The 221,522-nt window shown below is 42.5% G+C and overlaps 3 protein-coding genes and 5 long non-coding RNA genes across 20 annotated transcripts; 5 read left to right on the top strand and 3 right to left on the bottom strand.

Moving 5' to 3' along the window:
- The first annotated feature begins 205 nt into the window (after positions 1 to 205).
- LOC140525994 (uncharacterized) lies at positions 206 to 13,618 on the top strand. The gene is made up of 3 exons (XR_011974192.1): positions 206 to 575; positions 8,631 to 8,727; positions 9,271 to 13,618. It is a non-coding gene; the product is annotated as an uncharacterized lncRNA (long non-coding RNA).
- LOC140525992 (uncharacterized) lies at positions 6,060 to 37,088 on the bottom strand. Its single transcript, XR_011974190.1, has 4 exons — positions 36,926 to 37,088; positions 34,948 to 35,021; positions 31,428 to 31,485; positions 6,060 to 6,384 (listed from the first exon to the last, which is right to left on the bottom strand). It is a non-coding gene; the product is annotated as an uncharacterized lncRNA (long non-coding RNA).
- A 98-nt stretch (positions 37,089 to 37,186) lies between these two features.
- LOC140525993 (uncharacterized) lies at positions 37,187 to 49,564 on the top strand. Its single transcript, XR_011974191.1, has 3 exons — positions 37,187 to 37,273; positions 38,593 to 38,715; positions 49,408 to 49,564. It is a non-coding gene; the product is annotated as an uncharacterized lncRNA (long non-coding RNA).
- Positions 49,565 to 63,701: 14,137 nt separating this feature from the next.
- LOC140525991 (uncharacterized) lies at positions 63,702 to 139,104 on the bottom strand. Of its 9 annotated transcripts, none has more exons than XR_011974183.1 (7): positions 135,314 to 139,104; positions 134,258 to 134,552; positions 133,924 to 134,126; positions 79,872 to 80,012; positions 79,577 to 79,691; positions 66,416 to 66,476; positions 63,702 to 65,404 (listed from the first exon to the last, which is right to left on the bottom strand). It is a non-coding gene; the product is annotated as an uncharacterized lncRNA (long non-coding RNA). The 9 variants fall into 9 exon arrangements; XR_011974188.1 differs by lacking the exons at positions 63,702 to 65,404; positions 66,416 to 66,476; positions 79,577 to 79,691; positions 79,872 to 80,012 and adding exons at positions 122,792 to 122,908; positions 123,129 to 123,187; positions 123,494 to 123,570; positions 126,167 to 126,285; XR_011974185.1 differs by lacking the exons at positions 63,702 to 65,404; positions 66,416 to 66,476; positions 79,577 to 79,691; positions 79,872 to 80,012 and adding exons at positions 122,792 to 123,187; positions 123,494 to 123,570; positions 126,167 to 126,285.
- Positions 68,587 to 121,994, top strand: SCUBE3 (signal peptide, CUB domain and EGF like domain containing 3). Of its 4 annotated transcripts, none has more exons than XM_072641839.1 (23): positions 68,587 to 69,799; positions 94,076 to 94,198; positions 94,418 to 94,543; positions 97,447 to 97,581; positions 99,685 to 99,810; positions 100,052 to 100,168; positions 102,637 to 102,684; positions 105,324 to 105,440; positions 107,615 to 107,737; positions 108,148 to 108,264; positions 109,785 to 109,910; positions 110,239 to 110,355; positions 110,520 to 110,615; positions 110,947 to 111,063; positions 111,928 to 112,086; positions 112,366 to 112,578; positions 112,969 to 113,130; positions 113,335 to 113,502; positions 114,731 to 114,892; positions 115,445 to 115,642; positions 116,112 to 116,264; positions 116,398 to 116,477; positions 117,600 to 121,994. In XM_072641839.1, the coding sequence occupies exons 1-23, from the start codon at positions 69,715 to 69,717 to the stop codon at positions 117,747 to 117,749; spliced, it is 3,018 nt and encodes a 1,005-aa protein (XP_072497940.1). In that variant the 5' UTR covers positions 68,587 to 69,714; the 3' UTR covers positions 117,750 to 121,994. The 4 variants fall into 4 exon arrangements, with proteins under 4 accessions (XP_072497940.1, XP_072497941.1, XP_072497942.1 ...); XM_072641840.1 differs by having other exon boundaries at positions 99,688 to 99,810; XM_072641841.1 differs by lacking the exon at positions 102,637 to 102,684.
- A 35-nt stretch (positions 139,105 to 139,139) lies between the features above and the next one.
- Positions 139,140 to 175,343, top strand: ZNF76 (zinc finger protein 76). Of its 2 annotated transcripts, none has more exons than XM_072641844.1 (15): positions 139,140 to 139,232; positions 150,001 to 150,169; positions 162,951 to 163,031; positions 163,187 to 163,264; positions 163,753 to 163,952; positions 164,940 to 165,008; positions 165,364 to 165,480; positions 168,738 to 168,813; positions 169,647 to 169,772; positions 170,042 to 170,221; positions 171,131 to 171,364; positions 171,460 to 171,620; positions 172,713 to 172,874; positions 173,349 to 173,462; positions 174,464 to 175,343. In XM_072641844.1, the coding sequence occupies exons 2-15, from the start codon at positions 150,097 to 150,099 to the stop codon at positions 174,566 to 174,568; spliced, it is 1,776 nt and encodes a 591-aa protein (XP_072497945.1). In that variant the 5' UTR covers positions 139,140 to 139,232; positions 150,001 to 150,096; the 3' UTR covers positions 174,569 to 175,343. The 2 variants fall into 2 exon arrangements, with proteins under 2 accessions (XP_072497945.1, XP_072497946.1); XM_072641845.1 differs by having other exon boundaries at positions 171,460 to 171,551.
- Positions 149,085 to 159,225, bottom strand: LOC140525995 (uncharacterized). Its single transcript, XR_011974193.1, has 2 exons — positions 158,715 to 159,225; positions 149,085 to 149,379 (listed from the first exon to the last, which is right to left on the bottom strand). It is a non-coding gene; the product is annotated as an uncharacterized lncRNA (long non-coding RNA).
- Positions 175,344 to 176,582: 1,239 nt separating the features above from the next.
- Positions 176,583 to 219,332, top strand: DEF6 (DEF6 guanine nucleotide exchange factor). Its single transcript, XM_072641843.1, has 11 exons — positions 176,583 to 176,845; positions 187,870 to 188,010; positions 188,651 to 188,836; positions 208,940 to 209,167; positions 209,248 to 209,394; positions 211,166 to 211,274; positions 212,255 to 212,553; positions 214,530 to 214,696; positions 216,676 to 216,874; positions 218,302 to 218,392; positions 218,785 to 219,332. The coding sequence occupies exons 1-11, from the start codon at positions 176,657 to 176,659 to the stop codon at positions 218,994 to 218,996; spliced, it is 1,968 nt and encodes a 655-aa protein (XP_072497944.1). The 5' UTR covers positions 176,583 to 176,656; the 3' UTR covers positions 218,997 to 219,332.
- The last annotated feature ends 2,190 nt before the right edge of the window (positions 219,333 to 221,522 follow it).

The following is a 221,522-nucleotide window of genomic DNA, read 5'->3' on the forward strand; positions in this document are numbered from 1 at the left end:
CAGAGTCTTTCCCCTCCTATCTCCAAGCCCACAATAGCTCTTGTCTCATTTGCCAGCAGGGAAAAGAGAGCTCAATTTAATTGGTCAGTGCCTTTTGTATACATGCAGTCTTCTGGTTCAGCAACCAATCAAAAATCTTCTTTTTTTTTCACTACATGATAAAAAGACAGGAAACAGTCACAATATTTGCGTGATGATCAAAAGTCTTCTAATTTGCTATACAACCAGAAGAACTGGTGACTCAAGAGTTGTTAAACCAGAATTCTGCTGACAAAAGAGGCAACCTGCCCTTCTCCCATTCTCTTTTCTTTGTGGCTATAAGGGTGGAGGAGTTCCCCACCCCATCCTCCCACCTGGCTGTAAGCTATGAACATATGACTACTTCTTTATTTTTTTCTCATATATTTGTTCTTTCTTGATCTTAGATGAACATGTATTTTGAGGTAGAGGGCTGGGCATCTCCTGACTCCAAAGTTAAATCTCCTTCTTCTACGTGACCCTGTAGGGGTTCACAGGATTCAAGCTGGCACCAGGTCAAGCCCCCTGTGCATTCTCCCAGGACTATATCCTCACAGGTCAGTTGACTACTATATTGATAACAATTCATATTCATACATCACTTTTTTTCAAAGTATATTCCTCAAAACCACCTTGTGAGGTAGGTAGAATGAATATGATTATTCCAATTTTTCAGATGAGAAAAGTGAAACTCACAGAACTAAAATGATTTGCCCAAAACAACATTTTTATAATATATTTTATATATATTTATTGTATTATATATATTTTATTATATGTTTTTTATAAATAGTGTTTATTTAGTACCTATTATGTGCCAGGCACCATGCTAAGTGCTTTGCAAATATTATGCTTCTCACAAGAACCCTTGACAGGTGAGCGCTGTTATTATCCCCATTTCACAGTTGAGAAAACCAAGACAAAGCAAGGTCACATAGCTATTGAGTATCTAAGGCCACATTTGAACTTATGTCTTCCTGACTCCAGAGCACTAGAGACTTAGTATTCTAATCAATGTATAGAGAGTTGGAATTTGGGCCAAAGATTCTCGTAATTTGAACTTCAGCATTCTTTTTACTAGATCAGGCTACTTTTCTTCAGGATCTTAGACTATCAGGAATAGGTTTATCTTATATCCTACAACTTTGCTTAAGATGTTTATTATTTTAAGTAGTTTTAAGTTGATTCTATAGAGTTCTCTAAGTTCATATCATAAGCAAAGAGTGATCGTTTTGTTTCCTCAAGGCCTATTCTAATTTCTTTGATTTTTTTTCCCTTCTCTTATTGCTCTAATCAACATTTCTGGTACTACATTGAATAATGGTGGTGTTAATGGGCAACCTTGCTTTACCCCTGATCTTACTGGGAAGGTTTCTAGCTTATCCCCAATATAGATAATGCTTGCTCTTGGTTTTAGATAGGTATTGCTTATCATTTTAAGAAATGCTCCCTTTTCTAGAATGTGAGCAGTGGAAATGATGGGGCACTTGGATGCATGTGCTTGGATCCCAATTCTAAAATCACTTCTCTTTAAAAATCACACTTGTCTCTAGCCTCAAAACACTATCTCAGGCAGTCTCCCTCCAGCTCAAGGACTGCCTGCCCCAGCAGGAATCGTTATCTCCCTTCCTGCCACAGTAGCCAGCTATACCTGCATAATTTATCACTTAGAGCCAGATGCATAATGACTGAACTGGCTGTGCACTGGGTCATAATGACATTTACTACTCACTGACCAATCATGTGTACCCTGTACTTAGATGTATGTGTACTCCCTTTCCATTAAACTTGTCTAACAAGACATTGATGAGAGAAGCCTGATTTTCCCTGGTCAACCCTGACCATTCGTTGACTTAGTGATGTTTCAGGCCTAAAACCACACCTCCATATGTTCCCCCCTTGGACTATTTCCTGATGAATTTTGGGTAAAATACTTGCACAGCAGATACCAAAAGTACATGTTCCTTTAAGAACTGACCACTTCTTAGCCACTCCCTAATCCCACCCCAAAACACCTAGTTAGGATACTTGGAACACATCTTACTATAGAATAACCCATATAAACTTTATCTATAACTCCTTTAAATTGCAGGCTCCTTAAGAACTCTTGCCCGCTGAAAGGCATAATGATAAACTTTTTTGCCTACTTGACTTAAGATTGCTTGACTCCAGTGAATTCTTTCTAGTCTAGGTTGCCAGGGATATCTAGTGGTTCCTGCACCTTTCCTGACCCTCATCAGAAAGACCTTAAATGTCACTTACTACAACCATGTCAACTTCCAGAGGAAGAAACTGTGGTCCTGAAAGTGAGAAAAAGCTTGCTGAAGGTCAAATTGAGGCAGAACGAGACTGGAACCTGAATCTTCAGAGTTTTAGACTAAAGGTCTTTCCCGGCTTGGAATCTCTAAGGCTGTTTTTGTCTATTATATTAGTGGTAGAAATATCTCAGTGCTTGTGACAAACGTTGTGGAAAAGGATGTGGAAATACTACTGTTATTGTCCATTATGGAAGACATTCTCCCCATCCTTTCCTCCAACATACACTACCACAAGGGTGGAGAAGAGTTTTTAAAGAGATTTTGTTTTTGTTTTTGTCTTTGCACCCCCAGCACCTGGTACACAGTACCTAATAAATGTTCTTTGAATGAATAGAATAAAACCAACTCTGGGAAAACTGTTTAAGATATAATACTACCATTCTGAGCAGTTCTCTCACTAGTTACCCTTATAGCCTTGAGTAAGTCATTCCCCATTTAGGGCTTCATTTTCCCCTCTATAAAACAAGAGGGTGAAAGTAAGTGCTCTCTAAAGTGCCTTCTTTTAAAAGTCTAGGAACTGAGAACTACTATAATACTAGTTTAGATTCAATAGTATTTCTCAGAGATATCCACCCCTCTTCACAGTTATACTGCAGCTATATGAAGAGCCAAGGGGACCCAAGGCAGAAGCTGATATGGTATATTTCTTAGGACATAGACAACTTCAGGTTTCTTATCAGAAGATACCTGTCATCTTGGAAAAAGTGAACTGTTCTGATATTTTCAAGATAAGACTCCTTCTCTCCCAAATGTTCAGAAATGGTGATGGAGGGTAGACAGTATGAATGAAGGGTGGAACTGGTACAATATAAAGAAGCCTGGATTATATCAAAAGACCTCAGCTCTAGTTTTAGCCCTGCCTGGGTTTTCTCATTGGTAAAAGGGAAAAAATAAAATTTGCCTTTCCCTGTTCTTTCTGCCTCTAGAAATTGTGCTAATGATCTAATGAGGTAATAATATATGTGAAGAGGCTTTTTAAACCGGATGGCTCTATATAAGTTATGATACTGTTATTATTAAGGGTAACATTTCCCCAATATCAGCACCAATAAAAGGCGATGCCCTACAAGGATGGATGCACTTATGGTTCAAGGTGGGAAGTGATCATTATAGTCATTCTGAAATGAGTGTGTGGTATTAGAACATTAAGAACAAGGGGATTCATTCCTTTTGGGAGCTGACTTTTAGGAAGGACATTGACACACTAGAGAGTGTGCAAAGGAGAACTACTAGGATAATGAAAGGTCTGGAAACCATGTCATATGAGGATTGCTTGAAAGAACTGGAAAAATTTAATTTAAAGAAGAGAAGCCTTAAGTGAATGCTTGTTGAATGGATGGGGAGGGGACAGGGGACATAGTAATCTTCCAGTATTCAATGGTTATCTGGTAGAAGAATAAGTAGACTTGTTCTCAAAACTATAACTGGGATAGGGCAACTAGAGCTTTGTTCCAAAGGTACTGAAATATAGAGGGTGCTAACATCTATAAGCGTAAGCAAAGTGGGATTTTGTTGTTGTTTTTTGTTGTGGTGGTTTGAGTTCAGTTTCCTGGGCTCAGGCCAAATTGGAAGCATCTGAAGGATAACCCTCATCTCCCCCCCTCACCCCCCCCACCTCCCCTGCCCCGTAATTCACAGCTGTGCTGAGTCATGTGGGTTGTGATTCCTTCTGGCTCTGAGTCTATTAGTTGAAAATTATATATAGTGGGAGACTGGCATTTTGCTTTGGGGGCTTGCTCATGAGAATGACTTTTTGATTCCCTGAACCAGACTCTGGGTAGTCATTTGTTAAGAGTCCCCCTGACTATTCAGATGTTGGTGCTCTTGAAGTCTGGTGGTGTATGTAGATGGTTGTTCAGACAGTTGGAGCCCTGTCTGTTGAATCTCTGTGCTAATTTCTCTGCTTATATTTTCTATACTCACTTCTTTCTACTTATCTGTTCATTAAAGTAAGATTTTCGACCCGTTTGAAGCTGTCTTTCCTTTAGAAAAGCAGATCAAAGAACTTGTGCTAGCAGACCATCTTGGGTATGCTAGGGTGCTTGCTACTACAATAGCATGCAACTAGCTTCAGAAGCTTAGAAACAACTGAGCTTAGCGCCCAGTTAGAAAAAATTAGTTATGGCAGGCAGCTACAAGAAGGTGATTCTTTCTATATTTCCTTCCAGCTCAGCCCTACCTGACTCTCTCCTGTAACAGCATACCCCCAAACTATAGCCTAATGATGTCCTGGGGTCTTCAGATATACCTGATTTCTCCCCAACAGTTCAGTGAGTCTCTTACCCCATGGTCACCAGGCCTAAGGTCTAAGGTCTCTTTCCAAAATCTCCCCCTTCCAATTTAATTTGACTTAAAAAGTTGACTTGAGGGCACCTTTTGTCTTGCTTGCCCCAGGTACCAGATTTGCTGGTTATGGCCCTGCTTAGTCTCAGGGTATAGAACTAAGAACAAAAGATAGAAGGTGCAGAGATGCAAATTTCAGTTCCATCTAAAGAAAAGCTTCTTAACAATTAGTATAATCCAACAGTGGAATGCATTGTTTTAGGAAGCAGTGAGTTCTCTCTGACCACTAGAAGTCTTCCCTGGAGGTTGGATAATTTTTCTTTGAGGATATTTTAGAGGGGATTCTGGCATTCCCTGTTCTCTGGTCATCAGATCCTCACCAATCACCTTGCCGTCCTGAAGAAACTTCCACCCTGGGGCCTTCCTGTCTTGGTCTTTTTCACAGTTATTTCAGGTAAGTCCCAAGGAGGTTGTCTTCTTGCCAATTGCTTTGTTGCCTTAGACCAGACCTGCACAACATACAGCTCCTGGACCATTTTCCACCTGTGAAAAATGTAGGGTTGTTGCTAAAAAATGTACGGTTGCCACTGCACACTCTGATTGGTCACGTGATCTGAGGCAACCAACCATTGTCAGTCTGTCTCTAGTCTAACCTATCTGCAGACCAAAGAATTTTAGCCTATTTTAATTTTGACTCCGACATACTGCCAAGTTGAGCAGGTCTCCCTTAGACTGTATACACTTTCATTCCTCCCAACTTTCCAAGTTCTGGAACCATGATCAAAACAACTCTGTCGTTGATCCTGGATGGGGAGTACCAATCTACTCTCCAAACCCCATTAACCATTCTGGTAATTTTCTGTTGTTGTTGTTGTCCTTTCTTTTAAAAGAGGGCCAGTGGCATCATGGGTGATATCTTGCCTTGCCTCACTGTCTCTTCCACTTCTGGACTAAAGTGTTCCACCCAGGCCAACACTCTCATTTTATGTCATGTGTCTCTCTCACTAGAACATAAGCTCTTTTAGGACAGGAACTTTTCTTTGCTTTGGCATTTTGACTCTTCAGTGTTTAGTATGGTGCTTGGCACATGGTAAGTGCTTAGAAGTATTGAGCTGGACTAGATGCCCTCTGAAGTGCCTTCTAATTCTAAGATTCTGGATACTTCTCAAGGGCAGCTGGTTTTGGTAAATGTGGAAAGCAAAGAACCTGGCAGAATCTCCATCCCAGGAACTTATAGCCTGAAGAGACCAGACAGCAGTATATAAACAGGATACCAACATGGGAAAATAAGGGCAGAACACTCAGGGGAGGAGTCAAGAACAGCAGGGGGCAAAAGCCCAGGAGGGATTCAGGACAGAACTGGAAGAGGCCAAAACAACTGGCTGATTGGGTCAGTCTAGTCAAACACACTGGTTAAGTCAATAGAAAAACAAAACAAAATGACAAATCATCCAGGTCTGTTATTTGGCAGCTTGGCACCACGTAGGACCAAAGACAACCCCTAGGACTTTACCCTTTTTGACCCTGTCCCTTAATGAACTGCTGTTTTCATTTTTCACTTTTCAAATTTTTGTGTTGATACCATGTGGACACAACCTAAATCAGTTCAGTCCAGTTTCCATTTTTTGGTCCTGATTCTTCCCTTTGCAACTGGAAAGAACCCTGGATTTGCTTTCCAAGTAGGGTGAAGCAGGGGAGATTCCTCTTCATCTTCTTCCATCTTTTCCCTGGAATCAACTCCACACTGCCCAGAAGAAGACCCTTCCTGGGAGAGAGCAGAAGAAGTTTACTGAAAGATCTGAGGGGCACAGTGATGTAATTTTCATTAACCCATCTGCAAGCATGTATTAATTTATTGAGGGCCTGCTATACACTAGAAACATAAAGCAAATCCTCTACCTTCATGGACCAAGTTGGAGAGGCGAGACTGACACACTCAAGGCAACGAGGCTAAACAGGTCATGGAAATTCTGAAAAATGTAGCCTATAAGGGTCTCACAGAAAAGGCATCTGGGATGATGGAAAGGTCACAATTCTTGATGTCAGGGGTTCAGTCCCCAATCCTGACATCTAACTGTTGCATGCCCTTGAGCAAATTACTTAACTCTAGAAGAGGAAGGGAACTCAGAGGTCATTGACTCCTCATTTAATGAATGAGTTACTGATGGAGCCTCCTTGCTGTCCTATGACAAATCACTTATTTTCACAGGGTCATTTAAATTCTAAAAATCACTCTCCTTTACTTTAGGAAGCTAGGACTGATGATTAACATCAAATTGGATCTTGGCAAGATCTCCAAAATGGATGAGATGAAGGCATTCCTTGTAGGGGACAGAGATGAGGGCTAGAATGAGTATGAATTGTGTAGGGGACAGTGAGGGAAGCAGGCTGGCTGAAACCAAGGAAACTGTAGAAGGAAAATAGACTAGGTTGATTATATGGGGCCTTAAGGATGGACTCGGGACTTTATTCAATAAGCAATGGGAATTCATTGGAGGTTTCATAACAAATTCAGAGGACAGCCAGTTCTCCACTCTCTTACCTTGGCCGGTTACCTAGAACACTTCACAATGTGGACTAATCGTGAGGGAGTGTGTGTGTGTGTGTGTGTGTGTGTGTGTGTGTGTATGTGTGTGTGAAGAAGGAGTACTCTGTGCAGGAGCAGAAAGCTGCTAGAATAGAAACCAATTTTCTTCCCTTCCTCCTTCTACCTAGTGAAAAGAATCCTAGCTCCACAGTCAGAGGACCTGAGTTCAAAACCTGCCTTTGATGACGACTATCTTGGGCAAATACCTTTCCCTTTCCAGGGTCTTTTGCTGTTGTTCAGTCATGTCCAACTCTTCATGACTCCATTTGGGCAAAAACACTGGAGTGGCTTGTCATTTCCTTCTCTAGCTCATTTTCCAGATGAGGAAACTGAGGCAAATAGGGTAAAGTGACTTGCCTGGAGTCACATAGCTAAGAAGGGTCTGAGGTTAGATTTGAACTCCAGAAGATGAATCTTCCTAACTCCAGTCCCAACACTCTGTGCACTGTAGCACCACCTTGCTGTCCTCCCCAGGGTCTTAGTCTAGTTCTAAACCCTGTCATTCACCAAATGAGGGGTTTCCAAACTTCCAGAGCCCTTCCCATTCTAGAGACAATGTGCTAAAGTGGTGATGAAGCATTGCCCCAAACAGCCCTCAGAGAAAAGATTCCACAGTTCCTTCTCTCCATTCACCCACTGCTCTCAGTTAAATTTCTACCACCCTCCCCACCTGCAGGGGATCAGGAGTTTCCTCTAACAAGACCATGCCCTTGACTTGGCCCAGTCTTCAAGGCCCATGCTGTTGGCCTTGCCTCAACTGTCTCTTGCAGTAGCCTCTCCCTCCTGCCTCCCCATCCCCACCCCTTACTGTCTCCTCTGTAGGACAGCCCTTGAGCATTCTACTATTTATAGAGAGGTGAAGTTATTTTACTACAGCATGTGGAAGTTTGGGGGTACAAACTATATTCAGATGTGTAATTATAAGTCCAGGCTTATTACTCATTTTCGCTTGGCACAGGTTACCATATACACCAGGCTTTTGCAACTATCTCTAGCTCCATTGTCAAGTTCACCCTTCCTAAACTCTTAGGATTCTTCTGCCCTTTTAAGTGTCTGGGGCCCAGGCTTTGGGTCCAGGTCAAAAAATATCCTCTTCCAGGACACTTGAACTCCAATTCAGTGACTTCTGTTCATTTGCTTCACAGGATTTCCTTAAAGCAGATTCTCCCTTTCCTATCACAGAACCTAGTTCTTGTGGTTCTTGTACACAGAGAAATGGTTCTTGTACACAGAGAAACAGCTGCTACTATTCTCAAGGTTCTAGGGGTAAATCTGTAGGTAGCTGGGTTTCTAGTCTGTCTGCGTTCATCCTTTGTTTTCAAAGTAGACCATGACATCAGAGAAATGATGATATGACTTGCACTTGACTTTGCTTTGAGAGAGGGAGGGCTGTGCAAGGTCACCAGCTTCACTTTCCCCTCCAGAGCCATCTGGATCCAGTGACCAGACATTCATCAGAATGACTAGAGAAGGACCAGGATGCAATGGGAGACCTTGGTCTATTCAAGTACTCAGAGTGAGGTAAGGCCATTCAGTGAATCACCCTCTTTAAGAAGTAATCAGGGAATGACCCCTTTAATGAGCAAAGGAAAAAAATAAGTAAATCAAGCTTGGAGGGAAAGAGCAACAGTACTGTCACTTCCAAGCCCCCACCAGTATGTGCCCTGTAAACATCAATTAGCTTTTAGAAAAGGGATTTATTGAGGATATGTGTTATGGACAGTTATATAAAAACATTTCCCCAAAACCAGGGGTGTATGATCCCTTTGCACACACAAGGTCCCTGGAAAGACTGGGCTCAAACTCTCAGTGCATAATGCTAGTGAGGCATGCATGTAGACAAGACACATAGCAAAGTGGGGTACTTCTCAACTCCTGGCCCTGGAAATTCATTTTTCCTTTGTAGAGTCCTCACCAAGTTCTCCGTAAGTATATCTTTCTGCTGGTCTCTGAAGATCATGACCTTTACAGAACCTATGGGGGGCATTTCTCCCTACCATAAGGACTCATGTCGTTAGAAGCTGCTGCCATCCTCAGCTAATTATTTCTTCTTTTCTACTGTAGCTGCTTCCACTGCCATTGGCCACAACCTCTCTAGTGGCCACTCCTACTGCCAAGAGAACCTCTGAGGGGTCCTTTGTATCGCCTAAACTCACCAGATCGCTGTCTGGACACATCCACCTCAAAATACATGCTCATCTAAGATCAAGAAAGAATAAATACATAAGAAGAAAAAAAAGAAGCAGCCATAAGCTCATAGCTTATAGCTGGGTAGGAGGAAGGGGTGAGGGGTTTCTTCATCCTTATAGCTACAAAGAAAAGAGACTAAGAGAATGGCAGGTTGCCTCTTTTGTAAGCACACAGAGTTCTGGTTTAACAACTCCTGATTCGTCAGTTTTTCTGGCTCTATAGAGAACTAGAAGACTTTTGATCTCCACACCCTTGGGTCATCTGGGCCAGAAACTGGCTCTCCATCACCACCAAGCTTTCAGGTACTTGCTTGAGCTGAAACCAAGTGGGGAAATACCTGTGCATGCTTCAAGGACTGGCCCTCCATGTGCCCGTTCACCCTTTTCCCATGAAACATGGGAATAATAATAGCACCTTCCTCACATGATCCATGTAGAGCTCAAATGAGATAATGCAAACCCTAAAGCACTGTATTAAATGTGAGCTATCATCATCAATCACTGAAAAAAATCTGAAGTTCCCTGGATTTAGTTAATGTTTAAGGTTCCTTCAGAGCTAATGCCCTTTCCGTATACTATGTAGCTATTTTTGTATACTAATGACTGGAGAAAATAATGCTAGCAACTCCTCATTGTTGGAAAGGGGGTGTAGGGGCACAGGTGGATGGGTTAAATGTTAGGACCAGTCAACAGTTCCAAAGCTGTGCTCCCCCTTGCCCCCAAAGCAGCCCCAGAGCAGGCACCCCGAGCTTGGAATTTTGCCTGTGACTGCTCTTTCCTTGCCCTCCTGCTTCCTTCCTGGGAAATGGCCAGCCCTCCAAAACTCGACAAATGTTCTCTTCAGGTGAAGGAGGGTAAATATAGAAGGGAAAGCAGCCAGCGGCCAGAGCCATAGATCCTCCCCAGGCTGCCTGCCGTCAGAAAGAGTCAGCCCTTCCCTCTTTGGAAAATCCCAGAGTGGTTTCCTTGGCACTGGGTGAACATTTACTTTCCTCGAGGTTAAGGATTCCATTCTGCACAATGGGGTCTCACTCCCTCAGGAGCTGACCTGCCCTAGTGGTGACTCACAGCTCCATTCTCAGGAAACTCCAGGGGCTGAAAGTCTCTGGTCATCCCTAAGTTCCCTGACTTGAATGGAGAAGAGCCAGCCTCATACACAGGATGGCTGTTTTACTATGGGCCCTGCCTGGGCCTCAAAAGGAGGCTCAGACGGACGGGGTGGAGCTGGCCCTAAGGAGAAGTATGGCAATTTGATTGTATAACTCATATATGTCCTAAGCTATAGCTGGTCATGTGTATTCCATCAATCAATAAACATTTCTTAAATTCCTACTGTATACAAGAAAGGCTCTGGCACTGTGGTAAGGACGGGAGACATTATAAAAATACATAAAACAGTTCTAGCTGTGAAGGACTTTTTAGTTTAGAGGGAGCTATCCTTATACAATTGTGGTACAAAAACTCCTGTTTATCTAAAATAGGTAGGATTTTGATTGTTAATATTCTATAGAGAGTTACCATATATGCCATGCATGCATCACCTGTTCTCAAAGAAAATTAGAATGTGTTTGGAAGAGTGACTGATGAGTATGGGATCTGAACAAAACCTCTTCCCTCCTACAATAAGAATATAGATATTGGTGCTGGGTTTAGAGCCATGGTGTCAGATAGAAATGGATCCTACAGACTGCATATCAACTTAGAAAATCACAAATGAACATAGTAGTAGTAGTAGTAGTAGTAGTAGTAGTAGCTACTGCTTATCAATAGTAGCTAATGCTTACATAGCACTTTCTATGTGCCATGCATTGTGCTAAGAGCTTTAAAATTATTATCTCATTTGATCCTCACAACAGCTTTTCAAGATAGGTGTTATTATTATCCTTATTTTGCAAATGAAGAGTGAGGGGTAGCTAAGTGATGTACACACACACATACACACACACACACACACACACACACACACATCCAGCCTGAAAAACACTAGCTGTGTGACCCTGGGCAAGTCACTTAACCCTGTGTGCCTCAGTTTCCTCATCTGTAAAATGGGCTGGAAAAGGAAATGGCAAACCACTCCACTGTCTTTATCAAGGAAATCCCAAATGGGGTCACAAAGAGTCTGAAATGACTCAACAATGACAAAAATATTATATGTATCATAATTCCATTAATAGAAATCTCCACTACCTAGTATAGCGCCTGGCATTTAAAACCCATGTTCCCAATCTGGGATACATAAACCCCCAGAGGTCAGGAGAAACTTTCACAAGGGTATGGGAAATATTTAATAAATAGTTATAGTACTATCCTATTGTAATATTTCCAAAAGAATAACGTCAATGAAAAAAAATGTGAATTTTAGAGAAAACAGTGAGGAGTCTGGGATAGAGTTAGAAAAGGAAATAACATTAGGATAGGTTCAGTGCATCTGAAAAATTTGAAAGAGACAGCTTAAGGAATAATTCCTAGTGACCAAAACCAAAAGAATGACTTTGGATATGAAATCCTTTTCATACCAAGCAAGAAAAAGACAGTAACAACAGCCCTGCAAAAGATGAGGCAATTGATCTTTGCAATAACCAGAAACTTTGGATCAATGAGGTTACAAAATTTTTAGTGTGCCCTTAGATAAACTTACCCTTTTATTATTAAATATGCTTTTGAGGCTTTAACTCCATTTATAACAACATCTCTGTGCGTCAGGATTCTCAGTCCTGTTCTCAATCAAATTGAAAGCAAGAAACAAAGTGGTGGCTGAACACAGTATGTGGGTAATCTCTCTCAAAAACTCTCTTGAGAATAAAACTGTTGGTTGACAAGAAACAGAATCAAGGATCTCACTAATTTATTTGACTGTGTTCCGATAAATATTTAGCAACTTTATGATACTAAAACATTTTGTACTGAGTAAAGTTTTCTTTGCAAAGAACGGATCTTTTTATTCCTTACATGCCTATATCTGGTAACCTCTAAAATTTATTTCCTTTCAGATTAAATAAAGGCTACAGGAAGGTTTACTGAAAGTCAGAAGGAAAGGTTAGGAAGTCCCAGACTAGAGCTAGAAAGAATCTTGGAGACCAATCAATCTAACCTGTTCATGTTACAGCACTTAACATGTGCCTGGCACATAGTAACTAGTGCTTAATAAAAAAATGTTCATTGATTTATTGTTACAGAGGAGGAAGCTTTGGCCTTTTCTATGAAATTATTTTCTCAGATTGTGGCTTCCTCTCCTTCCCTCTCTCTATTTTCTTCATCCTCACCATGACCTCCAATGCTTCCATCCCTCAGTATCCTCCTAGGTCAGAGGTGGGGAACCTGTGGCCTTGAGGCCACATGTGGCCTTCTAGATCCTTAAGTGTGACCTTCTGAATCCAATTTCCCTATCTCTGCCCTAAGTCATCACCTCTGTTTCCATTTCACTTTCCCCCCTTCTCACTTTCTAACTTATATTTAACCAGTTCAACACAACCCTGTCCTCTCTTCTCCTTTCCTTTTTTCTCTTGTCTTACTGACACTCATACTGGCCAAACCCGCTAAATACCACTTTCCCCTCATCACACCCCTGCTTGAAAAGCTTCCAGGGATGACTTATTTCCAACCATATCAAATCTAAACTTCTCTACCTGGTTTTCAAAACCTTCTATAATCTAACCCCACCATACCAATACTACTCTATCTACCACTACCGATCATGTAGGGAGCAGCTACGTCATACAGTGCCTGGAACCAAGACTGAAGGCAGACTTCAGAAAAACCTGGAAAGACTTATATGAACTGATGCTGAGTGAGGGGAGCAGAACCAGGAGAACACTGTATACATTTACAGCCACATTGTGGATAGACTTGGCTCTTCTCAGCAATGCAAGGTTCTAAGATAACTGCAAAAGGCTCATGATGGAAAATGCGATCCACATCCAGAGAAAGAATTACAGTCTGAATGCAGATCGAAGTATACTATTTGCTCTCTCTTTTTTGTTTTGTTTCTTCTTTCTCGTGGTTCATTCCATCAGTTATAATTCTTCTTTACAACATGACTAATGTTTAATATGTTTAATGTGAATGTATATGTAGAGCCTATATCAGATTGCATGCTGTCTTGGGGAGGGGGAAAGGGAGGGAAGGGGAGAAAATTTAAAACTCAAAAGCTTGTGAAATTGAATGTTGAAAACTAAAAATAAATAAATACATTAAAAAAAAAAAAAAGACCCATCTTCCTGAATTCAAAACCGGCCTCAGCTACTAACTGTGTGACCCTGGACAAATCACTTATTCTCTGTTTGCCTCAGTTTCCCCATCTGTAAAGTGGGCATAATAATAGCACCTACCTCCTAGAGTTGTTGTGAGGATCAAGTAAGATAAAAAAATTATAAAGTATTTAACACAGTGCCTGGCACATTAGTAAGCACTAAATAAATGTTAGCTATTATTATCATTACCTTTAGGCATTAGTGTGGTATTGTTCAAATGTAGAAACCCTATGAATAACAACAAAACAGTGAATCATAGGGTGAAGTCCCTTAACCTCCCTGTGCTTGTTTTCTCATCTGTAAAATGGAGAAGGCACATGCCAAAAGATTTATCCCCATAGGATGCTAGTTGTATAGAAAGAGATTTGAGTACTTTTCCTCCTGGTGGGATTGGTCAGAAAAGGGACTTAAGAGTGTAAGCACAAGAATTTCTAGGGGAGAAAAACCAAAAGGAAGAGTTACCAACATTGCAATGATTCTTGGAAATACAGAGCCCTCTGGGCAAATGGTGAAGAGATAGGAGCTGCAGAAATGTGTTGGAAGATGGTGCTACTGACAGTGATCTAGTGGCCATGAACAGGTGACAAGCATTGGTTCAGAACTGGGATTGTCAGTAAATGCTGGAGCCTTAGATCTTAGATCTTGACACATGTTAAACACAGATAGTCCTAGAGAGATTTCTGAGGAGGCTAACAGTGCAAAAAAAAAAAAAAAAAAGAAAAGGATGATTGTTAAGAAGCCTACAAGATTTAACTTGACCAATCAGTAATTCAGTGAATGAGTATTGATTATGCTAGGTGCTGGAATATAAAGACAAAATGAAAGTGCTCCTCCCCTCATGGAGCTTAGATACAATGGGGGAGACACCATATGCAAAAATCAGTATTTACAAAATAAATGTAAATGGGGGCAGTTAGGTGGTGCAGTGGATAAGAGCACTGGCCCTGGAGTTAGAAAAACCTGAGTTCAAATTTGACCTCAGACTGTTGATGCTTACTAGCTGTGTGACCCTGGACAAGTCACTTAACCCCAATTGCCTCAAGAAAAAATAAAATGAAATAAAATGTAAATGTGCATGGGGAATTCCAGCTTTGGAATGTCTGCCCTGGAGCTGAGCTGTCTAGATTGGTGAGTGACTGCAGATTCACATTCTCTACTATATCTAGCCAGACTCAGATCAGACAAACCATGTTTCACATCCCACCTGGCCACCCACCTGGAGCAACTTACCACCTGCCCCGCTGCCACACACATACATTTCCCCCATCTCCTGTTCTTGCTTTCTGCTTTCTGCTCTGGGCATAGTAATCAAATTAATATTACCACTGTGTCTGGAAAGGGCACGTCAGTCAATTGCCTCATGGATCAACTTACCATCCTCGAGTCTCCCTACACCAAAACTCCCTTTCCTGGCAACCACTTCCCGACATGCGTTCATTTGCCCTTTAGAATGTAGGGTCCTTGAGGGCAGGAATTCTCTCTCTTTTGTACTTATATTTTCAGCACTTAGCAGGCATACAGTTGGTGCTTATTAAATGCTTTTTTATCACTCATCATTCATTCATTTATTTATTCATGTGAGCCCAGAACTTCAGTCTCCTATAGATGGAAGACCTGGGTGCAAGATGAAATTCCATGAAACTATGGCAGAGTTCTCTGATGGAGAGATCACTACAAGACAAGAATATAGGGCTGAATGAGGCCTGAGTAAGCATTGAAAACATCTACAATTAATTTTAAATGGGGAAGAAGAGTAAATGAAGGTGAAAAAAGTAGTCAGGGAAGGGCATGGAAAACCAGAGAAACACCAGAAGGGTGGCTGATGCTGAGAACCATCCACGGCGGACAGCTTCAGCCAAACGGCGGACAGCTTCAGCCAAGCAGCCGCCGCAGTGAGACGTCAAGTCCTACGCCAGCAGGTTGGAATGCCCTAAAAAAAGCATTTGGCTGGAAATCAGCAGAACCAGATTCTCTTCTGGCTCTACTGCCATTGACTGGCCATGTGATCCTAACCCTGATGAATAACTGGTCACTGGATTCAGATGGCTCTGGAGGAGAAGTGAGACTGGTGACCTTGCACAGCCCTCCCTTACTCAAAACAAAGTCAAGTGCAAGTCATGTCATCATTTTTCTGGTGGCATGGTCTTCTTTGGCAACGAAGGACGAACACAACAAGAGCCTTAGTCTGCTCATCAGATGTTTAGATTAGGTGTTGAAAAGGCCTCTCTCAGTTCTAACAGCAATTCAGTAATTCTAAGGGTACAACAGCATATCCAAGTAATTTAGCTAGGAAAGAGAGCGCAAACACTGATGCTGTTTGGAATTAGGAATAATGATAACACACTTTTATAGCCTTGTAAGATTTCTAAATCACAGAACTCCATGAAATAAGTAGGTAGCTAGGTGGTAGGACAGAGAGAGAGCTGAGCCCAAGCTCAAATCTGGGCTCAGACACGTACTAGATGTGAGACCCTGGGCAAGTCATTTAACCTTTATCTACCTCAGTTTCCTTATCTTTATAATGAGGATAGTAATAGCACCTACCTCCCAGAGTTGTTGCAAGGATCAAATGAGATAATAACTATAAAGTGCTTAAAACAGTCCCTAGCACATAGTGGGTACTTTATAAACGCTAGTTATTTATAAATACTAATACTACTACTAGCCGTGGGACCCTGGGCAAGTTACTTAATCTGTCTCTGCCTCAGTTTCCTCAACTGTAAAATGAGGATTGTAATAGCACCTACCTCCCAGGGTTTTTGTAAAAATCAGAAATAATAGTTGTGAAGCACTTTGTATGGTGCCTATCGTGTTGTAAGTGCTATATAAATGTTAGATATTATTATTATTAGCTACTGATACGGTCGGTGTCTGGCACATAGTGGCATTATAATATGATATGTAATATGTATATATATATATTATGTATATGGGGTGTGTGTGTGTACTTTTGCTATTATTATTAGTTCTAGCCTGCAAGGAGGAAATTGAAGCCTAGAGTGACTTACCCAAGGTCACATAGCTAATAAGACTTAGGCAGAGTTCACCACAGGTTCCCTACCCAGTCTTAGAGCATTAGATTCTCATTCCAGGTTCAGTATTCTTCCCCTACACTATAATATACCTCAGGAAAGCTGGGTATCTTTGAAAATAGATCCAAGTTAACAAGTATTTCTGAAGCTTCTCCTGTGTGCCTAGCCCAGTGTTAGATGCTTCGACAATGAGCAAAGGAAGCAGAAGACAGCCAGTACCTTTGAAGAACTTCTAGTTTAGTTGAGGGCATCTTGGTGGTGTAGTGTAGGAAGTACTGGGCATGGAGGCAGGAAGACCTGAGTTCAAATCTGGCCTCAGACACTTACTAGCTGTGTGATCTTGGGCAAGTCACTTAACCCTGTTTGCCTCAATTTTCTCATCTGTCAAATGAGCTGGAGAAGGAAATGGCAAACTCCTCCGGTGTCTCTGCCAAGAAAACCCCAAATGGAGTCACAGAGAGCTGTACACAACTGTAATGACTCAACAACAACAAATGTTTAGTTGCACAGATAGGGTTATCTATATATGAGAATGACAGGAAAGTGAGACAGGGCACTCAGAGAGACTGGGTTCAGATCCTACCCACTTAGCAAACTACCTGTGTGATCTTGGGCAGGTCACTCAATATCCTTGTGCCTCAGTTTCCCTATATGTCAAATGAAGGGGTTGGTCCCTTCAGTGCCAGCTCCATCCTCCTAATACAGTGCATACAGAGGCAGGGTATAATCAAGTGTTTTTCCTCACTTCATTCCTAGCCAACTTCTGCCCCTATTAGAACTCAAGCTCTCTGCTTCTGAGTAAGCAGAACTGAAAGACAGATTCTTTGGGGCTTCCCTCACCCTCATATAGACGGGTATTTTAGAACAAGTTACACATCATTATGGAGACTGTTAGCTTAAAAAGAAAACGCCTACGGGATTTGCTATTGACTCTACTGGTGTCATCCGTGAGGGGGACAAAATATTTGTGCAGTTGGCTTTTGGGCTACAGCCCACGGCTCAAAATAAACTCATCCCTTGTTAAATGGTATAGCAAAACCGAAGTGAGGAGGGGGCAGGTGGGAAATGCCCGAGATCTTCTACAACCTGTGCAAATAGAGTGACAGGGTTTTCTCCAGTGCTGGGGAATTAATAGCTCTGCTTACGCTCTAGGGCTTCAGAGTTGGGAGCTAATTAAAGCCCCAAATGCCACTTTTTCAACATGGATACTGGGCCATCAATGTGGGTGATGATGTATTTGGACATTTTTACACCCAGCTTTCTGGCCACTGTAGGAGGCCAACCTCTCGCCTGTGGCATCAGCAGTTCTGCCTACCTGTCAGCATTGGCTCCTAGGGAAGGGGGAGGAGAGGAAGGGAGGGATAGGGAGGAGAAAGGAGAGGCTGGCCTCAGTCTGCTGATCCTGTTGGCTTCCATTCCTGGCCCTGACTGAGGCTGAGGGAGGGAAAATAGCTCAAGACATCAGCTGAGTCAATCTGACACATGAGGTCTCAGTTTGTCACCTTGTTTGCTCCCTGGACTGATGCCTGAAAGTCTCTTCTAGCAAAGGGAATGTTCATTCTGATGCCCAAATAAACACATTCCCTCCCTTCCATTATGTGAACTTTTAAGAATTTAAAATATGTTTTTGAGACAATTAAGGTTAAATGACTTGTCCAAGGTCCCACAGCTAGTAAGTGTCTGAGTCCACATTTGAACTCGGGTCCTCCTGACTCCGGGGCCCATGTTCTATCCACTGTGCCATTTAGCTGTCCCTATGAACTTCTAATATTAATCATCAGAAATATACTGGCAAATGTTTAATGGCCAGCTCTTCTCTGCCTGCCCCAAAAAGAAAAGCTTGACATACTTTAAGCTTAATCTGCATTATTAACATTTTTTCTTAAATCTAAAAATCAACAAAACAATACATCAAGCTCAGATTTGTAATGACTGTCAATTTCTGAAGCGTTAATACTCGTACTGAAAATATAATAATCAGAGCCAGTAGTAGCTGACTTTGACACATCCCTGCCAATCACTCACATTTCCATTGTATTTCAAGGGAGCACAAGGTGTTATCCTCACGTTATATATGAAACATAGAGTATGAGTATTATTCATTATTCCTTCCATTTTATAGATGCAATAGGGTAATTGGGGGAAAGCCTGATCTATTTGATGAATTCCTCGATCAAAATGATGAGATTCCAGGGCATGGACCTTTGTGGAAGGGGCACAACTCTCATGCAGCCAGACGTACCCCAGCTCATCACTGAGAAGACAGAGAACTCTACAGATTGGTCCCCAATGGCTGGGGCTGCCTCTTGGTAACCAGTGGACCAAGAAGACTCAAGAGGCAGGACTCTTGGGCAAATAATCTTTTCTCTATACCAGGTTACCCTTCTCATCTCAGCCCTCCCTCCCTCAAAACAAAGTCAAGTGCAAGTCATGTCATCATTTCTCTGATCGCACGGTCTTCTTCGGCAACGAAGGACAAACACAATCATCTTAGCAGGTTACTTACTTACCTCTATCTGTTGGTATGGAAAGGGAGAATAATGCCTTATGCTATTTCCACCTTTTTTTCATGTAAGTCAATTTTAAGTCTATGACGGTAAATGAAATCAGAGAAGAGTTTTTAAGCTTTTAATACTCAAATAGACCTGTGAAATGTCTTAATTTGGATGTTTCCTCTGGCTATTCAGAATGCAGCCCGCCATGCCTGCCTGTTTCTATGTGAAAGTTGAGGGCTTCCTGGACTTCTCCTAGTGTTGTGAGTATACCAGGAGACACTCTGACTTATCATCTATGACCCTTCACCCTTGCCATGTGGTCAGCTCATTTCTCTTCCTAACATACATTTCTCTGATGACATTTCTTACTCCTGTTCTTCAAGGTTGTTTATTGATTATAAACTCCAGCCAGCTCGCATCTACATGAGCCTTTCCATTGCCTTTTGTGTGATAACTTTTTTTACATTTTTATTGATATTTTTTGCTTTTATATTCCCTTCCTTTCCTCATATCTCCATTATCCACTCCCACCCAGAGAGCTATCCCTTATAATAAAGAGTAAAATGAGAAAAGAAAGAAAAAAACTGCTTAATAAAACTAACCTACATATCAACTGAGTTTCATCATTATATGCAGCATTCTATATTCAATGTCTGCCCCTTCTGCAAGAAAGGAAGTAGATACATTCTCATATTTCTTCCTCGGGGCTGAAATTGGTCTTTATTTTTACAATGCTTAGTTTCTACTTTTTTTGGTGTTGTTTCCACTTAAATTGTTGTTAGTCGTTGTATATATTGTTGTCTTCATTCTGCTTACTTAACTTTGCATCAGTTCATATAAATCTTCACATGAATCTGTTTATTCTTCATATTCATCATATTCTTACTGTATATTTCTTTTTATTCATGCACCATGGTTTGTTTACCAACAATGAGTATCTACTTTTTTCAGTTCTTTGCTACTACAAAAAGTGTCGCTATGAGCATTTTGGTAGAGTTGAGACCTTTCTTCTGTCATTGACCTCCTTGGCAACAAAATCTCTAGGTCAAAGAGTGTGGACATTTTAGACACCTAACATGATTTTAGATTGCTTTCCAGAATGGTTGGACCAATGCATGGTTCCACCAACATGTTTCAACATGTCTGTTTTTCTATAACCCTTCCAACATTGACTATTCTCATCTTTTGTCACCTTTGTCAATTTGTTGGGTATGAAGTGAAGCTTCTTAATGGTTTTGATTTGCGTTTCTCCTATTATTAGTGATTTGGAACAATTTGGTCTTCTTGGAAAAAAAAGGACAGACAGAATTTCTCTTGAGAACTATTTGTTCACATTCTTTAAGCATTCATCCATTGGAATAATATTCATTTTCAGTTGTTTCTTCTTTTTTTACATTTAATTTTTATTTTTTCTAATTATGTGTAAACAAAAATTTTTTGTACTCATTTTTAAAAATTTTGAATTTCAAATTCTTTCTCTCCCCCCCTTTCCTCATTTCTTAAGAAGGCCAACATTTTTATATAGAGTATACACATGCAGTCATGCAAAATATTTCCACATTAGTCATGTTGCAAAAGAAAACACAGTCCAAAAAAAACCTCAAGAATAACAAAGTAAAAAAAAGTATGTTTCAATCTGCATTCAGACTCCATTAGTTCTTTCTCAAGAAGTGGATAGCATTTTTCATCATAAGTCCTTTGGAAATGTTTTGAATCAATATATTGCTGAGTCATTTACAGTTGATAACCATACAATATTGTTATTATAGTGTACACTGTTCTCCTAGATCTGCTCATTTCATTTTGCATCAGTTCATATGTCTTCCCAAGTTTTTCCGAAATGATCCTACTCGTCATTTCTTCTAGCATAATAGTATTCAATCACAATCATACACAACAACTTGTGCAGCCATTCCCCAACTGATGGGCATCCCCTCAGTTTCCATTTCTTTGCTACCACTGAAAGAGCTGCTCTAAATATTTTTGTACATATAGGTCCTTTCCTCTTTTCTCTCATCTCTTTGGGATACAGACCTAGTAGTGGGTCAAAGGGCATACATAGTTTTATAGTCCTTTGGTCATAGTTCCAAATTGCTCTTCAGAATGGTTGAATGAGTTCACAACTCCACCAACAATGCATTAGTGTCCCAATTTTTCCACATATCCCCCAACATTTATCACTTTCCTTTTCTGTCATATTAAACTCATTTTCAGTTTTTCAGAAATATACCACATCTTGTTGCCATGCAGTAATATCAACAGAATGGTGATATTAAAAAATGTACATTTGTTTCTTAGGGTCATTAAAGGAGTTTCCTTTAGCTTTTGAAATACAATCCAACTTACTGTCTTCCTCTTTTTCAATTCTGGGCTCAACTTGTTGTTCATCTCTATAAATGCATGTAATACCCTGAGCAATAGACATCCTTCATCTTCTTGGTTTGTCCTGAGTGGATAGTTGGGCCGATCTCTCCTGAGGGGTTATGGATCTCTTTCAGGAAGTTCTGCAGTGTTCCAGAGTTTGACACAACCAACATTACATCATTCAAAAACAGAAGCATCTAGGCATAGTACCTTGCTATTGATAGGGAATCCCTCTTTAATTTGGGACTTCTCACTGGATTTCGTCCATTGCAGTGGCAAACACCATTGATAAGTATACATCTCTCTCTTTCATGCCTTGTCTGATCAGAGGGTCACTGATTAGGGTCATCACCATCATTAAATCTTTCAAAGAATCTTGAATGATTTTGAAGTACAGAGGAGAGACACTTTGTTGGAAGAGAACTTATAAGGTACGTTTTGCTCAACTAAACCAAACACTTTTTCATAATTTACAAATGAAGTTTTAGGGAAATCCAAGTTGTTACTCTGAGATGCCCATGTCTCTTCCTTTTCTCTAATAAAGCAAGGACTCCACATCCTGTCTCTGCTGATCTTACTTATCTATATTCCAGAAGCTTTGATGATGCAGATATCCTTAAAGAGTCTGGGAGAAAAATTAAGCTACATCTCTTCATGTTTTTGCCTGGGGCATTCTCACAGTCTCCTTATTGATGGAGTAGAATCTGACAGCTGTTTCTTCTGAGGTGTCACTGGTCTCCACTGCAATATGTGGTTGGGTAGAGAAGGGAAATTCATTCATGAAATGTTTCATAGGCTCCTAGTATGTGAGGAGCACTAGACACTGGGAAGATATAAAGTTTAAAGAAGACATTATTTCTCCTCCATGGGCTCAGTTTAATAGGGGAATAAGTGACTATTGCTCAGTCATGTCCAACTCTTCATATCCCCATTGGGTGCTTTCTTGGCAAAGATACTGGATGGTTTGCCATTTTCTTCTCCTGCTCATTTTACAGATGATGAAACAGGCAAATAGGATTAAGTGACTTAGCCAAGGTCACATAACTAGGAAGCATCTGAGGCTGGACTTGAACTCAAGAAGATGAGTCTTCCTGATTCCAAGCTCAGTGCTCTATCCACTGTGGCACCTACCAATCCCCCGGGGTTGGGGGGGGAGCGGGGAAGGAGATAAGACATACACTTAGATAATGGTAATGCATAACATTACATGATAAGCAAAGTAGAGATGTTCAAAATAAATTGAGTTTCAAGGATAAAAGTCTTTGCTGATTGGAGTCAGGAAAAGCTTTACAGAAGAGCTGCCAGTTGAGCTGGGTTTTAAAATATGGGGGAGGGGGGCAGGGATTGAGAATGCAGGGTGAAGACAGAGAAAGCTTGGAATAGAGGAGGAAAGTAGAAACAATGAATAAGAGGTTTTACAAAAATGACTTGGTGAGTTTCAAATGAGATAATATTTGTAAATATTTATATAGAACTGTATAAATGCTAGCTATTTTTTTTTCTTCAGAAGTCAAATTTGGAGAAAAGAGTAGGAAATGCTTCAGAGCTATAAGCTCAAACAAAAGCCTGCTTTCACCTAATGTGGAACAAATTCTCTTTAGCAGTGACTATCTTTAGTAATCTCTCCAGCTCAGTTCTTCCCCAATGCCTACAGGGAGATGTTGTTCAGTCATGTTTACTTCTTCATGGCCTCATTTGGGGTTTTCGTGGCAGAGACACTGGAGCATTTTGCCATTTCCTTCTCCAGCTCATTTTCCAGATGGGGAAACTGAGACAAATAGGGCTACATGACCTGCACAGGATCATGCAGCTAGTCAGTGTCTAAGATGAGATCTGAAGAGCCTTCCTGACTCCAGGACAGACACTCAATCCACTGCACCACCTAGCTACCTCTCCTCAGAGAGATAGATAGACTAATCGGATCTCTGCTTGGGGATCCCTCTTCTCCCAACAGCATATAAATTAGACACTAACCCTTGGACCTAGACCTGAATGGATGGGTTTAGACCAGGGGATCTTAATCTCTTCTATGTTGTAGATATCTTTGACAGCCTGGCGAAGCCTACGAAGACCTTCTAAGAATGTTTTTGAATGTATGATGAAGGTGTGCTGTATACTTAGTTTTACTGATCATGAGTGGAGTAATCACCTCCTCCCTCAGATTGGATGCAGCCAAAGGCCCCAGTGGGTACTAAGTCAGGATCTTTGGATATACGGACGCTTCTGGCTATGTAGCCAATGGAAAAAGCCTTTTACAACCATGCAGTAGGCTAATGTAGAATGTCCAAGTGTGCTCAAGTCTCCCAATAGCAACTTCTCAGACTCTCCCTGTAGAAAAATGCCTCTTAGGTAGGGAAGAGAAGACAATAAGCATTTATAGCACCTACTATGTGCCAGGCACCGTGTAGGCTTTTTACAAGTATTAACTCATTTGATCCTCACAACAATCCTGGGAGATAGGTGCTATTATTATCTCCACTTCATAGTTTAGGAAACTGAAGCAAACTTAACTAAGGTTGTGACTTGCCCAGGGTTATAACTAGTAAGCATCTAAGACTGGATTTGAACTCAGAGGTCTTCCTCACTCCAGACCCTGCCCTCTAACCATTGCTCTACCAGCTGCCTCCACCCAGGGTTCTAACTAATAAGCATCTGAAACTGGGTTTGAATTCAGGTCTTCCTGACTCCAGTGCTCTATCCATTGCTGTACCAGCTGCCTCTACCAGGTGATCTGGACATGGACCCCATTATAAATTCATAAAATAAAATGTATAAGGCTATGAAGAATATTAATCGTATGTATGAAATAATTATCAAAATACATTTTTAAAAAAGAACAAAAACGAGTTCATGGACCCCATGTTAATAGGCACTTATTCCCCTATTAGAGAAAGCCATACCAGTTCACACATCCATACAACAGAAATGAAGTTGGATTTGTTGTTCTACAAATATCTCAGCTGGGAAACAAAGCCCAGAGGTGTTCATATGATAATAATCTATCCACCTAGACTGGGACAAATGGAAAGCATGAGATTACCAGTATGAGTCCAACCATACCCCCAACACCTAGGAGTTCATTGCCTTCAGTGGTTTCAGGTGGGGATAAGCTGATGAAAATCTGCTCCAGCTGTTTTTCTCCCTCTAGTCCTTGCTTTGTGCTTTCTCTTGGTAGGTTGACAGCCAGCTCTATTGAGCCTCCTTGCATGGAGAGTCCTGGATGTCAACCATGTATTGCTGACAATAATCTGGTTGGCATATTATAAGAACGCGACTCAGTTGCAAAGTCCACTCTCATCCAGCTAAAGAACTAAGTCTTGTTTCTCTTCCTAGCTCTATAATCAGACAAATCATCTCCCATGTCTCTTGTCTTTGAGGAATCAAAAACCCACTCAACACCTTCTTTGCTCAGTCTGCCCTTCCTGGCGCTTGAAACAAAACTCTTTTTGGAGATGTTTTAAACTAGTTACTCTCCTCCCTGATGGAGCACCCCGAAATCTTGGTCATGAGTTCTTCAGCCAAGATAACTACCGGGACAGTGTAAGAAAATGAAGGAGAAATTCTAGAAATAAGGAAAGGCTGACAGGCAGGTATGAAATAGTGGTGGGTGACTTCAGTTACCTGTATATATGTTCTGTGTACGTACATGAATATAACTGAATATCTATGGGGGTGTGTTCTGTATGCCAAAAACAGTGACCAAGTGATTTTATTATATGTATATATTATATTTATTTTATTATAGAGATATATAGTTATCTGAAAGAAAGGATACTGATCACTTCTGAAACAAACAAAACCATGGACATTATTGCCATCCCCAAAATAGTAGCAGAAAAAACATCAGTAATAACTAACCAATAGGTCTACTTTCCCATCTCTTCAAAATCTTTAAGGTTCTTACACATGCATGGTGTAAGTGTGTGTGCGATAAGTGTGAGAAAAGAACAGATAACCCCCTGTAGCTCACACAACTGAAAGGGGTAGTGAATATAAGATCCCACTGTGATTATTTGTAGACTTTTTTTAAAAAAAAGCATTTGACTTAGTAGAGCAAATTGTCACTTTAAAGGCTTTCTTCCAACAAAATGTCTTTGATGCATAAATTGAGATCACACAAAGATTCCTTGAAAGAAACAACAAATGTAACTTTGTTCAATGAGCCTCTGATTATCAATTTCCAGTGAGACACAGAACAGAGAGAGATGTATGTTCATCAAGAGTGCTTATAGATGTTCCGAAGAGGGTACATATCGAAGAGAGACTATAGATGGCAAAGTCCTCCAGATGTCCCTGTTTGTGGACAATATTGTGCTATTGCATCAAGCCCCAGAACACTTCAAAGCCTTCTAAATAAGACCCACAATCACTCAAAAGAATTCAGCCTAATCATCCACCCAGGAAAAACTATGCAAACGAAGAATGCCTACTGTTCAGACAGAATGTGGTTGGCTGGATATCCTATAGAACTAGTCCATTGAACATATGTCTTGGACAGACACTACTTCTGGACAATAATCCTCCATGGAGTCTACCCAAAGTGCTCAAGCGCATTCCTCTAATTTTCTTGACATTTTATATGTTACCATGCTTTCCATCAATTATCTTTTGCTCTCATAACATGTCTGACCCATTTCTTTTTGAAACAAAAGCCATAAATATTCTAGAGTAATGTTGTATGACCAAGTCTTTGAAGAAGTTGTAAGTCACTTATAGGACAATAGAGAGACAATATTGTATCTAGTGTGAACAGGCTACAGTGTATTGCCGATTGAGACATTATGGCCAGAAAAGAAATGGGTCAGACATGTTGTGAGAGCAAAAGATAATTGATGGAAAGCATGGTAACACATAAAATGTTAAGAAAATTAAAGGATTATGAGAGGAAATGGACAAGAGTCACACAAACATAAACTCCAGTGGTTCCCTCTTGCCTCTAGAATCAAATACTAAATTCTCTTTTTAGCATTCAAAGCCCTCCTACCTCTACAGTCTTCTTACACCGTACTCTGATCTAGTGACAACAGCCTTCTGGCTGTTCCGTGATTTAAGATACTCCCTCTCTCAGATCTAGGCATTTTCTCCAACTGTCCCCCATATCTGCAATGCTCTCCTTCCTTTTCTCCACCTACTGGCTTTTCTGGCTTCCTTTAAGATAAGACTAAGATCCCATCTTCTATAGGAAACCTTTCCCAACTGGTCTTAATTGTCAGGCCTTCCCTCCCTTATTTATTTCATATTTAGCCTTGCTTCTACATGTTTGTTTGCTGGTTGTGTTGCCTGTTAGGTAATGAACTCATTAAAGGCATGAACTGTCTTTTACCTCTTTTTGTATGCCCAGGACTTAGCCCAGTGCTTGGCACATAGTAGGAGTTTAATCACGTGTACTGACTGTTTCTTTCTGTAGTGATCCTCCCCCAAAAGCTTTTCACCAAAATTCCCCCTCTGGCCCCTGGACTTGCACATATAAATACGATTTCTTAAACATAAAATACTACTCTGCTCTATACTTCTTTATTCTCCTCCTTTTAAATTAGATATTGTCTCTCTTTGCCAAGAAAATTCCAAATGGGGTCACAAAGTCAGACACAATGAAATAACTGAACGACAACATTCTCTTCTTAGGTTCATTTTCCAGTCGTGCTTCAACTTACCAAATCAAATGAATTCAAACCTGTGAATTCAGATTTTCCTCCATATCTTAGTTCACTGAGCTTGTCGTTACACTTTGTACACTTGTGTATAAACATATGCATTACCAGGCTAAGAAGACTCTAGACTTTCATAGGTTGATGTCTCTTGCATTTGTCTCTTAGTAGCTGTGTGACCCTGGACAAGTCACTTAACCCTATTTGCCCAATTTCTTACCTGTTCAATGACTGGAGAAGGAAATGGTAAACCATTCCCTTTGCCACAAGGGGTCACAAAGAGTTGGAGACGATTGAAATAACCAAACAACAACAAATTTGTCACTTGTGTATTATCTGGGTGTCTCTATTGCCACTCCTCCTTTGTCATAGGCTCTTATCTCTACACTATCTAATTGAGACCCTATTATCCTCTCAATCAAGACCAAGTAGAAGAAAAATGCCACTTGTTCAGAAAGAATGTCACTGGCTGAGAAGCCTATAGATTGGTCTATAGTCCACTGCACATGTCTTGGATAGACGTTGAAAATAGCCCATGAACTGAGTACAAAAATTTAAAGTACAAAGCTTTCCGGACCAGAATTTTTCTAGAGCACTTTGTTAGACTCTCTCCTTTGCTCCTATCGCACTCTATTTTATATTATATTCTATATCTACAAGGATATTGATATGTTTTATTGATCTAATAGACTGTACTTCGCTCAAGGGAAAGGTTGATGTTTGACTCGCCAGTGGAGGTTTTCTTGGCAAAGATACTGAAGGGGTTTGCTGTTTCCTTCTTCACCTCATTTTACAAATGAGAAACGGAGGCAAACAGCATTAAATGATTTGTCTGGGATTACAGCTACCAAGTATCTGGGACTGGATTTGAACTAGGCCTGGTGCCCTATCCACTGTGACACTGAGTTGTCCTGTTCAAAGACAGGGATCATGTCTTTTTTTGATCTTTACATCCCCAGAACTTTAAACACTGCCTTGCACATATTAAGTATTTAATAAACATTCATTGAATTGAATTTCAAGATTCCACGCTCTTTTTACTGTCTTGGCTGTTCTCTTCTGGATATGCTTCAGAGGCACTAATGCATTCTAAAATGTTGTTCAAAGAGCCAGACCCAAGATTACGAATACTGTCTGACCACAGTATGGTACATTAAGATTATTACCTCTGATGCCCTGGACACTATTCCTCTCTTACTGTAGCCCAAGTTTACCCCTTTTCTTTGCTATGTCAAACAGATAATTCATGTTGGCCTTGAAATCCACTAGAATCCCCAAGTCAGGGGTGGGGAACCTGCAGCCTTGAGGCCACATGTGGCCCTCTAGGTCCTCAAGTGAGGCTTTTTGACTGAATCCAAACTTCACAGAACAAATCCCCTTAATGAAAGGATGTGTTCTGTAAAACTTGGAGTCAAAAGGCTGCACCCAAGGACCTAGAAGGCTACATGTTACCTTGAGGCTGCAGGTCTTTTGCATAAGAACCACTTTCTATATCCTATACTTATGCAGTTACTAATGTTGTTTTTTAACCTAAGCAGGAATTTACATGCATCCCTATTCAATTTTGCTTTGTTACCATGTTTTCTACCATTTTATCCTAGATCTCAGTTCTGTTCTCCAACATATTAGTTAATCTTTTCTAGTTTTGTGTCATCCACACATTCAATAAGGAGGCCATTTGTGCTTTCATCCAAGTGATTAATACAAACGTAGAAGACAATGGGTTAAGGACAGAGTTCTGTGACATGCCACTAAGAACTGCCCTTTCAGTAATTCAGGTGACTGGCAACTTCAGTCATCAGTACATATGCTAGAACTCTCTGTCTCTGTCTCTGTCTCTCTGTCTGTGTCTGTGTCTCTGTCTGTCTGTCTGTCTGTCTGTCTGTCTGTCTGTCTGTCTCTCTCTCTCTCTCTCTCTCTCTCTCTCTCTCTCTCTCTCTCTCTCTTCCCCAAAAGTGGATGACACATTAATCACTGGGTTTGCTGAGTCAACTGTTTCTATACCAGTTGCCTACAAGGATACTGTGAGAGACTATATCAAGTAAAAAACCATAGAAGACAGGTTTTTGAAAACCTTGAATGTCAAGTTAAGAAAGTTTGGACTTTTCTCAGTAGGCAATGAGCCACTGAATGTTTTGTGCAGGAAAGTACCATGATCAGAGCAGTACAGAGGAAGATTAATCTGACAGTAGTGTATGGGGTGAAGGAAAGAGATTGGAGCCATATAGAAGGAGTAGAAGCCTATTATAATAACCCAAATGTGTAACTATCAGGCAGATGTTTTAAAAAACAGATCTAATCACATCACAAGCCTACTTAAAAAAAATGTTCAGGGCTCCCTAATATCTCTAGGATAAAAGATGATCCATGTAGGTATGCATTCTCCCCTCCCCACCTTTTTTCAGTTTTGGTTGGTTCATATTTTGCCCCTTTCTTTAATACCCCCTCTAGTCAAACCTGTCCACTGGCTGTTCTCTGTACATGACATTCTATTTCTTACCTCTGCAAGCTGGTCCTCCATACCCGGCATGTCCTCCCTCCTGTTCTCTGCTTCCTAGAATCCCCATCTTCTTTCAAAGCACAGCTGCCACCACCTAAGGAACTTCATGCTCTCCAGGGGGTTCAATTCCTTCTCTTGAAATCTGGATTATTCTGTGTGTGTGTGTGTGTTTAGTTTACTTATCTATGTATATAAGATCATAAATCTAGATCTGGGAGGGACATCAGCAGCTATCTAACCCAACACCTTCATTTAACAGCTGAGGAAATTGAGGCACTTCGAGGTTTCAGTGACTTGCCCAAGGACACACAGATAGTATCAGAGGTAGGATTTGAACCTAGAGGCTCTGAATTCACAGTTGGTACTCTTTTTGTGTTGTATCACATTATTGAAATGTAAGCTTCGTGAGGGCAGGTTCTATTTTGGATTTTGTCTTTGAATCCCCAGTGCTTAATATAATACCTTGCACACATTAGGTGCTTAATACATGTTTATTGAATTGGTTGAAATAATAGATAATAAGATCCTAAACTCGGGTTGTTGCTGTTCATGCTTTTTTTTGTTTTCAGAGGACCAATGACTTCATGGAGCAGTGTCTTGACTTTCCCATGAATTGGATTTAAGTGAGGCAGAGTTGCCCAAAGTTGTGAGCTTCACTTTCTCTTCCAGACTGGCAAGACAAAGGTAAGGTTGCCTGGTGATGGCCCTGGATATAACAGACGACCTTGGTGTCATAGATATCTAACCAAGTTCCAAGCGGTTGGAACAAATTGTTCTCATCTGCCTATTCCACCAGGGGCCATCTTCACATGCTTGGGATAGACACTCGTGGGATGCTCAGGGAAGGCCAGCACCTCTGATGTGAAAGTTTGCTGAGCCCTTTTCAGAGCTGCTTATCCACCTTTGGTGTCCACCTGTCACTCAACTCTCAACCTGATCAACTATGGTCATGGGAATATTCCTTATTAATTAATTCCCTTATTAAGAGATGCAAGAGGCATTGAGCAAAGCAATCCAGACAGCAAGCAAGCCTTCTCCTTGGTCTTGTTGGTATACCCATACTCTCCTTCTCTAGTAGTCTGGATCAATCAACCAAAAAATATTTATTAAGCACCTATTATGTTCCAGGTAATGTACTAAATAGACACTGGGAATAGAAATACAATGAGATAATCTTTCTTCACAAGGACCTGAGGAAAGCAGTAAGGAAATTTGTAAATATATACACAATAAATATGGAAACCTTTCCCCCTGTTCAGGATCTCCAAGATTCCTGTCTCAGCAGGGCACCTGGTCTTTGTCCCCTTTCTTGTCCACTTCATTCATTCATTCATTCATTCATTCATTCATTCACTAAGCTATCTACTATGTTCTTTACATTGTGCCAGGTGTTGTGAGAAACCCAGAAGTGCCAAGCCTTGGCTTCCCCCACCCCATATAGCATGCCCAGTTATCATATATATAGAAGCTTGGGAAGGGGGATGGGAAGAAGGTGGAGGGGAATGGGGAGGACCTATGATCCTGATGTAGCTCAGAATAGTTCTCAAACATAGAAATAGGCAAAGAGGAAGGCAGAGAGGCTGCTCATCCCTTTTGTGTATCCACTTGGTTCTGGTAAAAACAGCCAATTAGGAAATTCCAGCCTCTCCTACTGCAAGAGCTGGAGTCATTAGCTCTCCCTCCCAGCTCCGCAGGGAGTTATGGGTTTCTTCTTCATTACCCAGGGCAGGACCCTGCACTTACCCAGAAGTAACCTTCTCCCACTACTTCTTGAACAGTGGCTTGGAATCAAGAATGGCACCTGGGGGAAGGAGAAATGGGGGAGATCGAAGGGAAAGAGCTAGTGCCTTTCCTTATAATCTAGGTTTGAATATGTGTGGGAGGTAAATAACAGCCATTATTTTCATCATTAAAGTGAGAATTTTATAGTGCTTCAAGGTTTATACTGTGCTTTCCCCAACAATGCTATGAGATAGATTATGAGGAGTATTGTCTCCATTTTACAAATGAAGAAACTGAGGTTTAGAGAGATCTAGTGACCTGTCTATGGTCACAGAAAAAGATTTGGAAGAGAGTGCTAAGGGAAATAAGTGAATCAGGGATTTGTCAGATCAATTAAACTCAGCTAACATTTATTGGTGTCAGACAAGCTTCAAATGAATGTCTTTCCCATCTCCAAGTCAAATACCCTGAAATGGGGGGAGGAGGGGAGAGGAGTAGGGAATCTTGCCCTTAAGGGACTCACACTCTATAACTAATGCTCATAAAAAGATAATTAGTAATATAAATCAATGTATCAGCAGCGTCATTTAAGTGACGTTGTTGTCATTAGCGTTTTTCAGTCATGTTCCGCTCTTCCTGACCCCCCTTTTGGGGGTTTTCTTGGCAAAGATACTGGAGCGGTTTGCCATTTCCTTCTCAAGCTCATTTTACAGATGAGGAAACTGAGGCAAACAGGGTTAAGCGACTTTCCCAGGGTCATGCAGCTAGGAGGTGTCTGAGGTCAGATTTGAACTCAGATCTTCCTGACTCCAGGTCTGGAACTGTAACCACTGTGCCACCTAGCTGTGTCATAGATCTTAGAATTTAAAGCTGGAAGGGAATTTGGGGGTCACCTAGTCACAGGATCATAATATTAGATCTGAGAAGAACCTAAGTCCATTTTGGACTATCTAGTCCAAATCTTCTAATTTTACAGATGGGTAAACTGATACCTAGAGAGGTAAAATGACACAGGTAGATCCTATAGTTAGTAGAAGAACAGAGATTCACACTCAAGTCATCTGACTCCAAATTCAGCCCTTTTCACACTAGCATGCTAACTGATCATAGATACTAAAAGGGTTCAGAGCTCGTTGTAGTTGAAGCAGTCAGGGGAGATTTCGAGATGGAAGTGAGATTTGCTCAGGACCAGTAGGATGAGCCAAGGTAGAAAGAAGAGAGAGACTATTCCAGGTGAATGGAATGGCTTGTGTGAAGGTTCAGAAGAAAAGGAAAGAAATGAAAGAAAGAGCTTAGGAGAGGAGCTGAAGTAGAGGGATAAGAAGTGGTAAGGTCAGATCCAAAAGCGGAGAGCTCTCTTGTTGAGAAAAGGAGATTGGGGAACCAGAGCCAGTATGGAGGATCTATCAGGAACCCAAAGACACCCATTCAGGACCAAAAGAGAACACTCTCCAGGACTAGATTCCTTCCCTGCCATCAGGCACGCCATACCCGCCTGAGGCATCATGGCCAAGAGTTACTGCTCTCCCCTTCTCTAGGCCCCTACAATGGTCTCCCTACCTTCCCCCTCCTCTTCCCCCATCTTTCCCTAGGGCAGTCAGTGCTCTGGAGAAAGACGGGAAAACCCACAAAAATCCACCAAATAAGACAAATATGTGGTGCAGACAAAGGCCGTGCTGGGTGGGATGAGGTTTCGGCTGCTCCCCAATGGGGAGGACCCCGCCAAAGTAGCTTGTGGCCGCAGATAATGCGTCATCCCCAAGCTCATGGCAAGGCCTGACTCCCCCACGTGGTGGGGCCCATTGTCTAGGCATTGTTACCCCCTCCCCCCAGTGCTCCCCCTGAAGAATAAACAAGGCTGTGGTGATCCCAGCCATGATGGGATTAGGGGGTTAGTCATTGTGGGGTTAGTCACTGCCCTTGATGACACCCGCAGAGTCCCTCAGTCCCCGGCTGCGCTGTACAATAGCTGAAAAGAGCAGGCTAACCACCCGCCACTAGTCTTTTCTTATTTTTTAAACTTCTCTCCTTATTGGGATTTGTGAAATTCCAGGCAGAGGTGGTGGGGGATGGCGCAGTGTGGGCAGGAGAGTGTGTGCAGAGGGTGGGGATCTTCTGTGCAGGACCCTGATGTGTGCAGGGGATAGTGCCTTTTACAGAAGGCGTGGGGGCAGGAGTGTGCATGGAGGGATGCTGGTAGACATGAAAGGGAAATGCATGGGTGCATCTGGAAGGGCTACAACTTTCCTAAAGCATCCACAGAGCTTCTTGGCAGTCTGGAGCAAGAGTCCAGAGGTTTCAGAGATCATGATGAGAGTTGGAGCTGAAACTTGGTCAAACCAGGAAAAGGCACAGAGAAAAACACATGGGTTGGGAGGTGGGGAGGGGAAGTTTGGATGTTCCTGACTGGGGAGAGGGAGAACTGATCTCAGGCACCTTTTTCCTCCTTCACCAATTCAGGTCCATCCTCAACTCCTTTGCTTCCAGTTTTCCACTAGACTCCTTCATTCTAGACAAATGATCTCCTTGTCTGAGCCCTAGAGATTTATATCCCATTTGTGCTCTACTTCCATGACAATTCTCTGACCATTGTTTGTTGGGATAAGACAAAGAGGCTTTCATTTTAAGACGCATTGTTTCCTGACTTTCTCTGGGCAGAGGCTATTTCTCTGACAGAACAAGTCCCAAGAGGGATCTGGGTCTGGCTCCACATCTGGAGATGGAGACAAGACGGGGACTTGTCCAGCCATGGGTAGAAAGAGCCAGTCTGGCTGGTTAGAGCTGAGCAGGTCTATCTGTGTGAGCCTGGGGCTTACAAAGTGGGGTCAGAGCTGACAGACAGTTTGACTTGAGAAAGGAAAAGGAGAGAATGGCTCTGGAGCATTCCATGATTATATGACAAGTTGTATGGTACCTCTTTCCCACGTTTCAGCTTATTCATTGCTCCTGGCTTCCCTCCAGTTCCCATTCAATAAGACAATCCTTTGATCCCCCTCTCTCCCAACACATCTTCTATTCACATATGTACAATTTTCCATTTGGACAACCCATTCCCCTCTCTGCCCCACTGGATCTCAGTTTACCCATTTGAAGGGAGTTAGACTAAATGATCTCTAAGATCCTTCCCACCTCTGATTTTTGATATTTCTAAAAGTTAGTGTGGTACAAGCAAAAGAACACTGTGTTCGGAGTCAAGAGACCTAGGCTCAGTTATTCAGTTGTTTCTGACTCTTTGTGACCCCATTTGGGGTTTTCTTGGCAAAGATACTAGAGTGGCTTGCCATTTCCTCCTCCAGCTCATTTTCCAGATAAGGAAACTGAGGCAAACAGGGTTAAGTGACTTGTCCAGGGTCATACAGCTAACAAGTGCCTGAGGCTGAATTTGAACTTAGGAAAATAAATCTTTCTGACTCCAAGCCTAGTAATCTATCCACTGTGCCACCTAGCTACCCCAGAGTCATGGGCTCAGTTCCCATCCCTATTTACTTACTACCTGTGTGAGTGTGAACCAACCATTTAACTTCTCTGGGTCTCAGCTTACCTTTTTGCAGAATGAAAGGATGGGGATGCATGAGCTTGGCAAAGTCACATACCTTCTCTGAACTTGTTCCTCACCTGTAAAATGGAGGGATTGAACTAGATGAATAGAAGGCCCCTTTGAGCTCTAAATGATCTTATAACTAGCTTATCTTTACAGGCCCTTCCAGCTACAATATCTTATAATGAAGTCTAAGAGCTCAATCACCCCACAAAGCTTTTGATTTCAGGGGCTGCTACTGTCATGGCTGTCCACATTTTTTCAGAGACACAGCTAATCTTTCTGTCCATTCCTCCCATAAAATCCCTATTAAATTTGATTCTGTTAGCACCTGCCCCACCATTTCATCCTGGATCTCAAGTCAGTCCACCTGCACATTAGTTATCTCTTCCAAGCTTTGCAGCACCCACACATTCAATCAGCAGGGCACCTGTGCCTCCATTCAGGTCATTGAGAAATGCCTTGTGTGAATTAAAATAATAGGATTTAGGGTTCATCGATGAACTTAGAGTTCATCTAGTTCAGGGGTAGGGAATCTGCAGCCTCAAGGCCATATGTGGCTCTCTAGGTCCTCAAGTGCAGCCCTCTGAATGCACAGTTATGAGGCCACCTATGGCCCTCTAGGTCCTTGAGTGAAGCCCTTTGACTGAATCCATATATGAAGTGTGACTGAATCCAAACTTTGGATTCAAAGGGCCACACTTGAGGACCTAGAGGGTCACATGTGGCCTCGAGGTCACAGGTTCCTCACAACTTCATATAGTCCAAACCCATCCTTTTGTAGAGAGGGAAATATCATCTCTGAGAAGTGAAGTGAGTTGGCAGTGCCTAAAATTCCACATCTTCTTCCTGGGATCTCATAGACATTTATGGTAAAAAAATAAACTCTCCTAGAAAGGCAGCATCCCAAGAGTTTTCTAAATTGTGGGGCATACTCTGGGGACACAAAGGAGAAGAGTGAGACCCCAGGGGAAGGGAGCTCCACAAAGCAATGGCCAAAACTGTTGGATATTTTGGAGTAGAGCTCCCAAATAGATATGTATATTTTTTTTAATGATTAAATTGAAGTTCAAATCAAAATCAACAAAAATGAGACATAGCAAGCTCCCTCAAAAAGAGAGCAAATGAATCGTAGCAACTGATGATATGGTATGTGCAAAGGAGGTCAGATTTAAGTTGGTTCATGTCCTGTCTCTTCTTGGGCACAGTCTACCAACCATCATTTGGCACAGGCTCATGACAAAGACAAGTTGTATTGTCATGCTGCTTGACTGCATTTGAACATGAAGTATGTAAACTCAGAATTAAACCGTCTTTGTGTGCAAAGTTAAAAGCATCATCATATCTGCTATATTTCACAATGTCATTCATTTTGGTAAGCAGCAAGAATAAGTTATAATGTTATTCCATTGTAATTCTCTAATAGAATAAACTGGCTTTCTAAAAAACTGCAACTTGGAAAAAACTGTAAATTGAAATAACTTCAGAAGAGTTGTGGATCATTACTGGAAAATTTCAACTACTTTAATAGTCTTGAATGCTTTATTGTCTCTACAATACAAATTATTTGTGTGTGTATTGTCTTATGAAAAGCAGGAGACATAAAAGGTTTTTGATTAAAAATGGCGGGTCACTACATAAAGCGTGGGCAACATGTACTAAGATAAGATTGGTCAGTACTATGTTATAGTCAGTGAACTCAGGACATCTGGCTTCAAACTCCAGTTTTGACAGTTACTAGTTAGGCAAGTCACCTTTTTTAAGCCTTAGTTTCATTATCTGTAAAATAGGGTGATCATATTACATAGACAGTAACAAAACCTCCCAGAAGAGCATGGGTGTGTACCTTCTTCCTCTAAAGGTGCCCTAGCTCTGGATCCATGCACAAAATCCAAGTTTAGAAGTGGAAGAACCTGATCATCCCTAAAGAAAGGGTTCAGGCTTTTTGTTTCTTAAACATTCTGATTCTTTATGCACTTACCCTGTAGTCTGGTGAGAATCACTTAAAGTTTAGGTTTGGCTCACATCTAGGATATTTTCAAAAAGAAGAGTAGAAAGGTACTTAATGTACAATATAGGTGAGTTATAGGACAGCTATTTGTTTCATCCACACCTACAAATGCTAGAAACACAAAAGACAAAAGCATTGGTTTGTGCTTGTGTTTGTCCTTGCTCTCACAGAGGACTATGACATCAAGATGATGACATGACTTGCAGCTGACTTTGTTTTGAGTGAGGGAGGGCTGTGCAAGGTCAGCAGCCTCACTTTCTCCTCCAGAGCCACTTGGTCCAGTGGCCTGATACTCATCAGGATGATCCTCATGCATTGGTAAACACTTAAAGATGAAGCAGGAATTTCTAAAATGCTATAATATATAGTATTATATGCTCTAATATACTACTAATCTATTCTCCTGAGAGGTTAAAACATGAAGTACTTAGTATAATTGTTAAATAGGCATTTGACCTTCACCTTGACTCTAAACTGTCCAAATAACTCCCTCAAAGCCCAAGTCATCTAACTAATCAGACTTGGTGATCATCTTTTCCTGAAAGAAGCATTGTAGTAGATGTAGAGGCTTCTTCCTATGGTACAGTTGACACCAGATTGCCACCAACGTTGGAAATATCTCAGGATTGTTGCTTGATCATCTATACTCATGCAAAGAAACAGAGCTGAAGAGGCAACCCAGAGCTTGAGATTCCAGCCCAGGCTCACCACAATGAATGTGCTTATAGTCTAATGGGGTGGGGAAAACAACCTAGAGGCAACTATACTGTGTTACAAATATGCTATATATTCAGGATAAATTAGAGATAAGCAACAGAGGGAAGGCAGCAGAATTAAGGGAGATCAAGAAGGCTTCTTGTGGAAGTTGGGTTTTAGCTGGGACTTGAAGGAAGCCAGGGAAACCAGGAGGCAGAGATGAGAATGAAGAGCATTTCAGGCATGGGGGACAGTCAACCAGTGAGCCAGGACCTCAGTCCAGGTCTTCTGACTCCAAGTTGTGTTCCTTCCACCATACCGTAGCTTTAAAGGCTGAAAGAATGTTTAGAATTCATCAAGTCCAACCCTCTCATTTTAGAGATGAGTAAACTGAGGCCCAGAGAGGTTAAATAATTTGTCCAGGGTTGCACAGCTAGCAAGCATCCGAGACAGGATTTGAATTTTGGTCTTCCTGACTGCATGGCTAGTACTCTATCCACTCCAGGTGTGGGGAACCTGCAGTCTCTACGTCTTCAAGTGCAGTCCTTTGACTGAATCCAAACTTCACAGAACTATGTTCTTTGAAGTTCTTTGAGCTGTGAAGTTTTGATTCGAAGGAAGGTACTTGAAGACTTAGAGGGCCTTGAGGCCGCAGATTACCCACCCCTGATGAATAATAACTATAGAATAAGGTACATGGCCAGATCTAAATACACTTTCCATTGAACAAGATATTGTTCAGGTAATTCATTTTAATATGCAAATGGTTGCAGTTATTAAAATAAGAAAGATCATATTATAATCATTATTGAATTTGTGACTGTACCTACATAAAATAACTTCATTTATTTTTACAATCCATTAAATTTCTTTTCAAGAGCCTTACTGTGTGTGGGGGAGTGGGGGGAGGGATTATGAGTTCTCAAAGTCTGTGCCAACAGATCACAAGGTCTGGGAAGATCTACTGAAATCAAAGGGACCTAGGGAGTAGATCATGTGTCTGTCATCTAAAGATTATCACAATGAAGTACAAAAGGCTCCATCAGCAGAAGATTGACCAGCCGGTAAGGAATTTTTTCTTAATCATAGCAACCAAGGTGTGAAGGGATCATGAACTATGTTGGCAAGGCAAGTATCCACATCAGGGAAATCAGAGATCAGTGGAGCATTGATGTGCTATATGATTTTGCTATACTAAAACCATTTCACCTCTAAAATTGTGTTCATGCCTTCAAAAGATCAGAGAGCAAAGACACAATTTTCAAGCCTTGCCCAGAGAACATCAATATAATCCAAGCTCTGCTCCTGGACTCTTGTTGGCATAGGCAAGGGCCCCAGTATGGATTAGAAGCACATTCTCCAGGGTCTTTAATCCCCCTTAATTCCACAGTCATACACATTTCTTATCTGCCCAGCTTAACCTGTCCAGTCTGACCTAGTAAAGATTTTCAAGCTTAATCTGAAAAGTTGACTGATCCCAGCCTGGAATGTTCCCAGGTTCCCCCACCTATCCCTCAGTAGATAAGAAGGAAAAGAAATGATGGAGATGAGCAGCCTTTCCATAGTCTATTCTGTCCCACTTCTACCCCCCAGAGAAGCACAGGCAGTTCTCATGGGTCAGTGACTGAAATCAGTACAAGGCTTGAGGACCATTGCAGCCAGGGGTGTGCTGGAACCAGCTCTAACCTCCTTATGAGAACCTATTGTTGAATACTGAATGTCAGTATTTGTACCTCACAAATCTGAGATCACTACAAATCAGAGTTTGATTTATTGTTTTGTTGATTATCCATCGAGGGTGAGAAACCTGTAACCTCAAGGCCACATGTGGCCTTCTAGGTCCTCCGGTGTGGCTTTTTGACTGAGGCAAGTTTTACAGCACAAATCCCTTTATTAAGGGGATTTGTTCTGTGAAGTTGGAATTCGATCAAAGGGTCACACTTAATCTAGAGCCTCTAGATTAAGAAAGTGCTAATAATACAGATTTGATTTAAAAGCATATGTGCATACAGTTTCCCCAGAGAGATCTAGTTGTTAAACATTTACCAGCACATCCCTGATTTCAGACCATGGTCTGGTCTTTAATCTGACTCTCAGTCAGCCTCAAAGCAAAGAGGCTTAGGAGAGTTCAGGGCCAACACTCCATTCTTGTCCCTTTCCAAATGACTACTCAGCTGCATAAACATTCTCTTACTTTCCTTGCTTTGCTCCTCCAGATTCATTCAACAAGTAATTACTGAGCACCTACAATGTGGTCAACTGGGGCTTGTGGAGGGGACCTTCCATTCTATGTCTGTAGAGCTGTTTACCGTTTTCAGGTCTGATTCATAGATAGTGACCCTCACAACAATCCTATGACATAAGCAGTGCCATTATCTATACTACCCCCCCATATTTTTTGTCGTTGTTTAGTTGTTCTTCACATGTCCAACTCTTTATGAACCCATTTGGGGTTTTCTTGGCAAAGATACTGGAGCAATTTGTGATTTCCATCTCCAACTCATTTTACAGAACAAAGAAACTAAGGCAAACAGGGTGAAGTGACTTGCCCAGGGTCACACAGCTAGTAAGTATCTGAGGCCAGATTTGAATTCTGGAATATGAGTCTTCTTGACTCCAGGCATGGCACTCTGTCCACTGTACCACCTAGTTGACCACATTACAAATGAAGAAATCGGATCTTAAAGAGATGAAGAGATTTGTCCAAGGTCGAGCCATAAATAGGTCTTCTGACTCATAATTCAGTATTCTTTCCAATACACCACTCTATAGTTCCTGCCTTTGAAGAGTTTATAGTTTAGCTGGGGAGATAAGACATATACACACAGGAACTAGTTCAATAAAAATGCATGGTGGTAGTATATGGCTTCTACAACTAAGGACTTTTAATGGGAGCTCTGAGCAGAGTAGGACTTGAGTAGGCAGAGGTATACAGGAAAAGTTAGTAAAAGCCCCCAACCAAAAATGATGAGCATGGGGTGTTCTGGGGTTAAGAAAGAGTATCATTCATGAATAGTAAGAAGGGAACACATAGAAGAGAAGTTGCTAAGGTAGAAATGACAAGATTTGGCATCTGATTGGATATAAGGGGTAAGTAAGAGTGGCTCACATGGAGGTAGGTAAATGTTGGAGAGTAGCCAATGAAAGTTTGGGGGATAAAGGGCTACAAAAATGTGCCTCCCCTTTGACCCAGCAATACCTCTTCTAGGGCTGTATCCCAAAGAGATCATAAAAATGGGAAAGGGTCCCACATGTACAAAAATATTTATAGCAGCTTTTTTGTGGTGGCCAAGAACTGGAAATTGAGGGGATGCCCACCAATTGGGGAATGACTGAACAAGTTGTGGTATATGAATGTAATGGAATACTATTGTGCTATAAGAAATGATGAAACAGGAAGACTTCAGAGAGGCCATGAAAGACTTATATGAACTGATGCTGAGTGAAAAGAGCAGAACCAGAACATTATACACAGTAAACCACAATGTGCAAGGACTGTTTCTGATAGACTTAGTCCTTCAGAGCAATGCAAGGACCTAAAACATCCCCAAAAGACTCTTAAGGCAAAATGACACCCACATCCAGAGAAAGGACTATGGAGTCAGAATGCAGAATGAAGCAAACTCTTTTCTCTTGTCTTAAAATTTAAAAAAAAGTTTGGGGGAAAGAAAGTGATGACATGAATGGGAACAGTTTTAAAGGAAGAATAATAGGAAAATAATGTAACAGGATTAATTGAGCAAACTAAAAGGGAAAAAAAGAGCAAAGAACTAGAATTGAGGGGAGGGTGACTTAGACTGCCTCTTACACCAATGTGGAATGACTGAACAAATTATGGCACATGAATATAATGGAATATTATTGTGCTGTAAGAAATGATGAGAGGAAACTATTGCAAGGAATCTTGGGTAGTGTAAACTGATGGAGTGTAGCGTGAACAGAACCAGGAGAACAGTTGATACAAGGACAACATGGTAAAGACAAACAACTTTGATCAACGCAATGGCCAACCATGTCTCTACAGGACCCCATCTCTTGACAGAGACAACAGACACAAGGGACTGAAAAAGAAGTAAATTTCTGGATATGGCCACTGTGTGGGTTGGATGTGCTTCATTATGTTTGTTACAAGTTGTTTCTTTTTTCTTTCAGTTTTTGATCTAGGAGGCAGTGGAGAGTTGGTAATATTAATGCTGAAAGGGGGGGGGGGGGGGAACTAGAAACATTTTTTAAAAGACCCAGAAATGAAAGGAAGGAATTTCAGAAGGAAACATAGACTAGCAGAACAGTTTTCAAAGTAACATGTAGAATTTATTATATACTTTTTAAAACAGCAAGTAGTATGAGATGAAATTTGCATATTTATGTAGAATCTTATTTTTATATTCTGCTATGTATATGAAAATTCTCTTCTTTGGTGTTAATAATAAGGAATTTTTAAATTAAAAAAATAAAGCCCAACACATATTCCATTTTGGTTATGAGATTCCTTTAATTTTCCTGTTAATAACAAACTTCCTCCAAGGACCTAACTCTTACTACGTAATATTTTATGTTATACTTACCAGTGTTGGTGTATTATCCCACCACTAGGCTATAAACTGCACAAGGGCAAGGAATTATGTCTTATCTAAATGTTATTATCTAATATAATGTTGCAGGCATTCAAAGTAATTAGTGTTTGTTGCTGTTATCACCGCCACCCCCCATAGGTTGATCTACATATACAGTAAACAGTCAACTACATGGTACAATTTTAGGGGACAGTTCCTGGGGCCCTCTCCTCAAATATATCTTCCCCACTTGCCTTGCCATAGTGCCTAAAATTCCACCATTGGGATCAGGGCTTGAGTTAATGCATTATCTTCAAAAGGCCCCTGAATATATGTACCTATGTTCCTTGGGAAGAGTAACACATTATTCCATTAGCATCCATTAACACATTAGTATAGTTTCATTTATCAGTTCTCTATGAGGGAACTGGGCTCTGAGGGAGTGAAGTTCAGGACACAAAAGTTCTAATGGACAGAAGGGGCAAGGGGGTATCTGTTTAGCCTATTTTTGATCTAAAATGTGAACTAGTCCTTTCAGTGGCTCAGTGACCAGGGGAGCAGTCTTCAGTAGCCAGGAGTTGGCGATGAGGACAATCACTGTTTGTGAGATGAGGGGGGGGTCTGAGAGGAAAGATGGTGCCCAAGATGGATTCCTGCATCCCTTTTTGACTGGGGCCAGCTCTTGAATCCTAGTGTTTTTTAATAGATTACTATTTCAGACCACACTGGGCTGTTGAACTGGTGCCTAGTGTTGAGTCCTATAGACTCCTTCCCCCTTCAAGCCTAGGAGGGATGTTGTTAACTCCATTCTGGAGGCTCAAAGGGAAGAATGAGCCCATTAATCCAAATGAATTGAGTTGATGGCCACTTCAGGCATCTCTCCCTCATGCGAAAATATCAACCCTGCATACTTCTATATCTCAGAGGGGTATAGAAACATTCCCCCCATGAAGAGGTTTTTCTCCTTCAATCACAAATCCACCAAGGGGCTAACTCAGGCTTGGAAGGGATTTATTTTCTGGTTAGATCTTCAGTAATGATTATTATTGTTACTGTTAAGAAGAATACATTCATTGTTTTCTCCTCTCTCCCCATGCTCCAAAGAATGACCTCATTTCTCCTCTTAGAGGAGCAGGTATTGTTATTCCTGTTTTCCAAAAGGAGGAATCAGAGGTCCAGAGGTGCTTCATTCTATGTGCAAGGCCACACAGCAAGTGAGGACAGGAGGCAGGACTCCATTCAGATCTCTTACCTCCACATTCCAAGGAGACCTGCACTGTCTTACCAAATGGTCAGGTTATGCCCCTTCAAATCTGGCTCCTACTATACAAGTGTTTAGGACACATTTTTGCCCTCCATCACTGCCACCAGAATGAAGCAGTAGGGTGAAGGGTTTCAATTTGGCCAGGGCCACCAGAAATTCTTCCCCTCTCCAGACACATGAGTCATAGAGTCAGAGATCATTTGGAAAGAATTGTATTGAGTAATCAAAAACCTTCAATGGCTCCCATCCCCTCCAGGGTCAAGCCCAGATTCTTTGGCCTAATGTTCCAGACCCTCCACAAATTGGTCTCCTCCAACCTTATCCTTAATTTCTCCATGAAATCCTCCAGTCTAGCTGCACTGGTCTCTTTTCCTATCCCCTAAACTTATTTTACACATTGCTTCCTCTGTGCCTAGTTCAAGAGATGACATTTCAAAATTCTCTGAACCTTATTTCCTCCTCCCTTTTCCTGCCCCACAAAAACTTACCAGAATCACATTCCCTGATCTTTGCTAAGGGACTGTAAGCTAATCTGAGGAATTAGCCTGTGCTATGTTAAAGGGATCCCTTTTGCAGTAATCCCAGGTGGTCAATCAGTTAGAATGCATTAAACACTTACTATGTGTCAAGAACTATGATAAATGCTTGAGATACAAAGAAAGGCAAAAAATCAGCTCACATTTTAACGGAGGAGACAACATACAGATGTGAGTGTTGAGAGACAATATCTTAATTCTGTAGAATGACTGATTTTAGAAACTTTGAGCACACCAGCAGGCCATTGGGGAAGATATTTTAAGATATGAGGCCCTCTTGATTCACATCACACAGGAATCACCTACTGCTCTGCCAATAGGATCCAACTGAAGAACCCCCAAAAAGGTGGGGTGTGAGATCATAGTCAAACAGGCAATCACAGTTCTAACACAGACATAGAATGCTAGAGCTAGGAGGGACTCTAGAGATTATTTATTCTCACCCTCCTCTCCATTTACAAATGAGTAGAATTAAGGCCCATGGTGAGGGGAGGAAAGGAAGAAATGACTTGCCCAAAATGCCTCTGCTACCTTGCCAGTTGGTGACAGAACATGGACTAGAATCCATGACTGGTGATTCTCAGTCCAGTGTCCTTTCTTCTATATTAAACTATGCTGAGCTCTACCCACTCACCAATTCAAGCCTGTTCCCCCTTTCTCTGGCAATAGCCAAGTATCATGCATTCAGTATTCTTACCCCTGCTTCCCTCCCTTGGCCTCTTCCCAGCCAAGACTTCTATGTGGCTGCAGAGGATCTTGGCATTTTGAAGACATGTGATGTTGTGTGCTTACAATCAGGTTTATGAGTATTTACATGAGTACCTAAACCTATCATTTATAACCTCAGCGTATAAATCAACATAAGGTTAAAGGGATCTCCTTATAACTACTCCCTTCCCCCCATACACACGTACACTTTTCCATCCTGAATTTGGTCTCAAGATTTAAGAGAGACATGAAAATGTAAGGAAGATAACAAGTTGAGCTTTCAACACTGGGAGGTCTAGAAAAGTGTTGGCTGAGTGGATGAAGCAAGTGTGTTTCCCAGGAGAAGGAACTGGCCTGGGCAAAATGCTGGAGCCAGCAAGGCTTTCTTTCTCTACACCAGCCTCCTAGTTCTGTTCCCCTCCATCACCCAGTAACCCTGGATGACATAATGCTACTTACTCTCTTCCTTCTCAGGTACTCAAAGGTGAACAGAATCTCAGAGCCAGAAGGGACCTTAGAGGTCATCTGGGGTAACACCTTCCTAACAGGAATCCCTTCTACAACCTTGCTAACAACGAATCATTCAGCATTGGTTAAAAAACCTCCAAGCAATGGTGGCACACAACCTCCCAAAGCAACCCATTCCGCCATCTTGATAGACCTAATTGTCCAAACCCTTTCCCTTTCACAAGCTAAAATCACTCTTGGCAGCTGCTTGCCATGGTCTTTTTTCTCCCTTCATTCTCTGGAAAGGTCTGATAAGCCCATTTTGACTGAACTAGAAATGACTGGTGAAGTTTAAGCCTTGGAGGGAAGGGGATATGGCATTTCAACTGGAGTCAGTTGCCTCAAACTCTAGGGAAATCTAATAGAGTTTCAGGCTTCACTAGCCAGTGGGTTGGAGAGGTATGGAAAGCAAGAATCCAGAGTGGAATTGTGTAAAGAGCATTTAATTTAGGGTCAGAAGGTCTGGACCCACTTGATCTCTAGTATTAACTAGCTGTATTATGATGGGCAGGTTGCCTCTCATTCCTGAGCTCATACCAAGATAGACAAGTTCCTTATTTATCAAATGAAAGTGATTCTTACTGACATGATCTACATAGATCTCTTAAAAGGACAAGCTTTGTAAACCATAATTCACTATAGAAATGCAAGCTATTATTATACCTGAAATCATATCCTATCTAAGCTAGAAATGAGTATGTAGGTCCCTTCTATTCTATGTTCTATGGTTTCCCATGGTGGCGCGGGGCGCTCAGGGTTGGAGAAAGGGAGGTGCTAACCTTGAGTCAGGAGGTTATGTGAGAATCAGCCCCCCTGATGCTTAGTGGAAACCGGGTACCAGATATTGAGCCAGGTTGGGGGAAAGCATCTGATCTCATTAATGGGCCAATAAAAATTAGGGGAACAAAAGCCAAGCCCTGAAGTCTGAGAAGGGAGCAAACTCGTAAAGACTTGTAACTGAGCAAACTGAGGAATATTGGATTTCATTAACTTTAATGGTGCTTGTTATGTAGGCTTCCAAGGGCTGTGGGACATGACAGAGAAAACCATACTAATCATTAGGGGCTGGGGGAATGGGTGGGGTGAGGTAGAGCCTCAGCCTCTCTGGGCCCTCCCCCACCTCTAAGTCCCAGGCCTATAGGGGTTTCCCATCTGTTCTACTCTGGTTTACTGCAAGGCAGGTTAGGCCTTGAATGACATGGGCATGAAGCCGACTTCATGCAGGCAGTTTCAGTCTTCCTTCATGAGCTGTGGAAAGGCAGGGGACAAAGGACTGGGGGCAAATCAGCTCTATGCTTAGACAAGTCCCTACCAGGTTTAGAAACCAACTTATAAGGCCTTCCGGCCCCTGAATGTCCCAGGATCTGAAGCTAGGGGATCCATAACCCCCCCCACCACCATTACCATCATGCCCAAAGTAGCTCACAGAACTCTAAGACCCTAGGCCCAGAGCTTGCCAGGTCTTCTAGCCCCACCCCCAAGCCAGACATGCCCAATGCCAGGAAAACAGAATACAAACAAAGTGAACCAAAAACACATAACCAAACAAACCCGCCTCACATTGTCCTCTGCAAGCTGCCAGGGCCAGAAGCCAGAGGCTGCTGCTGCCACAGTGGGCCAAAGCCTTCCATGGAGAAACCAGACCAGCTCCCTGAGCTTAGGCCCCACAAACAGGGCCACTCTCCAGCTGGGAGGTTCTCCTTTATCCTTCCCATAGACCTCCTTCTAGGGGCAGTTAGGTGGTGCAGTGGATAGAGCACTAGTGTAGCAGACAGGAGGACCTGAGTTCAAATCTCACCTCAGACACTTGACACTCACTAGCTGTGTGACCTTGGGCAAGTCACTTAACCCCAACTGGGTCTTCTCCCTTCATCCTGATGAATATCTGGTCACTGGATTCAGATGGCTCTGGAGGAGAAGTGAGGCTGGTGACCTGCACAGCCCTCCCTCACTCAAAACAAAGTCAAGTGCAAGTCATGTCATTATTTCTCTGATGGTATGGTCTTCTTCGGCAATGAAGGACAAACACACACACAGACCTCCTTCTGGTCTTCTTTTTCATTCTCTCCTCCTCCTCCTCCTTCTCCTTCTCATCCTTCTTCTTCTTCTTCTCTTTCTCCTTCTCTTTTTCTTCTTCTCCTCCTCCTCCTCCTTCTCCTTCTCCTTCTTCTTCTTCTTCTTCTTCTTCTTCTTCTTCTTCTTCTTCTTCTTCACAAGAGGAATGAGTAGAAAGAGGACTGGATTTGGAGTATGGAGACTTGGGTCTGAAAATTGGCCTTACCTACCATTTGGTAGCTATGACATCACGGGCAAGTCTTTTCTTCTCAATAGACCTCAAGTTTCCTCCTTATTTACAAAATGAGGAAAGTAGGTTAGGTGATCTCTAAGGTTCTTTTCCAGAAAAAAAATTCCACTTCCTGAAAAAAGCTTCTCTAGGGCCCCCTTGATGCTACTGCCCTCTTCTTGAGATTCCTTCCAAATTATTCTGTGTGTATCTTATTTGTAGATAATTGTTTGCATCCCCTGTTGGATTGTCAGTTCCTTAAGGTTAGGGACTGCTTTTGTCTTTCTTTATATTCTCTGCACTTAGCAGAGTACCTGGCACGTAGTAGGTGCGTAGTAAAGCGACAAGCATTGACTCCATCCTCTCTCACAGGGTTTTTGAGAGGAAAACCACTGTAACTATATAGCACCATGTGTTGTGTTGGTCTGAATGTGGGCTGCAAGTTTCCTCCTAAATCTGGTTTGTATAAAACCTAAATGTACCCATGCCAGATGTTTTTCAGCATATACCTATGGGTTACTTTCCTTTCAAAGAAATCTCATTTTAGGGGTGTGGCCCATAGACAAATACTAATGGCAAATGTAAGTCATTCTTCCTTCCTCTATCCCATCTCATTTTCTTTTTCTTCCTTTCCTTTCTGCTCTGCCTCTTTTTCCCATTTCCCTCTTGCCCCTAGAAGATATAGAATCTCAGGGTTGGAGAGAGCCCTATGAGAACTTCCATTTGCCTCTTCTCCCAACCAATTCAAGGCCAGCTTGATACACCTGGACCAGAAGTGAGAGCATAGAATCAGTAGCACAACCAGGCCAAGATGCAGATAAGAGATGGGGAACAATGTTGCCTTGGACTAGGTCCAAGTTTCTCATAAAGTCTTCTAAATAAATAGGATTTTAAGCAGTAAAGGATTGTAGAGAGCATCTGATTCAACCTCCTTTATAGATAAGAAAATAGGTTTGGAGGAATTGCGTGACTTTCCAAGACAATGCAAGTGATACCCAGCAAAGGAGAGTTCAAACCTAGTGTTCCTTCCCCTCTACCACACCTTTGCTCCTAATGGATAGACTAGGGTAAAGGATGAATGGAAGGAGAACTAAATTCTATTTTAAAAAATGAAAATATGCCAAGAGTCCTGAGACACAGACCTACTACATTTAGAAGATAAATTTTTGAATACTCAAGCTGCTGGGGGTGGGGAGGATGGAATGTCGCTCATTTTAAAGTAAATTAATTTTGTACAATTTTGAAGGTGCTAAATTAATCAAACGGGGCACATTCATTTTGCCAAGCCAAGAGTCTCCATCTAAAGGAATTTTCCTAATAGACTAGATCATGTGTTAGATGGTGGCACCTACTGGTGAAGGGAAATAGTACAGTTTGGTTCTATCACACTAAAGTGACTTACTTCTGACTAATGAGTCCCAGGAGAAGGACAGGGCCAGGGGGCAGATGTGAGCAGCAGGGTGGGGTGGGGGGTGGGAATTGGCAGGAGGCAACCAGGAGACAATTGGTCTTGGGTTTCAAGGGCCTCGGGCAGAACCCAGAGAAGGGGTTCTGGGGCCAAGGGATTTGGGCTACTCTGAACAGTCTGCTCCTTTCTCCTAACTACTCCACTGCCCAAGTTCCATGGTTGGAGTAACCAGGGAGAAGAACCAGAGAATTCTAGCCCAAAAGATCCCCTTGGCTCCACAAAGCCTGTCTGGGATATCTTCCAGGGTACCTCTCCACCCTTTACATGACAGCAGAGGAGTGGGGGTGGGGTGCTCAGAAAGAAGGTTCTACAAGCAAACTCTGCAGTGAGAAGTCCAATGTTTTAATTCTTTTCTTTCCTTGCCTACGGTTTTGGACTCATTATTTTGGAAGGAGTCTCACCAGGACAGTACTCACGCTCCCTTTCTTTCCCACAGTACCACTGGAACGTATTTTTGTTTTTGTGATGGGAATGAAGAGGCAGCATGACAGAGTGGATGGATAGCTGGCCTCCCGAGTCAGAAAAGACCCTGCGCTCAAATACTGCCTCTAATAAACTGGTTGGGTGACTCTTGGCAGTCACTTACCCCTCAGAGCCCTTGGAACTCTCTAAAATTATAAATTGCAGAGAAGATGCAGATCTGCCCTGGGAGAGGGAGGGGTCTCACCAAGAGTTCCATATGCCAATGAAATCATACCTCCATCCCTCCCTTCCTCCTCCCAAATGGAAATGCCTGGGGAAATGGACTTAAATTGTTCAGAAATCCACTTTACTGCCAATGTGGCTCAATTCTGTCTATAGCGTTCTATAGTTATTGTCCCTTCAGTCATTTCTTCTACCTAATCTATAACGGAAATTATCCACTAGGAGCAAAACTGATTAGATTTAAGTTCTGAAGATGGTGATGAGGAGGAGGAGAAGAAGGAGGAGAAAAAGGAGGAGGAAGAGGAGAAGGGGGATAGTTAATATCTATTCAGCATTCGCTACATGTCAGGCACTGTGCTAAGCACTTTACAGTTTTTATCTCATTTGATCCTCCAAACAACCCTAGGAGGCAGGGGTTATTATCCCCATTTTACAAGTGAAGCGAACAGAAGTGAAATAACTTGCCCTGAGTCACACAGCTAGTAAGGGTTGAGTCTGGATTTGAACTCAGGTCTTATTACCTCCATTTCTTTGACATACTACTTTGGCACAGTTCCAACAATCCTAGTCTATCTTCACTCATTCATTCACTCAATAAATATTTCTGGGTGCATGTTATTATATAAAGTACGGTAGTGCAAGGATAGACCTTCATTCTTAGGAGCTTACATTCTAATAGAAATAAAATGTGTACAAACATAATACAATATGATGCAAAAGAGAGGGGAGCAAGAGTACAGGGCGGGTTCAAGTTCTCCTGTGTCTGACTCTTTGTGACCTCATTTGGGGTTTTCTTGGCAAAGATACTAGAGTGGTTTGCTATTTTCTTCTCCAGCCCATTTTGCAGATGAGGAAACTGAGGTAAACAGAGTTAAGTGACTTGTCCAGGGTCACACAGTGTAGGTAGTGTCTAAGACCAGATTTGAATTCAGGAAGATGAGTCTTCCCAACTCCAGGGCAGGTAATGTAGCCACTGTGCCACCAATAAAATCTGAGGAAAGTGATCACTTTCAAGGGGCAGAAAAGAAGAGAGGAGTACCTGAGCAGAGCCTGGAAAGAGAAGTGATATTTTAAAATTATATTAAATTTGACTATTAAATTATTTGATTATTAAATTATTTTAATTTATTAATTTAAATTATTTTTAAAATTTTTTTAAATTATTTTAAAAATATTTAAAAGCTAGTGGTGGAGAGACAGAAGGGATATCTACCCCAGATTTGGGGGCAAAAGCACAGAGTCAAGAGAGGGCAGGATGAGAATGGGGGACAGGGAATTTGATAGGAACTCAGAGTATGAGATAAAGCTAGAAAGGTAGAAGGCAGCAGGATTATTCAGGCTTTCAATGCCAAGAGCCAAAGTTTATATTTTATATGAGCAGGTAAAATAGAATCTGCCCTGTACTCTAAACTCATTATCTTTTGAATTATATTGTATTATTTTTGTAAAAATTTTATTCTCATTTTATTATTTATCTTTCTTTTATGAAGGAGTGTAAGCTCCTTAAATTTTTTTTAAGGGATTGGTATGATCATAGTGGCTTTAGGGGAAATTCACTTGACCAGCAGTATGGAGGATGAATTGGGGGAGAGAGACACTGGAAATAGAGAAATTAGTTAGGAGGTCACCACAATAGTCTAGGATAGTAAGAAGGATAGCCTGAAAAAAAAATGGCTGTAATAAGAATTGACAGGAAAAGAAAGATGAGAGAAATACTTTAGGCATCAGGTCTTAGTATCTAATTGAAAGAAGAGGTTAAAGGAGAGAGAAGAGTTCAAGTCAATTCAAAGTATTGAGTCTGGGAGTCTGGGAAGTTAGAACAGAGAAGGTAGGGGAAGGGATGGGGGAAGGGTGCACATGTTCAATTTGGGACAAGTTATGTCTGAAGTCGGTAGGACATTCAAATGGAGATATCTAGCAGGCATTTGAAAATATGGGACTGGAGTTCTGGGGAGGGTTTGAGAGTGAAGATACAGATTTGGGGACATCATTTTGAAGATATCGATGACTATAGATACAGTTATCTACACAGAGAGGAGAGTCATGCCAACCCTTTTTATTCTTCAGATATCCCCCCACTGCTGCCCACAGCCTTCTGTGACCCACCCCTCTGCTTAGTTAGCTGAATTAACTTAGTCTAACTTAGCTAACTGAGAACTATTAGCTATAAGTAGTTAATAGATACTATATTACATTGCATTATATTGTATTCTATTATATTACATTGCATTATGATACATTATATTGTATTATGTTATGTTATATTATTATATTATTATAATGCATTGCATTATATTATATTAGTAATTAATATATGACCCCTCCCAACAGTATGTGAATTTTAAAAGACCTGGAGAGCATGATAGGTAAGCTACCTAGGCCAATTTGTCTGATGGCAGAATTCCAGATGTTGGGAAAGATACTTGGGGGCCTTCTCCAATGCCCTTCGGACCTTGCCACAAAGATAATTGCCTCCTCTGCCTGCACATTTAGATAATAGCTGATATTTATGTAGCTCCTAAAAGTTTTTAAACCACTATACATATTATTTCATTTGAACCTCATAAAAGGCACTTAGAGTATTGTTATGCCAGTTTTATAGATGAGAAAACTGAGGTTTAGAATGGTTAACTGACTTGCCCAGAGGCCCATAGCTACGATGATCTGAGATGAGATTCAAACTCAGGTCTTCTTGACTCCAAAATCTACTGCTCTTTCTACTATAACTACCCATGGTTGGAATGAAGGCTACCTCTGGACTTACTCACATCTGCTGATGCCTGTGGGCAGCTGGGCTTTTCGCATTCCCCTGCACCTGCAGTAGATTTGGTGAGAACCAATCCAGGCAAAGTTCAGTTGCCAGTGGAGGAGAGGATTTTGGAAGGGGAACGGAGCTGGACTGCTTCATCCTGGCTATGATCATCTCTTTCAGGGATAACTTGAACTCAGCTCCCTGGCCCTACTTCTTGCAATTTTAGGCTCATAGTACGAGTTCACCTGCTTGTGCTCAAGGTATCCAAGAAGCTTCATCTCCCTCATCTCCAAGTTTCCCTTTTATTCATTGTCTCTTATCTACCTCAATATTCTCCCCTCCATTTATGGAGGTTTAGTTTCCCCTTGTCTGGAGATCATCTGCTTTATATTTCACCCCTCCATTAAGGAAGGGTGTTATCAGATTTTCTTTTTCATTGGTCCTGAGGAAAAGGGGAGAATGTTCTGTGGGCATAGATAGGGGCAGCTCTCATGTTGTCCAGCTGTGGGGGAGAGAAAAAAGGAAAAGGCAAAATTCTACCCTCTTGTGGGACTTCCATATGGTGACCAGGGGAAAAAAGGAAAACAAATGCCTCCTTGCTTTGGCATTAGCCGTAGCATCCAGTGTGCACACAGTGGCAGCATTCCTATGTTCAGGTTCAAAGGATGAGAATACTTTGTATAACAGGTGGATGAGGACACACAAGTTATCTTTTGACTGGAGAAGAATTCAGCCCCACGGAAAACCAGAGCTAAAAGGGACCTGGAGAGGTCGTCTCATTCATTACATTTTTTTTAAGTGAGTTTTTATTGATGTCTTCTGGTTTTTTGTAGTTGCTGCTGAGTTGTTTTTCAATTGTATATGACTCTTTGTGACCCCATTTGGGATTTTCTTGGCAAGGACACTGGACTGGTTTTGCCATTTCCTTCTCCAGCTCATTTTTACCACTTAGGAAACTGTTTCCTAAACCTCGTCCAGAGTTAAGTGACTTGTCCAGGGTCACACAGTTAGTAAGTGTCTGAGACCAGATTTGAACTCATGAGAGGAGTCTTCCTGACTCCAGGCCTGGCAATATGAACAATGGTAGGCAGCGGGGAATCAAGGAGCAGGATCTCCCTTATTCTACTTGGATACTGTTTTCAATTTTATTCATTTGCTTCCCTTATCATCTCACTTTTATTCTCTCCTCAATTTTTTCATCTCATTCTTCTACTGATCTCTCTTTGGAGAAACAATATGATGTACAGAAAGAGCACAGGTCAGGAGTCCTGAGCTGAAGTCCCACCTGTGCCATCAACCAGCAGCGTAACCTTGGGCCAGTTATTTAAACACTACAAACATTAGTTTTCTTACCCCCCCCCCATCAATTTTTTTAATTTAATTTTTTTGTTACATTTTAAGTTCCAAACTGTCTCCTGTCCTCCCTTCCTACTCCACATTAGAAAAGGTTACCCATTGACACAGATTTATAAATATATGCAAAACCATATTTTTACTTATCAGTTCTTTCTCTGGAGGTATATAGTGTCTTTCTTCATAGAGTCCTTTATAGTTGCTTTGAGTATTTAGAGTATTCAGAATAACTTATTATCTTGAATAATATTTTGTTGCTGTACTCAACATTCTTCTGGTTCTGCTCGCTTCACTTTTAATTATTTCATGAAAACTCTTCCATGTTTTTCTAAGGTCAACCAGCTTATCATTTCTTACATCACAGTCATATATACAATTGATGGGCCTCTCCTCAATTTCCAGTTCTTTGCCACCACGAAGAGAGTTGCTATATATATTTTAGAACATATAGGTTCTTTTCCTTTTTCCATGATCACTTTGGGAAACAGACCTAATAGAAGTATTTCTGGGTCAAAGGGTACAAAGTTTTATAACTCTTTGGGCTTAATTCAAGATTGCTCTCCAAAAAGGTTGGATCAGTTGACAGTTCCACAGCGTATTAATGTCCCAGCTTTTCCACATCCCTTCCAACATTTGTCAATTCCCCTATAATCATTTTAGCCAGTCTGACAGGTGTGAGATGATATCTCAAAGTGGTTTTAATTTGCATTTCTCTAGTCAATTATGATTTAGAGTATTTTTATATGACTATATGTAGCTTTGATTTCTTCACTGAGAAACTACCTGTTTGAAAAATCTGGACTTACATGAACCGATGCATAGTGAAGTGAACAGAACCAGGAGAACATTGTACACAGTACCAGTAATGTTGTTTGATAAAGTGACTTAGCAACTCTCACCACACAACCATCCCAGACAATCCCAAAGAACTAATGATAAAGCATGCTATCTGCCTCCACAGAAAGAACTGACATTGACTGAATATAGACTGAAACATTCTACTTTCACTTTTTTTATTTGTGTCTTCTTATACAAAATGACTAATATAGAAATACTTTACATAACTGCACATGTATAATATATACATGATTGCTTACCATCTAAAGGGGGGAGGGGATGATAGAAATTGAAATTCAAATCTTTAAATAAAAAATGTTTTTAAAAGTTTTTTAAACTGCCTGTTCATATCCTTTGACCATTTATCAATTGGGGAATGATTTGTATTTTTATAAATTTGACAAAGTTTTCTATATGTTTGAGATATGAGACCTTTATTCAAAAAACTAGCTATGAATTTTTTCCCCAGTTCTCTGCTTTCCTTTTAATTTTAGTTACATTGGATTTATTTGTACAAAACTTTTCTAATTTAATGTAGTAAAAAAATGAATTCAATGAAGATTTACTGAATTTTCAAAAAAAGCCCCAAAAAACAAGGGAGAAAAAATCAAAAATTCCATTCAAAATAACTACAAAATGCATACATACAGGACTTCTAAATACAAATGCACACACATATATCATATATATGTACATATACACATATATTTTATACATACATAAATAAAAGCTCTACACATTTAAATCTTTCTATTAAGAAGACAAACAATTGAAGACATTCATTCTGGGCCATATCAACATAACAAAAATGATGCAACCTAAATTAATTTGTAAATTTAGTTACTACACCAATGGTAAGAGAAATTGATCAGGGGAAGTCCCTAATCAAATGGCAATTTTCCTAAACAAACTAAAGACATAATTTTGTTGTTGATGTTGATTTGTTTTCAGTCATATCTGAATCTCTGTGATCCCATTTGGGGTTTTCTTGGCACAGATACTGGAGTGATTTGTCATTTCTTTCTCCAGCTTATTTTACAGATGAGGAAACACGAGATAAACAGGGTTGAATGACTTGACAATAAGTGCCTGAGGCTGGATTTGAACCCAGACCTTCCTGACTCTGGGTCCAGCACTCTATCTGCTGTGCCACTTAGCTGTCCTAATGATATTAGGACACAAATTATTATTAGTCACTGATAAAATTTGAAGTTTCTCAATCAACCTGATAGAATAGCATTTGAGTAAAGACAAGTTAAAGGAATATAGGGGACTTCTAATGATAGGCTGGGAGGATCAATCACACATTCCTTGCAGCCTTGGATAAAACCAAGCTTCCCCTGCTCTGAAGCATTTAAGTTGAGACAGTCAGCTTCTAGTAGAGTGCAACAAGGAAGGGGATTTCGGACAATAACATCTTTCAGCAGAAGCGCATGGCCATGGGAGGTTTATTCTTGCTTGAGAGAGTGATTAAAGGACATTTCTTCCTGACCCCTAATCTCCTTTATAGAATGCTTTGAAGTTAGAGAACTTGCTACCTGGATTAGACCCCAGATTACATTACAAAGCAATAAAACTATTTGGCGCTGAATAAAAACAGTACAACAGTGGGATAGCCTAGATAAGCAAGACCCAGCAGCAATCAAATACAGTAGCTCAGTGTTTGATAAATTCAAAAGAACAAACACTAAAGAAAAGACTTCCTATTCAGTAAGAGCTGCTGGGAAAACTGGGAAGCAATTTTGCCCAAAAAAGGGAGTGGTGGTATTTTACATTATATACCACAATAAGCTGCAATTGAGGCAGCTGGGTAGCTCAGTGGATAGAACTCTGGCCCTGGAATCAGGAAGACTTGAGCTCAAATCTGGTCTCAGACACTCACTAGCTGTGTGACCTTGGACAGATCACTTCATTCTGTCTCAGTTTCCTCATCTATAAGATGAGCTGGAGAGGAAAATGGCAAACTACTCCAGCAAACCAGTCAAGAAAACCCAATGGACAGTATTGGCCTATTATGGTCTATGGGGCCACAAAGAATCAGACACAGTCACTGAACAATAACGACACCAGTTCCAAATGGATGTTCAACTCAAATGTGAAGGTCAAATCATAACAAAATTAGAGAATCACTGAAGAATGTGCCTTTCATATTTGGGGCTGAGGGAGAACTCTTATTGAACAAGAAATAGACGTGCTTATAAAGGATAAAAGTCAATTTTGATTACATAGTATTTAAAAAAAACTATTGCATAAAAAACATAAATGCATCTAGGATAAGAGGGAAAAACACTTGCATGGAATATCTCTAATAAAAGTCGGCTATCCAAGAGATATAGAAAATTGATACAAATATATCAGACCAATAGCTATTTCTCAATAGATAATGATCAAAGAGTATGAATGGTTTTTAGAAGAACACAAATACAGACTATATTTTTAAATGCTCCAGATCATTAATAATAAAAGAAATGCAAATTAAAATAACTGAGATTTTACCTCTCACCCATAAAATTGACAAAGATTTTTCTATTTCTAAAAAGAAATTTTCTTTTTCTAAAAAGAAGAAATAGATAATGTTAGAGGAATTATGGGAAGACATATATGCTAATATACTGTGGAAGGAGTCATCAACTAGTCCCACAATTCTGGAAAACAATTTGTAACCATGTAGGAAAAGTCACTAAAATATTCATACTCTACCTCATCTGCTACTTGTCATGTGCCTTAAAGAAGTCAGTGATGGAAAGTTCCCATAGAAAACAAAATATTCATAGCATTATTCTTTATGTCAGCAGAAAAACGTGGAAACAAAGTAGGTGTCCATAGATCGGTTAAACAAATGGTGACATACGAAGGTAATGGAATATTACTGAGAAAATGATTCATGTAAAGAAGAATGAATATTTTAAAATTTTAAAATATTTTTTAAAAAACCTAGGGAAGGTTTGTACAAACTTACATACAATGAAGCAAATAAAACATAACGAGAGATGCACAATGATCACAATCATTTAAATAGGAAAAAAGCCACTAAAATGCATCAGAACTTAGATAATTCAGTGACCAAGTTTGATTCCAAAACATCATGATGAAATATATCCATCTTCTCTTAGTTGAGAAGTGATAGATTACAAGAGCAGAATCAGATATGGTTGATGTGTTCATCTGTTTTGCTTAAATGTACTTCTTTATTACAAAGGATGATTTTATTGGGCAGTAGAGGGAGATTAGGAGATGATAGTAATTTTTAATGAGCATGAATGAAATCTTTTTAAGACTTCTCCAAATCTTCTTAAGTATCTCTATGCAAAGCACTGTCATGGAAATAAGAAGAGTTAACAAAGTCTAGATGGATTCTTCCTTCATGGAGATTAAAATCTAGTTAGGATTGTTGTTGTTGAGTCGTTTTCAGTTGTGTCTTACTCTCCATGATCCCATTTGGGATTTTCTTGGCAAAGATACTGGAGTGTTTCGCCATTTCCTTCTCCAGATCATTTTTACAGATGAGGAAACTGAGGCAAACAGGGTTAAGTGACTTGCCCTGGGTCACACAGCTAGTAAGTATCTGAAGCTGGATTTAAACTCAGGTGTTCTCCTGGTCCAGAACCCTATTCATTGCGCTGCCTGGTTGTCCAAGGAGGAGTGCTACCAAAAGCTAACAAGAACATCAAAATTGGGCAATGTCAATATTCCTTTCCCTAACCCCATCTTCTTTCCAACCCTCTAGCACCTGGGAAAGATCTTCTTTTAGATCTGGTATTCTGACAGAGGAGAGATGAGTTAAGTGACTTCAAATTCCAATTAGGATGCTGTAAATCTCAGATTTAAATCCAGGATAGAGTTTAGGGTAAGAAAGAGAGTAGAGAACTAGCTGAAGCTGAGGGAGTTTTAGAGCCATTCTGTTCTCTCAAAGGCAGATCATTTTTCAGTATTATAATTTTCTTATATATTGGATACATGTTGGAACCTTTATTCTTAAGTTGGCAGTAAAGATCTCAGAGAGAATAGGAAAGTGGTTTATAAAAAAACAAACAAACCAGAATCTCAGAGTTGGAATATACTTCACAGGTCATCTTATCCAACTTGTAGATTTTACACTTCCTGATACAGACTTTATTATACAGTACTTCCTACAAGTGACCATACAATTTCTGATTAAAGACCTCTGATGAGAGAGGAACCACAAACTTCCACGGTAGTCCACCACATTTGGAACAGCTTTCATTGTCAAAAAGGGGGGAAAATTCCTTATATAAAAGGGGGGAAGGACTAAATTTCTCATTGATGTTGTGGGTCTCAATGACAACTTGATTGAATTTCCCAGGATTTCAATTCCTGTGAGACTGTATACTTGCAACACAGGGGGATCATATCAGGAAAACCACAAAAGTTCCTTAGAAAAGGAAAAAGGGAGAGCTTCATGGAGAGACTGCAGTGTCAGTGCTTAAAACAGCAATAGTGCTGCTATGTACCTGCAACTCCACAGAACAAGGAAATATAAGAGCTGAGAGCAGAGAAGAGGGATAAGTAGCCTGATAGTAGCCTTCAAACAAGGATCCCTTCACTTAACTTTTTTTGATCAGATCCTAGGGGATGTGTGTGTGTGCGTGCATGCGTGTGTTCGTGTGTGTGTATCTGTGTGCCTGTGTGTATCTGTGTGTCTGCGTGTATGTGTATCTGTATGCGTGTGTGTGTGAGGTGGGGAAAGTGAAGAAACAGAGACAGTGAGGGAGGGGAAAGGGAAGGGGAAGGGAAAGAGACAGAGAAACAGACAGAAACAGAAAGAGGTAGCTTTCCTTTTGCTTTTTCAGAAGTGTAAATCACCAGGTAGATTGTTTCCCCTGTCCTTTGTTTTGTTTTAGTCCTGATTTATTATTTCAATTTTAAACACATGCTCCTTGTCTGATCTGCTGGTCTTTTACACAACAGTTTAGATAATTTTAAAGGTTCCTAAACTGTTTGCGAATGGATGCTCAAACCAAATGGGGCACACTTACCATCCACTAACTCCACAGCAGACCTTCCTAGTAATTCATTTGAATTCAGAGTTGACTAGAACCAAGCCATACTTGGACTGAATCTACACCTGCCTTTCTGCAGATGCTCCTCGCTCTGTCCTCTGGGGCTGAATCCAACAAGTCTAATTCCTCTTTCACATGACAGGGTTTCAGCTACTTGGAGACAGTTATCATGTCCCCATTAAGTCTTCTCTTATCAAGGCTAAACATGCCTGAATTCTTCAACTGTTCCTCAAAGGGCATGATTTCAGCTGCCCTCACTAACTGGGTTGAGCGTATAGAGCAGTACTTTTAACATGGGAATGCTCAAACCATTTGACCTGGGGATCAGAACAGTAGTGTCCCATAGAATTATGGAGTACTGTAGACCCCAGGCAACCACAAGAGAATGGGAATTGGGTCAGATTGGGCAGAAAAAGTGAGAGAGTCTGAGCAACTTCTTGAAATCTATTTATTCCCCCCCACAACCTGTGGGGGCTCAATAAATACTTGTAGATGGGCTACCCTACTTACCTGTGCCTCTTCTACAGCTGGGGGTTGGAGGAACCTGCTAGAATTTGCTACATCCAATGGCTTTTTCTCAATCCTCAACCTTCTTAACTTCTCTGCAGCATATGACACCTCCTTCTGGATAGTTTCTTCTCTCAGGGTTTTTTGTGGATCTGCCTCAGTCTCCTTTGCAACATAGTCTTAGATGTTCTATTCCCTGTTTGTGGGAGCATATCAGGGACTCGTCCTGGGGCCTCTGCCTCTCTATCCATTCTTTCACTTGGTGAGCTCATTGGCTTCTGTGAGTTCAGTTATCATCTAGATACCATCTCTAGATCTGCCTCACATCTAAGTATCCCACCCTCATCTCTCTCCTGAGCTCCAGTCCTGAGCTCCAACTGACTCCACCTGGATGTCCCACAGGCATCTTAAACTTACTATAGCCTTTAAAATAGTGATTTTTGATTTTTGTTGTCCACGCATGTTTGACTCTTCATGACCCCATTTAGAATTTTCATGGCAAAGATAATGGAGTGGTTTTCCATTTCCTTTTCCAGCTCATTTTTTTTTTAACCAAACAGGATCTAGTGACTTACGCAGGGTCACCCAGCTAATAAGTACCTGAAACTGGATTTGAACTCAGGAAGACAAGTCTTTCTGACTCCAACTCTGGCTCTCTATGCACTATGGTACCACCTAACAGTACTTATTATCTTTCTCTCTAAACCCACTTTCCCTGCTTCTGTTAAGATTAATACCACTCCTTCAATTCCCGGGTTCACAACCTAGGAGTTATCTTTAGCTCTTCACTCTTACCAATGCCCACATCCAAACAATTGCCAAATCTTAGCAATTCCATCTCCTGAAGAGTTTCTGTGCCCACTTCATTTTCTCTACTCACATTTCACCAATAGGTCTCATCCCTTTCTGCCTGGACTTTTGCAATAGCCTCTTAATTGGAATCCTTGAATAAGAGAAAAGGCATTTATTAAGTGTTTACTCCACACAAAGCATTATAAAAGTGCTGGGAAGTACAAACAGAGAAAATAGTCCTTTCTGTCAAGGAGCACACAGTCTAATGAGGAAGATAACCTATGTAGATTTTGGCTGAAAATCAGTTGGAAAGGCCCAGACAGTGGTCCTTAGGGTGCAGCAACAAGGCACATGATAATTCACCTTCTTCAGTGTTATTCCACTGATAAAAAAAAATTCTGTTTCTGAGATGGAACATTTGACCATGCCAAGAATTTGGGGGATAGGGTGAGAACTTCATTTTCCTGGTCTTCACTACTGGTGAAGGCTATAAAAGCAACAGATGATGCCAGGTCTCATCTCTTCAACTCAAGTATCTCCTCTCTCTAATCCATCCATCACATAGCTGCCAACTTGATATTTCTAAAACACAGATATGATCATGTCATGCCCCTGCTCAAAAAGCTCTAGCGGCTGGCTCCCTAATGCCCCGAGGACATGGCATTCTAACCTGAGCTCCACTAGACATTTCAGGAGATCCATGAACTTAGATGGGGAAAAAATGACATCTGTATTTTCACTAACCTTTGATTAGCATTATGCATTTCCTTCAATAATGAAATTTAATTCTAAGAAGAAGGTGACAAAGGGGTCCATGACACACACAAAAAGGGTTAAGCACTCTTGCTCTATACTTTTTTAACTTTATTTTTCTTGGGGTTTTTTGGGGGGCCTGTGTTTTCTATTGTAACATGGCTAATATGAGAATATATTTGCATGAGTTCACATGTATAATCAATATAAAACTGTTTGCCTTCTCAAGGTGTGGAAGGGGTGGAAGGGAGGGAGAGAATTTTTTTTTTAATGAATGTTAACTTTTTTACATGAAATTGGGGAATATTTAATGAAATAAATAAAAATATATTAAAAGAGAAAAAGAAAAAAGAACTGTTACTCTAGGATAATATACAAAGTTATCTGCCATTTAAAACCCTTTGAAATCAGGTTCTGGCCAATCTTTTCATACTGATCATACATCACTCCTCTCCACAAACTCAGTGAGATCCTACTTGCTAATCTCTATAAGTGACATCCCATTTCCCCTTCACTAACTATGCCTCAAGATGTCCCTGTATTCATGGAATGCTCCTCTTCCTCACCCTGACTCTTCAAGGGGCCTATCCTTATTCTTCTAGTTATTAGGGTCTCCCCTCCTCCAATTACTGGGTATGACTTTGTATATATCTTCACTGTAGCAAAGTGAATTGGGAGCTAGCTTTGGAATCAGAAAGCATTGGGTTTGAGTCCTGCTTCTGATAATTTGCTTGTGAGGGCAGCTGGCTGACTGATGCAGTGGATAGAGTGCTAGGCCTGGAGTCAGAAAGGCCTGAGTTCAAATTTGGCCTCAGACACTTATTAGCTCTATGACCCTGGGCAAGTCACTTAACCCTATTTGCCTCAATTTCCTCATCTGTAAAATGAGCTGGAGAAAGAAATGGCCAACGACTCCAATATCTTTTCCCAGAAAAACTCTAAACAGGGCAAATTCTTTGTGTACAAAGAATTGTACACAACTGAACAACAACAACTTGCTTTAACACATAATGGCTGTGGAAGTGCCCAAGCAACTAAGCTTATAAATTAAAGAGCATGTAGGAGGAAGGGAAGGGAGAAGGAAGCAAGTGTTTAATAAGTGCTTATAGTATGCTTTACAAATATCTTATTTGGTCCTCACAATGACCCTGAGTGGTAGACGCTATAGTAATTACTATTCCCATTTACAGTTGAGGAAACTAAGATTAAAGCATTTGTCCAGGGTCACATAGCTAGTAAGTGTCTGAGGTTGGATTTGAGCTCAGGTTTTCCTATGAGCTCAGTGTTCTATACACTGTGCTACCTAAGAGACTCTGATCGGCATTGGTAGAGGGTGTTTCCTCACTGAAAGAAGGTCTTCTCTATGTAGTGAAATCTTAGGTCTAATCCTAAAAACATTTTTTTAATTTATTAGTCTGGAAAATTGTTGTATCCAAGTTGTATTCAAGTTCCTTAGACGCAATGACTGTCTTACAAAAGTAAGTCTTAGTATCCCTAGCACCTAGGACAATGACTGGCACATAGTATGCACTTAATAAGTGTTTGCTAATTGACTGAATCTGTATGTGTATGTGTACTTACATGTGTGTATATGTGTATATATATGTTTACATATATGAACTGAGGGAGAGGGGCATGTGCTGCCTGAGATTTTGTCAATGTGTCCTCACAGGAAGGTGCAAGGGAGAGTGTTTAATCACTGCGGAAAAGGAACATTGTCATCGAGCAGCAGGAATAATAGTAGCCTTAGGGGTCAGAAGTCCTGGGTTCGAATCCCAGCTCTGCAATTTACTTGCTTGCCCTAGATAAATCACTTCATCTCTTTGCACCTCTGTTTCCTCTGCCACACAGGAATCCTCTGCATGAATTATCTACCAGACAGGGCTTTAGAGAGGAAGGCACTTCATAAGCCTTAAAGACTAACAGAAAAAGTGAGCCATTATAAAGTGGTTCTACTACCTGCCAGGCTGCTTGGCCTCTCAGGCCTCTTCCTCAGCCTCTGTCTCTGCCTAAAGCATACACACACACACACACACACACACACACACACACACACACACACACACACACAGTAGACAGGAACAGTGTGCTGGAATGTGTGGAATCTGGGGAACATACTCGGTTGGAATGTGTGACAGACATAACCTGTTGAGGGTGGGAGGAGCCAGTCTCTACCGTACTCAAGCCCACAAGCATCAATGTTCAACCTCTAGCAAGGTAGCTCCTTCCAAAGAGTTTGTGATACATTTACCATTAAATAATAATAACTAGAACGTATACAATTCTTTAAGTTTTGAAAAACACTTCTCTATGTATTAACTCATTTGATCCTCACAACTCTGAAAAGTAGGTGCCATTGTAACTCCTACTTTAATGATGGAAAAACTGAGGTTTAGAGAGGCTAAGTGATAATTTCCAAAAAAATTTAAATTAAATTAAGGGGTAAGAAAGAGGGATCACTGGGAGAAGGGGGACTGCAGGGAGAGAGTGGGGTAAATTATCTCACATAAAAGAGGTGGGGAAAAAAGGAGATTTTTAGTGGAGGGGAAGATGGGGAAAGGATGGCAGACAACACTTGAATTAAACTTGAGGAATTGGCTCAAAGTGGGAATAACCTTGAGAAATTAAGTGATTTCCCCATGGTCACACAGTTAGAAAGTGTCTGAGGCAGGATTCAAATTCAGGTCTTCCTGACTCCAAGTTCAGAGTTCTATTCAATTTTCCATCTAGTTGCCTCTATTATTATTAGATTATTTTTATGAAGTTATCAGTTATTATTGTTAAAGTTGAGAATTATTATTACAGAGGGACAAAGGATCATTGATTCATAGGATTTAGACTTGAAAGGGACCATGCAGCCCACCAAGTCCAGCATTCTCATTTTAAAGTTAGGTAATCTGAACCCCTAAAAGAGACATGACTTGTTCTAAGTAGCAGAATTTCAAGTGAGGGGGATCCCAGGGTCATCTAGTTCAACCTGTACCTGACTAAGAATCTACTCTGTAAGACTCAAAACTAGGTCGGGAAAAGAGATTTGACCAAGGCCAAAGATGGCAGAGAGGGTGGGTCCCTGATTGTAAATAGAGCTACAGGTTTGTGACCATCTAGCTGAGTCCTTCCTAGTTATCCCTAGTGAGGTACAGGACCTGGGTCAGATCATACTTAGTAACCACACATTTTTATATAATGAAGCTGGGTTAAATGCATAATAAGGACAGCCTTAAAATGAAAAAGAAGCTATTAAGAAAAGACAAAATGCAACCTGAGAGACAAGTTAGGAAGGGATGGGGCAGCACCATTTGGTTTTGCCTTGTTGACTGTGATTGAATTTGGATTCATTCCAATTGAAATGGTACATTTGATTTGTATTCATAGGAACTGGATTCAAATCCATCTTGGGTAAATTGCTTCCATTTTCTGAGTTTCATTTTTCTCCCCTATAAAACAAAGAGGTTGAACTAGATGGTCCCTAGGGTCTCTTCTAACTTCAAAACTTGCAATCTTATGAGTCCATGTATAGGGGACTTAGATGGTTTTTAACACCAAATGATGGAGCTTCCTCCTCCCAGCTGGCTGCCTCTGGAAATCATTGCTGAACTCTGGCCAACAGCCTGCTACTGAAATAGTGGGGGTGGGGGTAAGGGGGATAGAAAGAGGGAGAGAAAAGAGTAGACCCTGAAACAATCACACATCCGCATTCAAATACCTGAGGGTGCCTGCTAGGACAATCTGGCATTTACTCCTTACAGATCCTAAGCTCATCTTCAGATGTGCTGCATCCTCATCATATTCCCAAATAGAGGTGTATCACAGTGATCCAGAGATAGGGAGAAAGGAGAAACAGGAGGGAAAAAAAGGCAAGATGAGAAAGGGGAGAACATAGCAACAATCCTGTAAAAATCAATGAGAAATAGCTACACAAAGTTTTTCATAGCAGCACTAATGTAATAACAGAAAACTAAATCAATAATGTGTCCAAGAACTGTGAATGGCGAAATGAATTGTGGTAAATCAGCATAATTGGACATGACTATATTATTGAGAATTATTAATATTAAGAATACAAAGAAATATGGGGGGACATATGTGAAATGATGCAGAGAAAAGCAGACCCAAAAGACATATACATGTACACTCCCTATGTAAAGGAAGAGAACGTCCAATAGGAACCACAAAGTTCACACTAAATGTAATAGACAATCCATTGGTGCTACCTTGTGAAAGTTCATGCGGGTTGAATTCTTTGTTTCTTTGATCAATCCCTCGTAAATAACAGTAACAGAAAGGTACTGTGGCATGTACAACCACTTTTACACATTGTTTTGTTTAATGGCTTTCAGGGTTTAGGGTTTGTTTGGTTTTCTTTTATTTTCTCTGGCTGTTTTTATTAAAATTCAATTACATAAAATTTGCCACTGCTATTTCCAAACCCCCAGCAGCTGGAGAGAAAAGAGATGATTTGGGAAAGAGCTGAAATTCCTTCTCTTTAGAATGAGACAGCGAGGACAGATTTAGAGAGAGGTCTCTCTCTCTGCATGTGGCCATATGCACATGGTTACACAGTGCAGCTGTGCTATTGTGTTACATTCTATGATCATAGAAACCTTGTGCACATTTATTAAGCTCCTACTGTATGCAAGGCACTGGGGACATAAAGAGAAAAACAAAATAATCCTTCCCTCAATGCACTTATATATAGTCAAGAGCTTAGTGTAGGAGCTCTTTCTAGTCCCTCCCCTCACCAACCTATGGCAAAATTTCAAAGTAGGTAAAGTTTTTATTACCTTCCTTCCTCACCCTTCCCCTTCTTCCAGTTCTGAAATCCTGTGATCCTGTGGTTTTGGCCTGAAGGATCAAAAAAAACTTCAGATTTGAGTTCCAGCTCCATTATTTATTAGCTGAGTTACTTTGAGCAAGTCCTTTCACCAAAATCTAAGCCTATTTTCTTATCTATGAAATGGGGATCACAACGAATACATTACCAACTTCCCAAGATTTTTGTAAGGGAAGTAAACTCTTTGTACACTGGGAAATGCCATAGACATATGAGCTAGTAAATTATATGTGGGCTATTGTAAACCTGGCCATGCCCCATTCCTACCGAAAAGAGCCAAGCCAACTCCCCCTTTTTCATTTGACCTCTAGCGACCAGTACTACAGAATATCTGCTTCAGAAAAGCCCCAGAGTCCCCGGCATCTTTCCTGTCAGAGCATCACCTGAACCAACTCCAAAAGTGTAAAGAGGAAGCTCATCCCTTCATCCCACCCACCCCTTTACCCTAAATCTAGAGATCAGACCAGGTCTGTGTCTGGCTTTCTGTGCCCCCCACATGGATAGCGTGCAGTTGGCAACCTATGCGTTTTGTTTTTTGTTTTTTCTTTTTACAACTCTCTCTCATTTGGGGCAGAAAGGGATGGCAAGTTTGCTCATGTCCCACAGCCCTACAAACATAATTGGTGGCGGCAGCCGAAGTTGTGGAGAGGGGAGGGGTTTGTGGCTGGAATGGAAGAGGGAGGGAATTATAGAATCTTGAAGCTAGAAGAGACTTCAGAATCATAAACGTAACCTCCTCATTTTACAATGGAGGAAACTGAGGCTCACACTTTGCCCAAGGTAATATAATTAGGTTCTAGTCCCAACTCTTCCACTAAGTCTTCTGCCTCATGGTCCAGTATTCTTTCCTCTATAGGATAGCTCACTCTTGAGCCCTAAAATCAAAGCAAGCTTCTCTCTCCTCCCTACCTTTGGCTGGGAAGGAGGCTGACTTGGAAAACCCACCCATCACACTCAGTCCCTAGCTCAAGTCAAAGGTCCAGACCTACTGATGTAGTCAAGCAGGGTTAGGAGGGTAAGGGGCCTAGACATTGCCGGGAAGAAACAGTCACTTTCTCCCCTCCTTGGACACTGGGGATTGGGTACCGTAGGGATTGTTTTAAATTACCACATACAAAGAGACTATCTAAATCAGTCTCTTTTCTGCCTGGAACTGGCAACAGAGGAAGACTGGCTCCTTAGACCCTGGTTTGGAAGGTCATTTTTTTTTTCAAGCCTTTCTCCTAAGGCTTTTTTTTTTTAAGTCTTTTCCTTCTCCCTTCTCTTGAAGTTAGAGGGAAAAAGGCAGAAGAGGTAGACTGGGTCAGAAGGATAAATGGAGGCTGTTGTTTATTATAAACTCTGTCCTCTTTTTAAAACTCTTACCACCACTCCTAAATTCCCAAAAAGTAATAGAAGAGAAGGTGAAGCACGGATAAAGTTCTTTCTGTCTAGAACTGGGCACTCAAGTCAGTTTCAGGAAGAAGTCTGCAGAAGGTCATGTGCAAATGGTTGTATGCACCCTGGTAGTGCATTTGCATGAGTATGAGTTCATGGGTCTGTGTATCGTCGTAACAATAACAACAAAACTTTTATAGATCTATTTGCAGTGTTTATATGTTAGTCTATGCTGAGAGTTTGGTGAGTGTGGCTATATGGTCATGGGTTTTAAAAACAGTTAAGGAGAGCTGGTGACCTTTAAAAGTGTGGAAGGTTTTCTCCTATCCTGCATCAATGACTCAGTTTGTAAGTGGACCCAACCCTGCCAGTGAAAACTAGGTACTGAAAACGATGGAACCAAGCCCTAAGAGTCACAAGGGGTATTGTTTGAGAACAAAGTTTCAGGCATTCAGGAATACCTAGGTACTGCCTTGGTATGTTTATAAACCTTAATGCACTATATGAATGTGAGTTATTCTTGTTACTGCGGCTGCTATCCTTCGGGTATGTGTGTATACATGAATATATGTGCACCTTTGTGCATCTGCATACGTACCTGTACCCGCAAACATAAACACCTATCTTTTTGTGTCTTTGTGTATGCACGGGTACAGCAACCTGTACATGTGGGTGCAAATGTCTCTCCCTGCAAATATCTCTAAGTACATAAGCCTCTGCTCTGGTTTCATGAACTGTGATCCCCCTCTTTGGAGGGCCAGGAGAGGAGGAGAGCAAGAGCCCAGCACTGTTTGGTCTGGAGCTGAGCGGAGTTTGCATTGATCCATTGATTGTACATGGTCTCTTGCCTGACCTCCCTGCTCCCGGGGAAGCCGTCTCCATGGAGACTGGGCCCGCTCCCCCAGCGGTGGATTGTAAATTCCTGCAGGCAGCAGCAGAGCAGACTGGGGAGGGGGCCGAGGGAGCCCAGGCAGGGGAACAACTACCGAGCCAAGGCCCCATTTGAAAGAAAAAGAAGAAAAAGGAGGGGGAGGAGGAGGAGGAAGAAGAAGAGAAAGGGGCAAAAAAGAGGAGACAGAAAGAGAAGAAAGGAGGAAGAGGAGAAGAGGAAAGAGTGGGAGAGGAGGGGGAAGCGGGAGGCGAAGGAGAAGTAGACGAAGCAAAGAAAGGCAGAGGCAAAGATACTCAGAGGTTCCCAGAAACGCTGAGAAGGAGCGAGCGAGGAAGAAAGAGAGGCAGAAGGGCGTGTTTCTTGTCTTTGCCTTTCCCCTCCCCTTTCTCAGGTCCCTCACTCAGGCTCTGCACTCGGGGCTGCTGCTTTCTGGGCGAAACTGGGAATTGGGTGGGATTATAAAAAGGAGCCGTCGCTGCCGCGAGCCCCAGCCCCAGCCCCAGCCCCAGCCACAGCTCCGGCCCCAGCGAGGGCGGGCTGCAGTTCCCCATTCCGTCAGCAGCTCCGGGTGCCCTTCGCCTTCTCTCTGCCTCTCTTTCTCCAGCCGCCTTCCCGGGAATCCCAGCAGCATCAGAAGCTTCCAGCGGAGCAGCCGCTGCTGCCCGCATCCTCGCGAGCCCATACCCACAGACAGCAGACACACAACACACACTCGGACACATTCACACACACACACACACACACACACACACACACACACACACACTCGCGATCGCGCACACACAAACACGCACACACTCGCGCCCCTGCTCCGGGCCGGAGCTTCGCCCCCCGCCCTCCCTTCCCTCCCCTCCCCCTCGCCCTCGCCCTCCCCTGCCGGCCCATAGCAGTGTGCGGGAGCCAGGCTGGTTTCCGTCCTCCCAGAGGTCTCGGAGACCCTGCCTGCTCTCCCCTTCCCTCCCCTCGGATAGGCTCGGGCCATGGGGTTGGGGAGCGTCTCTGGACTCTGCCTGCTCCTCGTTCTCGTCCACGCTCGCGTCTCTCAGCAAAGTAAAGCCAGCCAAGGTAAGAGGACGCTCTGTCTGGCCCCACTTCCCCATCATCTGGGCCAAGGCGCCCAGAACCTGGGCCAGGGTGGCGGGGCTGGCTGCCCTTCCCTCGGTCTCTGAGAGTCGCTGATCGGGAGACTGGAACTTTCCCGGGGTCTGGAAGATGGGGTTTGTGGGGAGGAGCAAGAGGCTAGTGAAGAGCCCTGTCGGATGTGCTGGGCAGGTGTGTTGTGTACGTGCTGCTGCTGTCAGACTAGAGACCTTAGTTTCCTCTAATAGCTAGTCTGGGTCGGGGAGCCTACACGTGCACCAATGTGGTACTATCCCCAAAGGGTGAAAACTGAAACGTAGGAAATAGGCACAGTAGAGTTTGTAAGGGACAGGGACCAACGTAGAATCTTAGATTTGGGGAACTGGAAGAGAACCACTAAGGCTTTTCTCTAGAACCATTCTCTTGCTTTATGGGCTGGAGGGGCCTCCAAGAATTTGAGAAAAAGAGAAGTAAAAAGAGAGAGGAGAGAGAGAGAGAGAGAGAGAGAGAGAGAGAGAGAGAGAGAGAGAGAGAGAGAGAGAGAGAGTCGTTGCCTGTTTTCCTAAACATCCTCAAAAACTTAAACTATGGTCCGAACAGTCTAAGAGAAATCAAACTTTTCAACCATACCATATTTTCCCCATGCATGGTCAGTTAGACAGCATTTCAAGGCTGCTGTCTTATCAGCTGAAAAGTGTTTAAAGAACAATAGGAGACTTTATAGAAAAATCAGCCAGTTCCTCAACTCAGGACAGGGGGCTGAAAGGGAGAAGAAAAATCTTTGTGATGCCGGCTCCAAGAAGAATGTTGAGTTTCAGTCTCTTTCGAGGGGAAATCTCTTTCGTCCTGTATGGCTTTCATTTCTTATCATAATATTTATTTATTAAGGCCTCGGGTTTCCAATTCCATTTAAATCCAGGTCAGAATTTCATTGAAATAACAAAGTAAAATTCCAGTCTTGGGAGCTCTGACAGATCCCTCTAGGAATTAGAGACAGAGGGGCAAGAAAGGCCTCCAGCCCCCAAACCTGGAGCCCCCTGGCTTATCCTTTCTCAGCTCTCCAGGCTGAGCAGCTCCATCGGTGCAGCAGCCACTCTGGCCTGAGGACAGTTCTTCCCAAGACATCCCTCCCCTCCCCCATCTCCATGTCCTCCTGGGTGTGAGGGGGGTGGGGTAGGGGGTTGAAGTTGGAGGAAAAGAAAACACCTCCAGGCTAGGGTTTGAACTGGAGTGGTAACTCTACCTTGCTACTCTGGGGCCCGACTGGAGTAGCCCAGGGAAGGTGAAAGGGGAAAGTTGAACTTGAAAGTTAGGGAAGCCTGTATGTCTGGGAGTGTCTGCTGTGTGTCTCGGAGCCCTGAGTAACTTCAATTTTAACCTGAATCTGATGTGTGTTATGAATATGAGTGGGGGAGGGGGAATTAAGATGAGGGGAAAGTCTTTTAAGTATGAGGTAGAGTACACTTATTGAAAAGGACAAATTCCCACCAAACTGAACAGAAAAGGTTGGAACATTCAGCTCAGCTCTTCCCCCCTCCTCTAGCTAGCTTCACAAAATACTACCCATTCATGAAAGAGTAACCCCCTCCCTGAAGATCTGCAGCTGTCAGATTACCAGTACTCCCCTCCCACCACCACCTCACACACCCCATCCTAACTCCCAACCACCTTCTCTCGAATTCTTGCTCCCCAATTCTTGCTCCTTGGCAGCCACCACAGCCACCACCATAGCCGTCTCCCAGCTTGGAAGCAACCCCTCTCCCCACTATGGATTTGCTTGCGTTTTCATAAACAAAGCTGGCTTTTGTAGTGCGTGCTGACTTACTCATAACATGGAATTAGCAGGGGAGTTTAGTCTGAAGGAAGGAACAGATTTCATGCAATAATCTAGAGACAAGATAAGGGCCTCTTTCAAGTTGGAGCCAGTGTCTGATGTGGACCAATGCCTGGGGGATGGGGGGGGGGGAGGAAGAATGAGTGGGGTGCAGCATATCCTCAGGGTTTACACTGACAGATGGTCCAGATGGAAACCACTGGATGGGGCAGGTGTCACCAAGGGCCTTGGGAGCTTCCCCAGATCTCCAGGGTTGGAAGGATTCAATCCCTCACCCCACCCCACCCCCATACCACTTAAAAGATTTCATTCATTCATTCAGCAAATCTTAACTAAGCACTAATGATGTACAGGAGAGTTACTCTACTAGGTGCTTTGAAGGATCCACAAATGTGAAGGATACTATTTTGTCCTCAAAGAGATACAGTTTCAAAGATAGTTTCCATCTCCAGGACTCTGGGTGATTGACTTTTCACACTGCTCAGGAGCTGACACTTTTCTTGAGGTAGTTTGGGGTTCCTGGAGCTTCTACTTTGTCCCTGATCTTTGAGTCTAGCACCCAGGAGCTGGGAGTTCTAGTGAAGTGGGATTGGCTTCACTAATTAGTTCCCCGGCAGCCTTTGACAGCCCCTCAATTTCTACTACCTTGGACAGGAAGCTCTCAGAACTGAGCCCAGCTTGCACAGATGTATTTAATAGCAGGTTTCCTAAACTTGGGGGTGCAGGTGTTGGGGGGGGTGGTCCTCTGGGCTTTATTTCTGTAGGGCAGATGCTTGCAGGAGAACAGAGCTGATAAAACCTACAGGCTAGGGGAATGTAAGCAGAACCAATCTGTGTAGTATGATTTGGGAGGGGCCGTTGAGAGTATCTCTCCCACTGAGGTACCACCAGTGCCTGAAACTCTATTATTAGTGGCTTATCCCTTTGGGTTAAGTATTGTTCAAGTCTTGGTCCTCTTTTAGGATGCAAATACCCCCTGGGAGGAGTAGCATATTAAGTCACTAACACTTTAGTCTAAATTAGTTTGTCATTCCCTTTCCTCCTTTCAGCTCTGCTGCTGAGAACACTGGGAAGCCTAGGGACTACGGGGAGTGGGAGTGGGGGGGGGGGGATGTAAAGGGGGAGAAAGGGATCAGAAAGTTGTTAGAACCAAAAGGGGAGGTTGGTAGAGCTCAAGATAAATTTTGCCTGCTTCACAATTTTGCCAAGGCTGGTCTTCCTAGCTAGCTATGAGTTTGTGGTTTTTGGGGTTTTTTTTTAATGAAAAAGATCAGACTGGGAGTCAGAAGACTTGGGTTCTAGTCCTGGCCATGTTATTAATTAATAACTTAATTATTAACTAATTATTATTAATAATTAATAATGGGAATCACTCCTATTCTTTTGACCTGAGTTCTCCCATCTCCACAATGGGGACCATAGTGGGGGTTAGGGGGACTGCAGGGGGCAGAGATAGACTAAATGACCTAGAAGGTCCTTTCCAGCCCTATTATTCCATGACTGTTATTCGTCATCGGTGTGTTTTAGTGTGTTTGAGTGAATATGGGTGTATGAAGTGTGAGTGCAAATAAATACAAGGCATGTGAACGTATGTGAACAAGTGAGTGGCCACATAGTGGATGCATACTAGTGCAAACGTGAACGCATGTTGAGTATGTGGTTTTGAGTGTTTTCAAGTGTATGTGTATGTATTTTAAGTAGGCTGACTGGATAACTGAGATAATTGTTAACTTAAAAGCATTAATTTGCTTGGGGGGGGGGGGTGCAGTTAAAAAGACATAATCCTTCTGTAAGGCTCAGGTTACAGCTGAATGAAAAGGTCTCCTGGCCTCCTGAGAAAGCTCCTCCCCTGACGCTGCCGGCTCTGGTTCCACAGGATTAGAGTTTACCTTGTTGTTTTTTTCTCCTTATTATCGGTAGGCTTTTGATAAGGTATTTAATGCTTTCACGAGACAAGTCTTTGGGACCTCGAAAGAGGCCACTTTTCGAGGAAGTGTTCAAACAGTGTCTCTCTGTCTCTGTGTGTCTCTATGTGTGTCTCTCCAGTCTCTGTCTGGGTCTATGTGTATGTGTCTCTTTCTCTCCCCCACCCCTCTCTCCCTCTTTAATGTGGCTGTTTCCTCTCCTCCCTGCTTCACTCAGCTCCTGTGGCTGGGCCTTACAGTGAGGGGACTGTTCCTCCCACCCCTCCCTCTGAAATATGAAATGAAAACCATAACTATGTCAGCAAGTAAGGGTGGCCTCAAGGACAGCTGATTTCTAAGTGTTTATGCCCCCGTGGGGCCAGGATGGAAGGAGGGAAGCACCCATAATGAAATATTCCTAGAGTCCAGTCTATGGGCATGGAGGTTGCTGGGATCCCCAACTCTAGACTCTCAACTTACCCAAATCCCTTCATTTCCCTGAGTGCCATCTGCAGGACAGTCTGCTAAGGGAAAGGTTAGGCCTCCAACATCAAGATTCAATTTTATTTCAGTTCAACCAGTATTAAGCATCTAAGTGGAAGACTCTTGTTAGGCCCTTCCTACTTTGTCCCACTATTCACTATTCTCCAAAGGACCCCTCTCCCCCGTATCCACTTGTGGCTTGGAGTTTGCTGAGGGTCAGTTTTTCTCCTCCCCTCCCCCACTCTCCATCCAGTTGGACCAGGGGAGCCATTTCCTTTTCTGACTCCAACCCCTATGATTTCTTCTTGATCCTCAAACAAGCAGCTCCCAAGGCTGGGCCTCTTGGGGATATCGCCAGGCTTATGGCTGCTTAGGAGCTCTCAACACGGATAGGGATGCTTTCTTGTAAGTTCTTGTGTGTTTAAGGGATGGGTAGGAATTTGAGGCAGGAAGAGAATATTTTTTAAAAAGACACCTCTCCACCAGGGATGGAAGGACAGTTTCTTGGAAATTCTTGAGGGGTTCCCTTGAGTCTCTGCCCTCTCGGTGATAATCCCTGGGGAGTGAGGGTTGGGGGAAGGGTGGGGAGAGGTAAAGCAAGGATGGTCTAGGAAGGTTCTCTCAATTTCTTCCTGGCCCCCTCCCCACCTGCATAGTTGAGTAAAAGGAGAAAACTCAGAGGCCTGAGTTTTCTCAGTCCTCATCAGAGGGCTCGAAGTCAGAATGCTCTAAAGGTAGAGAAGGAAAGTTATCCGCAAGCCCCAAACAAGGGCTGTTTTCGAAGCATTTAGGGATCTGAGTGCATGAGAACCGGTTTTGGTTGCAAGCGAGTGCAGCTGGGACCTGTTGTAAAAAGAGAGGGCCGTGTTTGTGAGGTTGGGAATGTGAGGTGTGTGCTCGTCAGGGCGTGTGTGTGAACGTGCGTGTGCATGTGTGTTCAAAGTGTTAGGGGGTGAGAAGAAAAAGGAAGTACAGCAGTATGAGTTTTGTTTCATCTGAAAAAGCAAGGAAGTAGAATGGTTAGCTTCAGTGCTGAAAACCAAAAGGGAAGGAGGTTTGAAGTCCCTTTGAGAATAGTGTTGGATAATCTCCTGCCTGATCCTCACCCCCAGGCATGGGCTATGTCCCTCTTTTCTATGTCCTTCTTTCCTCCCCTCCCTTAGTACTTCAAAAACAGAACTTATGAGAAAGATCTCCTTTAAAATTGAGAGTTCTTGAGCAGCTAGTGAGGATGATGATGCCCCCAAGAGACCTAAAACTGCTTCTGTAATAATAACAAAAATGACAGTGAAAATAATGACTCAAATGTGCTTTAAAATTTTCAAATAACTTTCCCCCACAACCCTGGAGGTGAGTAGCATAATTATCACTACGTCCATTTTACAGATGTGGAAACTGAGGCCTCGAAAGAGGTTGCCTAAGGTCACATAGCCAGTAAATGGCAGAGCCAGGACCCTAAGCCCAATTCTCTTGATCTGTCTTCCTACTCTACCACAATTCCTTTCAAGAATTCTCTCATCAAGAATTCTGAGGCTTTGGAATCAGAGAGAAGAAAAAAAAAACGGCTAATAACCTCCTAGAACTGGAGAAGAAACAGATCATCAGAAACCTCAGGCCAACACACTGTAGGAATGTGGGGGGGGGGGGGGAAGGAGAAGGAGGTGGATGGACATCATGAATAGACGACAAAGCATTTATTATGTGCATACTACGTGCCCAATACTGTGCTAAGCCCTGGCGAGACCGCTCCTACTCTCAAGGAGCTCATGTTCTAACAAGGGGAGACAGCCTATAGGGAGGGATTCATCTGGGAAACAGTGGGTACGGCCAAACTTTCCCTTCCTTCTTTTGACTCTGCCTCACCAGATTAACCCTTTTCCCAGCTGACCTCCCTCCCCCTCATCCTGGCTATCCAGATGGCATTCAGAACTGCTGCTAAAGCAAGTTTGGTTTGGGTAAATCCAGAGGATGGAGATGGAGCCTTCTATGGGAAACTGGAAGTTCTTTTCATAACTAGTCTAAATCTTTCTTGCTGCTGTGTGAAAGGATGGTAGAAGTTTGAATTTATTGTCAAGGTTCCCTAACTTTCTTTTCCCACCACTGAACGTAAACCAATCCAATGCATGCACGTGTGCTTATATACATTCACACATAAACACGAACACCTATACATATAATCTCTCTCTCTCCCTCCCTCCCTTTCTCTTTCTCCTTGTCTTTCTTCCTCCCTCCCTTTCTTTCTTCTTCCTTTCATCCCTTCCTCCTTCTCTTCCTCTTCTCTCTCCCTTCCTCTTTCTCTCCCTCTTTTTCTCTCTCCCTTTCTTCTTCCCTTCTATCTCTCCATCTCTTCCTCTCCTCCATCTCTCTTTCCCTTTCTCTTTCTCTCTCCCTTTCCCCCTCCCTATTTCTTTCTTCTTTCCTCCCTCTCTCCAGAAATCAGAAATCCTACCTGACTTTTCTTTGTATTTGATGGCATTTGTTATTAAATCTGACTCACTTGTATATGCCTCCTCCTCACCCTGGGTCCTCCCCCATCCCAACTACCTAATAATACTCATTATTTCCTAATGCCCACAGCTTCCTATTGAAAAGACTCTTTTAAACATTTTTTCTTATGTCTTCATTTCCTTCCTTCCTTTTTCTTTCTTTCTTTCTTCCTTTCTTTCTTGTGGGATTAGAAAATAGAAATGAAATACATGGGCCCTGGAAGCTGAACAGGATTCAGAGCAGGACTCTTCAGCATGGATAATTAGAGGATGGGTCCCTGAGTGCAGAGCCCACACTAAGCCCCAGGCCAAACCTTTAAGCAGTGTTATGTCAGTATTGCCTTTCCATTCTCCTCACTCCCTGCTGTTTGCCTTTTTGTGTGGCTGCTGACTTCTGCTTGGCATTCGAGGCCCTTCACAACCTGGCACTATTCTGGCTTTCCAATGTTATTTCAGATTTCTCTCTTCGAAACACCACACTCTAGTTAAACTGGATTATTTTCTGTCCCCCTTTTTTGTATGCCTTTCTTCATGCCCTTTCCTTTAAGTTTCTTTCCTTCTCTTCTCCTTCCAAGTTCCTACAACTCAAATGCCACCTCCTCCAGGAAGCTCTCTTTGATCCTTCCTGTCAATAAAGATTCACACACACTCCCCCCACCTCATACACCCTCCAGGACCTCATGGAGCACTTGGTTCTGCACCTTTCTGATGTACTTATCCTGTAACATTGTGTGTCATGGTTATCACTGTAGACTCATTATCTCCTACTAGACTATAAGCTTCATGAGAGGAGGCTCTCCCTACCCCAACCCCTAACAGATTGTCACTATTCACTTAATTCATCTGTATTGAATTGAACTGACTTCACAAACTGGCATGAGGTTAGGGATCTCAGAATAGCCCCAGTGCCTTTACTTTAAACCTGGACTAAACTAAAACCAGGGCCATAGAAACGTGAGTTTGGGGGCTTTGGCCATAAGAGTTATCCTTCAGGATACCCAGACCTCAGAACTCTTTGGTCTCCAGAGACCTATGGAGACACGTTGAAGAAAGGACTAGAGAAGGGGAGCTGGCTTAGTGGGTAAGCCACGTAAACGAAGAGCCTGACTGGGGAACCTGGACAGCAAGGTCCTCGGATGGGGGTGGACTGGCCGTTTATGTGTATTAGGTTTGGGGAGAGGGGGAGTCCAAGGGTCCCTAGGGAACAGGTTTACAAAGAGGACGTTTTTACAAGTTTCTAATTATATTTATTTGGAGTTTTCCTCCAGTGGTTTGAAGCTGTTAACAGCAGGAACCTGCATCTCTGGTGTTTGTTTTTGTTTCTAACCAGCTGGCTGGCCCCGGCAGAGGGAGCCAAGAGAAGAAGGCACCTGCCCATAGCCACAGTGCCCGGCCTTCTGGTCACCCCAGTGCGCCCCCACTGCCAGCTCCCTGCTTTTCCTTTACTCCAACTCACCCCTCTGGATCAGCCATCTCATTGCTCCCTGCTGCCTACACACACACACACACACACACACACACACACACACACACACACACACACATGCACACGTACATGCACACATACATATACACACACACACATGCGCACACACACACACAGAGTGAATATTCTCATATTCATCACTTTTGATGCCCACTGTTCAATTTTCATTGAGCATTATCCTTGTGGTACATTGCAATTCATTTCATTTCATTTCATTTCAATTCAGTACAATGCAAATCAATTCCGAGGATAATGTGAACCTCTACAGATAAGGACTATAATCATTGGTAAAACAGTTAATTATGTTTCCCTTGCCTACCACACAGACTTGGAGTAGTAATGATAACATATTGCTATTGAGTTTAAGGTTTACAAAGCAATTTCCTTACAACAGTTGAGGTAAGTAGTGGGACAATTACTATCATCATTCTCCTGGGACCCAGGGTGGGGAGAGTGACTTCCCTAAAGTCAGACAGCCAAGGCGAAGTAGAATCTCTGTTTTCCTCCTCATCCAGTATTTTTCCACTACATTATGGTTAAAACCTATCAGGGGCTATAAATAGATAAATATTATTATATAATGCTACCTAGGTCTATTAATATGTCAAATGTGGAAGGACCTTTTGTTTTCTTGGAAGGGAAATTATTTATTTCTTCTGTATGGAGGGAAAGGAGGCCTAGTGATAGGGTATCACTAGAGTAAAAATAGGGTAAAATCACTTGGATAAAACCCTAGTAATGGGGCTACCATCTCTGAAATTCTCCTTTCCTTCTACCCTAGTCTTTCTCTACTCTTCACCCCTGCTCCTGCCCTATACTTGAGGCACTCCCTCAAGTATCAGCCTAAAACCTCCTGGAGCTAGCTCACTAAAGACAGAGCTCTCCTGGGAATATGGTATAAGGATAATGGTTTGGGATCAGTTCCTTTCATCCATGTCCTAGATTAGGTTGCTCCCATTGCCCTGTTTTCCTGGGCGGCTTTTTGGATATAAAGTCAGGATGGATGTTTATGAAAACAAGAGCATCTGTACTTTCAGAGACTTTTAGTATCCTGAAAAGGGCTTGAGTTGATAAGTCTCGGCTTGTACTGAGTTTGAATGAATTATAGGATCACAGAATCTTGGATTTGGAAGGGAATTCGGTGGCCATCTAGTTGGATGCCCTCTGCAAAATACCCAGCAAGCACTCATCTAGCCTTTGCCCTAAGATCTCCAGTGAGGGAGATCATCAGCATCCCAAGAAGATCCACTGTGGGGTCTCTCTGTTTGTCAGGAGGACTCTTGGTTATACCAAAGAGCATTTTGCCTCTTGACAACTTGCTCATTGCTCCCAGTTCTGCCTCTTAGTGCAAGTAGGACAAGTGTAGCACCTCTTTTATGTGATACCCTTTCAGGTATTTACTTATCATAGGATCATAGATCTAGAGCTTATTTTACAGATGAGGAAACTGAGGCACAGGGGGTTTCAGTGACTTGCCCAAGATCACACAAGTGGTAAGCATCAGGGGTAGGATTTAGACCCCCATTCTCTGACTCCAGAGTCTGTACTCTTACTACAAAGATAGCTCACCTTACTTATTCAGTTCTTTCAACCATTTCTCATCCAGCAGGAACTCAAAATCTTCATCACCCTCCCTTGGGAACTCCTCAGTATGAATGCCCTTCCTAAAACATGACACCTAGAACTGAACACAACAGTTCACATGTGATCTGACCGGCTTTTGGTTTTCTACTTTGAAATTATTTTCCTATGGGGAAGCAGCATGAGGAACAAGCATAATTCTGGCTGAGGAAAAGGGAATTGGCTTCTTTGTGAGGTCGCACGCCACTCACTAGAGGAGTTCAGGCAGGGGCTGGATACTCACCTGTCATGGGTAATGTGAAGAGAATGCTTATGCTGGGACCTCAGGTCCCTTTCTTTCAGTCCAGGGTTTTTCTTTTAGTTCTTCCATTCATACACAGATAAATTTTTCTCTGCTTCTTCTGGATCTCACGTTTTGGTACCCCTTAAATAGAAATAATTTTCTTAAACCTTTCCTTCCCCTAAAGAGGCTACGAAGACACAAATGTGAATGAATAAATCCATGATTTTTTAAAATGTATTCTGTGCCAGGTACTGTGCTGAGCAGATATAGATACAAGCAAGACAATCTCTAACCTCAAGGAGTTGGCATTCCAGGGGAAAATAACGCATATTGGGCAACAATGGACAGAAAAGAATGTTTTAAAGAGGGAAGTCAGAAAGAACAGAGGTTGGAGTCATAGGGAAATTGATTGATGTCAGCTTCAAGGGAATGGTGATATTGATTGGTTATTGTTCTCAGTAATGAGAAAAGTATGAAGAAGAGCTAACTTGTCAGCAGCTGAGTGCCACAGACATCTCATCTCATCCCCCTTTCATGCAGCAGGATTTATTGACCACCTTGTAGTCAACTCAACAATCATTTATTAAGTGCTTACTATATGCAAAGCAATTGTCCTCAAGAAACTTATATTCTGTTGGGGAGACTGTAACCTATGTATAAATAGGTAGGGAGTTAAGGGGGCAAAAGGGAAAGGGACCAGTCAAAGTGCTTTCAGAATGTTTGAGAAAATGCCCTGAGAGAGGTGACTAAAGGATTATAAAGAAGTATAAAGATCTGTCTGCCCTTGAGGAGCTGGTTGGGTAGACCTAAGTTCACCACAATTTAAGACAACAATATGAGACATGATACATAGCAGTCAGTAATTAAATGGAAGCCAAGTAAGCCCTATAAGAGTTCTGAAAAGGCAGAAGCCAATGATGACCAAAATGTTTTGGGAAGGCTTTATTTTGGGGAAAAGACCTGAGCTAAGTCTGGAGAGATAGTATGGTATATATGAGAGTTAGAAGACCAGGGTTTGAAGGGCTTGAATCCTGGCTGTGACATTTAGGTGACCCTGAGGAGGTCCTTAATCCTCTGTTTACAAATAAGGATAACATTTTATTTTCTGTTGTTCAGTTTTTTTCCATCATATTTGACTCTTCCTAACCCCATTTGGAGTTTTCTTGGCAAAGATACTGGAGTCGTTTGCTATTTCCTTCTCCAGCTCATTTTACAGATGAGAAAACTGAGGCAAACCAGGTTAAGTTACTTACCCAGGGTCACACAGCTAGGAAATGTCTGAGGCTGGATTTTAACTCTGGGCCTCTTGACTCCAGGGCTGACGCTCTATCCACTGCACTACTACCTGGTTGCCCCAACATTGCATTTTCTACTTCACAGAATTGTTGTAAAGAAAGTGCTTTGTAAACCTTCCTTTGCCAATGTAAATATTAATTGTTATTAAAGGATAAGGAGGCTGCAGAATGGTGGAAAGAGAGGGGGAAGAGATTGCCAAGGAAAGAAGAATAAGACATGAATAGTGTGTACATAGGCACTTGATAACCAATTGCTGAGTGAGGTCAGTAGGCTGGCCTGGCTAGAGCAGAGGATTCTTATGCTGGAGTAGGAAATGGTGACAAGCCTTAAAAACCAGGCTATTGTCTGACCCACTTAGTCATTACCTCAAGAAAGTCCAAGTCCCCAACTTTCCAACTGGTGACTGGGCCAGGCTTGGAAGACATGGGGGTGGGCTCCACCTAGGGGTGTTTGCCTTACCTGCAGCTTTTTTCCTTTAGTCATGGTCCCAGATGAATCCTGTAATATGCACTACACATGTGTTAAGCAGACAAAATTGTGAGATGGATGAAGGATTTTGGTGCTCTCCCACATCTCATTTCTGCCATCTTCTCCGCTCTTGTATTACCCACCCTATACCAGCTCCATGCTGCCCTGAACATTCCACTATAGGGCTTCCCTCAGGCCGGTCTTCCCTAGGCAGCACCTTATGCCTGAATGTCAACAAAACTTAACTGCCCTGTGCTCCACTGTATCCTTGGAAAATTCCTTAATTAAAGTTTTCATCAAAATATCACTTCTTTCAAGAGGCCTTTCCTGATTCCCCAAGTTATTACCCTCTGTCCCCCTATGACTTTATATTTATTTTGGGTAGAGCCTATATTTACATATCTGTGAATAGGTTCTATCCCTCCAATAGGAACTCCTTGGAGTCAAGAATTAGCTCTCTTTTGAATTTTTACCCATAATTCCTAGCACATTTGTTGTGGTGGTGCTTCAGTTGTTTCAGTCGCATCGCTCTTCATGACCCCCTTTGGGTATTTCTTGGCAATGATACTGGAGTGGTTTGTCATTTCCTTCTCCATTTCATTTGACAGATGAGTAACTGAGGCAAACAGAGTTAAGCAACTTGCCTAGGGTCACATGGCTAGTCAGAGAACTCAGAAAGATAAGTCTTCCTGACTCCAGGACCAACACTCTTATCCACTGCTCCACCTTACACCTAAAGCATAGTAGGTTCTTAATAAATGATTATTGATTGATAAATTGATTCACACTATAGTGATAGTGAATAAGAAAGGCTTAAAAATGTGCTAACCCTCTCAGAGGCACCTACACTTGAACTTATTCCCAGTAATAACAACGCCTTAAACTCAAATGACTGGTTCCAGAATGGGAGTTCAGGCATGTGGCCTCCTGGTGGTAGAGATATTTTTTGGCAAAGGATTATGCATCGTTTCCAAATTCTCATCATAAAAGTGGAGTCTACTAGGTTGCGCAGTAAAGAATACAGAAGAAAAGTTCTCACAAGGCCCAGCTGGTGGACTAGCTGCCCTATGTTCTATCAACTGGAGCCGGATCCAGGAATGTGCTTTGGGCATCACTAGAATTTCCCAAATCAAAACTAGAAAAAAATAAATAAACAAATAAATCCAGCAGTTACACAACATCAGTAAGAAGGAAGTGGCTCCTCGTGTAAAATAGAAGCACAGTCAGCAAAAGTAGACATGTGAATGCTATGTAGCATCTATCCTCCCTGAGCTCCTCTTACTCGACTCCCTTTCTCCATTTAATAACTTCAGCAGCTACCACTTTCGCACTAGCCTTCTGGGTACAAAGGAGGATCACAGAGGAATGTAAGATGCTGTATCTACCCTCCAGACTCCCAGAATGTGTTTGGGGATAGAATGGAGGCAACATCTTGTAGTGACTGGAAAAAGCACTGAATTTGATGTCAGAAGACCTGGGTTCTGGCGTCAGCCCTTCCACTCACTGGCCTTGGAACCTTGGCCAACTCATTCTGACCTCAGTTTTCACATGTGCAAAGAAAAGTGTTGGACTAACGATGATGATCAATGAAGATTCCTTGTAGCTCTAAAATACTACAAAGTTATGATTGTTTTTTACATACAGTGAGAACCAAGTCAGTCCAGTTCAACTGTGTCTGACTCTTTGTGACCCCACTTGGGGTTTTCTTGGCAAAGATACTAGAGTGCTTTGCTATTTCCTTCTTCAGCTTATTGTACAGATGATGAAACTGAGGCAAACTGTGACTTGCCCAGGGTCACATAGCTAGTGTGTGAGGCCAAATTTGAACTCAGGAAGATGAGTGTTCCTGACTCCAGGCCTGGCACTCTATCCACTGCACCACTTAACTTCGGATAGGGACAAAATAGTGATATAATAATGCATGACAGCATGTAGTAATTGGCATAGTGAGTACTGAAAAGAAAACTATATAGGAAGTCAGAGAAGGGGGGAGATCAGCAGGGAAAGGACTGCTAAATGGGTACAACACACTTTTAAGAACACTTTCTCCACACTTTCTTAAGCCTAGGCAGTTGATGAAAAGATAAATCAAGTCCTAATCTCTGAGGTATAAATTCTCACACTGAAATTTTAAAGTGGACTTCAAAAGGCAGTACAAGCTAGCTACAGGCTGGGGCAGTCCAGTGAGGTCACTCCCCTGCTCAGTAAGCTCCAGTGACTCCTCATTGCCCCAAGAATCAAATGCACATTCTTCTGTTTGGCATTTAAAGTCCCTTACCACCTGATTCCAACTTACCTTTCTAGACTTTTGCTACACATTACTCCTTTTCACACTCTGTAAGTTCCAGTCAGCAAGGTGGTACAGTGGATAGAGTGTCAGGCCTGGAGTCAGGAGGACCTAAGTTCAAATCCTGCCTCAGATACTTTGTGACCTGTTTGCCTCAGTTTCCTCATCTGGAAAAGGAAATGGCAAACCACTCCAGTGTCTTTGCCAAGAAAACCCCAAATGTAGTCATGAAAAGTTGGAAATGACTGAACAAGAACAGATTTCAGAGAAGATGGGAGAGGAAAGCACTGCCAGACTAGATGTGTTTTGCAGGTTGGTGCTGTGTGACATCCTTTGAATAACACTGAATAGACAGTTGTCTATTTCATTTATGCCTAGAACAAGCCCTAGGAAGGATAAAGCAGAAGATTATTGATCTCCTTATAGTGCAGGGGTGCTGCGTTGTGTTGAGAGAGAGAGGGCTCTTCATTCTAATCATAGTTACTTACTGGAAGCAAAAGCTGTGCTGATTGTGGCAGTATAAAGGAAAAATGTATAGGAGTTCAAATGCTGCTGGTCAGCTAGATGACAGTGAGCTCAAATCCAGCCTCAGACACTTACTAGCTCTGTGACTCTGGGCAAGTCACTTAACCCTGTTTGCCTCGGTTTCCTCATCTGTCAAATGAGCTGGAGAAGAAAATGGCAAACACTCTAGTACCTTTGTCAAGAAAACCCTAAATGGGGTCACAAAGAGTCAGGCACAACTGAAATGACTGAACAACAAAAACCAAATGCCTTGCCCAGCCTGGCACTGAGATTCTAGTCATTTCTTTTACTTCCCCCCTGTTCTGTCTTCTCCCCAACTATGGTACACTTGCCAACATGTACAGCCATAATTAGACCAAGTAAGAGGTTAAGCAAGAGGAATTTGTTGGACATTGAGAAGAATTTCTGGGTTCTAAGAAGCATAATTGTGATCCTGGAGAAGATTTTTGAGAGTTCTATGGACAATAAGGAGATCAAATCAGTCAATACTTAAAGAAATTGATTCAGGCGATTCACTATAAGGTCAAATACTGTAGCAGAAGCTTAAATACTTTGGTCACATAATGAGAAGACGGGACTCACTAGAAAAGACCTTGGTGTTGGGAAAGATTTAAGGCAAAAGGAAAAGGGGACAGCAGAGATTCATGGGGTCACGAAGAGTTAGACACAAGTAAGTGACTGAATAACAAGAGGCATGATATATTGGAACATTATTACCAAGTGTCTGAAGACTTTGAAGGGAAAAGACAGTGACCTAACTGGGCCAGGCCAAGTGTCAACTTGCTTGGAGGTGGAAGGATAGGTGCGATGACCTCTTGAGATTCTTGTGAGCTTGAGGCCTTGCAGAATGCTAAGGATTCAGAAAAGTCACCCATTCCATTATTTCTTTGTAGTTGGAAAGACCTAGTGCTATAATACAAGCTCACTGAATAGAGCGGTTTCTTCTCTATTCAATCTAGGACTTTCCTAGAATGGCTTTGCAATTTCCAATTGTCCAATTTTGGGTCCCGGAGAGGAACTGAAACCTTTCTGGGGATGCATCACAGGACCCATGCAGAGCTTAGGTCAGAGTGGTAAGGATATAGAGTATAAGGCCAAAGGTCTAAGAGACTTGGCCTCTAGTCCCTGGCCACAGCACTAAGGAAAATCCTCTGGGTATAGGTAGTTTCCCAGCTACTCCCTCCAGATTAGGGGGTAAGGGACTCTTTAAGCCTGCAGTTAGCATTCCCTCCAAACTAAGGAACTTTTATTGTCACTAACTTCTTTATTTCCCATTTCCTGGAAGGTGTTGTCACCTCCTCTCAGCCCTTCCAATTCTGACCCATCTTTCAAAGCTCAACTTAAACCCAACCACCACTGTCAATCAGTCACTCACCAAGCAACAGGTATCTACTATGTGCTATGGGCTTGTGATCCAAAGACAAAAATAAAACAATCCTTGACCTTAAGGAATTTCTAATCTATCAGAGAGATGACATGACAAATATAGACAAAGTATATACAAATATGTATACACAGTACATATAAAATATATACAGTATACATACAAATATATAAAATATATACAAGTTTTTTAGGAGGGAAGCTGAGGAATCACAAAAGGCCTCATGTAGGAGATGGTATTTGAGCTTTGCAGGAAACCAGGGTTTCTAAGAGGTGAAGGTGAGAAAGGGGCATTCCAGGCATAGAGGATGATGCCATGTGTGAGGGACAGAAAGGTCAGTTGGATTAGAATAGAACTATGTTGTTGTTCAGTTGTGTCTGACTCTTTGTGACCCCATATGGGGTTTTCTTGGCAAAGATACTAGAGTAATTTGCCATTTCCTTCTCCAGTCTATTTTACAGATGAGGAAACTGAGGCAAATAGGGTCAGTGACTTGCCTAGGGTCACATAGCTAATAGGTGTTTGAGGCCAGATTTGAACTCAGGAAGCTGAGTTCATGTTCCTGACTCTAGGCCTGTGACTCCATGTACTATGCCATCTAACTGCCCCATTTGAAATCTAAGGGGGTATTATTTCTAGAAGACCTCCATGAAAATACATGTGTTAAGGATGAGGTGGATAGTTAGCCAGCCAGTTAGTTTAAGACACTCCCCAGTTGTTACATAAAGAAGTAGGGAGCAGGACTGTGAAGGGTTAGGGCATAGGATGACTTAGTTTTGACTAAGGAAAGGGAAATATCCAGACCAAGGGTTATTGCTCAAGAAGAGCAGGTAGAACACCAAATGCTTTCCATAGGCCACCAGACTTTCATCATTTTTGCCTAGAGACAGTTTTGCTCTTTCCTGTCATTCCAGGGGCTGCCTTCAAAGGGAAGACAATGAGTCAGAAGCAGGGAGATGATTGGAAAAGAAAATGAGGAGTTATCAGATGTAGAATACGGCTGCTGAGAAAGGCTGGAGAGTTTAAATATGTTTTCCCTTGGAGTCACTAGTGAGAGTTCCAAACTCATGGATATTCAAAGTGATAAAGAAAGCTGAGCATAGATAGGGTAAGGTAGGCAGACTTCATGGAGTCCTTCCTCCTGTACTACCCAATACCTTAGAATGAATGGCTGAGATAAAAGACCTCCAGGAGAGGAGATCAGGACATTCTATTGCCTCTAGAAGGGGCAAAGGTGGGGGGTTAACCTACCTAGTTTTATGGACCCTGTATGGTAAAACTCATGGACCCCTCTCAGAATATTTTTAAATGCACAAAATCAAGTATATAGGATTACAAAAGAAATCAATTATACTGAAATATAGTTGGAAGGAAGGAAGGAAGGAAGGAAGGAAGGAAGGAAGGAAAAGAGAAAGAAAAATCACAGGTTGAGCTCCTTTTAGAATCAAATACAAATCCTCTGTTTAGCAAGTAAAACCTTTGCAACCTGGATACAGCCTACTTTTTCAGATTTATCATACATCACTGCCTTTTTTACACACTACATTCCAGCCAACCTAGTCTTCTTGCTGTTCCTAAACACAAAATATCCTGTTCCTATGCCTTTACACATGCCATCTATCCCCTATGCCTGGAATACATAGCCTTTCCTCCTTCTCACTTCTCAGAAATTCTAACTTCCCTCAAAGCTCAGTTCAAGAACTGTCTCCTATATAGGGCCTTTCTTGATCCTCCCAGCTTCAAATGCTCCACCCCCCAAAAAAATTACCTCATGTTTATTTCTTATATGTTTTGTGTGTTAGTATGTATTATTTCCCCTGGTAGAATATAAACTCTTTAAAGTCAAGGATTGTTTCATTTTTGTCTTTGTAGCTCCAGCACCTACCTCAATGTTTGGCACAGAATAGATGTTTAATAAATGTTTGCTGATTGATTGATTGATGGGAGGATAGGAATACCCACTTGATGGAGTATTTAGGAGATCCCTGGGCCTGGATGGCTTCCAGCTTCAGTTATAATAAAAGGCAGGGTTTCTTCCTAGAGAGCCTGGCTGACTGAATGTCAAGTATATTTTTCAAGAAGGAATCCACAAAATGCCACCCCCAGGAGTTCTTTCCCTTACTTAGACAAATGATTTATTTACATTATGGAGCCTGAGCTGAGGGATGGAAATCAGATTGGAAAAACCACAGAAACTCTGAAGTTGTCGCTTTCAGCTTGTCTGGTGGCTCCTAGAGTCCTTTGGAGAACAGATCAGGGTCCCTTTCCTAGCCCACTGTCCCCCACAACCTCCCTCCCCAAGCCAATGAGCTTGACTCGGTCTTCCCTCCCTTTTATCTTGCTTACTCTTTCTGGACCAACTACAGCTTTGGAATTATCCAGAATGCTTTAGTATTCGGGGGGAGGAGGGGTTATTGAAGAGGGGAATATAGAGGGGATCCCCAAAGAGGGAAGTTTGGTTCTGACCACCCAAAAAAGAGAGTCTGGACAGGAGGGAGGGAATACCATCTTTACCTGTAAGATCTGAGATCAGTGGTCCCACAACTAAAAGCAAAGCTCTCTGAAGCAAGTGAGTACAGGAGTAGTACAATTCATTTCAAGAGATACTGAGTACCTACTACAGTGCAAGCCCTGGTGAAGGGAACAGATGAGAATTCAAAGATTAATCCCATGAATAAGACACATTTCTTACATTCAAGAAGCTCATGGTCTAGTGCAGATGGGGTTAGGGTAAGAAGTAGAGACATGAGGCAACATAGACAAATATATACAATACAAAGAGGAATCTGAAAATGCTTGAGAGACACAACGTATATCTCTGGCTGTGGGATGAAGGGACAGTTCCATGGAGGGAGAAACATTTTGGCTGTGCCTTGAAGGTAGGTGGGTAGTATGGTATAAAAAGGAAAGCACTAAATATGGAGCCTGAAGGCCTAGGTTTGAATCCTGGTTCTTTCTCTTGTTGCCTCTGTGACCCCTGAGTAAGTCATTCTTAAGCCTCACTTTCTTTATCTGTAAAATGAGGATACTTGATCTCTAAGGTCTCTTTCTAGCTCTAATGTTCTATCAATGTATGATCTTCCAATTTCAACTAGGAAAGATAGAAGAAGGGGATAGGAGGGCATTCCAGGTACACGGAACATTGTGAACAAAACCATGAAGAAATGAAAGTAGTAAATGTGTTCAGAGACTGTGAAGTGGTCCAGTTTGGTTGGAGCATAGGGCATGAAGAGAGATTTAATCCAGATCATGAGGATCATTAAATATGAGGCAAAAAGAGTCTGGAGTTTATTCAGTAGCCCCTGGGGAGCTGCTGAAAGGTTTTGAAGGATGTTAAGTATATTGAACATTCTTAATAGCATGAGGGTCAAGCTAGGGAAAAGCAAGGTAGGAAGACGATGTAGAAGAGAAAAGGGGAGAAGTTAAATCTGGGATGCTATATGTGTGACCCTGGGCAAGCATTTCATCTCTGAACCTGTTTATCTGTTTATAAAGCAAAGAGGCTGGATGAGCTAATGCCTAAGTTTCCTTTGAGAATTTGGGGGTTCTGCCATGTTTTTTAGAAGAAGGATAGTCTGCTGTCTTTGTTACTGCTTTCCCTCCCCCTGCTCCCTGAACTTGGATGGAAATGAGATCTTCAGGTTTAGAGAGAAGGCTCCCTCTGAATCAGAAAAAGGGGGACCAGTCTATTAGTCAGTGTGTGTTTAGCACTCATGTGTGCAGAGCCCCATGTCAGGTAGAGTGGTGTCAGGGAATGATTTGCACATAGGCTGAAAAGGCAGCTGCTTGTATAGTGTGATCTGAGGGACACTAAAAAACAACCCAGCTCAAAGCTATCTCCCTAATGGTGCTACAGTGCTGCTGGACACTCTTCTTACCTCACTTGGAATTTCCACTGTGGGGTTAAACAAAAACAAACGAACAAACAAAAAAAACCATAGGCACTTAATATGTCCTTGGCAGGACGTTCCTCTCTCAAGGTGTCCCAGAATTCTAAGTAAGGCATGAAATTGCCCCAACCCACCCACCATATGTCAAACCAATTCCATAAGTGCTTACTGTGTCTAAAGAGTAGTGTTTGTTGCTGGGAGAGATAAAGAATTTAGATTAGCCCCATGGAACTCACAGTCTAGTGAGGAGATAAGACACAAGGACATTTAACTGTAATGCCCAATATTACATGATAAATGCATTAGTTGCTGTTGCAGCCATTCAGATGTGTCTGACTCTCTGTGACTCCATTTGGGGTTTTCTTGGCAAAGATGCTGGAGTGTTTTGCCATTTCTTTCTCTAGATCATTTTACAGATGAGGAAACTGAGGCAAGCAGGGTTAAGGGACTTGCCCAGGGTCACCCAACCAATAAGTGTGAGAGGCTGGATTTGAATTTGTAAAGATAAGTCTTCCTGATTCCAAGCCCAGTGCTCTATCCACTGTGCCACCAAGCTGCCTGATAAATGCATTAGAGAGGTGGGAAAACAAAGTACATATCCAAGGGGAGAGATCCAAGGTAGCAATTTGTGAGATGTGGGGATAGGAAGAGTTAGAGGAAGACACATAAGAATTTGAGATAGGCAGTATGGGCTGTGTTTGAGTGTTTGAGTGCTGGAACAAAGTTTCTTCAAGAGTCAAAAGATGAACTTTGCCATATTTCTAGTTTTGCCAAGAACCAGCGAAGGATGTTATAGGGGGCATCTAGTATAGCAACTTTGGCAAAACCAAGACATCATGAGATGACTTAACATTTACAAAGCAAAATTTCAATAAGTATAAATGAGAATACCGTCAATTGAATCCATAAATGCTGAGGTAACACAGAAAAAAGGAGGGAAATAAAAAAAAAATAGCCCCACGGTAGGTTGGGTCAATCTGAGTTTTGGAAGGACCTACTATGTGCCAGGTACTGTACTAAACACTTTTTACAAACAGCATTTCATTTGAGCTTCACTACAGCCCTGTAAGGTAGATCCCATTTTACAGCTGAGGAAACTAAGCCAAACAGAGATTAAGCAACTTGCCATGAGTTACACAGTGAGTAATTGTCTGAGGCCAGATTTGAACTCAAGTCTTTCTTGACTCCAGGCCCAGCTTTCTATCTGCTGTGCCACTAGCTGCTTCTAAGTAGGCCTAGTTTTCAACCAAACTCTAAAGAAAGAGTAGGAATGAGAAGATTGGCAGAAAGGAGAAAAGAGACATTTCAGGATAGGGAATAATGTAAAAGCTCTAAAAAAGAAATAAGTGGCGTGCCAGGGATGGGGGAAGGGCAGGGGATGATGAGGGGAAGGATACAGCAAATTCTGCCAAAAAAGCAAGTAAGTCTTTCAGTGGATAGACTTGGAGTCAGGAAAAGCCAAGTTCAAATCGTGACTCAAACACTTACTCTGTCTCCCTGAGCAATCCAACTGAGTTCCAGTTTCCTCACTTGTAAAAAATAAAGTAGTTGAACTCAAAGACTTCTAAGGGCTCTTCCAGCTTTAAGTCTCTTCTGCTAGGAAGTGACTCCATGGAGGGAATTCATTAGAAAAGGGGTCCATGAAATGTTGAGAGTGGGAGGCAAGGAATAACTGAAGGCTTGACTGAGGGGGTTGGATTTGATTTAATGAGCAAATAAGTAGCTACAGATTTGGAAGGGGAAAGGGGAGATTATTAGTTCATAGATTAATAATAGCTGACATTTATGTAGTACGATAAGGTTTCCAAAATTATATCCATACCTTATATCTATTGTTCCTCACAACAACCCTATGGGTGGGAAATGTAGGTTTTATTCCCACCTTTGCTGTTGTGGTTGAGTCATTTCAGTCCTATCTGACTCTTCATCTGGGGTTTTCTTGGCAAAGATACTAGAGTGGTTTGCCATTTCCTTCTCCAGCTCATTTTACAGATGAGGAAACTGAGGTAAACAGGGTTAAGTGATGGCTTCACACTAAATGTCTGAGGCCAGACTTGGACTCAGGAAGATGAGTCTTCCTGACTCCAGGTCCAGCCTTCTGTGCACTGTACCATCTAGCTGCCCTATCCTCAACTTGCAGATGAGGAAACTGAGGCTCAAAAAAGTGAAGCAATTTGCCCAGAGTCACAAAAGCTAGTAAAAGGCAAAATCAGGATTAAAACTCAGGTCTACTGACACAAAACTCATTTCTCTTTTTTATACTATCCCCTTTGACAGACACCTGCCCACTGGTCCTAGCGGAACATAAGCCCATCCTAAAGACAAGTGAACGTATAAGAGAATATTTTATCCTCTCTGCTTCTGATATTTGTAATAATCAATTCAATTTAACAAACATCTATTAAATGTCTGCTGTGTCTCCAAAGCAATGGACTAGTCCCTCTTGGTCTTGTTTCCCATTTTCATTCGTTTTTCTCCCATCCTGAGTTGGGATAGGGGCTCCTCAGGCTGAAACAACAAGCTTAATAAATGTTCATTGAGAATGAAGACTGACTACCATCACTGTGGTGCTGAAATAGAAGTAGGGAAAAAAGTAGATAGATAGGCAGAACTCAGCTCCTGGAGTCATTCACTGAGCCAGGTAAGTGGTTAAATTGGGATGAAATTAGTAGGGGAAGAAGAAGCACAGGAAAAGCCCTTCCCCACACTACCTTAATTTCCTTTTCCTTACCTGGGACCCCTTGATCTCCTGTTCCCACTGCCAAGTTTCTCCCCTCTCCTAAATGGGCTCTTGCAGTAACAAAGAAGGGGCTGGTTGGGCTGTTTGAGACGTAGTCTCATGGGTGCTGGTCTTTGGGGAATTACCACAGTCTGGTCTTTTCATTGAGAGTTTTATAGAGCTCTGAAGAGATTGGAATATCCCCTCCTGGATATGGACTATGCTAGGAAGTTATAAACCAATTCTTTCTATAAAGAGGTAAAGTATAGAAGGGAAGGAATAAGCATTTATTAAGCACCTACTACATACCAGCACTGTGCTAAATGCTTTACAAATATCTCATTTTATTTAAAGTAAAATCAGAGTAAACTTTAAAAGTATAAAGTAGAAATAGCACCTTTCTCTGGACACTGTAATGGACACTTCTCTTTATACTTATCACAGCATCCTCTTTCTTAAATAAGTTTTCCTAGTAAATTATAATTTCCTAGTTTCTGTTTTATTTAAGAAGGTAAGATGCTATAGGGAACAGAATGTAAGAACTGAGATCAGAAACTCGTAGACTGAAATCCTGCCTCCGATGCTTGATTGGTTGATTGATGCTTCCTGGCTTTGTTAAGTCCCTTGTCCTCTCTGAACCGTATGTACCTCAGCAAGATGAAAAGCTATAGACAGAAAGATATAACTCTAGCTATATCTGGATACAGATCTGTTTTTGCCTCTGGAGATCCCCAATGCATAAAATCTCAGACCACTGACATAGAAGACATATTTTACATCGATTACCTTTGAGGTTGCTTATACTCAGAGACATCTAAGAAAGCCATTTTATCCAGTCCTTAAATTATTTTATGGGTTGGGGTCTCTTTGGGAAGGGCTCCTAATGCCAGTGGTCTGAGGCCTCACTCCCAGAGGAGACGCTCTTCCCAGACCCTTTGCCTTGTCCACTTCTGGTTCTAGATCTTTATATCTCTTCCTTCAGAGCCTTGTGCACCTCCAGCCATCTTAGCTTTAGGATAAAGATGGGCTGGGGCTAGGGAGCTTGGAAGAGCTGTTGGTCCTAGAGGAACATGAGCTGCCTGTAGCATGGGGTGGAGGGCAATGGTGGGGGGCTGGAATTGGGGAGGATTATCAGTTCCTATCAGCCTAAGTTTTGTTACGCTATTAATGACATTCCATTTTCAAACTTCTTGCTTTCTCCTTCATTCTTCCTGTTAAAACCTTCTTTCAGGAAAGGATACAGTAAATTCATTCATACTAAGATTCATTCATTGATAGCTCAATGTTTTCCACACTAGAGGTATTTGCTGTTTAACCAAGGATCAAGACTTGAGGCAAAGAAACAAATATCTAACTGTGAAATTCTAGGATCTGGGAATGGGTGAAAGGGGTACTTTTGGGGAGGGAGAACTTCCTGGGCCCCTGAAATCCTTCTATTCTCTGGATTTATACCAAGTCTGGCCCTAGGCAGGAAATAAGTACATACGAGTGAGTGAACAGCCTCTGAAGTGTCCACAGTCGATGTTCTAAAGATGAGAGAACCCACCCCAGAGGAGTGTGCAGTGAGAAAACTCCTCTGGGGGGATGGATGATGGCAGAGATCCCACTTGACCTTCACCTCCTCTCCTTTAACAGATGTGGATGAATGTGTGGAAGGCACTGACAATTGCCACATTGATGCCATTTGCCAGAACACTCCCCGTTCCTATAAATGCATCTGCAAGTCTGGCTATAGTGGAGATGGAAAACACTGCAAAGGTGAGGCTGGGGAGAGTCAGCCAGTGGGATGATGGGGAATCATGCACAGTCCTCAACTTGGAGGGGAAAGACCTGCCATCCTCTGGTCGTGAGAACTTCTATCTCAGGCTCCAGATTTTGTGCACAGAGAGAAGGAATCCAGAAAGATATGGGTGTTTGATAGTGGAATCGGTGGATGGGTGGAGCCTGACCATGGTCTTAGCCTTTCTTCTCCCTCAGATGTGGATGAATGTGAGCGGGATGACAACGCTGGCTGTGTACATGAATGTGTTAACATCCCTGGTAACTACCGATGCACCTGCTACGATGGCTTCCACCTGGCACACGATGGACATAACTGTCTGGGTGAGCAGGGGGACTGAAGAGGACAAGGATTTCTCAGGCAGGGAAGTGTCACAGTAAAAATTCTCCTTTCTGCAGAGCTTCTTGCCATGACTAATATCTCTATCTAAGGGCCTGGGGTGAATTCATCTTGCATATTTATAGAAAAAATTCCAGGGGCACTGATGGAAAATACCCTAAATTTAGGCACCTTGAGGTACATCTAGGAGTGAGGAACAACATGCTACTTTCATTCTGTGCCAAAGAACACAATCAGACAGAGAACTATCTTTGAGGAAATCCATACAAAATGCACACACACACACACATGCATGCACACACACACGCACACACGCACACATACACACACATTTTTCCCTCACCTCATTTCTGTCACCACCCCAATCTGGTCTGCTTGCCTGCCTCTACATGAGGTAAGGAGGTCTGATGGAGAAGAGGGTAAGAGGACCGAACAGCTGGAGCCTTGGTGCTTGGTGTTCAGAAGCCCCTGAGCATCCTGAACTTCAGGTCTCCTTCTATGTAGATCTAGGATATTTGATAGGGAAATTATTGTGGGAATGGCAAGGCAGAACAAGACAGTGATCTCTGCCCAGTTTCACCTCAGGTGTAAAAACAAAGGAATGGAATAGGAAAGCATTTGGGATGGAACCCAGCAATAACTAGCATTTGTATAGGCCTTTATGGTTTACATGGCAATTCACATATTAATTAATTAATTAATTAATCTCAGTTAATCCCCACAATAACCACTTGAAGGAAATACTATTATTATCCTCATTTTACAGATAAAGATGCTAAGGCTGAGTGATTTGTGTAGAGTCACACAGCTAATAAATGTCTAAGGCAGGATGTGAATTCGAGTCTTCCCAAACTTCACGTCCAACATTCTATCCAATGAACCAACTAGCTGCTCCTAATTTATTACTAGTCCCAGGGCCAAGTAGAGAGGACATTAGGAGCCATGGCACCATGAGGAGAGGGGTAAAGGGGTGATCTAACCCCTTAACAGCATATGGACCAAGCTGTACCTCACTCCACCTCCAACCTTCCCAAATTGACTATTATTGACAACATTAGCTAAGGAAAGCCTTCTCACTCTGGGTACAAGGTACAAGCCAAAGCTCCTCTACTGTAGTTCCACTCTATCACCTATATTCAGCTGGTGCCTTCATACTCTTACCTTCATAACTCCACCTCAGTCACCTAAGCCTAGACTCCAGTCTGCCCAAGGCTCCTACCTTGGTCTGCTCTGTCATTACTAAGATGCCTCCTGCTCTTATGTTACAGAGCTCCTGGCATTCTGATTTGGGCAACTGGTGGGTGGGAGACTCTAAAAGCCACACCAATCAGACAAGAAAGCTGCCTTAAGGGCTGGCCATCTGGGGCTCCTGACTTCTCTTGATACCTCTCACCTCCCTAGAGGCTTAGCTGTCCTATCAAGAAATGGGTCAGAGCCCTGAACAGCAGCAGTGAATGAAGGTAGAGTCAGAGCTGAAACAAGAGCAGTCAAAGAGAGAGAAGAAAGTCAAAGAGAAAGGAAAAAGGGATGGGAAAGGACCTGAACAGGGACAGAGGTATAAAGAGAGATGAGGACAGGAATAGAGGAAGAGGAGGAGGTGTCCTGAACTTTCCTTGTAGGTGATCTCAAGCCTAAGAACTAAGAGGATCTAGGTCAGCTTCCTCTGCCAGTGTCTGTAGCAGGGATAGTCAGCAGAGGGGAAGGAAAGGCATCCGAGGGTCCTCAGAGGAACGGCCTTTTCCTCTTGGATCCAGCTGAACAAAGAGAGGCCCATGATGCTGCTGGGAATTGCACTGGTGAGCAGGGTTTGGGAGATGCACTATAAGGCCTGAAAAGATTTGAAAGAGCCCAGGAGTTGGGTAGCTGATGGCCATCAAGCTTGACTCAAAGGTGTGAGGGGTGTAAATTTGGGGTGAGAACCTCTCTGCCCTCTCTCAGTCCCCTGGAGCCCAGGGTGTAGCCTGGCTGTTTCACTATCTTCCTCCATCCCTCCCTCCCAGACTGCTAAACTTTGTTTTGTTAAACCAAAATAGGAGAGGCTGGGGAGCATGGCAGTAAGCCCAGGCTGGGGGTGGCAGGAGGGGGGAGTGGGAATGATGGGAAGGGGAAGAGAGAAAGAGTATCTCTGGCCTGTCCAGAGAAATGGTCACTGCCCCACAGAGAGCCTGGGACTTGGACTGCCTTTCTCCTCCCTCTGCTCTGATTTCACAGCCATAAGACCCTCACTAAATTTATTTCCTTTTTAGTAAAGAACTTTTTTGCTTCATTCTCCATCTCCTGAGATTCCCTGTTTCACTAACTCCTCTTCCAGCTTACTTTTCTAGGTCTGGGCAGAAGGGTATTACATACCATCTATGTGGGACCCATCAGGAGACTCCCTCTCCCCACTTCCCTGGTCTTGAGCTTTACCCTCCTTCTGGTTTATATTTCCATGCTAAGCAGGGTAGGCAATGGTGTGTGCTGAACTGGGGTTGGGGGAGGGGGAGGAGACTTGCTCCAGTTATTAAGGACAACACCTTATGGTGTAGTGGGAAAGACACTCAATTTGGAGTCAGAAGAACTGGGTTTGACTTGTGGTTCTGTTGCTTGCCATCTTGTCTGTCACTTGGAACATTGGGACACTGAACTCCTCTGGACCTCATTTTCCTCCCCTGTAAAATGAGAGGGATGGACTGTGCTCACTAAAGCCCCTTCCACACTTTTCTCCTGTGGCCAGGACCCCCATCTCAGGGCAGGGGTGGGGGAATGGAGAGGAGGTTGGGAGGGACCATCGAATTGTTGTATCCTTCTATCCTCAGGGGCTACTTACTTACCCTACCTCACTTCCCCAGGTGGTAGCTGGTCCCCAAAGCTTTGTTAACCTTTTTTTATTTTTTTTGATCTGCAGATCTGGATGAGTGTGCTGAGGGCAATGGGGGCTGTCAGCAGAGCTGTGTCAACATGATGGGCAGTTATGAATGCCTCTGTCGAGATGGTTTTTTCCTCAGTGACAACCAGCACACCTGTATCCAGCGACCGGAAGGTCAGTCCCCAGAGGCGGAAAGTGATCATTTCCTTTCCCCAGCCTCCCCAAGCCCTTATTTCTATTACCTGCAGACTCTTCTCATTCTCTACCAACTCAGACATGTGACTCCACTCTCCTCCATTGCCTTCACTATGCCCAAGGTTCCATGAGGTCTATGTTCCACAGGGTCACTCTAGGTTACAAAAGAAGGTAGTCCCACAGGAGTCAGGGTAGAATTGATGTTGGGGAAGGGCGGAGATGAGTATATGTGCCGTGTGATCTCACTCATCTAGTTAGTATAGGACTAGAAACTGGTATGGAGTAGGGGTAATAATAACAATACTAGTTAACATTTATGTAGCACATACTACATGCCAGGAGGGCAGCTAGGTAGTGCAGTGGATAGAGCACCAGTGCAGGAGTCAGGAGGACCTGAGTTCAAGTCTCACCTCAGACACTTGACACTCACTAGCTGTGTGACCTTGGGCAAGTCACTTGACCCCAATTGCCTCATCCTGGGTCGTCTCCCGTCATCCTGATAAATATCTGGTCACTGGATTCAGATGTCTCTGGAGGAGAAGTGAGGCTGATGACCTGCACAGCCCTCCCTCACTCAGAACAAAGTCAAGTGTAAGTCATGTCATTATTTCTTTGATGGCACGGTCTTCTTCGGCAATGAAGGACAAATACACACTACATGCCAGACACTGAGCTACATACTTTCAAATTATTTCATTTGATCTTTGCAACAAACCTGGGAGGTGGTGCTGTTATTATTCCCATTTTACAGATGTAGAAACTGAGACAAAAAGAGGTGAAATGACTTGCCCAGTAAGTGTCTGTGGCTGCATTTGAACTCAGGTCTTTCTTGACACTGGAGCACCTGGCTGCTTAGCTGTGTAGGGTTATGTATAAACTCTATGCGGTTATAGGACTGAAGTCAGTGATGGGGTAGGGTGAGTATGAGATGGTAGTCAGCATAGGTTTGTGAATAAATATAAGGTTGGAGTAGGTATGAGCTAAGTGGGATTGTGGGCAGTATGGGGTTGGGGAATCAATGGGGGTGCCCTGGGTATCTGGGTAGGTTATAACTCTAGATACCTAGGTTTGCCCTGGCTGCTGTCTCCCTCAGAGGATTCAGTATTCCGTCCCTTATGCCTTGTGCTCAGCCTAGCACCTGAAGACCTTCCATGCTGTGGGTTAGACCCGAGGCTATGCAGGCCTTGGGGTAGTAGCAGAGGGAGCTAAACCTCCACCACAGATCCCTTAACTACCAACACTGAACAGTGTGTACCTCCCATGTAAGTAACAAAGAACAAGAGAAGGGGCTGTGTATTATACAGCTCATAGTGACTTCACATCTTTTGAACTCTAGCATTTACTATCCATCCCATTCATTGGACACATTTTACACTTGACCTTATGGTGTCAGCTAACTTTCCTATGTATGTTTTATCTCCCTAAGTAGATTATTCCTTGAAGGTATGGACAAAGTCCTATAATTCTGCATCTACTGTGTGTAAATCAATAGGTAGATGTTTAGCTGTTGTTGTGTGTGTGTCCTTCGTTCTTGAAGAGGACCATGACATCAAGATGATGACATGACTTGCAGTTGACTTTGATTTGAGTGAGGGAGGGCTGTGCAAGGTCACCAACTTCACTTTTTTCTCCTGAGCCATCTGGGTCCAATGGCCTGATATTAATCAGAATGACAGGAGATAGCCCAGGATGCAATGGGAGACCCTGGCCCTTTCAGGCTAAGGTCTTATAGCAGTCTCACTTTGAGTGAGTAGGCATTTCCTGGTTGACTGAATAGAAGGCTGAACAGACTGGGATATTTTGGAAAGAGGAATAAACAGGCAATGCTACATAATTTGAATGAATAGATAGTTAATCGAGGTTTATTTTGCCAACTGGTGCCTGTCGTGCACTTTGGTGCCCATGGGCATGTGCTAGGAATAAGGAAAGGCCTCTCAGATGAATGGTTAGCCACCCCTCTCTAAGATAAAGTTGGAGGAGGGCTTAGACCCTTAATTTGGGTCTTCCTGATCACCAAGGCCTGTTTTCCAAGCAGTTCCCTGATTCCCTGTGCCCAGCTCGTATACTCTTCTTCCCCTTTAGAAGGAATGAACTGCATGAACAAGAACCATGGTTGTGCCCATATATGCCGTGAAACACCCAAGGGAGGTATTGCTTGTGAATGCCGCCCAGGTTTTGAGCTTACCAAGAACCAGCGAGACTGCAAATGTAAGTTGGAGTGCTAGAAAAAGGAAGGGAAAAAACCAAAAGGGATGGAGAGAGGAGCTCAGAGGGCAGGGTCAGGGGGAAGAAGAGAACAGTGGGGTAAAGAAATATGGGGAAGGGAAGGGCCAGGGGACTCTGAAAAGGAGCCACAAACCAAGCTGGGTCAGTGTTCTTAATTTAGGGGGTAGTACTTAGGGAGAACTTAACCACTCAGAACCTCGCTCTCTCTCTCCCCAATTCACAGTGACATGTAACTATGGCAATGGTGGCTGCCAGCATACATGTGATGACACAGAACAAGGACCCAAATGTGGCTGCCATGTCAAGTTTGTGCTACACACTGATGGAAAGACATGCATTGGTGGGTAAAACTCTGGGAGAAAGAAGCATGGGAACAGAGTGGCAGATATGCACTAGGCAAGAGATAGAGGCAGGGAGCTCAAATAATGACAGTAGTACCAAATGGGCAACCCTGGGGACAGATGCAGTTTGAGTTGGGGGAAGGTGTCCTAGTTCAACAGCCCTGGCATAAGAAACATCAGAAACTTTGACTGCTCTGAGATGAAAGGGGAAAGGGCGGGGCACAGCCCACCATCTTGGCTGGAGAAGGAGAACCACAGAAAAGGAGCTGCTTGACCTTAAGTGAGGGCTCAAACCAGAGAAGACTCTTGGGTTTAGCCAATCCCTGACAGTAACTGACGAAATTGAGTAAGACCCGACACAATCCTCTATGCACACTGAGGTGATGGGAGAAAGAGATAAAGCAGTCAGGCACCTACCTTTCTCACCTATAGGAAGAAGGGCATGGAAAAGATGGGCAAATGGTTGGAATTCTTTTGGCTCTAGAGACTTAAACCCTCTTCTTTATGTCACTTCCTTCTTTCCTTGTGCTCACTTTCTTTCTGGCATCTTCCCATGGCATCCACTCTTTCTCTCTCTCCTCTTTTCCTTCATGACTTGAGAATGGTATTCTCTCAGCTTTCTTTCACCTTATGACCCTTCCCTTCCTCAACATCTCTAGGCCCTCACCTCCTCAGTCCCAGGCCTCTGTTTCCTTAGTTTTTGCTTATCTATACCTTGACCCTATTTCCTTAGTTCCTGAGCCCTACACACTGTCTCTCAAGTCACAGGGTCAAGTTAATTCAATCCCATACGATTCAGTTCATTAAGTATTTAATGGATTTGATTTAAAGGATTTAATGGATAAGCATTTAATTTAATCTGTGTCAGGAAGACAAACCAATTTCCCAGGGAGGTGAGGGAGGAGAGGGGAAAGGCAGTCATTTCCGAGAGGTGAGGGATCAAAAAGGACTTTGACTTAGAGATTCCTTTGATTCAGTTTAACAGGGCTCTGCTGGGCTGAGTGTGGGCAGGGTTGGAATCCCAAGATACATGGGAGCTGTTATGGCCAAGAGAAATACAAGAGAATATGGTTGTTAACTGAACTAGTCAAACCCCCACCCCTTTTTTTTTTTCACTTCTCTCCTTTCACATTTTCATTGTTTTCATTGATGGGCATTTCAGAACAGCCACCATGGTTAATGAAATGGCAGGAATCCTAATAATCAATTCCCATTTCTCTAGCACTTCCAAATTTACAAGGCACTTTCCCCACAACCAATATTATTTCTAAAGCTCCAGAGACTGAAGTGTTTTCACCCAAGATCACACAGCTAGAAAGGAGGTGGAATGTCTTAGACTGATGCCCGCGCCTCCTAATGATGTGTACCTCGTGTAACATTCAATATCAACAGCCCCCTAACCCCAGAGATCCAGCCTTTGTACCCTAGGCAGTGCAGCCCCTTTCATAGACTCCAAGAACAAAGGGTCCTTTTGTACTCAAAGATCTCCAAAGGTTTTTTTTGTACAACTTCCCTTAGTCACCTGTTCAAAGGACTAACATCCCTCATGATTCTTCCTTGTTTAAACTTTAAATCCCTGCCACTACATTTTTTCTCTATGTCTTCATCTTCATTAATGAAGACTTTTTCTTATTTGTAGAGTCTTCACTTTTTCAGACTGGATTCTTCCCTTCCCCCACCTTCCAATACTCCCTGGGGCTCTCTGCCCCTCTCCCACATGTCCCTATAGTCCTCCTAAATCTTGAAGCTCAGAACAGATTCTTGGTCACAATCTGGGCCAGCCTTAAGTCTCGCAGGGAAGTCGACTCGTTTCTTTTTATTCAGATATCTGAGTCATGCTTGCTTTTTTTTTTTTTTAAACAAGGATGCTACATAGTTGATGCCTGTTTAGCTTGGGTTCCATTCTAATTCCCATATCCTTTTCTGCTCTCCTATCTCACAACCAAAAGAGAATGTGATTGTCCCCAGAACTGCAATCTGGTCCCTTTTCCAACACCTCTCCCCTCCCCCTAGAGAGTTAATTTTCTGTCTTCCTCCTGCTCTCCACATTCTCCCTATTCCAAGTTTATTAGTGGAAGGAGCCTTCTGAAGAATGTTTGGGGATGATAGGGTTCTTAATCTATTTAGGAAGACTGAGACAATTAGTCTCAGAGACAAGTAAAGTCCATTTAACTAGGATTTGGAAAATGGGAGTTTAGTCTGTATCTTTACCATCAATGTGATGTGCGACCTTAGATAAATGGCCTAACTCTCTGAATTTCTTAACTATAACATGGGGAGGGTGAACCTAGCCCCATGTGGTGTAGTTAGGAAAATAAGATGCCAGAAAGCAAGAAGGCTCTGGAAATAAAGTGGCTATAAGAATCCCAAGGTTCATTATTTGGGGCTCTGCTGGCTCCAGTCCACGGGGCAGGAGCTAGGTATCTCCTGTCTATCATCTAAACAGCTTTTTTACAATGTCAAACAGGGGAGAGGCGGCTAGAGCAGCACATCCCCCCCCAGGCCGTTTCTAATGGTAAATATATCTGCTCTCTCCATGCTCCCACGCTCGCTCACTCACTCGCTCGCTCGCTTGCTCAGGGAGGGGCTAACCCGCTGGGGGCTCCCACTAACTGCATGCCCCACCAGGTCTGCCCCCACTTAGGCCTGGCTGGGCCCCAGCCTACCAACCAGGCTCACCCTGGCAACCTGGGCAATCAGCCCTGCTGAGGGGACAGGAGGGAACCTGGGTGGCAGGAATCCTGGGTCCCCCAAGAGCTGTCGATCTTGCTCGTCCTTATTCTTTATTTCCTCTGCTCTTCTCCCTCCCTCCTAATCTGTTCCTTCTTCCTCCCTGTACCCCTAATGCCTCCCTCACCTACTTTTCCTTTGAGTTCCTAACTGTCCCTCAGACATAACTGTCATTTCTTATCTTTTCCTACACTTATATTGCTAAAGGTACAGTCAGCTCCACCCTACATACTTCTCTATGTAACCAGGGAGGGGTATGCTGATAGTCAGAAGGCATCCTCCCCCAACGGTACTTGCTTCTCAGGCCCCTGGTCCCCCTAGTTCCACTCTCCTAGGCCCCCAGCCCTCTAGAACCCCCCAGTGCTTTATCAAGAAGCCAAGGGCTGGTGAACTGGAGAGTCCATGGACAAGAGACTTCAATTCTCCTGACCTGCCCCTGGTACAATTTTACTCACCTGGAGATGGCTGCCTTGCTCTACTTGCTCTAATTACAGTAGCTAGTGCTTGGCTTTCTGGACCATTTTAGAGGCATTTATTTCTCAGCAGTGTTGTCTACCTTCTGCCCCTAGTGTATCACTTTGTCCTTAGGTCCCTAAGCAGGTGGTTGAAATAATGTTCCTATTCCCCTCACTTGAAGCTCTTGGTCTCAGCCCCACTTTCAAAACATTGGCTCCTACATCAAGCTGGGGTTTGGGAAAGATTTCAGGGTTCAGTCTCAAAGTTCTCAAAATCTCCACATTGGTTTGGAGAAATCTGAGAGAGTCTGAGTCTGGGAATGGGATAAAGGATACCCCAAAGCAGTCCTGCATCCATTAAGATCCTACTTCTCCTTTGCGGACAGTGAAGGAGAAATAAAATGGAACAAAACTCTAGAATCTAGGAGGTAGGAAGAGGGAGGAGGCAAGGTGGATAAAACACTGTAACTCATCTGAATAAAATAACATCCCTTTGTCATGGTCCAGGCTTCATGTGCAAGGAGGGGATGGGATGTGTCAGGGAGCTCTGAGAAGAGCCACAGAAGCGAGGTATTCCTGGGACATTCTGAATCCTGGTCCTGTTCCTGGACCCATAGTAATAAGGGTAGGGCTGGAACTTGTGGGTCAAAGATTATGCAAGCTGGCAGCAGCCCTTAGAGTTCATCTCATCTATGTCTTGGCTCCCAAGCTTCAGTTGCTGCCACTGGGGTCCCCTAAAGCTCAAACCTAAGGACTTCTCATTTTAAAGGAGAGTCTCAGGTTTGAGAAAAGCCCACAACCTCACTGGGCCACCTATTTTCAGTGCCTTGCATGGTTATAAAGGGCAGTTTTCCCTACATCTAATCTGAATCTCTTCTGTTGCCATTTAAATCTATTTCCCCTTGTTCAGGCTTCAGGAAAGGGGGAACCAGCTCCAACCCTCTCTCCCTTTTCCCAGATACAGATACTGATTCCTTCCAAGACTGGAAGATCTATAGAGTCAGGGTAGAGGTAACAGAAAGAAGATAGTTTAAAAGTAATGGTTTTTATTAGGTCTCCAATAATGTCCTCTTAGCTCTGTGACTATCTCTTTCATCCCATATCCCTAAGATGTTCCCTCCCCTCTGCACTATTTCTCTCCCAAATCCATCCTCCCCAAAACCTTACAGACGTCCCTGCTGATGAAATGAGGAAAGTGCCTTTAGGAGCTCAAGAGCATCTGGCTCAATTCCATCCAAGATAACACAAAAGGAAATAGGCCTAAACTGGGAGGGCTTTAGGTTAGATGAGATGCATTTTCAGATGCCTGGGGGTGGAAAGTACTGGAGCCATGAGATGTTGTGGTGTCTCCTCTAAAGATGAATAGGCACTTTTCAGCCTAGGGTAGTTCAAGATGGAGAGAAATAGACTCAGTGACCTCTGGCAATTCCTTGCCAGGCTAAGAATTTGAGGATACTGGGCCCAGTCCTTTAAGAGTCGGAGCCTAGACCTGCCCCTCCCCCATACCCTCAGTTAAACTCTCTCCCCTACCCCACCCCCACCAGTCTTAAAAGAAGGGGATGGAGGATGGGAAGGAGAGCCCTATCTACTCATCTTTGTTGCTGAGAGACAGACCTGCTCTAGCTCCCCCCATCCCTATTTGACTTTTTCCCCCTTTACACTCCTCCCACCCCCCTTCAGCACATTCCTGCTTGACAGCTCTGGCTTGTACCTGCCTCACTGCTGTCCACCTTGTTTCAATCAAGTTGGGGGCAGGGAAGCTGACTGCTTGGCTGCACTTGCAGGGGGGAAGGAGAGGGGGATGGAGCCTGGACTCCAAGACTTCTCCTAAGACTGAGTAAGGGCACTGATTGGGCTGAGGCCTCAGATTCCAGACCTCTATTACCTTCACTGACCTTGAGTTTAGGGGCCTGGCCCCTCCTGGTCAATAACATTCTTTTCCCTCCTTCCCAACTCCCCCCCAAAACAGAGACATGTGCTGTCAACAATGGTGGATGTGACAGCAAGTGCCATGACGCAGCCACTGGTGTCCACTGCAGCTGCCCTGTGGGCTTCATGCTACAGCCCGACAGAAAGACCTGCAAAGGTAAGGAAACCCTCAGTAAGGACACAGGTCGGGGAGGGGGAGGGGACCACGAGCCAGGGGTTACTTCCTCCCAGTTATGGTGTCCAAGGCCCATAGCCGCTGGGACCAAGTCTCCCAAGCCTATGCCCGTGGAGGACCCTCTAACTTCAGAGAGCTGGTAATGGACAGGACCTAGGCTACTCACCTCCCATTTGGGGGTGGGGAGAGTAGAAGAGAGGGTGGACTTTTAACACATGTGTCAAAAATCCTTCTTAGCAAATACTCCTGCTCACTCCACCCCCAACTCTTCCTCACACCATCACAGAATTATGGTATTTAGGAACTAGAAGAGAACTTAAGAGATTGTCTTCTCAAAACCCCTCATTTTTCAGACTAAGAAACCAAGTCCTGGTTCTCAGTGGAGGCAGGGAGGTTGAATGGCAGGGATTAAAGGCAAGATTTTTGTGGATTGAAATATATATATGTATAAATTTAAATTAAATTTAGTTTATTTTAATTATTTATTTATTTCAATTAAATTTCATATATATGCATATGTATGTATATAAAACAACAACTAAGTACTAGAGAGTTGATTTGCAGGGGTCACATAGTTCATTAGTAGTCTGCCACTAGAACAAGGATCAGAGTCCAGGTCTCCCAACTTCCAGTCCAGCCCTTATCTTTTTTAAACTATGCCACGCTGCCTCTCTATTTTTTATAGGTCTAGTTCTTTTATCCACATTTCTCAGCTCAGTCCAAGGGGTACAGTAATACAGTCTATTTCTAGCCTCTTTAGTGCCCTCTCCATTCTACCCACTTCCTAATCCCATCCCTTCTCTCTCTCCTCTTTGCCCTACATCCTTCACCAACCTTTCCCTTTTCCCCCTACCTTGTTAAGGAATTGTGCCAGTAATAACTGGCCTACTCCTAGTCTGGAAAGCAAAGACAAGGGGAAAGAGGAGGCAAGGCGAAGAGGGGAGGCAGGTAGTTTATCCCAACTGTGCTCCGGTGCCTTGCTCCCCTTACAAATCTAGGGAGGGGGGAGCATTACCCACATTTTTTATTGCACAGTTGTCTCCCATTCCCCTTCATCTCCACCCCTCTAACAGCCAATTCCATGGGGGAGAAAGAGTCATATTGAAAGCACAGAGCCATCATCATTTGTCCTATTCCGCCTTCCCTTCATCCCTTCCTTTTCCCAGGAAAGTAGAGTGGGGGCTGCTGTGAGCTTTTTGGCCTTGTTCATTGTGTCTCTCTGTGGAACAGCTGCCCTAGAAGGGGGAGGGGTGGGGCAACACAGGTCAGACAGCCAGGGTTAGGGGGCTTCCGGCTTGGGAGGACTTTTGACAGGTATGTTAAGAGCAGAGTAGAAGTCTGCCCTCTGCACTCCCTTCTGCCCTCCCAACTGAGAGGTGAGTAGCCTGGGTCCTGTCTGTCACCAACTCCAGGAACTTGACCTCGGGAAGGAAGCAACCCCTGCTCCCCCTTCTCCAAGTTAGTGCTGAAAGCTGCCTCAGGCCTGATTCTCTCCAGAACCCTCCCAGCCTGGTCCCCCTGCTTGGCCTCCAATCACCCCTCACTTACCTATCAAGGGCTTCCCTCTATCTCTCCCTCCCAATCTGGCCCCTTTCCCAGTTTCTCCTCCCTCTGAGCTTTCTAAGCCACCTACCTCTCAACTCCCACTATAGTGTCCCTTACCCAGGTACCTCTCCTCCTCAGGGTTTTTCACACTGACACTGCCAAGGGACGAAGGAAGAAGTTCCCTATTTCCCCTCTCATCTGCCTTCATGGGTAGGGAGGGAGCATGAAAGATGAGGCTAAATGGGCCCCAGTTCCCTTCTCCAATTAGGCTTTGTCCCCTGCCCTTTTTTCTCTTGAGGTTCTAACCTCTCTGAGAGCTTCATGGCCATCTTCTCCCCTATCCCCCACTCCTCATCTAGGAACTCAGCCCCAGGGAAGAGGAGGAGTCTTTCAAGTACAGACTCCCTAAGAATAAGAGGGAGGAGGAAGAAAGAGGAGTGAGAAGGGTAGGCCCAGAGCTCGTCCCAGGTCCTCTGACTCGCTATGATTCTACTTTGTTACTGTGTGTTTGTTGTTGGGGTTTTTTTTTCTGTCTCTCAATCTTCTAGGTCTTTCCTTATTCATTTCTTTGCTTTTCCCTGTTTTTAATCTTTAAAATCCCTCCAACTCAGACATAGATGAGTGCCGCCTGAACAATGGGGGCTGTGACCACATATGTAGAAACACGGTTGGCAGCTTCGAATGCAGCTGCAAGAAAGGCTACAAGCTGCTCATCAATGAGAGGAGCTGCCAGGGTGAGTATGAGCTTGGGCGGAGAAGTGAAGGGAACCAGGTTAGGACAGGGACTGTGGGGATGAAGGACAGAGAGGTAGAAGAGGGAAGGTGGGCATCCAAGACCAGGTAGACACTATAATAACCAGTGACATGGCATCCCCTTCCTTCTTCTCTGGTCCCTTAGGACCTGAACCCCTTGAGTTCCTCAGACCTCACCTTCTGGTGCCGCTTATCGTTCCTCTTCCCCTTCTCCAAAATCTAGGACATGGACTCCCTCTCAGGGTTGTGTCTGAGTCCTGTCATTTCACAACCTCCTGAGTCTGTCCTGCCAGGGGGCAGAGGTGGGGATGGGGTCTAGATGCCAGAGCACAGGTTAAGGGGCTTCAGTCCCTGGGGAACACCATTCGACTATTCCCAATCTTGCCTCTAGATATTGATGAGTGCTCCTTTGACCGAACCTGTGACCACATCTGTGTCAACACCCCAGGAAGCTTCCAGTGTTTCTGTCACCGAGGCTACCTGCTCTACGGGCTCACCCACTGTGGGGGTGAGCCAGGGACCTTTCACCATTCACCGAACCCCATTTTTATCTCCTCACCCTTTGTGCCTTCCTTATTCCACCCAGGGCCCTCACCCTACACCAACCCAGTGTGAACCCTTTATCTCACCAAACAAACTAATCCTGCACTGTCTTCCTAACTGTATGTACATGTGTATTAGTGCCTGAATGAAATAGGAAAAGGAAAAGACAGGTTCTGGGAGGTAAGACTCCTGGGATCCTAGTATGTACCCACCTTTACAGGAATTTCCATGTGACCACTTACTATCATGGCATGTTGGCTCTGGATGTCTTCACCCCCTCTGTTCAGCATGGATGGGGAGATTGCTGGGGGCTCACAGGGAGATCTCCAGACTAGAAGGCATAGAATGCTTCAAGTTCAAGCAGAACTATGACCACAGCCATGGGCAAAGATCCCATGTGGTCAATATCCTGTAAATATCTACTGTGGTCCCAATACTTGGAAACACATGGCCCTAGATCGTTGAACCCAAGCAGCACGGCTCTAGACACTCATACTGGCCTCACTATCCACAAGTCCGTAACACTGATGATTAGTATCTTTCCAAATAGCCCTAGATCACAAAAGACATTATCCTCCCTGCAAGCCTACTTAGACAGCTAAGTACTCAGGTACTTCAACAGACCAAGTATCTATGATATGAGTGCTCCCTCTACTGGTAAAGGCTGGAATCCCTCCATGTCTTAGTAAATAGTCTTCCAGAAATGCTGATGGCCAACTCTTCGCCAATAAACCTCTCTGAACTTAGTGAGGTTGAACCTCGGAGAACAGTGGTAAATCTGTTGTCTGGACCATGTCTGACATGCCCAAACATACAAGTACTTAAACCCTCATCCTTCCTGGGAGGACAGACTAGGAAGGGGGGATGTTACTCGCCAAGGGAAAAAGTCTCCCAGTGATAATTAGGTTATAGCCATGTGCCCAAGGTTCCTGTTTACATTATAAGCATTTGGGTGTCCGATTATAGTGTCCTGCCCATATGGTCCCCAGAGTTTCCTCCTAACCTTTCCACTTAACTCTAAAGTCCAGTCCTACAGCTGATTTGGTTGACAAAAGGACAAGTCCCTCCCTTTCACAGCAAGGGTATTTGGGGAGTAGACGGAGCTAAGTAGGGGCTTTGAAGGCAGAGTTAGGGTAGGTTCCAGCGGCTATGAATAGAAATGACTCTGGGTAGGAGATGGACCACAACTCATCACAGTCCAATCTGTGTCCAATCAAATTTTCTATATTCAGTTTTTAGAACTTTTCATTGGCAGCTCATCTCTGTTACTGATTTCAGAACAGTTTTAGCGTTTTTCTTAGGAGAAGGCAAATAAAAGCAAACTTCAGGTGTGACCAAATCAGGTTTTGGCTAAGAGCCCTTTTCTGTTGAGAACTATTTCTTTCCAGGTTTTTTGGGGGGCTGTTAGTCATCTTAGGAACTACTGGAACTCCAGCAGAAGTTCCTCCATGCCCTAGGCTCCTGAAGTCCTCCTTCTATTTCCAGATGTGGACGAATGCAGCATTAACCGCGGAGGCTGCCGTTTTGGCTGCATCAACACCCCTGGGAGCTACCAGTGCACCTGCCCTTCAGGGCAGGGACGGCTGCACTGGAATGGCAAAGATTGCACAGGTGTGTAATGCCCTCTGCTGGCCATGGTGGGCACTGTGCCTTCAATGAGTTTCAGAGCTAGGGGCTAGGAAAGGAGAAGAACAGGGGGGTGGCAGGTGGAATGCTCTCCATCCTGAGCAAGTGATTGTAAAGCAAAGAGCCCCTAAGACAATATAACGAGTGGACTAAATTACTGTTGACTCTGCTACTTCCAATTGCTGAAGTAATGGCACTGAGAGTGGGCAAAGTATAGAAAGGGCAATAGAGAAAAAGGAAATGTCTGTTTTATCTTATCACTCCTACTTCCACTCTAGCAAATACATACATTAGTGCCCTTGTCTCCTCCCAGAGCTGGTGAAATGCCAGGGCAGCCTTGGTGCCCCTCGGGCCATGCTCAGCTGTAGCAGGTCAGGCAAGAAGGACACTTGCGCTCTGACCTGCCCCTCCCGGGCTCGATTTCTGCCAGGTAAATGAGTTGGTGTTGAGAAGACCATGGGTGCTGGAGAAAGAAATCAGGAAAGATCCCAGGGAGGTCCAGATAATCACTCTGTTCTCCCTGGGGTCCTTCTAGCACCATGAGCTTTTGGGGTTGGGGAGTGAGTCAGATCTGTAACATGCTTCTCCTCCCAGAATCAGAAAATGGCTTCATGGTAAGCTGCGGCACACCCAGTCCCCGCTCCTCCCAATCCAGGAATGGTAACACAACCAGTACCCACCACTGCCTTGGTGAGCCCCCATTGTCCTCCCACAACTACCAATCCTCTTAAGAAAACCTAGTTTCCTCTCTCCCTGCTCTCAAGTTCCTTAATTCCTGTGATGCTTTTATACACTAATCAGGATTCTGTCTTGTTGTAATCTATCCTAAAACATTCCTCCTCAAACCTTATAGACCCTGCTTCCAGCTTCCTGCTCAGCCCTTCAGTTCCCATGTCTTGCCATGTCCTCCACATCCCTAGTGTGTCCCTTCCCTCATCGTCCCCATCAGGTACTTGTTTCTCTCCTACCCAAGGCTGGGGCCAGCACTCAAATTCATCCACACCGTTGCTATTCTATTTAGAAACAGCTGCTCTCTCTGTCAAACAACGAGCTTCCTTCAAGATTAAAGACGCCAAGTGTCGCCTGCACCTTCGAAGCAAGAGCAAGCCAGAGGAGGCAGGCAGAGTCCCAGCAACAGGTCAGGACTCTGGATGGCCCGCCTTCATGGAACCAGGGCACTGAACCTTAGCATGAAACCTGAGCCCTGATCCCTGCTCTGACACCAGTTATACTATATGACCTCGGCCAATTCACTGCCCCTTCAGGCCAGTTTCTTCATTTCTAAAGTGAGGAAGTTAGGCTAGATAAGCGGATTCTTCACTCTTGGATCATGGACCCTTCTGACATTGTGGTAAAGAATATGGGCCGCCTCTAAGAATGCTTTTAAAATAAAAATAAAATAGAATAAAATACACAGGATTACAAAGGCAACCAATTACAATGAAATATACCTGTCAGACTACCTTAAAAAAACAAGTTCACAGAACTCAAGTTAAAAAACAAAAACCTGAATTAGATAATCTGTCTCTTCCAGCCCCAATGTTCTTTCATTCGATGTACACTGAAGCACCGTGCACTCCCTACCCTGCCTCCTCACCTAAGTCCCTATGCTCTTCTGGGTTCTGTTCCTGGTTCCAGATAGCTTGATGCCCCATAAATTCTCCAGCATATGGATCCTTTATGCTCCAGAGTTTGGGTCAGATCAAATAAAAGAAGAGTCACTTGCAGGGACCCCTACACATGGGGTGAGCAAGGGACAGGAGAGGGGTTCTTTTTTTTCAAAGGATCATATAATTTTGAATTGGAAGAGCCCCTTCCAATGCCTCTAAGACTTCCAATATTGTATCTGAAAAATAAAGGAGATTTGGAGGTGCATCAGGTAAAGCTAGATGCAGGAGATGGAGAAATAGGATGTAAGCATCTGAGCTGGCTTTTTTTCCTTAGCTGAGATGGGTTTTAGGATTGGGGATCCAGGATGGGACTGAATTGTTCTCCTCTCTAGGTGGGACTGCCTGTTCCGACTGCCACGTCACCTTTATCCACCTCAAGTGTGATTCATCCCGTAAGGGGAAAGGACGCCGTGCCCGGACTCCTCCTGGAAAGGAAATCACCCGTCTCACTCTGGAACTGGAGGCTGAAGTCAAAGCTGAAGAAACCACAGGTAGAATGAAGGAAGCTAGAGTGAGGGAGCATGGAAGATGAGAGATAGAGGCATGAGAGGGGAAGACCAAACAAGAAGAGCTTGAGGATACAAGGAAATTAGGGTGAGGGGTAAGGGAGAGGAAGAGAAGACTAAGAATCATCCCTCCCTCGCCACTCTGCTGGCTGCTAGCCACTCCCCATTAGATCCATGGCCATTCTTCTTGACCCCCTCCCCATTGGTGGCTATTTCCTCAATGGACACACATGCCCTCCTGATCACAGCTGCTTCCTTCCACAGCAAGCTGCACCCTGCCTTGCCTCCGACAGAGGATGGAACGGCGGCTGAAGGGGTCACTGAAGATGCTAAGGAAATCTATCAATCAGGATCGCTTCCTGCTGCGCCTTGCAGGCCTGGATTATGAGCTGGCGCACAAGCCAGGCCCAGCTGGGGAGCGGGTAGAACAGGCAGAGGCCTGTGTGCCCGGGCAGCATCGCTCTGGGGTCAAGTGTGGTAAGAGAGTGTAATGGGGATACAGAACTGGGGGGATTGGGAGTACAAAGCATGGACTGGTTTGGGATAGGAAACAGGCATGGATTCTTGAGGCTGCCCCCTTCATTGTTCCTAACTGTCTGAACTGCTGTAATTTGTGGCTTTCCAAATTTCCAAGCCATGACTGTTCCATATCCTTCTGTCCCACTCACGTCCCTTAGATCTCAACATACTAAGATTATATATACCAGGCTGGGTTCATGTTCACTTACTACTCCAACCCATATCACACACTTTCCAAATAAGATTTTACTTTTCCCCCACGGGGAGAGGGTCCTAATTCTGGGGGAGTGGGAGGGAAGTCCTAGGGCTGGGGGGGGGGGGTGGCTAGCACGGCCGACTCTCCCTCAGTCAGCTGCCCGCAGGGAACGTATTACCACGGCCAGACGGAGCAGTGTGTGCCATGCCCACCAGGCACCTTCCAGGAGAGGGAAGGGCAGCTCTCCTGCGACCTGTGCCCTGGGAGTGATGCCCATGGGCCCCTCGGAGCCACCAACATCACCACATGTGCAGGTGCCAGGGGAACAAGCAATCCAGCCTGGGGAAGGGTGGGATAAGGGAAGCCCGTGGGCATGAAGTTCCCTAGGGGACACAACAAAGCCATAGGCTGCTACCCAGATTGGTGCCCCATGCACCCCTGCCCCATGGGACTGGGTGAGCCTATGGGCAGGGCCTTAGAACACCCCCCATCAGAATCTGGCCCTTGGCTTATTGCAGGTCAGTGCCCACCAGGTCAATACTCAGCAGATGGATTCAAACCATGCCAGCAATGCCCACGTGGCACCTACCAGCCTGAGTCAGGACGAACACTGTGCTTCCCATGTGGTGGGGGCCTCACCACCAAGCATGAAGGGGCTATCTCCTTCCAAGATTGCGACACCAAAGGTATGTGAACTACACACTCTGTATAATCATAGATTTAGAGTTGGAATGGACTTTAGAGACCAGACTACCTCCCTCATTTTATAGATGGGGAAACTAAGGCCCAGAGGTAGTAAATGATTTTCCCAAGGTCATACGGATAACATAGCAAAACTGGGATCTGAACCGAGGTCCTCTGACCCTCCTCACTCAGACTGCCTCTCAGCTTCACAAGGCATATGTACCCCTGCCCCCATACCAGCTGAAATTTCAAATTTCATTTCTGATTTCAAAATATAATTCTTCACTTCACTGCCACCTTGGGAGGGAAGCAGGACAGCAACCAAGTGCACACAAGCTCAGTGTTCACGGCACTTAGGCCAGTAAATACTGTCCCTTCCCATCACTGATTAGGACTTCTATGGGCCCATCACCACCAACCACTTCACAGATCATCAGGTACAGTCCTACACCCCTGGTCATCAGAATTAGCACCATTCAGATCCACTTGTTGCCTTCACCTCTACAATTTGCAAGAATTATCAAAACACTACCATACCTGCCTGCGTTAATGAAAAATAAGCATATGTTCAGAGTCTTCAAAAAAAAAGGAAAGAGGGACACAGTCTTGGTGGTAGGTGACCTATTGAAGGTTGTTGTTGTCGTCACTCTGTAGTTACCAGTCGTATCCGACTGACTATTCATGACCCCATTTGGGGCTTTCTTGGGAAAAAATAATGGAGTGTTTTGCCATATCTTCTACCTCATTTTACAGATGAGAAAAATGAGGTAAACAGGGTTAAATAACTTGCCCAGGGTCACACAGGTAGTAAGTATCTAAGGCCAGATTTGAACTCAGGAAGATGAGTCTTCCTGACTCCAGACCTGGCACTCCGCTCACCGTACCACTTAGCTGCCCTCTATCAAAGGTTGCCATCCCTAAACAGAGAAGCTTAAGTACAAGGAGGAATAGCTAAAGCCCTTCAGCAGGGCTGAAGTCTGAAAAGGAATTCTGGTCTCCTGCATCCCAATTCAATTCAGCTCAAGGCAACAAATCTTTTTTGTCAAGAGGGGTAGGATATAGGAAACCTATGAGCATAGGGTTATAGGGAGGCAAAACAACACTCTAGTCATTGCCCGAGTTGGTGAACTGTGCACCCAATCACTGTATATTTGACTACTGAAATAGTTTAGCACCCATACTCCTTCCCCAGATCTACTTGACCTTCTCTGTTTATCTCTTCTTCCACAGTCCAGTGTTCCCCTGGTCACTACTATAACACTAGCATCCATCGTTGTATACGCTGTGCCCTGGGTTCCTACCAACCTGAATTTCGCCAGAATTTCTGCACCCGTTGCCCAGGAAACACTAGCACTGACTTTGATGGTTCCACCAGCGTGACCCAGTGTAAAAGTATGTGTCAGGATCAAGTGATAGGGAAGGGGACAATGGATGATGGTAGAGGGAAGCAGACATGATTGGCAGCAGTGGGTTGACAGGGATGGGGAAGGTGGGTAGAGTTAGGAATGAGACACACAAGGAAAAGTTGGAAGGTACTGGAACAAGAAGGGACAAGGCTAGAGGAGTAATGGGCAAGGAAGCCTCTCTTTCTAGCTCTTTAATACTCTCACATACACTGTCACATCAAAATCCCCTCCTTGGAGAGCAGGTGCTGGGGAGGCAGGGAAGTTGGGGAAAAGAAAGGCAGGAAGAAAGATAGATAAAGAACTTGGAGAGTGATCCCAGAGTCATCCTATGACCATCAACTCACCCTAAGAAGGTAACTACACTGGTACCATGGTAACCCACAAACCACATGCTTGATCATAGCCTCTGCCTCCCAGGAGGTCCTTTTAAGATTCCCCCTTGAAATCCTTCTAGATGCTTGCATTCTCTTTCCATCTCAACACCCCTAACACTAACTTCTCTTCTCATCTCACCCTATCCACCTGGGTTTGGCCACAGATCGCCAGTGTGGTGGGGAGATAGGTGAGTTCACCGGATATATCGAATCCCCCAACTACCCTGGCAACTACCCAGCAGGAGTAGAGTGTACCTGGAACATCAACCCACCACCCAAGCGAAAGATCCTCATTGTAGTGCCGGAGATTTTCCTGCCCTCCGAGGATGAGTGCGGGGATGTCCTTGTCATGCGCAAGAACTGTGGGTAGTAAAAGAGTTGTGCTGGGGTGAGGGAGCTGGGGAGGGCTAAAAAAGGTGGGAACAAGCAGTAAGGCAAAGAGGGAAGAGATGGGGGACCAAGAAAAGAAGAGAGGGAATGTGGGGGGCAGGGAGAAGAGACTGATGAAAGGAGGTGCTAAGAGAAGCAGGGGCTGTTTTCCTCCTTCCTCACCTAGAAATTTTGCCTTTAAAAAATGTTAATTAAATGCCAGCATTTTAATATTCTCTGGGTACCACTGCACCATAGAGACATTTGCACCAGCACAATGGGATAACAGATTTGTATATGTGATGAGGGGTAGGAGAGAGAGGGTGATGACAACTCCAATTTCTCAAGGTTTTGTCAATCTGATGCTTTCTGTCCAATTCTCATCTCTAAACTCTCCTCATAGGCAAACTGTGCTCACCTCCTCTCCTCACCTTGTTACCTCCCTACTCTTTATGTCCTCAGCCTCTCCATCCTCAATCACCACCTATGAGACGTGCCAGACCTATGAGCGGCCCATTGCCTTCACCGCTCGCTCCCGAAAGCTCTGGATCAACTTCAAAACAAGTGAAGCCAACAGTGCCAGAGGCTTCCAGATACCCTACGTCACCTATGATGGTTAGGAGGTCAGGGGTTTGGGGGCTTATATTCTTTTGAGTTCAGTGAGAGTCAAGAAGAAAGCCCAGGGAGTGAGCAAGGAAGCGAGCAAGTTCCCTGTCCCTGAGCCTTACCATATCTATTGGCTTTGCAGAGGACTATGAACAGTTAGTAGAAGACATTGTGCGAGATGGTCGGCTCTATGCCTCTGAAAACCACCAAGAGATTCTGAAGGTGAGGAAAAGAAGGGGAAGTATATGGGGGGAAGGCTAAGGGAAAGGAAGGTAATGAATAGGCATTGGAAGGACTGATTGATTATAGGGTCATAAGACCAAAAAAGAACTCAGCAGTTTAGTCTCAACTCTGCCACTAACTAGCCCTGAAACTTTGGTAAGTCATTTCCTATCTGAGCCTCAGTCTCCTTCTCCAGATAAGGAAAATACTAGCCTCGATCACTTCTAAGATTCGTCTAACCTCTAACATTCTATGATTCTTTGATCTCCTATAATGATGAAGGCAGCCAGGTGGTATGGGGGATAGAACACTGAGCTTGGAATAAGGAAGACTCACCTTCTTTAGTTCAAATCCAGTCTCTGACATTTACTAGCTATGCGACCTGGGCAAGTAACTACGAGTGTTTGCCTCAGCTCCTCATCAGTAAAATGAGCTAGAGAAGGAAATGGAAAACCACTCCAGTATGTGGCTGAGAAAACCCCAAAATAGGGTTATGGAGAGTCAGACATGACTGAAACAACTGAACAGAAACGGCAACAATGAAGAAAAAGGATCGTCTAATTCAGAAGATGCCCACAGTAGTAGGCTTAGAAACAGGTTTCCAGGGCTACAAAGGAGTCAGAGCCATCAGTGTTTATTAAGTTCCTAGTTTGTGCTAGGTACCATGCTAAGGACTAAAGATACAAAGAAAGGCATAAGATTACCCCTGCCTTCGAGGAGTTTGTAAAGCATATAGGGCATGATGAAGTGATGTAACTAGGGTTGGAAATGATCCGAGGCGGTGTCAGTTTCTGAGTTGAAGTCATCTTGTGGAATTCTAGAGATGGTAAAGTCCAGGAAAGTAGGAGGGTGGGAAATGAGGAGGATTCCCTGGGAACCATCTTTAAATAGTGGAGGATCTAGGAAGAACCCCCCAAGGTAAGGGGGCTTAGAATGATTAAAAGGGAGGTCTGGGGAGGAGGAGGCAAATATTTGTTGAACACCTACTATGTGCAGTATTTTGTAGGTCCCTGTCTTGGTTTTCATGTGCCTATAACCTTCATTTTGCCCACTCTGATTTTCCCCTTTCCCTTTCCCAGCCTTAAGGCTAATATACTCCATACTGCCTATTGTCCTATGCAGGATAAGAAGCTCATCAAGGCCTTCTTTGAAGTGCTCGCCCACCCACAGAACTATTTCAAGTACACAGAGAAGCACAAGGAGATGTTACCCCGATCCTTCATCAAGTTGCTACGCTCCAAAGTTTCCAGCTTCCTTCGACCTTACAAATAGCCCTCCCCAGCCCCACAGACCCCAGCTTCGAAGCTCCCTGGTTGCCTAACCCTCATAGCCCAACAGCCCCCATGTACTGCCAAGGAACTCTCTCTCTTTTTGGAGAAAACAAATATTCACTATGCAGATTACTTACTTTCCCATTCTGCCCCTCCATCTCCCTGCCTTTCTCTCTCTAATTTACCCATTTTTCCATTTCCTACATGCTCCCTGAGTGTTGGAAAAGCTCTGTTCCCCCTAAGGGATGGAAGTAGCAGCCCCACAAACTGAGCTTTTCCCTAGCCCATGCTTTGTGGTCAGGATCAGTTTGAAAGGGGTGAGGGGGTCCATGAAGGCAATTGGTCTTAGGGCAGTTATGTCCTAGAGGCAAGGCAGGGAAGGTGTATCTGCCATTCTCAGGGCTGTGCCCTGACTGTCTAGAGCCAGAATCCTCCCCTCCTCTCTGATACATATCCCTCAACCCATGGCAACTCAGGCAGCCCAGGGTCTTACCAAAGAAGTCTTTGGCCTGCAGGCATTTCCCTAGCACTGATCCTCTGTGGGGCATAGTTTGGGCACTACCCTCAACCCCACCCTCCACCACCACCACTAAGACCTGGGTGGATCAACCATCTTGTTTAGACTGCCCGAGTATACCTCCTTCTTTCCCATATGCTCTGTCTGAGCTTTACCACTCAAGGGCTCACAATGATACTCACCACTGAGCTGGTGATTTCTGAACTAAATGATGAGGAGCAGACAAGGAACAGGCAATTGCCGTGCAGATCACATTGCCATGGCTTCCAGGAGAAAACAGAAAGCTCCACAGAAGAGAAACCGGGTTTTTAAGCATTGCCAAAAAAGAAAAAAAATCTAAAGGACTACACTACAGAATGACTGAATACTAACCACAGACACTAACCCTTTGCCCCAACCTATAGCCCCTGGCTCAGCCGTCCTCCCCTACCCCCATTCCAGTGCTCCCTGGGGGAGTCCCGCACCACTTCCTAAGTCACATCCTTAAAGAACCATGGCTGCTGATGGGAAACTACCCTGGGCCATACCTGGCAGCCCCTGGTGTCTCAGTGGCCTCTAATGAAAGAGGGTTCAGTCCTGTGGACCAGAGCTGCCTGTTCCTGGCCCCAGGCTCTGGGCTATAAGAGGAATGTGTGTGCACGTGGAGAGCCTTTTGCCCACCTTGTCCACATCTAATAAGTGCAATCATTTTGAGTCTTCTTTATGTTATGTGGAGGGAGGGTTTTTTGTTTATTTTTGTTTTGTTTTGTTTTCATTTAGAAACAAGCCTATTTATAGCTGCCCAAGAAAGAAGAGTGTATGTTTGGAATGGAAGAAGAGGTTTTGATTCACATGAACCACGTGTACTGAAGTTTTCAGACCTGGAATATCTTTTAGTCCCCAGCAGCCAAACTTATAGGACGTCCAAGGGGCACGGGCCAGGCTGGACCAGGGCTATAGCTCAGAGACAGGGTAGGAATTCTGGAGACTTGATGGAACAGAAAGCAGAATGGCTTAGCAACTGCTCAGTCTGTGCTGCAACATTTTCCTTCTGCTTCCCCTGGGAGCAGAGTTTAGCATCTTGTGATTTCAGAGACCTGATGGAAGTGGTCATTGGCTGTCCACTGAAAGGGGAGTGGCTTCCCTTTCTTCCCTGGACTTTGGGAATGACCACCCTGCTATTCTGTCTTCCCTTTGTTACATTACATCCCTAGGTTTCAGTACAAGAGGGCCAGGAGGTGTTACTCAGAAAGGGTGGCTTAGGACTCCATGGCCAGGAGGGTGACTATAGGGACCATGAAGGTATAAGGCTGTGGAAGTCATCAGATGTGTGTCAGACCTCAACCAGTCTACCTAACCCTATCCCTACCCCTGAATCTTCCTCTACACCTTTTTCAAGGGCTTTATCCTCAAGTGCTGCTTTTCAAAGAGAAGAGGGAGACGGGGAACCAAAATATGCATCCCAGATCCTACATGCACAATGCTCTCGAGACACAACTGTGTCTTAGATGCTGTTCATATCCACCTCTTTTCTCCTGCAGGTCCCCAAAAGTAGTCACAGTGGGTCCTCAGGATATCATCCAGCTTTTATGGGTCACTTCTAGAGAATAAGGAGTTAAGGCAGAAGGTTGGAAAAAGTGTTGCTTGCCTATTTCCCTCCCTCCTTTCCCACCTAAGGCTCAGTAGTAAGGGATTAGACTCCTTTGGATGGGCCCTGTGGCCAATATCCATTTTTTCTCATGCATTAACCATCATTATGTGGCTCTTCATGATTAATGGCTGACTATTTCCTGGGGTAAGTGAGCCATTCTCAAGCTGCAAGATGAAAGGAGGCAGAGGAAAAATTCACTGGCCAAGATGTTAATGCTTCCCAGGAAGCGCTTCGTAGACTTTCATCTAATTGACCATCCTAACTAGCTGGCCAACAGGAGCTTAGGAAACTTCCCTGATTCTCTTCCCCCTGCTACTTTCCATCTTAGAAAACAATTTACAAGGCATTCCTCAGGATTTAGCTAGATTTCTTTAAAATTTTTGTGGATTTGGATTCTCCCTGTTTTCCCCAAAATCTTCCTAGTTTTATGGTTCCTGGGACCTGAAGGTGACCTTCACAGACTGCTAAGTCCCTCCGATATTAAGAGCAAAGAAAGTTTTGGACACTAAAATGTAGACTTGTTTGCCCAGCCCAGTTCAACAAGTACCACTGAAAACCCGCTTTGGCACAGCAACTCCCCAAATACCTGACTAGATGGCTAAGACCCCAAATGTTTCTCGTGTCTGCATGCAGAGGGAGAATCAGCTCTGGGGATGGAAAAGGATAGTAGTGCTAACTGATAAACACTTAGACAGTTATTAAGGTAATGAAAAAACAACGATCCAGGGAGTGCTGGTTGATTGACCTTCCCTAAATCGCACAGAGGATTTAGGTGTTTTCCTGGTGTGCGTAGTAACAAAACAAAATGGGGGCTCTTCACATGGCATCCAAGGGCCTTCTCAACAAGAAGAAGCTCTCCCATGACCTGAAGACTACTGGGGCTTTATTCACCTTAGTTCACCTCAGCATCATTCTGAGAAGGAGAAATTATTCCTCTTTTCCAGAAGGCTATTGATGGGCATGGGACATGCCAGAAAGGCAAAAGAGTAATTAAACCCCATCTCTCTTCTTTTTTCTGCCTCTCTCTGTGTGTATTGCCAGTTCTGGCTTGCATCCTGGAATGGACAAGATTTCTAAAATTAGGTGCAACTCCGACTGATACCTTGATGATGGGATTTGTTCTAGACTCTTGGGCAGCTTGCAATGAGCCTTACTTCCCAGAGAGGCCTCCATTTCACCTCATTCCAAAGTAGAAAGGCTAGAAACCTCTAAGGACGTAGATATTGAGCTGTGACTGACCCAAGCAGTGGTACTTCCCTCCCTAGTCTCTTCCCCAGGATTTGGTCAGATCTAGTCAGACAGTTTGGGTAGATTTGGTGTAGAGTCTGGGGGCTTTGGTTCAAAACTAAGGTTTGATTTCTGAAGAAGGTGCTTTCCATAATCATACTCTAGGCAAATTTGGGATGTGGTAGGATGTTGTCTCCTTGAATGTCCCTGAGAAGTTTTCAGGAATTTAAGATTCTTTTGTCTGACATTTAAGCCCCAAAATACTATCCTCAACTAAGGAAGGGGGATACAAAAATTCAATTAACTCTAGAAAACCAGTCTACCTGGTTTCTTCTTGAGCACAATAGGGAAAGAATGAAAATGGATTGAAGAATTTGCTGGGATTTGACCTGATACAAAGATAACACATCTTAGTCTCAGGACTTTATTAGGACCAGAAGTCATTTAAGAAAAGGCCTAATTGGAGGTAAGAAAACCCTGAGTTCTGCTATCAGGTGGAATCTTAAGCCTACTTAAAGCCCAGCCAAATGGCATGGTCGGAATGAGGGTTAAATAACTGAAAACTTCATCCTTCTGTGAGGGTTGGTTTGAATGTGCCCAAACAGAAATATGACCATATAGGACATTATGGGTTTTTGTTTTTACTTCTAAATGCAAAAGAAGTCTTGAAATGCTGTTTATCTGCCTCCCACCACTGCCACTTGAAGCATCTCCTACACAATCAACATTAAACAACCAATGCGGTTCATAAGGTATTTTGCACTTGGGGAAAAAAATTGTATCTGAACTTGTAAAAAGAAACAATTGGATTTTGTATTGTCTTTTTTAATTATTATTGTTATTGTTATTATTAAATTACTAAATGGAACTTCCCCTGGGCTAGCTCGTGTCCTCTCTTTAATTTGTCTCCATACTTGTCCTATAGCTGGAAATGATTATTCCTGTGTGCAGAGAAGCCACAATGAATCGCAAATCATATGGAAAGCTGTCTGAAAAACTGCAAAGAATGGAGAAGTTCTTCCTTTTATCTGTCTTGTGATTTTGGTGCAGAAGCACCCACAAAGGATGCCCCACTAGAAGAGACTTAGGGAGTAAGGAAGTTTAGAGGCCTATGATGTGATGCCCTGAGACTGCTCAAAGTCTTCCCTTCCCGTACTCCAGTTTTTAAGGCTTGCCCTGGAGTCAAAGATGTCCTGAGTTCTTCCACTTCCAGGAGACTGAAAGTACTGAGCATTCCTGGGGGTTTTCCCCCTACCACGCTCTATGGTTTATAAGATTAAGCCTTGTAATATCAACCACTATAAATCCTATATTATCAACCAGCTCCAATAGATATGAGAAATACACTACCATACTTTCTGATGAATTAAATCATTCCCTCCTTCTAGGTCTAGAGCTAATAACTTCAAAGCCTCAGGGGAATCAGAAGAAATGGAAGCCCAAGTCCCAAGGGAAAGGGAAGGGAAAGCTTCTGCTTAGAAAAGGGTTGCCTAAACCTGCCCCAACCCAAGAAACAAATAACAAAAGAATTTTACTTCTGGAAGGGGTCTTGGAGGTTATCCTCTCATTTTCCAGATGAGGAAACTAAGGCCAGGAGTTAGTAAAGTGTAATTTGGGTCTAAGGTCATGCAACTAATTGGTAGAAGAACCAGAACAAAAACTCATTAGAACTTGGGAATCTTGGGGCCAGAAACCCCAACTTTATTCGGTCCTATAAACAGCAGCTAGCCAAGAACTGAATAAAGTGGAACACATCTTGGAAACAGTGTGAGTCAGTGAAGGAATGCTGGAAATGGAGACAGAAACAAATCCTGTTACTTTGTGACCCTGAACATGTCACAATTTCTTGGGGTCTCAGTTTCCTCGGCTACAAAATTATGGGGCTGGGTATTATCTATAATATATCTTTTCTTTTTTTTGCTCTCCCATCCTATGATCCTGCTTTGATTATAGGGTATGTCATAAAGAAAAAAAAACCCAGCTGGGAACTGCTTCTTCCACCTCACCTTCTGCATAAAGGAGAGAACCTTTTGAATTCAGTTGCATAGATTTCTGGATGGTTTTCCTGACATTGAAGGAAAACAGAGTATCAACATAATGTGCTGAAAAAATAGCAGAAACTTACTGAAATAAGCTCCAATGTTCAGAACAGAGCGGTTATCTTATCTTTTAAAGTGAAGCATCAAGTAATAGGGCTTCTAATTTGCATGTTGTTTTGCATAAACTGATACCTTAACAACTTTCAAGTATACAAAACAAAAGGAATAAATTTCTGCAACTGCCTGCAATTAATAATAATTCAATCATGAAATATTTCAATTAATTCAATCTGAAAGACAATTAAAAAAAATAACAATAAGCACTTGCTTACCATGGCAAGGCACTGTGGCAGGGACTAAAGATAGAAAAATGAAACAGAAGACAGCTTGCCTCCAAAGAGATTACAATCTAATGTGAGCAGAAGAGTAAAATTAGAAGTTTACATAAATTATTATAATATCTAACCAATGGCCTAGTACTAGAGCCATATAGATTTATGCAAACCTATTTCTCACATAATCAAGCTTTGGTTCACATTTCTATATATGCTTGACCTGAGGCCTTAAGATTTACAGCATGCAAGAAGGACGAACTAGTTGTGCAAACACGCATGGAATGCTTAAGATTGTCATTAGTAACGGTGATTTAAAAGAAGAGCTGAGTATGATGTGGTGATTCTTAAAAGCAAAATTGTATAGGAAAAGGTAAAAAGAGCAATTATCTCACAAAAATGAAGCACAAGAGGAAGAACTGATACAGAGAAGTCAGGTGGAGGTGGAAGGCTGATGGTGCTGGAACCCTGCTCTCATCAGATCTGGGTTAAAGAGGGAACACCATGTACATCTAGATGCATGTGCACGCATGCATCTAAAAGTCTTTCTAAATTTATAAAGAAATAAGAAGGTGAGGGAACAGGATAAGAAGGGGGACGTAGAAGGGTATGTAGATTAAGATTTAGAAGCTCAGGGAAGAAGAAAGGGGAGGGACCCTCAGAGGAGTGGGTAGAACAAGGAAAAGCAGGGTTAGGGGAGAGGATAAGTGGGAGATTCTGTAAAGGTCGTGGAATAGGAAGGTAGTGGTTAGAAGTAAACTAGAGAAGGGAAAGGGTAAAAAGAGAGGCTGAGAAGTATAACAGTGAGGAAAAATAGGATGGTGGGAAATGCACAAATAGTCATTATAACTTTGAATGTGAATGGGATGAATTCACTCATAAAATGGAAACAGCACAAAGGATTAAAAATCAGAATCCAACAATAGGTTGCTTACAGGAAACACATTTAAAAATGAGAGATACATACAGAGTTAAAATAAAGAGCTGGAGTAGAATGCCTCAGTCAATGTACAAAAAAGCAGGGGTAGCAATCATGATATCAGACAAAGCCAAAGCTAAAGTAAATTTAATTAAAAGAGATAAACAAGGAAACTGCATTATGATAAAAGGTACCATAGATAATGAAGCAATATCAATATTAAACTTCTATGCACCCAATACCATAGCCATTTAAATTTTTAAAAGAAAAGTTAAATGAATTACAGGTGGAAATAGATAATGGTACTATGGTAGTGGAGGACTTTAATCTTTCCCTCTCAGAGCTATACAAATTTAACAAAAAAAAAAAAAAGAAGAAAGAAGTAAAGGAAGTGAATAGAATTATAGATGAGCTAGATATGATACATATCTGCAGAGAATTGAATGTAAGTAGAAAAGAATATAACTTTTTCTCAGCGTTACATGGTACCTTTACAAAGACTGGACCATATATCAGGACACAAAAAAAGGTATAGCTAAATGCATAAAAGCAGAAATATTAAATGCTTCCTTTAGAGACCACAATGCAATGAAAATTATATTTAATAAGGGACCATGGAAACATAGAAAAAACCAATTGGAAACTAAACAACCTAATCTTAAAGAATGTATGGATTAAAGAACAAATAACAGAAACAATCAGCAATTTCATTAAAGAGTCAATAATGAAACAACATGTCAAAACCTCTGGGATATAGCAAAGACAGTAATTTCATATCTCTAAGTTATTGTATCAATAAAAAAAGAGAAAGAACACACCAATGAACTGGGTGTGCGGTTTAAAAAACTAGAAAAAGAACAAATTAAAATGCCTACTTAAATACTAACTTGGAAAGCCTAAAAGTTAAATATGAAATTAATAAAATTGAGTGTAAGAAAACCACTGAATTAATAAATAAAACTCGGAGTTGGTATTACAAAAATCAACAAACCATTAGTTAATATGATTAAAAATAAGAAGAAATCCAAATTACTATTATCAAAAATGAAAAGAGTGAATATGCCACTAAAGATGGTAAAATTAAAGTAATTATAAGGAGTTATTTTGCTCAATTACATGCCAATAAATTTAACAACTTAAGTGAAATGGAAGAATATTTACAAAAATATAAATTTCCCAGATCAGCATAAAAAGGAATAGAATGTCTAAATAGACCTATTTTTAGAAAAAGAAATCAAACAGGCCATAAATAAGCTTCCTAAGAAAAAAGCACCAGGACCAGGTGGATTTACAAATGAATTTTATCAAACTAAAGACCAACTAATTCCAATATTAAATAAATTATTTGGAGTAATAGACAAAGAAGGGGTCCTACCAAACTCCCTTTATGAAACAAATACGGTACTGATACTTAAACCAGGGAAACTAAAAACAAAGAAAGAAAATTATAGATCAATTGCATTAATGATGCAAAAATCCTAAACAAAATATTAGCTAAAAGGTTACAACAATATATTATAAAGATTTTATATTGTGAACAAATGGGATTCATTCCAGGAAGGCAGGGATGGTTTAACGTAAGGAAAACTATTTATATTATTGATCATATCAATAATAAAGGTAACAAAAGTCATATGATAATATCAATAGATGCAGAAAAAGCGCATGATAAAGTATGACACTCACTTCTATTAAAAGCATTTGAAAGTATAGGCATAAATGGACTTTTTCTTAAACTGATAAGAAGTATTTACCTGCAGCCGTTATCAAGTATTATTTGTAATGGGGATAAGTTAGAAACCTTCCCGGTAAGTTAGATGTGAAACAAGGATGCTCACTGTCACCAATATTATTCAATACTGTATTGGAAATCCTAGCAATAGCAATAAGAGAAGAAAAATAAATAGAAGGAATCAGAATAAGGAATGAAATAATAAAACTATCACTTTTTTCAGATGATATGCTGACATACTTGGAAAATCCTAAAGACTCAACTAAAAAGTTAACTGAAATAATCAATAATTTCAGCAAAGTTGCATGATATAAAGTTAACCCACATAAATCATCAGTATTCCTATATATTACCAACAGGATTCTGCAGGAAGAGATAGCTAGAGATATACCATTTAAAATAACTCTAGATGGTACAAAATACCAGGGAATACACCTATCAAAACAAACCCACAATCTACATGAACAAAGCCATAAAAAACTTAATACACAAATAAAATCAGAATTAAATAAATGGAGAAATATTAATTTTTCATGAGTAGGCAGGGCCAATATAATAAAAATGTCAATTTTACTAAAATTAATCTATATATTCAATGTCATCCCAATTAAATTATCAAAAAATTACTTTACAGAACTAGAAAAAAAATAACAAAATTCACTTGGGAGAACAAAAGGTCAAGAATATCAAAGGAACTGATGGAAAAAATTGTAAAGGAAGGAGTTTTAGCAGTATCAGATCTCAAATTATATTATAACTCAGTAATTATCAAAACTGTCTGGTACAGCTAAGCAAAAGAAAGGTAGATCAGTAGAACAGAGCAGTCATGTGATCTACAGCTGCAAACAAATACAGTTAATCAGTGTTTGGAAAATATAAAGACACAAGTTTTGGGAATAAGGACACACCCCCCAAGAAGACTTTTGGGATTTGAACATTTCATTTTGATTGAGGGTATTGTAACCTACTATGACCTAGGAGTGGAGTGTGTTGTATTTTCTGCTATCTCTGGGAATGTGTTGCTCTAGGGAAGACCCAGCCTGGGATCCTCTGATTTTATAAACAAGTACTTTGGATATGCTGAATGATATGTTTTGTTTAAAACCATGTGGCTACCCTGGTAATAAGTTGTTACGTTGTTATATTATATTATGAATGCTTTAGTTTGTTGAATAAGGTTTAGTTTTGAGTAAATAGAGGACTTATTATACCTTGCAAGTCAACCCCTTAAATAAATAAATATTCACGCAGTGGCCCTCAAGTGTACTGTGTTGACTGGCATTACAGATTGCCAGTGGGAGGGAGAAAACATCTACTAAGGTCCATGCCCTATAGGCTAGGATAAACACACAGAGAAAAAAATCAGTTCACGAAAACTAACCAATACATCATGTGACTCTGATACCATAGATAATATGTCACCCCTAGTCTCCACCTCTACAGAGAGTGGAGCAGGATTTATTTTCTCTCCCTTCATTGGTCAGGTATGATTACTATCATTATTATTATTTATATTATCCAGCAATTAGTTTCATTTGCGGGAAAGGTTCCTTTTATTTACATTTTTGTAGTCATCATATATACTGTTTCATCGGTTCATATAAGTCTTTCCATGCTTCTTTGTATCTTTGTATTCGTTATTTTTAATGAAATGTAATATGCCATTATATTTATAAAGCATAATTTATTTAGTCATCCCCCAATAGGGATCTATTTCATTTCCAGTTCTTTGCTACAAAAAATGCTGCTATGAATATTTGGGTGTATATGGGACATTTCTTCATATCTCTGATGTCTTTGGATTATGTGTGTAGCACTTGAATTCTTAGATCAAAGAATATGGACAGAAAATTCAGTTTAAAGAAAGCCTAGTAAAAGATTCAACTAAGGAAAGTAATCCTAAGGGTGTTTTAAAGATAAAAGTAGGACAACAAAGAGAAGAATGATAGAAAAAGATTTTCATATCAAAATTTACCATCAATGACCAAACTGATTTTGGATACTAACATCACTCTATCAGACATTTATAGAGAATATAAAAATGGTGCCGAGGAGAACAAATATTAGAAAAGTAGGACTAGACTAGGGTAACCTGTAGGTCTTCAAATGCAGCCCTTTGACTGAATCCAAACTTCATATAACATATCTTGTTTGGATTTAGTCAAAGGGCTATACCTGAGAACATAAAGGGCCACGTGTAGCCTCAGGGCCACAGGTCCCCCACCCTTGGGGAGGGTCTGTACCATAGAAGACATTGAGGGGTTGGTTTTCAATATATCTGAAGAAGAGAAAGATGCCAAAGGAATAAAAAGAAGATAAAAAGTTTCAGACCTCAATGCATTACAAAATATTCATAACACTTTTTTGTAGTAACAATGAACTGATTTTAAAAAAGCATGTACCTATCATTTGGGGAATAGCTGAGCAAATTGTAGCATATAAATGTAAGGAACGTTATTATACAATAACCTCATTTATGCCACCCCAAATCCTACTTCTTCCTTCAAAACCTTGTATGAAGCCTTTCCTGGTTCCCTCAGTGATTAGAGCTCATGCCCAACAAATTTACCTTATTTCTAACTAGCTGTGATCAGTGTCTGGGGTACCGTACTACTCCCTTCTACATTTAGGGGACTTGTTACTCAGGACTTTGTTATGCAGTCCAACTGGGGTCAGTTCTGGGGGAGCCTAGATTCTAATGAGAAGTTTTATGTTCTCTTTTCACTTCACATGTCCCCCTTCCTGGCACCCTGAGGACCTCCTGACTCTGCTGCTTCCCATACTAGACTGTGAGTTCCCTGAGAGTAGGAACTGTATTTTTGCCTTTTAAAAAATATCTCCAGCCTTTATCACAGTGCACAAAACATATTAAATGTTTAATACATGCTTGTTGTTGATGATGATGATTTTGGATTATATCTAGAGTTTTTATAAAAGCAGATTAGAAACGTTTTCAATCTACAATTTGAATCACATGTGAGGTAGGTATTCATTTCCTACACACAAAATTAACAGTAAACACTCACTAGCATGCATTGAATGAAAACAAACTTCAAACAAGGAATAGTAGACAGAGACTCCTAAGTTGCTACTATTTAGCTGTGATTTGACTGGAACTCAGGACCTTTGAACCTCTCAAACTCATAAGTTCACTTCCCAAGCTGGACACCTTCATCTTGGGGATGATACTTGTTCATCCAAGACCAAAAAAGAAGAAACACTAAAGAAGCAGCCTAAATCCAGGTTCAGGTTTGCATAAGTAGAATATGTGCTTTAAATATACATGTCATGGCCATTTGGAGGCCATTTGGAGGGATAGAACAAGCCTCCTTCTGCCCCAACCCTCTTTGTGGAATCGTATAAAACAGTCCTGATATGATTCAAAGCTGGAAAGGAAGAGAGAAAACTGAAGGTGAAGATCATCCCTTTTAAACACTCATTGAATCATCCACTTATGTGGTTCTGGAACCAGCAAAAAACTCATTATTATTTAAACCCCTTGCTCATGGGTAGGTCACATCAATATAATAAAAAGGACAATTCTACCTAACTCAAACTACTTATTCAGTGCCAAACCAACTGAATTACCAAGCAATTATATTATAGAGATGGAGAAAATAATGACAAAATTCATCTAGAAGAACAAAAGTCAAGAATATCAAGGGAATCAATTTTTAAAATGTGAAGGAAGTTGGCCTAGCCACATCAGATCTCAAATTGTTATATAGTTGTACTCATCAAAACAATATAGTACTGGCTAAAAAATAGAATGTTGGATCAGTGGAATAGACCAGGTACACAATACATTGTAGAAAATGACCATAGTAATTTAGCGTTTGATAAACCCAAAGATCCAAGCTTTGGGGACAAAAACTCATTATTTGACTGCTGAGGAAGCAGTATAACAGAAACTAGGTATAGACCAATATCTCACACCATATGCCAAGATAAGGTATGGGTACATGATTTAGACATAAAGGGTGATATCACAAGCAAATTAGGAAAGCTATGGATAAGGGAAGAATTTAGACCAAACAAAAGACAGAGAGCACTACAAAATGCAAAACAGATAATTTTGGTTATATAAAATTAAAAGTTTTTGCACAAACAAAACCAATGTAACCAAAATTAGAAGGAAAGCAGAAAACTAGGGGAAAGATTTATAGTAAGTGTCTCTGACAAAGGCCTCATTTCTCAAATATATAAGAGAACTGAGTCAAATTTATAAGACAACAACTCATTCCCTAACTGATAAATGGTCAAAGGATATGAACAGGCAGTTTTCAGACAAAGCAATCTATTCAAAGTCAAATGAAAAAATGTTCTAAATCACTATTGATTAGAGAAATGCAAATTGAAACAACCCTGAGGTACCACCTCACATCCATCATATTGGTTAATGTGACAAAAAATGGCAAATGACGAATATTGGAGGGGTGTGGAAAAACTGGGACACTAATACACTGTTGGTTGAGTTGTGAACTGATCCAACCATTCTGGAGAGCAATTTGGAATTATGCCCAAAAGACTATAAAACTGTGTATACCCTTTGATCCAGCAATACCACTACTAGATCTCATTCCAAAAAGATTTTTTTAAGTGAAAAAGAGCCTATTTGTACAAATATATTTATAGCAGTTCTTTATGTGATGGCAAAAAATTGGAAACTGAGGAGATGCCCATCATTTGGGGAATGGCCGAACAAGATATGGTATACGATTGTAATGGAATATTATTGTGCTATGAGAAATAACAAGCAAAGTGATTTCAGAAAAATCTGAAAAGACTTATATGAACTGATACAAAGTGAAGTGAGCAGAACCAAGAGACTGTTGTACAAAGTAAGAGTAATGCTGTACGATGAACATTTGTGAATGAAATAGTATTCTCAGCAATATAATGATCCAAGACAACCCCAAAGGATTCATGACGAAAAATGCTATCTGACTCCACAGAAAGAACAGATATCATCTGAAGCATACTATTTTCATTGTTCTTTTTCTTTCTTTCTCTTCCTTCCTTCCTTCATTTCTTTCTTTTGTTGTTGGAGTATTCTTGAACAAAATGACTAATATGGAAATATTTTATGTGACTGCATATTTACAACCTGTATCGGATGCTTACCATCTCAGAAAGGGGAAAGGGGAGATAAGAATAGAATGTAGAACTCAAAACTTTTCAAAAAAGGTTAAAAATTGTTTTTACATGTAATTGGGGGGAAATGTCCTTTAAAAAAAAAAGTAAAATACAAGCCCTTTAGCCCTGAGTCACATATGACTGAGAGCAAGATCCAATATTCCCACATAGTCATCCTGAACCAGGAACCAAGCGGGCAATTCCAAGCATGCTCCATAGGATGAACCTAATTACATATTTACTTCGTACATACTTATTTATGCACATATTACCTCCCTCAGTAGGACATATACTCCATTAAGGCAAACTCATATTTGTCTTTGTATACACAGGACCTAGCACAGCGCTTCAGACACTGAGTGACCCACTGACTGAATATGATGAAGTCAGAGAATTATGGGCAGATTTGTACAAACCTCTCTAACCACAGAATTTTAAAGTTGAAAGGGACTTCTGTAGCCATCGAGTCCAACCTATACACAAAATAAACCCCTACTACAACAAATTAGAAAAATGGTCACCCGATCTCTGCTCAAAGACCTCTAAGAAGAAGGAACCCACCACCTTTGGAAGAAGCAGTCCATTACACTTGTTGGACAACTCTAGTTATTGGAAAGCATTTTATTTTGGTTTCTAACTAAATATGTCTCTTTGCAGTCTTTGTCTCTTTCCAATCTTTGCTCCTTTTTCTGCCCTTCAGGGACAAACCACAAAGTTAATCCCTCTTCCAGATGACAACCATTCAACTATGCGAATACAATGATCATATCCTTCCCTAAGTCTTCTCTTCTCCCAGTTCCTTCACCCTATCTTTATATGACGTAAACTTTAGCCCATTCACAACCATGGTTGTTCTCCTCTGGACACTCTCCAGTTTGTCAACATCCCTCTTAAGTGGTCGTTTCCAGAACTGAACACAACACTCTGGATGAGGTCTTACGAGAGCAGAGTACAATGGGATTATCTTCTCCCTATTCCTAGAAGTCAGGCTCTCTTAATAAAGCTGCATTAGCATTTTTAGCTCCTATATAATTTTCTCCTTCACACTGAACTTCCAATCCTCTAAAATCCCCAGATATTTTTTAGAACTACGCTCTATGCTTGTCCTTACCTTGTATTTTATACTCAAATGTGACTATACATTTATACCCATTCAATTTCATCTTATTAAATTCAGCTCAAAGCTCTTTCAAAACCTTTTTGAATCCTGATTATGATCCAGAGTATTATCTCTTCCATCTTTGTGTCATCTGCAAATCTGATGAGCATTCCATCTATGCTTTTCTCCAAATCACTGACAAAAATGCTAAACAGCATAGGATCAAACACAGATCCTTGGGATACTCCTCCAGAGATCTCTTGCCACAATATCACTGAATCTCTAACTCTTTTAGTTGAACCATCTAGTTCTGAATCTGTCTGATTGAATTAACTATTATCTAGTTTACATCTCTCCATCTTTTGACAAGATTTGTATGAGAGACTTTATCAAGAGCTTTGCTAAAATCTAGGCAAATTGTATTTATAATATTTCCCCTCACCTACTAATTTAGTAATCCTAAAGAAGAAAATGGGGTTAGTGTGACATGACCTACTCTTGATGAAGCTAGGTGGGCTCTGCCATCACTGCCACCTTTTCAAGATGTTCAACAACCACTCTACAATGATCCATTTGAGAATTTTTCCACTAACCTTTAATTTGAAATTTCTGTTCTCTATCCTTTTTTTGAAAACCAGAACATTGGCTCTTCTCCAATCTTGTGTACTTCTCCCATTTATCCATGATCTTTCAAATGTCACTGACAGAAACCAGGTATAGACCAATATTTCACACCATATACCAAGATAAGCTCCAAATGAGTATAATGTAGATATAAAAGGTGACATCATAAACAAATTAGAAGAGCAAGGAAGAAATGATCAAACAAGAGATAAAGTTGTTCACAGGAGGTAAAACAGATAATTTTGATTATATGAAATTAAAAGTTTTTGCACAAGTAAAGTCAATGCAGCTAAAAGAAAAACAGGTAAATGGGAGAAAAATTTTGCTGCAAGTTTCTTTGATAAAGGTTTCATTTCTAAAATATTTAGGGAACTGATTCCAATTTATAGGAATAAGAGATTCCCCAACTGATAAGTGATCAAGATATATGAATAGGCAGTTTTCAGAGGAAGAAACCTTAGCTATCAATAATCGTATGAAAAAATGTTCTAAATCACCAATAATTAGAGAAATGAAAATTAAAATGACTCTGAGGTAATATCTCACACTCACTGAATTGAGAAAGTTGACAAAAAAGAGAATGACAAATGGCAGAGGGCATGTGGGAAAATGGGCACATTAATGTAATATTGATAAGGGTTATGAACTCATTCAGCCACTCTAGAAAGCAATTTGGAACTATACTCCAAAAGCTATTAAACTGTGTATATCCCTTGACGTGGCAATACCACTACTAAGTCTCTACCACAAAGAGACAAAAAAGGAAAAAGACCCATATCTACAAAAATATTTATATCTACTATAACTGACAGTGACTCAGTCATCCCATCTGCCAGCCCTTTTAGTATCCTAGGAGGTTATTCCTCTGGGCCAGGTATTTTGAACTACTCCAAAGCAGCCAATACCTTTTATCTCCTTACCTATCTTGTGTATCAGCCCCCTTGTTAGTCATTTGTGTTCTGTCATTTCCAGTGTAAAATTCATTCTCTTTTGCCGAGAAAACATTATCCAAATATGAATTCAGCAGCTATGTTTTCTCTCTGTGTTCAGTAACATAGCCATGGTCCAATCCATTCAAAGATCTTAGTCCTCCTCTGAATCTTCTTTTTTCCTAACAATATTGCTATTTAAAAAAAAAAACAAAACTTTATTGCCTTAAGTCCTCTTGCTAGTCACAAAGCTCATTCTGAGCTTAAGCAGTCCTGAAATCATTTTTATAGGACCATTTCATACTCTTCTATTCATTCTCCATACCTTGCTCTGCTTCCATCTTCTGTACACATCTTTTTGAAATCTAAGTTGGTTGGTGAGCTCCTTGTGCATCCACATCCATCTCTTCATACAAATCCCATTTTTCTTCACTGTAATTCTTTCCCATTGTGTCTACAGGATTTAATTCTTGAGCATTTTTCATCCCTCCTGAATTGCAGCATCTTACTTCACATGTTCAATTTATACAATTCTTTTCCATTGTGTCTACAGGATTTAATTCCTGAGCATTTCTCATCCCTCCTGAATTGCAGCATCTTACTTCACATGTTCAATTTATCTACAGTGAATAAGAAGAGCCAAAGAAGAATAATATAAATGAAAAGGACATTAAAAAGAAAGGAAACTCTAAGTAACTGAAAAAGCAATAATGTCCCAAATAATAGGTAACTAGACATAACTCCCTCCGTTTTGAAGAGAGGCAAGAGACTGGAAGGGAAGAACATTATACACACTGTCAGACTTCATCACTCTATTCAATTTATTTTTAACTATTTTTCTGTGTTACAAGAAAGGGTTATTAAATCAGGGTACGTATGTATGTAGAAATGACTGTTATGCAAAAAAGTCATTAATAAAATAATGCTAAACATAAACAAAATGAAATAGAAAAATTTTAAATCTCTGAACTTATAATTACTCAAAAAGAATAACTGAAAGAATATCAACAACTACTTACCACAGGCGTACTCTCCCTTCTATAGATAATTTTTATAAGACTAATTTGCACATGCACTATGAGGGTATTAAAAGGGAATGGGCATGTATATGCAAACAACATTCCATAGCAGATCACAATTTTACCATTCCACAACGGACTAAAAGATGTAGAGAATATTTACTCTTTGTTTATTATTTTAAAAAGCACTTGATTCAATACAGGAAAATATTCTCTCAACAGAGAAAAACTCTCCTCCAAAAAACTCCATGCAATGTCAAAATTACCTAAGATTCCAGGAAAGATCAAATAATAGAAATAACCTTGACAGCCATTTGATCACTAATATCAGGTAAAGAATAAAAGAGAATATATGTGCTCACCAAACATATTCATCACTGTCATGGAGATCCAGAGCAGAATTCACGTTGAAAAGAAAGATTCTCTACAGATGGTAAGGTCCTTCAGATGTCACATATACAGATACCAATGGGCTGGTTGCATCTGAACCTAGAACGCTGCAGAACATCTGGAATGAGATCAATAATCACTCAAAAGAATTTGGTCTTAACTACCCACACAGGAAAAACCAAGCACACAAAGAACATATATTGTCTAAACTATGATATAGAGTTGAAAAGAGAACTCATTGAGATTGTTTATCAACATATGTGTGTACTGTGAACAGTCATTGCAAATGGATTGACCCCAGAATGGAACAAGAGGGGGGAGATGAGCTTGTTTTGCCTTTCGGGAAAATTCAACGCTATTTTAATGTTTTCATGTTCTATTTCAGATAAAGGTTTATCTTTTTAATACCAGTATTCTAGTATTGTTGTTTTATGGTTTCAAATCATGCAACTCCACAGTTTCCAAGTAAAACTGAAGATCATTTGAACAAAAATGGAGAATGACATGGTGAATGAGCATTACAAACAAGAAGTTGAGTAAAGAATGTCATTGCAGAAACGTATAATTTAAAAAAAAATGTGGACTGATCAATGGAAATCTAACTTCACTGGTAACTCTCATTGCAAGGTTAGGAGAAACTGAAGAAGGTCCCCAACAAATTACATGGACACTCTATGGGAGGTTGCGGACAAGAATCACACAGGACAGACAGGTATGAATGAGTTGTTTTACAAAAGTAGAGGGAATGTCCCTATACATGAGGTCACATCAGGATATTTTCTGGTAGCAAATACTACAAGGTAACTAGGTGGCACAATGGATAGAATGCCATGCCTGAAGTCAAAAAGACTCATTTTCATGAGTTCAGATCTGTCCTCACTTACCAGCAGTGTGAATGTGGGCTAATCACTTAACCCTGTTACAACTACTACTTGATAAATATCTGTTGACTGAATCAGCCCAGTCTACACCACAAAGAACAAAGCTCCCACTGTACAAAGAAGTAGGGAATATGACCACAGCCTACAAAATTAAGAATCTGATTTGAATTCTGAGCTACAAAGTTATTTTGATTATTCTTTCATATGACGCTGTGTCCAGGGTTATTATATTGTGTGTTGTAGCTATATGGTGCTATTTGTGGGATAGAAAAAGTCTACCTAAAAATCTCTCATCAATCTGTAACATTCCTGAGATCACCTGCTGTTAGCATAATTCCTTACAGGCTTCCTCTGAACATGTATTTTTTAATTGAATTAGAATCATAAAATACTAGTGCTGAGAAGGACTTAAAGGATTGCACAGTCCAACACTGGCATTTTACTCATGAGGAAAATGAATCCCAGAGTAGTTAAATGACCTGGCTATAATCGCACAGAATTGAGACAAAGTTCCTGAATTGTAGCTTAGTATTCCTTTCACTGCATTACACTTGAAGGCATCAGGTAACTGGAAGAGGCCATACATTCACATTTAGTACAAACTAGTTTCTCTGATTAACCCAATAACAATTTTATTATTGACAATATTGTCACATTGCAGAAAGTAGACCACTTGAGGAATGTGGCACAAGAGGAACACGTTTTACTTGAAGAGATGAATTAGGAAAAAATCAGAAGGAAAAAGCATCCCAGTCAATGACCCTGTGGTAAGTAGCAAGCAGCACGAAGGCATCTGGCAGTGGTAGACTTACCTAAAAGAGTGCGAACCCTGAAGTTTTGCATAGGCCCTATGCTTTCTTCCCTCAATAGTCTTCCAGACTTACCTTTCAGTTACCCAGTCTCCATCATCAGGACAACTGGTCAGTTATTATAATGATAACTTATTATATAGCACTTTAATCTTTACAAAATGCTTTACATGCATTATCTTATTTGGTCATCTTAATGCTGCAGGGCAGTTAATACTATTATTATCTTGGATATACAGCTGAGAAACCTAAGGGGAAAAAATTGCCCAAAGTCACAGAGCTAATAGTTTGGCAGAGTCAGAACTTAAAGCCACATCTCACTCCAAATTCAGTGCTCAATTCACTCGACCATATTGACTTCAAGAATACCTACCACTTCTCTTACTTTTTTTCCTAAAAGCTTGCATCAATTAGAGCTCCAATACATTGCACAATCAGGATTACCCATAGAGGGAGGTAAATATACCCCGAGTCAAAAATATCCTCACAAATATTATCATTACAATCCCTTTTTAGTATTTATTCCATATTTTGAAGGATTCACTTTTAAATAGCTAAATATGAAGACCAATAGTCAAGTCAATATCAACCACTAATACTTTAAGCCTCAATTGATCTGCTAGACTATAAGTCAGGAATCAAAACTTTAAATCTCTCCTAGGTTCACAGGATTTGGTTACTGAAGGAACAGTGAAGTAACTGAGGCCCAGACAGGGAAAAGTGGCAGTGACACCCAACTACAGAGCTGGTACTTCAACCCAAGTCTTCTGACTCCAAAACATAAGGCTCTTTACACTGCTCCAAGCACAGTATTCTGAATATACTAAGCAGCTTAACAAATATTTCTTAGATGAAGCACTTAGGACCCTAAGGGGATGTGACAGAAGGTGACTAATTTTTTGTTGTTACTGATTTTTAGAGGGGTAGGAGAAAGCACCAAAGCAGTGGGTAGGCTTGGACCACCAAGGGACTGCATGAGGCCACTGAATGAAGCATTATTAAACAGTTACTAAACAAAGCGAGGTGGGTAAAAGCCAGGTCTGAAGTCAAAAAGACTCATGTTCATGGTCTTAGACATTCACTAGCTGGGTGACCCTGGACAAGTCACTTCACCCTGATTGCCTCAGTTTCCTCATCTGTAAAATGAGCTGGAGAAGGAAATGGCAAACCAAGAAAACCCCCAAGGGGATCCTGAAGAGTCACTGAACCACCCCAAAGGCACAAATGCTAAGAAAATATGAAGAGAAAAGCCAGCCAGTCCTTGCTCTCCAGAAGCTGCCCTTCTAATGGGGGAATCCTGAGGTCAAAGAGGACACCTTGAGAGGACTCTAAGGCCCGCGGAGCCGCGTCACAGGCACTAGATACAAAGTAGCAAGACACAAAGGGCGAAAGGAAAAGCAGCCCGGAGCCTGTCCGGGCCTCTTTCTCTCCATTTCGTCATTGCAACAAAGATTCAATGAGCAGCTACTTTAAGGGGAGATAAGACGTGACCCGGCCCTAACCCTCAGGGCCTGCACCTTCGGGGGTGATCCCCAGAACTGCCCCCCTTCTCCCTAGCCCTGTCCCGACAGGCTCCCCGGCTCGCGACATCCTAGGACGCCAGGCGGGCGGCCGCCAGCACTTGGGTCCTGGCAGGCTTCTTTCGGTCCCCTCCTGGCCTCCCAATACCGCTGAGGAGAAGCGTGGAATGATTTATCCAGACCGCAAGGCAAGAGAGGCAGCGGCTTGCTGGTTGCCATAACGACGTCCAGCGTCAGGAACACCTCCCAGGCGCGGCGTCATGACGCCATCACGCCCCCTAGCTCTAGGTTCCCCCGGTCCCCTCTACCTAGGCGTCAGCCCTCGAAGGGGGAGGGGAGAGGCCGGGGCAGGGAGGGAGCCTCTGAGAGACTCAGACCACTGCCCTGGTGGCCCAGGCTCCTGTTGCCCCGGAACCAGGATAAGCAGAAGAATCGCCTCACCAGGGGGCGGAAACCGGGCGCGCTGTGCTGTAGTCATGCAGGTTCCGGGGTGGCTGTAGGGGCGCGGCCGTCAGGCGGGCGGGTGGGGTGGGGGCTCCGGCCCCGGAACCTGTATTTCAGGCGAGGCAGCACAGCGCGCGGGCGGGAGGGCTATGGCGCAGGCGGGTTGCGGGGCCGGCGCTGGTAGAGGGGCCCGGTGCATGGCGGTCTGTCGGCGGAGTCGGCCTCGGGGGCTGTCAGGTTGGTGGCTGCGGGGAAAACGGGGCTGCCGTCCCGGGTCGGGGGAGCCGGGCGGGCTCAGGGCTCAAAGGGGAGAGGAGGCCCCGAGTCCGGCATGCCCAGCCTTCTTCAGCCCAAATGGGGCATCCGGGCGGGAAGGAAGGTAGGCCTGGCCTAAGCCGGCCCGGCTCCTCCTCAGAGCGCCCCCTCCCCAGAGCAGGGTCCGGGCCCCCCCCATCCCGCCTCCCGTGACCCGCCCCCACCGCGCGTGATCAGGCCTCCTCCTCCGCCTACCCCCCCCAGCCGCTGTCCTCGTGACCTTTGCACTCTGTTCCCCCTCCACCTGGACCCACCCGTCCACCCTCCCCACGTTTGCCGGTTCAGTCCGGACACCTCCTGGGCCCGAGGGCCAAGGCCGGGCTCTCCACCTTCTGCCCCATGGCCCCCTCCCCCAGTCCGTGCCCTAGAGGTATCCCTGGCACCTCTCCTCAGGGGATCGCTGCACCCAGCGTCAAGCTGTCAGTCACCAGCATGTGCCCACCCGCGCGATGTTTTACCCTGGGCCGGTCTTTTTACCCCCATCCAGAGAGTGACCGGGTTGGACCTCTGAGAGCCCTAAAGTTATTATCCTATGAAAGGCTCATGATAAGAGCTAATGGGGCCGCTCTCCCTTCTTGTCCCTTTGTCCTGGCCCTCTCCGAGGGAAGGGAAGGGAAACCTGCACTTATTAAGCACCTCCTGTGTACCAGGCACTGTGCCCAGGACTATTTACAAATACTGCTTCATTCACGACAACGCTGAGAGGTAGGAGCTCCTATTTTCCCTGTTTTTACAGTTGAGGAAACTGAGGGAGATAAGAGTTTTAAGGGACTCGCCCAGGGTCCCACCACTAGTGTCTGAGGTCCACTTTTAAACTCAAGTCATACTTGACCCCGGGCCCAGCCCTCCACTGCGCCACCTGGCTGCCCCAAAAGGATCCAAAGAGGATAACAGTATTATCCAGAAAAGATCATGGTTTTTCTGCAGATATGACCTTTGCTCAGATCCCCAGCCTCTTGCTTCCTCCACAATCCCTTTCCTTCATTTTGGTCCCATGACACTATCCTGTTCTTTGTATCCCCAGGGCTAGTCTTCAGCCTTCACACAGTGCCTGGCACATAGGAAGTGCTTAATAAGTGCTTTTTGACTGCCTAACTTTATTAATTCCCCACCCCAAAATTGACCTAAAATAATATGATCCCCTGAAGTTTCCATCCCCTTTCACCATAACGATTCTGATTTCCAATAACCATAAGTCCTGATAGCTTCCTATGTTACAACTGCATTCATCCTATGCTGCCCTTCAGATTCCCTGACTTACATCTGCCCTGACCCCAAGTGCCCTTGGATGTTTTCTAAAAGAGTCACCCCCTTCTCCTCTTCACCCCTGGCCCCCACTACTTTCTCATTGTCCGTTCCCTTTCATCCAACCCCATGCCCACCTTCCTAACAAATTGATTTCAGCAAGGACCTCCTCCTTCCCAAAGTTCCCCTTCTTCTCCCTTGAGCTTCCGACACTAAAAACATTCATTTAATTTTGACCATGAGGTGTCAGCTCCACATCATCTTGTGCATTTTGACTGTTCAGGGATTTAAAGCTAGCTTCTGACAGCAGTTCTCTCACTTTGGGTTCAAAGCAGTTCAATCACCAAGTTCTCTCACTTTGGGTTCAGAATGACTGAAGCCATCAGTTTCCCTTGGAAGCACGTCACTGCCATTAATGTATTTATTAAGCATTGTCCTATGTATACTCTTCATATGGGATGCTTTGTACTTCAGTACGTACATGCAGACACTGCCCCATGGTTTGCCTACAATTTCTTCCTGCACCACTTTAATCCTGGGTGTACTTTCCAGTCTTCTCACACTAGAAGAAAGTTTAGGTTGAGGAGTAGCAGAACCTGATTTATAGTTGAGTTAAGGTGTGCCATTGAAATGTTCAGTTCAGTTATGGTGTCTCTCCATTGCCAAGGGATTTTGTCCCAAGGTGGATTCTGCAGCAATGGTAGATGAGTGACTACTTAGGTGTTGAGGTCCCAAACCCAGGAATTAGCAGATTCAGAGAGGAGAAGCAGAGGGAAAAGCCAATTCATTAATTCACAGTCAAAAATAATACTATAAGGGGTGCACAAAACGAGAAACTTGTTTCTGGTGCTGGTTTCTACGTACATTGAATAAATGTGCCCCTCAAAAGGTAATGATTAATTCCCTCATTTTAAACATCGTGATTAAGGGTTAGTCTTTGGCCACTCAGTATTTATGGTACTGAAAATGAGCATATATTTAGGTCATAGTGTCTAGTTAGTGTGCATGGGCTTCAGTCAGGCTGGTATTAAACCCTTAAAACTAAGTGTAGCTTGAGGTGATAATCTCTCAGCCCTCAAACTTGGCCTCTAGTGTCCAAGATACATTAGGATACTGATAACAAAAGTTAACACTCTAGGGCAATTAATTCATCTAGTTGTTTGGGTGTTTTCATTTTGTTCCCTTCTTTGTTCAGTCCTGTCACTCAGCATGTAATTAATTTCCCTGCCCTGGCTCTACTCTCGCCCGCTGACTCCAGCGCTATACTTCTGCTACCATCTGGCAGTTTCCCTTAGTGAGTAGGAGGCAGTGGGGCTAGGGTTAAGAGCCTAGTAAGGCACTGGATCTTAGAGACCAGAGTTAATGGGAAGGCTATATAAGTAACCCTCAAGTTCTGACCCTTCCCCAGAGTACTTGGAAGCTTGAAGGGCATAGGCAGTACAGAAAAGGCAGGCAAAATTCTGAAGAACATGAAATAAGTAGGGAGGAACTGCAAGATAATATAGAAGCAATTCAGTTCAAGCTCACAGGCATTTATTAAGAATGTATATGGATCTAATGAAAGAAGGTGTATCATTTTGAAAACTGAAGTGTTATAGTGACTGGTAGTGTGACTTTTAATTCAGTGTGGTAGATCTGGAAGAGACCTTTAGAGATCACCTGGTTGTTTATCTGCCTGTGTAAGTTAGGAAGTGATTTGAGGGTGAGGTGTTAGGGAAGGCTTTGTCTTGAGCTGATTCTTGAGGGAAGTTATGCATGTGGATCAGAAAGGTTCTGGAAGCAAGATAGGAAAAACATGATGAGTGGAGGCAGAAACAGAGAACAGTAAGACTAGTCTGGCTTCCCAGAGGATTAGGTTGTGAGTAACACATGCTCAGATTGGATAAGTGGGAGAGGGGAGGTTGGGAGCAGTCAAGAAGGCTAGCCTTGGTGGGAAGTTTTGAGTCTATCCCAACAAGTAATAAGGAGCATTGGGGTCAGGATTCACATTTGGATTTACGAGCTTAGTTTGAAACTGAGATACAGTATTGTTTGTCATTCATTTGGTCCCTCTGGGCCCATGCTTTGTTAAGATTTTAACTACTAAACAGCAGTAAAGCTTTTTGCGTGTAGTTAATTCAGCAAGCATTTATTAAGTGCCTACTATATGAGTTATTATTACCCTTATTCCCAGAGCTTGTGATACGATAAGTACATACATTTTTTATTCAACAAATACTTGTTGAGAGTTTAGACAGTGTAAACATATTTCCTTAAACTCCTCAAGGATAATGAAGAATAAGTTAGGGTCTGGAAGCCCATCCATTTAACCACAGTTATTTTCAGTTTGTTATTCTAAGATTTGCTCCTCATCTCATGGGAAGAATTCATTTATTCTCTGGTAGTTTTAGACACCCATTCTCATCCTAATTGTCTGGCTGGTCACTGGCAGGAGTCATTTAAAGCCCACTCCCCATTGGCAAGAAAAGTTAGCCCTCATGAATGTGAGAATTGGAAGAGAAACAAATAATTCACTAGCAAGATGCGTTGTACACACCCAGTGCTTAGAACTGTCCAATGAATAAATGAGTGAATGAATAAAGGTAGCTACCTCAGTTGAAAGGATCAGTGGAATTGGCCTTCAGGTGCTTTTTGTTGGACCTGCTACCATCATCCCACTGTACCCTGGCCCTTGTGGTTTTAAGGCAGATACAAACTGAGATGTATAGGCATGAATATAATAAGACAGAAATGTGATCAGTGCTTTTATAGCAAAAACAAGATACTTACAGCAGCTATCTAAGATCTTCTCTGGGCCAGGGAGTACATCATTGTAGCCCATAATCAAAATGATGTGCAGTCATTTAATGGGTTAACCAAGACTGGATATCACTTTGGTCTAACTAACTAATACCAGAAAACCTGGCTGCCTTTCTCTTCCAGAGCTGTCTGTATGACTTGCATTGCAGCATCAGTCATGCGGTTAAGTAACTTCCATTGAAGGTTACAAGTCACTTTTATTATTTTGTTAAATTGATTATTTTATTTGGTAGCATGTTACCTTTGAAGGAGAGTAATTTCAATAAAATAACACATAGGTATATATGTATGTGTGTGTATTTCCCTTTAAGGTTTGCTAAGTTCCTCAAAGTTCTTGAAGAGGGGTAGAATGAGTATTTTTATTCCCCTTTTACAGATGAGAGAGGACTGAAACTCTGAGAACGTTAAGTGATTTGTTCACAGAAATACTATTTGTAGAAACCCAGGTTCCCCAAATCCATATCAAACAAAATAGTGAGGATGTAGTGTTAAGATCAAAATCCGAATAGTAAATAGATGTATTCTGGGATTCAGCACATTGTTATAGTTGTGAAGCATGGATAGTGCCTCATTACATTTGACCAGTTTCACATGTAATTCTTAAGAAACACACATGAACTGTCAGTATAAAATTCTGAGCCTGATCGTACTTCAGAAATGTAACCGCAATCTCACTAGACCAGTAACATATCGTGTGAGTAGAGGATCTTAGAATTATCTGTAACAGAGCACACTCTGGAGCATTCCTTTAAATGTTACCAAGATTCCCTAAAGGCAAACTTAAGGACATGTGATATCTGCCCTTCATATTATTCATAGCAGTTAGCAATAAAAATGTGCCCCCACACAGCACATAATGTACCACAGTGTAGTCTAGCTGTTTGAAGAATATCAGATTAAGGGGTTTTTTTTTTCCACTTTATTACAAGGGAAGGCTCTCTTGATAAGGTGGGGGAAGAATATATCTGGAAATGACTGAAGTAAAAACAAAAGGCATCATTAAAATCTAAAAATCTGTATCCAGTTAAGAAAACAGTGAATCTTCCTTTGTACTGCCTTTCTTATACATATATCTAGTCATATCACTTTCCTGCCTGGAAATCTTTGATTGTTCCCTAATACAAAGTGAGTGAAGGAAGACATATCAGGCTTAGGGAACAGAGTGAACAGAGACTTGCACATGAGGCCAAGATATGCTTTGGGATGGCATTTAGCATGAATAGAAGGGAGTAGCACGAGACAAGGGCAGAAAAATGGTGCTAGACCACGAAGGCCTTTTTCTCAGTGACCAGTAGGGAGCCATTTGAGATTTTTGAGCAAAGGAGTAATGTGATCCAAATCTGTGTATAAGTAAGATTATTTTGGCAGCTGTGTGAAGGATGGATTGGAGAAAATAGAGAGTGGAGGTGAGAAGACTTTTAAGAAGGCTATTACAGTAGTCTGGCAGATGCTAACTTAGAATCTCTTCTCCACCAAGTCTACTTCATGGTTACAATGAAAATCATCCTGGGTTCCCAAAGAATATGCCAAAGGAATGCATGGTACTGTGCCACTTAAGACTTCCAGTATGGTTCCGGCAACAAACTTAGTCTTCTTTCTGAGGAACAGCCTAACTAGCTTCAGAAATCCAGTCAGTCACCGGTAGGTTAGCTACTGGACAATAAAATCTTTGCCCATGGCTTGCATGAAACAGAAAAATGATTTTTTGTGCACCCCCACCGCACCCCTACTCCTGCTTGTATAATGGTAGTGGAGTGGTAAAAAGGAGGTAGGCTGAGGTATGGAGGGTACCCAGGATAATGTAAATATGGGTACTCGAAACGTGGGCTTGCTCCCTTCTCTGGCATCATCGGAGGGTCCCCCAGCAGTGGGATCACACAGTTATTCAAGCAGGGAGGCATACAGAAGACAGGCTATAGGGAGAAAAAAATAACATTTGGCCGATGAAACTGGGAATGAAGATGAACTTGTGAACTTTTTGGTAAGCTTATGAGATCCAAAATGCTACCTGCAAACTTGTCTTCAAGAGTGACATTTCTAATAAGATGCCACCGTCATCAGTTTTTGCCTGGCTTATGGTACCTAAGCCAGTAGTAAATTATTTTCAGAGAGCAAGAATAAGTTCACCTTATTTGTGTGTGATAATAAAGATAAAGAAACAAGATTGAGAACCTCAAATTTAAATTCTCTTATTCACTACTATGGAAGCTGACCCTTAAGATACTTGTGTTCTAAAATATCTTTGCCTCAGACTTTCCTTCATTGCTTTAATTTTAAACTTAGGTACTCATGCACAAGTGATGTATTAAATAGATTTAAACATATGGATAAAAATGTGATTCCTAAAAGTATTTGTTTTGACTAAACAGATTGCAGTTTGTTGTAAAATTCACCATATTGAATGTCTTTTGGAATGGAGAACAATTCACTTTTCCTAATCTTCATGGCTCTAATGCAGATCATGTGTGTAGATTTCTAGCAGCTGAGTTTAAATCATATTAAAAAGCTACTTAGGATCTTAAAATCAATTTGTACTCTTGCTATGAGTTCCTTTAGATATGCCTTTAATTTATGTATTACATTAATGCAGATTTCTGTAATTAATTTCCTGTTTTCCATTTGGTTTTTGCTTTGTAGAAGTCCCCAGAACCAAATTTTTTATTTTTATTTTATTTTTTTAAAGCCAAAGAAAACAAAGTTTATTAAAGATTCGCCTAATTGGGTTGCCTCTTAAGGAGCCTAAGTATTTGTAATGCTTGTATTCACAAGCGGGCCAGATAGAATCCCAGCTAGACAGAGTCTGAGCTGGATTGAATCTGAGCCCCAAATTTTTTAAACTACAATTTGTGTGTGTGTGTGTGTGTGTGTGTGTGTGTGTGTGTGTGTGTGTGTGTGTGTGTGTGTGTGTGTGTGTGTGTGTGGAGGGGTGTGTGTGTAGAAGTCTATCATCCCACAAAATAACAAACACTGAAATCATTTTATAGAATGTTCTCAAAACCCATTTTTATTGTCACTTGCCAGTAGTCTTGCCAGTTTTCCTACATCCTTAATGAGAAGTTAAGTTTTCCTAGTGTACGAAAGGAAGCATGGAGAAGGAAGTCAGGATCTGAGTTCTAATTCTGCACCAACTCCCTGAATGACCTTGGATAAGTCACTCACCATCTGAGGAGCTCAGTTTGCCCATCCAAAAAAAATGAGGGAATTAGACCAGATGACAACCTTAGCTGTAAGAGTCTGTGATTTTGTTTTTGGCTATGAAGTTTTCTTCATGGATATTGTCTTAAATTTCATATCAAAATGAAATCGTCTTCCATTTTTTTTCCTCTCTAAGCAAACTAGATTTGTTTATTTACTTAAATTCTGGATTCACTTTCTCTGTGGATGAGGCAGAGCACAGACAGCTTTGTTCCAAGTGTTCAGTAGTATTCTCAGTGACCCATGTGATGATAGAAAATAGGTGAACAGTTATTACATAGAATCAAATTACTTGTGTCAGAACAGACACAAATTTAAAGGGAGAGTAAATTCAACTCCTCACCGGACTGCTGACTCTGATGGGCTCATTCAGTTTCATACCCTTCTTTTATCATCTGTGTTGCTTGAATTCCCAGTATACTTTTAGCAATTTGGGGGAGAAATCACATCAGTGAATCTTGGTGTAGCAGCTGCCAAATTCCCATAAACCTGAAACATGGCAGAGCAAGAATATTTTGGAGTACCACCACTTCATTGCAATATCGAAGTCATTGTGGGACAGGATAGGGAACAATTTTCAGTATTTCCCCAACTTGTACTTTGGCGTTTGCCTAACGTCAGTGACTGCCTCAGCACTTGCTTTACCACTTTACAGATCGATGATTTCATCTGAGTGGATGTCCCCTCCACAGGTGAAGATCACAACTCCTTCCATGCCTTAACGCATGAACAGGGAAATGTTTGGGAGGTCCTAAGTGACCACAGGCTGAAATCAAATGTGTTTTAAGAAACATTGTGACAATGGTTCCTATGTTCTTGTTTGAATTAAAGATCCATTATTTCATCAGTATGAGTTCTCTTTCCACTGGTACGGAAGCCAAGCCCTAGTAGACATGCCTTAGACAGTCTGATGAGTTGTTGTGGCCCCACATATTCCCTAATCCACTTTACCTAATCTTCCTCACAGGTCTGATGCAGATCATGTGTGTAGGTAGATTTCTAGCAGCTGAGTTGGAACCATATGAAAAAGCTGCTTAGAATCTTAAAAATCAATCAGTGCCATTGCTGTGAGATGCTTTAGATAGGCCTTTAATTTGTGTATTACATAAATGTAGATTTTTGCAATTAACTGCCTATCTTTTGGAGATGAGCATCTTTGAATTTACCTGGGCTAAGACCACCATACTCCATTTTCAGGCCCATCTTGAAATCCTTAGTACCTTGGTAGGGCCTGTGAAAACAGGCTCCCCCCAACACCATGATTGTGGTGGAACTTTAATAGATGACAATGATACATATTAGATGGAATATAATGATATCTGGGAACTGAAAAACTCCACTATATTCAGTATTAGCTAGGCTTTGTCTAAAGTTTTTTTCATTTTTATGTGTATATATATATATATATATATATATATATATATATATATATATGTGTGTGTGTGTGTACATATATACATACAGATTTGTATATGTAATGCATATTATGAAATATGGAGAAGTTATAATAAAATAAAGATTATTGAAAGTTTATAAACAGATGAGAATAAATATTAAATGTGTTAGGGTTAATTTGGAGATGAGACTAGTAGATAAGAATTGACTTGTCTTAACTGTATAAAGGATTATTTCCATTCTGTTCCAGAACTATAATTGTGTTAGCATAGGGAATTTTCAGTCCGGAAACTTCCTCGAACAGTGTAGATGGTAACTGATGTGCAACTTACAGTTTTTGATACTTATGTGTGGCATTGAGGTGATATTCCAAGGAACAGAGTCAGTGTATGTCAGAGACAAGACTTGAACCCCAGGTCTTCCTGACTCTGAGGCCCGTTCTGCCTCCATTGTACCATAATTGTCTCTCTACTGATATTTTAATGTTTTAAAGTTTCAAAAGCATTTGACATGCATTTTCTCTCAACCTTTTGAGATCAACACTACCCCATTTTACAAATTAGAAAACTGAGACAATTTAAGTGATTGACCCATAGTTACAGAAGTGTGAGAGGAGGAATTTGAACCCAAATCTACCTAACCCCAATCCTATCCACTATACTATGTTGCCCTTCCAAAATACAGGCTTCATCCCTAAAACCAGTTTCTTTGAAAGGAAAAAATGTATGTGAGTGTTTGTATGCATTTATATATGCATATGGAAAAAGATATAAATTTATCATTAAAATATGTATATATTTACCTTTTTTAAAAAAATAGTCCATTTAAATAAAGGGTTTTTTGTTATTATCTTCACCTTCACCACTTTCATTATCATTCTTTTTTCTACGTATCAATCAGTACGCATTTAGTATTTACCATTCCAAGAATGTGATTATATGCCACATTGAGGTTTTGTACAAGCCAGATTGGGGGTGAAGGGCAGGAAGTGCAATCTCTATTCAGACTCATCAAACTAAGTAGTTATTTCCCATGAGGAATAATTTCCCATTATTCTCTTGATAATCTGATTTACAAGTTTATATTGAACCAGTGATACCTGTATGGGTGTTTGGTGGGGGCTAGTAACCACATCACTGATAAATTAAGATATGAACTTTATTTACATTGCCTTAAGGTTCAATCTTGAGGAAATTCAGTTGGGTTTTTTGGTTGTTGTTTTTTTTTAGTGACACATTGTTCCTCATTGTCTCCATCTGGGTGGAAAGATGGGCTTTTTGTCAAGCCCTTCGCATTAAATGAGGAGATCTGGATGATCTGGATGGTGCCTTGTGCAGGACAGAATAGGCTTGACCAGGAGTCTGATGAGACAGATTAGACATCAGTGCTGGGAGGTACTTTGGAGTAGATAGAAGTGTATCAGTCCAGAGCCAGCCTAGGAAATCAGCACAGGTAGGTTACAAGTGTCCAAGGAGGCAGACTGGGTTCAGGGTCAAGAAGAGCTATTAGCAGACCACAAGAGTTGTGCCTGTTAAGCCTAGGGCAGAAGACATCCATTCTCTGCCTTGGTTTATGCTCTCTGTGGAGTGCAGGTAGGCAAGGATTCACAAGCATGGATATGCTTGCAACTTCAGAGGGGCACCACTCTGCAGGCAATGATAACTTCTATTTACAGCATAGATGGATGGTTAGGCCTTTGGGGCCTTGAGCTTAGCAATCAGTGATCTCCCACTCTTATATTCATGGACTCTGAAAAGTAGGAGCAGTGGGAATTATCAGCTGCCTGCCTCCCATTATGCCCTTCTTTAAGGTAATATTCCATTGGAAAATGGGTTTTGATAAATGAACTCTTACTTTCCAAGTTGTATGACCACAATGCCTCTATTTTATTTGTATTCTCCATTTTGAACAATTATTCAACACATTTATTGAAAGTTCTGATACATTGAAATGGTTCATCCATTTTTCTTTCTAGACCCTGACTGCTGTGTCCCAATTGTTTTTCAGCAGAACAGAGCTGTGTGATTGACAGTATGTCATTGTCCTCTCTTGTCAGATTTGTGACCTCAAAGAAAATCTCTTCACCCAGCTGTGGCTTCTAGGGCTGCCCAAAACCAAAATTCATGCCTGAGAGTGCAAGTGGCAGTGTGCCATGGAGAACTTGGGACTGCAGACGGTGACCCTCAGTGATGGGACAACAGCCTTCATCCAACAAGCTGTCAAAGGTAAAGGTTTTTAGGGACTCCCCCCAAAACTAACAGTCCATCAGCTATAGGGCCCTTAATTGCAGAGAGTACTGCAGTCACCTGGAGAAAAGTCACATATATGGATCCTACATCTTAACTGCTAAGCTTCAAATCCCCTCAGATACAGGAAGTAGAATCTGTTGTGTATTAGTTCTCATTCTCAACATACCATCTGCCCTCACCAAGTATAATAACAATAACTGACATTTATCTAGTGTTTTAAGCATTTAACTTTATCATCTCTTTATCATAATATAACAATAACAATTCTAACAATAACCATGTAGTATAAATATTATCATCCCCAATTCAGAGATGAGGGAAATGAGGCTAAAGAACTTAAGTGATTTGACCAAGGTTATATAGCTAGTATCAGAAGTGAAATTCAAACCTAGGTCTTCTTGACTCCGTCTTTTTTCCACTGTACTTCCACTGTGCTTCTTTGTAACAATAGGATCATAGCATTTAGATCTGGAAGGGACCTTAGAGATCATCCCATCCAATCCTCTTGTTTTAAATAGGAGAAAACAGAGGCCTCAAGAAGGTGAGACACATCCAAAGGGCAAAACTCAGGATTCAAACACATGTCTTTCAAGGCCAAATCCAGTGTCTTTCCACTACAGTGCCTTTTCTTGTATACATACTCCTTATTTCAGCTCAGTACCCTGCATTCTAAGATTGATCCATCAAAATGTGGAAATATGGATAATATAATTGTACATATGTAGCCTGTATTAGATTTCAGGCCATGTTGGGGGGGGGGGCAGGAGAGAGGGGGAAAATTTAGAACTCAAACTCTTATACAAGTGAATGTTGAAAACTAAAGATGAATAAATAAATTTTTTAAAAAGAAAGAAAATGTGCCCCAGAGAATGAAAGAAAACTTATAAGGAAGGAAAAAAGAGAGCTCTGAACACAATATGTAATATTTATTATATAGCCTTCCTTTTTTTGTTTGTTTTTTTAATTTCTTTTTTTAAATGTTTATTTATTAATTTTTAGTTTTCAATATTCATTTCCACAAAATTTTGAGTTCCAAATTTTCTCCCCATCTCCCCCCTCCCCCCACTCCAAAACACTTTGCATTCTGATTACCTCTTTCCTGAGTCTGCCCTCCCTTCTATCACACCTCTCCCTTCGCTTATTCCCATCTTCTCTCTTTTCTTGTAGGGCAAGATAGATTTCTGCACCCCATTACCTGTGTTTCTTATTTCCCAGTTGTATGCAAAAACAGTTCTCAACATTTGTTTCTAATACTTTGAACTCCAACTTCTGTCCCTTCCTCCCTCCTCACCCATCTCCGCTGAGAAGGCAAGCAATTCAATATAGTCTATATATGTGTAGTTTTGCAAAAGACTTCCATAATAGTCATGTTATGTAAGACTAACTATATTTCCCTCCATCCTACCCTGTCCCCACCCCTTTTTTTCTATTCTCTCATTTGACCTTGTCCCTTCCCAAAAGTGTTTTCTTCTAGTTACTTCCTTCTCCCATTTGCCCTCCCTTCTATCATTCCCCTCACCCCACTTGTCCCCTTCTCCCCTACTTTCCTGTAGTGTAAGATAGATTTTCATGCCAAATTTAGTGAGCATGTTATTCCCTCCTTAAGCCATATGTGAAGAGAGTAAGCTTCACTTTTCCCCTCTCACCTCCTCCCTTTTCTCCTCCATTGAAAAAGATTTTTCTTATCTCTTTTACGAGTAATAGTCTGCCCCATTCCATTTCTCCCTTTCTCTTCCCAGTATTTTCCTCTCTCACTCCTTAATTTTATTTTATTTTTTTATGGCTATCATCTCTTCTGATTCAACTCAACCTGTACCTCCACCTACCCAAATACTGAGAGAAGTCTCAAGAGTTACAAATATTATCTTTCCATGAAGGAATGTAAACAGTTCAGCTTTAGAAAGTCCTTTATGATTTCTCTTTCCTGTTTACCTTTTCATGCTTCTCTTGATTCTTGTGTTTGAAAGTCAAATTTTCTATTCAGTTCTGGCCTTTTCATCATGAACACTTGAAAGTCCTCTATATCATTTAATGACCATTTTTTCCCCCTGAAGTATTATGTTCAGTTTTTCTGGGTAGGTGATTCTTGGTTTTAATCCCAGTTCCTTTGACTTCTGGAATATCCTATTCCAAGCCCTTTGATCCCTTAATGTAGAAGCTGCCAGATCCTGTGTTATTCTGATTTTATTTCCACAATACTCAAATTGTTTCTTTCTAGCTGCTTGTAATATTTTCTCCTTGACCTGGGAACTCTGGAATTTTGCTACAATATTCCTAGGAGTTTCTCTTTTTGGATCACTTTCAGTGTATTCTTTCAATATTTATTTTACCCTCTGGTTCTAGAATATGAGGACAGTTTTCCTTGATAATTTCATGAAAGGTGATGTCTTGGCTCTTTTTTTGATCATGGCTTTAAGGTAGTCCCATAATTTTTAAACTTCCTCTCCTGGATCTGTTTTCCAGGTCAGTTGTTTTTCCTGTGAGATATTTCACATTATCTTCTATTTTTTCATTCTTTTGGTTTTGTTTTGTAATTTCTTGGTTTCTCATAAAGTCATTAGCTTCCGTCTGTTCCATTCTAATTTTTAAAGAACTATTTTCTTCAGTGAGCTTTTGAACATCTTTTTCCATTTGGCTAATTCTGCTCTTTAAAGCATTCTTCCCCTCACTGGCTTTTTGGGCCTCTTTTGCCATTTGAGTTAGTCTATTTTTTAAGGTGTTAATTTCTTCAGCATTTTTTTGGGTCTCCTTTAGCAATCTATTGACTTGCTTTTCATGGTTTTCTTGCCTTGCTCTCATTTCTCTTCCCAATTTTTCTTCCACTTCTCTTACTTGATTTTCAAAATCCTTTTTGAGCTTTTCCATGGCCTGAGACCACTGCATACTTATTTTGGAGGTTTTGCCTGCAGAAGCCTTGACTTTTAGTTCTTCCTCTGAAGACCTAAATTGTTCTTCCTCATCTGAAAGAATGGAAGGAAATACCTGCTTACCAAGAAAGTAACCTATTGTCTTATTCTTTTTCTCTTTTTTGGGCATTTTCCCAGCCAGTTACTTGACTTTTGAGTTCTTTGTCAGGGCTGAGATTCAGATCAGTGGCTCAGTTCCCTCAGGGGCTCTAGGCAGAGGGCATCAAAAATGGAAGCTGCTGCTGCTGGGGGTCCAGACTGAACTCCCCTCTCCAGGTGAAGGGACCCTCCCACGGGCCTTTGAAGCTGTGTGTGGGTTGAGCAATCTGGGAACTGGTGCTGCCCATGGCTCCTTGAAGTCTGTTCAGGGTCCTGTCCCTGCCACGGCAGGCTGTGCTCCACCCTTCCTGGGACACGCTGCATGCTCTCCGAGCTTCCTGGGCTGCCTGTAGTCTTTCTTGAAATGGAAATGTATTATGTATATTTGGAATTCTCTCTTACATTCTGCTGTGCACATGGCAATGTTTTGGTTTTTTTTATTTTGTATTTAAGTTAAAAAAAAAAAGTGATCAGAAACATGTATTTATTGAGTCCCACTATGTGCTGGGCTGAAAGTTGGGAAGAAGAGGATTCAAAGAAACATAGGTCTTGCTTCTTAATTCCTGGCATCAAAGAGCTCACAGTATGCTTGAGAAGATGAACTACTCGGTATTACTACGTAGTTAGTATTGAGGCTGATCTCCTGTGTGATTTGTTGAGAGAGAGCTCATTACCCAAGAGTTACATCACATATGACTGAAGTGATGACTAGTATTGCCAGGCACGTGTGCCAATTTCTGTGGGAGTGCAGAAGAGGTCGGGATCACAGTGAGGTGAGGTCGTCAGGGAAGGCTTCACTGAAGAAGGGAGGCTTGAGCTAAGCTTTACAAGGTGAGCTCTGAGTCTGGTGGAGGAGGGAGGAATAGATTCCAAAACAGTGTGCAGAGGCACAGCTGAGGGTCTGTGGAGCAATAACTGGAAGCAGATGTGACAGCCCTAAATGTCTGCTTCTTCAGATCATGATGTTTCTGTGTTGAACCAGGAAAGCTCCGTGACTTTGCATTTGGGAGCCACTGAGCACACTGACTTTGTTAAAGCTTTGGGCCATAAGTTCTTAAAGGAAAGAGAATAACTCGATAGGACCATGTTTGTCTTATCAACAGAACCATTTAAGTCCAAGAGCCTAGACGTTCACAACAGGCAGAAATTAATTCTTCATCACTGACAGCATAGAACTGAAATATTTTTTGGTGAGGATAGAAATGGAATTATGTAAATGGAGATTCTGAGCAGCAGGAATCCTGCATGGTTTAGGGTTTTGGGGGCTTTTTTTTTTTCCTTCTGATGTGATCTTTGACTACAGTTGTACACAAAGCTACCAGTGCAGGACAGGGGATGCTAGTTGAACAATTTTACCGTGTTCCTAATGATTAAGTGATGCTGAAACATACTACATTTGTATTTATCAGTAACCACATGATTTATCAGTAACCACATGATTAGAGTGTGTTCTCTATAGCCTATAATTTTCTTTTTTGTTTGTTTGTTTGGGGGAGTTGTTTTTTGGGAGAGGATTGTGGGTTTTTTTATTAGTTAATTTACTTTTAGTTTTCAACATTCATTTCTATAAGTTTTAAATTTTCTCTCCCTCCCTCCCCCCTCAAGACAGCATACAATCTGATATAGGCTCTACACATACATTCCTATTAAACACATTTTCACATTAATCATGTTGCATAGAAGAATTATAATGAATGGGAGAAACCATGAGAAAGAAGAACAAAATGAAACAAAAATGAAAACATATTGGTTTGCTCTGCATTCAGACTCCATAGTTCTTTCTCTGGATGTGGATGACATTTTCTATCCTGAGTTCTTTGGTATTGTTTTAGGTCCTTGTATTGCTGAGAAGGGCTAAGTCTATGAAAATCAATCATCACACACTGTGGCTACACACTGTACAGTGTTCTCCAGGTTCTGCTTCCTTCACTCAGCATCAATTCATTCATAGAAGTCTTTCCAGGTTTTTCTGAAGTCTGCATGCTCATCATTTCTTATAGTACAATAGTATTCCATTGCATTCATTTACCACAACTTTTCAGCCATTCCCCAGTTGATGGGCATCCCCTCAATTTCCAGTTCTTGGCCACCACAAAAAGAGCTGCTATAAATATTTTTGTGCATGTGGGTGCTTTTCCCATTTTTATGATCTCTTTGAGATACAGGCCTAGAAGAGGTATTGCTGGGCCAAAGGGTATGCACATTTTTATAGCCCTTTAGGCATTATCAGAATGGTTGGATTGAGCCTATAATATTCTCATATAAAAATTAGATACTTTGAAAAGCTAAAATGTAGATGGAAAAAACCCATATTTTTCCAAACCATAATTTGGGATAAATACCTTTTGAATGAGTTTCTTGTAAACAACTGATCTAATCCGTGATGTACGTGGATGGATACTTCTTAAGTTTAACTTGAGAGTGACATTACAAAAGATAAGAGTTTGAAGGGAATTGATCAGCCTAGACCATGGGTGGGGAATCCGTGGCCTCAAGGCCATATATCCTCAAGTGTGATTCTTAATAAAAGGATTTGTTCTGTAAAACTTGGACTCAGTCAGAAGGCTGCACCCAAGGACTAGATGGCAAAAGGTTTATCCAACCTCTGCTTGAAGACTTCCAAGAAGGGAGAACCCAGCCATCAGTTCTATGGCTCCCAGAATTGAACACATCCACCAGATGAGTTCTTAAAAGGACAGAATATGGTGGAACAATTACTTCCCTGTTTCTGGAACCTGCCTCTCTTGATGCAGCTCAAGGTTGCGTTAGCTTTTTTTGCTGCTACATCATCACACAATTCACTCATGCTGAGCTTGAAGTTCACTAAAACCCCCAGATCTTTTTTTTTTTTTAGAAAAATGCTGTCTAACCATTATGCCTCCTCTATCTTATACTTATGAAGTTGATTTTTTTTATACCCAAGTATAAGACTCCATTTATCCCAATTTAATTTCTTCTTACTAGATTCAACCTAATGTTCTAACCTGTCTAGATCGTTTTGAATCCTGTCATCCACTACCTAGCCATCTCTTCCCATCTTTGTGTTATCTTCACATTTGATGGACACCATTCATACCTTTATCCAAGTTATTGATAAAACTGTCAAGCAGCAAGGGGTTAATCATAGATCCCTCGGTTCCTCCATTGGAGACCTCCTGCCACACTGACACTCATTTTAACAACTCTGACACTGCCTATCTTCCCCTTTCTGAATCTGTCTGATTGAATTGCTATCTAATCTCCATCTTCACAAAAATAGTATGAGATACTTTATCAAAAACTTTGCTAAAATGTAGATAAATTGTATGCACAGCATTTCCCATATCTACTGATTTAGTAACTTAGTGGAACAGGTATATTTAGTGAAGACCCCTCAGGAGCCCTTTTGTGTCGGCCTAATTTGTCTCACCTGGCCCTGAGAAACTGAGAAACCAAACAATAGACATTCTGCTTTTTTCTTAAAATTCTTTTTGTGCTTTGTGATAGTCCTTGACAGAGACTGCTTTTGCTTACTCCCTTATCTCTTTTCCCAGACTCCCTTAACCCCCTTCTTTTCCAAAAATGGCTCTTGTATACTTATTCCTTGTCGCTGGGGTAGATTTTCCGTGGATAGATTGTACCCTCAAGGCTCAACCAATGGGCTAAAAGGAAGGGGGTTAGGGTGGGGATATTGTAGTCAAGGTCTACAAAACTGCTGTGCAGGGCACACCCTTGCCCTCCTCAGCCATCGCCATCTTGAGCGCAGGTGGGAGTGCCCTTTCTCGAGAAAGCTGAACAAAATATTTTTCCTTTTTACTCCTTTGGTCAAGGCTCTAATTTTATTAAGGGAGTTGTCCCACATAGTAACCCTGTCTGAAAAGGAAGGGAGGCTAATTTGACCTGAGCTATTTTTGATGAAGCTGGACTCGCTCTGTCATCACTGCTTCCTATATGTCCTATATATAGTCCCATCCACTTCAGGTGAAGGTCCTCTCCCTTCTTTGATCTTTCTGTTTTGTTTTGTTTTGTTTTGTTTTTACCAGTATTTCATTTTAAAAAAAAAGAAAGAAAGAAATACTGGTAGAAAAAGAAATGCCAGGGGTAGAACAGAGATTAGTCTGACCAAGGTACTGTTAGTCATGAGGGCTTGTGAAAAATTATGACAAAATTTGGTTGTCCAGAGAGATTCGTCAATATTGTACATCAGTTTCATTATGGCATGTTTACGTGGGTTCTAGATAATGAACAATGCTCTCATGTTTTTCCAATAACAAGTGGAGGGAAGCAAGGCTGTAGCTTGCTCCAGTGTTTTTTTGGCATGATGTTTTCAGCAATGTTGTGAGATGCCTTCAGTGAGGACAGAAATGGCATCAAGGTCATCTACCACCCTGATGGTAAATTATTTAACTTGAAAAGGTTACAAACCAAGACTAAAGTGGAAGGAGAGTTAGTGTATGATTCTTTGTATGCAGATGATTTTGTACTCAGTGTAGCCTCTGAGGCTGGCATACGACATAGTATGGATCAATTCTCTGCTGCTTGTGCTACTTTTAGCCTAATACCAAAAAAATACAGGTTCTCTGCCAGCCAGCACCACACCATCCATATGTGAAACCATTGGTTACTGCAGATGGAAAGAGTTTGTATGCTTCGGATAAGTTCACTTACCTTGGCAGTATATTTTCTAGGGATATACACATTGATAATGAGATTGACACACACATTGCCAGAGCTAGCTCAGTGTTTGGGAAGTTCCAAAGGAAAGTGTGGGAGAAAAGAGGTAAACTACCTACCAAACTGAGAGTCTACAGAGCTGTTATGCTTACCTCATTGTGTATGCCTATGAAACCTGAACAGTATACCAGCACCATGTCAGGAAACTGAATTACTTTTGAAATGTCTTATTAAGATTCTGAGGATCACCTAGCAAGACAAGGTCCTGGACACTGAAGTCCTTTCTCAAACTAAATTGCTGAGCATTCAGACTGTACTGCAGGGAGTGCAGCTCCCATGGGCTGGCCACATTGTTCAAATGTCAAAGGTATGTTTGCTTAACCGATTATTTTACATAGAACTCACACAAGGCAGGCACTCACGTCAAGGTCAAATGAAGCAGCGCAAGAACACTCTCAAGGTCTCTCTGAAGAGCTTTGGAATCAGTTGTGTGACATGGAAGACACTGGCACAGGACCACCCAGCATGACGTGCCTATATCAGATAAGGCACTGTGCTCTATGAGCAAAGCCAGATGTGCACATTTAGAGACATTTCTATTCCAAATGTCTATGTGAACTGTTTGTACCCAACCTGTACTAGGACCTTCCAAGCTCATATTGGTCTGATTAGCCACAGCCAAGGTACATACTGTACCTTAACCCCAACATAGTAATGTCGTTTTGATCCTATCTGAGAACCAAATCTACCAGTATAACTTTAAGAAACCTTTCCTATTGTTCTTAGCTTCCCTTGCTAGCCCAACTCATTCTGTGCTTAAGCAGTTCTGACACTGTTTTTACAGAACCATGCCACAATCTTACATTCATCCTCTGTTGTCTGGTCTTGCTTCCATTTTCTATACAAGAAATCTCAGTTGGTGAGTTCCCTGTGCATCCACATTCACCTCTTCATATAAATCCCATTTTTTCTTCATCATTAGAATTGTTTGAGTCTTCAGAATGTAATTTTGGGGCATCTTCCATCCTTCCTGGATTGACTTCCCCTGAAGCATGTTAATCCATGGAATCCTACCTTTCTTTCCCCTGAACCATTTGAAATCATATTTCTTAACATTGCCTCTAGATTTAGGAGTTCATCTTATTTTGAGACAACATAATCTAAAGAGGCAGTGTAGTATAGTTGATAGACTGGTTTGGATCAGGAAGATGTGCATTCAGGTCTCACTATTATGACATACTATGTATCACACAGGTTTGTGACCTGGATGGGCAGTTTCCCCCAAGTAGAGCAAGTACTCATCTTCCTCATTGGGAATTCCCTGCTCCAGTGAAATTGTTTGTCCGATTCAAAGAAAAAAAATATCTAGCCTTGATTACAAAAGGAAGAGTTATCTCTTTCTGAGAATATTCAATTCAGTTCCATGAGGATTTATTGTGTTGTTTTTCACTCATGTCCAACTCTTTGTGACCTCATTTGGGGTTTTCTTGGCAAAGATACTGGAGTGGTTTGCATTTCCTTCTCCAGCTCATTTTACAGATCAGAAAACTGAAGCAAACAGGGTTAACTGACTTGCCCAGGGTCATACAGCTAGTTAGTGTCTGAGGCTGGATTTGAACTCATGAAGATATATTTTCCTAATTCCAAGCTCTATCCACTGTGGCACCTAGCTACATCTACTATATGTGAGACCCTGTGCTTGGTCCTTGGAATACAAAGAAAAATTAAATAATCCCTGCTCTCCGAGAGCTTAAATTTTGCTGGAAAAATACAATATGTAAACAGATAAGTAATGCAAAATAGGTGGAAGAGGAAGAGAACATTCAGCCTGGGTCATGAGGAAAAGCTTTCTGTGGAAGATGGCTCCCAAACTGAGCCTTGAAAGAAGAGGTGGAGAGTACATTCCAGGCATGGGAGGAGGGGGTAGCATGTGATGACCTGGGCAACATTAACCCTCTAGGCAACATTTACCTCTATTGAAAATACAATGGAAAAGCTTAGGGACTATTTCCAGGACATTATTTCCTATTGCAAACTATTTCCATATTAAAAATCATTCTCATGGTCCAGTCTTCCCCTATGTAGTAGACAGATTACTTTGCTTGGAAAATTTATGTATTTTCACACCTTTATTGCCTTCCTAATGTCTTCATTCTCTCTGTCTAGATGTCTGTCCCTTCTCATCCCCTCTTTTTGGTTTAGTCCAATCTGCTCCTGTATCCTTTTTCCTCTTCACTCTGATGCACATGCCCAGCTCACAGTACTGTGAGCAACCAAGGAAATGTTTCCATCTTGTGTATCTGTGGCCATGTAAGGCTTTTTTTCTGAAGCCTAGCTTGAATCTGATTCTCTAGAACAGTGAGGAGTTCTGCAGTGTCTCTCTTTATGCCTGTCCTGAGCTCACTTCAGGAAAGACATTAAGAAAATTATTTCACTACCAGGGCTTCTGAAGTGTTATTTCAAATTTCTTAGATTTTCATCTTTAGTTATTCATTTTCTCTTCATGGTTTCTGTTCTCATTTTTAGAAGAAAATCTGGGGAAAAAACTACTTTCCCCATATAATTCACTTTTCTGTTATTTTGGAATTCTAACTTTCATATACCAGAGAGACTTCTCAGGGATTTTTAAAACAATTAGCAAAACACATTTTGTACTTGCCAAGACAGATAAGATCAAAATGAGAGGAATCCAGTCACCTTCTGGAGTGGATGCAAGGACAGTCACTCAGTAGTTACCATTTCAGAACTGGGAGGCATCCTACAGGTCTTTTATTCCAAACCGTAGCTGATAGGAATCTCTTTTGCAACATTAGATTGCAAAAAGCGATTTCTCCAATGTTTGCTTGACGATTTCCAGTTACGAAGAGGCTTCAATTTCTCAGGGCAGCCCATTCACTTTTGCATGAACTTCTCTCTCCAAACTCTCTCTCATTGCTCCAGACAGAAGCCCTTCTGTGGGGTTACACTCTACCTCCCACCTTGCATTGACCACCTGACCCTTATTTTCCTGGATAAAAGATACTGAAGTTCTAAGTCCGAAACTTAGAAAGAAGGCAAGTCCTAAATGTAAATAGTACCCTTCAGTTACCTCATAATCATTTTCCTTCTCTTATTCTACACACACACACACGCACACACACACACACACACACACACACACTCACACTCCCTCCCTCTCCCACCCTCTCCGTCCCTCTCCCTCTTCCTCCCTCTCTCTCCCTCTCCCACCCTCTCCGTCCCTCTCCCTCTTCCTCCCTCTCTCTCCCTCTCCCACCCTCTCTGTCCCTCTCCCTCTCCCACCCTCTTCCTCCCTCTCCATCCCTCTCCCTCTTCCTCCCTCTCTCTCCCTCTCCCACCCTCTCCGTCCCTCTCCCTCTCCCTCTCCCTCTCCCTCTCCCCTTCCTCCCTCTGGTTCTGTTTTTCTTTTAAACTTTTGCTTAAAGCAACATTTTTGGAATGGACTGAGACAAAGGAGAACAAGAATTTTAAGAAACCTAGATTCTGATTAATTTTTCCACAGCTTGATGTGTGATATTATGAAATTCACTCCCCTTTAAGGTGTGAGTATTAAGGTGTTAAAGTATGTTGGGATGAGAATATCAAAGATTTATGAAAATTGTGAAAGATAGCAGTTGACCAAAACCAAGTTAATCACATAACCCCTCCTTAATTTAGAGTTAAAATTGCAGTGGATAAAAAGGGAAAATCATATGAGTAAATATCATAACTAATGATTTAAATAGTTGGGCTTTATTTGTGTACTCCTATGAATGGGTTTACCCTAGGTTTCTATCCTGGACCCTCTTTTTCTCTAAGTGATCTCATGATCTCCACCAGTCTAACCATTGTCTTTCTCTTGAATTCCATTCTTCTGTCACTAGCTGCTTACTGGCTATCTACCTGGGTATCCCATAAGCATCTCAAACTCAAATGTCTAAAATGGAATGTATTATCTCTCCCCTAACCTCACCCTTCCTCTTAACTTCCTCATTTCTTTCAAGGGCACCACTATGGTTCCAGCTCTCCGGATTTGCGAGTCTAGAATCATCCTCAACTACCCATTCTTCTTCACTTCCAATATCCATTTGGTTGACAAGTCTTTCTGCCTCCACATCTTTGGCACAGGGCCACCATCCTAGTTCAGTCCCTCACCACCCCTCATTTGGACTGTTTTAGTAGTCTTCTTATCACTATCCCTACTTCCAGTGTCTCCTCTCTGCAACACACCCTCTACAATTGCCAAGTTGATATTCCTAAAGAACAAATTTGACCATGCATGTCATTATCTCCCCTACTCAAAAAGCTTCAGCAGCTCCCTATTGCCCATAGGATAAAGTACATTTGAAGCCTATCACAATCTGATTTCAGCTTATTTTTCCATATTTATTTTATGTTGCTACCTTTCATGTACTCTATGTTCCAGCCAAACCAACCTTCTTACTATTTTCCATATATAAGATTCTCTCCCTACTCCCCAAACTTGAAGTATCCTCCCTCCTCATTTCTTACCCATAGGTCTATTCAAGGCTGAGCTCAAGTGTGGCTTGTTATGAGTCCTTTCCTAACCGCTCATTTGTTAGTACTTTTCCCCTGCACCAAAATTAGGCTCCTCAGTGGCAGATACACTTTTCATTTTTGTATTTCCAGCACCTAGCACGGTCCCTGGCACATAGTAGATACTTAATAAATGTTTGTTAAATTTTAATTGAATTAATATGAACTTCTAGCTACTAGAGTTTATTTTATCTTCCCCTCTCCTCAATTATTTCGGTAACTTTTGGTTGCCCTGCCCTTCACTTCATGGTGGTAACCACAGACAGAACTGTCTATGGTGGTAACCATAGACAGAAAGAGTGATGTGAGGAGGCTCAGAGTTCCTGCTTCATGAACAGTCTCTATTCCAGGTTTCTCCATTGACACAAGCTAGGGATATGGTATAGAGGAGGGAAATGAGACTTAGTACCTTGCCCCATACCGTTGAGGGAAAGGGCTAGAAACTCAAATAGCTTCTTGTTGATATTAGGCCAACCATTTCTTAGCCCATTAAGCTGGTCATTTCTTAGTCTTTGACCAACTTTCCTTCATTTCCATTTTTACAGGAGAGAAGCTACTTGAAGGACAAGTGATTCAGCTTGAGGATGGAACCACAGCCTATATCCATCAAGTGACAGTGGAGAAAGGTGAGGCCTTCCTTGTGCTTAGGGCAGCATGGAACAGACCGCCAAAACAAGAACTTTTCTGAGACCCTCAGACAACTACCCTGGAAGGAAGATGATGTGAAAAAAGACCTGGGGCAAGGGAGTCATTTCTTTTGTTTGTTTGTTTTCTTTTATAGAATCTCTTTCCTTTGAAGATGGACAGCCTGTGCAGTTGGAAGATGGTAGCATGGCCTATATACACCGCACACCCAAAGGTGCATGTCAGCAGGGGACTGGAGGGAAAGGGGGTGATATAAAGCCAAACACTATCTTCACTCCTAGGAGTTTGCAGGGGGCTAGGGTAAGTGTGGGCATAATGGGTGGCAAGATCCCACAAGGTTTTATTGTTGCAAAACAACAGTATCCCTAAATATAACTGGGACAGATTCTGATTTTATATTCCCTCCGGCTTATTGTTGGATCATAATTTTCCAGGGAGGTGAGGTTTAGAAATCCCTGACAATGTTCATTTACCCAGCAAGGTTCTTTAGAAGACATTGTCCTGAGAAAGGGGAGATCCAATGATTCCCCTATGGCCAAGAAATCCTGTGTCCTTTAGCTCTAGGGAGAAGGAAAGCCATCCACATGCCTCGGAGAGTCCTCATAAGAGAAAGAGACCCTTCCAACTGAGATGATGTATACTGATCTTAAAGCAATGGTTGCTACTGTGTGCCAACTATGCCCCTTTTTCCCTTCTCCACAGAGGGCTATGACCCTAATGCTTTGGAAGCTGTCCAGCTGGAAGATGGCTCCACTGCCTACATCCACCACCCAGTGGCCATGCCCTCTGAGAGTACCGTCCTGGCTGTACAGACAGAAGTGGGCTTGGAGGATCTGGCAGCAGAGGAGGATGAAGCCTTCAGTGCAGATACTGTGGTGGCCCTTGAGCAGTATGCCAGCAAGGTAAGATGGTAGCTGGCAGCCAAAGAAAGCCAACCACTCGGCTCCATAGCATCTTTCATTGTCACCCCCAACCCCCACAGGACATACCAGCCTCCAAGAGAGTGAGAGGTGGTGGGCACTGAAGGAAGCAAGCCTGCAGGCCAGGCCTGGGAACCTCTACCAGGTCCTCCCACTCCCCCTCCTCAGAGGGCATGAACTGATTAGTCACTGCTGGTCAACAACTGTTTGCATGTTGCCTCATCTGCCCTGACTGCACAGGAAGCTGTAGCCACCAGGGTTGGGGCTGAGTGTGTCTTACCTGTCTTGATATTTGAGAAGGACTAGACAGACAATTCGTGTTCACGTACTTCTATTTTCTTTCCCTTTGTGCTTGCGCTCTCTCTCTTTCTCTCTCTCTCTCTCTCTCTCTCTCTCTCTCTCTCTCTCTCTCTCTCTCTCTCTCTCTCTCTCTGTCTCAGCTCTTTGGGAAAGTTGTCTCAATGGGCATGAATCAGGTCAGATACTCTAGAGTAGCCATGACACTTTAGAAAATAAGAATAGTCACAGCCATGGATGGCACATCTATGTAAGGGGAATTTAAAAGAGATGAGGCTTACTCTTTACCCTGAAAGTCATTAAATTATGTCCCTTCTGGGTCTTGTTATCCAGCCCATTTGTCTGAAGACTCAGGGAGCAAAAGTACCTTTTTTGAGTGCAGTGGAAAGAACTCTAGACAAAGTCAGGAGACCTGGGTTCTAGTCTCAGCTCTACCACTATTCATGTGCCCTTGAGCAAGTTATTTCCCCTTTCTGGCCCTCAGTTCCCCAATATCTAAAAACCAATATATTTTCTGTAGCACTTAAGATTTTCAGAGTGCTTTGGATGTGTTATTAAAATGTGAAGGGGTATTACTTTTCTTTATTGGTCTTAGGTTCTCTGAGAAGTTTCGGGGTCAGTGTACATGTATGCGATAGGGAACACTCACATTCACACTTCTCCCAAACACAGGTGTCTGATGTGGAAGAGGGTGTCCATTCCCAGCTGAAGGTGGATGAGTCTGGTGTTGCTGCTTCCCAGGTATATGCTGTTCAGTTGGAAATCTGGGACTAGGGAACTCACTTAGCCCAGTTTTGTCCCAGTTTGCATCTCACATGGCTGCCTGAAGAGGGGTCTCCTCCATGTCTATTCTGCCTTAATTACAGTGTTCCTCCCCCTTTCATCCCAGAATAAACGTAGCTCCTCATTTCTTTTGCAGCATGTCCCACAACAGATCTGCCTTGATCTGTCTCCCTACAGGATACTCATTTTAGCCAGGTTCCCTAGATGGCTAAACCCCATTTCTTAGACTCGAACTATTTTGTTCTGCCTTATTTGTCTTCCACTGCCCTCAGGTAGGAGGATGAGAGTGAGGATTTCCAGTTGTCTTTTGCAGGCCCTGCACAATAGCCAGCCCTCTCACAATGGCAAAGGACAGCAGGTTGGAGATAGAGCATTTCGCTGTGGGTACAAGGGTTGTGGCCGCCTCTACACCACTGCTCATCACTTGAAAGTAAGTCTGCCAGTAGATGGCTTGGTGCCATTCCTGGAGCTATAACTCAGTCCTTCCAGTTCAACCAAAATGTAGCGGGGCATCCCTGGCATATTCATCCTTACTATTCAGTACCATACATGAGATGGTAAGAGCCCAATATAGGTACAGGAGACAGGGGCACAGGGCATGTAGAAAGAGAAGTCTTCATTCCAGGTGATAAGAAAGACATTTGAGAGGGTCCCTCTAGCATTGGGAGCATCCAGGGGTCTCAGAGGCCCTCTCTAGCCCAGCTGGCCTCTAAGAGCCAGTAGTTTCTTTCTTTCTATAACAGAGAATGCAGCCCTTACTCTTTTACCTCACGTAGCCTTCCTTTTTGATAGTCCTAGACTTTCCCCCAACCTCCTTCCTACAATGTCCCTGACAACTATGTGGCCAACTTCTGCTTAAATACCTCCAGTGATGGGGAACTTACCACCTCTGGAAGCAACCTATTATATTCTTGAATGGTATCATTTGATTAGAAAGTTCTTCTTCACACTGAACCCGGATCAGCCTTTTGGCAATATCCACCCATTGGTTCTGGTTTTCCTTTGAGTCAAGTGGTCTTCAAAAGACTGAGAGGCATGAACTTAAATAAGGCTGCCTTGAGACTGTTTACGCCTTTTAAAAACTCCTCTTCTGGTTTTCCTTTGAGTAAATAGATGAATGTGAATAACAACTGACATTAGCAGGGGCCTGAATACTTTAATCATAACGCTCAAACTTGGCTCTGGAGGAGAAAGGAGAAAATGCTTCCCCCTCCCTTCTCTGCAGAGCTGGAGCACTGTGGGTGTGCAGCGCTATATGCACTGTCAGACTTAGTTGATATATTGGCTAGTTTTGTTGCTGTTTTTTTCTCTCTTCTCTTTCTTACTTGTTTTCAGGGGTGGCTTTCTGAGGAGGGATATATTTGGAATTGAAAGGCATTTTAAAAACAAAATATATCAATAAGATCTTAAAAACTGACACTTCTCAACAATAAGTTAGGGTCCTTTAATTCTTAGTAATACTGTGGAGACAATTAGGTTAAGAGCTTGTGAAGTTAGCAACATAAATATTATTTGTATCTCAGTTGGTTAATGTTTAAAAAAAATTTCTTTTGTGGTCCATATTGTAAATGCTTTAAAAAGAAGTATCACCTGACCAAAAGTTGGAATTGTTTTATCTGTTATAAACTGTGTTAAAAATAAATTTTAAAAAAGACAGCCCAAGCACCACTTTCTGCTGGAAGCATTTAGTGATATTCTTAGTCTTAATAGATGCTTGATAATTGATTGACTCCAAGTCTGGTGTTAAAATTTCAAACCCAAATAGTTAGACTAGGCTTGTCAGTTCTCCCCTTCAATTTCCTAGCATAAAAATTAACTTTCATAGTGTGGATCCAAGATTTACCTGGTTGTAATACACATTTTTGGTGAAGTGCACTTCTATTCCTCTGTATTTCAATATGAATCGTTATCACTTTGAATATTTTATTCACAGAACTTTCAAGGCTTTATTTACTCTTAATTATTTAGAGGTAGTTAGGTAGCACAGTGGATAGAATATGGAACCTGGAGTCAGGAAGACTTGAGGTCAAATTTGTTCTCAGAAATTTATGTTATCTTTGGCAGGTATTTTATCTTTTATTTTTACCCATTTAATAGTATTTTCTTTTTTTTCTAATTACATATAAAGATAGTTTTCAACATTTACTTTTATAAGATTTTGAATTCCAATTTTTTTCCCACACCTCTCTCCCCACTCTCCTTCTCAAAATTGCAAGCAATCTGATGTAGGTTATGCAGGTACAGTCATATTAAACATATTTCTATATTGTCAAAAAAAAATGACCCTTCTATAGCACCTTCAAGTTTTCCAAGTGCTTTACATATTGAGTTTCACATCCTTTGAGTCTCACAACAAACCTGTGAGGTGAACACTAGAGTGATTATTCTCATTTTATAGATAAGGAAACTGGCTCACAGAGGTTGTGATTTGTCTAAGGCCACACAGCTAGTAAGTGTCAGAGGCCACATTTGAACTCGGGTCTTTCTGGCTCCCAGTCCCACACACCATCATCTGCTCTGTCACCACCTCCCTGGCTTGCGTGGTTGTGACACGCATTCCTTTCCATTCTCTGGTTTGGTGTGTGTCTATCAGACTTCTCATTGACAGTGCCCTCCTGTCCCTCCCAGGACATCTCTAGAAGTCACTTTGTCTTTTGGGCTGGAAGAGGGATGAGACAACAATCATAGCTCAGTCTTCCATGGTGCTTTGCTTACAGAGGATTTGGCATACTTTATCTTATTCCAGGGGCACAATTACTGTGAAGCCATTGCCCAGTTTTTCAGTTGAAGAAACGAAAGCTAAGAGAGGCTCTTGGTTTCAGTCAGTTAGTAGAGCTGGAGTTTTAATGCAGGTCTTCTGACTCCAATTCTAGGGATCCTTCCAGGGTACCACATGGTACCACACAGCCGTTCCAAATATCCCACATCTGAAACAGTATATTCAGTTCAATTCAGTCCACATTTATTAAGCACCTATTGTGTGCCAGGCTTGGTGCTTAGCCAAATTTCTTATTTCTTACAAATAAGAAAGAAAAGAAAAAAAGACAGTCCCTGTCCTCAAAGAGCATACAGCCTGATGGGGGAAGACAGCAAACCAAAGGAAGCTAGGAAGGGGAGGGGGCAGGGTGTTCAGGACTGGGAGTTGGGAAACACCTAGTTCTATGGAGTTGAAGCCAGGCAGAACTCCATTTGCAGAATAGAGTGATCTGAAAGACCAGATTCTGCTCTCTCTAAGGGAAGGCACTGGGAGGAGTTTGGAACTCCACCCTCAGTCCTCCAGTCACCGGGGAGAAGAGGCTCACTCCAAAGCTGGAGTGAGCACCTGGGTGATGAGATTAGAAGTGATGAGTTTATCCTGGGAGGGGCATCTTTTTTGAGGGACTTGAAATCTGTGAAAACTGGCTACAGATGCAAAGTGGAGATATGAATTTTCATGTCCTTTTGAAGACTACTTGGAGATAAACTTGGAGTTCTTATCTGATTCCTCGCTCAGGTGGAGCAGTCTCACTGTTGATGTCAGTCTGAAAACCTTTTACTCTAAGGGTGACTGGCAGGAGAGGGGAGGAGGACAGGTGGAAATAAAAAATATAGAGAAAAAAGTTTGAAAAGCAGGCATAGAACCTGGGCCCTAAGGAAGAGCAGTCACTGGTTACATTTCTGGATCCCACTTCTGTCCTGCCCTCACAGGTCCATGAACGAGCCCACACAGGTGATCGGCCATACAGGTGTGACTTTGCCAGCTGTGGAAAGGCCTTTGCCACAGGTAAAACCATCAGGGACAGAGTGGGCGGCCTACAAATGGGGAAGAGCTGAACATCCAAGATACTTCTTGTTCAGTCATTTCTGACTCTCCGTGACCCCATTGGGGTTCTCTTGGCAAAGATACTGGAGTGGTCTGTCATTTCCTCCTCCAACTCATTTTACAGATAAAGAAAGTGAGGCAAACAGGGTTGAGTGAATTTCCCAGGGTCACACAGCTAGGAATTATCTGAGGCTGACTTTGAACTTGGGTCTTCCTGACTGCAGGCCCGGCACTCTATCCACTCGACCACCTGGCTGCCCTAATCCAAGATCAGGATCTATCCAGAAATAAGCTTTCACGTGGTGGGGTTTTGTTTTTTGTTTTGTTTTGTTTTGTTTTGATTAGAGAATTCCTCTTCCCAGGAAAAAGGGGTAGCATAGTCTATTGGCAAGAACACTATATTAAGAATCAAGACAACTGGGTTCTTGTCTTGCATGTGCCACTTTCTAGCTCTGTTATTTTAGAGAAGTCACTTCCTATCTCTAAGCCTCAGTTTCCTTTTCTGTGGGCTGAGATTAGGATCTCTCCCAACTCTGTAATTCTATCAATGGCTCAGATTGGCCTGAGAGAAAAATGCAGGACTATCACCTGTAGTCCCTTTGTGACTGATTTAGAACAAATTGGAGAAGGACACCAGCCTCTCAAGCTGGAACTAGGAGCACCTAAAGATATTGGGCCTTTGGAGTAGATAATTATGTCCATGTTGAGAAGGAAAGGAAGTGGTAGAGGAAATCTCTATGAGAGGTTAGGACTCTAGGAAGTCCCAGTTGATACCCACTTCTCCCCTCCCACAGGGTATGGTCTGAAGAGCCATGTACGCACCCATACTGGTGAGAAGCCATACAAGTGCCCAGAGGAACTGTGCAACAAGGCCTTCAAGACCTCAGGAGACCTGCAGAAGCATGTCCGCACTCACACTGGTGGGCCTTCTGCCTTCTGCTGTCATATCAGTCCCCTTTGCTCTCTGACATAGCAACCTCTAATTTCCCCCTTCATGTTTCCCCATTCCTTCCAAGCATGATTACATTCTCAAAGAAAGCTACCCCCATCCCAGCTCTTACCATCTCCTTAGACATAGAGCACTCTCATGCTGGGAGCCCTGGGCACAAAATGTTTCCATCACAGTCCCCTCTGCCTACCTCTACACAGGTTCTCCTATGCTGCCCTGATCTGTCCTGGTCTCCTACAGGTGAACGCCCATTCCGGTGCCCCTTTGAGGGCTGTGGCCGATCTTTCACTACATCTAACATCCGAAAGGTACATGTCCGCACTCACACCGGGGAGAGGCCCTACACCTGCCCGGAGCCCCACTGTGGCCGTGGCTTCACCAGTGCCACCAACTACAAGAACCACGTGCGCATTCACACAGGTGGGACAGCTGACACCCAAGAACCCTCCCTAGCTCCATCCCAGGACCCTTCCTAACCCTGTCCCCACTTTCAGGGACGCCAGCTGCTCCTGACTTAGGCAGTTTTCTCATTTCACAAACTAACAACGTTTCCCTGTTGAGTTCTCCCTGATGGGCAGGAAGGTTAGGGTTCTGACTGAATCAGCACCTTGAGTTTGGCTTTTTTTTTGTTTTGTTTTGTTTTGGTTTTTTGTTAATGGGCTTCCCATTCTGACTGGGTTGGCAGACCCTGGCCCCACAAAGGTAGCTCTCAGTTCCCTGGTCCTCTACCATCTATACCAAGTTCTTCCCTCTCTAGCTGTTAGCCCCAGAAGAAAAACTAAGATGGGAATAGGTGGGGGAAAGGTAGATTATAATGTTCCCCTTGTCCTCCCCCCATCCACCTGTCATGGAACTCTTATACATACTACCCCCCTCACATTATTTTCCCCATCTCCTGGTTTCAGGACCCACACCCTTAGCCTTGCATATCACTTCCCTAGAACTTTGTATACCCTCCCCTTCATTGGCTTCATGTTGTCCCTTCAGTGCACATCTCTCTCACCCCCATGTCAAGTGCACAAGTAAGCTTTTATCCCATGTTCCACTTGATGGCTACATCTCTCCCTCTGTCCCACCTACTGTTCCCTTACAAACTCTAGCACCCTGGACCAGGCCGTGTGTCCCCATTCACAGCCCTATCCCTCCACCTTTTGTCCTCCTAGCTTCCCTCTCACAGTCCCATCTCCTTGTTCGGTCCCCCTAGTTCTCTTCTCACCACCTCTGTCCCCCCAGTTCCTCGCTCACCAGCCCCATCCTCCCCTCTCTGTCCCCCTAGTTCCCCCCTTGCCAGCCCTAGTCCCCACCCCCCTCACAGCCCAGTGTCCCCAGGGGAGAAGCCGTACGTCTGCACCGTGCCGGGCTGCGGTAAGCGCTTCACCGAATACTCAAGCCTGTACAAACACCATGTGGTGCACACACACTGCAAGCCCTACACCTGCAGTAGCTGTGGCAAGACCTACCGGCAGACCTCCACCCTGGCCATGCACAAGCGCAGCGCCCATGGAGAGCTGGAGGCCACCGAGGAGAGCGAACAGGCTCTTTATGAGCAGCAGCAGCTGGAAGGTGAGGGGTGGGGCCAGGATGCTCAGGGGAATTGGAAATATCAAGCTTTGGGGTGCTGACTAGGAACTAACCTGTACCTCTCCTCCCTCCCCCAGCTGCTTCTGCAGCCGAGGAGAGCCCCCCGCCCAAAAGGTCTCACATCACTTTCCTATCAGAGGTGAAAGAGGAAGGGGACATCCCAGCACAGGTGACTATGGTGACCGAGGAAGATGGGGCTCCCCAGGTGGCCCTGATCACCCAGGATGGTACCCAACAGGTATGGGCCCTAGAGCTCAGGGTGGAAGGAGGAGATCTCTTATTGTGGACAGAATCAGATGGTTATCTTAGAAGGAGAGGTTGTCATCAACAGGACATATGTTTGTGTTTCTGTAATGGCCCCCAAACTCCCAGATTTTCCACCTTTACACACTTGTAGGAGGCAGCAGAAGTTAGGGCCACCCAGTCCCCAAAGAGTAACTTGGTCAGGTCTAAGACTTAGACAGATACCTCAGGCCTTGTGATTTCTGGGCAGGAAGCCCCAATAGCACTGATTCCATTTCTCTGGGGGAAAAAGGGGGCCACATAACTGTCTGAACAAGACAGAGGGACATAGAAAGCTCAGAGGAGGCAGTGGCAGCAGGATGCTCTAGGGCTAGGCCTTTGTAACATACTAAGTTCTAATCCTTAGTTGCCTAGGTTGATAACCTATGCCAAGTCACTTCACTTCTCTGCCTCAGTTTTCTCATCTGTCAAAAGGAGATGATCATATCTTCCTTTATTACTTCATGCAGTTATTATAAAGATTCAGTTATATACCTTACATGTGTCATTGTGCAAATGCAAGTTGTTAAAATTGGTGATATTTACAGGATCATAAGAGTTAGAGGTGGATGCAGGATCATAGACCTTGGTCATTAGAGATGATCTGATCCATGCTCCTCATTTTATACATGAGGAAACTGAGCCTCAAAGAGGGACAGTGACTTGCCCAAAATTATACATAGAGTGAATAGCAGAGCTTGTACTGCAACCCATGTGTTCTGATGCCCAAGTTTAGTATTTGTTCTATCAAACTCTCTAGTTCTGCCATAGTCCTCCATCCCAAAGCAGCCTGATTTGGTCATTAATGACTGGTGTCTAATCTCCTGGATGCTGCTTGTTCATTTGTGTATCTCCCTCGGTATTTAGCACAATGCATTGTACATTGTCAAGAAGTATGTTAATAAACGTTTGTTAAATTGTGAACAGAACAGGTTATGAATTTATAATGCCTACAGGAAAGATCTGATAAACAGCTAACAAAGGGCATCCAGGGATTTGACCCATGGCCAGAATAATTGTCTCTTACCTTCAGACCTCTTCCCTACAGGTCAGTCTGTCGCCTGAAGACTTGCAGGCCCTAGGAAGTGCCATTAGCATGGTCACTCAGCATGGTGGCACGACCCTCACCATCCCTAGTCCTGAAGACCTTGCCACCTCCAGCACACACACTGTCACCATGGTCAGCGCCGACGGCACCGAGACACAGCCAGTATGACCAAGGGTTTTTGTTCTCTCTCTGTCCTTGTCAGCGGAGGCATTCAGCCATAGCTGGAGTTACTCCACACCTCTTAATGCTCTAAGGATGTTCTTTCCCCTTCAAGAGAGACTCCTTAAGTCGATATCAATGTCATCTTAAAGACTGACAGATCTGGAGTCAGGAGACTCGTAGTTCCAGTCACCTGCCTTTCCTCTGTGGGCTTCGTTTTTGTACTCTATAAAATGCGGCTGTGGGAGGTGGGACTCAGTGAGCTCCAAGGTTCTTTAATGTTCTAAAATTCTGTGCTTTGGAACTCATGGGCCAGGTTAGATTGGGTAAAGGCCAGTCTCATTCAGCTCTGAACCGCTTCTGAATCCTGATAGTCTTCTCCATTTTTTTCCTTGGTCTCTATGAGATCCTTATTCCAGGATGCCTAGAAATGTCCTGGGAGAACAACAACAAAAAACAAACTTTTCTGTGTTTCAGGTTACCATCATAACCTCCGGGGCCATGGTGACTGAAGATTCAGCGGTAGCATCCCTTCATCACCAGCAGGTGGCACTGTTGGCCACGGCCAATGGGACTCACATTGCAGTGCAGGTATGTAGGCTGTAGGGAAGCCGGAGGAGGAGCAGGATATTACGGTAATCCAGAGAGAAAACAAATGTGAAATGGAATTTTAGAAAAAACCTATTTCAAGGGAACTACTTCTGTGACTTCTCTCAGACCAAAGTCTCTGCTGCTGGGCTCATGGACAGAGTACCAAAGGTGATCTACCCATTCCCCCTCTCTGTGGTACTGCTCATCATCACTCTTTGTATTTCTGATAAGCTTGACCTCCCAGAGAACACTGGTACGACCTGTTTACAGAGAACTTTACTTACCTTATTTTATTTGCTCATCCAGAAAGCTCTGTGAGATGATGAATGCACATTTTATTATTCCCATTTTACAAATGTGGTGACTGAGGCTCAGAACAGAGACATTTTTTGAACCTAAGGTTTGGTATCAGAAGTACCAGGACCACAGCCCAGGCTTTCTAACTCCAAAGTCAGTATGCCATCCATTGTGCCACAGCTGCTGCTGCTTCTCAGTCTGGCAGGGTAAGGTGCTGTTGTGTAAGAAGTACACTGGGCAACACCAGGAGACCTCAGTCTGCCAGTAATTCACTGAATTACAGATTCATGACATCTCAGGGTGGGAAGAGACTTCAAAGGCCAACTGGTCTAACTGACGCTGGACAGAGTAGGTAGCTGTGTCACCTTGTCAATGTCTACTCTCTGAGTTTTGTTTGTAATCTCATCAAGGAGGAGAAAGGGAGAGATTAGATCATCTCTAAGATCCTGTTTAGCTCTAGAGGTCCATGCTGCTATGATTTTGACTTCTTTTCCCCTAGGAAATGACCCAAGCCCATTAACCCTCCACATCTCCTTGACAGCGTTTATTCTCTTATGTATCAACCAATCAACAAGCATTAGTTGAGTTTATTGAGTACTTGAGGTACAACTAGAATCATGGTAGATTTTGGAGGATACAAAAAAACCTGCTTCTTGCCTACAAAGTGTCACATTCTCTTTCTCTTCTTCTCACCCCATTTGTAGCTGGAGGAGCAGCAGACTTTGGAAGAAGCCATTAGCATGGCTACTGCAGCCATGCAGCAGGGTGCTGTGACCCTAGAGACATCTATATCAGAGAGTGGCTGTTGAGACCCGAGAGCAAGCTGGGTCCCACACAGTGGCAAAGAAGATGCCTTGTGGTACAGGCGTCACTCTCTACAAGCGTCCAGGCTGTGGATGAACCACGGAAGGTGGCCACGTAGAGGTCGCTGAGCCAGAGAAAGCAGCGTTGAGAGCAGCATAGTTGGGGGAAAGGGAATGGTTTTGCCATCAGTAAGGGTGGCAGCCAAAATGGGGGAGTTCTAGATATCCTCAGAAGGTGAGAAGGACCCATTGGGTCACTAGACTGCCCTGGGGCTCCCACTGAAGCCTGCTGGGTGCTCTTCTTCCTCTTGAGAACACCCTATTGCCCCTTACCCCTTTACTTAGGACAGTGAGTAGAGGTCAAGGATGCCGTGGGGGCTGGCCTTTTGCCCTCAGGTAGTTGCTACCCACTATGTGGGAGGCCCCAGCAGAGGCAGGGGAGGGGGGAGCACCTGGCTCCACCAGAGGATATTCTGGAGCCCCTCAAGCCACATACAGCAATAACTATGGCAGAGGGTGGCCAAGATGTCCAGGCAAATGGCAAGAATTTTCTGAGGGGGCTATGGCAGACAGGAGGAAAGAAGCAGTCTCCTTCAGCCTTCTCTCAGCCATTCATACTGTGGCTGGAGCAGAGTGGTCCCTGCACTTAGATTGCTGGGTTTGGGATTTGTGTGTGTGTGGTTTTTGTTTGTTTTTTAATTCCATTTTTATAATTTTTTTTTCTGCTAAGGGTGATGGTGGCGAGTGGGTGGATGCTTATTTAATAAAAGTCCCAAATTTCTGTATGAGTCGGTCATTGCCCCTTTGTAATAGAAACCAGCAGCAAGACACTGATCTCAGTAGCTCTGAGCCCCCACTTGGAGCCAAGGGAGCCCTGTGTTTCTCTAGCTGTGACTAGGATGAAGTGCCAGAGGTAGGATGATGGTAAGGAGATAAGATTTGGCTTTTTGTGGTGTGGGGTTATATAGATCACATCATACTGTCCAGGCAGATCCATTTAAGTCCCATCTTCTCAATCCCTCCGCCCTTCTCAAGAATGCCAGGTTTCTTTGCTACCTACAGCTTCCAGACTCCAGGAGAATTTCAGCCCCATGTTCATTTCTCAGCAGAGAGCTTTCACTGTGAGACTTCCCTGTTGTGCAGCGTGGCCTGGACCTAGTTGGCAATGCCCTGTGACCACAGATAAGCCTTTTATATGGTGTCATGGAGGTAGCGTTGAACTGGCTATCCAACAAGATCACCCAGGTCTGGGTGACTCTGGACAAATTATTTAATGCTTCCTGAAGCTGAGCTTCTTCATTCATCTATAAAATGGTGACAACCATACTTAGAGTCCATTCCTCCTTGGGTTTGTATGTGTGGCTAGAAATTACCCCAGAAAAATACTATAGGGATGAATGACCCTCTTCCTCCACAACAAATGATAATTAAACAAATTGAGCTTTGCTCTTGGGGAGCCCTACCCTTTCTCCATCTTGTTGGAAGCATCTGGAGATCAATGCCCCTGATTCCCCTCTAGAGTCTCACTCCCCTAAAGCTGGATTAGATGTCTCTCTCATATGGATTAGGGAGGACCTTCTGAGTTAAGATCTAATGAGGTTTGGGAGGGACCATGCCATAAATTCCCTGGAGAAATGCTGTAGGGAGTTGGGTTGGGGGGGAGGCTGGGAAAAGGGAAAGGGTTTCAATAATTTCATATGAAGAAAAGGGAGGAGCAAAGCATTGCCTGTTTTACTAATTTCCCCATTTGCTTCTACCCCACCCCTACTTGAGAGGAGGTGAGAGCTGTAGAGTGGTGGCACTAACTTCAGAGGCTTACCAATGTAACTACTGAGGATAAGCATCTTCCACCCCTTCCTCCACCCCATCACCAAAAAGTCTCCATGAACCAGAGTGGTTCACTTAGTAGAGTGATCTTAGGAACCACCCCCACCAGCTCTGTAGGCCAAAGGAGACCCTGGTGAGATCTGTGCTTTCAGGAGATCGGCAAGTAAATAAGGCCGGTTCCTATCTTGGATACCCACCCCCCTCTCCCCTTCTGAGGAGGAACCTAGAGTACTTCAGAGCAGGCAGGTGGAGCTAGTGCTCTGTAGTATGGCCCCTCTGCGGTCTCCAAAGCCGTTTGCATTTCCTGAAACCGGATCTCCTGGGTGTCAGAGCAACCTCCGGGTCCCAGGCTTCTCGGCCATGGCCCTCCGTAAGGAGCTGCTCAAATCTATCTGGTACGCTTTCACAGCCCTGGATGTGGAGAAGAGCGGCAAGGTCTCCAAGTCCCAGCTCAAGGTGAGGCAGAGGCCCCCTTGAGGGGCCCAGGGTGGGAGGAAGGGACGAGAAGCCAGGGGAGAGGAGCCTTTCACTGCCCCTACCTCTAGCAGGGCTTGCTCCTGTACTGCCCCAGGAGAGCACCATCCTGGCAGTACGGGTACCCAGAGCCCTTCCAAAGGAGCTTGGGAGCCACGACTGGAGGGACCAATATCATATCCTGGTGGGAGGCTTCTGTTCAGTGTGGGACAGCTCCAACAAACCCCCTACTACGGGCCAGGAACTAGTAGAGACATGAAGGGAGATTGTGGGACTTCATAAGAGGGTAGTGAGATCCAAACTCAGACTCAGCACACGTTCCGCCCCCCCCCCCCCCCCCACCCCGAACCCTCCTTTCGGTCATACCGGGACGCGTAGCCAGCATCTTCCTGCCCCATTTCCTCTGGCAGCTTTGAAAGGAGACTGTTAGAAAGCTCTCAGTCACTTCCTCTCAGGGCCTAGGGGCTGCATCTCCCCTGCCCCCAATCCGTGTAGATTCAGGGTAGGTCTACTACCCCCAAGGACACAGAAGAGAAGCTCCCCCAAACACCCCTCCTCCCTCCACTGGAGTATTGCCTGGCCCTCCCTGTCAGAATTCAGTTTGAAGAACTACTGCTTGAGGCCATGGTGGTAGTAGTTAGCAAGGGGTATATGCCAGTGTCTTCTTGAAAGGCAACTGCCCAGCAGAAATCTGCCACCTATGTGACTGTGGACTGCAGATTCTCCTTCCCTCTGTCCATTCCTGGAACAGGTCTGGCAAAGAGGCAAAAAGGGATGCAACTGCCCTACTAATGGGACTGTGATGGACCCAACCTGCTAACCCTTGAAAGGCTTCACGAACTTGACATCCAGGAGGGAGGCTTTTCAAATATCAGCCACTGTGCTAGGCAAAGCCCAAAATTCAATAATCCCCATGATGATGTAATATATGATAGAACAATCCCCCCAAATGAAATAATTCCTAGCCTCAAGGAATTTACAAAGTCCATTTAAGAGGTGAGAGGCACTGGGAGCTGGAGAAATCAGGGAGAGAGCCTCATGGAAGAAACAGCTCTCAAGATGAAGAAAGCTCCACGAATTTTAGGAGGCAAAGATGAGGAAGGAGTGTATTCCTTGTGCAGAGGGATGGAGATGGAGTGACATTTATTAGAATCTGCAAGAAAGCTCATTTAGTTGAACCATATAGTGCTTTGACATGTAATAAGCCTGGAAAAAATAGGGGCCAAATTGTGAAGGGTTTAAATGCCAAACAAAGAAATCTGTATTTGACCCTGGGGACAGGAGTTCTCTGAGGTTGTGGCTAAAGGGATAAAAGGTAAAAAAATTCATCATAGGATCATGGACCTAGAAGTGGCTCAGAGGTCCCCTAGTCCAACCCCATCATTTTACAGGTGAGAAAAAATGAAGCCCCGGAGAGGAATTGAGCTGTAGAATAATTGGATGAAATGAGTGTTTATGTCCCACCCAACTTCTTGCCTCCCTGAATCCCAGGGCCAATTTATGAGGAAGAGTTGGAGCCCTTGGGACTCTCACTGCTCCACTGATCCCTCAAAGGGGTTCCTGGGGACTAATTCCTGGCAGTCTGATCAGTCACTGCAAGTCTGAGCAAGTCAGCGGGCCTCCTAACCTGGTTCTCTCTTCTCCCCATCCACCCAGTGGCACAGAGCTCTAAGATTTCCTCAGGTGGCTGGGCTAGAACCACCCCCACCTCCCTGATCCAGGGAGGCAGGGAGAACCACAGCATAACTGCTTTTGTCTTGATTATCTCACAGCCCCATTCAAGCCTGCACCCACAACCCCAGTTGACTCTATCCTTAAAATCTGCCTTTAGGATTTTCAGGTGCCTCTGGCTGGCAGGACCCTTTACAGATCACCCTCAGTTAGTCCAGTAAACATTGATTAAGTACCTACTATATGCCAGACCTGGGCTAAGCACTGAGGATACAAGGAAAGGGAGGACAATCCCCACCCTCAAGTAGCTCACAATTGAACACATAATAAAAAACTGTACCCTGTATGGGCAGCATAGTGGCACAGTGGATAGAATGCCCAGCCTGGAGTCAGGAAGACCTGAGTTAGAATCCAGCCTCTGAGACTTATTAGCTATGTGACTCTGGGCAAGTCACTTAACTCAGTTTGTCTCAGTTCCCTTATCTGTAAAATGAGCTGGAGAAGGAAATGGCAAACCACTCTAGTATCTTTGCTAAGAAAACCCCAAAAAGAGCCACAAAGAGTTGGAAATAACTGAAAATGACTAAATGAACAAAAACAAACCACCCAGAATGGGGGAGTATCGAAGTCCTGGGACCTTACTTTTAGTGGAGGATTTGGGAGGAGGTCTCCTATATCTACTCTCTATCCTTCTATCACTGCCCCATAACTAGGGCAGTTTTTCCTCTTAGCCAGAACCACTGAAATTTAAGGCTAACAGACTTTCAAGGAAGGAGATTCCATAGCCTCCTGAGTAATGTCTTGGAATATCAACAGATTTCAGAAATATTTTTTCCCCTTTATTCCTGATTACCTTTTGCTACAGAAATGTGTAGTTTTGACTCCATTGCCTGAATACTAACCCCCTCTAGATTTTTAAGTCTGTTAATTCAGTGTCCCCCAACTCCACCCTTAACCCAACACTTCCATCTTGCCCCAACTCCTTTTAGCTTCTAGGTGCCATTGATTTGTCCTCCATCACCAGGGAATCCTGGAGTTTTCTCCATGTTCCCTGTGCCCCCTGTGTGCAGGGGCTTCAACCCAGCCTATGGGCCTTCCATTCTAGCTACATGGTCAACCAGAGAGGCCAACCCAGTCCAGACCTATGTCTGGTTCCCTCAAGTATTTAGGGATAGTACATTCCCCAGGGAAGGGTTTGGTTATTTGGTTTACATTCTTCTATCACCATGGGGGTCTAATAGCTGCCCATGACTCTTTACAGCTACATCTTAACTTGAATGGGAATCAAGCTGAGCATCAATTGTCACCCTGAGCAAGTTGCTCCATTTTCCTGTGTATCAGTTAACTCACCTGTAAAATGAGGTAGTTGGATTAGAGGTTCCTTGAGGTCTCTTCCGACTCTATGATATTACAATATTTTGATCACACACAGGACATTGGTAGAGTTTACTACAAAATGATGGGGTTAAGCTAAATGATCTCTAGCCTACACTCTTACAGGTATTCTCTAACTTTAAATTAAATCTCTGGGATTCACTATCTCAATAACAAAAATCCCAGGGGAAAGTGGTCAATGGCCAACATCAGAGGATGTGAAAGGGAGGAAGAGGACCAAGAAAAGCCCAAGGAAGTCCCTTCAGTGGAGACAAGGGAACTGAAATGAGAGGAAGTAATGGTCAGGCCAGAGAGGCCAGAAGGGGCAAAAAGCAATGGAGAAGTGGTCAGAAGACAGAGGAAGGAGTTAAGGAAGGAGATAAATAGAGATAAATAGTGCCAACACCAGATGGCCAAAATGGAGAATGGAGTCCTCTCTTCCTTTTGTCTTCTCCACCTTTCCCTCTCCTTGCTCCCTAATGTTGATGCTTCTGGGGAGTATGAACCTTCCATTGTCCTCAGCCTGGGGCTGACCTTACCTCAAGAGCTTTTGACCAGTCCTAAAGAAACACAGGGAGAGATCATTAGAAGAAAGAAGGAAAACATATTTTTTAGGAAAAGCTGAATGAGCAGGGATTATTCAACCTAGGAGAAAGAGAGTTGAGAAGGAACCAAATAATTCTTTTGCTCTTTCAAAGGTTACTTACAGAGGGTGGAAAATGTCTTTTTGTCCATTTGTAGTGAGACCAGAACAAGAAGAAAGGATCTTGCATTGTAGCAGCGTGAGTCAAGGCTCAATATTTATGGCTTCCCCAAAACTGAGGGCTATAAAGGGTTTTTTTTGTTGTTTTTATTTGATCTGTTTCTAAAAGTAAACTATTTTTTTTGTTATATGGAGAAGACTAGCTGAACATAGCTTAGATGATTCTAATTATGTTGGAAACATCCAAAACGTCATAGTCTTGGGCAAGTTAGACATAGACCTTCTTAATTCCGTCAAGCCAGATCAGTGCCTTGACACTAATGGGATGCTGATGTCATACCTTTATATTCTGCTTCATCTCATGTTTGTTAGCCTTGGCATCCACAATGAATACCAGGGTTCCGTTGTCCTTGGTCTTGTTCATAGCATATTAGTGGTCAAAGAAAATGTGATGGTGGTATAGTCAATTAATCAATAAACATTTTTCAAGTGCTAAAAACTGGGTTGTTCTTGCGAGGAGCACTTTTCTAAGGGTTCATGGGCTATCTGCAAGGTCAAAGTGTCTTGGGTCACCAGAAGGTAAGGGATGTTTGAGTTTTATTCTTATGTACAGCCTTCAACACTGGCTTCTTGGCCTTCAAGGCTTTCTGTTTTGAGAAAACAAATACTTCCTTCTCCTCCTTCAATGCCATCATGGGGGGAAAGAAAGGGTAAGAGCCTTAAAGGTTTTTTTAGTTTTCATTTTATTTTTTGCAGTTGACAAAAATTATTTTCTCTCCTTCACACCTGGTTGAAAAAAAGAATAATTAAAAAAAAATTTGTATCAACTAAGCATAGTCAAATCAAATGACTCTGAACAGAGAGAGTTTGGCCTCCTACAGAAAAAGCATTTCTCTCAGAGGGTGAGATTGAGAATCTGGCAGTCATTGAGGTTTCTTTGCTTCTTGGTTGGTGCCCTTTCCCTAGGTATGGGTCTGATGACATCAATCACTATCATTGGTAAATTCAAACAGACCCCTTTCACCGTTAAGATCAAATATAAACTCTTCTGCTTGGCATTTAAACCTGGTCCCTTTAGAATTCTCCAGTCTTCTGTTGCTTCTTCTGTCTTCTGTATGCTCTACAATCCAATCAAACTGGCTTTCTTGCTGTTCTCCCTTGGATGCTCCATCTCCCATCTTCATGATTCCCCACTGGTTGTTCCTCATGCGTGTAATTCACTTCCTCCTCACCTCCTTTTCTTAGAAATCCTTGTTCCTTCAATTCTCAACTCAACCACCATTTCCTATTTGAAGCCTGTCCTCGTTCTTCCTCCTCCCTCACCCCAGCTCCCAGCATCTACCTTGTATGTGTTTTGAATATATTCCTCATAAGTCTGTGTTGTCTCCCTTGGTTGGATGTAAGTTGCCTGGGGGCTAGGACTGATTCATTTTTTATTTATATCCTCAGTGACAAGCACAGTGCCCAGTATGCAGTTGTTGTTTAGCTGTGATCCCATTGGCCATTTCTTGGCAAAGATACTGGAGTGGTTTGCTATTTCCTTCTCTAGCTCATTTTGCAGGTCAAGAAACTGGGGTAAATAGGGCTAAGTGACTTGCCCAGGGTCACAGAGTTAGTGTCTGAAGCCTAACTCCAGACCCAGCCCTTTATCCCTTGTGCCACCTAACACGTAGTAGGTGCTTAATAAATACTGTTTTCTCCTTACAAAGTTTTTCACAGCAATGGTGTCAAACGCAAACAGAAAGGGGACCAGAAGGATTCCTTCACCCCGCATTTTGACTTAGAAAGCCACATAGTAACATTATCTATGTTCTGTTGTATTTTTATGTATTCTGTGAAGTGTTTCCCAATTACATTTTCATCTGGTTTATCCCCTCTGGTGTTTGACACCTTTGCTTTCACACATTGCCCCAAATCCAGCAGTGGTGCCCAGTTGCAGCCTTGATACCTATGCTAATTTAATTTAATATCTAACATCATCTCCATCCCACTTAAGGGTAGAATAACAAAGTGGTCAGCCCCTGAACCAGGGAAGGGGTTCCAAGATGGAGCTGGAGTGAATGCAAAGTTTTCTGTCCAATCCAGGAGAAACACAAGGAGAAATCCTACTTAGGGAAGAAAGGAGAACAGAAAAGTCATATATAGTGGTGAAAAGGTCAGTGAGCAACCCTTAGCCAAAACATTCTCACTTAGTACAAGTCTTTATTCTGCCCCCTCTTCCTTGGGGGGACTGTGTTTGCTACCCTTCTCCTGAGCCAGGACTTATTCCAGCCATTATACATCCCAGACTTGGGTGTGGGACTATGAGAAAAATAGATAGTGGAAAGAGCGCTGGGTCTAGAGTCAGGAAGATTTGAGTCCAAATTCAGCCTTGCACATTTACTAGCTGTGTGACCTTGGGTAAGTCACTTTACCTTTGTTTTCTTCAGTTTCTTCATCTGTGAAATAGTGATAATAAAAGCAGATTTTTGTGAGGCTCAAGTGAATTCACTATAAATCACTTAGCACAGTTCCTGACACATAGTGGGCAATATATAAATAAATGCTAGCTCTTAGGAATGATAGCCTTTAAAGAGCATTCTGAGAAGGACTTTACCAGATTTCCATGGTAGGTGGAGCAGTAGGGAAAACTCTGACCTGAAGGGTAGTCCTGACTCTGTCCCTGGTGGGCTGTGTGGTCTTGGGCAAATAACTCTGACCTCATTTTTCTCCTCCATAAAATGATGGGAATAGATGCCCTCGAAGGTCCCTTTTAGTTCTAAAGGGCTGTTTCAATTGTATATTTCCCTGGAGAGACTAGAGGAAAAATACATCCCAACTTGGGGGTTCTCTGGTACCTCAGACTGGCTCCGCATTGCTCACTGTCCTTGGGATCCCTGGGTCCCAGCCATAACACTCCAAGGTGGCCACACCCCTTTCCTGACCCCAGCTGAGCTAGCCAGAGCACACCCTATTCAGGAAGCCCTAGCTCTCTGAGGTTTGCCAACCTCTCTGTCTGGGGACCAGCTCTGAGGCCCTGGCTTCCTGGAGCCCTCCCTTTCTCATCATCCTAATACCCCACAAGGGTATTTGGGCCCACACTGATAGCCACAGCCCTGGAATCTATTAGTTCTAGCACTTCCCCCAACCTTGGACATGTGTGGGCCCTGCCTAGGGAAGGGCAGTGGTAAAAAAGAGAAATGAAGAAACTGGTTGTTAAATTGGGCTCTGAGGAGGTGGCTGGCGTGATTAAAGTAAGGTGGGGACTGAATTGCCCATACATGGATAGGGCCTGAAGAGGAACCAGGGATGTTACTTAGAGATCTTCTCGTCCTAGAGTTCAGACAAGAAGCAACAACACATTGAAATACGTAGCTGTATTTCCACAGAACTAGTTTCCATCGTTGTCCTGTGTGTTTTATTTTGTGCATTAAAGACCATTCTGAGAAGGACTTTACCAGATTTCCAAAGGAGTCTGTAACACAAAAAATGTTAGGCCTACTCTCATTATGAAAAATTTCTAAGAGAAGGGAATGTACTTAACCACATTTACACAGCTAGCTCTCTTTCTTTCTGCCCAGAATGGAACAAGAAGATGGAAGCTTAAATTGATAGCAGGGAGGCTTTAGGTGACATGGGAGGAAATTTGACCAGGGCATTTGTGATGCCCCACTGTGCTGTGAGCACTGTACTTGGAGAAAGAAGAAAGCAGGAGCCTTGTTCTGAAGGAATGTAGCATACGTGTACAAACCTGAGGGAGTTCAGGAAGAATTATAGAGAGTCAGGAGAGTTAATACAAGGCCACCTTTGTGTGAGGAAGGGAAGCACGATCATTTGTTTGAGGTTAATTAGAAAAGGTTTTCTGGAGAAAGAGGGGGGCGTTGTTTAGTTTTCAGTTGATTGTTTAGTTACGATTTGAAAGAAAGCAAGTATATGTAAGTTATTCAAGCGTGACCTCATTTGAGGTTTTCTTGGTAAAGGTACTGGAGTGGTTTGTCATTTCCTTCTCCCAATCATTTTACAGATGAGGAAACTGAGGCAAACAGGGTGAAATGACTTGCCCAGAGTCACACAGCTAGTAAGTGTTTGAGGCCAAATTTGAACACAGGAAAAGGAGTTTTCCTGATGCCAGACTCAGCACTCTATCCACTGCACCACCTAGCTGCCTATAGACAGGAAAAAAGCACTAGAAATGAAGAGGATTGGGTCACTGAACCTCTCAGTATGCTCAGGTAACTCTCTAAGACTAAGTTTGAGGAGAGCTGCCAGTAAGCGTCAGTGGAGGGATTACCCTTCATTCACAGGTCTAGACAAATTTATGTGTGTGTGTGTGTGTGTGTGTGTGTGTGTGTGTGTGTGTGTGAGTGTGTGTGCTCTAGACCTGTGATTCCCTACAAATTTTATTTATGTGTGTATACATACACATACAATATGTACATGTATAGATATACACATGCATGTGTGTACAAATACACGCACTGCACATGTGTGTATGCATGTGTATTGCGCACATGCATGTGTGTATACGTGTGCATGCATGTATCACTCTGATGCATGAATTCTTCCTGCTTTGTCTTTACTTGCCTTATTTTGGCTTTTATCCTGTGAATTGGGCTGAGGCAGTCATTCTTCTTGGATACTGCCTAGCACTACCCATAAGTCCATGGAATTGCCCACAGTTGGCAAGCTCCATTCCTCCCATCTTGGGATTGTATCACTACAGTCAAGGGCAGGAGGTAGAAGAGTATATGGTTATGTATCCTCCCTAACATCACCCTCACAGGCTATAATTAGTCCCCAAACACCTTTCAGTGATCTGTTCTGCACATGTCATTCATGGATTTTCTGCCATCTTTCTTGACCTAATTGATTCTGACACCTCAATAGATCAAATGTTGGAGGCATATATTGGAGGTTATGATGCCATAGTGTCAAGGCCATAGAACAAGACTCAGCTGAGCATGTAGAAGAGGGAGGAATCTACCCCTTGGCACTACACTTACCTCTTGTCTGCAGCAGTGTATATAGAGCACCAAACTTTGATCAAGGATTCTTAACATGGACTCCACAGGTCCCCAAGAGGTCCATGGATAGAACCGAGGGAGGGTCCATGAGTTTGGACAGGAAAAAAAATCATATCTGGATTTTCATTAATCTGTAATTGAAATTTTGGGCAGGTCGGTGGTGCAGTAGATAAAGTGCCAGGCTTGGAGTCAGGAAGACTTATCTTCCTGAAGTCAAATCTGGTCTCAGATGCTTATTAGCTGTGTGACCCTGGACAAATCACTTAACCCTATTTGCCTCAATTTCCATATCTATAAAAATGATCTAGAGAGGGAAATAGCAAATATCTTTGCTAAGATAACCTCAAATAGGGGTCATGAAGAATCAGACATGACTGAACAACAACAAACTGAAATTTAGCATTTCCTTCAATTATGAATCTTAAAAAGTAAAATTATTCTGAGAAGGGACCCATAGGCTTTACTGGATTGCCCAAAGGGGTCCATAACACATAAAAACTTAAGAACCCTTGAATTAAAGTCTCAAAGACCTAGGTTTAAAATTACCTGTAACACTTATTAGTTGTGTGACTCTGGGCAAGTAATTCAACCTCTCTGATATTCATCAGTAAAATGGTAATTTTAGCCCCTACCTCAACAGGATGGTTGTGAAACTCTAATAGGGTAAGGAAAAATCCTTCAAAAATGTTAAGGGGCTACATAAGGACCAGTTATTATTACTGAGGTGGCAGAGCTTGGGGATACATTCCTCTGAAAAGCTCCTCGTCCCACCTCCCTGTACCTACTTGCATGGCCACAAATAAATGAAACCTTGGCTGTTGGCTCTGAAAGGCTGCCAACACCTGACTTAGAGTACAGAAAGCTGCACTTACTCTTATTTACCAGAAATTTTCGTCTCTTGAGCTTTAAGGGGCCTCCTTGTTCTAGTAGGGCCAGGATTTCTCAAATGAGCCAGTGTTTCTCCTGCCCATTCCCGTCATGATTTTATAAACTTTGATCTGATCCCTTCTCAGTATTTTAAAAACATATAGAATGTCACAGAATCATCTCTTTGGAGCTGGATGGAACCTTAGAGGACACATTATGTGTCCTCTTCAATTTTACAGGGGAGGAAACTGAGATCAACAAAGACTAATTGACTTGCCCAAGATCACTCAGCTATCTATCTGAAGGGGACCTTTGAGAACACCTACTCCAAACCCCTTCATTTCGCAGATTATGAAATGAACGCCCAGAGCAGTTAGTTAAGTCACTTCGAGCACATGTACAAACATGAAATATCTGGAAAATAATTTAACAGAACAATATGCTTAGAAGGGTGGGTTATTAACACTGCTCCCTTTGTGCTACTGAGAAACAGCATGGATTAGTGGAGAGAAAATTGGTCTCCAAAAGCTAAGAAGACTTGGCTCCATGACCCTGGGTAAATTGTTTAACCTCTCACTCTGAAACCCTGAAGGGTGGAGAAGGTGAAGGCTTTCTTCCTTTGCTAGATTGAGTTGAGTCTCCCAGGAGTTCTATGTGTCTAAGAAAGCACAAATCAAGTCACTATCCCTTTCCCTACCTTAGTGTTAAGTGGGAAAGCACAAAATGTGCTTTAATCACAATGATGGGAAGTCACAGAGATTGTTTAGTTCAATGTCTTCATTTTTCATGTGGGGAAACCAAAGAGGAAGTGACTTGCCCAAAGTCACACAATGGCAGGACCAGAGAGAGGATGTCATTCATTGCCCAAGGTCATATAATGAGAGTGCCATTGCTTTTCCCACTGCATCAAAATGTCTCTCATGATTTGTTTCTTAGAGCCATTCCCAAAGCCCACCCCTTTGGTCATTTGAAATGTACTTCCCTGGATCTTCTCCTATATTCATCTTTAGGTCTTTCTTGAGGTACACTAACCTGATAGTCCCCCCTGGCAGAATTCCAGGGTATAGAAAGTGTAAACACTGCTGGAGAAACAATGAGTATTTGATGGAAACGAGGCTAAGTCTTGGTACTTCACTCTACCTGGGGATTGAGGCCCCACCTAGATCCTTTCAACCTGTCATCCTAGGAACCTATGATTTTTCTAAGCATAAAAGATGTTCTCATCCAAGTGGCCCTGGGACCTTGGTAGCCCTCATCAAGAGTCGAGGGAAGGGGGACCTTTCCCATACTTGGCAAAGACAGTCCTGTGGACAATGGGCTGGAACAGAAACCTTTGGCAAAGTTTCTGTTTGGGGACTGGAGGATTAAAACAAGGACCTTTTTCCCAGGTCTTGTCCCACAACTTATACACAGTGCTGCACATCCCTCATGACCCTGTGGCCCTAGAGGAGCACTTTCGGGATGATGATGATGGCCCAGTCTCCAGTCAGGGTTACATGCCCTATCTCAACAAGTACATCCTGGACAAGGTGAGAGCTAAGCCCTGGGCCCCAATCTCTACCCTTATACCTACCTCTTTTAACCATCTTTGAAACTCTCCTCACCTAGTTGCTACCTCCATCTATCTATATCTCTCATTGACCCCACCCCATTGCCCTGGTTCCCAAACTGTAACTTCCTGAATTCATCCAAATGCTCCCACCTCCTACCCTCCAATTCCCTTGACATTTCTATCCTCCTTCCTCATTCAAGTTAATCCAGGTTATTTTGGCTGCCAAAGTGCCATTCCTAACTTTCCTCACTACTCAAATCCATATCTTGCTTCTCCCAACCTCCTACCCCAAACCCTGCTCATCTCCCTTGACCGCTACATATCTACCTTCACTAAGCTGACTCCAATTACCCCTTCTTCTTACCCAGTTTTATCTTTTTATTATGCCTCCTTCCTCTGTTTCCCCTTGAATCCCAAGTTCCCATGAGTTTTGCCTTGTCTCTCCCCTTGACTGGGATGGGGACTGGCAAGTTTTGGACCCAGACAGGCTGACTTCACATCAGCTCAGCTGTCTCCAAACCTAGAGCTCTGGTACCCTAAGGGCTTGGCAGGGTAAATCAAGTCGAGACCAAGTTTGGGATTGTGAGACTGGGCTGACGTCTTGGCTCTGATCCCAGGTGGAAGAAGGAGCTTTTGTCAAGGAGCATTTTGATGAGTTGTGCTGGACTCTGACAGCTAAGAAGAACTATCAGCCCAACCGAAATGGGAATAGCACATTATCCAATCAGGATGCTTTTCGACTCTGGTGCCTCTTCAACTTCCTGTCTGAGGACAAGTATCCCCTCGTCATGGTACCTGATGAGGTAAGGGGGTGGAAAGGGGACAGGAAGAGGGACTCAGGGAATAGTTGGGAGAGGTAACAGATAATTCCAAGGAGGACTGACCCCTAAGAGAGCACTGAGTTCTTCACTTTTTCTTTTGTCATCCTTTCCCCATCCTCATGCCCACCCCTTCCCTGCTCCCAGATGCCTGGTTGCTAGTGACTTAAAACTACTTCTGAAGGTATGACTTCCTCAAAGAATCAATCCACAAGCATTTCTTGAGTGACCATGATGTGCTTGGTACTGAAGCGACAAAGACAAAAATGAAAAGTTCTACCTTCAAAGAGGTTACATTTTATGAAGGGATAGGGATCTGGACTAGTGATTTTGGTGGTGGTATAGGGAAAACTCCCCAGTGAGGACGTACACTCTATCAGTACAAGTTGGTACCTTCTCCTCAATTTATAGTCTTGGAGGATAACAACAAAAGAGAGATGTTTAGGGCAATGAGAGGTCAAGTGACTTGTCCAGGATGTGAGAGGTAGAAACCCTGGTCCTCCTGTTTTTGAGGCCAGGTCTCTATTGGTGCCACCATACATAAAAAAGATATTCAAAGCAAATACAAGGCAACCTTTATTTTCCCCTTTTCTTTTTTGAAGGGGAAGAAAAAGCACTAACAGGTGGAGAGGTCTGCAAAGGACTGATGAGGGAGGTGGTGCTTGATCTAGGAGTTAGAGGTGAAAATTGACCAGTGGCCCAAAACCATCCCTTTCTAGATCCTCAATCCTTGGCTATCTTCAAAGAGAGCTGATGTGGCTGTTCACGTGAACTCTGAAGGTGGCACAGTAGATAGAGCAGTAGACCTGGAGCTAGGAAGAGCAGAGTGCAAATCCCGCCTTAGACACCTACCATGTGTGTGACCATGGGCAAGTCACTTAACTTCTGCCTGCCTCAGTTTCTTCAACTGTAAAATGGGAATAATGATAGCACCTATCCTCCTATCGTGAGGATCAAATTAGAATATTTGAGCACTCAGCACAGTGCTTGGCACATAGTAGGTGCTGAATAAAATGCTTATTTCTTTCCTTCCATGCTTCTAAAGGCCAAATCCCATGATGCCATAACTAAGAATGTTGGACTTGAAATTAGGAAGGTCTTAGGCCAAGTCTCACCTCTATCACATATTACTAGGACAATCCAGGAAAGTCACTTAACAAGTTTCCATATCTGTAAAATGAGGATAATAATACCTTACCAAGCTGTTGTGAGGCTCAAAGGAGATAACATATGCCAAGTGTTTTTATAAGCCTAAATGTCAATTATTTATGCTTATTAAAGGGTTAACCTGGGTCCCAGTGTTTGCATTTTATAAGCGGTTACCTGAAGAGGCCCTTCCCCCAAAGGAATGAATGGTAGTGTTTGGAATTTCTGGCACTTGATGTGCTGGCAAGCTGGGAGGGGAGGTGTTTGGGATCCAGGGAGGCTCATGTTGGACCAGTCAGATCATGCCACTTAGGCAACATGATTGTCTTTGGCCTGGGGCATTTCTTTAAATTATTTTCCTTATAAATTTAATACCAATTGCAACTATTTAACTCACATTTACAGAGCATCGTAGAGTTTCAAATAAAATCAGTCTCCAATAAAACCATAAGCTCTGAAAGATTTGTATTTTGCGGTGTAACCCTGGGCAAGTCATGTGATTATAAACATGTATATACATACATATAAGTAAGCGTTATCAAAACCAGGATTCACTCGGGACCAGGATTAGCTGGAAGGGACTTCAGAGGCCGTCAGATCTAAGAAAATAAGACACAGAAAAGTTAAGTAATTTGCCTAGACTCACACAGTCAGTGAGTGTCTAAGAAGGCTTTTATGCATCCGCAAAATGAGGGTGTTGGCCTCGGTGGTCCCTTCTAGTTCTAAATCTAACATCAACAGCCACAACAACAAAAATCTAAGATCTCATGATCCTTTCTGATCATTGTTTTGGCTATGTACTTTTAAAAGTCTTATATTAATTATATCACATAAATATAATTATTCTATTAGTAGTCTTTGGCTATTTTGCATATAGTCTATTTGTGTATATATCTTCTAATTCCTCTTTCTTTGATCCACATCCATTCGTATATCTTTCTTCTATGTGTCTTTGTATTTTTCATATTTGTTAATTTTTATAAAGCAGTAATATACCATTCTGTTGAAATGTCAGCCTTTATCTACTCATTCTTTAATTGTTACAAATATGAATTGTTTCTAGATTGATCGTTAATATGTCATCCTTTATCCACCCATTCTTTAATTGTTACAAATGTGAGTTGTCTCCAGATTGGTTGCTTGCAAATGTGCTCTAGCTCATCCTCCACTCAGTTGCCCAAATGATTTTTCTAAAGCACAGGATTAACCACGTCATTTCTCACCCAAATCAACTACAGTGCTTCCTATTCTGTTGCTGTTCAGTCATTTCAGTCAAGTCCAACTTTTTGTGTCTCCATTTGGAGTTTTCTTGACAAAGATACTGGAGTGGTTTGCCATTTCTTTCTCCAGCTTATTTTACAGATGAGGAAACTGAGGCAAACAGGGGTAAATGGCTGGTCCAGGATTACACAGCTAGTAAGTGTTTGAGGTCAGATTTGAATCACAAAGATAAATCTTGACTTCAAGCCTGGTGCTCTGTCCACCGAGCCACCTAACTGCCCTATTACTTCTAGGATGGAAGATAAACTTCTGTCATTTAAAGCCCTTCATGACCTGATACCTTCTTACCTTTCCAGTAAAACAAATGTGAATGTTTTTGTTCAGTTATGTTCTAGGAGTATAGCATTATGGGATTTAGAATTAGAAGGGACCTGAAAGAGCATGATTTTACAGATGAGGAAACTGAGACTCAGATAAGTTAAGTGACTTCCCCAAGGTCATAGAGGTAGGGTAGCCACTAAGCCCAGATTTGAACCTACATTCTCCTTTTGGAATAAATATCCTCTACAGAATCCTTTATATCCTATCTCACTAAACAGCTTGATTAATTTATGCAGAAAAGTTAAGAAATAGAAAAGAGAATGAATAATGATTAGAAATGGAATACTTACTGGGCAGAGGACCATACACAAAAAAAGCTGCTTAGAATTACAAAAAGGATGAGGAAGATGAGAATAAGTATATGAGGGTGTGTGTGGTAGGGCTGATGTTGGAGGTAGTTTTAATGCCAGTTAGTTCAGATCCAATGCTTGGACAAAATGAAGCACTCAGCAGTCATCAAACAGTTAACAAAAAGATGTTTGCTTTGCCCTAACACTGTGAGGATATGAAATAAGGAAATAGTGGCACTTAATTTCTCTGTAAGAGGTCCCCTTCATCTCTACATGGGAAAAAAAATCTAGTTATGAGAGCAGGATGTGATGAAGGGCTTACTGACTCAAGTGGTCTTCATAAATCCACCAACTCAAAGGAGGCCCCACCTTTATATGGTGGAGATATTTCATGCCTATAAATAACCAGGAAGTTTCACCAGGGAATCTGGGGCCAGTCAAGTCCTGGGATGGATTCATTTCCTTTTGTTGTTGCTAAGGTTCAGACATGTCCAAATCTTCGGAGTTTTCTTGGCAAAGATACTGGAGTGGTTCACCATTTCCTTCTCCAGCTCATTGAGAAAACTGAAGCAAACAGGATTAAGTGACTTGCCCAGGGTCGCACAGCTAGTAAGTGTCTGAGGCCAGATTTGAATTCACAAAGATAAGTCTTCCTGACTCCAGGCTTGGCACTTTATCTACTTCACCACCTAGCTGTCATTTCCTTTCAGGAAAAATGAATTCCTGTCCCTGGAGGAAAGGGGAAGAAAATCCCAAGCCATGAAATGCTGGTAGATTATCCACAGACAAAGTGGGGGGAGGTAAAGGCATCTAAATTATTTTGACTGAAGAGGCCAAGGAACCAGATTAGGAAAGAAAGGGAAAGGATTCAGAAGATTAGGAAAGGAATTTTCTTTCTGTTTTAGATGACATACATATTTCTTCTACTGTCCTTTCTTCCTTAGAAAGTACAGTAGGGTAGTTAATATGGGTGATATTTTCCTAGCGATCTAAAGTTTACAAAATGTTTTACAGAGCATTCAGTTTGTTACAGTTGCTGTTGTTTTTTGAGGCAATCAGGGTTAAGTGACTTGCCCAGGGTCACGCAGTTAATAAGGGTTTCTTGACACCAAGTCTGAGCTCTATCCACTGTGCCCATACATCATTTAATTTGACTTTCATAAAAATCCTCTAAAAAAAGGGTCATAGGTAGTATTCCCTCCATCTTACAGATGGGGACTATGAGGCTCAGAGAGGTAAATGACTTACCCAAGATCACACAGCTAGTGTCAGAAGTAGGATTTAAACTCATATCTCTCCTGACCTCTCCATCTAGCACTTTTTCTACAACACCATAGATTCTAGCCTTCCTCAAAAATATTAATGAGACAGCTTTTTTAATTTGAAAAGTTCCTGGAAGAGACTCAAATAGAGTTCTTTTCCAAATGATATATAATGTTGATGTCCCATCATGTTTGTAGAGTCAGTCAGTTAAAAAGCAGACACTATATACCACACACTATGCTAAGCACTAGAACTTGTAAAAAAAAATCAAATTTCATTGAGCTCCCATCTCAATGAACTCAGTCTAATGGGAGAGGTCACACATAAGCAAGTATGTGCAAACAAGTTATAAACGGGATAAATTGGAAATAATCAACCAAGAAGAAGGCATCAGCATTTAAAGAGGATTGGAAAGACTACTTGTCAAAGGTGAGAGTTTAGCTGAGATTTGAAAGAAATCAGGGAAGCTAGGAGGTAGAGAGGTGAAGGGTAAGGATTCCAGGCAAGAGGGACAACCAATGAAAATGCCCAGTTAGGAGTTACTGGTGTGAAAAACAGCCAAAAGGCTAGGGTCACTGGATCACATGGGGGTGAGGTGTAAGAAGACTGGAAGTCTGGTTATAAAGGGCTTCCTGACTCCAAGGTCAGGATGATGATGTTCTTGTTGAGTTGTGTCCAACTCTACAAGATCCCATGTACCTACGGGGTCTTCTTGGCAAAGTTACTGGAGTGGTTTGCCATTTCCTTCTCCAGTTCATCCCCATTTTACAGATGAGGAACTGAGACAAATAGGGGTTAAGTGACTTGACCAGGAGCAGCTAGTTGGTGCAGCGGATAGAGTGCCAGGCCTCGAATTAGGAAGACCCATCTTCCTGAATTCAAATCTGGTCTCCAAAACTTACTAGCCATATGACCCTGAGCAAGTTACTTAACACTTTTTGCCTCATTTCCTAACCTGTCAAATGAACTGGAGAAGGAAATGGCAAACCACTCTAGTATCTTTGCCAAGAAAACCTCAAATGGGGTCACGAAGAGTCAGACACGACAGAAACCACCAAGTAACAACAAAGACTTGCCCAGGGTCCCACAGCTACTAAGTGTCTGAGGCCACACTGGAACTCAGATCTTCCTAAGTTCAAGCAGGGCACTCTTTTCTTTGTACCACCTGGCTGCCTCTAACAACAACAATAACAGCGTTATATGCTTTATGGTTTATATACTTTTATATATAGTATATATACTATACTGTATGCATCATATATAGTATATAACTTTATATATACACTTTATATATTAAATATATACCATATATAGTATATAACGTACTATAATATACTTCATATATACACTTTATTGGTTGGTTGGTTGATTGTCCTTCATCTTCAAAGAGGACTAAAATGACCTTACCATGATAAAGTGAGTTTCAGTGTGTCCGACTACAGCTGATCAGACCAATATGAGCTCAGAATACTCTACCACAGGTTGGGCACAGATAGTCCATGTGAATATTTGGGGTGGATACCCCAAATTTGCTCATCCAGTATTTACTTTGTGCTGTCTCAATTCTACTTTGCTCAAAGAGCACAGCACCCTTTCTGACGTGGGCACACCACGCTGAGTGGTCCTGTGCCAGTGTCTCCCATGTTGCACACAAATCCAAAGTTCTTGAGAGAGACCTTGAGAGTGTTCTTGTATCACTTCTTCTGATCACCATGTGATCACCAGCCACATACGAGTTCTCCATAAAATAGTCTTTCTGGCAAGCATACGTTTTTCATTCGAACAACGTGGCCAGCCCATCAGAGTTGCGCTCTCTGAAGCATAGTTTGAATGCTTGGCAGTTCAACTTGAGCAAGGACTTCAGTGTCTGGTACGTTATCCTGCCAGTTCACATGGAAGTGATTCAGTCTCCTGGCATGGCACTGGTAGACTGTCCATGTTTCACAAGCATATAACAATGAAGTCAGCACAACGGTTCTGTAGACCTTCAGTTTAATAGTCAGTCAAATACCTCTTCTCTCCCAAACTTTTCTTCAGAGCCTCTCAAACACTGAGCTAGCTCTGGCAATTCAGTTTTATGCTGATAGTAACAATCCAAAGTGCTTTTATGATTCCCTGAAAACTATTTATGAACCAAAAACCTATGGTGCATCACAACTACTCAGTGCTGATGGATTAGTGATAAGGACATGATCCTAGAGAGATGGGCTGAACACTTCCATAGTGTTCTCAACAGACCATCATCAATCAATGCTGAGACCATTGACCATTTATCTCAGGTTGAAGTCAATCCCTCTTTAGATGAACTTCCAACTGAAGAAGAGGCTTTGAGGGCCATCAGGCTCCTTTCACGTGGCAAAGCACCTGGGGCTGATTCTATTCCAGCTGACATTTACAAGATAGAAGGACCATTGCTCATACAAAAGCGGACTGAAATTTTCCAAGTTGTATGCAAAGAGGAAGATATCCCCCAGGAGTTCAAGGATGCCTCCACTGTCCATCTCTATAAGGGTAAAGGGAATAGATTGCCCTGCGACAATCACAGGGGGGTCTCTCTCTTAGTCCTTGCTTGCAAAATTCTTGCTAGAGTCCTCCTTAATAGGCTGATCCTTCATATATGATATATGTAGTATATATGTATACTATATTATATAGTATATGATATGCTATTATATACTTCACACGTATGCATTACATATCATACATGTACTACACATACTACACATAGTATATGATATGCTATTATATACTTCACACGTATGCATTACATATCATACAGGTACTACACATACTATATATAGTATATGATATGCTATATTACATACTTTGTATATACACTTTGAGTTGTGCAAAGTATTTCACAAATATTATCTCATTTTATCCTGACAACAATCCTGGGGGGCAGAGGCTATTGTTATCCCTATTTTGCATATAAAGAAGTATGTAGACAGAGATTTAGTGACTTGTCCAGGGTCTCATAACTACTAGGTGTCAGAGATGAGATCTGAACTCAGGTTTTCTTGACCCCAGGTCTAGTATTTATATTACCTAGCTTCCAGAGGATTATATATTTAATCCTAGAGGAAAATAGGTAATCAATGGAATTTATTATCTAAGAGCAGGACATGGATCCATTTGACAGATGAATGTAGGAAGAACTGGAGTGGGGAAAGGCTTAAGGCAACCAAACCAATGAAAAGGCTACTGTAGTAGTCCAGGCATGAGGTGATGAGAGAGCCTGCTTCTGGAGTAGATGGAGTGGCCTTGGAGTCAGGAAGACCTGGGTTCAATTTCTACCTTGGATTATATATTATATTCTATCATATATGATATATATGTATGTATATACATACATGCCTCCCTATATGTGTATATACAACACACATATATGTATATATGTACACATATACACACATACATACATACATATAGATAGATAGATAGACAGACAGACAGACAGACTATCTATGTGAACCTAGGAAAGTCACTTGACCTCTCAATGCCCAGGCAACTTTCTAAGACTCTCAATTGTCCTGCAGGGACTTATCCACATTGGTGAGATGGCTTTACCATAGGTGCATCGTAAAACAACAATGATAATGTTTATTATAAACCACACGTGGAATCAGGACAGACAGATGAGCCCTAGTAGAAAATGCTAGCCTGAGTTAGAAAATCTAGATTCTCATACAGTATCCCCCTGGAATAGAATAGGTCCCTGCTCTTCTCAAAAACCACCCTATTTAAGAGAAGAATCTCTTATCTAAGAAATCATCCCCTGCTTATTGAAGAAGAAAGAGAAGGAATTGTCAATGAACTGGCTTCTGATTCTCTCTGTCTTGTACTAGTCTCACCCTATGTATCTGTCCCATCTTTCTTTCTTTTAAAAAAATTTCCCCCTCCTCTTGATTACTGATTAAAAACTTAGGCTTCAGTTTAACCCAATTCAACATCTGTTGATCACCTACTACATGCAAAGCACCTCAAGAGATATAAAGATAAATTAGACATAGGTTGTCTGTGAGGAAGTGAGACAGTTCCACACAAAACTGTGCTGTAAATTTGGGCATTTTCTATGCATAAGAGAGTAGTCTACCATCCTGGTGTGTAAGAGATCTGAGTTCAAATAAGGCTCCAACACAGTTTTTGCTGGGTGACCAGGTGAGTAAGTCACTGCTTTTTGAGTAAAACTCAAGAATGTTCCGGTAAGCTATTAAACAAAGAGTTGGGTGAGCCCAGAAAGGGGAGACTTTCACTTCTGGTTGAGAGGATCAAGATAGTTTTTGTGGAGGAAGGGGCATTTGAAGGATTTCAGTAGTATGAGATTTCAACTGGTGGAGATGAGGGCAAGAAAGATGAGGAAGGGCATTCCAGAGTGGATCCACTGAACAAGTATCCACAGAAGCAGGAAGAGGGAAGGGAGAATGAATGTGAGGTGGTCAGTTGGTCCCTTGGAAAATGCAGGGTGTATCCTGATGTTGAGATTTCAACTCTGCCCACCCAGGGACACCAAAAACTGTTGTGGTTTCATGATGTGTTGTGGTGGAACAGTCTCAAAGAATTCAGAGTCCGACCACCTCTAATCCAAGTGTAGGCATTTTTTGAGATCGATGCCTCTCATGAAGCAGGCTAAGTTCCAAGAGGAACCAGCAACTTCAGAGAAAGCAAGATGGATTTTTATAGGTAAAGATGCAATTACACAACAGAAATTATGAATATTAAAAAGACAGGAAGGGTTTGTTAAGGGATTAGGTAATAGGGGAGGGGTCTCTTCTATGGTTCTATGGTTAAACATTCTGGCCATGATGCTCTCCAGTTGGCTAGCTATTGTGGCCCTGTTTGGTCAAGATGAATAGTTAGGTACTACGGTCCTGTCTTGGGCTAAATGGATTGTGGTTGAGTACAAGAACGCACCAGTTCAAATATATGAATTGGATCTGAAGGCTGTGGTTAGCTAGGGGCAGTGGACCTGCTGTTCAGTGAGGCCTATAAAGAAGTTAGACTACTGGGGTGGGGGCAGCTTTGTTAAGATTCCATCACTGATAGTGAGGTGATAGACTCAAAGTGCAGACTGAGACATATTTTTGTGGACATGGTCAAATAGGAATTAGTTTTACTTGACTATACATGCTTTGTAGCAGGTTTTGTTTTTCTTTCTTCATCAATGGGAAGTAGGGAGAAGGTAAGAGAGAGAGAGAGAGAGAGAGAGAGAGAGAGAGAGAGAGAGAGAGAGAGAGGATAAATCTTTGTGAAAATAAAATATAATTTAATTTTTTAAAATAGAAAATACAAGCATATTGAGCATTTCCTGGTAAATATAGTGCTAGACTTGAAATCTGGAGGACCTAGATTCATATCCTGCCATAGACTCTTCCTAGATGTGTGATCCTGGGCAAGCAATTGAACCTCATTTTACTCATCCATAAAATAGGAGAAGATATGGTATAGGTGGCTTCTGAGGTTCCTTTCAGCTCTAAATCTGTGATCCTGTGGTAGATAGGCAATGTGGCCTCATGGTTAGACAGCTGGTCTTGGAGTCAGGAAGTTCTAGCTTCTGACATTAGCTATCCTGACATTAGTATCCTTGACCCTAAGTGAGACAAGTCATGGAACCTCTACTATAGGTCTTCTACTCAGCTGTCAAATTATCTTCCTAAAACACAGGTCTCACCATACCTCCCCCTTCTCCCTTATTCAACAAACTCCAATAGTTCCTTATTGCTTCCAGGATCAAATACAAAATGTTCTTCTTGGCATTCAAAGCCCCCTCCTAACTAACCCCCTCCTACATTTCCAGTGTTCTTACACTTACTCCCTGATACATGCTTCAAAATCCAGTGACACTGGCCTCCTGGCAGCTCCTCTCATGTGATGCTCCAGCTCCTGACTCAGGTTATTTTTTCTGGCTCTACCGCAGAGTGAATGTCAATAGTGACATTTCTCTTTTGACTATCAGCTCTGAGGGTTTTCCCCTCCCAGTTTGATTTTTTTTTTTTAATTTAAGGGGCCATCCCTTGACTTACTTCTTAAAGAGGCCTATTCACTGAATGAGCCTTACCTCACTCAAAGTGAGAACCTGCAAAGGTCTTACCCTAAAAAGGTCAGGGTGTCCAGAGTCTCACATCGCCTCCTGAGCCAGCTCTAGTCATACTGGATCCAGATGGTTCTGGAGGAGAAAGTGAAACTGGTGACCTTGCACAGTCCTCCCCTCACTCAAACAACTGCAAATCATGTCATCATTTCCCTGATATCATGATCCTCTTCAAGAATGAAGGACAAACCCAAGACCACAATGCTCTCTCACTTCATCTTTCTGCAGGCTTCCTTCAGATCTCAACTACAGCCCTGCCTTTTACACGAAGACTTTCCCAGTTCTTAATCTGTGGCAGGTAGAAGATGAAATGATTGAGGAAAACAAAGGTTCAGTCTTCCTAGCATATCAACTTACTAAGCAATGCATGCCAATTGCCCAACAAACACACCAGGCTCCTTCCTCAGCTTAGGGCTAGACCATGAATACAAGGAAGACTGACTTTTATACGCTAAAAATAATTAATCAAAACAGCCAATTATAGTTAAAAGGAAATAATACACTAGGTAATCTTATTTCTATTTGGATGAAAGATTGGGGGTTTTCCAAGTTGGGAGGTGGGAGTGAATGGATACAATTTCCTGAATTCAGAAAAAGAGGTGTCCCACTCTGCCCAAGCATCTGTCAACAATCAAAGGAACATGGAAACAATATTGATTGATCAGTATGAGGGCAGTTTTCAAACAAGACATACTGGTTGTTTGAGGTGTACAATTGTGAGAAAACTCCTTGCATTAATCTGTGGATCTGACCAAGTTTCTGGTCAGCATTCTGTCCTTAGTAAAGGGTCTTTAAGCACTAGAGAGAGGTGGTCCAGTTTCCCAACCATGCAGAACTAAGTTCAAACAATACAATAAGTTTTCTTCCAGTTCTCATGAGTGAATAGTTTTCTCACAGGAGAGAAGTTAGGTTAGACTCATAATCAAATAGAAAGGGAACTTGGCTAGTTCCAGAATTGTCACCAGATGGAGTCAGTGTGGTTTACTCAGTTCTCACAATTAACCATTTGTTGTCTTAATTCCCTGATTCTTAATTCCTCAATCTTAGTATGCTCTCTCTGAGACCATCTCCAAAAATTTTTTTGAAAAATACACACACATACACACACAGTTGGGAGGCTCAAGAAAAGCTTTATAAAGAATATGGTGGTTGAACTAAGTTGCTTTTTTTTTTTTTGCTAGGCAATAAAGGTTAAGTGACATGCCCAGGGTCAAGCAGCTAGTAAGTGTCAAGTGTCTGAGGTGAATTTGAACTCAGGTTCTCTTGATTCCAGGGCAGGTGCTCTATCTATCTACCCAGCTGCCCCTTGGACTAAGTCTTAAAGGAAGGAAGGGATTTTAAGACAGAAGTAAGAAAGGAGTGAATTTTAGGCATTTGGGACAGCTAGTGCAGGGGTACAGAGACTGGAGATGGAAAGTGATGTGATGTGATGTGTGTGTGTGCGTGTGTGCGCACACGTGCATGTGTGTGTAATGGAGAAAAGGCCAATTTTCTGAATTGTTGACTTCAAGAGTGGGAGCATGTCCTTCTGGAGATGAGGCTGGAGGGATGGATTGGGGCCAGGTTGTATAGGGCCCTAAAAGCTAAACAAAGGAACTTGATTTTTGATCCTAGAGGCAATAGAAATCAATGGAGATGATGAAGTAAGGGAGTCACATGGTCAGATCTGTGATTGAAGAAAATCACCTTGACAGTTGTATAGGGTAGACTGGAGTGGGGAGGGAGGCAGGGAGACCCATGAAGAGATTAATGCAAAAAAGGAGGCAGGAGGTGATGCCCTGGCTGTGAGAGTGGAGAAAAGGGGTCAGATGTGAGAGATGTTGTGAAGGTAGAATCTTCAAGATCTGGTGTCTAATTAAACATGGGGAGAGAAGGGGTGAGAGAGAATGAGGAATCAAAATTTATGAACTTCAGTGACTGTAAGGATGGTGGTACCTTTCACAGAAAAATAAGGAAGTTTGGAAGAGGGAAAGATAATGACCTCAAATTTGGACAAGGTGAATTTAAGATGGCTATGGAAAATTTACTTGGAAAGGTCTAATAGACAATTGGTGCTGACAATTGGAGAGACTGAAGCCTAGAGGAGAAACTGAGGCTGGATATATAGATCTGTGAATCATCTGCATGGAGATAATAGCATATCCTTCAGCTCCCAAGCTGGTTTGAAAATCTCCTGAAGACCAATTCTTTGATGCTAAGTAAGAACATCTGTTCCCCCAAGGTCACTTCTAGGTGTGGTATGGATAAGGATACTTCAAGACAACCATCTAGTCTACTAGACTGGTTCAGCGTTGAACTGGTTCCCACTGATTGCTCCTTGGGACTGAATGTCTCAGTAGACTCAGTTGTCGATCTCTTGGATAGACTCTAGTTCTGGGTACCTCTGATGGCTCTTTTAACACGCACGCGTGCACACACACACACACACATCCACACACACACACACACCCACACACACACACACACATATCACACTCCATCTCCAGTCTTTGTGTCTCTGCTGTCCTAGGTGCCTAAAATTCACCTTTTAATTCTTCTACCTCACAAGGATGTAGCCTAGTCCTTTACATCTCCAACGCTCCACCTACGCGAAGGAAGAACAAATGCAAAGACACAAAGAAAAAAGCTGGATGTGTTTACACCCCCATGGTCATGCCATGTGGGGAGCTAAAAAGCCTGAGACCTCTCTCCCCACCTGGAGCCCTGTAACAGGTCTTTCCTCAGTCACCACCAGGAAGGAAAGAAACAATTGGCCGGCTGTAGCTTAGCAGCCAATGAAAAGACTTGTTTGGTTTGTTTGTTTGTTTTTTAATCACATAGTAAGCGGACCAGAAATAATCACATAATAGCTGCACATGCTTTGAAACAGAGCAGGCCCCCCCAATGCATTATCACACACTTGCAGAACCAGATTCACCAACCACCATCCCCCTAAGTGAGTTGGCAGCAGGGAGAATCTATTGCATGTATTCTAAGGACTGTACTTACCTCACAATTGGCCAGTCCCCCATTACACTCTGCAATTGTTAAAAGTCATGGGATATGAAAAGGTTACTGAGAGAGGGGAATGAGGGAGAAGGGGACCCAGGACAGAACCTTGCGGAATACCCACAGTTAGGGGGCATGATACAGGTATAATACATACACCTTTATCATATACATGATAAAGCCAGCAGATGAGACGCAAAAGAAACAGTCAAACAGGTAGCACAGCAACAGGAAAACCTAGAGGGAAGAGAGTGTCCAGGGAAGAGAGTGTCCAGGGAAGAGTGATCAGTAGTGTCCAGTGCAGCAGACAGATGGAGAAGGATGAAGCCTGAGGGAGAAAAAACCCCATCATATCTGACAGTTAGGAGATGATTGGTAACTTTGGAGAGAGTGGTTTTAGATGGGTGAGAAGGTCAGAAACTGAAACTTTAAATGCCAGTGGAGTTTACATTTGATCTTAGAGGTAATAGGTAACCACTGCACTTTATTGAGAAGAGTGGTGACTGGTCAGAGCTGCTCTTTAGAAAAAAAAATCATTTTCACAGCTGTTTGTAATATTCACTTCCTTGTAGCTTCCACCCATTGCTTCTAGGTCTGCCTTCTGTATCACTCATAAGACAAGCCTTTAATTATTTTTGTTTAGTTACTTTTCAAACTTGTCTGACTTTGTGACCCCTTTTGGAGTTTTCTTGGCAAAGATATTGGAGTGCTTTGCCATTTTCTTCTCCAGCTCATTTTATAGACAAAGTGAGGCCATCTCCAGTCTTCCTGATCTGTATCTTACCACTGGACCCAGATGACTCTGAAGGAGAAAGTAAGGCTGGTGACTTGGAACAGCCCTCCCTCAGTTAAATCCAATTCACTTGCAAGTCATGGCATCATCTTCCTGATGTCATGGTCTTCTTTGAGAACAAAAGACAATCACCTTATAGATGAGGGAACTGAAGCAAACAGGGTTAAGTGACTTGCCTAGGCTCACACAGTTAGTAAGTGTCTGAGGCCAGATTTGAACTGGGGAAGATGAGTCTTCCTGACATCAGGCCTGGAACTCTATGCATTGTGCCACCTAACTACTGTTTAATTATATAATGCTCTTCCAAATCCTAAAACGATTAAAGGGGTCTTAGAGACCATTTAGCCCCAACTCCTAATGTGAGGTTCTACATAAAAGATAAGGTACAGTGAATGAACTGGCCTATTTTCTTTCTTCTTTCCTCATACTCTATGCTTTATCTCTGGTCTCCATGTCTTTGTCTTGGCTGTCCCTTACACCTGGTATGCTTCCCTCCTCAACTCCACTGGCTTCTTTCAAGTTCTATCTAAAATCCTACCTTCTACAGGAAGCCTATCCTGATTATCTTTAACGATAGTACATTCCCTCTATTGATTATCTCCAATTTTTCCAGTCTATATTGGAGATATATATATGTATATATATACACACACACAAATCTATATATATATATCCAATTTATCCCATTTATATCTTATTTGTACATAAGATTGTCTCCCTAAGCAGACTGTGAGCACCTTGAGATCAAGGACTGTCTTCAGCCTTTCTTTGTATCCTCACTGCCTAGCACAGTACCCTGCATACAGCAGGCACTTGATAAATGCTTATTGATTATTGAAAATTAGTAGCAGAGTGAATACGCCATCTCCCCAATCCACTATTTTTTTCTGCTGTATTATTCTTGTTATTTTTCTACCAGAAGCTACGGGATAGGTCATGGGTGGGGGGCAGGGAAAAGAGATAAACCCAGCTTGTATGTTAGGGTGGGGTGGGGCTAGGTTTGAAAGGAGCAAGGTGAGTTTTCAGACAAACACCCTGTTGACCAGAGCTGCCTCTAGAGAGACCTGACTGAAGATACTAAGTTGCTCTCTATGACCTGCCCCAAAATCGTCAGCAACTTTGTGCGCAGCAGCAGGATACATGTAGCCCAACCACTTCCTGTTCCTCTGCAAGAGGCTTTCTTGGCCCAGTCCTGTGCCCCACCCTCTCTACCCTCCCACCCCCAGTCCCCTCATTTTCCTTCCCAGTGGTAGATTGATGTAATGGAAAAAGAGACCTGGGCTGTGGTCCCAGGTGTCCCAAACTCTATTGTGTGACCTTGAATAAGTCACTTCCCCCCTTAAGGGCCTCAGTTTCTTTCCCTGTAACATGAGGGAGTCAAACTATAAGATCTCTAAGGTCCTTTCCTGTTCTAACTTTTAACAATTTAACATATATTTACTTAAAACCTACCTACTTCCTGTTTTGCATATTTTCACATGTTTAATTGACAAATTGCTTGCCTTCTCAGTGGGTAGGGGAAGGGGAGAATTTGGAGCTTAAAATTTTTTAAAAAAGGATGTTAAAAATAAATAAATAATGGTATATTTTTAGAAAAGGAAAAAAAAACTTCCTTCCTCCTGTCTTTCCAAACTTTTGCTACTTTAGTCCTCTCATTGCATTTTACAACAATCCAGAAACACTGACCTATTTGCTTTCCTCATACACTATGCTTCATCTCCAGCCTGCACGCCTTTGTCCTAGCTAGAATCTACTCCTGGTATGATCTCCCTCCTCACCTCTGCCTCTTGGTTGCTGCTTTCTTTAAGACTCAGCTCAAATCCCACCTTCTGCAGAAGAGCTTAGCAGAAGATATTTTTCTGAGATGGCTTTCCATCCACTCTGTACATATGTATATCCTTGCTTATTTTCATGTCTGTCTCCCAGACAGTATGTGAACTTTGAGGCCAAGGATATTTTTGCCCTTCTTGCATCTCTAGTGCTTAACACAGTGCCTGGTACATTACAGGTGCTTAATAGATGCTTGTTGACTGACTGGCTAACCATCAACCATGAGGTCAGCCATGAACCACTGAGGACATGAAGGTGAAATTAATTGGTCCCTGCCCACCATGGAAGCAGCATGTTGGTGGTGTTGTTCAGTTGTTTCAGCCCCCATTTAGGATTTTCTTGGCAAAGATGCTGGACTGGTTTGCCATTTCCTTCTCTAGTTCATTTGACAGATGAGGAAACTGAGGTAAACAGAGTGAAGTGACTTGCCTAGGATCACACAGCTAGTTAGTGTCAGAGACCAGATTTTAACACAGGAAGATGAGTCTTTCTGACTCTAGGTTGCTGTGCCACTGAGTTTGGCTTGGAAAGGGAGGAGAGGAGAGAAGTGGGACAATTTGGCCAGGAGGTAATTGCAATAGCCCAGTAAAGAGGTCACAAAGGTTCATTCTAGAGGGAATAGAATGGAGGGGACAGATAGAAGGAGAATCAACAGGACTTACAACTGATTGGACTTATGACAGATGGAAGAGTCAGAGATGACTAAGGATTAAGCCCTGATGACTGAAAGAGCAATAGAATTAGCAGCTACAAGGAAATGAGGAGGAGGGGTGGGTTTTGAGGGGAAAGATGATAGGCCTACTTTTGGACATCTGAGTTGGAAGCAGGGGATTCAGGGAAAAAATCTCCAGCTGGCAGTTTTAAATGCTAGGCTGGATGGAGCTCCAGAATTCAGAAGTGGAGCTATAGATTGAGGAATCATCTGCATTGCTGTTCAGTCATTTCAGTCACAGTCCATTCTTTGTGACTCCTTATGGGGTTTTGTTGGTAAAGATATTGGAGGGGTTTGCCATTTCCTCCTCCAGTTCATTTTACAGATGAGGAAACTGAGGCAAATGGGGTGACTTGCCCAGAGTCATAGAACTATCTAACAAGTGTCTGAAACCAGATTTAAACTCAGGAGGATGTCCAGGGCCTCGCACTCTAGGAACTGCTTAGCTGCCCATAGTCACCTTTGTAGTGGTGATAATTGAAGCATGGGTGTGGCTGAGGTTACCAAAAGAGAAGTGATGATGTCCACTGATAGTTGAGGGTTACTCACACTTGAGGAATTGGAGGCAAATGGAAACAGAGAAAGATTAGTCAGAGTTAAGGGTGGGGGCAGCATCGCTGACATATTAAAACATGCCTTATAAGTCAAGCCAACAAGCATTTATGAAGGGCCTCCTGTGCCTAGCACTGTGCTAAGCCCCAGAGTCATGATGAGAGGCAAAAAATGGTCCGTTTGCAAGGAACTCTCCGTCTAATAGGGAGATAATATACAAACCACTATGTATAAATAAGACATATAAATGGGATAAATTGGAGATCTTCTCACAGGGAAGGAGAAATTATTTCAGAAGTGGGAGGTGGGGAGGTAATAGACCCAGATGCAATTGGAGAAAGAGCACTGGAAAAAAAAAAAGACTGTTAAATGTGGCCATGAGATCAGCGGGAACCCTACAGACAGCAATTTCAGGAGAGTATTGGGGATGGAAAACCAGATTGCCACAATGGGAAGGTTGGGTTATAAATTTTCACAGTTGCCTCCTAATTCTTTCCCATGCTTCAAGTATCTTCTCTCTCCAATATAAACACCACACAACTAAGGGAGTGATTATCATAAAACTCATCTGACCATTTTTTCCCTCTTCCTGACATAATAAAAGCTCTCTACCTCTAGAATCAAATATAAACTCCATTTCAGAGGATTTAAAGTTCTTCATCACCATCCTCCTCACCACCACCATCATCCTCGTTATCATCATCCTCATAGCTAATATTAGCATAGTGCTCTAAGGTTTACAGAGCTGTTTACATATATCTTCTCATTTGATCTTCCCAACTAACCTATGAAGTAGATCCTATTATTATCCCCATTTTAGAGATGTGAAAACTGAGGTTGAGAAAGGTTGAATGATTCCCTAGGGTCACAGGTATCTGAAGTCCAGCCTTCCTGGCTCCAAGTATGACCACTTCCTATATTACACATTACTGGCTTTCATGTGTTCTCCTATACAGTAGTAATTTTTTTAATGAGGATCTTTCATTTATTCTTGAAGAATTAAACAAGAACTATTTTCTGGCGTTCCTCAATGCTTCGTGTGTTTTTAGGTTGGGTGGAAATGAAGAATGTATCCATAGCATAAGATACTTTTAAAAAAATTTTAATTTATGAGATGATTTTCCATAACATGGTATAATTTTTAAAAGATGATTGCACATCAGACTGCAACTCTATTATGTACAACTTGTCATTCCTTTTAAATATAGGATAAAGTAACTTTTTTTCTTTCTCTCTCTATCAGTTCTTTCTCTGGATACAGATAGCGTCTTCCTTCATAGGTCCTTTGTGGTTAATCTGGGTATTTATTATAGTCAAAATGGCGAAACAAGTTGTGGGATATGTTCCTATGTAGCAGTATTGGCACACTTTCTCCCATACAGCATTTCATCTCTCATCTCCGTGCGTTTTCACTGGCTGTGCTCCATGTCAAGATGCTCTCCTTCTCTACCTCCACCTCTCAGGACTCCTGACTTCCTTCAAGACTTAGCTTATATCCTACCTTCCACATTAGGCCTTTCCTGGTACCCCCAGCTTTTTATCATCATTATTTCTTTAAGCAGAAAGGAAAGAATTCTAAGCTGAAGTGCATGGGGATTGGGTAGAGTTCTGAAAAAGGTTGGGTCTCCTGGAGGGTCTCACTAGTTATAGAATCATAGATTGTCAGAGGAACCTTAGAACTGGGCATACTATGGGGTAATGGAAAGAGCACTGGGTCTGATGTCACTGGGCCTGACTTCAAATCCTGCTCGTGATGTCTTCTACCTGTGTGATCTTGGGCAAATCTCTTAACTTCCCTGGTTTTCTTACCTGTAAAATGAAGTGCTTGTCCCCTGAGGTCCCTCCCAATTTACAAACTAATAACCCTACTATTTTAGTGCAGCTAGATGGAACAGTGGATAAAGTGCTGGACCTGGAGTCAAGAAGATTTATCTTCCTGAGTTCCAGTCTGGCCTTAGACACTTTCTAACTGGGTGACCTTATTTGCCTTGGTTTCCTAGAATGTAAAATGAGCTAGAGAAAGAAATGACAAATCAAAAACTCCAGTACCTTTACCAAGAAGACGCCAAATGGGGTCACAAAGAGTTGGACAAGACTAAAAAAAAACTGAACTGAACAATCCTATGATTTAGCTCAACCCCTTGATAATTATTCATAATAACTGGTAATTATTGTTTATTAATCGATGATTAATAATTATTATTTTTATAATTATTAATAATTGGTGATTATTAATAATAATTGATGATGATCAATGATAGTAATAATAGCTAGCATCTGTATAATGCTTTAAGGTTTGCAAAGCACTTTATAAATATCACATTTTTATCCTCACAATTATTCCTGGGAAATAGTTTCTCTCCTTATCCTCATTTTACAGATGAGGAAATTGAGGTGGACAGAAACTGAGATGGACTTGCCCAGGGTCACATAGCCAGGTGCTCTATCTATCTTTTTTTTTTAAATTAATTAATTAATTTTTAATTTTAAGCATTCATTTACACAAGATTTTGAGTTCCAAATTTTCTCTCCATCTCTCCCTACCCCCCTACCCTGATATGGTATGTATTCTGATTACTCCTTTCCCCAGTCTGCCCTCTCTTTTATCTCCCCCGCTCCTTATCCCTCCCTTACTTTCTTGTAGGGGAAGATATGTTCTATTTTGATGAAGCATGAATCCATACTTTGGACACAGGAATCGTCCCTGGGCCTTAGCAATCCCAGCATCACCTTTCCACTTTAAGCCCTTGGTTCACAGGGGTGCCCTGCCTGTATCCTCTGGGCTGATTGCCCTCTCTCATTGGTTCTCCCACCTTCCTAGGTAGAATACCTATTGAAGAAGGTCCACAGCAGCATGAGCCTAGAGCAGGGATTTGGGGAGTTGGAAGAGCTGCTGGCCCAGGAGGGTCAATCTCCAGGTGGGCTGAGTGTGTGGCAATTCCTGGAGCTCATCAACTCGGGTCGCTGCCTTCGAGGTGTGGCCCAAGACACGCTCAGCATGGCCATCCATGAGGTCTACCAGGAGCTCATCCAAGATGTGCTGAAGCAGGTGAGACAGGGAAGGGAAGGGCTCTGAGCAGGGAGAGGGGAGAGAACAAGGGCTCAACAGCATCCCTGTTCCCCATGCAGGGCTACCTGTGGAAGAGGGGCCATCTGAGGCGCAACTGGGCAGAGCGGTGGTTCCAGTTATTGCCAGGCAGCCTATGTTACTATGGAAGTGAGGAGTGTAAGGAAAAGAGGGGTACTATTCTCCTGGACACCCAGTGCTGTGTGGAGGTGAGAAGCCAGCAGAAAAAAGGGGAATGTGAACCTCAATTTCCTCTTCTATAAAATAAGAGAATTGGAACAGATGACCTCTAAGATCCTTTTCAGGGCTCTGATTCTGTCTTCTACATAAATTTCTAGAGATTGTCTGACCTTCAGGACCAACATGGAGGCAAGGGGGTTACCCAGAGGAATTGGGGTGGTCAGGAATGGGGGTAGAAATGGGAGAATGGGCACAGTTGATGGGTGGACTAAGAGGTAGGGGAATGAAAAGGATTTGGGCATATTTTAGTACAATGGTTGTTGTTCAATCTTGTCTTACTCTTTGGGCTTTCCTGGGCAAAGACAATTTGCCCTTTCCTTCTCCAGCTCATTTCATAAATGAGAAAACTGAGGCAAACAGGGTTAAGTGACTTCCCCAGGGTCACATAGCTAGTAAGTGTCTGAGACCGGATTTAAACTTGGATCTTTCTGACTCCAGGTCTGGCACTCTGTCCACTGAGATATGTAGCTGTATTTAGTACTGTGAAAGCAGAGGACTAAATCAGTATCTGAAGATCCAGACCAAGGAAAAACCTAGAACAGGCAACGCTATCAATCCTCTGGTGTGCCAGTTCAGTGTGGACTGAGTACCTATGTAAAGTACTCACAGTGTGCCCAGCACTGTACTAGTCCCTGTGGGACATACAAAGTAGTATAAGATACTATTCCTGCTCTCATGGAGCTCATAAGTTGATCTCTTTGGGGAATGTCTGGTTTGGTACTTTCACTCAGTTATTTCCCATTTTTCTTATATATAGTATGTGCATACATGTTTGTTGTCTCCTCCATTAGAATGCAAGCACCTTGAACTATCTTTTGCCTCTTTTTGTATCTTCAGTACTTAGCATAGTGCCTGGTAGATACTAGTGCTCAATAAAAGTTTATTGATTGATTGATTAATGGTGGAAAGAAGCCCTGATCTTATAGTGGAAGATTTCAGTTCAAATCCTGACCAACATTTAGTAGCTATGTGACCCTGGGGAAAAATGATGTAACTTTTCTATGCCTATTTCTTCATATGTAAAATGAGAATAATAAAAAATAGAGATAATTCTATTATATCACAAAACTGTTAGGAGAGGGGTGCAATAGGAGTATAAACTGTTACTATGCATATCAGGGAAATAGCATAGGACAAGGAAAGAAGTCAGAAGACCTGGGCTCAAATTTGGTCCTCTGACACTTACTAGCTAGGTGACCTTGGGCAAATCATTTTCCCTCTCTGGGCCTCAGTTTCCTTAGCTATAAAATGAGAGGGTTGGATTAGATAGCCTCCAAGCAAGCTGTGTGTGAGGGGTATGTGAACTTTTAAAAAATTATTATTTTGATAACAATTGCAACATAATTGATTTCTTTTGTAATCTTATGTATTCAATGTTATGCATTTAAAAACATTATTCTGAGAAAGGATTCACAGGTTTCACTAGACTGCCAAGTTTGCTATTATCACCTCCATTGTGCAGATGGGGAAACTTGGGGGATCCTAAACCCCCCCAAAAGTCTATAAACCCCTGCTTTAGACGTAAGAGCCTATGAACACACAAAGAGAATTCTCACTACAAGTCAGTGTACAAGTCCTGATTGTGTGGTGCTGTGGGAGCCCAGGAGAAAGATCACTGTGGGCTGTGCTGGTCAAGACAGTCTTCACCTAAGAGGTAACACTTGACCAAGCATCAGCCCAAGGTGATCAGTCAGATCAAGGTGATGTGAGGAGGGATGATGATCCATCTCCCCCAAACAGGTGCTACCTGACCGGGATGGGAAACGCTGCATGTTCTGTGTGAAGACGGCAACACGTACATATGAAATGAGTGCTTCAGATACCCGTCAGCGTCAGGAGTGGACAGCAGGTCAGTTCTGTGATGTAATAATGACAGAAGTACTCACTACAACAACTAGGAAACTGGAATTGTGGCCTCAGTCCTGCCACTTACTAGAAAAGCAAAATCATGTCACCTCTCTGGGTCTCAGTTGCTTCATCTGTAAAATGGGCCTCATAAGGCTTTAATTGGCTCAAAGTAAGGGATGGATCCAGATAATAATAGCTAACATTTATATATCACTTAAGGAATTACAAAACACTTTTATTACTACTGCTACTACCATAACCAGTACTTCTACTATTACTACTACTACGACAACCACTACTGTTGTTGTTCTGTTGTATCCAACTTTTCTTGATCCTGTGGACCATAGTATGCTAATACTGTCCATGGAGTTTTCTTGACAAAGATACTAGAATGGTTTATCATTTCCTTCTGCAGTGGGTTAAGGCAAACAGAGGTTAAGTGACCTGCCCAGGGTCACACAGCTAATAAGTATCTGAGGATAGATTTGAATTCAGGTCTTCCTGATTTCAGGTCCAGCATTCTATTCACTGAGCTATCTAGCTGTTACTACTACTACTACTACTACTACCTCTTCCTCCTCCTAAGCATTTGTATAGTTCTCTAAGGCTCGCAAGGCATTTGACAAATATTTAATTTTATTCTAACCATACCCTGGCAGGTAGGTGCTATTATCACCCCATGGTGCAGATGGGGAAACTGAGCCAGAGAGATTAAGTGACTTGCCCAGGGTCACATGGCTTCTAAGTGTCAGAGGCCAGATATGAACTCACATCTTCATGATTCCAGGTCTAATCTTCCTTGCCTAGATATATAAGATGATGTCTCAAGGACCGTTCTGGCTCTGAAATCTGTCATTCTCTAGTTCCTTTCTGAGTATCCCACGTAGCTTACCTACCTCCTGATCCTAGGCTCACTGACTCGCACACTGACCGGTTCCTTTGTCCCTAACCGAGCCCTGTGGCTCTTGCTGCCTCCCTCAGCAATCCAGACGGCCATCCGGCTGCAGGCTGAGGGGAAGACCTCCCTTCACAAGGACCTGAAACAGAAACGCAGGGAACAGCGCGAACAGCGGGAGCGGCGCCGACTGGCCAAGGAGGAGGAGATGCTGCGGCTTCAGCAGCTGCAAGAGGAGAAGGAGAGAAAGTTGCAGGAGCTGGAGCTGCTGCAGGAGGCACAGAGACAGGCGGAGCGGCTGCTGCAGGAGGAGGAGGAGCGGAGGCGCAGCCAGCACCGGGAGCTTCAGGAGGCTCTGGAGGAACAGCTGCGCGAGGCTGAGCAGGTGAGCTCGGGGCTGAGCGGGGGAATCTGACCCCGCACCCCTCTGGGGCGGGCGGCGTAGACCGAATCACGGCAGCTGAATGTGAATCCCGGCTCCCACACTTACTGTGTGATTTTGGCCAAGTCTGCGCCTCAGTTTCCTTTGTCAAAGTTGGAGTTTGCACTAGATCAGGGCTGTCAAATACCCCGCCAGATGGCCAAAGCTGCAAAACTCCAGAGTGTAGTCCCGACCACATTAAAATGTCATTGGGAGATGTTTTATTGTCACTGTTCAATCGTGTCTGGCCCCATTACCTCATCTGGATTTTTCTTGGCAAAGATACTGGAGTAGTTTGCCATTTCCTTCTCCAGTTTATTTTACAGATGAGGAAATTGAGACTAAGTAAAGTGGCCCAGATTCACACAGCTAGTAAGTGTCTGTGGCTAGATTTGATCTCAGGTCTGGGGCAGACCTCTATCCACAGTGCCACCTAGCTAGTTGTCCCATGAGAACTGTTTCACAAAATAAATAATGCAATGACAATTCAGTACAAAATAGATAATGTTAATTTGTGGGGTTTTTAAGCCAATATATGGTCTTCAGGGATCTCTATTTGGTATGAAATCAAACTGTAATCCTATTATCAGTTCTTCAGAAATTAGGGGAGTAGGGAGCTATGTTGGAACTGTGCTAAATAACGTAAAGATGTAAAGATGAAAGATGAAAGTGAAAATAGTCTCTGCCCGAAAGGATACCACATATATGTATACAGACACCTAGGGATAAAAGACAAGGGAATACACTTCTACCTGGACTTGCCCTCTACTAACATAGCCTTCATGAATCTGGGATCACCAAAGTAATGGGGAAAGGACCTATTTGTACAAAAATATTTATAGCTCTCTTTGTGGTGGCAAAAAACTAGAAACTGAAGGGATGCCCATCTGTTGGGGAATGGCTAAACAAGTTGGGGTATATGATTGTGATGGAATACTTTTGTGCTATAAGAAATGATGAGCAATATGGTTTCAGATAAACCTGAGAAGAGTTATATGAATTGATGCAAAGTGAAGTGAGCAGAACCTGAAGAATACTTTATACAGTCAGAACAAGATTGTAGGGATAACTGGTTGTGAAAGATCAGTGACTCTGATCAAGAGAATGATCTAAGACAATTCCAAAGGACCTAAAATGAAAAATGCTATTCACTTCCAGATGATGAGTTCTGAATTCAGAATGAAGCTTTTTTTAAAAAAAAAAAAACAACTTTCTTTCTTTGTCTTGAGTTGTTTGGATTTTTTTGTCTGCATTTTCTTTTGCAACATGGCTAATATGAAAATATGTTTTGCATGACTTCACATATATAATCGATATCTCAATCAAACAATTATATTGATTATAAAAGTGAGGGAAGGAGAGAATTTGAAACTCAAAATTTAAAAAAAATAAATGTTAAAAATTGTACATATAATTGGGAGATATTTAATGAAACGTGTTTAAAAAAAAGAATCTGGCATCTTGTGATCTCCTCCATGTCACCATAAGGCATCTCAGGAGGACTTCTGAAAAAGATTATTATGGCACAGTCTGTTGCCCCCCCTGTGCCTAGCATGAAATCCCTCCTCATCTCTGCCTCTCAGAATTCCTCCTTTTCTCTAAGACTCAGCTCAAACACCACCTTCTACATCATTCTCTCCAGCTGCTAAAATCTTTCCCCCAAAATCTCTTTGCCTTTGTAGCCTCAGATTTCTATATATGTACATGTTTTCTTCCTCAGCTAGGCTCTTTGAAGGCAGGGATTGTATTCACTTTTGTCTTTGTGCTTAGCACAGTGCTGGGCACATAGTAGGTGCTTCATAAATAACTGTTGAGTGGTCAATCAGTAGATTGGCTATTATGATATTGGGCTTCTGACTCGATGCCCTCAGAAATTCTGTTCCTTTATGTACTGGTTCTGCTGCCCCCTTGGTGACCCTGTGCTTCCTCCTCTGGATCAGGCACGAGCCTCCATGCAGGCAGAAATGGAGATGAAGGAAGAAGAGGCCATCAGGCAACGACAACGTATCTCTGAGCTGGAGGAGATGCAACAGAGGCTACAGGAGGCTCTCCAGCTAGAGGTGAAGGCTCGCCAGGATGAGGAGTCCATGCGCTATGCCCAGACCAGGTAGGTTGCACCTGCAAACAACCAGGACACTCTGCTCTTTCCCCTAATTGAGCCCATTCTCAATCCTTTCCCTGGGTCTACTGGGACTTACCTCACCCTAACTGTTCTATAGACCTAATCCCATTCCACTTTTGTCCCTACCCCAACCTCACCCCCAGTAGATAGATCACCATTGTTCAGTTGTGTCCAACTCTTCATGACCCATTTCGAGTTTTCTTGGCAAAGATACTGGTGTGGTTCACCATTTCCTTCTCCAGCTCAACAGATGAGGAAGCTGAAGCAAACAGGGTTAAGTGACTTACCCAGGTATCACAACTAGGAAGTGTCTGAGGCTAGATTTGAACTTGGATCTTCCTGACTCTAGGTCTGGTACCCTACCTGTTGCACCACCTAGCTTCTCCAGTAGATCTTACCTATAATAAATAATAACAATAATTCATGTGTAAAAGAACTTTCCGATTTACAAAGTTCTTTATCTACATCATCTTGGAGTTCTCATAACAGCCCTGTGTAGAAGAAAAAAATTAATACTGTAAAATACTAAAAAAAAAAAAAAAAAAAAAGGATTATAATCTGTGTTGTAGCCTGCCAGAAGCAATTTTTTAAAAATTAATTTTAGGTTAATTTAAATCTAATCAGTATTTGTCATCCTTTGGCTGTTTTCCTAAAACCATAAAACCACTCACTCCTCTGACCAGTTCCCTTCAAGGGTTCTCCTCTTCATTTCATCAAAGGTGAAAAGAAACTTCTCTCTGATTCCCACCTCAATCCCTTCAGGGCATAGGGAAAAGCAGGGATCTTTAACTTATCTTTGAACACATCTTAACTAGACACAAGGTATGCATAGTCAGGGTGTGCTGGTAAATGTTTAACTTACAAAACATAGGCTTTTAAATTTAATCTGCATTTTTAATATTTTCTCCATCACTTTCTTAAGTCAATACAGTCAGCAAATCAATAAATCAAGCCCTGGTGTGTGGCATCTGCTCTTTGCCAGTTTCTGAGGTGGAAGTGCTCACTTTCTGGGTGAGAAATTTAACAGTTGGCTCTTCCAGGCTCAGTATGAGAAGAATGCGGCAGTGGATAGAGTACTGGTCCTAGGGTCAGGAAATCTGGCCTCAGTCACTTACCAACTAACTGTGTGATCCTTGGCAAGTCTCTTAACCTTGTTTGCCTCAGTTTCCTCATCTGTAAAATGAGCTGGAGAAAGAAATGGCATATCACTCCAGTATGAAAGAAACCTCCTATGGGACACAACAACAACAACCACCACCCTTAATCCATTTTCTTAGTTGCTGTGACTTTTTAAATACTGTCCTAAAAGATAGAGGTTAGTCCTAAGAGAAGGGGGAAAGGGATTTAGTGGAGGATATTGTTTCCAAAAAAGTTTGATCAAGAGCTGATAAGGTTTCTTTCTTTCAGGAAAATCTGAAAAGGCAGACAGATAAAATTTTTAACCTTTCTAGTTGAACTAAAAAGAAAACTTTAATATGCTTCTATATCTCTGAGTTAGGGGGTGCCAGAATTTTTTTTCCTTTTTACTTCCTTTTACAGAAGAGGAAACTGAAGCCTAAACTGGGGACATAACTTGCTCAGGGTCACACAGCTAGGAAGTGTCTGAGGCCACATTTGGACTCAGGAAGATGAGTCTTCCTAGGCCAGACAGTCTATCCACTGTGCCACCTAGCTGCTCACAATAAAAATCATAGTTAACATTGATATGGTGCTTACTACGTGGCAGGCACTATACTAAGTGCTGTATAATTATCATCTCATTTTGTCTTCACAACAACCCTGGGAGGTGAGTGTAATTATTTGCTCCATCTTTACAGTTGAGGAAACTGAGGCAAACAGGGTTAAGTGACTTGCCCAGGGACACATCTTCCTAACTGCAGGCCCAGCCCTCTATCCACTGCACCACTTCGCTGTCTGATGTTAGGTTATACTCCTTCTTATTAACCTCCCAAACCCCTGGACAGGCTTCTGGAGGAGGAGGAGGAGAAGCTGAGGCAGCTGATGCAGCTGAAGGAGGAGCAGGAGCGATATATAGAGCAGGCACAACAGGAGAAGCAGGAGCTGCAGCAAGAGATGGAGATCCAGAGTCGCTCTCTGCAGCAGGCACAGCAGCAGCTGGAGCAGGTGCGACAGAACCGGCAGCGGGCAGATGAGGACGTGGAGGTGAGAACCTGGCATCACCCCAAGGGGTCGGCATTCCATCCACCCAGCGCTGCGCAGCTTCCCTCCAAATACAGCTACAACAAATAATCATTGAATATCGACTGTGTCCCTGTTGTGAGGGGGTGTAGGAGAAGTGTGTGAAACTGTCCTCACCCTCAACATCTTTATAAGCCAAGGGCAGGGGAAAATACCCATACTTTTTTTCTTGAAGATTTTACAAAGATCATATAGATTATATATGTATACACACACACACATATATACATATTTATATACACATATATACATATATATAATTATAGAAGATTCACCAAATACCAAAAAACCACTGGTTGAGATTAACAACAAAAAGACATATGTGTGTGTATATGTGTTTGTGTGTGTATATATATACGTATGTGTATATATGTGTGTGTATGTGTGTATATGGTATATTATATATGTGTGTATATAGTATATGTAAGGATTGGGTGTTTTGTTTTGTTTTTTAGCATCTACTTCTCTGGTAAGGAAATGGTTATCAGCACAACCACCCTACCCTTTTATGTACTGTATCAACTTTTAGTGGAACAGGAGTTTCATTGTTGTTGTTATTTAAAAATGAGATCTGTGAGCCCCAGTTTAAAGGCTTTGCAATTTAACAACAATGGTGGTTGCTGGGAATATCTGGAGACATTTCTCTGAGCAGAGTTCCTGGTTGAACCTATGTACTTGAAAAGGTAACTGACCACCCAGGGTACTGTTAAGTAAACGTGAGATGAGTAGTTGACACAATAAGGGGTGTATGTGTGTGTGTGTGTGTGTGTGTGTGTGTGTGTGTATGTATGTTTGGCACTTGTCCATTGTTATAGATTCCCAAGATCATAGAATCATAGATTTGGAGTTGGAAGGGACCTCAGAGGCCATCTTGTTCAACTCCCTGATGAGACCCAGGGAGGATATTTGCCTAAGGTCACATAGGCAATAAAGAGTGGATATAGGATTTGAACTCAGATCCTCCTAGTCCAAAGTCAGTGATTTTCTTTCCTTATTGTGCCATAATGTTGGTTCTTTAATTTCATTCTATTCAATGCACATTTATTAAGCACCTACTGTTTACAGATAACAGAGTTGGGGCTAGGAGAGATACAGAGTTCAATAAGACATTAACACCTACCTTCCCTGAATAGGTGGAGTTATATGTATGAAAATAACTGTGGCAATACTGAACAAGTTAAGTGCTTAGGAGAGGTATGAGCAAGATGTTTGTGGGGTATTTCAGGAAAGAAGGCTCTACCCTGGGTCCCTTATATCTACCACCAGCCAGTACAGCTCACTGGGAAAGGTAATACTGTGCCAAGAGTCAGTTTTGCCTTGCCTCTCCCTCCTCTGGGCACCTTCTCTGCCTTGGACCCTGTAATAGCTCTGCTCTGTTCATTTCCTGGCAGGCGGCCCAGAGGAAGCTTCGCCAGGCCAGCACCAATGTCAAGCACTGGAATGTTCAGATGAGCCGACTCATGCACCCGATCCGGCCTGGAGGTGAGAGAGGCTAGTGCCTGGGACTTCTGTGCGGAGGCTGCCACAGGCCTCTGGGTAGACAGCTGGGGAAGGGCAGCTAGAGCAAGGGGCAGGGATGGAGACAGTGTAAAAAGCATCCTAGGTACGAGGTGACAACAGATAAGCCAGTTGGGTTGGACTATAGAGTACATGAGGGGGATACCTATGAAACCAGGTGAAGTGAAAGGTTATTATTATAGTATTTGGGACAGAACCACTAAAAGAAGTGGCCAGCTCTCTGAGGCCCCATTCCTTCTTCTCTGGAGCACTGGAAACACAGCGGAAATAATAGCATGGGGTGGAGTGGGAGGAAACTGATACATTCTCTCTCCTTATTCACACTTCCCCTGTTCTTGTCCCCTTTCCCCCAACAGACAAGCGTCCTCCCACCAGCAGCTCCTTCCCTGGCTTCCAGCCTCCATTGCTAGCCCGGCGAGACTCCTCTCTGAAGCGTCTGACCCGTTGGGGATCCCGGGACAGTGAGACACCCACAACCAACAGTTGTGAACCCCAGGAGCCCCTGAATAAAGGGGATAAATCCTCTGCCCTTGCAGAAGAGCAACTCAATTTGGAACCGACCAACTAGGCTCCTGAAGACCCTCTACATGACTTACACAGCTGGACTGTGGATGAAACCAGTCATCTGCTAGAAGAAATCATTTAGGCCAGGATGTCCAGGGGTTCCACAGTGGGGTCAGGTACACCTTTCCCATGTGGCTTCTGACCTCAGACAATTGAGGGCCCTCAGGATACTGATCTTTGACTTAGTCCTAAGATCCTGCCAATGGAAGCTAAGACAGAGGGACCGGAGTGGGGAGCCAGGAGCTCTCTGCCTGGTCCTATCCACCTTCATTCCTCCAGGCTGTCAGTACAATGGATTTGTTAATGTACAATTCTAAATAAAACCTACTCTTAGAATTCATAGATGATGTGGTGTCTTTCTGTCTTTTCTTGGAACCCTATACTCATCTTTCAGTCAGTCAGTAAATATGTTAATCATTCATTTGACATGTATTTACTAATCCTTCCTGTGTGCCTAATGCTGTCCTGATCTCTGTGTAGGATAAAGAAATAGGACCAGGCATGGTTCCTGGCTTAAGGAGTTTACAATATAGTTGTAAAGATAAGGTATAAAACAGGGGTGAGTGATATATAGCAATAGTAATAGAATTGTGTGGTGCAGTTGGTAAGTGCTATGGGAGACTGTTAAGAAGAATAAGTGAATAAGTGAAAAGTATTTACTAGAGAAGAGCTGAGATGATGGAGTAGCAGGAAGTAGAACTTGGCTCCCTATTACAGCTACTCCAATCTAGAATATGCAACAGAGTGAGTTCTGAATGTGAAAACCAAGGGAAAAAAAACACAATGAGCCATTTTTCCAGGTCAAGTCAGCATAGGGAGACAGACAGAGAGGTCTGTAGACATTGAGGATAGAGTCTAGGCAGAATCTCCCCAAGCAGAGCATTCCAGTGTGACAAGTGAAAGAGACCAAAGCAAGGAGAAGTCCCAGACCCAAAAGGGCCTATCTTTGTGTGAGGTGAAGGAACAGGTGCCAGGTGGCAATTCTTTTGCTTACTACCCAGATCCAAGTCCTTGATTCAGAGCAGACAGAGCAGGGGAGGAAGGGATGGTTTTCCAAGTTGAGTATTGAGGTGGCAAACCCTAAGATGAATATCGAGGAAGCAATAAGTTCAGAGGCAAGCAGCAGCTTGGCTCAGATACCTGTTGTTGTACCTTCATTCTCGAAGAGGATCAATGACATCAGGAGGGTGATATCTTGACTTATAAGTGAACTGGATTTAAGTGAGGCAGAGCTGTGCAGAGTCATCAGCCTCACTCCCTCCTCCAAAGTCACAGGAATCTAGTGGCAAGACATAGGTCAACACAATTGGCATGACTCAGGTTACAGTGAGAGACCTTGATCTTTTTAAGCTAAGGTCTTTCCCAGGTCTCAGTTTGTCTGAAGAAACAATCATTCAGTAGTTAAAGGCTAGGTAAGAATTGAGGCAAAAGATGACCTCATTTGCCTTCACAAAAGAATCAGTTTGGGTGGGGGGAAGACCCTCAGTTTTTATAAGAAGAGAGAAAGGCAGATATGTGCAAGAGAGTGAGAAAGAGAGAGAGAGAGACAGACAGACAGAGACAGAGAGAGACAGACAGACAGAGACAGAGAGGGAGAGGGAGAGCTGACTTTGGAGCTACAAAAATGTGAGTTCAATTTCTATCCCGGATAACAGACACTGAAACAGACTCTGAAACTGGAAGTGTGTCTTGACAGGTAATTTAACCTTTCATTGCTCTAGGAAACTCTCTAAGCCTATAACTGCAAAGAATGTGCTGGCTTGCATGATAGAGGGAGTTATATATATGAATGAAATTATACTTCTAATCCTTATCGACATCCCTGATATAAAGGTATTTTGGAATGATATAAACAGAATTTATCCCAAACAAAGAGAAACTGCCCCCAAGAATGAATTTATTAGTTTTTTATATATACTTCTAAGTGTAAAGATACCAAAAAGCATATAACCCTAAAGTGAATTTCATATTGCATTGTTAAGACCACAAAGTTAAAGGGCACAATAAAATGGTCTTAACAGTGGCCCTGCCAACCAAGACCCTCACTAGCTTGACACCAGAGGTTCCACCAAAGATGATGGGGCTTCACACACAATGCCCCTCTACTCTTGATTCAAACTGTTCATTCTATTTATTTCCACCACATTCCATCCTTGTAGCTCAGCCCAGATCTGCTTGTCATTTGAGGACAAATGAGAAACTTCAAGTCACAAATTAGAGTTGTAGACAATGAAGAATTAGTGAAATGAAAGCAAAATAAAAAGCAAACCAAAAAGAATCCAATCATAACCCAGAAGAAGAGAATGACTCCAAAATATCGAATCTAAACCTTAAGAAAATATATATTCAACTAGAATTCCTGAAAGAGATGAAACAAGGATTGTTTTAAGAGTTTAAAATGTTTCTATAATAATAATGAGAGTACTTCAGGAAAAAATGGAAAAGAATATAAATATGGATGATACAAGTAGAAAGAGAATTAACAGTTTGGCATAAGAATGCCAAAACTTTGCTCAAGAAACAAACTCCC

Source organism: Notamacropus eugenii, chromosome 2 (assembly GCF_028372415.1).
Source record: "Notamacropus eugenii isolate mMacEug1 chromosome 2, mMacEug1.pri_v2, whole genome shotgun sequence".
NCBI lineage: Eukaryota > Metazoa > Chordata > Mammalia > Diprotodontia > Macropodidae > Notamacropus > Notamacropus eugenii.

Excerpts from the sequence above, each read along its gene's own strand:
- ZNF76 (XM_072641844.1), top strand. The coding sequence starts at position 150,097 with ATGGAGAACTTGGGACTGCAGACGGTGACCCTCAGTGATGGGACAACA. Across the intron at positions 150,170-162,950 it reads CATCCAACAAGCTGTCAAAG|GAGAGAAGCTACTTGAAGGA; the intron begins GTAAAGGTTTTT and ends CCATTTTTACAG. Across the intron at positions 170,222-171,130 it reads CCACGTGCGCATTCACACAG|GGGAGAAGCCGTACGTCTGC; the intron begins GTGGGACAGCTG and ends CAGTGTCCCCAG.
- SCUBE3 (XM_072641839.1), top strand. The coding sequence starts at position 69,715 with ATGGGGTTGGGGAGCGTCTCTGGACTCTGCCTGCTCCTCGTTCTCGTC. Across the intron at positions 108,265-109,784 it reads CGGGCTCACCCACTGTGGGG|ATGTGGACGAATGCAGCATT; the intron begins GTGAGCCAGGGA and ends TTCTATTTCCAG. Across the intron at positions 112,579-112,968 it reads TCGCTCTGGGGTCAAGTGTG|TCAGCTGCCCGCAGGGAACG; the intron begins GTAAGAGAGTGT and ends ACTCTCCCTCAG.
- DEF6 (XM_072641843.1), top strand. The coding sequence starts at position 176,657 with ATGGCCCCTCTGCGGTCTCCAAAGCCGTTTGCATTTCCTGAAACCGGA. Across the intron at positions 188,837-208,939 it reads TCGTCATGGTACCTGATGAG|GTAGAATACCTATTGAAGAA; the intron begins GTAAGGGGGTGG and ends CCACCTTCCTAG. Across the intron at positions 209,168-209,247 it reads TCCAAGATGTGCTGAAGCAG|GGCTACCTGTGGAAGAGGGG; the intron begins GTGAGACAGGGA and ends TTCCCCATGCAG.